This window comes from Lissotriton helveticus, chromosome 7 (assembly GCF_964261635.1).
Source record: "Lissotriton helveticus chromosome 7, aLisHel1.1, whole genome shotgun sequence".
In the NCBI taxonomy this organism is placed as follows: domain Eukaryota; kingdom Metazoa; phylum Chordata; class Amphibia; order Caudata; family Salamandridae; genus Lissotriton; species Lissotriton helveticus.
Genome location: NC_136068.1, coordinates 496560643 through 496849000, shown reverse-complemented (window position 1 = coordinate 496849000; position 288358 = coordinate 496560643). Strand labels below are relative to the sequence as shown.

The window sequence follows — 288358 nt, the reverse complement described above, 5'->3', positions numbered from 1 at the left end:
CCACGGAATGCTTGTGCACACTGAAAAGGGAACTAAAAGGATTTTGTTTGGGTGCTGGGTGAGGAGGAGAGGGAGGAAGATTTCTGCTGTTGTGGTCTTCTCTCCTTTGCTCGCTCTCTCATCCTGTAGGATTTTGCACAGGTTGTTGGATTGGCAGAGACAGTTGGCAGAAAGCAAGGTAACTTAAAAAAAATTGATATTGCAGGAGAAATTAGGCCCAAAGAGCAAGGGGTTTCATGAATAGTTTTTAACATTTCCAAGGCTGAATTGGCCTTCGCACCACATAACCACCACCAAAGGGCATGCTGATCAAGGAAGCGTTGACAACTAAAACTCCCAAAGACCGCAACCATGGCTTATCTGCAGTACATAACATGGCAAAGTCTTGGGATCCAGGCCAGAACACTGATTTGCTTGCCCGTGCCTTACACTTCTAGAAGTTTGTGCTAAGGAAGCTTTGAGATTCTCTGGTAACACAAGTTGGACCTCTAGTGTCTGTTACTAGGGGAATGAAGGGCGGGCCCGTCCGCGCCCGTCAGAGGCCAGAAGAGGCTGGGCTGGGCAACCCCCCTTAATATCCTCACCATCTCCTCTGGAATTGCTTGAAACCCAAAGGTACTTTTAAAACCACATCATTCTGGGTATTTGTTTTAATCGCTGCCGGACTGTGTATGCCAACTATTCTTCTCTGTTGTTATCAGTCCTTTCATGGATATTGTGTGGTTGAAAGTATTAAGTACTGTGCACTGCGGGACTTGTCTATCCGGTTGTAAGAATGAGTGATAAAGGCAAAAACACTAAGCCTACCACCTCTCGCTCCATGACTAGACATCAGGCTGCAACAGCACAACCTCTCCCAAGCCTCACTGCCATCGACAAGATGCTTCAAAAGACGATTGGGGTAGTGGCATGCGCAATAGAGAATACGGAGAGGCGATTATCAATTACCCCAGCTGTCCTTCCTCTCCAGACTGTTGGGGACTTTTCAGCTGTTACTCCCCCTGATTTTAGTGTTCCGATGCCCAACACCGCAGGAGTGAAGAACGTCCCAATCCTCTACCCTCACCATGACCCCCAACACCCGCAATCAAAAACGGATGGTGGAGAACACGACATCGGGAGAAGGTGGGTAACAAAACAAGGGAACCCAAGGTCTTGGGGAACACAACTCGTCTCCTCTGGCTTCTTGGCAGCTGACAGCTTGACACAGACGAGACCGCTAAAACGAAAAAAGGGGACAAGATTAAACACACCCCTACTGTTATTACCAGTGCCAACTACACACACGAACCACCCTGCTTACCCCAGTTAACAAACGGGAGTGGCTTGATACGAAACAGGAATTCTTCCACTGCAATCGTATTGATTGTTTCTTGCGTAACCCCAGACCAACCACGCCCCCTCGGGAAACACCGAGAATGACAAAGGGGGTGGAATTCACAATTCTTAGGACAAAAAGGGACAGGGGAAAAATGGTATCAAGGGAATACGAAGGACACCCAAAAAAAACCTGGAATCTAAAAAAGAACACGAAGGTAGCGCAAAAAACGGCCGTTATTCAGCTCCTTCATGAAACCACCCAAACCCAGCGTATAACAAGATGGTTTGGATACAAAAAAGGGATAATAACGGGACGTTAAAACTCAAAGGAAACGCAGCCGCGAATCCCAGAACGTCACCGAAGATCAAAAACAGGTCCCCAATAAAGGGTTCAGAAATGCCCAAGGGAATAGGAAAACAAGGGAGCAGGGGAAAAAAGGGGATCAAAACCAGCACTAGAAAAGAACGCTGGAACGGAGCTCAAAGGTAGGGAAACAAGGTAGAACCACAGGAACAGGAACCACACGGCAAGGGACCAATAAAGAAACCAAGCACCTGTTTCCTGTTGGCAGCCCCCTTTTAAAGCGAGCCCTAGGGAGCGTCCATAAATTCGCATATGCACTTGGCACTATTCAGAAAAAAACGCTAACGGGGAACTAGACAGAAGGAACCAGGCCCCCTTGAACCCCAACAGTACCCCCTCCCGAAAGCCTCCCTACAGGCCTTGGCTTCCCAGGGTGCAGGCGATGAAACAGACGAACTAACCGGGCAGCATGAACCCTACTTGCCGGAACCCAAGAACGGTCCTCTGGGGGATAACCCTTCCAGTCAATTAGGTAATACAGCCGTCCCCTCATCCGCTTGGAATTCAAAACAGTTTTAACCTCATACTCCACGTTATCATCAATTAAAACGGGAGGAGGAGGTGGCAACTCTTGAGAAGTGGTGACGTATGGCTTCAACAAAGAGGTGTGAAATACAGGATGAATACCATACTCAGCCGGTAAAGCGAACCTAATCACAACTGGATTCACCACCTTCTGGACAGGAAAGGGACCTACAAACCGAGGCTGTAATTTTCTTGGTCCCGGCAACTTCAGATTCTTCGTTGATAGCCAAACCCTATCCCCAACTGCATACAGAGGAGCTGGCCGTCTATGCCTATCTGCCTGTACTTTCATGGCTTTCTTGGACTCAAATAAATGCTGTTGGGCTTTCTTCCAGATTTCAATCAAACCCCTACTCAGGGAATCCACTGCTGGTACTCTCTCTGATGGCTGAATAGGAATTGTCTTGGGATGGAACCCCATTGAACAATAAAACGGTGACATACCTAAAGCTGAGTGCATGCTGTTATTATATGCAAACTCAACTGCCCGTCAGTGACGTTAGCAAACAGCGCAAATACTGCTCCATGGTTTCATTGGCACGTTCTGTTTGCCCGTCGCTTTGTGGATGGTAAGCTGTTGACAAACGTACTTCCATCTTTAATGATCGACACAGGGCAGTCCAAAAATGTGAAACAAACTGTGCCCCTCTATCTGAAACTATGGCAGTAGGAACCCCATGCAGTCGGATCACTTGGGCCATAAATACATCAGCCAATTCTCTAGATGTAGGTAACCCTGGCAAGGGAACGAAGTGAGTCATTTTTGTGAATAAATCCACAACAACTAAAATGGCCTTAAACCCTGAATCAAGCGGCAAATCGGTCACAAAGTCCATACTGACCGTATGCCAGGGGGAAGGAGGCACTGGCAATGGGTGCAACAACCCAGACGGAGATATGTGCGAGGACTTACTAACAGCACATACCGGGCATGAGGCCACAAATACCTGTACATCATGGGCCAGAGACTTCCACCAAAACCAACGCATACACAGCTCTTTGGTCTTATTGACCCCCGGATGCCCAACCAAGGACGATGAATGACAATATGTAAGAACAAGTGTACGCAATTCGGGGGGGACAAACAACTTCTTTGCCTGATACAATAACCCATCCTTTAACGTGATTCCAGGTTCCGACAGCCACGGAGCCAGATCTAACTGCTTCATTTCATCCTGCACTTTAACCATGAAATCATCCATGGAAGCACAACCAACTATCTTATCACCAGGAATCATAAAACAGGACTCCTCCGTCTTCTTTCCTTGTGACGGATCCACATAAATCCGAGATAATGCGTCAGATTTCCGCTGTTGAGCAGCTGGCCTATACGTGATGGTAAAATCGTATTCATTGAAGAATAGCACCCATCTCATCTGTCTGGGAGTTAAAGCCCTAGTGGACCGAAAAAACTCCCAAGTTCTTGTGATCCGTATAGATGGTAATGGGGTGACGAGCCCCCCAAAGGTAATGGCGCCATTCCTCAAAAGACCGCTTTATGGCCAATAGTTCCCTTTCGGCAATTGTGTAATTCTGCTCAGCAGGTAGTAGTGTATTTGAAAAGTACGCTATTGGATGCATCAACCCAGATTCATTGTCATGCTGAGACAACACGCCCCCAACGGCTAGCTGGGACGCATCCGCCTCTACATAAAATGGAAGAGCAGGATCAGGATGCATCAACACAGGAGCAGATGTAAAAAGCCCAATCAATCTTTCCAAAGCCAACTGTGCCGCAGGCGTCCACTCAAACACCACTCCCTTCTTCAACAATGAAGTCATAGGCGAAACAATGTCTGAGAAATGACTGATAAAACGCCTGTAGAAGTTGGCGAAACTAAGTAGCACCTGTATATCCTTAACACATGTGGGTATGGGCCAGTTAACTATAGCTTCGATCCTCCGGGGATCCATCTTTATACCATCCACAGATATCAGGAATCCCAAAAACTCAACATGTGTCGCACCAAAAGTGCATTTATCCAGCTTGACAAATAAACGGTGTTCCAACAACTTAGACAAAACCTGCGAAACATGAGCATCATGTTCCTCAAAAGACGGGGAAAAAACCAAAATATCATCAATGTAAACAATCACACTGACATCCAAAAATTCACGCAAAACCTCATTTATAAAAAACTGAAAAGCGGCAGGGGCGTTACACAAACCAAAAGGCATAACCAAATATTCAAACAAACCAAACTTAGTACGGAACGCCGTTTTCCATTTGTCGCCCTCACGGACGCGAACGAGATGGTAAGCGCCTCTTAAATCAAGCTTTGTAAACACCTTGGCATGTCGCAGCTGGTCTAAGAACACCGGTATAAGAGGTAATGGGTACTTGTTCTTCATTGTGACCCTATTCAACGTTCTGTAGTCCACGCAAGCGCAAAGATCACCCTCCTTCTTCGGTATAAAAAATATGGAGGAAGACACAGGCGAAGAAGAAGGCCGAATAAATCCATTCTTTAACATCTCATCCAAATACTGCCGTAGATGGTTCTCCTCCGGCTCCGACAACGCATAAACCCTACTACAGGGAAAAATGGCCCCCGGAACCAAATCAATACGGCAATCAAAAGCCCTGTGTGGTGGCAATACACATGCCTGATCCTTGTCAAACACCTCCTTATATGCCACAAACGAAGGAGGCAGACCGTTCTGATCGCAACCATTTGCTGCACAAGACAACGGAGACACCCAATCAGTCGCCTCACAATAACAGTAAAGAAGACAATACTCCGAATCAAGCGTAACCAGCCTCCGCGCCCAATCGATTCTGGGATTATGGGCCTGTGACCAGGGTACCCCGAGTACCACCCCAAAAGCTGGTGCGGCAATCAGATCGAAACAGACCGTCTCAGAATGTCCATTATCAAATGTCATCAACAAAGGTTCGGTTTGTCGTACAATCAACCCAGAGGTTAACTCCGTGCCGTCAATAGCCCTCACGGGTTCAGGTTGTTTCTTCATCACACAGGGAACCATCAACGACTCGGCCAACCCAATGTCCATAAAGTTCCCGGTGGCCCCACAATCCAATAATACCGACAAGGAAGCTCTACCACAAGATGAGTACGTGAAGCAAGCCGATACCGTGAAATGATGCGGGACACTTTGAACCGCCCCTTGTACGTCATATGGGATACAAAAACCTCTTTCATGAACTAAAGGACTCTCACAATCCCTTCCCACGAAAGCCACAGCCTTATTCTCCGGGATCCGGGACGGTTTTACTGGACACTCTCGAGCAAAGTGTCCACCCCTCCCACAATACAAACACAACTGCAACAAGCGCCTTCGCTCCTTTGCCTCCTTGGATAAGGGACCCCGCACCCCACCCAAAGGCATAGGTTCAGGATCTGTTTTCACGCCCCCATTCTCAGATGTTTCTCTCTTGGTTTCAGTTGTCCTTGGGGGTTGAAACCTGATCTTTTCCCCTTTTCTTTCACTCATTCGATGGTTGAGTTTGACAACCAAATTGACGAACTCAACACAATCTTCAGGGGGGTCTACAACCTGAGAGACTATATCTTTTAAGTCCTCGCACAAGCCCTGATAAAACAAAGAGGTTCTCTTTTGCCATGGGCCATTGTGTCTCTGCTACTAGGCGATTGAAAGTAGCCACATAACCCATAAGATCCTGCTTACCCTGCCGTAGCTTTAGCAATTCAACATCGCTTGCCTGCATAAAAGCATGCTTAGCAAACAGACTATGTCAGGTTCTGCCTTGCCGCGCCGCCTAATCATTTAGAAACTACGACTTCCATGAGCCTTTGCTGCAGGAAGTATAAGGTTGGAAGCGACGGGAAGGAAGTTGCGCGTAATTTTGAGTCCTTTGTTTGTGTTCCTGGATATTCGCTGGTTGCCGTCAGCGTCGCGCTGCTCAAACGCGAAGGAGAGAATTGCTTTCCGAGACTCCTGATCCACTGAGAGGTATTTTTGTTTAAAGGGGATCCGCTGGGAGCCGTTGCTCGCGGTTCCGTATTTCATGTGTTTTACACGTCTCCTCTGATGGTAGCAACGGAGACGCATAGCAGATGCGTGAATACTTTTGGGACATTGTGGTGAGTCCCGCGGAACAAAGCGGCAGGTTGCTGTTTGTTGCCGTTAGATATTTGTTACACTGAGTGTGATATTGTGGAAGCTGGAGCAGCGGAGCATTGTAGGGCTCTACATGTTGCCGTGTGCTACGACAAAGTATATGTACTGGAGCTGTGTGGAGGACGCATCTACCAGCTACCGGTTGATGGTGTAAACTGGTTTTGTATGACAAACGGAGCGTAGTGGTGGTCGCAATCACACGTTGCCGGGTTGTCTTTATTTGTTTTCGCAACACAACGAATAAGAGTGGATAATCAACGTGGATTTCCTAGGTTGTGAAATCATTCAGGGCGCCCTGAAGAGAAGTCATCAGACTTTTGATTTGAGTGAAGATAGAGTGTTCGTTCTCTAAAAACTTGAATATGAAAATGTATAACACTGGGGAATGAACTATATACTGTTCAAAGTGAAGTAACTTACAGTTTTCATAAAGGGTCATGATAAGGTTCCAGTTCCACATTATATGGTGTGTATCTATATAAGAGTTGAGACACAGAAGTATTACGTAGGTGTTTGATATGATTAACCAGTGTGTTCTTGGTTACAGGAAAACAGGACTAGTTTTATCTTGTAGTGGATGGAAGAATATGTACAGCCCTATAAGGTATTGCAGTGCTAGTGAGAATTATTGAGTATAGTCTTTGGTTCTTGTACATTGTATATAACGGATGTGTGCTCTGTCTTTCAGATCCTTTGTTCCTGCTGACCCTTTCCCTTCCCCGGTCTCTTCTCTTTATCCCTCGCCTGATGGTTCGAACACCCTGTGCATATATTCAGGGTGTTGGTAACGTCAGGAGGTGGACCCCTTTGTTCATCGTTTCAATCCTGCGAGGCGGGCCCTGACAGAATTACGCGCCCACGTTAAAAGCCTCGCCCGGTTTAAATCGATGAGCAAACATGGCTACCCTTGAGGACGTGTTACAGGCTCTTGTGTTGGTACAGCAGGAGTTGATAGCTTCTAGAGCCGAAACCACTGCTTTAAGGGATAGGGTTGATAGATTGGCTGGTAACCCTTTTGACGCCGCTACTTTAAATCCCCGTATCCAGGTCACTGTACCCCCCCCCCCATTCCTTTAGCAAGTCCTGAAAGATATTCAGGGGATCCATCCAAAACCCAGGTTTTTCTCACTCAAATAATGATGCATTTTTCATGCAAACCTGCGTCTTTTCCCAATCACCATTCGAGAGTGGCATTTGCCATCTCGTATATGATAGGAGATGCTGCTAATTGGGCAGTCCCTCTAGTAAGGAAGGATGATGCAATACTGTCGGATTGGGGGGCTTTTAGAGCTGAGTTTGAGAGAGTATTTGACAGGCGTGCTACTACATTTAGTGCAGACAAGGAACTGCTTGAATTGAGACAAGGGCGGAACGAGTTGGTAACATATTTAACAACCTTTAATAGGCTAGTGGCGGAGTCTTCATGGCCTGAGGAAAAACAAATGTCCATCTATTATCAAGGTCTGAGAGGGGAACTTAAGGATGTAATCACCCAAATTGATCCACAGCCCACTACCTGTGCAGGAATGGTTAGCCTTTCTTTGAGGTTGGATGGCCGAATGACAGAGAGAGGCGGAGACAGGAAGAAATGGGATAGAGGGTTTCCCAGATCAGATTATGCCATACGAAGAAACCCTCAGGGGGTTCCTGAAGTTCATGAACCAATGGAGATAGGAGCTATGAGAGCTCCATTAACCAGAGAGGAAAGGGAAACTCGCAGAACTCAGGGCTTGTGCATGTACTGCGGGAAAAAAGGTCATTATGTAAGGGAATGTCCTTTGAAACCCAAGACCACAGGAAGTTGGGTGAAGAAAAGATTGGCTGTATCTAAAACCGAACCTGATAGTGAGCAGTCAGGAGAAAATACAGATCATGTATCTCTGAAACTTCCCTCATTGGTTTGCGAGGTTATACAAGATTCCGTTTTGCATATAGTCTTATCTATGTGTTTGGAGAGTCAACAGAGAATGCACCAGGTTTTGGTAATGATTGATTCTGGTGCCACAGGCAATTTTATTGATAGCGGTCTGGTGACCTTGTTGTCATTAAAACGAATCCCTAGAATACATCCCGAGGAAGTGTGGGTGGTGGACGGGAAACCATTAAAATCAGGGTTGATCACTGAACAAACAGAAGAAGTGTTACTAACGGTTGAGGTACCAGAAGGGGAACATCAAGACCGTTTGATTTTGAACATAATTGAGGCACCTCAATATGAAGTCATATTGGGCATGCCCTGGTTGGCTTTTCACAATCCTGTGGTAGACTGGAAAGAGAAGAAGTTAAGTTTTCAGTCAGACAAGTGTAAAAATCATATGACATTGCGTGGGGTCACACAAGCAGCCGGGTTGTCTACTCCTTATCTGGTCGCTACTGCGGCAGAGAAAGAGGTAGAATTGCCCTCTGAGTATCAATCTTTTGGGGATGTGTTCAGTGAACAAATGGCCAACGATATTCCTCCTCATAGAACCTATGATTGTTGTATTGATTTAATGGAGGGAGCTGTTCTACCAACGTGTCGAGTGTATGCTCTATCTTTACCAGAAACAAAGCATTTGAAAGCTTATATAGAACACTATCAAGCAATAGGTTTCATCAGACCATCTAAATCACCCGCTGCCTCACCTATATTTTTCATTTCGAAAGCGAATGGGGAATTACGGGCATGTGTGGATTATAGGATGTTGAATAAGAACACTATCCGTAACAGATATCCTCTCCCCCTCATTCCGGTACTGTTGGAACAGGTCAGGAATGCTAGCATTTACACTAAACTTGACCTCCGAGGAGCCTATCATTTGGTGAGAATGAGAGAGGGGGATGAATGGAAAACCGCATTCAAATCTTGTTACGGTTTGTACGAATACACAGTCATGCCCTTTGGTCTATGTAACGCCCCTGCAGCATTCCAATATTTTTTGAATGATGTATTGAGAGAATTTGTGGATATAAGCGTGGTTGTCTACATTGACGACATTCTCATCTATTCGGAAAATGTTGTTGTCCACCGAGAGCATGTCAAACAGGTCTTACAGAGGCTGAGAGAAAATAACCTATTCTGTAAGATCAGTAAGTGTCAGAACCAGCTCTTCTTTCTTCTTGCTGGCCAATGACACAGGAGCAGAACGACGCAGGCTCCCAATTCCTCCTCAGGACTCCCCAGCCACACACAATATATAAATGCGTAGCCAGTAGAGCCCCAACGGGGAAAGGGGAATGGACAGAGAAGAGAATGCACACAATGTCTTCTTATTTTCTTCTTCTTCTTAAAAAAGCTTCTTTTTCTTCTGCGCAACTGTTTTTAAATGTGCTGAAAAATAAAATACATGTATATCACTTTTTTTACTCTTTTCTTCCTAATTGTACTATTCTTCTGTCTGCCCTCTGAACTTACTCAGTAGTTGTGTGCCTTTACTTTCTCTTCTTAAACTTCAGTATTCTTCTACTCTTTATCTGATGCTCTATAATGTAATGAATAGGTATTATTAAATGTTCTTTCTCTAATTCAAATTTTATCTTTTCTTCCTTCAGGTTTTACTTACAGAATAGAAAACTGAAGTCTTGGTAAGTATTTCTCTTTTTCTTCACCTGAAAACCTTCGTATTAACAACAGTTACTTCACTGTTGTCTATGTGCAATTCCAGGAGCTGAACGCTATTAACACTACAGTTGACTCACTGCCGTGTATGTGGTCTATGAGAGACTCTAACAATTCTTCAGCTAGTGAATACCCTGTAACTATACTCGTTTATCTCAAGCCTCCACTACTGTGCTAGACCTAGGATAACTAGCCTTTGAAAGCACAACATAACCTCTCAGAAAGCCTTCCAACATGAAGATACTCAGAATATTTGTATATATACTTGTGCTGTCTCTGTATTTTCTGAGGTGGCCTATGGTAACACTGCGCACTCGCTATAGAAATGGCTCGGAGTCCGAGCATGCGCAGTTCAGAAATTCAAAGTAAACTTTTCGTCAATAATAAAAGGAACGTTCTTACTGTTATCTAGGAATTCACGAACTCTGGTGTTTTCTCTTTGAAACTCGCGACGCGTTTCTTCTTGTCCCTAAACTAACGCGACGCCAGGATACACCTCTTGCTCCGCTCACAGCTCAGGTGAAGTGCTCAGTTTACCGCGCGCTTCGCCTGCATCACTCAAGGCTGCCGTTTTGACTAGAGCGCTGACCTGTTTGCTCTTACGGGGTTCCTTGCCGCCATGTTGAATTCGATTCTGTGCCCCAGGCTGTTTACATAGCCTGGACAACGCAGCAATCACCATTGCTTTCTGATAAGGCTGGAGATTCTGTTGGATTGAAAACGTTTTAGTGGGGGACCTGACAGTACCCCCCCTCAAAGGTCTTCCGTTCCTCTGGATTTTGTTTGGGAATCTTTTGTGAAATTCTGCTATTAATCGAGGAGCATTTACTTCAGATTCTGGCTCCCAAGACCTCTCCTCTGGACCATAACCTTTCCAGTCTATCAGATAATATAGCTTCCCTTTCTGCAGTTTAGAATCTAGAATCTGTTGAACCTCAAATTCTTCTCCTTTCTCAGTTTGAATTGGTTTAGGGATCTTATTTAATCTGACTTCAGGCTCTACCTTTTTTAGTAAAGAAACATGGAAGACTGGGTGTATTCGTAACTTCTTGGGTAATCTTAACTGGTAATTTAGTGTACTTAATTTCTTCTCAATTGGATAAGGCCCAATAAATCGTGGTTGGAATTTTCTAACCCCTTTTTAGTCTGAGATTTTTTGTACTTAACCAAACCTTGTCTCCCTCTACAAATTCTGGTTCTTTTCTCCTTCTTCTGTCTGCGAAGTGTTTGTAGTTGGCCTTTGCTACAGTTAAATTTTGGATGGCTCTACTATGAACTTGTGTCAAGTGTTCTACTAAATCTGAAACTGCTGGAACTTCTACTTCTTGGAAATTTAAAGAATGTTGCGGGTGTCTGCCTGCATTCAAGAAGAACGGAGTGTAACCGGTGGAAACATTTATAGCATTATTGTGTGCAAACTCTGCTGCCCAAAGATAATCTGGCCAATCTCCTTCCTGCTCTAATAGACACATTCTTAAATACTGTTCTAGTTCTTGATTGGTGCGCTCTGTTTGACCATCAGACTCAGGATGGAAACTTGTCGAGTACCTGTTCTCGATGTTCAAACGCTTAGTGAACGCCTTCCAAAAATGAGACAGAAACTGAGAGCCCCTATCTGACACTAGAACTTTTGGTATGCCATGTGCCCGAACTACATGCTGACTGAAAGCTTCTGCTAACACTTTGGCAGTGGGCACTCCTTTTAAAGGTACAAAATGTGCCATCTTAGTAAAAGCGTCCACACAAACTAAAATGGTATCATAACCATGACTAGAGGGCAAATCTACCACTAGATCTAAGGTTACTGTGTGCCAAGGGAAAGGAGGGGTGGGTAATGGGTGTAATAAACCTTGCGGACGTTTCCTTTCTGATTTTCCTCTTGCACAAGTCTCACATGTTGCTACATACTGGTGTATGTCCTTGATCATGTTTGGCCACCAGAACCGTCTGCGTACCAATTCCTTAGTCTTGTTGATGCCTTTGTGCCCTGCTAAAATACTATCATGACATTCTTTTAAAGCTTTCAATTGCATCTCTGGAGTGGGCAAATATAATGCTCCGTTGTGATAAGGTAGACCTTCTCGAATTTCTCTCCTGGAATCTTCTTTTAACCAACTCATCATTTCTTCACTACTCAAGATATCCGATTTCTCTCGAGTCTCCACAGTTTCTTGTAATACAGCATTGATCACTTTCTCTGCTGGTATGATTGCCTGTTCTAGAATCTCTTCCTTAACTCCGTCTGTTTCTAATCTGGACAAGGCATCAGCTTTTCCATTCTGAGCTCCAGGTCGATAAGTGATGACAAAGTCATATTCAGAGAAATACAAGGACCAGCGTAGCTGTCGGGGGGTCAAGGTTCTGGCTGATTTAAAAAATTTCAAATTTCGATGATCTGTATATACTGTTACCATATGCTGAGCTCCCATTAAATAGTGTCTCCATTCCTTAAAGGCATCTTTGATGGCTAGTAGCTCCTTTTCCGTGATGGTATAATTTACTTCTGGGGGTGTTAATTTGCGAGAGCGGAAGGCCACTGGATGGAGTTGACCCGTAGTCTTGTGTCTCTGTGATAACACCCCTCCCAAGGCCTGATTTGATGCATCGGTTTCTACAAAGAATGGTTCCGCAGGATCTGGATGCAGCAAAATGGGTGCAGTGGTGAAATCCTTTTTTAACTGTGAAAATGCTGCCTCCGCTTCCGCATTCCACTGAAAAGGAACTCCCTTCTTCAATAAACGTGTTATTGGAATTAACTTCTTCGAGAAATTCTGAATAAACCTTCTATAAAAGTTGGCAAATCCTATGAAGCTTTGGATTTCTTTTACTGATGTAGGAGATTTCCACTCAACCACAGCCTTTATCTTGTTTTCATCCATGGTGATACCTCCTGGAGCAAGTACAAATCCCAAAAACTCGACTGTGGTTACATCAAAAGCGCATTTTTCCAGTTTGACAAATAAACCATTTTCGCGAAGCCTTTGGAGTACTCTTTTGACATGTCCTTCATGTGTTTCTACTTCAGTGGAGTAAACCAATATATCATCAATATATACAATTGCTATCTGATCGATGCAATCCTTCAGTACATCATTAATAAAATGTTGGAATGCTGCTGGTGCATTACATAATCCATACGGCATCACTTGATATTCAAATAAACCTTGCTTAGTTCTAAAAGCCGTTTTCCACTCATCTCCCTCTCTGATTCGGACCAGATGCTACGCTCCTCGCAAATCTAGTTTTGTATAAATTTTAGCTTCCTTCACCTGGTCCAACAGAGTGGAAATTAGAGGTAATGGATAACGGTTCTTGATTGTTATCCGGTTTATTGCCCTGTAGTCAATGCACGTACGCAATTCACCACTCTTTTTTAGAATAAAAAACAAGGGGGAAGAGACTGGAGACTGTGAAGGCCGAATAAACCCATTCTCTAGATATTCTGCCAGATACTTCTTCAGATGTTTGTCTTCCTGTTCGGTCAAAGCATAAATCCTGCTGCATGGAAGATTCTCCCCCGGTTCCAAGTCGATTTTACAATCATATTCCCTATGTGGAGGTAATTTCTTTGCTTCAACCTCATTAAAGACATCCTGGTATTCTTGATACTTTTCAGGCAAAACCACTGTATTTATAACACAGACTGAATTTTCATTTTCACTCAAATGATATGCTGGTGATTTATCGACTCCGTTCTTTTTGTTTTGGAGACAATTTTCCTTACAGTATTTTGAGTTCAGGGTTATCGTTCTCGCTGCCCAATCTATGGTGGGGTTATGCTCTGTGAGCCAGGGTAACCCTAAAATCAATTGGAATTGAGGGGCATCTATTAAATTGAATTGTAAGATTTCACTATGCCCCTCTGTAGTTTCTAATTGCACTGGTTCCGTATGACTCACGATGGGGCCCGATGACAGGTTGGTACCATCAACGGCCCTAACTGGTTCGCTCTTCTCTTTCCGAATGGCTTGCAATCCAATTTTCTCAGCAAACCGCAAATCGCAGAAATTTCCCGTAGCTCCAGAGTCTATCATTACTGCAATCCGTTCCCATCGACTCTCACGATAACTCAAAGTTACAGTTATCACCAAATGAGGGGCGGCTGATTGTAAGGTATTGGCCAAAGCATGATTCTTGGGAGCTGAATTTATTTCTGCACCCACCAGTCCAACTCCATCTACTGGCGGCGCTGGGCGTTTTCCGCCGACTGTGTCTTGGGCTTTTTGGGGCAATCCCGAACAAAATGCCCGCTTCCTCCACAATAAAGACACAATTTATTATTTCGTCTTTTTTCCTTTTCTTCTTTCGTAAGAGGTCCACGGATAGTTCCAATTTGCATGGGTTCAACTCCGCGATTGGCATCTGATTCCTTATGTGATTCATATCTGGCTCTATCAAAGCGAGGTACAATTGGTCGATAATCTCGTTTTTTCTCACCCCTTCTCTCACTCTGGCGAAAATCTATTTCCAACACTAGATCCACCAAAGCGGAGATTTCAGTTGGGCGATTGGGGACTTGTGCTAAAGCGTCTTTTAATTCATCTTTTAGCCCCCGATAAAACACCGCGGCTCGTTTGTTTTCAGGCCATTCCGTCTCTAACACCAACTTATTGAATTGTGCCAAGTATGCCACTAACTCTCTATTACCTTGTCGGATCTCTAAAAGTTCGTTATCTGTAGCTTGAGACACCTTCCGACGATCAAAAATTCGCATGAATTCTTTCTTGAAGTCATCTAAATTAAATAGCACAGGGTCGTTTCTGGTGACCAAAGGCATTGACCAAGCTGCTGCATCCCCACTTAAGTAAGATAGGATAAATGCCACACGAGACTGCGCATCAGGAAATAATGCAGGTCTGCACATAAAGTGCAAAGAACATTGTGTTAAAAAGATTTGAGCCTTCTGTGGGTCCCCACTAAAGCGTTCTGGAGGTGCTAAGGGAATCACTGGGGATAAAGAATGTATCACTTGTGTGTTTACTTTAGACTGAGATGAAGCTGAATCCCCAAAAGACCCCAAAACTGGAGAAGATATCTTAAACCCTTCACCCGAAACTAGGGACCCTATTCTTTGCGCTAATTCTGTGGTGTCCTTCTTAAGTTCTCTATTTTCTTCTCTAACTGTAATTAATTCTCTTTGTATTTCATCTAGAATGTTTCCCAACCTCTTAACATCCAAACCTTCCGCCATTCTGCTCAGGTGCCAATACTTCGTGGGCACTTCACTCTGTCAGAACTAGCTCTTCTTTCTTCTTGCTGGCCAATGACACAGGAGCAGAACGACGCAGGCTCCCAATTCCTCCTCAGGACTCCCCAGCCACACACAATATATAAATGCGTAGCCAGTAGAGCCCCAACGGGGAAAGGGGAATGGACAGAGAAGAGAATGCACACAATGTCTTCTTATTTTCTTCTTCTTCTTAAAAAAGCTTCTTTTTCTTCTGCGCTACTGTTTTTAAATGTGCTGAAAAATAAAATACATGTATATCACTTTTTTTACTCTTTTCTTCCTAATTGTACTATTCTTCTGTCTGCCCTCTGAACTTACTCAGTAGTTGTGTGCCTTTACTTTCTCTTCTTAAACTTCAGTATTCTTCTACTCTTTATCTGATGCTCTATAATGTAATGAATAGGTATTATTAAATGTTCTTTCTCTAATTCTAATTTTATCTTTTCTTCCTTCAGGTTTTACTTACAGAATAGAAAACTGAAGTCTTGGTAAGTATTTCTCTTTTTCTTCACCTGAAAACCTTCGTATTAACAACAGTTACTTCACTGTTGTCTATGTGCAATTCCAGGAGCTGAACGCTATTAACACTACAGTTGACTCACTGCCGTGTATGTGGTCTATGAGAGACTCTAACAATTCTTCAGCTAGTGAATACCCTGTAACTATACTCGTTTATCTCAAGCCTCCACTACTGTGCTAGACCTAGGATAACTAGCCTTTGAAAGCACAACGTAACCTCTCAGAAAGCCTTCCAACATGAAGATACTCAGAATATTTGTATATATACTTGTGCTGTCTCTGTATTTTCTGAGGTGGCCTATGGTAACACTGCGCACTCGCTATAGAAATGGCTCGGAGTCCGAGCATGCGCAGTTCAGAAATTCAAAGTAAACTTTTTGTCAATAATAAAAGGAACGTTCTTACTGTTATCTAGGAATTCACGAACTCTGGTGTTTTCTCTTTGAAACTCACGACGCGTTTCTTCTTGTCCCTAAACTAACGCGACGCCAGGATACACCTCTTGCTCCGCTCACAGCTCAGGTGAAGTGCTCAGTTTACCGCGCGCTTCGCCTGCATCACTCAAGGCTGCCGTTTTGACTAGAGCGCTGACCTGTTTGCTCTTACGGGGTTCCTTGCCGCCATGTTGAATTCGATTCTGTGCCCCAGGCTGTTTACATAGCCTGGACAACGCAGCAATCACCATTGCTTTCTGATAAGGCTGGAGATTCTGTTGGATTGAAAACGTTTTAGTGGGGGACCTGACAGTACCCCCCCTCAAAGGTCTTCCGTTCCTCTGGATTTTGTTTGGGAATCTTTTGTGAAATTCTGCTATTAATCGAGGAGCATTTACTTCAGATTCTGGCTGCCAAGACCTCTCCTCTGGACCATAACCTTTCCAGTCTATCAGATAATATAGCTTCCCTTTCTGCAGTTTAGAATCTAGAATCTGTTGAACCTCAAATTCTTCTCCTTTCTCAGTTTGAATTGGTTTAGGGATCTTATTTAATCTGACTTCAGGCTCTACCTTTTTTAGTAAAGAAACATGGAAGACTGGGTGTATTCGTAACTTCTTGGGTAATCTTAACTGGTAATTTAGTGTACTTAATTTCTTCTCAATTGGATAAGGCCCAATAAATCGTGGTTGGAATTTTCTAACCCCTTTTAGTCTGAGATTTTTTGTACTTAACCAAACCTTGTCTCCCTCTAAAAATTCTGGTTCTTTTCTCCTTCTTCTGTCTGCGAAGTGTTTGTAGTTGGCCTTTGCTACAGTTAAATTTTGGATGGCTCTACTATGAACTTGTGTCAAGTGTTCTACTAAATCTGAAACTGCTGGAACTTCTACTTCTTGGAAATTTAAAGAATGTTGCGGGTGTCTGCCTGCATTCAAGAAGAACGGAGTGTAACCGGTGGAAACATTTATAGCATTATTGTGTGCAAACTCTGCTGCCCAAAGATAATCTGGCCAATCTCCTTCCTGCTCTAATAGACACATTCTTAAATACTGTTCTAGTTCTTGATTGGTGCGCTCTGTTTGACCATCAGACTCAGGATGGAAACTTGTCGAGTACCTGTTCTCGATGTTCAAACGCTTAGTGAACGCCTTCCAAAAATGAGACAGAAACTGAGAGCCCCTATCTGACACTAGAACTTTTGGTATGCCATGTGCCCGAACTACATGCTGACTGAAAGCTTCTGCTAACACTTTGGCAGTGGGCACTCCTTTTAAAGGTACAAAATGTGCCATCTTAGTAAAAGCGTCCACACAAACTAAAATGGTATCATAACCATGACTAGAGGGCAAATCTACCACTAGATCTAAGGTTACTGTGTGCCAAGGGAAAGGAGGGGTGGGTAATGGGTGTAATAAACCTTGCGGACGTTTCCTTTCTGATTTTCCTCTTGCACAAGTCTCACATGTTGCTACATACTGGTGTATGTCCTTGATCATGTTTGGCCACCAGAACCGTCTGCGTACCAATTCCTTAGTCTTGTTGATGCCTTTGTGCCCTGCTAAAATACTATCATGACATTCTTTTAAAGCTTTCAATTGCATCTCTGGAGTGGGCAAATATAATGCTCCGTTGTGATAAGGTAGACCTTCTCGAATTTCTCTCCTGGAATCTTCTTTTAACCAACTCATCATTTCTTCACTACTCAAGATATCCGATTTCTCTCGAGTCTCCACAGTTTCTTGTAATACAGCATTGATCACTTTCTCTGCTGGTATGATTGCCTGTTCTAGAATCTCTTCCTTAACTCCGTCTGTTTCTAATCTGGACAAGGCATCAGCTTTTCCATTCTGAGCTCCAGGTCGATAAGTGATGACAAAGTCATATTCAGAGAAATACAAGGACCAGCGTAGCTGTCGGGGGGTCAAGGTTCTGGCTGATTTAAAAAATTTCAAATTTCGATGATCTGTATATACTGTTACCATATGCTGAGCTCCCATTAAATAGTGTCTCCATTCCTTAAAGGCATCTTTGATGGCTAGTAGCTCCTTTTCCGTGATGGTATAATTTACTTCTGGGGGTGTTAATTTGCGAGAGCGGAAGGCCACTGGATGGAGTTGACCCGTAGTCTTGTGTCTCTGTGATAACACCCCTCCCAAGGCCTGATTTGATGCATCGGTTTCTACAAAGAATGGTTCCGCAGGATCTGGATGCAGCAAAATGGGTGCAGTGGTGAAATCCTTTTTTAACTGTGAAAATGCTGCCTCCGCTTCCGCATTCCACTGAAAAGGAACTCCCTTCTTCAATAAACGTGTTATTGGAATTAACTTCTTCGAGAAATTCTGAATAAACCTTCTATAAAAGTTGGCAAATCCTATGAAGCTTTGGATTTCTTTTACTGATGTAGGAGATTTCCACTCAACCACAGCCTTTATCTTGTTTTCATCCATGGTGATACCTCCTGGAGCAAGTACAAATCCCAAAAACTCGACTGTGGTTACATCAAAAGCGCATTTTTCCAGTTTGACAAATAAACCATTTTCGCGAAGCCTTTGGAGTACTCTTTTGACATGTCCTTCATGTGTTTCTACTTCAGTGGAGTAAACCAATATATAATCAATATATACAATTGCTATCTGATCGATGCAATCCTTCAGTACATCATTAATAAAATGTTGGAATGCTGCTGGTGCATTACATAATCCATACGGCATCACTTGATATTCAAATAAACCTTGCTTAGTTCTAAAAGCCGTTTTCCACTCATCTCCCTCTCTGATTCGGACCAGATGGTACGCTCCTCGCAAATCTAGTTTTGTATAAATTTTAGCTTCCTTCACCTGGTCCAACAGAGTGGAAATTAGAGGTAATGGATAACGGTTCTTGATTGTTATCCGGTTTATTGCCCTGTAGTCAATGCACGTACGCAATTCACCACTCTTTTTTAGAATAAAAAACAAGGGGGAAGAGACTGGAGACTGTGAAGGCCGAATAAACCCATTCTCTAGATATTCTGCCAGATACTTCTTCAGATGTTTGTCTTCCTGTTCGGTCAAAGCATAAATCCTGCTGCATGGAAGATTCTCCCCCGGTTCCAAGTCGATTTTACAATCATATTCCCTATGTGGAGGTAATTTCTTTGCTTCAACCTCATTAAAGACATCCTGGTATTCTTGATACTTTTCAGGCAAAACCACTGTATTTATAACACAGACTGAATTTTCATTTTCACTCAAATGATATGCTGGTGATTTATCGACTCCGTTCTTTTTGTTTTGGAGACAATTTTCCTTACAGTATTTTGAGTTCAGGGTTATCGTTCTCGCTGCCCAATCTATGGTGGGGTTATGCTCTGTGAGCCAGGGTAACCCTAAAATCAATTGGAATTGAGGGGCATCTATTAAATTGAATTGTAAGATTTCACTATGCCCCTCTGTAGTTTCTAATTGCACTGGTTCCGTATGACTCACGATGGGGCCCGATGACAGGTTGGTACCATCAACGGCCCTAACTGGTTCGCTCTTCTCTTTCCGAATGGCTTGCAATCCAATTTTCTCAGCAAACCGCAAATCGCAGAAATTTCCCGTAGCTCCAGAGTCTATCATTACTGCAATCCGTTCCCATCGACTCTCACGATAACTCAAAGTTACAGTTATCACCAAATGAGGGGCGGCTGATTGTAAGGTATTGGCCAAAGCATGATTCTTGGGAGCTGAATTTATTTCTGCACCCACCAGTCCAACTCCATCTACTGGCGGCGCAGGGCGTTTTCCGCCGACTGTGTCTTGGGCTTTTTGGGGCAATCCCGAACAAAATGCCCGCTTCCTCCACAATAAAGACACAATTTATTATTTCGTCTTTTTTCCTTTTCTTCTTTCGTAAGAGGTCCACGGATAGTTCCAATTTGCATGGGTTCAACTCCGCGATTGGCATCTGATTCCTTATGTGATTCATATCTGGCTCTATCAAAGCGAGGTACAATTGGTCGATAATCTCGTTTTTTCTCACCCCTTCTCTCACTCTGGCGAAAATCTATTTCCAACACTAGATCCACCAAAGCGGAGATTTCAGTTGGGCGATTGGGGACTTGTGCTAAAGCGTCTTTTAATTCATCTTTTAGCCCCCGATAAAACACCGCGGCTCGTTTGTTTTCAGGCCATTCCGTCTCTAACACCAACTTATTGAATTGTGCCAAGTATGCCACTAACTCTCTATTACCTTGTCGGATCTCTAAAAGTTCGTTATCTGTAGCTTGAGACACCTTCCGACGATCAAAAATTCGCATGAATTCTTTCTTGAAGTCATCTAAATTAAATAGCACAGGGTCGTTTCTGGTGACCAAAGGCATTGACCAAGCTGCTGCATCCCCACTTAAGTAAGATAGGATAAATGCCACACGAGACTGCGCATCAGGAAATAATGCAGGTCTGCACATAAAGTGCAAAGAACATTGTGTTAAAAAGATTTGAGCCTTCTGTGGGTCCCCACTAAAGCGTTCTGGAGGTGCTAAGGGAATCACTGGGGATAAAGAATGTATCACTTGTGTGTTTACTTTAGACTGAGATGAAGCTGAATCCCCAAAAGACCCCAAAACTGGAGAAGATATCTTAAACCCTTCACCCGAAACTAGGGACCCTATTCTTTGCGCTAATTCTGTGGTGTCCTTCTTAAGTTCTCTATTTTCTTCTCTAACTGTAATTAATTCTCTTTGTATTTCATCTAGAATGTTTCCCAACCTCTTAACATCCAAACCTTCCGCCATTCTGCTCAGGTGCCAATACTTCGTGGGCACTTCACTCTGTCAGAACCAGCTCTTCTTTCTTCTTGCTGGCCAATGACACAGGAGCAGAACGACGCAGGCTCCCAATTCCTCCTCAGGACTCCCCAGCCACACACAATATATAAATGCGTAGCCAGTAGAGCCCCAACGGGGAAAGGGGAATGGACAGAGAAGAGAATGCACACAATGTCTTCTTATTTTCTTCTTCTTCTTAAAAAAGCTTCTTTTTCTTCTGCGCTACTGTTTTTAAATGTGCTGAAAAATAAAATACATGTATATCACTTTTTTTACTCTTTTCTTCCTAATTGTACTATTCTTCTGTCTGCCCTCTGAACTTACTCAGTAGTTGTGTGCCTTTACTTTCTCTTCTTAAACTTCAGTATTCTTCTACTCTTTATCTGATGCTCTATAATGTAATGAATAGGTATTATTAAATGTTCTTTCTCTAATTCTAATTTTATCTTTTCTTCCTTCAGGTTTTACTTACAGAATAGAAAACTGAAGTCTTGGTAAGTATTTCTCTTTTTCTTCACCTGAAAACCTTCGTATTAACAACAGTTACTTCACTGTTGTCTATGTGCAATTCCAGGAGCTGAACGCTATTAACACTACAGTTGACTCACTGCCGTGTATGTGGTCTATGAGAGACTCTAACAATTCTTCAGCTAGTGAATACCCTGTAACTATACTCGTTTATCTCAAGCCTCCACTACTGTGCTAGACCTAGGATAACTAGCCTTTGAAAGCACAACGTAACCTCTCAGAAAGCCTTCCAACATGAAGATACTCAGAATATTTGTATATATACTTGTGCTGTCTCTGTATTTTCTGAGGTGGCCTATGGTAACACTGCGCACTCGCTATAGAAATGGCTCGGAGTCCGAGCATGCGCAGTTCAGAAATTCAAAGTAAACTTTTCGTCAATAATAAAAGGAACGTTCTTACTGTTATCTAGGAATTCACGAACTCTGGTGTTTTCTCTTTGAAACTCGCGACGCGTTTCTTCTTGTCCCTAAACTAACGCGACGCCAGGATACACCTCTTGCTCCGCTCACAGCTCAGGTGAAGTGCTCAGTTTACCGCGCGCTTCGCCTGCATCACTCAAGGCTGCCGTTTTGACTAGAGCGCTGACCTGTTTGCTCTTACGGGGTTCCTTGCCGCCATGTTGAATTCGATTCTGTGCCCCAGGCTGTTTACATAGCCTGGACAACGCAGCAATCACCATTGCTTTCTGATAAGGCTGGAGATTCTGTTGGATTGAAAACGTTTTAGTGGGGGACCTGACAGTACCCCCCCTCAAAGGTCTTCCGTTCCTCTGGATTTTGTTTGGGAATCTTTTGTGAAATTCTGCTATTAATCGAGGAGCATTTACTTCAGATTCTGGCTCCCAAGACCTCTCCTCTGGACCATAACCTTTCCAGTCTATCAGATAATATAGCTTCCCTTTCTGCAGTTTAGAATCTAGAATCTGTTGAACCTCAAATTCTTCTCCTTTCTCAGTTTGAATTGGTTTAGGGATCTTATTTAATCTGACTTCAGGCTCTACCTTTTTTAGTAAAGAAACATGGAAGACTGGGTGTATTCGTAACTTCTTGGGTAATCTTAACTGGTAATTTAGTGTACTTAATTTCTTCTCAATTGGATAAGGCCCAATAAATCGTGGTTGGAATTTTCTAACCCCTTTTAGTCTGAGATTTTTTGTACTTAACCAAACCTTGTCTCCCTCTACAAATTCTGGTTCTTTTCTCCTTCTTCTGTCTGCGAAGTGTTTGTAGTTGGCCTTTGCTACAGTTAAATTTTGGATGGCTCTACTATGAACTTGTGTCAAGTGTTCTACTAAATCTGAAACTGCTGGAACTTCTACTTCTTGGAAATTTAAAGAATGTTGCGGGTGTCTGCCTGCATTCAAGAAGAACGGAGTGTAACCGGTGGAAACATTTATAGCATTATTGTGTGCAAACTCTGCTGCCCAAAGATAATCTGGCCAATCTCCTTCCTGCTCTAATAGACACATTCTTAAATACTGTTCTAGTTCTTGATTGGTGCGCTCTGTTTGACCATCAGACTCAGGATGGAAACTTGTCGAGTACCTGTTCTCGATGTTCAAACGCTTAGTGAACGCCTTCCAAAAATGAGACAGAAACTGAGAGCCCCTATCTGACACTAGAACTTTTGGTATGCCATGTGCCCGAACTACATGCTGACTGAAAGCTTCTGCTAACACTTTGGCAGTGGGCACTCCTTTTAAAGGTACAAAATGTGCCATCTTAGTAAAAGCGTCCACACAAACTAAAATGGTATCATAACCATGACTAGAGGGCAAATCTACCACTAGATCTAAGGTTACTGTGTGCCAAGGGAAAGGAGGGGTGGGTAATGGGTGTAATAAACCTTGCGGACGTTTCCTTTCTGATTTTCCTCTTGCACAAGTCTCACATGTTGCTACATACTGGTGTATGTCCTTGATCATGTTTGGCCACCAGAACCGTCTGCGTACCAATTCCTTAGTCTTGTTGATGCCTTTGTGCCCTGCTAAAATAGTATCATGACATTCTTTTAAAGCTTTCAATTGCATCTCTGGAGTGGGCAAATATAATGCTCCGTTGTGATAAGGTAGACCTTCTCGAATTTCTCTCCTGGAATCTTCTTTTAACCAACTCATCATTTCTTCACTACTCAAGATATCCGATTTCTCTCGAGTCTCCACAGTTTCTTGTAATACAGCATTGATCACTTTCTCTGCTGGTATGATTGCCTGTTCTAGAATCTCTTCCTTAACTCCGTCTGTTTCTAATCTGGACAAGGCATCAGCTTTTCCATTCTGAGCTCCAGGTCGATAAGTGATGACAAAGTCATATTCAGAGAAATACAAGGACCAGCGTAGCTGTCGGGGGGTCAAGGTTCTGGCTGATTTAAAAAATTTCAAATTTCGATGATCTGTATATACTGTTACCATATGCTGAGCTCCCATTAAATAGTGTCTCCATTCCTTAAAGGCATCTTTGATGGCTAGTAGCTCCTTTTCCGTGATGGTATAATTTACTTCTGGGGGTGTTAATTTGCGAGAGCGGAAGGCCACTGGATGGAGTTGACCCGTAGTCTTGTGTCTCTGTGATAACACCCCTCCCAAGGCCTGATTTGATGCATCGGTTTCTACAAAGAATGGTTCCGCAGGATCTGGATGCAGCAAAATGGGTGCAGTGGTGAAATCCTTTTTTAACTGTGAAAATGCTGCCTCCGCTTCCGCATTCCACTGAAAAGGAACTCCCTTCTTCAATAAACGTGTTATTGGAATTAACTTCTTCGAGAAATTCTGAATAAACCTTCTATAAAAGTTGGCAAATCCTATGAAGCTTTGGATTTCTTTTACTGATGTAGGAGATTTCCACTCAACCACAGCCTTTATCTTGTTTTCATCCATGGTGATACCTCCTGGAGCAAGTACAAATCCCAAAAACTCGACTGTGGTTACATCAAAAGCGCATTTTTCCAGTTTGACAAATAAACCATTTTCGCGAAGCCTTTGGAGTACTCTTTTGACATGTCCTTCATGTGTTTCTACTTCAGTGGAGTAAACCAATATATCATCAATATATACAATTGCTATCTGATCGATGCAATCCTTCAGTACATCATTAATAAAATGTTGGAATGCTGCTGGTGCATTACATAATCCATACGGCATCACTTGATATTCAAATAAACCTTGCTTAGTTCTAAAAGCCGTTTTCCACTCATCTCCCTCTCTGATTCGGACCAGATGGTACGCTCCTCGCAAATCTAGTTTTGTATAAATTTTAGCTTCCTTCACCTGGTCCAACAGAGTGGAAATTAGAGGTAATGGATAACGGTTCTTGATTGTTATCCGGTTTATTGCCCTGTAGTCAATGCACGTACGCAATTCACCACTCTTTTTTAGAATAAAAAACAAGGGGGAAGAGACTGGAGACTGTGAAGGCCGAATAAACCCATTCTCTAGATATTCTGCCAGATACTTCTTCAGATGTTTGTCTTCCTGTTCGGTCAAAGCATAAATCCTGCTGCATGGAAGATTCTCCCCCGGTTCCAAGTCGATTTTACAATCATATTCCCTATGTGGAGGTAATTTCTTTGCTTCAACCTCATTAAAGACATCCTGGTATTCTTGATACTTTTCAGGCAAAACCACTGTATTTATAACACAGACTGAATTTTCATTTTCACTCAAATGATATGCTGGTGATTTATCGACTCCGTTCTTTTTGTTTTGGAGACAATTTTCCTTACAGTATTTTGAGTTCAGGGTTATCGTTCTCGCTGCCCAATCTATGGTGGGGTTATGCTCTGTGAGCCAGGGTAACCCTAAAATCAATTGGAATTGAGGGGCATCTATTAAATTGAATTGTAAGATTTCACTATGCCCCTCTGTAGTTTCTAATTGCACTGGTTCCGTATGACTCACGATGGGGCCCGATGACAGGTTGGTACCATCAACGGCCCTAACTGGTTCGCTCTTCTCTTTCCGAATGGCTTGCAATCCAATTTTCTCAGCAAACCGCAAATCGCAGAAATTTCCCGTAGCTCCAGAGTCTATCATTACTGCAATCCGTTCCCATCGACTCTCACGATAACTCAAAGTTACAGTTATCACCAAATGAGGGGCGGCTGATTGTAAGGTATTGGCCAAAGCATGATTCTTGGGAGCTGAATTTATTTCTGCACCCACCAGTCCAACTCCATCTACTGGCGGCGCTGGGCGTTTTCCGCCGACTGTGTCTTGGGCTTTTTGGGGCAATCCCGAACAAAATGCCCGCTTCCTCCACAATAAAGACACAATTTATTATTTCGTCTTTTTTCCTTTTCTTCTTTCGTAAGAGGTCCACGGATAGTTCCAATTTGCATGGGTTCAACTCCGCGATTGGCATCTGATTCCTTATGTGATTCATATCTGGCTCTATCAAAGCGAGGTACAATTGGTCGATAATCTCGTTTTTTCTCACCCCTTCTCTCACTCTGGCGAAAATCTATTTCCAACACTAGATCCACCAAAGCGGAGATTTCAGTTGGGCGATTGGGGACTTGTGCTAAAGCGTCTTTTAATTCATCTTTTAGCCCCCGATAAAACACCGCGGCTCGTTTGTTTTCAGGCCATTCCGTCTCTAACACCAACTTATTGAATTGTGCCAAGTATGCCACTAACTCTCTATTACCTTGTCGGATCTCTAAAAGTTCGTTATCTGTAGCTTGAGACACCTTCCGACGATCAAAAATTCGCATGAATTCTTTCTTGAAGTCATCTAAATTAAATAGCACAGGGTCGTTTCTGGTGACCAAAGGCATTGACCAAGCTGCTGCATCCCCACTTAAGTAAGATAGGATAAATGCCACACGAGACTGCACATCAGGAAATAATGCAGGTCTGCACATAAAGTGCAAAGAACATTGTGTTAAAAAGATTTGAGCCTTCTGTGGGTCCCCACTAAAGCGTTCTGGAGGTGCTAAGGGAATCACTGGGGATAAAGAATGTATCACTTGTGTGTTTACTTTAGACTGAGATGAAGCTGAATCCCCAAAAGACCCCAAAACTGGAGAAGATATCTTAAACCCTTCACCCGAAACTAGGGACCCTATTCTTTGCGCTAATTCTGTGGTGTCCTTCTTAAGTTCTCTATTTTCTTCTCTAACTGTAATTAATTCTCTTTGTATTTCATCTAGAATGTTTCCCAACCTCTTAACATCCAAACCTTCCGCCATTCTGCTCAGGTGCCAATACTTCGTGGGCACTTCACTCTGTCAGAACCAGCTCTTCTTTCTTCTTGCTGGCCAATGACACAGGAGCAGAACGACGCAGGCTCCCAATTCCTCCTCAGGACTCCCCAGCCACACACAATATATAAATGCGTAGCCAGTAGAGCCCCAACGGGGAAAGGGGAATGGACAGAGAAGAGAATGCACACAATGTCTTCTTATTTTCTTCTTCTTCTTAAAAAAGCTTCTTTTTCTTCTGCGCTACTGTTTTTAAATGTGCTGAAAAATAAAATACATGTATATCACTTTTTTTACTCTTTTCTTCCTAATTGTACTATTCTTCTGTCTGCCCTCTGAACTTACTCAGTAGTTGTGTGCCTTTACTTTCTCTTCTTAAACTTCAGTATTCTTCTACTCTTTATCTGATGCTCTATAATGTAATGAATAGGTATTATTAAATGTTCTTTCTCTAATTCTAATTTTATCTTTTCTTCCTTCAGGTTTTACTTACAGAATAGAAAACTGAAGTCTTGGTAAGTATTTCTCTTTTTCTTCACCTGAAAACCTTCGTATTAACAACAGTTACTTCACTGTTGTCTATGTGCAATTCCAGGAGCTGAACGCTATTAACACTACAGTTGACTCACTGCCGTGTATGTGGTCTATGAGAGACTCTAACAATTCTTCAGCTAGTGAATACCCTGTAACTATACTCGTTTATCTCAAGCCTCCACTACTGTGCTAGACCTAGGATAACTAGCCTTTGAAAGCACAACGTAACCTCTCAGAAAGCCTTCCAACATGAAGATACTCAGAATATTTGTATATATACTTGTGCTGTCTCTGTATTTTCTGAGGTGGCCTATGGTAACACTGCGCACTCGCTATAGAAATGGCTCGGAGTCCGAGCATGCGCAGTTCAGAAATTCAAAGTAAACTTTTCGTCAATAATAAAAGGAACGTTCTTACTGTTATCTAGGAATTCACGAACTCTGGTGTTTTCTCTTTGAAACTCGCGACGCGTTTCTTCTTGTCCCTAAACTAACGCGACGCCAGGATACACCTCTTGCTCCGCTCACAGCTCAGGTGAAGTGCTCAGTTTACCGCGCGCTTCGCCTGCATCACTCAAGGCTGCCGTTTTGACTAGAGCGCTGACCTGTTTGCTCTTACGGGGTTCCTTGCCGCCATGTTGAATTCGATTCTGTGCCCCAGGCTGTTTACATAGCCTGGACAACGCAGCAATCACCATTGCTTTCTGATAAGGCTGGAGATTCTGTTGGATTGAAAACGTTTTAGTGGGGGACCTGACAGTACCCCCCCTCAAAGGTCTTCCGTTCCTCTGGATTTTGTTTGGGAATCTTTTGTGAAATTCTGCTATTAATCGAGGAGCATTTACTTCAGATTCTGGCTCCCAAGACCTCTCCTCTGGACCATAACCTTTCCAGTCTATCAGATAATATAGCTTCCCTTTCTGCAGTTTAGAATCTAGAATCTGTTGAACCTCAAATTCTTCTCCTTTCTCAGTTTGAATTGGTTTAGGGATCTTATTTAATCTGACTTCAGGCTCTACCTTTTTTAGTAAAGAAACATGGAAGACTGGGTGTATTCGTAACTTCTTGGGTAATCTTAACTGGTAATTTAGTGTACTTAATTTCTTCTCAATTGGATAAGGCCCAATAAATCGTGGTTGGAATTTTCTAACCCCTTTTAGTCTGAGATTTTTTGTACTTAACCAAACCTTGTCTCCCTCTACAAATTCTGGTTCTTTTCTCCTTCTTCTGTCTGCGAAGTGTTTGTAGTTGGCCTTTGCTACAGTTAAATTTTGGATGGCTCTACTATGAACTTGTGTCAAGTGTTCTACTAAATCTGAAACTGCTGGAACTTCTACTTCTTGGAAATTTAAAGAATGTTGCGGGTGTCTGCCTGCATTCAAGAAGAACGGAGTGTAACCGGTGGAAACATTTATAGCATTATTGTGTGCAAACTCTGCTGCCCAAAGATAATCTGGCCAATCTCCTTCCTGCTCTAATAGACACATTCTTAAATACTGTTCTAGTTCTTGATTGGTGCGCTCTGTTTGACCATCAGACTCAGGATGGAAACTTGTCGAGTACCTGTTCTCGATGTTCAAACGCTTAGTGAACGCCTTCCAAAAATGAGACAGAAACTGAGAGCCCCTATCTGACACTAGAACTTTTGGTATGCCATGTGCCCGAACTACATGCTGACTGAAAGCTTCTGCTAACACTTTGGCAGTGGGCACTCCTTTTAAAGGTACAAAATGTGCCATCTTAGTAAAAGCGTCCACACAAACTAAAATGGTATCATAACCATGACTAGAGGGCAAATCTACCACTAGATCTAAGGTTACTGTGTGCCAAGGGAAAGGAGGGGTGGGTAATGGGTGTAATAAACCTTGCGGACGTTTCCTTTCTGATTTTCCTCTTGCACAAGTCTCACATGTTGCTACATACTGGTGTATGTCCTTGATCATGTTTGGCCACCAGAACCGTCTGCGTACCAATTCCTTAGTCTTGTTGATGCCTTTGTGCCCTGCTAAAATACTATCATGACATTCTTTTAAAGCTTTCAATTGCATCTCTGGAGTGGGCAAATATAATGCTCCGTTGTGATAAGGTAGACCTTCTCGAATTTCTCTCCTGGAATCTTCTTTTAACCAACTCATCATTTCTTCACTACTCAAGATATCCGATTTCTCTCGAGTCTCCACAGTTTCTTGTAATACAGCATTGATCACTTTCTCTGCTGGTATGATTGCCTGTTCTAGAATCTCTTCCTTAACTCCGTCTGTTTCTAATCTGGACAAGGCATCAGCTTTTCCATTCTGAGCTCCAGGTCGATAAGTGATGACAAAGTCATATTCAGAGAAATACAAGGACCAGCGTAGCTGTCGGGGGGTCAAGGTTCTGGCTGATTTAAAAAATTTCAAATTTCGATGATCTGTATATACTGTTACCATATGCTGAGCTCCCATTAAATAGTGTCTCCATTCCTTAAAGGCATCTTTGATGGCTAGTAGCTCCTTTTCCGTGATGGTATAATTTACTTCTGGGGGTGTTAATTTGCGAGAGCGGAAGGCCACTGGATGGAGTTGACCCGTAGTCTTGTGTCTCTGTGATAACACCCCTCCCAAGGCCTGATTTGATGCATCGGTTTCTACAAAGAATGGTTCCGCAGGATCTGGATGCAGCAAAATGGGTGCAGTGGTGAAATCCTTTTTTAACTGTGAAAATGCTGCCTCCGCTTCCGCATTCCACTGAAAAGGAACTCCCTTCTTCAATAAACGTGTTATTGGAATTAACTTCTTCGAGAAATTCTGAATAAACCTTCTATAAAAGTTGGCAAATCCTATGAAGCTTTGGATTTCTTTTACTGATGTAGGAGATTTCCACTCAACCACAGCCTTTATCTTGTTTTCATCCATGGTGATACCTCCTGGAGCAAGTACAAATCCCAAAAACTCGACTGTGGTTACATCAAAAGCGCATTTTTCCAGTTTGACAAATAAACCATTTTCGCGAAGCCTTTGGAGTACTCTTTTGACATGTCCTTCATGTGTTTCTACTTCAGTGGAGTAAACCAATATATCATCAATATATACAATTGCTATCTGATCGATGCAATCCTTCAGTACATCATTAATAAAATGTTGGAATGCTGCTGGTGCATTACATAATCCATACGGCATCACTTGATATTCAAATAAACCTTGCTTAGTTCTAAAAGCCGTTTTCCACTCATCTCCCTCTCTGATTCGGACCAGATGGTACGCTCCTCGCAAATCTAGTTTTGTATAAATTTTAGCTTCCTTCACCTGGTCCAACAGAGTGGAAATTAGAGGTAATGGATAACGGTTCTTGATTGTTATCCGGTTTATTGCCCTGTAGTCAATGCACGTACGCAATTCACCACTCTTTTTTGGAATAAAAAACAAGGGGGAAGAGACTGGAGACTGTGAAGGCCGAATAAACCCATTCTCTAGATATTCTGCCAGATACTTCTTCAGATGTTTGTCTTCCTGTTCGGTCAAAGCATAAATCCTGCTGCATGGAAGATTCTCCCCCGGTTCCAAGTCGATTTTACAATCATATTCCCTATGTGGAGGTAATTTCTTTGCTTCAACCTCATTAAAGACATCCTGGTATTCTTGATACTTTTCAGGCAAAACCACTGTATTTATAACACAGACTGAATTTTCATTTTCACTCAAATGATATGCTGGTGATTTATCGACTCCGTTCTTTTTGTTTTGGAGACAATTTTCCTTACAGTATTTTGAGTTCAGGGTTATCGTTCTCGCTGCCCAATCTATGGTGGGGTTATGCTCTGTGAGCCAGGGTAACCCTAAAATCAATTGGAATTGAGGGGCATCTATTAAATTGAATTGTAAGATTTCACTATGCCCCTCTGTAGTTTCTAATTGCACTGGTTCCGTATGACTCACGATGGGGCCCGATGACAGGTTGGTACCATCAACGGCCCTAACTGGTTCGCTCTTCTCTTTCCGAATGGCTTGCAATCCAATTTTCTCAGCAAACCGCAAATCGCAGAAATTTCCCGTAGCTCCAGAGTCTATCATTACTGCAATCCGTTCCCATCGACTCTCACGATAACTCAAAGTTACAGTTATCACCAAATGAGGGGCGGCTGATTGTAAGGTATTGGCCAAAGCATGATTCTTGGGAGCTGAATTTATTTCTGCACCCACCAGTCCAACTCCATCTACTGGCGGCGCTGGGCGTTTTCCGCCGACTGTGTCTTGGGCTTTTTGGGGCAATCCCGAACAAAATGCCCGCTTCCTCCACAATAAAGACTCAATTTATTATTTCGTCTTTTTTCCTTTTCTTCTTTCGTAAGAGGTCCACGGATAGTTCCAATTTGCATGGGTTCAACTCCGCGATTGGCATCTGATTCCTTATGTGATTCATATCTGGCTCTATCAAAGCGAGGTACAATTGGTCGATAATCTCGTTTTTTCTCACCCCTTCTCTCACTCTGGCGAAAATCTATTTCCAACACTAGATCCACCAAAGCGGAGATTTCAGTTGGGCGATTGGGGACTTGTGCTAAAGCGTCTTTTAATTCATCTTTTAGCCCCCGATAAAACACCGCGGCTCGTTTGTTTTCAGGCCATTCCGTCTCTAACACCAACTTATTGAATTGTGCCAAGTATGCCACTAACTCTCTATTACCTTGTCGGATCTCTAAAAGTTCGTTATCTGTAGCTTGAGACACCTTCCGACGATCAAAAATTCGCATGAATTCTTTCTTGAAGTCATCTAAATTAAATAGCACAGGGTCGTTTCTGGTGACCAAAGGCATTGACCAAGCTGCTGCATCCCCACTTAAGTAAGATAGGATAAATGCCACACGAGACTGCGCATCAGGAAATAATGCAGGTCTGCACATAAAGTGCAAAGAACATTGTGTTAAAAAGATTTGAGCCTTCTGTGGGTCCCCACTAAAGCGTTCTGGAGGTGCTAAGGGAATCACTGGGGATAAAGAATGTATCACTTGTGTGTTTACTTTAGACTGAGATGAAGCTGAATCCCCAAAAGACCCCAAAACTGGAGAAGATATCTTAAACCCTTCACCCGAAACTAGGGACCCTATTCTTTGCGCTAATTCTGTGGTGTCCTTCTTAAGTTCTCTATTTTCTTCTCTAACTGTAATTAATTCTCTTTGTATTTCATCTAGAATGTTTCCCAACCTCTTAACATCCAAACCTTCCGCCATTCTGCTCAGGTGCCAATACTTCGTGGGCACTTCACTCTGTCAGAACCAGCTCTTCTTTCTTCTTGCTGGCCAATGACACAGGAGCAGAACGACGCAGGCTCCCAATTCCTCCTCAGGACTCCCCAGCCACACACAATATATAAATGCGTAGCCAGTAGAGCCCCAACGGGGAAAGGGGAATGGACAGAGAAGAGAATGCACACAATGTCTTCTTATTTTCTTCTTCTTCTTAAAAAAGCTTCTTTTTCTTCTGCGCTACTGTTTTTAAATGTGCTGAAAAATAAAATACATGTATATCACTTTTTTTACTCTTTTCTTCCTAATTGTACTATTCTTCTGTCTGCCCTCTGAACTTACTCAGTAGTTGTGTGCCTTTACTTTCTCTTCTTAAACTTCAGTATTCTTCTACTCTTTATCTGATGCTCTATAATGTAATGAATAGGTATTATTAAATGTTCTTTCTCTAATTCTAATTTTATCTTTTCTTCCTTCAGGTTTTACTTACAGAATAGAAAACTGAAGTCTTGGTAAGTATTTCTCTTTTTCTTCACCTGAAAACCTTCGTATTAACAACAGTTACTTCACTGTTGTCTATGTGCAATTCCAGGAGCTGAACGCTATTAACACTACAGTTGACTCACTGCCGTGTATGTGGTCTATGAGAGACTCTAACAATTCTTCAGCTAGTGAATACCCTGTAACTATACTCGTTTATCTCAAGCCTCCACTACTGTGCTAGACCTAGGATAACTAGCCTTTGAAAGCACAACGTAACCTCTCAGAAAGCCTTCCAACATGAAGATACTCAGAATATTTGTATATATACTTGTGCTGTCTCTGTATTTTCTGAGGTGGCCTATGGTAACACTGCGCACTCGCTATAGAAATGGCTCGGAGTCCGAGCATGCGCAGTTCAGAAATTCAAAGTAAACTTTTCGTCAATAATAAAAGGAACGTTCTTACTGTTATCTAGGAATTCACGAACTCTGGTGTTTTCTCTTTGAAACTCGCGACGCGTTTCTTCTTGTCCCTAAACTAACGCGACGCCAGGATACACCTCTTGCTCCGCTCACAGCTCAGGTGAAGTGCTCAGTTTACCGCGCGCTTCGCCTGCATCACTCAAGGCTGCCGTTTTGACTAGAGCGCTGACCTGTTTGCTCTTACGGGGTTCCTTGCCGCCATGTTGAATTCGATTCTGTGCCCCAGGCTGTTTACATAGCCTGGACAACGCAGCAATCACCATTGCTTTCTGATAAGGCTGGAGATTCTGTTGGATTGAAAACGTTTTAGTGGGGGACCTGACAGTACCCCCCCTCAAAGGTCTTCCGTTCCTCTGGATTTTGTTTGGGAATCTTTTGTGAAATTCTGCTATTAATCGAGGAGCATTTACATCAGATTCTGGCTCCCAAGACCTCTCCTCTGGACCATAACCTTTCCAGTCTATCAGATAATATAGCTTCCCTTTCTGCAGTTTAGAATCTAGAATCTGTTGAACCTCAAATTCTTCTCCTTTCTCAGTTTGAATTGGTTTAGGGATCTTATTTAATCTGACTTCAGGCTCTACCTTTTTTAGTAAAGAAACATGGAAGACTGGGTGTATTCGTAACTTCTTGGGTAATCTTAACTGGTAATTTAGTGTACTTAATTTCTTCTCAATTGGATAAGGCCCAATAAATCGTGGTTGGAATTTTCTAACCCCTTTTAGTCTGAGATTTTTTGTACTTAACCAAACCTTGTCTCCCTCTACAAATTCTGGTTCTTTTCTCCTTCTTCTGTCTGCGAAGTGTTTGTAGTTGGCCTTTGCTACAGTTAAATTTTGGATGGCTCTACTATGAACTTGTGTCAAGTGTTCTACTAAATCTGAAACTGCTGGAACTTCTACTTCTTGGAAATTTAAAGAATGTTGCGGGTGTCTGCCTGCATTCAAGAAGAACGGAGTGTAACCGGTGGAAACATTTATAGCATTATTGTGTGCAAACTCTGCTGCCCAAAGATAATCTGGCCAATCTCCTTCCTGCTCTAATAGACACATTCTTAAATACTGTTCTAGTTCTTGATTGGTGCGCTCTGTTTGACCATCAGACTCAGGATGGAAACTTGTCGAGTACCTGTTCTCGATGTTCAAACGCTTAGTGAACGCCTTCCAAAAATGAGACAGAAACTGAGAGCCCCTATCTGACACTAGAACTTTTGGTATGCCATGTGCCCGAACTACATGCTGACTGAAAGCTTCTGCTAACACTTTGGCAGTGGGCACTCCTTTTAAAGGTACAAAATGTGCCATCTTAGTAAAAGCGTCCACACAAACTAAAATGGTATCATAACCATGACTAGAGGGCAAATCTACCACTAGATCTAAGGTTACTGTGTGCCAAGGGAAAGGAGGGGTGGGTAATGGGTGTAATAAACCTTGCGGACGTTTCCTTTCTGATTTTCCTCTTGCACAAGTCTCACATGTTGCTACATACTGGTGTATGTCCTTGATCATGTTTGGCCACCAGAACCGTCTGCGTACCAATTCCTTAGTCTTGTTGATGCCTTTGTGCCCTGCTAAAATACTATCATGACATTCTTTTAAAGCTTTCAATTGCATCTCTGGAGTGGGCAAATATAATGCTCCGTTGTGATAAGGTAGACCTTCTCGAATTTCTCTCCTGGAATCTTCTTTTAACCAACTCATCATTTCTTCACTACTCAAGATATCCGATTTCTCTCGAGTCTCCACAGTTTCTTGTAATACAGCATTGATCACTTTCTCTGCTGGTATGATTGCCTGTTCTAGAATCTCTTCCTTAACTCCGTCTGTTTCTAATCTGGACAAGGCATCAGCTTTTCCATTCTGAGCTCCAGGTCGATAAGTGATGACAAAGTCATATTCAGAGAAATACAAGGACCAGCGTAGCTGTCGGGGGGTCAAGGTTCTGGCTGATTTAAAAAATTTCAAATTTCGATGATCTGTATATACTGTTACCATATGCTGAGCTCCCATTAAATAGTGTCTCCATTCCTTAAAGGCATCTTTGATGGCTAGTAGCTCCTTTTCCGTGATGGTATAATTTACTTCTGGGGGTGTTAATTTGCGAGAGCGGAAGGCCACTGGATGGAGTTGACCCGTAGTCTTGTGTCTCTGTGATAACACCCCTCCCAAGGCCTGATTTGATGCATCGGTTTCTACAAAGAATGGTTCCGCAGGATCTGGATGCAGCAAAATGGGTGCAGTGGTGAAATCCTTTTTTAACTGTGAAAATGCTGCCTCCGCTTCCGCATTCCACTGAAAAGGAACTCCCTTCTTCAATAAACGTGTTATTGGAATTAACTTCTTCGAGAAATTCTGAATAAACCTTCTATAAAAGTTGGCAAATCCTATGAAGCTTTGGATTTCTTTTACTGATGTAGGAGATTTCCACTCAACCACAGCCTTTATCTTGTTTTCATCCATGGTGATACCTCCTGGAGCAAGTACAAATCCCAAAAACTCGACTGTGGTTACATCAAAAGCGCATTTTTCCAGTTTGACAAATAAACCATTTTCGCGAAGCCTTTGGAGTACTCTTTTGACATGTCCTTCATGTGTTTCTACTTCAGTGGAGTAAACCAATATATCATCAATATATACAATTGCTATCTGATCGATGCAATCCTTCAGTACATCATTAATAAAATGTTGGAATGCTGCTGGTGCATTACATAATCCATACGGCATCACTTGATATTCAAATAAACCTTGCTTAGTTCTAAAAGCCGTTTTCCACTCATCTCCCTCTCTGATTCGGACCAGATGGTACGCTCCTCGCAAATCTAGTTTTGTATAAATTTTAGCTTCCTTCACCTGGTCCAACAGAGTGGAAATTAGAGGTAATGGATAACGGTTCTTGATTGTTATCCGGTTTATTGCCCTGTAGTCAATGCACGTACGCAATTCACCACTCTTTTTTGGAATAAAAAACAAGGGGGAAGAGACTGGAGACTGTGAAGGCCGAATAAACCCATTCTCTAGATATTCTGCCAGATACTTCTTCAGATGTTTGTCTTCCTGTTCGGTCAAAGCATAAATCCTGCTGCATGGAAGATTCTCCCCCGGTTCCAAGTCGATTTTACAATCATATTCCCTATGTGGAGGTAATTTCTTTGCTTCAACCTCATTAAAGACATCCTGGTATTCTTGATACTTTTCAGGCAAAACCACTGTATTTATAAGACAGACTGAATTTTCATTTTCACTCAAATGATATGCTGGTGATTTATCGACTCCGTTCTTTTTGTTTTGGAGACAATTTTCCTTACAGTATTTTGAGTTCAGGGTTATCGTTCTCGCTGCCCAATCTATGGTGGGGTTATGCTCTGTGAGCCAGGGTAACCCTAAAATCAATTGGAATTGAGGGGCATCTATTAAATTGAATTGTAAGATTTCACTATGCCCCTCTGTAGTTTCTACTTGCACTGGTTCCGTATGACTCACGATGGGGCCCGATGACAGGTTGGTACCATCAACGGCCCTAACTGGTTCGCTCTTCTCTTTCCGAATGGCTTGCAATCCAATTTTCTCAGCAAACCGCAAATCGCAGAAATTTCCCGTAGCTCCAGAGTCTATCATTACTGCAATCCGTTCCCATCGACTCTCACGATAACTCAAAGTTACAGTTATCACCAAATGAGGGGCGGCTGATTGTAAGGTATTGGCCAAAGCATGATTCTTGGGAGCTGAATTTATTTCTGCACCCACCAGTCCAACTCCATCTACTGGCGGCGCTAGGCGTTTTCCGCCGACTGTGTCTTGGGCTTTTTGGGGCAATCCCGAACAAAATGCCCGCTTCCTCCACAATAAAGACACAATTTATTATTTCGTCTTTTTTCCTTTTCTTCTTTCGTAAGAGGTCCACGGATAGTTCCAATTTGCATGGGTTCAACTCCGCGATTGGCATCTGATTCCTTATGTGATTCATATCTGGCTCTATCAAAGCGAGGTACAATTGGTCGATAATCTCGTTTTTTCTCACCCCTTCTCTCACTCTGGCGAAAATCTATTTCCAACACTAGATCCACCAAAGCGGAGATTTCAGTTGGGCGATTGGGGACTTGTGCTAAAGCGTCTTTTAATTCATCTTTTAGCCCCCGATAAAACACCGCGGCTCGTTTGTTTTCAGGCCATTCCGTCTCTAACACCAACTTATTGAATTGTGCCAAGTATGCCACTAACTCTCTATTACCTTGTCGGATCTCTAAAAGTTCGTTATCTGTAGCTTGAGACACCTTCCGACGATCAAAAATTCGCATGAATTCTTTCTTGAAGTCATCTAAATTAAATAGCACAGGGTCGTTTCTGGTGACCAAAGGCATTGACCAAGCTGCTGCATCCCCACTTAAGTAAGATAGGATAAATGCCACACGAGACTGCGCATCAGGAAATAATGCAGGTCTGCACATAAAGTGCAAAGAACATTGTGTTAAAAAGATTTGAGCCTTCTGTGGGTCCCCACTAAAGCGTTCTGGAGGTGCTAAGGGAATCACTGGGGATAAAGAATGTATCACTTGTGTGTTTACTTTAGACTGAGATGAAGCTGAATCCCCAAAAGACCCCAAAACTGGAGAAGATATCTTAAACCCTTCACCCGAAACTAGGGACCCTATTCTTGGCGCTAATTCTGTGGTGTCCTTCTTAAGTTCTCTATTTTCTTCTCTAACTGTAATTAATTCTCTTTGTATTTCATCTAGAATGTTTCCCAACCTCTTAACATCCAAACCTTCCGCCATTCTGCTCAGGTGCCAATACTTCGTGGGCACTTCACTCTGTCAGAACCAGCTCTTCTTTCTTCTTGCTGGCCAATGACACAGGAGCAGAACGACGCAGGCTCCCAATTCCTCCTCAGGACTCCCCAGCCACACACAATATATAAATGCGTAGCCAGTAGAGCCCCAACGGGGAAAGGGGAATGGACAGAGAAGAGAATGCACACAATGTCTTCTTATTTTCTTCTTCTTCTTAAAAAAGCTTCTTTTTCTTCTGCGCTACTGTTTTTAAATGTGCTGAAAAATAAAATACATGTATATCACTTTTTTTACTCTTTTCTTCCTAATTGTACTATTCTTCTGTCTGCCCTCTGAACTTACTCAGTAGTTGTGTGCCTTTACTTTCTCTTCTTAAACTTCAGTATTCTTCTACTCTTTATCTGATGCTCTATAATGTAATGAATAGGTATTATTAAATGTTCTTTCTCTAATTCTAATTTTATCTTTTCTTCCTTCAGGTTTTACTTACAGAATAGAAAACTGAAGTCTTGGTAAGTATTTCTCTTTTTCTTCACCTGAAAACCTTCGTATTAACAACAGTTACTTCACTGTTGTCTATGTGCAATTCCAGGAGCTGAACGCTATTAACACTACAGTTGACTCACTGCCGTGTATGTGGTCTATGAGAGACTCTAACAATTCTTCAGCTAGTGAATACCCTGTAACTATACTCGTTTATCTCAAGCCTCCACTACTGTGCTAGACCTAGGATAACTAGCCTTTGAAAGCACAACGTAACCTCTCAGAAAGCCTTCCAACATGAAGATACTCAGAATATTTGTATATATACTTGTGCTGTCTCTGTATTTTCTGAGGTGGCCTATGGTAACACTGCGCACTCGCTATAGAAATGGCTCGGAGTCCGAGCATGCGCAGTTCAGAAATTCAAAGTAAACTTTTCGTCAATAATAAAAGGAACGTTCTTACTGTTATCTAGGAATTCACGAACTCTGGTGTTTTCTCTTTGAAACTCGCGACGCGTTTCTTCTTGTCCCTAAACTAACGCGACGCCAGGATACACCTCTTGCTCCGCTCACAGCTCAGGTGAAGTGCTCAGTTTACCGCGCGCTTCGCCTGCATCACTCAAGGCTGCCGTTTTGACTAGAGCGCTGACCTGTTTGCTCTTACGGGGTTCCTTGCCGCCATGTTGAATTCGATTCTGTGCCCCAGGCTGTTTACATAGCCTGGACAACGCAGCAATCACCATTGCTTTCTGATAAGGCTGGAGATTCTGTTGGATTGAAAACGTTTTAGTGGGGGACCTGACAGTAAGTGTGAATTTGGGGTTGAGAAGGTGGAGTTTTTGGGAGTTATGCTTTGTCCCGAGGGGTTACAGATGGCTGAAAGAAAGGTACAAGCTGTGCAAACTTGGCCCGCACCAAAGACAGTGAAAGAAGTCCAGTGTTTCCTGGGATTTGCAAACTATTATAGGAGATTCATTGATGGTTTCTCTAGGATTGCAGCACCTGTTTCACGCCTACTTAGAAAAGGTGTGGAATATGGTTGGTCACAGGAAGCAGAGATCGCGTTCGAATGTCTTAAAAAGGCCTTTGTGACTGCACCCATACTAGTGCATCCACAGCCTGCTTTACCGTTCATCGTAGAAGCTGATGCCTCAGATGAAGCTGTGGGTGCTATTTTGTCTCAAAGAGATGCACAGACAGGACAGCTGCATCCGGTAGCTTATCTATCCAAAAAATTGAATACGGCTGAAAAGAATTACTCAATTGCTGAGAAAGAGTTACTAGCCATAAAGAAAGCCTTTCAAGAATGGAGGCAACACTTGTGGGGGGCTTCCCATCCCGTAACAGTGTATTCAGACCACCGCAATTTGCAGTATATGAGAACAGCCAGACATCTGTCTCAGAGACAAAGGAGGTGGATGCTGTTTTTTGCGGAATACGACTTTATCATCACGTTCCGTCCTGGTATTGAGAACAGAAAAGCAGACACCCTATCACGCTTGGGGGACAAGGGTTTGGATAAATCTGACACCCCTTGGAACGCTATTGTAGAACCAAGTAAGGTGATTTGTGCGCTCAATGCGAACACGTTTCTCGAATCAATCAAAGGCCAAAAGACTGAAGCAGGATGGAAGGGCTGGTGTGCTGGTGACACAGACTGATCACTCAAGCAGGGTTTACCATTTGTTCAGAACAAACTGTTTCTGCCATCCGCTGAAAGTAGGAAAAAGGCTTTTGAATGGTGCCATTCTTCACCTTTGTCCGGTCATCAAGGAATCAGGAAAACGGTGTGTCTTGTGCAGAGACAATTCTGGTGGAACACCTTGACTAGAGACGTGTCGTTGTGGGTGGGGAAGTGTGAGGTGTGTGCCCGTGCTAAGAATCTGCAATGCCAGAGCAAAGGTAAACTGATACCCATGCCCACACCTAAGAAGCCATGGCAAAGTATCAGCTTGGATTTCATTACCGGATTACCTTTAGATCAAGGACACACGGCTGTGCTAGTAGTGGTGGATAGTCTCACTAAAATGGGACATTTTATCCCGTGTAGGAATCTTCCCACAGCAGGTCAGACGGCTCAGTTGCTTTTGTCTAACGTCTTTCGATACCATGGAATACCAGAAGTCATCATTTCGGACAGGGGTCCTCAGTTTATAGCCAGTTTCTGGAAATCGTGGTGTTTGGCTATGCATATCAAAGCATCATTGTCAACCAGCTTTCATCCCCAAACGGATGGTCAAACGGAACGGCTTAATCAAACTTTGAAAAAGTATCTGCGATGTTATGCTGTAGAAGCACATGACTCTTGGGTATCAATGTTATGGCTTGCGGAGTTGGCTTATAACAATGCTTGGCACAGCTCTTTGGGGGTATCCCCCTTTTTTGCCAATTACGGATATGACGCCCGGGTTTTGCCCATCACCATACCAAGTGATGTGAGTAGTCAGCCCTCTGTACTGAGCCAGGTTCGACATCTCCATTCAGTACAGAGAAAGGTGTCTAAGCAGTTGATCAGGGCTAAGGCAACGTACAAAATGTGGGCGGATAAACATCGTGGTGATGAGCCTACATACAGGGTGGGGGACAAGGTGTGGTTGTCCACGAGGAACATTCGTTTTAAACTCCGTTCTGTTTTTCACCCTAGATACATCGGTCCATATGTGGTCTTGAAACAAATCAACCCTGTGGCATATAAGCTGAGGCTTCCAGGGTCCCTTCGTATCCATCCCGTTTTTCATGTTAGCTTGCTGAAGCCTGCTCATTCTGCTAGGCAAAGGACACCTCCTCCGGTGCTGTGTGATGGCGGTTTGGAATATGTGGTCCGTTGCATTAAAGACTCCAAGCGTAGTAGAGGTGCACTGTGGTATTTGGTGGCTTGGAAGGGGTACACTGCTGAGGATGACTCCTGGGAACCGTCTTGCAATGTGCATGCTCCTGTTGCTGTCCGGTCCTTCCATCGAAGGTACCCTGCTAAACCTGGGCCTAGGAGGCGCTAGGGAAGGAGGGCATACTGTCAGGTTCTGCCTTGCCGCGCCGCCTAATCATTTAGAAACTACGACTTCCATGAGCCTTTGCTGCAGGAAGTATAAGGTTGGAAGCGACGGGAAGGAAGTTGCGCGTAATTTTGAGTCCTTTGTTTGTGTTCCTGGATATTCGCTGGTTGCCGTCAGCGTCGCGCTGCTCAAACGCGAAGGAGAGAATTGCTTTCCGAGACTCCTGATCCACTGAGAGGTATTTTTGTTTAAAGGGGATCCGCTGGGAGCCGTTGCTCGCGGTTCCGTATTTCATGTGTTTTACACGTCTCCTCTGATGGTAGCAACGGAGACGCATAGCAGATGCGTGAATACTTTTGGGACATTGTGGTGAGTCCCGCGGAACAAAGCGGCAGGTTGCTGTTTGTTGCCGTTAGATATTTGTTACACTGAGTGTGATATTGTGGAAGCTGGAGCAGCGGAGCATTGTAGGGCTCTACATGTTGCCGTGTGCTACGACAAAGTATATGTACTGGAGCTGTGTGGAGGACGCATCTACCAGCTACCGGTTGATGGTGTAAACTGGTTTTGTATGACAAACGGAGCGTAGTGGTGGTCGCAATCACACGTTGCCGGGTTGTCTTTATTTGTTTTCGCAACACAACGAATAAGAGTGGATAATCAACGTGGATTTCCTAGGTTGTGAAATCATTCAGGGCGCCCTGAAGAGAAGTCATCAGACTTTTGATTTGAGTGAAGATAGAGTGTTCGTTCTCTAAAAACTTGAATATGAAAATGTATAACACTGGGGAATGAACTATATACTGTTCAAAGTGAAGTAACTTACAGTTTTCATAAAGGGTCATGATAAGGTTCCAGTTCCACATTATATGGTGTGTATCTATATAAGAGTTGAGACACAGAAGTATTACGTAGGTGTTTGATATGATTAACCAGTGTGTTCTTGGTTACAGGAAAACAGGACTAGTTTTATCTTGTAGTGGATGGAAGAATATGTACAGCCCTATAAGGTATTGCAGTGCTAGTGAGAATTATTGAGTATAGTCTTTGGTTCTTGTACATTGTATATAACGGATGTGTGCTCTGTCTTTCAGATCCTTTGTCCCTGCTGACCCTTTCCCTTCCCCGGTCTCTTCTCTTTATCCCTCGCCTGATGGTTCGAACACCCTGTGCATATATTCAGGGTGTTGGTAACGTCAGGAGGTGGACCCCTTTGTTCATCGTTTCAATCCTGCGAGGCGGGCCCTGACAGACTAGGCATCTGGTTCTTAAAGGCCGGGAAACTATTCAACACAGCGTCATTGTTTTCCACTAAGGGGACCGCCCAGTTAGCTGCAGTACCCGAAAGATATGAGATCACAAACACTACTTTAGTAGTGTCGTCAGGAAAAGCGGTTGGTCGACACATGAAGTGCAAATGGCACTGGTTCATAAATATAGCATATCTGCTACTATCCCCAGAAAACCTCTCTGGGGCTGCTAGAGGCACCGGCACGGGAGTGTTCACTGTAACGGACAAAGGAGAAGAAGACCCACTCCTCTCATATTTAAATGTGGCTGGTTGAATCAGTGGGGGATTAACCTTAACTGAGGGATCCCTCCCTCTTCTCTTAGTGCTTTCCTTCACCTCACTCAGTGTCCCCCTTAACTCCTGATTCTCCTGACGCAGGGATTGGACTTCACCCTGTATGTGCGCTAAAGCCTGCATGATTTCCTGCATCGAAGAAGCCCCCCCTGCTGCCTCCTCAACCATTCTTCACTCGGGCGGTGTATTAATTCGTGGGCTTGGTTTTCTGTTCCGATGCCGACCGGCCCAACACCGCAGGAGGGAAGAACGTCCCAATCCTCTACCCTCACCATGACCCCCAACACCCGCAATAAAAAACGGATGGTGGAGAACACGACACCAGGAGAAGGTGGGTAACAAAACAAGGGAACCCAAGGTCTTGGGGAACACAACTCGTCTCCTCTGGCTTCTTGGCAGCTGACAGCTTGACACAGATGAGACCGCTAAAACGAAAAAAGGGGACAAGATTAAACACACCCCTACTGTTATTACCAGTGCCAAGTACCCACACGAACCACCGACCTCCCTGCTTACCCCAGTTAACAAACGGGAGTGGCTTGATACGAAACAGGAATTCTTCCACTGCAATCGTATTGATTGTTTCTTGCGTAACCCCAGACCAACCACGCCCCCTCGGGAAACACCGAGAATGACAAAGGGGGGTGGAATTCACAATTCTTAGGACAAAAAGGGACAGGGGAAAATGGTATCAAGGGAATACGAAAGAAACCCAAAAAAACCCTGGAATCTAAAAAAGAACACGAAGGTAGCGCAAAAAACGGCCGTTATTCAGCTCCTTCGTGAAACCACCCAAACCCAGCGTGTAACAAGATGGTTTGGATACAAAAAAGGGATAATAACGGGACGTTGAAACTCAAAGGAAACGCAGCCGCGAATCCCAGAACGTCACCGAAGATCAAAAACAGGTCCCCAATAAAGGGTTCAGAAATGCCCAAGGGAATAGGAAAACAAGGGAGCAGGGGAAAAAAGGGGATCAAAACCAGCACTAGAAAAGAACGCTGGAACGGAGCTCGAAGGAAGGGAAACAAGGTAGAACCACAGGAACAGGAACCACACGGCAAGGGACCAATAAAGAAACCAAGCACCTGTTTCCTGTTGGCAGCCCCCTTTTAAAGCGAGCCCTAGGGAGCGTCCATAAATTCGCATATGCACTTGGCACTATTAAGAAAAAACCGCTAACGGGGAACTAGACAGAAGGAACCAGGCCCCCTTGAACCCCAACATTTAGCTCCTCCCTTATGTGCTCTTTCGCAGAATTGCCCTGTGCACAGATTGTTCTTGATGTTAATGACTCTCCAGAGATTGCTAATTCCCCTTCCCACTCTCTAGTAAGTAAAGCCCCTAAACCCCGACCGAGAAGTAAGAAACAGAAAAGGAAAAAAAAAATTAGCCAAAAGAATCACGACTCCACCTGACTGTGCACAGGTTGTTGTCGGTCCTTCTCTGTCCAATGTGGGAACTCCCGTCTGGGTTACTCATCTTCTATGTGATTTTGAAGCTCATATGGAACAGATTATTGGTTCATATTTTAAACCACTGATATCTAGGCTTGATAGGTTAGTTACCATTATCAACAATTTAGGTCTAGGGAAAACCCAGATGACTAGTCCTCCGGGGAATTCTGCAACTAATAAGCCCACTTCTATTTCCAATCCTAAAATTCCATCAACTAGTAAAAATATACCAGCTGTACCGGCTAGGGCAACTGGTAATTCTTTTCCTGACTCTATTCTACCTCTGCCCAGGGTCGGAGAAGTAGACGCTGGAAATACTACAGTGTCGCGGGGGACCACTGAATCCAGAGCAAATCCAATGAACCAGCAAGCCCAAGCGAACAGAAATATTGCAGAGGAGGGTTCTTTAGCTCTTTTGCCTACCCTTGATCTCCCTCCTGAGTCATCACCATACGCTGTGGTCCTTGCTGGGGTCCCCCCTTAAGCCAGGGTAAAAGGGAGGACTATTTTGAATTAAAAAACAAATGCATACAATGCCTCAATTCCAACAGGCCTCTCCCTCCTAACGTCTCCGGTGAAATATTTTGTGTCAGAAGAGTAGACTGGATTGGGACTGGACCTAAAACTATTGCGGGAAACTGTGTGGTGATTAACTTTAGGGACCCACGTTCTGTAGAATATATCTGCAGTAGGTCGCCATCCTGGTCTTAAACCCAAATATTCCCCCTACACTTGTCATACTTCTATTCTACTCCCCTTCGGAGGATTGGACAGAATAGAGGTATGCGGCAGGACGGGGGTTGGAACATTTTACCATCCAGACCCCAACATGGAGCAACATCTTGGGAGGGTTGCCAGCAGTTTACCCCCTTACTTTCAACATTTCCACAGAGAAATAGGTATAGCATGCTAGAACGGGCTGACTGACGCCCCGTGTGCCAGAGTTCTTTGCCCCAAACACGCAGCAGTCTGGGTACCCAAATAGGGACATGGGTGGGCAATGATGATAGTAGTACCCCTGATAACATAACAACATATGCTAACCCCACAGATGCTGGGATGGGATCGGAGGCTGGTACTCTGCAGGCGGGGGTCTGTTCTTCCCCCGAGGAAATGCTAAAAGGGGAGGCAATGGAAAAGTCATCAGAGCCCAAGCTCTTATTGTGCAGTACTGGGCCTGACCAAAGTAAGGGTGAATCATTAATCAACACCAGCCCAGTCGACAGTGGTATAAAAATATTGTCCTGGAATGTGGCTGGAATGAAAAGTAAACTGGCTTTAACTGAATGGGGCTCTTTTATGGCAATGCATGATATTTGCCTGCTGCAGGAAACATGGCCACTGGAGGAGTGTCTAAGGACCGGCTTTGCCACCTTTGATGTCCTGGCCACAACTAGGGGTAGGGGGAGGCCTTCGGGTGGCCTGTCAATATGGGTGGGCATGCATTTGGGTGTCCAGGCAGTTTCGAAACCAACTAACTCTCTTGATGTCCAATGCGTGCTCCTAACACCTCAAGATAGGCCCCAGGTGGCCATATTAAATATCTATTCAAGACCACTCAGAAGTAGCCAGGAATCAGACACTATTGTAACATTAAAACAGGTTGTTCAGTCTCTCTACCCTTTGATCGCCCTAATAGTAGGTGGCGACTTCAACTGCCAGTTCGAGCCCCTTGTGACTTCTATTGCGGGTGAACCGGACGATGAGGACCGGTTCTGGCATGTTCCTGATCCGCTAATCCCGACTGTCAGAGCATGGACCGCACTGGTCCTACAAATCAAATCCTTCTCCCTTTCAACGTCTTTGCGGGCGTGTAACGGGAGATTGGAGCCCGACAAACCGGGATTAGCCACGTTTAATAGATTGGGGCAAACTTCCATCATTGATTATATTATGATGGAAGTTAGACATTGGGACAAACTGTTGGAATTTAGGGTTCATCCACGGCAAGACCGCGATCACAATGCCCTTGTCTTAACACTTAAACCTGGATGTTTCGGGTTAACAAACCCTCCTCCTATGTCTAATTGTCCATTGTTGCCACTTTTGATTTCTAATAATAGGCGGAGGGTAAAATGGCCCTACCTCCAGGACTCCCCCATTAAACTTGCAGAAATCTACCAGATAGCATTACTGTTGCTAGTAGACATGGGGGATATAGCCATTGACAATTTGGATTTAGACTCACAGGGCAGAGCTGTGGAAATTCACAAACAGCTGGCTGCCAGGCTCGTGGATGTGTTCAGTCCCATGGGAAGGGAAAAAACCTACCAGGCCCGGACGCATCCTTGGTATGATGTTGCCTGTAGGAAATCTAAAAAAGATTTGCTTTCTGCAATAAAAACCAAAGACAGAACTAATATTAAGAAATTCCGCCTTGAATATAAAAAAGCTATTACCAGGGGAAAGAAGCAATGGGAGGAGAGCAGATGGGAGGAGCTTAGCTCTGCACTCTCACGCAGGGACACCAAAACGTTTTGGACTATTGTGAGTTCTGGTGTGGGTGGGGGAGGACTGGCCTCAATTCCGAATATAGCGCCTGCAGTGTGCTGAGGGGTGTACGCCAAGGGTGCGTCTTGACGCCAACGCTATTTTGTCTTTACATCAATGGCCTTGTCGACCATCTAATTGGTGTAAATGACAATGATGCCCCTAGGTTGGCCGCCAGGCGGGTGCCCGCTCTGATGTTTGCGGATGACACTTTGTTGTTATCCAAAACATCATCGGGCATCCAGCGCACCCTGGATGGCTTCTCAGCATTCTGTGCTTTACGGGGTTTGGAGATTAACTTGGACAAGACCAAGTTCATGATTTTCAATCCCCCAAAGCAGACGCGCCCGAACCCCATACTAAACGGTTCTGCCCTAGAGAGAGTCAAGACCTTTGTCTCCCTGGGCATTACCCTGACTGAAAATTTTGATTGGGGTTCCCAAATTTCCAAATCACCCCCTAGGTTATCCCAAGTAATGGGGGGCATTAACAAAGTCCACAGAATCCCAGATTTCAAGCCGGCAGCCCCGGTTATCGAAATATACCGACTACAAGCAAGAATGGCCTCAATGTACGGAGCAGAACTTTGGGGCCACAAAAATATTTCTAATCTCCTGAGGGTTGAGCAGAGCTTTATGAGGAGTGTTTTGGTGTTGCCAACTAGTACACCACTTATTCTCCTATGACTTGACTTGGGGTTGGAATCTATAGAAGAATTAGTATCAGCACGGCCCTTGCTTTATTGGAAGAGACTTTGGTCAGTGCCCGAACTAGCCCCATATAGGGAGGAAATTCTAGAGGTTTGGGCTCTTTTAAAAGGCAAGTACATTCCGTGGCTGTGCCATATTAAGACCCTTAGTATTCGGATTGGTTTGCCACAGCTCTGGGAGTCCCCGGAGGTGTGCTGCCCGGGGATATCAAAATTAGAACTCAAAAGCCAGTTGAGGCAGCAGTATTTACTAGCCCTACAGAGTTCAGGTTCCATAGGAAGACTTTCAGCAGAGTTCTCCCTGGTGAAATCTGAATTGCGAGCTGAGGATTTTTAAAATGTAATTTATTCACGCCTTGCGAGGAAGCTCTATATTCAGCTAAGGCATGGCACTCTACCACTTAGAGCATTTACTTGCAAATGGGCTAACCCAAAAAATATTGCCTGCCCGGCATATAACTATAAATGTGAAGATGTTAGCCATGTAATGTTTTTCTGCCTTGCATATGAGGTTATAAGAAAATGCTGGCTGATTCCGCTATGCAGGAACCTAGGGTTTAGATATTGTAGACAGGCTTGTAGGGTTTTAATGTATGACACTCACCCTCCCATCGTTTTTGCTGTCTCTCGCTTTTTATTTTGCATGTGGCGTAGAAGGAAAAGTTATGGATAAATTCTTCTGTTCAACTATGTTTTACTATGAATTTTAACTTTTCAAGTCTTGATAACTATCTAGTTTAATCCATTTTTAGCTAGATCTGCTATTTATTCCTTGTTTTATATATTGTTCATTTCTGTATGTATTTTATCTGCACTTTAATGGTCTATGACCGAAATAAAGTTATCAAAGAAGTAAGAATGAAAATACCATACGAAGATGACAGGCAAGCAGTATTCAGGGAATGCAGTGCCGAACTGCCAGAAAAAAACGTTCTTGTCCATGACATCAATCTGCTTCTACTCTAGGAGTAAAAGGGAAGGGAAGGAATTAAGAATAACCTAACACATAAATGACTACCACTAAAGTTTCAGGTGTTGGACTCTGCTTCATCGACTTTATGTCTCCAGGTGCCGGTTTATTATGTCTGGCAATGAATTGTCTAACAGCTGAGACCAGGCTGCTTAGACTATCCACTAGAGCCAGAGCCTCACTGAAAGGTAAGGGAGGCTCAGAAGGAAAGTGACCAGGCTGGAGGATTTCTATAGGCAAATTCACTTCACTCTCCACTGATATGAGAGGAAGTTCCAACACTTCCACAGCTGTGCGAATGACCACTGCAAATGATGCACTCTCCTCAGTAGGAGGGCCATATGGTGCATTAAGAGGTGACTCAGGGGAGGTGTAATATCAATGGCCTTCTGTAAGTCTAGACAAAGACCACTATAAATATAATCTAGGGGCAGGAAGTTGTCTGCTTCTTCATCATCATCCTCATCATGCAGGATCATGTGCGGCATCTGAATTGCATTAAACACAGAACTGAGAAGGGCCTGCATCCTGACAAAACACTGACATTGTGGAAGTAGAGTTGCTGGGGATTCATGTTCAATATAGAGACCTTTTTAGGTCTCGCGACCTATCAAGGGAGCGAGAATTCAAGTGTTCAAAAAACTTGTGAAACCAAGGGTTTCGTTTGTGCGGTTTTCTTTAAGTTCACGTGAATCACGTGAGCAAACAAGCACGCGCATCAGCCTCCCTCCCTCCTAATTGCATTTTTTCACCGCCGCACAGCACATCAAAGGGCTTCTCCCAGCGTGTGCTGTGCGGCTTCTCCTCCCCTAATTATTCATGGCTGGCCGTTGGCCGCCCGTACTTTCAGTTTCCCTGCCGCTCTTGTCTGTTTTTGTTGTTCTCCTTTCTTCTCTATGTCTTTCTATTCGTCTGTACTCTTCTGCTTTGCCTATTTCTTCTCTTCTCTCTTCTTCTCTCCGCCGTGTTTCTTTCCTGTCCTCTGCCTCTCTCCACAGGTCTCTTTGTTCTTGCTGTCTGTCTCTTTCCTCTGTCTCTTCACCACCTTTTATTGTTTCCCCTTCTTGTCTTATTCTTCTCTTATCTCCGACTACCGTCATGTTGTTTCTGACTGCCCTTTGCCTCCTTTCCTGCCTTTCTCCGTCCTTCTTTTCTACACCACTCGACTCGTTTCCGTCACCCCCCCCCTGTCGTATGTATCTCGAGCCGTTCTTTAGGTGTTCCTCTGCTCGCTCTCTAGTTCTTCTTCTCTCTTTGCTTCTCTTCTCTTTGCTTCTCTTCTCCTTGCTTCTCTTCCGTTTGTGTTCCTCGGCCCAGTGTTTTCCCTCCCTCCCTATCCTTCTCTCTGCTTGCATTGCTCTGCTTTGTCTTTTTTTTTCTTCTCTCCATCACTGGCCATCCTTCTGTTTTCCTCTCCACTCTCTTTGTTTCTTCTCTTTTCTCTTATTCAGCCCCTATTTCTTCTGTCTTTCTTCACGCTTTTGTTCTTTGTGGCCTTCTGCTCTCCGCCTCTCTCAGTCCTTCTCTAGTCCTCTGCTCTCCCTTCTCTTTTCTTTGTATTTCTCGATCCTTCCCTTCCCCTCTCTCTTTCCTGCCTCGTTCTGTCCTTCTGCTGTCTCGTTTATTCTCTGCCCTCCTTTTGTTCTCGACCTCTTTTTTGCTTTCTCTCTTATTTTATTTATTTTGTATTTGATTTATTTCACTCTGCTTCCCTTCATCCTTCTCTCTCCGTCCTTTGTTACCCTCCCTCTCTTCACCCTGGTTTCTGCTCTGCCTTTTAACTGCTCCCCGTAAACGCACAGTCCCCGTCCTGTTTTCAATACTCTGCTCAAACCTCTCGCCCCTCTCTTCACCCTGTGTGCCCCCTCCATGGTTCATTCCTGCTCTCTTTCAGCCCCTCCTCCCCTCTGTCCGGCCTCTCCTGTTCTCCCCTCACAGTCCCCCCTGCCCCCCTCCTCTGGCCCCCTCCACCCGCTCCCTCCTCTTCGACCCTGCTCAGTTCCTCCTCGGTTCTTGCTCAGCTCGGCTCCTCCCCCCCATTCTGCCCTCCCCTCCTCCCAATGCTGCAAGGGTTACATTCCTTTCCAGCTGAGCTGGCAGAGCGATCCCGGGCAGAGCCGTCAGATTCGCGGTGGGAGCGGGGAGGGGGCAGAGAGCTATTTTCATGGGCACGGAGGGAGGGAGGGGGGCACAGAAACTTCATTATCTGCCTCCTTCTATTGCGAGACCTATTGCATTTCCAATGCTTGTTAGTAATAATACTGAAGATAACAAACAGTGATGAGATGGGTGGAATGCTTGAATTGTCCCAGCTACTGGTAATTACTCAGTGCACAACCCAGCCCATTGTTTCAGCCTAATTAGGCTTGGCAATTCAGGCAGGAATGTTCCTATAGGATCAGGACCTAGGCTGATTTGCATATGGATGGGTCTAATCTGAAATTGCATGGTGAGCAAATAAACAATGGACTGGGATGCGGTCAGTGGCTGAAATGAATTCAAGCATTCCTCTCATCACTTTTTTGTTTACTTCAGTGCAATGTCTTGAGTGCAATGGGTTTGCCCAGAAATGTTGTCCTGTGCCACTGAAACCAAGTAGAACCTGATCAAAGAACTCCAAATAGGGGAAACAAGGATTGGGTTGCTTGTGTTTTGGTTTAGAGAGAGTAAGGTTTGACAGTTCAGGCTGGAGTGTTCCTATTGTCCAGGACTGATTTGCATATGGCTGGGTCTAATCTGAGTTGGCATGGTGGGCAAAAAGAATTATGGACTAGGATGTGGCCCTGAGTAATTCGCAGTGACAGAGATTAATTCAAGCATTGCACTCATCACGTTTCTTTATTTTAGCAATAGTACAGCATTATATAAGACAGACTCTCACTGATGAAGGATCTAGCTTCACAGAAGGCACAGGCTAATTTGGTATCTTAACTGTTGCAGTTGACAATTGATGGGGCATCAACCAGTGATGCCTTCAGTAGAGGCATGTCCCAGTGCATATTGTGGCTTGGGCAGACTCCAAGGTGATCAATTAGCACTGGGAAAGGCCATGCTGGATGAATTGCGACTGGAGGCTCCGTAGGCTCCTTGGGGCCGGAAAAAACAACAGAGAGGCATACTGAAAATTTGCTGCATGATCTCTTGAAAGATTGCAACCTGGATCTGAAGAAGGCGGGGGAACTCAGAGTGCATCTTGTCCAGGATCAGGATAGGCTCAAAGGGGAACATGCAGCTAGGGTATGGTCCTATGAACTCCAACTAGATGAGTTCTCCCACAAACAGGAGCATCTAGAAGTCAAAGACTATGCTTATGTTTTTTGTCCGTCGACTTTGACTTACCTAACATGGGTGAAGAAGGCATTGTTTTGTGTGTTTAGCCATGTAAGGTTCTGCTTCTTGCTCACCTTGAGGTGCATAAAAGAGCATTTATTGCAACACTCAGGGGCATATGTACAAAGATTTGATGCCGCTGTGGCGTCAATTTTTTGACGTTACAGCAGCTTTTTTTTAATCGCCTTTTGTACAAGTTGCCTCTAACTGCCGTTAGCGGCAGTTTTCCAGCAGTTTTCTGAACGTGAATGTTTAGGATTGCCACTTCTGTTAGCGGGACTTAACGAAAATGAGATGCAAGGTGGGTGGTACCCTGTAAAAATTGCCGCTAACCCCACTTCGTGATATTTACAAGGAATTTCTTGTATGGTGCAAAACCCAAAAAACTGCCTCTAACTCCAATTAGAAGCAGTTTTTTAAGACCAAGAAAATAGCTGGTCTTAAAAATGGTGCAAACACTTGAGGCCTCATTTAAGATAGTTTTGGTGCTGGACAGCGCTGCACAGAATGTTGCTGCACTGCCTTACGACAAACATGCATGGGGGGAAAGCGCACCATCAATAAGATAGGGCACATTCCTGGCCCTCATTCATGATAAATGTTGCACGCTGCGACAAAACATCGTTGCATCACTTTTCACTACGCCTTTCTTGGGACCCCATGGATGCGTTGTATTTACTTACAGCGCTCCATGTCGCAATCAATGACAGATACGTCTGGAATCCTGAAGTATCTGTCAGTGCAAAAGTCACGCATTGCTGCAGTTGTGGCACAAGCATGACGCAACTCCTGCAATGCATGGGGCCAGTCTGTCCCTGTGACACTGCTTCACCCTTACGCCTGCCATTAAGCAAGCATAAGGTACTGACTCAGTGGTGTCCAACAATTGTTGCACTGAAATCTGATGAATTTCCCTATGCCACTCCTATGAGGATTTGTTGCGTGGGAATGCGCACCCTGCATACATCATACCTGATGCAGGCATAATGTGGCACAGGGCTTCACAAGATCACGCATATGCCTAGATGCGTTACTTTTCAAAAACAGTGCAACGCGGTGTATGAAAAACGCTGCAAGTATGTCATAAAAATGACACACTGTGGGGGGAAAATGTCAGAAGGGGCTCAAGAATAAGCCCCCCGGTCTTCTTCCCCTAAGTTGGCGCACAATGGCTGCCATGCGTCAACACAGCCACCCTTGCACCATGGTGCACGGTGACAGTGTTGCAGAGTTGATAGATGTTGTGGCTTCATCTCTTCTCGAGACGTGTGCAGGTGGGGCTGGACTAGTGGAGGGCAGGAGTGAATCCAATTGGCCTCGAGTGTTGTTTGCATGGTCTGTTCTTGAGGGGTGCCAGGGTGTTGGCGCAGTTGTAGATCCATCGGTGGAGGTTGTGCGCTGTGGTGGTGGCGTCTGTAAGTGTTGGCGGAGGGGTGGTGCTGAGGGAGTTGACGGGAAGTTCTTTAGTGGCCTTGATCCAGGCGCGATGGGGGGACAATGATGGCGATGGTGTACGGTGGGTGTGGTGAAGGCGTGATGTAAACAATGATAGTCGGTACTGGAGAGTCCTGTGGTGTAGCTGTAGTTGAAGTTCCTGCTGGTGGAGAAGAGGGGTTCAAACCTGTGTCAGGCTATGTGGGTTGGTGCGGTAACTGGCTGCTTGAGTCTGATGTTGGTGAGGTTCCGCAGGAGTGGGGGTGGTGTTCTAGTCACTGGGGTCATCCAGGTGGAACTTGAGGTCTCCGAGTAGGATGTAGTTGGTGGATGGTAGAGCCTGGGGTGCAATGGCATTGGTGTATTGGGGTTCATGGCCTGGAGGGGGGAGCCTGTAGATGAGGGTGCTGTGGAGGGTGGTGTTGGGGTTGTTCCGGTTCTGGAAGTGGAGGTGTTCCATGGTCATCGTTGGGTCATTAGAGTGCGTGGTTATTTGGAGTTGGCCTTGTTTAGACAATGGCAATGCCTCCTCCTGGCTGCTCGGGGTGGTCCATGCAGGTGAATTTGAAGCTGTCATGGATGGTGATGGCGAAGTCCGGTCTAGAGCAGAGGTTGGTTCAGGTTTCTGGAAAGAAGGTGATGTCTGAATGGGCGGCATCGAGGAGGTGCCAATTTCTGTTGCGTGTATGTGGAGGGACCGCACGTTGAGGGGGATGCAGTTGAACGGGTCGGCTGGGCAGCAGGAGGCCCTGGTGTGCTGATGTGGCAGAAGGTGTGTTTGCAGTTTCGACAGGCGCAGGGTGCAAGAGAATTCTACAGTGTTGCAAGATAGCAGGTGGTGAGGTGTCCAGGGTTGTTGACAAGGAGGGTGCGGCATCGTAGCAGTGGAGTGTCTGAGAGGAAGGATCCTTGGTGCATTCCAGGGGCAGACAGGCTTGCCTTTGGCGCACCAGTGTTACGCCCACTGCGCATGGCGACACAGCGGCTGCCATTATGTAGTGCTGCGGGGGGACTGGATAGCTAGGAGGTGCGAAACGCGGGAAAGGACCCTGAGGGAATGGGGACGCGGGGGGGGGGCAGCGGTGGTAATATATAACATGGGGCTGGAGAAGTGGGCATGTTCCTCATGCAGGCTGTAATGTAGCCTTCATTGTGAACGGGGATGTGCGCATGACTGCTTTGGGCGGCCTGAGAGGGCCAAGCAAACAGTCATTGCACACTTGAGTGGGCATATCACTCCGTCCCTGCCCTGTTCGGTGGGTAGAGAAGCCCCACCCACTCTCCCGCCGCAAAGGAAACATAGAAGGAGTACATCAGAAAGTTATTATCATGTTATGTTTCCTCTTGCACTGCTTGAAAGCAGAGGGGCGACGCTCTTCCACCATAGCAGATGAGCCACCATTGGGGGTGCATCACCCACTGGTCCTAGGCCTGGGCCTGACCCCCGGCCTCCTCCGCTACGAGTCCCACCTTCTCATCACCTGGACATTGACACTGTGGCGCTATCCCCTGCACTCTCTCCAAATCTGTGACTCAGCCAGGCGGGATTTCACAAGCTAGGGTACAGCAGTCGCTGCCAAGTCAGCTGGGGAACCTCCCGATGCAGATGATGGAACAGGGACCCCTTAGGCAGCTTAGGGGCCTCACCCTCCACAGCGTCCGGCCAGCTCAACATCCTCCGGCCTGGGATGCAGAGAGTAGCTGTCCACCATTGGTAATCTCCTCCGTGCCACCAGGAGTAGTGGTGGCGCGTGGTATGCGATGCAGACCTCCCTACATTGGTGCACAGGTGCGCCTCTACCATTCACAGCTCCAAGGGGCACCAGGCAGTCTTCTCACACAGGTCAGCAACGTGTCTCCAGGCAACCCAGCAGACCACTCCCAGGTAAGGGTGATCGCTGACACCTCAATGTCCACCACCACCGTCCTGCAACTACAATACACCTCCACATCCGGATCCGGATCCCAGATGCAGACCCAGTGAGGCCTCCGGGCCCTGGGGACTGTCCGCGCTTCCAAGGTTTTGGATGCCATGGAGTTGCAAGGAGTGCGCAATGATAAGTGATGCATCACTAGTTTTGTCCTGGGATGCGCCTCTTTTCATAATTGTAGCCCTGGATTTCCTCTTCCCCTGGGACTCTGGCTCGGCATCCTGGCTGTTGGGGGGCATAGGGAGGTTGTTGATCTGTGCTGCCCTTGGCCGTGGCTGCTCCAATCTACATTCCATTGGTTTTGTTTCCTATTTTTCATTGGGGGTAGACTCATAGGCTATTTTTGCCTCTAGAGGAAATAAGTGTCACGTTGGGCTGACTAACATGAGTATTTTGCCCACAAATTGGCCTTTCGTCAGTTTTCGCCCCCTAACGCCAGAATTTGTATCACCTTCACGCTAGTGTTAACAACAGTTTCACCCGGCTACCTGAAACTATCGCCATGTAGCGACGTATTGTAAATACATCGCTAAGAGGGCGATAGTTTTTGGTAATAGGCCATGTTAAAAAAACAGCCGCTAACTAGCGTTGGTTAGTGGCAGTTCTTGTACATATCCCTCTCAGAGTCATGTTTGGCCCCAGGGATCCACAGACAAACAATATGCAGGTCCATTGTTGACATCTGCGAACGAAACATACAAAATGATTTAGAGCCTGTGGACTTTGTTAGTGGCATTCCTGCTACACAACCAGAATATATTTATTTTGAAATATCTGTTTAGTAAGATCAGCAAGCAGTGGTGGCACCTACAAGCGGCTCTCTGTAATTGTGTTCAGGGACAGATGGAGTCGCAAAGAAGGTCAGTGGTAAAACGTACTGGGGCTTAGGAGCTATTAAAGCTTTTTGAGATCCCGTCTGGCACCTTGAAGAATTCAAAAAGTAAGGAATGTAAAGATAGAAGCATCTATCAGAACAACATACATGATTTAGACAGTCCTTGTGGAGTGAGTAGTAGTTCTGGTGCAGTCTATAGTGCATTGTATTAACATATAACTCAACATTTATATTTGACTGTACATCAAACTGGCATGGTAACATTTCAGATAAGAGTATTTTAAATGAAATATTAACAGAACACAAAAACATAGTAAAGAATGTAGTACTGAAAAAAGACTTGTGTGACACATCTTTTATTGAATTACAGAGGGTTAACATACTGCAGAAAGCATTTAATTGATTATTTTTCAAGTGATTATTATTGCATAAATCAGGATCTTGTACTAAACAGCAATTACAAAGGCATGATTAAATACAAGGAATTTAATTGCATAATTAAGAAATTCATGAATCTCATTTATCTGATAGAATACAGGATTCCAACAGCTTCATTACAAGTAGGAATCAAGGATGTTGGATGATGCAAGAGGACTGCAGACAGTATGAAGGTTGGGGGGATATAATTATACTGGACAACACACATTAATGGAATGAACAATAAATCATTTTTAATTAGTGAGCACTCCAAATATTAACACGTTCAGATGCTGCCTGAAGTCAACAAAGTGAATTTGATATCATCATTGTATCCATGACTTGACTATGAGTTTGTATCATTGAACATACCGTTTTTTTTAGTTCTCCCTCTTTTGGGGCTTCGACAAGAATAATTACAATTAAACAATATATAGCAAGGAACAATCCTAATAAAGTGGAGAAATGTCTTGAATAATCCACGAGACTGCAATATCAATATCTCGCTTCACCTAAGTCAGCATCTTATTTTCTAATCTATCTTTTATCTTGGGCAAGAACAGATCAATAAATCTGAGAAACAGAATTCTTTACTCTGGTGTAGGTATATGAGGTTAGATGCTACATTTTGTGTTGGGGATTCTAGAATAACAACTTTTTGTCTGGATAACACAATAACTGAAATGCCTCTTATACATTGGTTGCAAGCAGTATAGTAAATGAAAGAAAATTATAATGTGAGCTAAAATGATCATCCACTAAAAACCCAGGGGGTGGCTGGCAGGAACACTGCTGCTGCGCTTTTGTAACAAGGGGCCGATTTTGCAGCACTGCTGCAAAACCAACCCCCAGTACCAAAACCCGCCCCACCCTTCCGGCCCACTGGGGAAACGCCTGGTGTCCGCTACTGCCAGTCCGGCCCTGACTGCAATCAACTGAAGCGCCCTTGATGCTTGCTCATATTTTGCCCAACTCTAAAAGGCTTCTGCGCATTGAGGTTCAATTTAAATGCACAACTGAATAGGTTTAATACCGTCTGTAAGAATATTTCTGGTTGATACTTAATCTTTCTGTAATTTCACACCTTACTAATTTAGATTTTCCTTAGAGGCTTCATACTAGCTGGAAAACCTATCCTTGCGTTATCTCTCTAGTGCCTCCAGCAATCTGACACATCGCAGGAGCGAATTGTGCACATACGGTACTTGTATACCTCGGAATGGGGAATAACCGGGCACTCCGCAAGTTACTCTCCATTTGGAGGTGCTCAACTTTTAACCGGGTGCAAGTTACGCACTGCTACATACCCAAATTAGCAGATGCCCGATTTACAACTGATTATTGTTGCCTCATCATGATCGTCCAACAATTCAGCAGGGCTCATGTTTGGTCGGTAACACAAATATGACAAGTGGCCTGATTTAGAGTTTGGCGGATGAAATACTGCATCCATGACAAGTATCAGTGCGCCATATTACAAGTGCATGAATCTCAAAGGAACTTATAATCCGGCAGATGGGATTTCCATCACGTATCTGACAGAGATTCCCATCCAACAAATTCTAAATTATGCCCAAATGAATACAAACCTTTTCCCCGCTCATTAGACACATGCAAATGCTTTGCTAAAATGCTAAAATCAAGTTGTGAGCGTACTTTTGATTTTCACTAAACAAATCTGACCAAGAGAAATGTAATTTTAGGCAGGAGGTGTAACCTTGTAAATAATGTCTTCGCATGTACTTAGTAACAAATGTGCGACTGTTACCTTGCATTCACTTCAATTAATAATGTTTTCAAAATGTTTACTATTCTGGCAGATTTTACGTAAGTTAGGATTGTTAATTACCGGGCAGTCTGTTCATGCTTGTTCAACTGGACTTCAGTTGCCACTGTGGGAGTTTTTTCTGAAATATATTATTGCCTCTACATGGGGAGCACAAGGAGCAGAACATTATTTGCAGGTAAGTATAGAGCTTTGCCTGATGGGTTCATCTACATACGTAAATAGTTAGGTATGTTTTGTTACCAAGTTGACACTTGGGATCTTCTGAAGGTCATGTGGTGGCTACTTAAGCTTTTGCAGTGAGATCATAACATATCGAGCAACTACAACAGTTGTATTGCTTTCATTAGTGTTGCATCCATTATTCTTTTATGTTGAATACTTCCTTTATACTTGCTAGAGCGTGCTCTTTAGTTAGTTTTTTCCAGTCCTTGGGAAGATCAGAGGGCTTGGCCACGTATTTCACGGCTAACATTTCATTAAATGTTTTGAAAACAAACTTCCAATAATCAGAGGAACTAATGCTGGGATCTGGCTGAATATTCCAATTAGGATAAAATGATCTGTAATCACTGAAGGGGTGATATATCCCCTCAGTGGCTGAAGTTGAAAACAAGTTCTTGGAAGCTACTTGGGAAGAACACAATGAAGAAACAAGTTTTTTGGAATATCTGTTTCTCATTCTACCTAATCCCTGAGGACGATGGATGGTTGCAAAATGCTCTTCATGTTTCTTGCCTCCTGCCTCACAGGGCACTTTACAGAAGGGACATTGAACTCCGCACCCAAATACTTTCTTAAACAGCTCATCTTGTGGACTGAAGGTCAGTTTTGAGAACTTGGCATGGATTTCACAGGCATTCAGCTCAGAGACAATGTTTTGCTCCACCTCTGTGAGAAATAACAGGATATTGTCAGAAAACTCCTCTATATTGGATGTGTTCTGAAAAATTATAGCCTGTAAACTATCCTTGGAGATCACAAGCTCTTCCTGTAGTAGCTGACAAAAGTTTTCTAAGAACCTAGAGATTGTGTCAAAACAGTGGTTTTCTGAGTTGGTGAGAATATTTCTGATTTTCTTGAGAATGATGAACAGGATATTTTTCTCGAGGTCTCCAAATGCTTCACTGTCTTTGTAGTGATCCAAAATACGATCCCCAATCCATTGTTTGACAAAAGCTTGATAATGAATCATATACTCCACGTAATCCTCACAAACGCTTTTCTGCAGCAGCTCCTTCAGTATAGTATATTGAAAAAACATTCGGCTGCTGTACTGTTTTGCTTGTCCGCTTATGAGGATGTCATCTACTATGTCTATTCCAAGCCTGTTATTAATGTGGTCTTTCAGGGCTGGCTTCAGACACAGGTCACAGAAATCTTGAGCTTTCTTTTGACATTGATCCTTCTGCAAGTAAAGGTCTTTGAAGGTGGAGGCATACTGAGGTTTTACTATGACCAGGCCGAGACGAGGGTCATTCTCCCTGATGTATTCTTCATGCATTGCCTGAAAATCCTGTGATGCTTGCCATAAGATACAAAGCTTCAAGTCTACTTCAAAGCAATGACTAGTCTTGAGTTTTAAAGTAGTCTTGTCTTGCATTTTTTCATTGATTATATTTAGTAATTCTCTGCAATAGTTTTCATCATAGTCCCCTCTGGAGCCACTAACAAAGTTATTACATGCTTCTGTTAAGGACGTAACAAGATCAGCAGTTTTATTCCAGTAGTCACTTCCAAATAAACTTTCCTTTAATTTTTCGGTCAAGTACCTACTTTGAAAATGCTCTTTTTTTAATGTGAAGGGTTGCCTTCCAGATTCTAAATTGTGGGCTGTTTGAATCATCACATTCATTGCACTTCCGCGGAATTTCAAGTCTCTTACAAGCTGGCGGTACATATCTTCAGCTACGTTCCGCTTCTCTGAAAAGTTAAGTGGTAACTCTTCAAGTGTCTGTGCCCACATTGTTTCAAATTCTCTCTCTAGCTCCTCATCCTCCAGTGGACAATGTCTCTTCCTGCAATCATCTAAAAGTCGCACCACTTTCTCCTCAATAGTCTCTAAATACATTTGCTGTAGATCTTTCAACTTGTCTTTCCCTTTCTGGATCCGGATTGTTTCTCCCCATTTCATTCTTACATAATTTTCAAGTTCATTTCTGAGACAGTGTGTGCTGTTGATAAAATCCTCTCTATATCTTTCTATCAGGTTCAAGTTTTCAGCTCCACTTTCAAAGTATGTTTGCAAAGAATCCAACGTCGTCTTTTCTCCAGTGAAAAGTTTCTGGGCTGCTTCTGCTTCCAAGTTATGAAGTATGCTTTTATTAAGGTCAATTGATGACTGATTTTGTATTACATATTCCTTACCAGTCACCCAGAGATGCATCTCCTTGCGAAATGCCCATTCCCACCGACTGTACTCAGTTGAAAGCTGGTTGTAGGCTTCTGCCACCAGGCTGTTTCTGAAGCTAAAGATGAAATTTTCATGTTTTACAGCATTCCACAAGCTCTTCACCCACTCCTTAAACTGTGGTATTTTCATGGCAGCTTCCTTCTGTAAACGTTCCTCAATGAATTGAAACAAGTATTTCTTGAGCTCATGAACATTTTCGCTGTACCCTAGATTCACCGGAGCCATGGGTGGGACACCGTGCCAGAGGCCCGGGATGTACCAATTGTGCTTATCAGGATCATACTCCATAATGTCAGAAAAAGTAATTTCCTTGTTCTGTTTCTCCATCCTGGCAGCTGCTTTTGTCATTTTATCCAGCTGATCCAGGAGATTTTTCCTGTCACGCATATTTTGATCATAAGCTGATATGTCACTGACGTTCTGATGCACGAACTGACAGTTTGGTTTTTTTCCAAGACGCACCATTCGGAGAAAAGAATGAACCACAATCTGCAGAATATCCTTCATTTCAGTGGCATTCTCCATTGCCATGTTAATGATGGTGATGTCACTCAAACCAATCACCACAGTCGCCAATTCGTTGTCGTGCTCATAGCTGTCCTGAAGGGTCATCAGTTCAGGGGCTTTTAAGCCTTCTGTGTCTATGACCAGGATGAAGTCACAGCCAAGCCTCTTCCTTAGCTTTGCTTTCACTTTTATCAATAACATGAAGGCACCTCGTGTGCATCTGCCGCTGCTCACTGAGAACTGGAGTCCAAACATAGTGTTGAGGAGTGTAGACTTCCCAGTGCTCTGGACCCCCAGCACTGTGATAACCATCATTCGGCACTGGTCCCCCAGCTTTTTATCAAGTTCCGTCAGTACATCTGTCACCCACTGCAGAGGGATATTGGAAGCATCACCGTCAATCAGTTCGAGTGGAAACCCTTCCACCAAAAGATCTGCAGCAATGCTAGGCAACTTAGTAAACTGTCTATCTTTTTCTTTAATTTTCTTTTCCTTAACCATGGAACATTCAGCCTCATAGAACTGCCCCATCTCACGCACAAAGTGCTCGACCCCTAGGGAGTTCTCAGATATTTGTCTATCCAATTCTGCTAGATCTTTGGGATCACTTGAGGCATCTTTAGACTTTTCTTTATATTTATCCCTCAGATTTGAAAGGCTACTTCTAGCAACAGAATCTAGTCCAAATTTCAACCATTTCAGAAAATACTGTTTCTCTACTTTAGGTAGTTGTCCTATGCCATCGATAAATGTTACCATTCCACCCGAAAGATCACATTTATTCTGCTCACTACGGATTTTCAGTAGTTCTTTATTTAACTGACATTTATAGTCTTCTGTGTCGGTTTTTCCTTGTCTATTCAATCGACAAAGTTCCTTTTCTGTTTTAGCCAGTTTTTTCCAAGGCTCGCCTTGTAGCTTCATCACTTCTTTCTTGTATTGTGCAACATCTTTAATTTTTTCAGTGATGTCTTTAGAATACTCTTTGGCTACTGGCATGAACTACAATCCTCGTCTACCTTAATTCCTAGTTCACGTGCAATGGCAGCCATTTCTTCCAGAGTTATGCCTTTTGGTGAAAGCCTTACTAGCCTTTCTATGGCAGACTGAAGTTTCATGACAAACGTTGCATCATTTATGCTTCTATCTTTGTTCAAAATTCGTGACTGATCTATTTTCAGATTTTTTGTCAATGTATTAAGACTTTTGAAGGTTTTCTCAGAATGGGCAGTCAGGGAATTAACAATAAAGTAGAATTTATTTTCTGCGCTTATAGATGAAAGTAAGGCATATTGCCTGTCACTAATTTCTTCAATGTATATAAAGACAGCAGATGATATCTCTGTTAAAAAGCTGAACTGCAACCAGTGGGACTGAATGTCCCCTCTTAGGTTAGCAAAAGCAACGGGCTCTGGGGAAAGTTCATAATTTTCTTTTCCACCAGGAAAATACCAAGAAATCTCCACTAAGCCATCAGAAAGTTTACGGGGAAAGTTCCCCGATTTCATATCCCAGTGGATGAAGATGTCATGGTACTGCTGAGGGGGACTGAGGACTTCATTCAGAATCTTTGACTTGGACAGGCTTAAGTTCCCGAGACGTACAAAGGAAATCGTTGGCATTGGTATGAGTGCCAGGCTTTCTTCCCTGAACCCTTTGCAATCTCTTAGGGACTGAGGTCTCCACTTTCTTACAATGTCCCTCATGGCCCACAGAAGGAATGTGGATTTGGTGCCATCACAAGGAGGCAGCACCAGGGGGAGAGCAAACTGGCACATGGACATTTTAAGTAGAATCTCCTGTTGCAAAAAGCTATCTGAGCAAAGCAGGAGGGCATGGAGGACATCAAGGGGGTTAAAAGATTGCTCAGAGAGATTTTCATCATGCATGTTACTGAAGTCAAGTTTGTTATTCTCTTTATGCAATTGTTCATCCAGTGGACTGGAGATAAGACTTGTGTTTCTTGCTGTTATATTCAGGGCCAAGAGCTTATTCAGGAAGTGCCAGGGTATATCTTGCAAAGTGAGGCAGGTGCACATACTTCCTCCTTCTGGACCAGTTTCAAGGACATCACTCAGCGTTAGCTTTCTTCTTCCATAGTAGCGCTTCAGGTGCAGTTTAGCTAAGGCAGAATCCAGTTCATTTACTTTTTCTGTCAAAAGAAAAACAATGGTTGTTAATTTATTTGCTAAACTGATTGTCCTTCACTGTCATATGAATTCTCATCATAAAGGAACATTTCACTGATAAGGATGCAGAAGCCCTTCTCTGGAAAATCACATTCAACCATCGCCAAGACCATTTTTTGTTGTTATTGCAGTCTTACATCGCTCAAACTTGGCTCAATGACATTCGAGCACATTACATGACGAACCAGATGTGGCACGGGGAGAATAAGTGATTTGCCCAGAATCAAAGAATGTTGAGCTGAGGCCAGCATTCGAGCCTGGTTCCAAAGATGGCAGCTCTAACCACTAGGCAACGTCTCATTCGCTACTCAACCTTTGCCAATTGATTATTAGAATAAAATCATTATCAGAAACATAAGGTCACCGACATTGGTGTCTTCTGGTAATGACAACTGTAAGTATATAACCTCCCTGTTGTCATAACAAAACCATTTTTATATAAACATACACATAGTGCTAAATAGTCAAATGACTCTGAATCTTTTAGCATCTAAGCAATGTCGGGGTATGATTCACAAACTACCAGATGTCATCTTTAATAACATTTCCTTTTATAGGACATGTTTGATAGAGACCCATCTTAGGGAAAGAAATGAGAGTGTTTTAAAGGCTGTTGCCCAGGCAATACCTTATTATTGGGGCAGGGAATTGGAGTTCATGCACTTTATTTTTTCTAGCAGTGTAGTACACGCACTTTATTTTTCAGGGGTGGTACGCTGCATGCACCTTTCTGTTTTTTGGGTGAGTTCTGCACGCACTTTATTTTTTGGGAGTGTAGTCCATACAGTATTTTTGGGTTGCTGCATGTGTAATTTATAAGTCTATAAGAGATTGAATGACTAACATTATTATCCTTCATCATATTTCTTTAAGTTGTTGTTGAGCTCCCTTATTTATTATTAATTTGGTTATTGCTGTAATGATGCTCTATAATATAGTCACCTTCATCCAAATGCCCATATCTGTTGGGCTCTTAAAAGAACTACAGTTATTCCAGCCGGTAACCAATTTGTTTTTATATATTTGTTAAGGTGCTTGGACCTATGAACCTGGGCTAGTTACTTAAATGACATATTGTGTCTTTTTAATTTTGGGGCTCCTGGGGGTGGCGCCCCTGGGCAGCTTTGGACGAGGGGTAGAGTCCAGGCCCCTGGGTCTCTGCTATTGGGTGGGTTTGCGCAGGAGGTGGGGCTTAGATAGCTGTTGAGGGATTCTTGAAGTTTCTGCATCATTCCAACGTCGTGATACTGCAGGTAGGAGTAGTTTTTGTATTTTCTTGTGCAGATGTATTATTGTATTTAGTAGTGTACACATTAGTATAATCTACTATGGCATATGTATACTAATAAAGATAGGCTTGTCAACTCTGGCGGTAAAAACACAAAAAAAACGGTTAAGGAGGCATTAAGAACACTATGTGAAGCGGGCAGGGAAGATTTGATTCAATCCAGCGTGCTTTCCCAGGCCCGGGTTGGTATGGAACACTCTTTTAAGTGCGCCGCTGCTAGCGGATTCATGGCAGCAGTCTTAGCGTGCTCACCGCCTCATTGTTAAATGAGATTTCAGAGTGCTCTTTGTCAAGGGTAGGAGAAAGTGCAGGAAAATATATGCATGGCCAGAGATGTGCTTGAGCTTACCTCACCGGGGCATGAACTGGCATCGTCTGTGAAGAGTGGGAGAGGACGCAAGAGCACATGTATGGCCGTTGTTCTATAGACCGCTGTACCCCATCGAGCGCTGGACCCCCCCTCGTTGTGCACATGCGCACTAACATTGCGCATGCGCATTTGACTTTTCATGACGTTTCACTACGTAGTATATAATTCCGTGTACCCCCTCTCGGCGCACATTCGGCGCAGACCAATCAGAAGTGTCGTTCACAGTTCATCCAATCATCGCTTTCTTACATTTTGTTTCTGTTTCATGGAACCAATCATCGCATTTACATGTGTATATTATTCCACAACATTCTGGAACTTTTACTATTGCGCTGCCACAGCCTGCATTCATACTGTCTGTCAAATGTCGTCCATAAATTCTTGCATCGTTTCTAGTCGGTGAGTACTCTGCTAATGCACTCATACTGTCTGCCAAATTTAGTCAAATTTTTTTCTGCCATGCACTCTTACAGTTTGCCAAATGTAGTATAAATGTCGCCTAATTTTGCCAAATGTAGTCTAAATTTCGCATAATTTTTTTTTAATCAATGCTAAGTTTCACTGAAATGTAATGTAATGTAATTCACTTATGATCCAATCGAATGTTATGTCGTCTTAAGGCCGCCATGTGCGTTTTTAGGTTTCGAAACCTGGCGAGGGGCGAAGCCCCTCCCAGATCGAAATCTATTGTTTTCAATAGTGAGGTTAGGACAGCCTCTGTTTCCAATTGGCTAGCTCCATAAATGGAGGCTAGCCATTGGGAGGCAGAGGCTGTCAATCGCGCTTTCTCACGAAAACGCGATTCGGGGGCGTTTCTGGTGCTTTTTTTAAGCCCCGCCCCTTTGTCCCGGGCCGCGCTGCGATTGGCTGCCGGCCCGGGACACCCCCGTGACGTCATTTCCCGGGCCGCGCTGTGATTGGCTGCCGGCCCGGGACCTGACTTGTTTGTTTATTCTGCTGCCTGTCTTCTTGCCATCTTGTGGTTTATAGAGTTATTTTGTACACCCACTGTTTTCTAGGCCCTCTCCCACTCATCTCTGCGCCGGAGTAGCTCCTCTAGCAGGCCTATCACTCGGTGCCGTCAGGTGTGGTCCGCTCGAGGGCAGCGAGTCTGATTTCCGCCGCGCACTTCACCGCGTCTGCACCGGTGTTGTAACCAGATGGTGGGTTTGATGGCCCTCACGGTCTATTTCCTCCGACTCCTGCTGGTGGACTGTTACGGATGAGCACCCTTAGAGTTGTTAGCCCTTCGGTGTCTGTGCTCGAGTGCTGCACGTTTTCACCGGACTTGGCAGTAATTATCTTACGCCGGTCGCTTACATCCACTGCATCCCGGGTCAGTTCAGCTGACTCAATGGGCCCCAGCCGCACCGGAGTACTACGCACACTGGTGGTCCTTCTTATGTCCCCGACCTCGGGTGCACCGTCCGACTGCGGTTTGTCGATGCACGGTGGTGGCTGCTTAACTTTTCCCCGTCAGTCGCGTCTACCTCAGTCCTGCATCGGCCCTTCAGAGCCCGGGAGCAGCCTTCACTCGACGTCCCGGTTGCCGTGTTGCGTCAGGCCGCTTCACCCCTGATGACCGGTCACAATGTCCTTGACGTGGGGGGCAGCTTTTGAAGTTGCCGCCTCCGGAGGCTCTGGGTGACTTGCGCAACTCTATCGTGCGACCTCCGGTGCCCGGCCGCGCCGGCAAAAAGCTGCAGTTGTGCGGGGCCTCTTCGGACACCAGTGGTCTCCCCCCGCGGCTATAATGCGCCGTCGCCTGTGTCACCTCCGCCGCGGGTGCAGCGATCTATCTCCGCATGGCGGGCCGCGGCCGATCCAGCGCGCCCTCAGTCTCCGGCCTCCACCCTCCCACAGCCTGCACAGCGATTCTAGAGCTAAAAATACAGTGCTTAATTTGTGCCGGTGCTTAGCACCGGCACTTAATTCTCAGGGCCGGGTCTACATCTCAGTCTCACTCCCACCTCACATCAACGACTCCACTACATATTAAGTGTCACAGTAAGTAGAATGGACTTTGCAAACTGTCTCCTGAGCCCCGGTGAAGAGTGCTGGTGCTGCCGAGCCATCAGCCGATAATAAATGCATGCCACTATTTTCTGTCAGTTCAGTGTTAGAAGTGGGCGCGCCACTGTTTGGGCTGGATTTGGTTCTGTAGGCTAGGGGATGAGGCAGCCGCGGTAGCGTGCGTGTGCGTAACATTTTTCAAAACTGGAAATGAAAGTGAAAATGAAGCAAAGCTAACGCGGACTTAGGGGCTCTCTGGAGGCTGGAATTGCTGCCGCCCGCCATAGTTTGGCTGTCCTCAACGTACATGCTGCTGCCCTATCGTGTGTATGTATGGGGCACGGCTGCAGGGGTCATTTTGTGTCTGCTAAGTGTCTTCAAAAGCCACTGAGACAGCCAACATGAGTGTGCGCACTCTGCGCAGCTCCTATGTTAAGTGAGACAGCCAACATGAGTGTGCGCACTCTGCGCAGCTCCTATGTTAAGTTAGTAGCTGGCGGCAATCATGACTGCGCAGCTCTCACGGTGCACCTGGAGCTCAGGAGAACAACAGCCCTCAGGATCATTCGTCGAGTCATGCCTGGGGTCCCGTTGCCTAGGGGCAGGAGCTGGTGATGTACCTGCAGACTTACATGGGCCACTTGCACCAAACTCTGTATGTGACACGGTTTGGCAGCACCCGTTGGGACTTCACCGACACAAGGCACCACTGTAATTAAGGTGATTTATATGCACGTTAAGTTGCAAAGCTGTTGTTCTATAATTATTTTTATGTAGTGGTAAAACTGAAATTTGAAAGTGTTATATGATGTGCCAAGGCGTTTTTTTAGTCTCTGCTACTGGGTTGATTTATGACTAGTGCAGCGCGATCAGGTTGATGTGAGAGAGGGCCTTGAGGTCAGTCAGGCATCTCGTTCGATCCTTTAGTAGCTTTTGTAGCATTAAATGTCAATACTTTATAACCTTGTCGTCGTGTTTGAATTCTAATTCAAGACTTTGGAAACTAAAATGCCCAGGAGTCTGACAGAAATTCAGCTCTATATTCTATTTCCAAGCAGGCCTTGTGTCCTGATGCAGATAGGAAGTTCCAAAGTCCTCAGAGGTTTTTAGCAGGTACCGAGAATGGAATGAAGTGAGAGCTTGCTTTGAGGGATAGTGGAATTATGGGCCGTGGGGCTGAGTGAGGGCTGGGGATTATTGTAGCCAGGAAATACTTTATTTGTACATTTATTTTGGGAAATGTCGGCTTTACAATGCTTTGAAGCACTTGTGTGATATGTGCACTTGCACGAATCTGTCAGAAGTAAGATAATATAGCAAGCAATAACTTTTCTGTAATCTCAACATCTATATTTATCAAACCACTAATAACATTGACATTTCGTGACTTTTGCTTCCTTATTTGCACAAATCAAACCCAAAAACATTTAAATGACATATTTTACATTCAATTACTTTATTTCAACACTTCGAGAATATTGTATGTGCTGTGTGGTTTTTAGTATTCATTGTGACTGGCTCTCTGGGCTATTCGACGCAACTACATGTACATAACTGGAATACATATGCAGTAGCCACTTTGAGAGTACTGTATGTGCTGTGTGATTTTTTAAGAACTCTTCCAAGCCTTGGAGCCACACAAGACCCATGGCTTCTGGTTTGAAGAAAAGGAAGCAAACTTATCCAAAACTAAAATGAACTAAACCAACAGGCCTCCGTATTTTTAAAGTAAGAATGTCCTTCGCATTTCATGCCTTTCAAAAGCTGTGTTTGGTACTTCTCCCATACAGGCTGCAGTATCTTCTGCTCTTTCTAGAGCTCCCATAACCCCAACGGGCTCCTTTGAACAAACTGCCACCCAGGACAGATGCAAGATATACTCCCTGTAGATCTGTGTGCATGTTCGGTATGGTTGGTAGTAGAAGTGAGGTAGGACAGGTTTGCAACCTCTCTGTGCCACGGCGACGCAACACTGACACCTGCATTTAATTGACCTGTCGAATGTCACCCTCTCCAGCTCCGATTCCTAAATCCCACTTGAGGTAACAGCCTATGGTTGCCAGAAAACCTGGCGTTAAAACAGGTATTCTAATGGCACATTAAATATGTTTCACACTAAGGCCTAACCAGTAGTCAAAGTGGGGAAAAAAGTGGGGGAAGGGTGGGTAGAGAATCAGAGGGCGGGAATGACCTGAGGATTGGGTCAGGAGTCGGAGGTAGTGATGTGGCAAGGAAGAGCAAAACATCCCAACTGTTAGTATTTGTTTGGCATTTTACTGACCAGTGATAGCATCTTACGTTATTTAATTCCTATCAAAACATTACTTGGAGGAAGGCTCCCTTGCTGAAATTCAGATAGGGTGTTACATTTGACTTTCAGCAGTGCCATTTGAGGATGTGGGTAAGGCCCATAGGGTAAGGAGGTGGAGCAGTGGAGGAAGGGGGTGGAGCCCGGGGAAGTGGGTGGGCCCCCCAAAAACATTTGAGCACCTGGACTTCATATTTTACAAATTAAGCACTGTAAAAATACCTGCCTTATAGAAGCGTTCACCTCCTTCCTTACAGACAGACATATACCGGAGTTGCAGAGCTTACCCCTGGTAACGGATAAACGCACAGAATCAGCACTTTTTCTTATAGTGGTTAGTTTAGTTTAATTATGGTGTTCCACCCGACCAACAACAAACAAGCCGTGTTTCTTCTCGCCAGAACGTGCGCCAGCTGGCACATATCTGTGAGTAAGGAGTGACTGAGTATGGGTTGACTAATCAAGCACTCCAGGTGCTCCCTCGGATACCTAGTTCCCTCGTAGAGTTCTCTTCCGCCAGACCGGAGACCCAGCACCTTCAGACACAAGTCCACAATAGGTACTTACCTGCCCACAGCACACAATCTCAGTCAGTTAATGAAACACTGACCACTAGTCGCATTTGCTAAGTATATGTTGTATGCATGCCATGCAATGGTCGTTTGGAAAGATATACCGCATCAGTGCTACCTTGAAGAATTACCCCCTCACCCCAGAGCAGCATGAATGAACCCCCCCACCCCATACCGTTTAGCTGTACTACTTTCGTCTCCGCCCCTTTAATAGCCGCCCTGCTGGATCGGCGCGCCGAATAGCCGCCCTGCTGGATCGGCGCGCCGAATACAGGGTTGGTGGCACACATTGCCCCTCCCTCACCAGCGTGTTATTTCCCTTTGAGTTAACCACCTGCCCCTCTGCACCCCCGCCGCAGCATACATGCGGACGCCTGGAGTGAGCCAGGCTGAGAGAAAAGCGTGTTTTGTTCTACTTTGCAAACTTCCTCTCTCGCGCCTTTAAATTTAAACTTCCTGTCTCACGCAGACAGGCGCATGAAAAGTCAGGCAGCAGGGACATACATATGTGAGCAGCACTCCCAGCAGGCCCCTGGTTGTAGGTGCATAACATGTGTGATCTCCACTAGCAGCAGGAGTCCATGTGCGGTGCTAAACACATGACACGAGACCTTGACTGGAGGCGCGTACACATCGTACTGGCAGATCCCCTTGGTACATGCGTGGGCACTACAAGCACCAGACCTCAGCCAGGGCAGCATGCACGTGTGCACTGCATTGCCAAAAGGAGCTCTTGCATGCAGGCCCCTGTGCACTTCCCTCCGGACTGGAGCTCATGCCTGGAGGCACATACATGTGTGCACTGCCCTCCGGACGGGAGCCCATGCCTGGAGGCATATACATGTGTGCACTGCCCTCCGGACGGGAGCCCATGCCTGGAGGCACATACATGTGTGCGTTGCATTCCGAGAAGGATCCCTCTCCTGGGACCACATACATGTGCACTCCAAGCAGGAGCTACTGGCTGCTAGCACATACATGCGTGCTCTGCACTCCTGGCAGGGGCCTTCGCGTGGAAGCACATACATGTGCACTCCAAGCAGGAGCCACGCCCACTGGCTGCTTGCACTTCCATGTGTGCGATGCACTCCGAGAACAGGTCCTCTAACGGAAGCAATGCTGTGTAACAGGGCCCAGCCCCCGTCTGACACGGAGCCCAGATGTTAGCGAGCCCCCGGGGCGGCCCCTGTCACGAGCTCTCAGGATGTCTGCAGAGGCCGGCATTATCAGATCCCGGCGGCTCGTGACTCCGTCTTGTCACAAGTAGAGTATCTGTGACAGCTTTATTTGTGCGGGAGCGTCAGATAAAGAGGAAGCCTCTGCACATGTTTACAACTCGGTAAATACACGTTTCGCGTCTCTATCTTTCCCTGCTTAAAAATGTATCCCTGCAATGTATCAAACACAGGCAGACTTTCTTTAACGGTTTTGTTTTTTGCACCTTATCATATTGGTTGAAATAAAATGGCAGAAAAAATATAAAATGTTGACTTTAAGATGATAAGTACATTCTGAGTTGAGTAAGTTACGAACAAACATAGATATGGTTTTTGTACTACGATTGTGTCTGAAATCATTTTTACCGAGTCTGAGCCGAATCTATCTTTCCAGATAGTGTGTTGCTGTGTTGTATTATTCCCAAGATGGAGGGTTAGCGGAAGTAACACCCCACACTCTATGACACCTTGTGACGGTGTCACAGTAAATGTCAGAGCATGATTTTTGGTCTACTTGGAGCTTCTTCCACCAGCTATTGTTATTTTTGAAACCTCTGTTAAAAAAATCCAGGTTGCAGTCAACAGGCAAAAACAACTAGATGATGTCACAATAGGTCACGTATGGTGAATTATGTCACAATAGGTCACTTATGGTTTACAATGTCAATAGCTCAAACTTTTGCATAGGCGAAACCGTTGCATTGTAAATGCTTGTTTCTTTTCTTACGCATTTTGTTATAACTTTTCTCTAAGCCCAATGGCGTCCACGTGGAAACCCACCCATGTACGTTTTATAATGTGCTACGCACTCAGTCTCTATGTGCAATGGCCTCAAATTCACTTTTCACAATGGAATCCGCAAATCTAATATAATGTGGCGAGTAGTCTGCCAATGCCTGTCCACTGGAAAACCCTGCAATTTCTCTTTTTTTAAGTTTCTTCGTCAAAGGGCGTCGACGTCTAATGAAAGCCAGCCATGTGCGTCTTCTAATCTGTTATGCACTCATACAGTCAGCCAAATTGTGTCTAATTTTTTTGCATTAATGGTACGTTTGAATGAAATTTTATGTAATTACAAGCAACCCATGTGCGTTTTTCTAATGTGCTACTCATTCTTGCACTGTTGCATATGGCGTTAAATTAACTTATGATCGAATGTTATGTCGCCTAAAGGGCGCCATGTGCGTTTTTTCTTTTCCTACGCACTTTGTTAACACCTCTCTGTAGGCACAATGGCGTCCACGTGTAAACCCACCCATGTGCCTTTTATAATGTGCTACGCACTCAGTACCTATGTCCAATGGCCTCAAATTCACTTTTCACTATGGTATGAGCGAATGTAATGTAATGTGGCTAGTAGTCTGCCAATGTATGTCCTCTGGAAAACCCAGGTATGTCTCTTTTTTTTAAACTTGCTTCGCCAAAGGGCGTCGACGTATAATGAAAGCCAGCCATGTGCGTCTTCTAATCTGTTATGCACTCATACAGTCAGCCAAATTGTGTATTTTTTTCGCATTAATGGTATGTTTTAATGAAATGGTATGTAATTGCAAGCCACCCATGTGCGTTTTCTAATGTGCTACGCATTCAGGCACTGTGGCAAATGGCGTTAAATTCACTTATGATCGATTGTTATGTCGTCTAAAGGCCGCCATGCGCGTTTTTTATTTTCTTACGCACTTTAACACTCTCTGCAAGCCCAATGGCGTCCACGTGTAAACCCAACCGTGTGCGTTTTAAAATGTGCTACGCAGTCAGTCCCTATGTCCAATGGCCTCAAATTCACTTTTCATAATGGCATGCGCGAATGTAATGTAATGTGGCGAGTACTCTGCCAATGCATCTCCACGGGAAAACGCAGCTATGTCCCTTTTTGTAACTTGGTTCGCCAAAGGGCGTCGACTTGTAATTAAATCCAGCCATGTGCGTTTTGTTATCTGTTAAGCACTCATACAGTCTGCCAAATCTCGTCTACATATTTTTTATTAAGGGTACGTTTGAATGAAATGTAATGTAATTGAAACGCACCCATGTGCGTTTTGAAATGTGCTACGCATTCCTACGCACTTTGTTATTACCTTTCTCAGGCCAATGGTGTCCACGTGGTAAGCCACCCAATGTCCATTGGCCTCAAATTAACTTTTGTCAACGGTATGTGCGAATGTAATGTACTCGTTTCCGCTTTAGGTACTTTAACACAGTTAGTGAAGGTTGTTGTTGGTGCTCAGTTAAGATGTATTTGCCATCATGTTTCAGTGCGCAAAATGTTGAGTCAATGCAGCCCCGTCTTGTATCACCCAACGTATTTGGAGCCCTGTGCCTGGCCCTTTTATGGCTTTCCAACTTTTTGTATTGCCATTTAGAATACTGTTGGCCAACACACTAATGCCATTTAAAATGCTGGTGACCAAGACACCATCAATGTTCTTCGTGTGCACATTCAATCTTCAATATTAAGAGTCATATTTTTTTTCCCAACTTTTTTGAGGTTTTCCTAGGTTGCAGTCACAGCCCTGCCGACTGTGTTCAGTCCAACCCTTGCATCGCGTATGTTCCACTTCAGTGTGTAGTCCAACCCTTGCTTCTTTTCACTTCGACTTCACTGTCTACTGCAACCCTTGTATCGCTTCAAGTTTGTGAGTATTTTTTGCCCTGCTGTCTGCGAATGTCATTAAACCCCAATGTTGCTGAAAGTGTTTGTGAGCCATGAGTTGGTAAGTAGTCTTTGACGTCTCTCTCTGTGAATGTCATTAATGGTTTAATGAAGCCTGCGAATTTACTCAATAGTCCAAAAAAGAACAATGTTGCCTACTCATTTGTAGCCATGTCCATAGAGGCATGCCGAAATCCAAGAATGTAGTTCCCTTACAATGTGATCGAAAGTTTTTTTTTTTGTGCATTGCTTGGATTTGCCCAGTAGTCTTTGCCTGCGAATTAAATAAATCGTGAATTGATGGTCAATGTTTCTGAAAGTCAGTCTTAGTAATTTTGGAGGCCCCTTTTCAATCTTAAATATATTACCTGTAATTCTGTTTGCTACCTTGTCTTGTACTCCAATGTCAGCTGCCATTTGTTCTGCAGCCATTTGTCCATTCCTCAGGAATATGTCAGTGCCTTCCTAGTGTGTTCATGTGGTTACAGTGTATGGCATTTATGTAATAGTTTCATTGTTGTAGAAGGTGGTGATAGTTATGTTATTAGGGTATAATTCAATTTTTACTGATTTTTTGTTTTGCTAGATCATTACATGACCCCTTGTACAATATGCAAATTACCTAATTCCTGGTCATGGTTTTGTTTTTCAGTTGTTTTTAGTGGGAATACAAATGGATGCTATTAAGTACTATCAGCTTGTGGATTATGTGAGCCGTAATGTGCATCCTGAAGGTTTTACAAAAGTTGAGAAGCATGGATTGCGTAGATTGTTGAAAAACTACAGTGTAGACTGTAGAATTTTTTTTGTCATTGGCATGTGTTTTTTGTTTCTTAGACATTGCTTGTTGATGTCGTGTTTTTGGACCTTCCTCGTTTGCTAAATCCTTCTTCCTTTTTTGTCTTTTATGTTAATAGATGGACGTTTGTTCTATTCAGTTAAAGATAGGAAGAGTAAAGTTGTTGTTGGTGCTGAATGTGCTCGAAATAAATTTCAACAATTTCATTCCTCTACTCTTGGTGGCCATTTCGGTATCAATAAAACACAGAAAAGCATTTCCTCCCGTTTTTTTGGGCCAAATATGTCAATTCAAATTGAAGAATGGGTGAGTAAAAAAAATGTTGCCTCTTCAAATAGTTTTTAAAAACGTTGTTCCCTTTGTGATAGTGTACAATTGACATGTTTTTTATGACTTTTATCGTCATAGAAGTTGCAAATGTTTGTACTTTGTGTACTTTCAGACATGGTTATAATTTTTCCTTGACAGCTTTGCACTTATCTATTTGCAGATCAAACAGTGTGATGTTTGTCAAAGGGAACAACCAGCTCTCAAGAAGTGCCCAGATTTAAAACCAATCAAAGTATGTTGTACATTTTCGTACTTTTCCTTATAAGGACATGCACCACAAGAACTTGTTTTGATTTCCTATCTTTCATTCGTGCGATTGTGTTTATTCATAGGTGGATCACGTTTGGGAACTTCTAGGAGTGGATTTGATGGGACCCTTACCTACAACTCTTGCAGGATACAAATATATTTTGACAGCAACCGATTATTTTTCGAAATGGGTAGAGGCATTCCCTTTAAAATCCAAGACTGCATCTGAGGTAGCTTCAAGACTGTTGGAAATGTATATCCGCCATGGCAGTCCTAAAAGGGTCCTCTCTGATCAAGGGCGGGAGTTTGTGAATGAAGTGAGTGACCTAGCTGGGTGTACCATTTTTTTTAATGCTTTCATATTGTGTCATTGACTTTGTATTTTTTAATGTATGTATTTTTTTTTATTCATTCTCATATCAAATTTTTTTTTGGGAGTAATATACTGATATTTTTTTTCAGGTTAATTCAAATTTATCTAAGCTGTTAAATATAGAACGTTCTGTAAGTGCAGCCTATCATCCACAGACAAATGGGTTAGATGAGCGTACAAATGCTAACATTAAAAGGTAATGTGATTTCTTCCTGTTGTTTTTGTACCTACTGCATATGTTGAAGTCATGTTGCATTTTTTGTTTCTTTTTAATTTCTGTAATGTGCTCTCATGTTTATGTTTTGCTGCACTGCAATTGTATGTTGAAATCAGCGGTCAGTAACGATCTGTTAGTATTAAAAATGCCATATGCGACATCTTTTTTCATTACACAGCACATTGTCAAAGTACGTGAATGAGCATCAGACTGACTGGGATCTTTATTTGGACAATGCTTTGTTTGCTTTACGATCGAAGCCGCATTCCACCACAAAAGTTTCCCCATTTCTACTTATGTATGGCCGTGAAGCAAGATTCCCTATTGAAGTGGAGGAGGAACTGGTATGAGATTTACAGTACTTGAATGTATATTTGTATCTGCCAATTAATGTTATGTGACCTACATTTTATGTCCGGTTATTTTATTATCTTTACAAACCAATTATCCATTTGTTAAGTCTTATTCGATAATTACCTTTAAAGAATTATTTCACTTCTAAACAATTAAAAATTATTTATTGATTTTTATGTTTCCTTTATTAGCTTGAGTTTGTATTACCAACAGAAAGCGAATATCCCTCACTTGTTGCAGAAAGGAAAATTAGAGCATCAGAGTTGCAGAAGCAGACAAAGCAGAATATTGAGTTGTCCCAGGAAAAGCAGAAAGAAAAGTTTAAAAATAGACTTTGCAAGAAATATAAGCCCTACATGTTCAGCGAAGGAGAGTTAGTACTTTTGCAAAATAGAAGGCGTTCAACAAGAAAAGGCGGCAGTTTGGAGCATAAATTTTCGGGACCCTACCGTGTAGCTGAAATTGGAGGGAAGCGTGTAAAGTTAATTATTGCTAGCAACATTCTATTACGTAGAACTTTCAATGTGGACATGTTGAGGCCTTATAATGTGAGCGAGCAAGGTAATTTATTGAGGGCTACCTTCCATGAAGTCTTGGCATAATATTTTGCATGCGTTTTGTCATGGAGTTTCCCCTGCCTGTTTTATTTTCTCTTTCATCGGTGCAAACTTAGTTGTTATGAACATGATGGTTTGTAAACACTAATTGACGATCCGGACAAAAGAATATGTACTTTTGTTTCATTATTGGTTCTGGTTGTATGTTATAGTACTGTGTTTTTTCTATGAACTTATTAATGAAGTTAAATTTGAAAAAAAGATTTGCAGGCAACATGACCAGTGACACTTGCTCATCTGTGCTTCCATCATGTCCTGCACTTCTTCCACTGTCACCATCACGTGTTCCACTGTCTCAAACACGGCCTTCATTGTCTCCAAGTCACCTTTAATCGACTCCAGCACGGCTCACACGGTCTCCAGCAGAGCTCTCACCGTGTCCAGCACGGCTCTCACCGTCTCCAGAACAGCTTACCCCATCTCCATCACGGGTTCTATCCCCCACATGGTCTGAGTCTATTTTCATGAAAAATGTTTTGGATGTGTGGAAGAAACCTCTTACAGGAAGGTTGGAAGCAATTGTTTTGAACTTCAAATGGTACGATTCTTCGTTTAGTACCTTGAAAGATAAAGAATGGATATCTGATGAGGTATGTGTACTTGAAATCCTTTGTTACTGTACTTAGTGTAATGTTGTATGATGTTCATGCTGGTTCTTGTAGTAACTGCAAACACAACAATGATGGACAGAATGTGGATCAATGTCACACATTCACCCCAGTCCAAAGATCTGGGCCCAAATCCATCGTTTTTCCACTCCACACCACCCTGGGTTAGACAATGGCGATATGCAAATCAGCGCTGACCCTGTGCCCCATGGGAACAGTCCAGTCCGAACTACAAAAGCCATGTCCTTCCCAGAACGGAATCAAGCATCCGAGGACCGGCCCGGTTTCGAGGTAACACCTCTCATCAGCCCGGCTAGCTTGACTCCAGTGGTGTGGAGTGCCTGGGACTCACGTCTGAGCATCCCCAGTACACTTAGAGCGGTAACTGCAAACACAACAATGATGGACAGAATGTGGATCAATGTCACACATTCACCCCAGTCCAAAGATCTGGGCCCAAATCCATCGTTTTTCCACTCCACACCACCCTGGGTTAGACAATGGCGATATGCAAATCAGCGCTGACCCTGTGCCCCATGGGAACAGTCCAGTCCGAACTACAAAAGCCATGTCCTTCCCAGAACGGAATCAAGCATCCGAGGACCGGCCCGGTTTCGAGGTAACACCTCTCATCAGCCCGGCTAGCTTGACTCCAGTGGTGTGGAGTGCCTGGGACTCACGTCTGAGCATCCCCAGTACACTTAGAGCGGTAACTGCAAACACAACAATGATGGACAGAATGTGGATCAATGCCACACATTCACCCCAGTCCAAAGATCTGGGCCCAAATCCATCGTTTTTCCACTCCACACCACCCTGGGTTAGACAATGGCGATATGCAAATCAGCGCTGACCCTGTGCCCCATGGGAACAGTCCAGTCCGAACTACAAAACCCATGTCCTTCCCTGGACGGAATCAAGCATCCGAGGACCGGCCCGGTTTCGAGGTAACACCTCTCATCAGCCCGGCTAGCTTGACTCCAGTGGTGTGGAGTGCCTGGGACTCACGTCTGAGCATCCCCAGTACACTTAGAGCGGTAACTGCAAACACAACAATGATGGACAGAATGTGGATCAATGCCACACATTCACCCCAGTCCAAAGATCTGGGCCCAAATCCATCGTTTTTCCACTCCACACCACCCTGGGTTAGACAATGGCGATATGCAAATCAGCGCTGACCCTGTGCCCCATGGGAACAGTCCAGTCCGAACTACAAAACCCATGTCCTTCCCTGGACGGAATCAAGCATCCGAGGACCGGCCCGGTTTCGAGGTAACACCTCTCATCAGCCCGGCTAGCTTGACTCCAGTGGTGTGGAGTGCCTGGGACTCACGTCTGAGCATCCCCAGTACACTTAGAGCGGTAACTGCAAACACAACAATGATGGACAGAATGTGGATCAATGTCACACATTCACCCCAGTCCAAAGATCTGGGCCCAAATCCATCGTTTTTCCACTCCACACCACCCTGGGTTAGACAATGGCGATATGCAAATCAGCGCTGACCCTGTGCCCCATGGGAACAGTCCAGTCCGAACTACAAAAGCCATGTCCTTCCCAGAACGGAATCAAGCATCCGAGGACCGGCCCGGTTTCGAGGTAACACCTCTCATCAGCCCGGCTAGCTTGACTCCAGTGGTGTGGGGTGCCTGGGACTCACGTCTGAGCATCCCCAGAACACTTAGAGCGGTAACTGCAAACACAACAATGATGGACAGAATGTGGATCAATGTCACACATTCACCCCAGTCCAAAGATCTGGGCCCAAATCCATCGTTTTTCCACTCCACACCACCCTGGGTTAGACAATGGCGATATGCAAATCAGCGCTGACCCTGTGCCCCATGGGAACAGTCCAGTCCGAACTACAAAAGCCATGTCCTTCCCAGAACGGAATCAAGCATCCGAGGACCGGCCCGGTTTCGAGGTAACACCTCTCATCAGCCCGGCTAGCTTGACTCCAGTGGTGTGGAGTGCCTGGGACTCACGTCTGAGCATCCCCAGTACACTTAGAGCGGTAACTGCAAACACAACAATGATGGACAGAATGTGGATCAATGTCACACATTCACCCCAGTCCAAAGATCTGGGCCCAAATCCATCGTTTTTCCACTCCACACCACCCTGGATTAGACAATGGCGATATGCAAATCAGCGCTGACCCTGTGCCCTGTCCATCACTGTTGTGTTTGCAATTACCGCTCTAAGTGTACTGGGGATGCTCAGACGTGAGTCCCAGGCACTCCACACCACTGGATTCAAGCTAGCCGGGCTGATGAGAGGTGTTACCTCGAAACCGGGCCGGTCCTCGGATGCTTGTTTCCGTTCTGGGAAGGACATGGCTTTTGTAGTTCGGACTGGACTGTTCCCATGGGGCACAGGGTCAGCGCTGATTTGCATATCGCCATTGTCTAACCCAGGGTGGTGTGGAGTAGAAAAACGATGGATTTGGGCCCAGATCTTTTGACTGGGGTGAATGTGTGACATTGATCCACATTCTGTCCATCACTGTTGTGTTTGCAATTACCGCTCTAAGTGTACTGGGGATGCTCAGACGTGAGTCCCAGGCACTCCACACCACTGGATTCAAGCTAGCCGGGCTGATGAGAGGTGTTACCTCGAAACCGGGCCGGTCCTCGGATGCTTGTTTCCGTTCTGGGAAGGACATGGCTTTTGTAGTTCGGACTGGACTGTTCCCATGGGGCACAGGGTCAGCGCTGATTTGCATATCGCCATTGTCTAACCCAGGGTGGTGTGGAGTGGAAAAACGATGGATTTGGGCCCATATCTTTTGACTGGGGTGAATGTGTGACATTGATCCACATTCTGTCCATCACTGTTGTGTTTGCAATTACCGCTCTAAGTGTACTGGGGATGCTCAGACGTGAGTCCCAGGCACTCCACACCACTGGATTCAAGCTAGCCGGGCTGATGAGAGGTGTTACCTCGAAACCGGGCCGGTCCTCGGAGGCTTGTTTCCGTTCTGGGAAGGACATGGCTTTTGTAGTTCGGACTGGACTGTTCCCATGGGGCACAGGGTCAGCGCTGATTTGCATATCGCCATTGTCTAACCCAGGGTGGTGTGGAGTGGAAAAACGATGGATTTGGGCCCAGATCTTTTGACTGGGGTGAATGTGTGACATTGATCCACATTCTGTCCATCACTGTTGTGTTTGCAATTACCGCTCTAAGTGTACTGGGGATGCTCAGACGTGAGTCCCAGGCACTCCACACCACTGGATTCAAGCTAGCCGGGCTGATGAGAGGTGTTACCTCGAAACCGGGCCGGTCCTCGGATGCTTGTTTCCGTTCTGGGAAGGACATGGCTTTTGTAGTTCGGACTGTACTGTTCCCATGGGGCACAGGGTCAGCGCTGATTTGCATATCGCCATTGTCTAACCCAGGGTGGTGTGGAGTGGAAAAACGATGGATTTGGGCCCAGATCTTTTGACTGGGGTGAATGTGTGACATTGATCCACATTCTGTCCATCACTGTTGTGTTTGCAATTACCGCTCTAAGTGTACTGGGGATGCTCAGACGTGAGTCCCAGGCACTCCACACCACTGGATTCAAGCTAGCCGGGCTGATGAGAGGTGTTACCTCGAAACCGGGCCGGTCCTCGGATGCTTGTTTCCGTTCTGGGAAGGACATGGCTTTTGTAGTTCGGACTGGACTGTTCCTATGGGGCACAGGGTCAGCGCTGATTTGCATATCGCCATTGTCTAACCCAGGGTGGTGTGGAGTGGAAAAACGATGGATTTGGGCCCAGATCTTTTGACTGGGGTGAATGTGTGACATTGATCCACATTCTGTCCATCACTGTTGTGTTTGCAATTACCGCTCTAAGTGTACTGGGGATGCTCAGACGTGAGTCCCAGGCACTCCACACCACTGGATTCAAGCTAGCCGGGCTGATGAGAGGTGTTACCTCGAAACCGGGCCGGTCCTCGGATGCTTGTTTCCGTTCTGGGAAGGACATGGCTTTTGTAGTTCGGAATGGACTGTTCCCATGGGGCACAGGGTCAGCGCTGATTTGCATATCGCCATTGTCTAACCCAGGGTGGTGTGGAGTGGAAAAACGACGGATTTGGGCCCAGATCTTTTGACTGGGGTGAATGTGTGACATTGATCCACTTTCTGTCCATCACTGTTGTGTTTGCAATTACCGCTCTAAGTGTACTGGGGATGCTCAGACGTGAGTCCCAGGCACTCCACACCACTGGATTCAAGCTAGCCGGGCTGATGAGAGGTGTTACCTCGAAACCGGGCCGGTCCTCGGATGCTTGTTTCCGTTCTGGGAAGGACATGGCTTTTGTAGTTCCGACTGGACTGTTCCCATGGGGCACAGGGTCAGCGCTGATTTGCATATCACCATTGTCTAACCCAGGGTGGTGTGGAGTGGAAAAACGATGGATTTGGGCCCAGATCTTTTGACTGGGGTGAATGTGTGACATTGATCCACATTCTGTCCATCACTGTTGTGTTTGCAATTACCGCTCTAAGTGTACTGGGGATGCTCAGACGTGAGTCCCAGGCACTCCACAACACTGGATTCAAGCTAGCCGGGCTGATGAGAGGTGTTACCTCGAAACCGGGCCGGTCCTCGGATGCTTGTTTCCGTTCTGGGAAGGACATGGCTTTTGTAGTTCGGACTGGACTGTTCCCATGGGGCACAGGGTCAGCGCTGATTTGCATATCGCCATTGTCTAACCCAGGGTGGTGTGGAGTGGAAAAACGATGGATTTGGGCCCAGATCTTTTGACTGGGGTGAATGTGTGACATTGATCCACTTTCTGTCCATCACTGTTGTGTTTGCAATTACCGCTCTAAGTGTACTGGGGATGCTCAGACGTGAGTCCCAGGCACTCCACACCACTGGATTCAAGCTAGCCGGGCTGATGAGAGGTGTTACCTCGAAACCGGGCCGGTCCTCGGATGCTTGTTTCCGTTCTGGGAAGGACATGGCTTTTGTAGTTCCGACTGGACTGTTCCCATGGGGCACAGGGTCAGCGCTGATTTGCATATCACCATTGTCTAACCCAGGGTGGTGTGGAGTGGAAAAACGATGGATTTGGGCCCAGATCTTTTGACTGGGGTGAATGTGTGACATTGATCCACATTCTGTCCATCACTGTTGTGTTTGCAATTACCGCTCTAAGTGTACTGGGGATGCTCAGACGTGAGTCCCAGGCACTCCACACCACTGGATTCAAGCTAGCCGGGCTGATGAGAGGTGTTACCTCGAAACCGGGCCGGTCCTCGGATGCTTGTTTCCGTTCTGGGAAGGACATGGCTTTTGTAATTCGGACTGGACTGTTCCCATGGGGCACAGGGTCAGCGCTGATTTGCATATCGCCATTGTCTAACCCAGGGTGGTGTGGAGTGGAAAAACGATGGATTTGGGCCCAGATCTTTTGACTGGGGTGAATGTGTGACATTGATCCACATTCTGTCCATCACTGTTGTGTTTGCAATTACGGTTCTTGTAGTAAAGCACATGTTTTTTTCCTTGTTTTTATTGAAAGGTCATAGATGCGTATCTGTCCAGAATATGTTTGCTAAGACCAAATGTGCGTATATTTTGATCAATAAATAATCGATCTACTTTTCATTGTAAATATGTATTAAATTTAACTTCATTATAGCTTTTTAACTTCATTATATCTTTTTTCTTGAATTCAGTGTTTATTGATGTCTGCCACAGTGGCTACCACTGTATTCTGTGGCAATTATCGTTCATCTTCTTGCCGGGTAAATATTAACGTTCTCTTACTGCACTTTATTATTTTTTTTCTGTTGGTATTCCTTGTTGTACAATTTGGTAAGAATTTTTACCACATACATCATTTTATGAACTTTTTAATATTAGCTATTGCAAGTCTGGATGCTTTGTTGTTGTTTGGATTTGTCTTATATTTTTTAAATTTTCATTCCATTGTTAACGGCATTTTAGTTTTTTGTTAATTAGTTTAGTATGGATGTTGTATGTGACTTGTATCTTTTCATCTTTAAATCCTGTGTCACATAGCTGCCTTTTTGGGAAAATGAGACTGTCCTGTGTCCGACCAATACCGGAATGCATTGGATACTATTGGTAAGTGCAACATTTTATGAGTTGATCCTTAGGAATATGACAGTTTAAGTTTTGTTAGCCTCGAAGAGTTTAGTTTAATATATTACTCCCTTGCTTGTATTTCCCTTCCACATGGTTTGAAGACACAACCGTATGTAAAAATGTAAAGTTTGCAATATTAATTGTCAGTGTTGTCCTTTTTGTTGCAGGTAGTGAAACCTTTTACCAAAAAATTATTAGTATACGATTCACTGGTTGGCAATGCTGTCAAGTACCAGAAGTTTTTAACAAATTGGAGGTACCACTTTACTTACAATGTACCTTAAATGTTTCTATTCTGTAATACTGCATACATATTACACTGTGAATATACGAATTTTACATGTCTAAGTTCTGTTCAGTTACATCTTGTGTTACTTTATTTTCTTTTATGAACAAATATGAAAGGTAACTGTTTGTATGTTTCAAAAGGGCTTTCCTAGAGGCAATCGGTTGTCAAGACAATGACCTATGGCAGTTAGTGGTAGAATGTAACGCCAAGCAACAGGACAGCTACAATTGTGGTGTTTTTTGCACGCTGGTAATTTCTCTATAATGGAAATATAATTTGACTGTTGTTGTCGATATGTTTTTTTATGTGGAGCAATTGTTTATTTGTATGGAACTCAGAACTTACTCTGGTGCTACTGGCTGTCTGAGGTGGTTGGTTTTTGGCTGCCATTTTGTCTGACCAGTAAGATGGGACAAAAGTTGCTAGTGTCGGACCTTGGATGAATTGTTTCCAAAGTGAACATTGTTAATTTTTGTTTTTAAGAACATTTTCTTTATATTTGGTTACTTGTATAACATAGACTTTTTTTTACCTGTCTATTTAGTTTGCAGAATCGTACATAACTGAATTTCCTGTCCCAGACCCAAATATAATTAATGCTACATTTCTGAAAGAATATAGAATGTTTGTTGCAATGAAGCTCAAGCAGTACTCAGGTTAGAGTAAAATGTTTTTCTAAATTTCTTTTGACAATCGAAGTGCCCTAGTTGTGTTTTTTAGTTTACATTTGCTATCTATGTGTGGTTTCTTCAATTCTCAATCAAGCAGAGACTGATTGTTGTTCTTTATATTCAATGAAGGAATGTATGACAATTATATTTGTGGATTTAAATGCTGTTTTATTTTGTTGCCATTTGAAAGTTTTGACCTGTTCTCATTGTCCTATGGTCTTCACTTTTATCTGGTTTGTACATATGTCCATAAGATAACTTTCAATTTCTTACAGTTGCTCCTTGAATGCGCTAGTGTCACTCTCTCTTACATCTAGATTTGGTCCACGAATTCTGTGGTGTGTGCAATTGTACAAAGTCAGGTGTTCTGCATAGTTTTACAGTTCTATGCCAAGAATACTGCAGATGGATACATTTGGAATGTATCCCATTCAACACATCTACCTTGTTACCTTCACAAGGCTTCAAATGTAGCAAATGTGTTTGAAAGAGCAGGGTACTTATTTTATTTATCATGTTTTTGCATGTCAGCTGCACATTAGCACGGTCTGTAATGTCATGTCATGTACTATTGTGTCTTCATTATGGCAATTTATATGTTGTTCCAATTCTCTTCAGTTGCAAGTAAGGTGACTCCTTTTGTTCTTTATTGTGCTTCGGCATTCGCTATAGTTACATTCTATTTCCATGACTGGATAATGGTGAGAGTACATTTTAATATACAGTTGATACTACTTTTTCGCTTAAATAATACATTTTAATCCACATTTCAAAAGTTCAAACCAACACCCGTTATGGACAGTAGGCCCTCTGGGCTATTAGGAATGTTAAGCAAGCTATTGCCTTCAGTCACATGGTGCTGGCCTTATCTGCCAGCCCGCCCGTTGATGGAAGCGTGATGACCAGATTTCGGACTAAGTCACCATGGCCTCTTTGAAAAACCTCCACAATGATTAATAATATTTATAACCTGTAGGTGTCTGTATGGTCGGCACACCACAACAATGCAATGAGGTACTCATTGTGTGTTTTCAATGTGTTATGCACTTTCATACTGTTTAGTATCTCTCTCAACTTGCTTTTGCATTGCTTTCAGTTTGCCAGTAGTGTTTGACTGAATTACATTCATTAATAATTAAAGCTGAATGCTGCCTAAAGTAAGGGTTACTCATTGTGCAGATATTTCCATAGTGAGCTAGGTTGCTGTCTCTTTTGAGAATTGGAAATGATTTTTTCCTTTTTACATGATGGTAAATGCTACCAATGTGTAAAATGGATGTTGACTTTATTGCCGTCGACGTGTGTTGACGGGATAGTTGTCCACACGATCTCCGCCGATGGTAGTCTAGGTGATCGCCACCTACTTCTAGTTGTGGATAATCTGGTATGATACTTACAGTACTTTAATGGTTAATTTTACTGTTAGGTCATGTCTTGTCACGGTCACTAACATGGCTCGACACTGGTGTGTGTCAACGGGATCACGGACAACAGGCTCGCCGTTGACGTGTGTCCCGTTCCCTCGCCTGGAACCCTTTATGGGCTTCTTGGCGGGGGCAGCAATTTATTCAAAACTTGTGCGCCTTCTAGGCTTCTACCTCTTTTTGGGTCATCGTTTGCTGTCATCAGCCTTCTAGGCTTCCACCTCTTTTTTGTTTTCTTTGGTATCGTCAATTCAGAGATAATATGTTGTGAAACGCTGCCCCTGCTTGTCATTCAGTATTCACAGGTAGATTGAAAAGTCCAAACGCTTTGACACTGGTGTGTGTCAACGGGATCACGGACGACTGGCTCGCCGTCGACGTGTGTCCCGTTCCCTCGCCTGGAACCCTTTATGGGCTTCTGGGCGGGGGGCAGCACTTTATTCAAAACTTGTGCGCCTTCTAGGCTTCTACCTCTTTTTGGGATCTCCGTCGAGGTGTGTCCCGTTCCCCGACGGGATCCTTTTTTGGGCTCCTGGCCGGGGGCCAGCTATTTTGCCTACATATCCATTGTCCGCCTTCTTGGCTTCAGCTCTTTTTTGTTCTGCTTCTTCTGCTGCCAAGAGTCACTGTTCGTTCACGACTTGGTACGGTCACTAAGACGCTTCGACATCGTTGTGTGTCAACGGGATCACAGTCGACGAGATGTCAGTCGAGGTGTGTTCCGTTCCCCCGCCCGGGACCCTTTTTTGGGCTCCTGGGCGGGGGGCAGCTATTTCTTTGGATTTACAACTGCCTGCCTTCTTTGCTTCCAGCTCTTTTTTGTTCACCTTTATCTTCTGCCGTCAAGGGCATCAATCGTTTTTAAGTTGACATAAACTTAAATTTACAAGACCAACAACTATTTAAATCTGTCTGATCTTGATTAATACTGGCCAACTTGATTAGACATTGCCCAAATATACACTAGCTTTGCCTTCCAAATGAGGTGTTGTGAAACCCAGCGTGGCCATATTGGACACCTCTGCTTCACTGGCCGGAGGACAACGCAAACGTGTCACGATCATGGAGATCAAACCCTTCGATCCACGAGACAGACTAAGTCCAGTTTACTGTAGCCACAGAGAATACTGCTGTAAAAAATGAAATTTTAGCAGCCAATTTACTTTTCAAAAAAGTATTGAAGGCTCTTCTGCATATTTAACGGTCCTACTCATTCTAGTGCCACATAAACAACCTGTTCTTGGCAGAAAACTCGAAGGTTTCATCGTTCAGAAGACACTCCAAGACCAGCTTTGCCCCTCTGGTCTAGACGACTCCCTTCATTGGTAAATACCTCTGCCCACACCAGATACCTTTCAACTGGCCAGCCTCACAGCAGGGGCAGTGTGGTGGCTGCACGTTGAGGCTCCTCAGCGCTGTAAATGTAAACCTGTTGTGAGCTGCATTTCAGGGCTCCTTGGGAACATCCAGGACATGTGACTGTGTGTGAGCTGCAGATCAGTGCTTTTTGTCACCACCCAGACGCATATCTGTATAGTGAGGTGGGAATCCAAAACATCCAGCCTTTACCATCGCTCCTGTCTTTTCACCGACACTGAAATGGATCAACATTCTTGTGTTTTCTATTTTTTTGGTTATTTATCTTTGCATTGCGCATAAAAAAACCAGATTATGTCTCCAAGGAAAGATGAGCCTCTGGGACAGACGTATTTGTGATTGAGGCTGAATCTTGACCACATGGATGGCACTGGATACTTCCACAGATTCCGGATAGGCCACGCACTCCCGTCCAGCCTAATTTTCATTTGGAAATGTAAGAGACAAGATTGGCTGCCATCGTCCCAGCTGCGCATGTCGTCCGTCCTTTGCCAGAGGGCTGTTGTCCACTTTGCATTGCATCATGAAGGCCATTCTACTAAGGAGGTGTCACCAGCTTTTTTTAATCCTGGAATGGTCAAATATGATCTTGTAACAGTTCTATCAACAATACCTACCTTGCTCCCTTGAGAAAGGAGATTCTCCTCCAGGGAAGCCAAGATTGCAGGAGGCACACTGGTCACCTTATGGGATGCAGGCTGAAGTACCATCTGCACGCTTCAAGACACCATTTCTAATAAATACTTAAATATGCATGAATTGATAGCACTCCAGTCAGTGTATGCACATATTTACACTTCTTCCAATGTAATTAACCCAAAAATTGCAAGGGTACACGTTTTAACAGTGCTCTGTGGACTGTATGGCCACTCCTTTGCTACATCTAGGTCATACGAGTTGCTTGCTTTGGATCCGGAGGTGTTCAGTTGGCCTTAGATTTCTTCTATGGATAGCCCCACTGCCGTTTCTTCTTGGCCGCATCGTAGCTCTTGGTGATCATCGCCTTCTTCTTAAGCCGCTGGTAAACCTTTTTGGGTTTGTGTTGAATGATTCGCCGTTTACCGGGAATACTCTTTTTTTTTTTAATTTCAAAATTTAGGATTATCAATTTGTTTTTTAAAACCATCACCAATTAAAGGCAGCATTCAAAAGCAGTAAGTGGGGCTTTAGGTAGTTCCTTTGTGACTGTTCACTGTTTTTTTCACGGCAAATGACAAGACTACATCGGTGTGTGTCAACGGGATTATGTTCGATGGGATCTCTGTCGAGGTGTGTCCCGTTCCCCCGCCCGTGGCCCTTTTTTGGGCTTCTGGGCGGGGGGCTACTATTTTCCCTACATGTCTATTTTCTGCCTTCTTGGCTTTAGCTCTTTTTTGTTCAGTTACTTCTGCCGGCAAGAGTCACTGTTCTTTCATGACTTGGTACGGTCACTAACATGCTTCGATATCGGTGTGTTAACGTGATCACGGTCGGCGGGATCTCCGTCGAGGTGCATTTATTCTGCAGCAGTTCTCCCCCTAGCGGTGGTCACCTGTATCTGTTGCAGTTGCTTGAAACAGTGTTCTTAGAACAGCTTGACCTACTGCAGTTTGCTGCTTAGCTTGCACATCAACACAATAGTGTTTAGTGAAGGTGTGTGGTGTAGGCCATGTTGCTGCCTTGCATATGTCCTCTAGTGGTATGTTTCCTAAGAACGCCATAGAGGCTCCTAGTTTTTGAGTGGAGTGTGCTGTAGGAGGAACAGTTAGTGTACGTTTAGCTTTTTGATAGCATATTTGTATACACTTTAAAAACCACCTTGCATTCCCCCCTTTAAAGATGGGGTTGCCTTTATGTGGGGGAGAGAAAGATCAAAATAATTGTTTTGTGTTTCTAAAAGACTTCGTCCTTTCTCTGTAGTATAAGAGCACTCTTTTCACATCTAAAGTGTGTAAGGCCCTTTCTGCTATTGTGTCTGGATTTTGAAAGGACACTGGTAGCTCTACAGATTGGTTAAGGTGAAAAGGTGTTACGACCTTTTGAAGAAATTTTGGATTAGGTGTAAGAACCACCTTGTTAGGATGTATCTGACAAAAATGGTTCTCGAATTGTGAACGCTTGTATTTGATAAGACTTTGAAACAGAATGTATTGCTGAGTACCTCAAAGATGTATTTTAATAACAAACAAACAGGACGCAAAGTAGCAGCATTCAAATAGAGTGTTCACTTTTTGTAAATAAAATCAGCACGTCTGTTTTTAATGGAAGCAAACTTCTCAATGACTTGAACATTGAAGTCTGGTATTCTTTTAAATAAGTCACTTTTTATGGAAAGCATCGCTAAGGCATTCAGACTTTCCAGAATCATGGTATTTCTCAGGAATGTTTTAATTGTATTCAAAGTGGAAAAGCAACGTTCTGCCTCTGCTCCTGTCATCGGAGTGGTGATGAGTATTTTTTGTAAAGTCACTTTTTCTGTTACTGTCTTTTCCATGTTAAGGTCCAGAATGAAAGCTAACCAAGAATATTCACTAGTGGCCTGCCGGTATACATGCATTTCATACAGTACAGTTAAATCTGTTCTCAGATCCTCTTTGTTGAGCATAGTGTAAGCATCCACATTGTTATTCAGTGCTTGCTCAGGGAAGGCAATTGTTACTCAATGCTTGCTCAGGGAAGGAAATTGTTATTCAATGCTTGCTCAGGGTAGGAAATTGTTATTCAATGCTTGCTTTCTGGACAAGAGTCTCTTAAATGGGTGAAATCATAGAACGGTTCCACAACTTTGTTGTCACTGTTAAGGTACTGAAAGACTAATACTGCCTGTGTTTTAGTGTCCACATCAGTGGTGTCATCAGCCTGAATAGCCACAAAGTCTGTGTTTATCAACTCTTGTATGATAGTGATTTTTACAATCTCCAACATGTACTGAAGCAGTTCATTTTGTATGACTTTAGAGGTGAAGTGATTGGGCATTGCCACATTTGACGCTCCCACCCCGCGGTGCAACACTAGACTGCTGCTGCGGTCAACTTAAGGCAGGCAAGCACTGCACAAGAACTCAGCAGGAGCTAATCCTGACGCTGCTCTCCTCAGAGGAGAGCTGGTCTCTAAAGAGAGCAGCGTCACGATTGGTGTGAGCACGAAAAAAACGTTGCTTCTTTTTCAACCACTGGGGTCTGTGGCATGAGGCAAACACTGTACTCAGTCAGCGGTGCTTGCTTTTCTAATGCCACAGGCTTTAGTAGTTCAAGAAAGGCAGCCGGTCACAGAGCACATGCGCAGTGGTGGTGTGACCGTGTCAGTATGAGTCAATGCAGGCTGTGTCATCACGTCATCGTGATTTTAATTTAATGACGTGGCGCGGCGCCGCAGTGCAATGCAGTTAAATTATTTTAAATAAACTAATCTGTGTGCCCAAAAATTGCCCAAATTATTAGTTGGGCAATGCCCAACCACCCATATGGTAAATCCGCCACTGTGTACTGCTGTCTACCAACACCCAGTCTGAGAGCTGACCTTGAGCCTGATTCCACTGTTGTACTAGCCATTCTTGTAATTGGCGCATTTGCAGTCTTGCGTGTGGAACTATGAAGATTTAAGACGCCATCATGCATATTAGTCTCATGAACAATGTGGCTTGTAGAGACTGCTCTGTTTGAAAAATGGAGACTAAGGTCTAAATGCCCTGTGTCCTGGCTGGACTGGGATACGGTAGAGCTGTAGATGTGTTTATTGTAGCTCCTAGATACTGATGAATGTGCGAAGGCTCTAGGTGTACCTTGGTTTAGTTTATCGTAAACATTAAGTCGTGCAGCGTTTGGATCGTTTGTTGTGTGTGAACGCACTAGTTGAACGGTCTTGCTTTTATGAGCCAATCGTCTAGGTAAGGGAAGACATGTATCCTTTGTCTTCCAAGATGTGCTGCTACTACTGCTAAGCACTTTGTAAACACTTGTGGTGCTGTTGTGACCCCGAATGGAAGGACTTTGAAGTGGTAGTGTTGTCCTTGTATGACAAATCTTAGATACTTCCAGGGAGCAGGATGTATAGGAATGTGAAAATAGGCGTCCTTTGGGTCTAGTGTTGAAAGAAACTCCTTGTTGTAGTAATGGGAGTACTTGTTCTGATTGAAGGGCTGGTTAAAGATGGTAGTTTGTACCTCTTCTTTTGAAACCTGATATGCGTAACCATGCAAGTTGTCTAAGTATGACAGTAGTATTGACTGTATGGCCACTGCTTTGCTATATCAAGGCCATAGGAGTTGCTTGTTTTGTATCTGGAGTTGTTCCGTTGGCCTTAGATTTCTTCTATGGAAAGCCCCACCGCCGCCTATGACCAAACAATATCACCACACACAAGTCCATTCAAGGTTTAGTGCAAATCTGTGGACTGCAGAATGGACTGCAGTCCACAGATTGGAGTAAAACCAGTAGTAAAACCATCCCCTGAGTGGGACCCAACCCTCCAATCAGTTTTGCGCAAGTATTTAGTCTTAGTTGTAGTTTGCTATACTGCTGAAAGCCACATATCTGTGTAGTGAGGTTGGAAACCAAACAGGACACACTATGTCTTCCTTTTTTAGGTCTCGCTGGTAAACTGCATCCGAAGGATGCGTGTCCAGCTGGAGACGTATAGTTGCCTGTCTCGGGGGAAGGAAGGACAAGAGGGTGTTACGAGCTTGAAAGCCGGATTTGGGTGCGCGAACGCGCACGTTCCGTCCCGCGCCGAGCCGTGCACTTCCCTCCCATACTCCCAGCAAGTCAGCCTAACGCGCATGCATGCACACAGACACACACACACACACACGCGCGCACCACCCCCTACTTCCCCCCACTCACCGGCACCCCCCGCCGCACACACACAGGAGCACTTACACACACGCACACACACACACAGAGACCCCCCCCACCCCCGCCGCCGCCGCCTACATACAAGCGCACCCCCCCACCCCACAAGCCCCACTTACCGCCATTATAAACTCTTGCAGCCTCCGCGGGGCTCTCCCTCGGGCATGGGAGCCCCGCGTCACCAGCACTGCTTCTCTCCGTGGGCGCGTGCGCGGGCTTCCGAAGACGGAAGTCCCGCCCCCACTTGTTGTGCTCTGGCTGGAAGCAGCGAGTTTGCTGAACCTGTCCGTCTCAAGCCGGCCTTAAGACGGAAGTCCCGCCCCCACTTGTTGTGCTCTGGCTGGAAGCAGCGAGTTTGCTGAGCCTGTCCGTCTCAAGCCGGCCTTCCCAGCCCTGTTTTCAGAGGAATCACCCCTGTGGGAAATCCCGCTTTCCTTAAAGCACTGGACTCTTTTTGGAAAGTTGCCAAGTTGGATTTTTGCCTTAAAAGGTGAACATTCTGCTCGGTTTCGGCAGACCGCACTCCGGAAGTCCCCAGTGTGTTCTCTATTGTAATCTAGCACGCAAAAGTGCAATGGTAGTTTCTAGGCACCTAAATTGCGCGGGGTTTGTTCCACGAGTGGTTTTTTTTTTAACATGCAGTACGACAAAGACTACATTTTCCACTTAACTAAAGTGAGGCTGTGTGGGCCCGGAACACCCCCAATCACTTTTGGCAGAAACACCACGAACACCTGCTCTGTGGTGTAGGAAGGCGGCATGCGTCCCCTTCAGGGTGGGCGCGTGAGAGAGGAATCCCCCAGGAAGGAACAGTGGCATTCTCCATAACATGGGTTACTCTGTGCCCTGAAATCCCCCTTCTAGCAAACATCCTGCTTCTCACACACTACATTTTGTCTTTGTTTAAAAATATCCAAAATTTCACACCTTCCCCAAACATTTGCATCAATTTCCTTACTCTTCTGCAAATAAATAATTACGGGTGTTTTGGTGAGAACGTGTGGTAAATCCTCTTGAGATGGATCAGTGGGTTTGGCGCCTGCTGCAGTGAACCCTGTACTGTAACTTGTCCTAGAGGGTGAAGGTAGAATCCTGACGACACTGAAAAAATCCGTATTTGGCATTGCGTTACAGTCACTGTTGTGAGTTGGGTGATCACAAAGTGTTTTTTGTGAATAATTGGCAGAGAGAGCAGCAGAGTGGACAGGTGGGTGGAAGCCTGTGCCTTTTGGAAGAAAAAAAACTGTAGATGTCGAGGTGATTGAGCAAAACCCTTAACATTATGTGGCAAGCAGGGGCCGTCACTATGCAAATAGTTTCACAAAATCCCATTCTAAGACTTTTTAAAATTGAGCTATTGTGACCTGATGTCAGTGCTGCAGAATGCATCGCAAATGCTTTAGAACATGGCCATGGCGACGTTCTCAAGTAGCTACACAAATTCAAGATATCCGATTTGAACGTTTTATTTACATGTTGACTTTCAAGTTAAGGCAAAATAATACACATTTATTAATGAAGGGTTCTTGATGGGTGTGAGTAGAACAGGATTGTGAAGGTGTTCCACGCTCGCTTTTATGAATACTTGGAGGGGCAGTGTTTGCTCGTATGACGTTTACTGTTTGGTTGTGCGATTAGAGGGAGCGTGTGATTCTTTGCTCATGAGTAAGCTGTGTATTTGTGTCACGTGGCAGTGTGTGTGTGTGTCTGTTGGACGCAGCGGCCCACCATATGTGAGCTATCCTGCTCTCTCAGCAGACTGCTCTTTCTGTACAGAAGGGAATGGCTTCCAGAATCTCCTGTTGCACGGCCATGTGAGGGGAGGGAACACACGCTTGCATTTACACTCAGAGTCCACACTGACTGCACAAGCATTAACATACAAACCTTTTTAAATGACACCACTGTGCGCTCTAGGACTTCACGCTGTACACTCAAAGCCGTAAAAAAGATACAAATGTAAAGGTACACTTTTTAGACATCACCGCCACAGAGTCCAGTTACTCCACTGACAGCCAGAGGCCGGCTAGTATGGGGAGTGTCAAAGCTTGTCAGCTGACTAATTCTACCCAAGGAATACCTGGGCTAGGGAAGAATGACTAACATGACAGGCTTGTGGCTTGGTGTTCCTATGCTCTACCAGCCTTTCAGAGGTGACCGCCTGTTCCAAATCTTCAGCCTGTGTGTTGCACAGATGTCTCTGCAGCGTGCCCGTTCATGTGCACTCCATCCTTCCATTATCAGCAGGCTGGTCGGGTACCTGATGCAAGAATAACCCAGTTCCAAGCACCCAGGAAAGGGCGGCATATTGGAGCCCTTGACAAATCTCCAAGGGAACCATGCCAGACTTTTCTGGATGCACATACAATCCAACCCAAGGCTTGCCACACATTGTCTCAATTCTTTCTTGCACCCCTCTGCTATAGCATACCTGGATGGCATTGGGCTTCCAACATCATGCTGCACAAAACACCACCACTACTGTACATATTCATTGCAATCTCACCTGGGAACATTCATACTGCTACAGCATACCCTAATCTGCACCCTCACATACCCTGCATCCTCACAGACCCTGCACACTCACACACACTGCACCCTCACACACACTGCACCCTCACACACACTGCACCCTCACACACACCACACCCTCACACACACCGCACCCTCACACACACCGCACCCTCACACACACCGCACCCTCACACACACTGCACCCTCACACACACACACACCGCACCCTCACACACACACTGCACCCTCACACACACACTGCACCCTCACACACACACCGCACCCTCACACACACACCGCACCCTCACACACACACACACTGCACCCTCACACACACACACACACCGCACCCTCACACACACCACACCCTCACACTGCACCCTCACACACCGCACACTGCACCCTCACACACACTGCACCCTCACACACACACTGCACCCTCACACACACACTGCACCCTCACACACACACTGCACCCTCACACACACACACACTGCACCCTCACACACACACTGCACCCTCACACACACACTGCACCCTCACACTCATACTGCACCCTCACACACACACTGCACCTTCACACGCTGCACCCGCACACTCTGCACCCTCACACACTCTGCAATGGAACATACACTCCAAATAACACTCAGTGCCACATAATTACACTGCACTCAATGCAACATACACTCCAAATACCACTCAGTGCCACATAGTTATATGCAACATAATTACACTGCACTCAATGCAACATACACTCCAAATACCGCTCAGTGCCACCTAGTTATATGCAACATAATTACACTGCTCTCAATGCAACATACACTCCAAATACCACTCACTGCCACATAATTACACACCACATAATTACACTCTACTGACTGCAACACACACTCCACACAATACCACTCAGTGCCATATAATTATATGCTACATAATTACACTGCACTCAATGCAACATACACTCCAAATACCACTCAGTGCCACATAATTACACGCTGCAAAATTACACTCTACTGAATGCAAAATACATTCCCCATATTACCACTCAGTGCCACATAATTACACGCCACATAATTACTCTTCTCAATGTAACGTAAATACACTCCACATAATACCACTCAGTGCCACATAATTACACACCTCCTACTTACACTCTACTCAATGCAACATAAATGTATCTGTCTATCTATGTATCGCCCTCACTCTATCTGTCTATCGCACTCACTCTATCTATCGCCATCACTCTATCTATCGATCGCCCTCACTCTGTCTGTCTGTCTGTCTGTCTGTCGCCCTCACTCTGTCTGTCTGTCGCCCTCACTCTGTCTGTCGCCCTCACTCTGTCTGTTGCCCTCACTCTGTCTGTCTGTCGCCCTCACTACAGTATCACTCAGCACCACCACAACATCACTCAGGGGCATCACAGCATCACTATGCGCTACCACAGCATCACTGAACGCCACAGCATCACTCAGCACCACCACAGCATCAATCTGTGCAACCATTCAACAACAACTAGTTCAAATATGTTCTCTCAATATTTCAAGCTTTATTACAAATGTCACAAAAAGATGTTAATATTTCACTCCTGTTCTTGGATTTTCGTCACAACAAAATACAATGAACATAATCTTCACAAAAGTTATTTACAAAAGCTATTGCCATTATAAAATAATAACTTATATTTAAGTATTAATTATTAAAAAAATTAAAAGCCATTTTTATTTGTAATATCAATACATATAAGTCACGAAAATACTACACATATTGCATTACAAATGCTATAGGTGTCACATTTGCGAAAGTTAAAACTATTGGCATTGTAAATGACAAAGCTATTACTTTCGCTATTTTCAAAACCAACACATAAATGAAAAAATGTCATTTACAATACCAATAGCTCAAACTTTCCTAATGCGAGACCTATTGCATTGCAAATGCTTGTTTTCACAGGTGTCAGTACTCGATGTGCTGATACTCAATTGGTCGCCGGCTTGTATTTCAAGCAATGGCTTGTTAATGATGGATTTTATTTGAAAGTGTGCCATAGTGCACAGAGTCATGTATAGGTGTAATGGGCTTGGAAGCTTAACATCATTATATAATTTCATTTTCTTCAACTTTCACAATGATTGAGCTGTCCATAACAGCCTAAAATCAGTATTGGTTTTGCGGATGTTCAATTGTCCTCCTTCTTGGCTTCCAGCTCTTTTTTCTTCTGCTTCTTCTGCCGCCAAGAGTCACTGTTCTTTTATGGCTTGGTACGGTCATAAGATGCTTCGACATCGTTGTGTGTCAACGGGATCACGCTCGACGGGATCTACGTCAAGGTGTGTCCCGTTCCCCTGCCCGGGACCCTTTTTTGGGCTCCTGGGCGGGGGGCAGCTATTTTGCCGTATGTCCCAGTGGCCGCATTCTAGGCTTCCAGCTTTTGTTTGTTCACCTTCTTCTTCCTTCGAGGGCATCAACAGTTGCTGTTCTCTCGCATCTTATCTTTTATGTTAATAGATGGATGTTTGTTGTATACTGCTATACATCACATGACTATACTTGTCAACGGGATCACGGTCGACGGGCTTGCCTTCGAGCGTGTGTCCCGTTCCCCTTCCTGGGGGCCTTTCTGGGCTTCTGGGCGGGGGGCAGCTACTTTTGCGCATGTCCAATTGGCCACCTTCTTGGCTTCCAGCTCTTTTTTTTGTTCACCTTCTTCTGCCGTCAAGATTTACTGTTCTCTCCCCTCTTGTCATTGTTCTTCCAGCACTTTTTTGTTCACCTTCAATGATCTTCGAGGTCTGGGTGTTTGTTTAGAGTTTTTTGTGGTGTTGTTTAATGATGCGCGCTCTCCCTCCATTCCGGCTTGCTGATTTTTGACGTTTGTGGCTCTGACCCTGGGCCATTTTTTTCCAATCCACCTGTCTCCTCCCCTTTTTCAAAAATTAAAATAATTATTCCATGTTTCCATGCAACCTTTTTAAAATAACTGTATTATAAACCATAACATAAGTTGATGATCTTATTGGCCGCATCGTAGCAATCACCGTTGACGGGATCTCACTCCCAGTGATCCAAATCATTGAACATTTTACCAATCCTCCTCACAATTACTGACCTGTCCATAACAGCCTAACATTACTATTGGTTTTGCTTCCACCTGTCCAGTTTTTGGATTAATATAGACCATTTTTTGTTTAGGATCTGGTTTAAACAGTTCTTGTACAATCTTCTTAGGTGTCGATTTATTTCAGTGCCGGAAGGGGTGGGTATAATTTGTCATTCGCTAGCTCTAGTAGGCCGTTTTTAGGAGAAATGGATCAAACACCACAGACTCAAGTAATGCAGTGCACATCGTAGTCACTCATGTTCTTCCACATGCAGTTGTGTTGATGTCAGCAGATATTATCCTCTTCTGCTTCCATGTATTCACACTCACCACAATAACACCAATTGGGGGTCTCTTCTTGACCCCAGTCTGAGTCTTTCCATTCATTGGTCTCTCCTTGTTGACCCCAGTCTGAGTCTGACCAGTCTCCCATCACAGCACCTCGGTTGCGTCTGTCTGCTCTTGCCTCTGCAGTGTCTCCACTGTGCTTCATAAAGGTCCGTCCGTCCCCAGGGCAAATAGTGTCCACTTGCACTCCCATGATGCTATCAGAACATAACAAACTGGGTCACCGGGGAACGTGCGCGACAGTCAATGAGCGAGCAATGGCCAACAGCCGCATTTTTATGTCCATTTTTGTTCCCCTTGGTCTCTAGATAGACCTTGTCATACGTTTAGTGGCTTATGCAAGCAAAAGGGAGCATTTTTTCATAGCCACAATGGGAATATTAATTGGGTGAAGACTAGAAATGTACTTTATTGTACAGATTCCAAATGTATTGTACAGATTAAAGTAACTTCCAAAACAGTGTTAATTGATAACTCAAAAGGATATCCAATTAATATCACAATGTAGACATTAGTCCCATAATACACTTCATCAGGGAACAGGAGCTGAAGATCTTGTCTACAAAAAATTCTATGCCTGCAGTCTTGCATCTAGTAGACAAACACTGTAAGGCACCACACACCTCACCTGCATGCCTTATCAGCCAATCAAACACTGATTTAGTCGTCAGCCATGTGGCTCAGATGGTCTGGATTCCCCTTTTCACCAGTAACCGCTATACCTAGCAGGGGTGGTAGACGTCTGGACTCCATTGCCAACAATGTCTCAACTATAGCACTAACTACAGTTTTGCAACATGAATCTTAATAGGTTCACTGTGCTGTGCATTATTACGGGGTCTAGTGGTTGGCTGCGGAATCATAGCCTAATCTTTGTTTGTTTTCCTCTTACCAGATGTGGGTGTCGACGTGACACCTTTTGGTGTCCTTGCACTCACATCGGCGCTCTTCCTGGGGACGCGCCCACCGTTGTGCGCTATCTTGGGATTCTTTTTTGCTCATTTTGTTCTGTGTTTCCTATTCCTTTGCAATGTTCAAGGAAGTTTTTCACACGCTTAGTTTGTCAACGTGTCTTTTTTCAGTATTGCCTACGTATTTGCAACAGCTTCTCCATCCTCATCTTTATTGCGGAGGTGGGTGGGTTTGCTAGTGAATCCTGCAAGATGTTCAAGATGCAGAATGAAAATGACTTAGAATACAACAAAAGAGGGTGCCAACAAACAGAATGCAGGTAAGTCCGTCACAACATCACTGCCCACCCGCGCAAAGCCTACCAGGGTGAAGCACAGAAAGAGCGACTCAGGGTGAAACGGAAAACACATTGCAGAATACGCTATTTCAAAACTGCAAAATAAAGGAGCAGTCAATAGTTTTTTACTCTTTATGCAGTATCTAAACTGTATGATGTTGAGTGTACATTGTTGTATGTTTATCTTCGTCCACTCGTGGAAAAAACGAGTTAATCTGCCTCCTACTGAAGTTACATGTTCTGCAATGACGTGAAGGGGTGTTCCGGTTCCCTCACCCCCGGGAGCCTTTTTTGGGGCTCTTTGGAGGGGGGGGGAGCAGCATTTTTGGCTGCTGGATTCTTGATCTTAGCGGCTGACTTATTGGCCGCCTTCTTGGGCTCCACCTCTTTTTTTGTTCACCTCGAATGATCTAGAGGCCTGGTTACTCCCGGTTTGTTCTGAGTTTTTTGTGGTGTTCTCTAATGAGGCGCGCTCTCCATCCACTCAGGCTATCTGGTTTTGTCGGATGTGGCTCTGACCCTGTGCCAGACTTTTCCAATCCACCTGCCTCCTTTCCTTTACCATGAACATTAAAAAAATGATTCCATGTGTCCATGCCACCTTTTAGAAAAAACTGTATTATATTCATTAATGAAATTTGAAGAACATTTGCTGACCTACTTCTTGGCCGCATCGTATCCGTCGCCGTCGACGGGAATCTCACTCCCAGTGAATAAAATCATTGAACACTTAACCCACACTCCTCACAAGTACTGACCTGCGCATAACATAATGATATTGTTTGTTTTCAGGCTAATTAAAAGTTATCTAGGCTGATCGGTTGGTGATCCTTGTCGGACAGCCTGTCAGATGTTCCCCTTCCTCTTGAAAGATCTGATAGGCAAAAGTACTCGATCTGTATGACATGTTTTTTCAAATTTGTTTTACTTGCACCTTCAGTGTTTATGGTTTTCTGCAAAACTGGCTTGCTCTATATATACAAGGACACTTATCGTACCACTTTTCCGGGTAAATATTAAAATGTTTTATTGTACTGTCTGTCTGTCTGCATTTTATTTTATGATCCCTGTCACATGTTCCGCTTTTGGGCGGAGGGGGCAGCTTTCTTGGCCTCTAGATTCTTGGTCTTGGCAGCTGTCTTAATGCCTGCGTAAAAATACAGTACTATTAATGAACATGCCTGATGTATCAGGTGCGTCAAGCGAATCATTCAACATGTAATTGAAACATTTGCGGATGACCGCCTATTGGCCGACCCTGAACTTTAACAATTTCCATTCCACTTGCCAAAGAAAGTGAAACAGGTCGACGGGATCGCCGTCCGTGTGTGTCAAAGGGACCGCTGTAGACTGGACGGCATTGTAGCCACTGGTGATCAGCGCCTTCCTCTTGACCCCTGCATGCACCTTTTTGGGCTTCTTGGCGGCGGGGACAACTTTCTTGGCCGACGGTTGATTGGTCTTGGCGACTGTCTTTTTGGCCGCCTTCTTGCCCACCAGGTGTTTCTTGTTCACCTTAGAATGACAACAGTACTGCCCATCTATGTGTAGATGATGTGAAGAAATTATATATTTTTTTAACAATTCCCAACAAGTTTACTACATGTAAACAACAGTCAACTGCTGCTCTAACAACAAGATGCAGGGAATGATCAGCTCAGTAACATATTCCAAACAAATGGAACAAGTGCCCTCTTCCTTGAGGCTCCTGAGCTGCCACCATGCCGGTGGTTAAGTATGCATGTCCCTTTGTGCTGGAGTGATTTCATCCTTGGCGTCTGAGTGTAGGTGGAACACTAGAACGCTACATCATTCACCATTTGGGTATCTTTTTGATTTTTAAGATAGTCATTATGTTCAAGTATGTAAAACAACACACAGGCTATAACTTTTCTTCACAATTCAAACATTCATTATAATCGAACTTCGAAAAACAACGTACATTTAACTCCATTAATGTTAACATATTTCAATCAGAGCTGCTACATAAAGCAAATTTAAATGTGATCTTTTGTAGAAAGCAAACAAAAAATTTACAATTAGATATTTATTTTTGGAATTTTGAACTTTATCATGTAACGAGTGACTGTCTTCTTGACGTCTATTTTTCTTTCCTTGACGGCGACCTCTTCTAATTTATACTTCTCAACGTCAATCTACTAGACGTCGACTGTCTTCTTCTTGACATCTATGTCAATCTCTTTTAGGTTGATCTTGCCACTAACCACCTCTTGGTTCTTTCCTGTTTGTTTCCTATTACATGATGATAAATGATACCAATGTGTTAAATTGATGTTGACGTCATTACCGTCGATGTGTGTCGACGGGATTGAAGTTTGCAGGATCTCCGCAGATGGTAGTCGACATGATTGCCAGGTAGCTCTGGTTGCGGATAATCTGGTATGATTTTTCAGAGTACTTTAATGGTTACTTTTACTGTTTGCTCCTGTCTCTCACGGTCAAGAACACGGCTCGACATCGGTGTGTGTCAACGGGATCACGGTCGACTGGCTCGCCGTCGACGTGTGGTCCCGTTCCCCCGCCCGCGCCCTTTCTGGGCTTCTGGGCGGGGGGCAGCTATTTTGGCTGATGAGTAAGTGTCCACCTTCTTGACTTCCAGCTCTTTTTTTCTTCAGCTTCTTCTGCCGTCAAAAGTTACTGTTCTGCCTTGACTTGTCACGGTCAAGAACACGTCTCGACATCGGTGTGTGTCAACGGGATCACGGTCGACTGGCTCGCCGTTGATGTGTGGTCCCGTTCCCCCGCCCGGGGCCCTTTCTGGGCTTCTGGGCAAGGGGCAGCTATTTTGGTGGCTGGATTCTTGGCCGCCCTCTTGCCTTCCAGCTCTTTCTTGTTCACATCCTTCTACTTGTGCCTTCGAGGGCGACAATAGTTACTGTTCGCCCCTTGCTTGTTAAGCAGACTGTTCGACATCGGTGTGTGTCAACGGGATCGCGGACGACTGGCTCGCCGTCGACGTGTGTCCCGTTCCCTCGGCCGGGACCCTTCTTGGGCTTCTGGGCGGGGGGCAGCTATTTTGGTGGCTTGATTCTTGGCCGCCCTCTTGGCTTCCAGCTCTTTCTTGTTCACCTCCTTCTTCTTGTGCCTTGGAGGGCATCAATATCGACGTGTGGTCCCGTTCCCCCGCCTGGGGCCCTTTCTGGGCTTCTGGGCGGGAGGCAGCTATTCTGGATGATGACTAAGTGTCCGCCTTCTTGGCTTCCAGTTCTTTTTAGTTCACCGTCTTCTCCTGCCGTCAAGGGCATGGGTCTTCTTTTTTTGCTCTTTTTTTAGAGTTGTCTTAAAAACTTTATTTTACAAGACAAACAACTATTTAATTCTGTCTGATCTTGATTAATACTGGCCAACCTGATAAGACATTGTCCAAATATACACTAGCATTTTCCTTCAAAAAGAGGTGGTGTCATAGCCAGCGTGGGCGTTTTGGATACCTCTGCCTCACTGCCCGGCAGACAAAGCAAACGTGTCATGTTCATGGTCATCAAACCCTCCGAACCACGAGACAGATTAAGTCCAGTTTACTATAGCCACAGAGAATACTGCATTGAAAAATTACATTTAAGCACCCTTTTTTCTTTGGCACAATACTATCAACGGCTCTTCTGCAGATTCAATGGTCCCACTCCTTGTAGTGGCACAAAAACAACCTGTATTTTGCAGAAAACTCAAAGGTTTCATCGTTCAGAAGACACTCCAAGAGCAGTGATGCCCCTCTGGTCTAGCGGACTCCCTTCCACAGTAAATACCTGTGCCCGGACCAGATACCTTCCAACAGGCCAGCCTCACAGCTGGGGCAGTGTGGTGGCTGCACATTGAGGCTCCTCAGCTTTGTAAACGTAAACCTGTTGTGAGCTGCAGATCAGGGCTCCTTGGGACCATCCTGGACATGTAGAACTGTGTGAGCTGCAGATCATGGCTTCTTGTCACCACCCAGATGCATATCCGTATAGTGAGCTGGGAATCCAAAACATCCAGCCTTTACCATTGCTCCCGTCTTGTCACGGACACTGACATGGCTCGACATCGTTGTGTGTTTTCTATTTTTTTTCTCTCTCTTTTTATTGTGCACCAAAGAAAAGGTTTATGTCTCCGAGGAAAGATGCGCCTCTGGGGCAGACGTATTTGTGATTGAGGATGGATCAGGACCAGACGGATGGCACTGGATGCTGCCACAGATTCCGGATAGGCCACGCTCTCCTGTCCAGGCTAATGCTCTTTTGGAAACTAAAGAGAAACAAGTGGCTGCCATCGTCCCAGCTGCGCATGTCGTCCTGCCTTTGTCAGAGTGCTGTTGTCCACTTTGCATTGTATCATGAAGGCCATTCTCCTAAGCAGGGGTCACCAGCTTATTTCAGTCCTGGAACGGTCAAATATGATCTGGTAACAGTCCTATCAGCCACACCTCCATTGCTCCCTCCAGTAAGGAGAATCAACTCCAGGGAAGCCAAGATTGCAGGAGGCTCACTGGTCACCTTATGGTATGCAGGCTGAAGTACCATCTGCACGCTTCAAAACACCATTTCTAATAATCACTTAAATATGCATTGCTTGATAGCACTCCAGTCAGTGTACGCACATATTTACACTTCTTCCAATATAATACAACAAATCATTGCACGGTTAGACGTTTTAACAGTGCTCTGTGTACTGTATGGCCACTGCTTTGCTACATCAAGGGCATACGAGTTGCTTGCTTTGTATCCGGAGGTGTTGCGTTGGCTTTAGATTTTTTCTATGGAAAGCTCCACCACCGTCTATGACAAGCCAATGTCACCAGACACAAGTCCATTCAAGGTTTAGAGTAAATCTGTGGACGGAAGAATGGACGGATCAATTAATGGCTCCAGGAGGCAAATCAAGGGCAGATTGTGTGCAGTAAAATGTTCCCTGCCTGGGACCCAACCCTCCTATCAGTTTTGCGCAAGTATTTAGTCTTAGATGGAGTTTGCTATTCTGCTGAAACCCACATATCTGTGTAGTGAGGTTGGAATCCAAACAAGTCACACTCTGTTTTCATTTTTTTTCTCAAGTGTCCGTATTTGATGTGCTGAGAGTCTGTATGGGTGACACTCAAACAGATTGGCTTGTTCATGATGGATTTTATTTGAAAGTGTGCCATAGTGCTCAGAGACACGTATCTGTGTAATGGGCTTGGAAGACGTACATTCTTATACCATTTCATTTTCTTCATCCTTCTTCACAATGATTGAGCCGTCCACAACAGCCTAAAATTAGTATTGTTTTGCAGATGTCCAATTGTCCGCCTTCTTGGCTTCCAGCTCTTTTTTTGTTCATCTTCTTCTGCCGCCAAGAGTCATTGTTCTCTCATGACTTGGTACAGTCACTAAGACGCTTTGACATCGGTGTGTGTCAACGGGATCACTGTCGACTGAATCTCCGTCGAGGTGTGTCCCGTTCCCCCGCCCGGGACCCTTTCTTGGGCTCCTGGGCGGGGGGCAGCTATTTGGCCTACATGTCCAATTGGCCGTCCTCTTGGCTTCCAGCTCCTTCTTGTTCACCTCCTTCTTCTTGTGCCTTCGAGGGCATCAATAGTTACAGTTCGCCCCTTGCTTGGTAAGCAGACTGTTTGACATCGGTTTGTGTCAACGGGATCACGGACGACTGGCTCGCTGTCGACATGTGTCCTGTTCCCTCGCCCGGGACCCTTCTTGGCCTTCTGGGCGGGGGGCAGCTAAGTTGTTCATTCTGATCTGTTTCTTGTCCGAATTTTTGTTTTGTTTATAATTTATGTTATTTTGAACTTTGTCCTTAATCGAGGGTTACTGTTCGTTCCCGTTTGTCTTGGCAATTAAAGTAACCGGCTTACTTGACCGGATTGCTGTTGACGGGATCGCCGGATTCTTGGCAGCATTCTGTCCTCTTCACTTGCTTTCTTGTCCGCGAGTTCTTTCATGTTCACCTTGAAGTATACGGATACACCGCTGCCCTTCAGCTGCGCTAGTGTGCCTTTGCTGACCAGGGTCTTGAGGGAGGCCTTAACCACTGCCCTTTCCAGGCAGTGGGTAATTTGCGCACCTGGTGCCTTTGTTATTTTGAACCTTATTCAGCATCCAAAGAATGCAACACATCCTACCTGCTGCCTGTTTGGGCTCTGTTTGCCAATTCTTCATCGAATTGTAAACACAGGCCATGGGAAGGAACCGGTATTGTTATTTTTCATCCCTACCACTCTGTAGTGGGTACGTTGTGCACTTACTTTCTTCTTTACATGTGGTAGCAGTTTCTCAGGCTCCCACTGCGTAATCCGACTCCCATTCCGTGTAGTGGACTGGAAATCCAAACACCCAATGCCCTGACAATGTGGAGGTTACTTTACGCGTTTGCTGCCTTTGTTGCTTCGAACTTTAATCAGCATCCACAGAATGCAACACATCTACCTGCTGCCTTTCCGGGCTGTGTTTGCCAATTATTCTTCTATTTCTAATTGAAAATCAAAGTACATGCCCTTTATTGAGCGTTTTTGGAAAGAAGTCCCTCGTCCAGGCAGTGGGTAATTTGGGCACCTGCTGCCTAGCTGTGTTTGCCCATCATTTTTCTAATTAAAATTCAAAGTACAGGCCCTTTGGGGTGTGTTTGACAGTTTTTTTTTCAAATTCTTATTGAAGACTGACATCGGTGTGTGTCAACGGGATCACGGTCGACTGGCTCGCCGTCGACGTGTGTCCCGTTCCCTCGCCCGGGACCCTTCTTGGGCTTCTGGGCGGGGGGCAGCTATTTTGGTGGCTGGATTCTTGGCCGCCCTCTTGGCTTCCAGCTCCTTCTTGTTCACCTCCTTCTTCTTGTGCCTTGGAGGGCATCAAGTGTTACATTTCGCCCCTTGCTTGGTAAGCAGACTGTTTGACATCGGTGTGTGTCAACGGGATCACGGACGACTGGCTCGCCGTTGACGTGTGTCCCGTTCCCTCGCCCGAGACCCTTTTTGGGCTTCTGGGCGGGGGGCAGCTATTTTGGCGGCTGGATTCTTGGTCTTTGCGGTTGTCTTAATGCCCGCCTTCTTGGCCTCCAGCTTGCTGGTTTTGTCCGATGTGGCTCTGACCCTGTGCCAGAAAGTAAATGTGGATCTGCTTTACAAATGGCAATGAGGCCTGAATGACGCCCTATAATTGCGGGTGCACCATCAGTATTAATCGCCCCTACATTTTTTAAAGGAACTAAAGCAAATTTAAATGTGTTCTTTTTGAGAAAGCAAACCAAAAATTAGATATTTATTATTTTCATTTATTCTATTTTGAACTTTATCATTGAAAGAGTTACTGTCTCCTTGACGTCTATTTTTCTTTCCTCGACGGCAAACTCTTTGAATTTCTACTTTTAGACGTCAATGTCCTACACGTCGAATGTCTTCTCCTTGACATGTAGATCTCTCTCCTTTATGTGAATGTTGCCAGTAACCACCTCCTGGTTTCTCCCTCCCTGTTTGTTCAGAGATTGTTGTGGTATTTTCTGATGCTGCACACTCCATCATTTTAAAGATGTAAGCGTTCTTAAGTCTGTAGACCCATTGGAAGGCAGATTCGTAATCTTCCTTTGTAATACTGGTTTCAGACCAGTGTGGTGCACCTGCCTATCTTGTTTCGTCAGATGTGCTCCACGAAGCTGTTCCTTCATGTCCAGTCTCTTCCAATCCGCCCGTCTCCTCCACGTCTTCCATAATTTGCCCTTGTGGGACCACCGCGGCCAAAGTTCACGAGCAGCCCAATGGTCCGACATGCAGCGGAATGAATTTGAGCATCGTATCCGTCCTTTTTTGTTGCGTTTGTACACCAAAACATGCTGAGTCAATCGTAGATGCTACGAGATTGCTTCATGGTAGACAGTATTCAGTATACCTACCGCAGCTAAAAATGTCATAATTGACCATTGAAAATAACTGTGGGGTTCCTAGACTCAAGTCCCATCCTCCACGTGTGTCTTCCTCCATCTCTTCATCATCCTCCCTAATTTTCTTCCTCCACGCTTTTTTTGTGTTATAAATTTCACATCTTTCTTTAATAAAGATCTCAGCACATGAACTTTTGAAGAGTAATCTTGTACAAATGTACTCTAAAATTATATAAGCCCTAAACATCATACAATTTGTTCCTTTGTTGATGGAGCAAGAGCATTAGATATACCTTTAATATGATTAAATTTGTGCTTAATACCGTGAGAAGAAGTTTCGTCACCTTCTTATGACGGCTAGGGCATCAAGTGTTAACTGTTGTCTCCCGTCTTGGCATGGTAACTAAGACTGTTGGACAATGGTGTGTGTCAACATTGGTGTGTGTCAATGGGATCATGGTCGACTGGCTCGCCGTCGTTGTGTGTCCCGTTCCCTCAGCCCGGGATCCTTTTTGGTCTTCTGGGCGGGGGGCGGCTTTTTGGGCAGCTTGATTCTTGCTTTTGTCATCTCTGTTCTTGGCCGCCTTCTTGGCTTCTAGCTCTTTTTTTGTTCACCTTGAATGATCTACAGGTCTGGGTGTTTGTTTGGAGTTTTTTGTTGTGTTCTCTAATGTGGTGCGTTCTCCCTCCAGTCCGGCTTGCTGGTTTGGTCAGATGTGGCTCTGACCCGGGGCCAGTGTTTTCCAATCCACCTGGCTCGTCCTCTTTCCCATAATCATTGAAAAAATTATTACATGTTTCCATGTCACCTTTTTAAAATAACTGTATTTTCATTAATTTAACTTTAAGATCCTTTGCTGACCTTGTTCTTGGCCGCATCGCTGTTGACAGGAACTCACTCCCAGTGACCAAAATCATTGAACACTTAACCCACCCTCCTCACGTTCTGACCTTTCCATAACAGCCTAACATTAGTATTAGTTTTGTTCATTAACTGTTATTGACTTTGTAAATGGCACCATACAGCTATCCTTTTAACGGATGCATGAATTTCCTTGAATTACTTGTCATTTTTAGGTGACTCACCAGAATTTTGAGAGAGTGCCCCTTTTTTGAGCAATTAACACAACTAGTGTATCTAATGGTAGTTCTCCTTTCAAGTAGACTCAATCTGTGGGTGCAGGCCTATATTTGTTTGTCGATTGGAGGGTTTCATATCCGATTGCGTACTAGGTCTGTAGATACTTCCTTAGCATGTTTGATAGCCACTTTAATCATGATGAGAATTTGAACAGACCGCTGTGACTGTACAAAAATATTCAAGAGGAAACCCCCATAGCGACCCCATGGTACACAGTATCGTACCTCTTTCCGGGTAAATATTAAAATGCTTAATTGTACCGTCTGTCTGTCAGCATTTTCTTTTATGATCCGTGTCAGATGGTCCGCTTCTTGGCAATGGGGGCAGCTTTCTTGGCCGCTGGTTAATTGGTCTTGGTGGCTGTCTTTTGGTCCAACTTTTTGCCCTCCAGCTGTTTCTTGTTCACCTTGAAGGATCCGGGATCGCCGTTGGTGTGTCACATGGCAAATGGGAAGGAGTTCCTCACTTTGTGCCTGTAAACTGTGTTGCTTTCAAGGCATATCGTAGTATTTTGTCACAGCGGTTTGACTATGGCTTCTTTGCGACTGTCAAGGAGACTCCCTTCCTCTCGACCGAGGCGGTCACCACCTTCAACATGAGATCGGACACGCTGGGACGTTCATTTTACGAATCGGAACATCAAAACATTCGGAAAATGCGCCGTCTGTGAGTGTCGGCGGGATTGCCGTCAACGGGATCAGCATTCAAAACCAGTTTGTGGGGCTTTAGGTAGTTCCTGTAGGTTCTGTGATTGAAGTTGGTCTCCAGTTGGTGTACTGGAAATTCATCAACTTCATGTGTGCTCTGGATTAAGGGTATTCTCAGCTTCGCTCTGGGCTGCTTTGTTTGTGTACACCTCAATGTAAGCGAGATGAAGTGAAGACTGCTTTTATGCAAGTCCAAGGAGTTCCACCTAGAAATTTAGTGTGCAATTAGGAGGAAACATCCATGGATGTCCAGCGCGCCCATAAGCATAGCCAGGAGTGCATATCAATGTAGCCTTCTAACCAACACTCATCTGAGGCACTCGTTCATACCAATTCTAGGAACGCAAACCCTGCCACTGCAGCGGCCACTGCTCCGCTCATCCCTGGCACGCCCAATACAATGATCCTTGACAGTGACCCTTGACCCTCGGGTAGGTCACTTTCCCACCGCTGCAGCCCTGCCTGCCAGTCTTCTTGCCGCCTGCTCCTCCCTCCAGATCGGCGCTCTCCCACCCTGCACGAGCGCCGCCTGGACTGCCTGCGCCTGGATTGTGTGCCCCGTGTGCCTGCCCGCCCCCTTCTCTTTTTTTCTGTACCCCCGAGTGAGTGAGTGAGTTCTTCCTGGTTCTTCCGCCGGGCTCCTCAGCCCCGTTTTTCCCGCCGCTGCCTCCCGTGCGGCCCCGCCCCCCACACCCATTGGCTTCTTCCCTCCCGTCTCCCAGCTGACCCCTCCTCCCCTCCTTCCCTCTTATGTCGCCCCCAGAGCAACCACGCAGCGGACGCGCGCAGCCAAAGGCAAGCCCGTCTGCGCCCGTCCGCGCCCGTCCGCGCCAGGACCGCGCCCAGCACCAGGACCCCTGGCCCCCGACGACGCCAGACCTCACGACGGACTTACGACGCCGCAACCCTTAACGCACTCAACACCGGCCGAACCCCCGCATGCTACCGAGCCACCCCGAAACGCACCCACGGACCCTTCACCTGCCAAGCCTGCAAGTTCACCTGCCACCGGACCTGCACCGCACCCGCCAAGCCAAGCACCAGCAGCAACCACCTCAAGTGCATCCTGCTCAACACCCGCTCTGTCCACAGAACTCTGGAACCTGCTCGACACAACATCACCAGGCGTCGCCTTCCTCACGGAAACCTGGATGAACGCCTCCTCAGCGCCCGACATCGCCACAGCCATCCCGGACGGATACAAGATCATCCGGAGAGACCGCATCAACCAGACCGGAGGAGGCATCGCCATCGTACACAGGAACACCATCCGCATCTCGACCAACTCCAACGACACCCTCGCTGCCGCCGAACACCTCCACTTCCAGATACACACCGACCCCAAGACCACCCTCAGAGGCACCCTCATCTACAGACCCCCGGGACCACGCACACAATTCAGCGAAGACATTGCAGACTTCATCATCCCGCACGCCCTCTCCTCCTCGGACTACATCCTCCTAGGAGACCTCAACTTCCACCTGGAGAACAACAACGACAGCAACACCACCACCCTGCTGGACAACCTCGCCAACCTCGGACTCAAGCAACTGGTGAACACCCCCACCCACTACGCCGGCCACACGCTTGACCCCGTCTTCTCCACCAGCAAGCACATTTCCTTCAGCCACTCGACCGGACTTCACTGGACCGATCACAGCTGCGTCCACTTCAGCTTCAGGAGAAACACGACCCACCATCACCCACAACAGGCTCCTCGCCGGAACTGGAGCAAGATCACCACCGAGCAGCTCACCACCTCCCTCAGCCAGAACCCTCCCGCCAGCACAACGGACCCCAATGAAGCAGCCAGCAACCTCACACAGTGGCTGACCGCCTGCGCCGACGACCTCGCTCCACTAAAGAACCCTCCCAACAGGCCCGGCAGCAAGAAAACCCCCTGGTTCACCGACAAACTCAAGGACTCCAAGAGGAACTGCCGCACCCTCGAGAAAGCCTGGCGCCACGACCAGACCACAGACAACATGACCGCCCTCAAGCACGCCACCCGCAAGCACCACCAGCTGATCCGCACCACCAAGAAGACAGCATTTAAAGAACGACTGGACAACAACGCCCACGACAGCAAGGAACTCTTCAGCATCGTCAAAGAGCTCTCCAACCCCAGCGCTGGAAAGAACGACATCACCCCCTCGCAAGACCTCAGCGACTCACTCGCCTCGTTCTTCCACCGCAAGATCACCGATATACACAACAGCTTCGGCATACCACCCACGCACCCACCCACCGAACCAACGCCCCCTACCACCACTCTCTGCAACTGGACTCCTATCAGCACCGAAGACACCATTCGCACGATGAACAACATCCACTCCGGATCACCAACCGACCCTTGCCCCCACCACGTCTTCAACAAGGCCAACTCCATCATCGCACCCCATCTGCGGGACATCATCAACACCTCCTTCCACACCGCCACCTTCCCGGAGAGCTGGAAGCACGCCAAGCTCAACGCCCTCCTGAAGAAACCAACAGCGGACCCCACCGACCTCAAGAACTTCCGCCCCATCTCGCTCCTCCATTTTCCTGCCAAAGACATTTAGAAGACCGTCAACAGACAGCTCGCAGCCTTCCTCCAGACAAATGGATCCCTCGACCCCTCATAGTCCGGCTTCAGAGCCAACCACAGCACCGAGACCGCCCTCACCGCAGCCACCGATGACATCAGATGCCTGCTCGACAACGGGGAAACAGCAGCCCTCATCCTCCTGGACCTCTCCGCAGCGTTCGATACTGTCTGCCACCGCACCCTAATACAGCGCCTCAGCAACATCGGAATCCAAGAGAAGGCACTGGAGTGGATCATCTTGTTCCTCCCTGGAAGAACCCAGAGAGTCCCCCTCCCCAGTTCATATCTGAGGCCACTGAAGTCATCTGCGGCGTACCACAAGGATCATCACTCGGCCGAACCCTCTTCAACGTCTACATGAGCTCCCTTGCAGCCATCGCACGACAACACAACCTCAACATCATCTCCTACACCGACGACACCCAGCTGATCCTCTCCCTCACCAACGACCCCGCCACCGCCAGAATCAGCCTACACGAAGGGATGAAAGATGTCGCCGAGTGGATGAAGAACAGCCGCCTGAAACTGAACTCAGACAAGATGGAAGTCCTCATCCTGGGATCATCGCCCTCCGCCTCGGACGATTCCTGGTGGCCCCTGCCCTGGGCTCCACTCCCAAGCCAACGGACCATGCACGCAACCTGGGCTTCATCCTGGATGACCAGACAAGTCAAAGCCGTCTCCTCATCGTGCTTCAGCACCCTGCGTATGCTCCGTAAGATCTTCCGTTGGATCCCCACCGAGACCAGGAAGACGGTCACCCAGGCACTCGTCACCAGCAGACTGGACTACGGGAACACCCTCTACGCCGGAACCACAGCCAAACTGCAGAAAAGACTCCAGTGCATCCAGAATACCTCCGCACGACTCGTCCTGGACATCCTCCATTACAGCCACATCTTCGGCCCCCTGAGAGACCTGCACTGGCTCCCCGTCAGCAAGAGGATCACGTTCAGGCTCCTCACCCATGCACACAAGGCTCTCCACGACCTGGGCCCTAAGTACCTCAACGACCGCCTGACCTTCTATACGCCCACCCTCCAGCTACGATCAACCAGCCTCGCCCTCGCCGCCGTACCACGCATCCGCAGAGCCACCGCCGGAGGAAGATCCTTCTCCTACCTGGCAGCCAAGACGTGGAACTCCCTCCCCATCCACCTTCGGCTGACCCAGGACCATCTTTCCTTCAGGAAGCAACTCAAGACCTGGCTGTTCGTGCAGTAACGTATCCCCTCCCCCAGCGCCTTGAGACCCTTCCGGGTGAGTAGCGCGCTATACAAATGTCATGATTGATTGATTGAGTCCGAAACCAGTGACTCCCGCCACGTCCAAATACATCGTCCGGTTCCATTTCCAGCCCTCTGGGCACACCGTTGAAACGGTCCAAGAACGCCCGCCACTGTGTTCTTGGCCGTAACCAGGAACACGGCGACCCGGGAACATACGAGGAGAGTCTTCCGAGAAACTAATACCGGGACCACATTCTGCACACACGCGGTAGTGGGAGCCCTTTGGAATCCTCTCCCGGGTTTCTGCATCCTTTCGTGCCAAATCTAAGCCCTTTCTTACCACTGATATACGCCCGGATGCAACACCGTATACGTGAATTGCATATTGGAGCCCACCATACCTGGAGGGAACATTCCTTGATACGCGAATACGGATGTAAACAGATCTTTTTCGACATAGTCACGGGCCCTGCCGGGTCGGAAGTATCACCGGTAGAGCGACCTAATAGCAAGTTGACCGCCAGAACAGCCCTGAGGAGTCGCAGTGACACTGTTCCCACACGGTTAAACACGTGTCGACTGGTTGTGGAACTATTAAACCGCTCAAAGCACCTGTGCGAGAAAATCTGGCATTTTGTTCTGCAGTCTTTGGCTTCTACGTGAATTGTGTGACATTACTGTACACTACTGGGAATTGATCTAATTTTTATGTGTGCATAGGCAACACTGATTAGTATTCACAACATTAAGACTATAAGAAAGATACCCCTAGTACAAAACTGGAATTATAGATAAGAAACGACCCCATAAGGCATTGCAAAAAAAGGAGTAAAGAACGGGCTGGAAGGTCCATAGGTGGTGGAGGCTGGGTTTGGTAATCTGTGTCCTACCTACTATCTTGCAAAGTTAAGACACTATAACAACCAAGCACCTTACTTTATGTCCCCCAAATAATTGGAAAATAAGGTTGGAGGAAGTGAATGTAAAGGTGTAAAGTAAAAGTGACAAAATTAACTAGTATGGTCAGAACACTGGATAGTGCACCGAATACCCATTGTCATATATAGCAAAGAAGATACAAAGCAAGGCACCATAAAAAGGAAAGCAGATCGCCTACACACAGTGAAAAATCAGATAAAGAACAAGGCTACAAAACTACAAGGAACACACAATGTGGAACAGATTGCGATGAGAGGTGCAAAGGAAGTATAAAAAAGCGGGGTCCCAAAAAAATGCAAGGTAAGATATCATTCATGACCAACACAGTGGGGTAACACTCGGTTGTACAACACAGAAAATGAAGATCAAAAATTATAGGTCCGAATGTTTCTGGAGCTGGAAAGGAGGTGCACAAAGATTATCAGCCAAATCAACGCACACTGGCAAAGTAGAAGAGGCATGTATAAGCTCCCTTTTGACTTAGGGGGTACACAAAACCCCGGTGAGCATAAATACTACCCGCTCACCAACAACACGAGCCAAACCCTAGTCAACGCACACTGGCAAACTAGAAGAGGCCTGTATAAGCTCCCTTTATGACTTAGGGGGTACATAAAACCACGGTGAGCATAAATGCTACCCGCTCCCCATCAACGCCAGCCAAACCCTAGTCAACGCACACTGCAAACTAGAAGAGGCCTGTATAAGCTCCCATTATGACTTAGGGGGTACCCAAAACCACGGTGAGCATAAATACTACCTGCTCCCCATCAACGCCAGTCAAACCCTAGTGAACGCACACTGGCAAAATAGAATAGGCCTGTATAAGCTCCCTTTATGACTTAGGGGGTACACCCTTTATGACTTAGGGGGTACACAAAAGCACGGTGAGCATAAATACTACCCGCTCCCCATCAACGCCAGCCAAACCCTAGTCAACGCACACTGGCAAACTAGAAGAGGCCTGTATAAGCTCCCTTTATGACTTAGGGGGTACACAAAACCACGGTGAGCATAAATACTACCCGCTCACCAACAACACCAGCCAAACCCTAGTCCATGCACACTGGCAAACTAGAAGAGGCCTGTATAAGCGCCCTTTATGACTTAGGGGGTACACAAAACCACGGTGAGCATAAATACTACCCGCTCCCCATCAACGCCTGCAAAACCCTTGTCAACGCACACTGGCAAACTAGAAGAGGCCGGTATAAGCTCCCTTTATGACTTAGGGGGTAAACAAAACCACGGGGAGCATAAATGCTACCCGCTCACCAACAACGACAGCCAAACCCTAGTCAACGCACACTGGCAAAATAGAATGGGCCTGTATAAGCTCCCTTTATGACTTAGGGGGTACACAAAACCACGGTGAGCATAAATACTACCTGCTCCCCATCAATGCCAGCCAAACCCTAGTCAACGCACACTGGCAAAATAGAATAGGCCTGTATAAGCTCCCTTTATGACTTAGGGGGTACATCCTTTATGACTTAGGGGGTACACAAAACCACAGTGAGCATAAATACTACCCGCTCACCAACAACGCCAGCCAAACCCTAGTCAACGCACACTGGCAAACTAGAAGAGGCCTGTATAAGCTCCCTTTATGACTTAGGGGGTACACAAAACCACGGTGAGCATAAATACTACCTGCTCCCCATCAACGCCAGCCAAACCCTAGTCGACGCACACTGGCAAAATAGAATAGGCCTGTATAAGCTCCCTTTATGACTTAGGGGGTGCACCCTTTATGACTTAGGGGGTACACAAAACCACGGTGAGCATAAATACTACCCGCTCCCCATCAACACCAGCCAAACCCTAGTCAACGCACACTGGCAAACTAGAAGAGGCCTGTATAAGCTCCCTTTATGACTTAGGGGGTACACAAAACCACGGTGAGCATAAATACTACCCGCTCCCCATCAACGCCAGCCAAACCCTAGTCAACGCACACTGGCAAACTATAAGAGGTCTGTATAAGCTCCCTTTATGACTTAGGGGGTACACAAAACCACGGTGAGCATAAATACTACCCGCTCACCAACAACACCAGCCAAACCCTAGTCCACGCACACTGGCAAACTAGAAGAGGCCTGTATAAGCTCCCTTTATGACTTAGGGGGTACACAAAACCACGGTGAGCATAAATACTACCCGCTCACCAACAACACCAGCCAAACCCTAGTCAACGCACACTGGCAAACTAGAATAGGCCTGCATAAGCTCCCTTTATGACTTAGGGGGTACACAAAACCACGGTGAGCATAAATACTACCCGCTCCCCATCAACGCCAGCCGAACCCTAGTCCACACACACTAAAAACCTAGAACAGGCCTGTATAAGCTCCTTTTGACTTAGGGGGTACTCAAAACCAAGGGAAGCAGAAATAGTACCTGCTCCCCATCAACGCCTAACAAACCCTTATTAACGCACACTAAAAACCAAGAACAGGCCTGTATAAGCTCTCTTTTCACTTAAGGGGTACACAAAACCACAGTGAGCAGAAATAATACCTGCTCACCATCAAAGCTGGCCAAACACTAGTCAACGCACACTAAAAACCTAAAACAGGCTTATATAAGCTCTCCTTTTGACTTAGTAGGGTACTCAAAACCAAGGGAAGCTGAAATAGTACCTGCTCCCCATCAACGCCAGCCAAAACATAGTCAACGCACACTGGAAAACTACAACACGCCTATATAACCTCCCTTTTGACAAAAAATAAATATCATAAAAATTATATTATATAATATCTATATGTATATTATATAATTATATATTATAAAATTTATTATATATTGCATGATATATTATAATATATATATATATATATATATATATATATATATATATATATTACCTACTGGCGGTCGCCAGTAGGTATATATAGTTAGGATTTTTTCCCTATGGGATTTTTGAAAATTCTATGTCTAATAACTTTGGCGTTTGTGGACGGAATTGGCTGAAATTTTCTGGAAAATGGAACATTTTGTTTCTGAGCAGCCCCTGAAAATTTGGGGGGGGTTCGTCCAGGGGGGGCCGAGAAAAAAGGGGGGTCCCAAAACGTGTTTTTAACATTGAGTTTTCCATAGGGCGGTTAGCCTCACTTTTAGCCCGAACGGCTGAATGGATTTGCACGAAACTTGGCTAAATTGTAGGGACTGGTAGCCCGATGTGCCTTTTGTAGGTCTCAATATATGTGCTGCAGTGGATTTTGAGAAATTAACGTTAAAAAAAAGATATATATCTGTAAGCGCGGACCAGGCAGCGCCCCGGTTCGCGGACCTTAAGCGTACCAAAACTTCGCGAAGCTGATTGGCTCTCCGGTGTCTGTCAACATTCTAAACAGTCCGGAGCGGCCGCCATCTTGTCTCTCGGTAGGATTGAGAGACAAGAGGAGGCCAAAACAAAGGGGGAAATAACCATAAGGGGGCATAGTAGATCCTCGCTGACCCCCTAGGTTTAATGTGGAGGTTTTAAAAGGGCCCCGCGGGGCAAAAAAAAATAATTTTTTTTTTGTTTTTTTGCGTGGGTAGCGCCCGGTACGCGAACCGGGAAGCGTTCTGGGGAGCGTACTACAATGAAAAATGAATGATAGACTTTTCAAATGCTGTATGTTAATTGATTGTTGGATTTGTTGATTATTTTTTATTTTCTTTATCTTCCCAGGGAGCGACCCGGTACGCGAACCGTTGAGCGCCTCGGTTCGCGGACCTTAAGCGTTCCGGGAGTCCACCATTTTGTGTTTCAGTCGAATTAAGATACAAGATGGAGGGCAAATAATGTTCAGAATGGGTAGAAGGGGGCACGGTAGAGTTATCTTGACCCCCTAGGTTTTCTGAGGGTGGCTGAGGAGGCTTATATGTGCGAAAAAAAAACATTTTTTTTAAAAAATTTCGCGAGGTTAGCTCACGCATGAAGATACCAGGAAGTGCCTAGGCAGCATTGGCAACGTCAATATATGGTTAAACTTCAATTATGCTGAACTGCATGAAAATATGCGTCAGGCGAAGGATGAAGTTTACAAGACTATTCTACAAGATGTTAGAATTGGAAAAGTGACCGAGCATGGGAAAGAAGTTTTACATGCACGATTACTGTCAAATTTATATCCAGAACAAGATGTTGTGCCTGAGAATATTTTTCAGAAAATTACTGAAAAGAAATCTGGAATATGTTTGATGCCAACTCTTGCAGAATGTGCCAAATTTAACAACAAAATGTTGCATTTAGAAAAGCAAGAGATTGTGAAACTGGAAGCTATTGATAGAGTAGAGCATATGGGATCAACAATTATTTTGTCTGAGAATCTGAAAACAAAATTGGATTCATTAGAGAAGAGTATATCTAAAACTGCAGGTTTTGAAAACACTCTGAATGTGTGCTTGAACTGCCGTATAATTTTAAGAAGGAATTTACATGTTGAAAGAGGTCTGGTAAATGGATCAATGGGTAATGTTGTTGATTTTGTGAAATACAGAAATAGAGATGGAATTGAATTTTTAAAAATTAAATTTGATGGCATTGAGGAAGTACAGCTAATTGCTCGTTGTTCTGCTAGATTTTTGCTTGTAAAAGACTTATATGTTCGCCGTAAGCAGTTTCCTGTTTGCTTGGCATATGCGGTGACAATCCATAAATCGCAAGGTTTAAGTGTAGACAGTGCATTGGTGAATATTGGCAGTTCTGTGTTCAAGGAGGGTATGGCATATGTGGCATTGTCACGAGTTAGAACTTTATCGGGATTGTACTTGATTGAGTGTGATGTCACAAACATTTGTGCAGATCTAGATTGTGTTAAGGAATACAATAGGTTAAGAAGAGAGTATGCGCCACATTTGCCTCAGTTTCCTTTATTTGAGAAACGTGTGGTAGGCCGGAAACGAAGAAATGAGAACAATACTGGGGAGGTTGTAGCAAAAAGACAAAAAGTCAATGAACCTAAAATTACAAGCAGAAACAAAAAGGATTCTGTTGAAGATGTTGTTGGTTTTCAGTTTGAAAACAGTTCTGGTGTCAACTGCTATGCTAATGTAGTAATTAATGTTTTGTTTTCTCTAAAAAATGTAAAAGAAGAGATTGTGGTCAATTCTGATCAAAGATTTTGCAGTTTGTTAAATTCTGTGTTAGAGAAATGTACCACTGATAGAAGAAACATAGAAAGTGTGTCTGAAATTCGAAATCTGTTAGACAGATGTTCAGGCCAAACACAATTCTCTCAAAATATTCAGCAAGATTGTCAGGAGTTTTTAATGTATATGCTTGATGTATTACATGCTGAAGGTGTAGATGTAGATCAGCTGTTTGGGCTTTCTTATCAATGGCAGCATGACTGCGAGAACTGTATGGTATCAAGTACTACTAGTGTAGACTCAGAAAGATTTATATATTTAACTTTGCCAGACAGTAAATCAGTCTCCTTTAATAAGCTAGTAAAAGCTGCTAATCACAACATGGAGTGTAGCCAATGTAAATCTGAAATGACGTCCACATTATTTATACGAACATATGGCCAGTACGTCATTTTAATGTTCCAACGGTGTAGGCCTGATGGAACAAAATTGACAACTTTAATAAAAAAATTTGTAGCTTCGCAGTTGTCAATATCAGGAAGGACTTTTGTAACTACAGCAATTATATATCATGACTGCCCTTCAATAACATCAGGACATTACACAGCTTATTTAAAGTCTAGAAATGGCTGGTCATTCTGCTATGATTCTGTTTTAATTAAAAAAAAAAAATTGCCGTATGACCTTAAAAACTCTTACCTGGTGTTTTTAAAACCAAAATTTTAGGGAGATAATTTCGGGATGTGTTCTGTGGAATTTCAAGAAGTTCTAATGGCTCCTACACTATTTGGCCTTGAGGATAAGTGTAGTTCAGAGACATAACTTCTAACCACAAGACTGGACATCATGGAGAAATAAGTGCACTTTGAATGAGTTCAGAAAAACTGTTTCTTTTTATAAGCTAATTGAAGCAGCCAATCAAAACATGGAGTAGAGGGAATGTAAGTCTGCAATGCTGTCTACTGTTTTACATTGCTTTGTGATTAAAAGTGATGTAGAGAATTAAATAATTGTAGTAGTCATAGAGTTAGTGTAAGTCTGCTTGTAGCAGTGTCATAGGAAAAGTAGAACATGACTGAGCAAGAAGGGGAAGATATTACTATTCCAGGATTGTGAAAATGATCTTCAACATTTTAATTCTGAAAGTTGCGGAAATGTGAAAAGACGGGATTGGCTAACAAGAAATCCAAGAGTTATACATGGCTCAGACAAGATTTGGCTTTGTGGAAACTTGTGGTAGAGAGCAAGAAGTCATTTATTGTATGTAACATGTTTTTAAAAACGATGGAGATTTTCTTTCAGAAAGTGGCGGGCTGAAAGTAATAACAGCACAAAAGAGTGTAAGCTGTTCATAGGACATCCTTGGACGTCATGGAAAGTAAGTTAACTTTAAGGAGTTCTGATTTTTGATTTCTGATGTTGTATGGGTTTTTTAAACACAATCATTTTGATTGTGTTTTTTTTTCCCCGCTGTTACATGATGAATACCTTCAAGTCACTGTTTTTAGTGAATTTTGATACATTCTGAGAACAGCAAAAATAAACCATTTAACATGTATAATTAATTCTGTACTGTTTGCATTTATGATGTATATGTAGAACTGTGTAGGAGGCATGGAGAAGGTGAGGCTTCTGTAAGTGTCAAAGTTGTTGCATGCAGTGCTGCACTTCTGCGTATTCTTTCATATGCTAGACTACATCTGCACAATGAGATACCTAAGCAAAGGAAACACAAGTGATGTGATTGTGAAATGAGCAAAAGAAATTGCACGTATTTCAATTACATCACCTGTGTTTCCTATCATTACGAATCACATTGTGCAGATCAAGTTTAGGTCTGTCCAGGGAAACAGAGGAGGTTTGGCCTTTGTTCAAGAGTGCAGTGGACATGACTCACTTCATTGGTAGACCTTCACATGTATTATGTCCTCTATTCTCTTCAACAACTTGAAATTTCATCTGCAACCCTGAGTAGGCCTCACCTGAAACAAACCTCTGGATAGGACACATCTTATTGGCATCCTGAAGCAATCATTTAAAATTTTAGTGTCTTGTGACACTTTTCTGAGACAACAGCAATGCAAAAGATGCACCATGTTTTAAGATAGGCCTCACTTCATCTGCATCAAGATACTGTTAGTTTAAAATGTATATCTTTAGGACTGTGTAGCTTCTGTAAGTGTCAAAGTTGTTGAAAAACTGTTTGTCCTTCAATCTTTGCCCTTGTCTTTTGTAATTTTTTAATACATGTTTTTATATTTTTCTAATGTTTGTTCTCTCTTTCACAGATTGAAAGTATAAAAACAAAAAGTGAGTAATTTAACGACAATTATAAGGTAAATATTTTGTACTCTTTTCGTTACATTTCTATCACATTGAACTACTATTAGTTCCACTGCTTCATTTCTTTAATCCTCAGTTTCCTGCCTTTGCTACTTCCCTCATTCCTTTCTCTATTACCTACTTACTCAACTCCTTCCACTCTTTTTCTCAGTCCCTCTCTTCTCATAGTTCCTCACTCTTGTTCACTCACTCCGTCTCTATTACTCTTAGTGTCTTTGACTGATCACTGTATCACTATTTGTTCATAATGCTTTCTCTGTGTAGTTGAAGCACACTAAGTGGCATATTATGAATACAGCCAATAAAATTATTGCTCTTTTTATTGGCAGAAAACTGGTGCAAAAGCGGCTTTAGCGGCAGTTTTCTGCCGCAAAAGCAGCTTTAGCGACACATTTCTGCCGATAAAAGCTGCAAAACTTTTATTGCCTATGTTGATAATATGCCCCTATGTTATTTACATTAGGGCTATATTGTCCAGTATAACAATCAAAATTGCTCTCCAAAGACACCAGGCAAAGCAGACGCTCCCTCAAACAGATCACCAAGCGCAATTTACCCTACTTACAGCCTAGCCTGTTCTCTGTCGAGACTTTAGCAATCTTTAGAGCACAAGATAAGATCTTTTCACATGGAAGAGTCAGACATATTGCAATTCTACTTAAGAAACAAGCATTGGCATAGACAATAGGTCTCGCTTTTGGGACCTTATACGTGTTTAGACATGCAACAGTTGATGTTGCTGCACCAAGGATATTATGCTGCATAACTAAATACTTAGAAGGTCCCAAAGGCGAGACCTATTGGCTATGCCAATGCTTGTTTTTCTTTCACTTCGTTATCTATTTTGTTTTTCACATTTATACCCTCTTCTGTCTTTTCTTCGGTAAATAGATCTATTAAACAGTATCTCTTCTTTACTCCCTATAGCTGTCTTTCTTTTAACATCACTCTCTGTTTACTTTCCTTATACTTACACTTTTTTAAAAAAAAAAAAAATTTTGGGGTTAGCTCCCGGTCCGCGTACCGGGAAGCTAACCCGGGAGCGAACCAAAAGAAATAGAGCTTGCCAGAGTGCTAAACATTGTAGCAATTTTTTTTGAAAGGGAAGGTAGTTCTGAAAAGAACTTTTTTTTTTATATTTTTGTTGTTTTATATTTTTTTTGTATTTTTTGAAATTTTTTTTTTTTTTTTTTTTTTTGAACGATTTTAAATTTTTTTTGGTTTTTTTTGGGGGGGGGAAACAACAAAAAACAGGCGTTGAAAAGGGCTCAACAGGAGCAAAAAAAAATTACTGGGGGCGGTTAGGGCAATCATGGTGTTCATATGCAAGGTTGAGTGCATTGATGCTCATGTTGCCACAAGCTAATAATGCACGACAGTGCATACATAAATGTATCATATGCCCAAAATTTGGTTGGATATTTGGCACAGTTTCCCGTGCCTCCTCTGGTGTTAAAGAAACCGATGTTGTTGATCTCGCCACAGGAGTTGCTCTAGGATTGTCCATCATATCCCTTAATTCCGCCCGGCTGTAATTTAGGGGATGTTTCCTCGTCATGTGCCTATGCATGGTGTGATTACCATAACTGTATTTTTTGTCCGTCCCTCTGGACAATTGTTCCTTGCATATGAGGCATGTTGCGTACCTGGCATTGACCTTTTTTTGGCCAGGAGGGATGGAAAAAAACTGCCAGATGAAACTGGCTTTCTTTCTTGAAACCCGGGGCAACTCTTCCAGGAATTGTGGTTGTTCTCCCTCCTCATCCATTTCTTCATCTTCCTCCTCAGTGTTGGTAACCACCTGGGGAGGTGGTCCTCTCTTCCCATGAGGAGGTGGAGGTGGTGGTGGGGGTGCACCAGCTGCAGCAATCAATGAAGCCATTTTCACACAACCAAAATAGGTCTTCCAAGAAGCAAAATAGGTCTTCCTCTCACAATAATGAAAGTCAGAGTGAGGAAAGAAGGAGTGGTTTTCATCATTTGGAAAAAACAATACTTCTCAACCAATGAAAAGTGTTATTTTTATGTCACCTGACCTAGCCTTCCATAATTATGAAACTAAAAGTGAAATGAACCAATGAAAAGTTTTATTAACAAGTCACATGACCTCTAACGCTCATGTTACGCGCTGCGGAACGCTCCCCGGTTAGCTTCCGGTTCGCTGCGCTTCGCGCCTCGGTCCGCGCCCCGGGACACTTCCGGGTGCGCTAACGCGATACGTCACAAGACGCATTTCGCGGCAACGCGATACGTCGCGCTTTCGCGCCGCGGATCGCTTCCGGGGAGTTGCGTTTCGCGCCTCGGTCCGCGCCCCAGGGCACTTCCGGGTGCGCTAACGCAGTACGTCATAAGACGCATTACGCGTCAACGCGATACCGTCACTATGTTGATTTCTTACCGGTTCGCGGACCGGATCGCGGAATCAAATTGAGCTAACGGGAAGCTTCCCGGTTCGCGGACCGGGAGCGAAACAAAAAAAATATTTAAAAAAATTATTAATAAACATATAAAATATATTTTTGGATTTAAAGAAGAATAAATTTTACAGCTATAGATATTAGCTTTTAAAAAACCAATGAAATTCATTGAAAAAACCATAGGTTATAGACCAAATATAGTTAGGAATTAGCATTTACAAAACCTTGAAAATTCACTGAAAAAACCATAGGTTATAGACCATATATAGTTAGGAATTAGCATTTAAAAAACCTTATTTTACTCACACAAAACCATTGAAATTCCATATATAGTTAGTTGTACTAACTATATATCGCGCACCCGCAATCCACTGCTGATCATGTCACATATTACATCATTCATGACATGGTCAGTGACATCACTGATGACATCACTGATGACATCTCAAATGACATCACTGATGACATCACTGATGACAACATCCAGTGACTGTATTTTTCTGTAAAGTTAAAATATGTCTTACATATTTAAGAATGAGTGGATGTATAAGTGTCTGGATGAAGGATTTAGTAGGTGCATGACTGACTGTATGAGTGAGTGGTTAAATGTGTCTCACTGAGTGCATGGGTTAGTGACTAAACTGTCTTAATTTGTGCATCATTATGTCTGTTGTTCTGTAAACTGCTGCATGTGTTGATCAGTAGCTATATGAGTAACTATATGGGTTATTGATTGGTTGCCCAAGCATTTGTATGGGAGACTGAGTGTGTATGTGGGTGGCTGGGAGGTGTATGACTCTGTGCATAGATGTATGGGTTCAAAAGTGCATGTGGAAACAGCTGTATGGGCGGTTGACTGTGTGCATGACTGTATTGGTGAGTGAATAGATATCTCAGTGCTACATGTCAAAGTAAGTACATATGTAAAATACAGTACATGTGAGAGTTGACATATATAAATAACTGTGCATAAGAGCCAGTGAATGTGTGAGTGGCTGTATGGATCATTGTGCACTTGTATCCAGGATTGTATAAGTGAGTAAATATGTTTGAATAAGTAAGGTGTGTATAACTGTATAGTTGTGAAAATGGAGGTGTGATTGATTCTTTGCATGACTGACTAGGTGTGTAAGTAACTCCATGGATGAGTGACAGTCTGTGAGTGTCTGTTTACACTGAGTGTATCTAAGGTTATATTAGAGTCTGAAGAGGTTCATCGTATTATCACATGAATGATGTCATCAGTGATGTGATCAGTAATGTCAAATGAGATGTCATCAGTGATGTCATCAGTGATGTCATTTGAGATGTCATCAGTGATGTCATCAGTGATGTCATTTGAGATGTCATCAGTGATGTCATCAGTGATGTCACTGACCATGTCATGAATGATGTAATATGTGACATGATCAGCAGTGGATTGCGGGTGCGCGATATATAGTTAGTACAACTAACTATATATGGAATTTCAATGGTTTTGTGTGAGTAAAATAAGGTTTTTTAAATGCTAATTCCTAACTATATATGGTCTATAACCTATGGTTTTTTCAGTGAATATATATATATATATATATATAACATTATATATTATATATTATAAAGGTAATTTTGAAAGAAACATGTTTGACAACCTTTAAATACTTGATTAGGAAAATATGTGAAAAATAACTTCCTTTCCAACATGCATATGCCATGTTACCAAAATTAATTCCTTTAATTCCTTTAATTCCTGGCGTAATTCAAATTTTTGAAAATAATTGCGGGAGAGTGTAGCACTGCGACCGTCTCCCACAAGCTACAACGAACTGTGAACATTTTAAATTATATATTATAAAATAAATCTTGAAAGAAACATGTTTGACAACCTTTAAATAATGAAAAACAACGATTAGGATAATATGTGAAAAATAACTTCCTTTACAACATGCATATGCCATGTTAACAAAATTAATTCCTTTAATTGCAAGGAATTGCTGCCGTAATTCAACTTTTTCAAAGTAATTGCGGGAGCGTGTAAGCACTGCGACCGTCTCCCAGAAGCAAAAAACGAACTGTGAACATCTCCTCCCCCGTGACGTATGGGGGTACAAAGCTCGATCGGGAAGCGGCGGCAGATAGGCCGAACCTATCGAATTCAGCACCCCCGTGACGTAGGGGGTACAGAGATCCATGGGGGTACAGCGCCCCTCGGAACACCGGCACAAAAAACGCCCAGCGAGTGTAAGGCGGACCCTGGGAGATTTCTCTGCTAATGAAGAGAACGGTGAAATGAAATGAAATGAAATGAAAATGAAATGAAAAAGTAACTTATATTGCGCAACTAAAACCCGAAGGCATCAAGGCGCCTATCAAAAAATTTCAAAACGGCAAAAACAAAACTACAGGTAGGCTTTAGCATATAGCCGAGTCTTCAGGGCCTTTCTAAAGGACTGCATAGTGGGGAGGGACTTAATTTCAACAGGTAGAGCGTTCCACATTTTCGGGGCTAGGCTAGAAAAAGCTCTGCCACCCCATTTGTACTCTGCGAACACGGGGTACAGATAGCAGAGATTTATTAGTGGAACGCAGATTTCTGGAGGGGGTGTAAGGAGCCAAAAGGTCTCTTATCCCACCTGGCCTATTTCTTGCTAAGGCCCCATAGGTCAGACACATTATTTTAAAGGAAATCCTGTCCTCAATCGGGAGCCAATGTAGAGATTTCCTTGCAGAGGTGGCTGACGTACGTTTGGGTTGGTCTAACACAAACTTGGCCGCCGCATTCTGGACGATTTGTAAGCGCTGAAGCAGCCCCTTATTGAGTCCTGCATACAGCGCATTACAATAATCAAGTCGGGAGCCTATGAGTGCGACCACGACTTGCTTTCTCGCCTGCTGAGATAGGTAGTGCTTAATCTTCCTCAAGATGTAGATTAAGCCCCAGCAGGTAGAGATTGTTCTGTTCACCTGCTGACGCATACTGAGGGTAGGGTCGATCAGGATTTCCAGATTTTTAGCTATGGCAGCAGGTACCGGGCATACTCCCAATGATGCGGGCCACCAATTTGCCGACCAAATGTCATCCTTTCCTCCGAACACCAGGATCTCCGTCTTCTCACCATTTAATTTCAATGAATTGCAAATCATCCATTGAGCGACTGCCTCCATACAGAGTCTAAAATTGGAGGCAGCCGAGCTGACAGGCTGGGAGAGAGAGACCAAGATCTGGGTGTCGTCAGCATAGGACACTACCTCCATCCCAAAAGATCTAATAAGTCTGGCAAGTGGGGTCACATAGATGTTAAAAAGGGTCGGACTTAATACCGACCCCTGCGGGACCCCACAGTGCACAGGCAGGGATGGAGATAGAAATTCCCCCAGCTTAACTCTCTGTTCCCTCTAGTCAAGAAAAGAGGTCAGCAAACTAAGTGCGGACCCCTCAACCCCAATCTCCCTCAGACGAGATGTTAACACCAAGGGAGAGAGGGTATCAAACGCAGCCGTAAGATCTAGCAGGATGAGGAGGGTGGTCTGGCCCCTATCAACTCGGGTGCGTATGTTATCCAACACTAAGGTAAGGGCCGACTCGGTGCTGTGCCCCCTCCTAAATCCATGCTGCGAATGATCCAAATGACCAGAGTTTTCTAGAAAGACTGCAAGATGCTGGTTAAGATGGGTTTCCAGCATCTTAGCAGGAGCGGGGAGTAGCGAAATAGGACGAAAGTTCTTAAGAACCCCTGGGTCCAATGTTGGCTTCTTAAGCAATGGCTTTACCACTGCCCTCTTCCATTGCGAGGGGAAAATACCATCCCTCATTGCCCTATTCATGATATCCAGGAGGGGAGGCAGAAAGGTCTCCTTGCACAGCTTAAGGAGCTTAAGAGGGCAGGGATCCAAAGGGGAGCCCGACCTGGTCTTATTTAGGAGGTTCTCTAATTCCTGAAGTGAAAGGGGTGGAAAAGAAGATAAGCACCCTACAGAGATATCCTCCACCAGAGTTGGAGCAGAAGCAGAAGGACCAGAGGAATCACTGATTAAAGCCTTCTGTAGCTCTAAGGCCGAGTAGATGTCAACAATCTTTGCCTGAAAGAACAGGGCTATGTCGTTGCAGAGCTGCTGAGAGCCAATAACGGGATCAGGAATCTGAAGGGAAGTAAGGGAATCAACAATTTTGAAAAGCTCTTTCGGGGAGGAATGTGAAGTGGTGCGAGCAGTAAAGTATTCCTGCTTAGCTCTTATTACCTCTGCCTTATAGCCCTCACTAAGATTTTATGGGCTTCTTTCTCCCTCAGATCCCAGCTAGCCCGCCAGAGGCGCTCCTGCCTCCTAACACCCTGCCTAAGGAGTCTTAATGGCTCCGAGAACCAGGGGGCCGACGGCTTTTTCCTGGCAGAGTAGTGCATACGGACGGGGGCAAGTTCATCCAGCGCCGTTATGACGGCCTTTTCTAATTGAGAGACCGCCAAGCACACATCTTCTTCCTGAGAGTTGGTCGCCCTGGGAATTCTAGGGGCAAGAGTGTCATTAGAGATGTTCTTGAAATTCCGCCGAGGTTCCAATTTACTCAAGCCCTTACCATAGCTATTGATACTGAAACAGGACACCTCTATCGGGATAGCATAGTGATCTGTCCATGAAAGAGGGAGAGGATCTTTAACAGTCAACCTGCTGTCATTTGAGAAAACCCCATCAAGCGTATGGCCCGCTTGATGTGTAGCACCCCTCACAAGCTGGTTAAGGCCACAAGCAGATAGAGCATCCAGCAATGAGTGAGTTTCAATAGACTCCAAGTTCTCTAAGTGATAATTCAAGTCTCCCAGGACCATTAGATGCTCACAACCAAAGTAGGGTTCTAAGATATTGAGCATATTTTGTCCAAAATCAGCTCTAGACCCAGGAGGTCGGTAAATCAGGACACCTGTAAAGGGAATGTCAAAGGAGCCTTTTAAGGAAAAATACAGGGCCTGAAAAGCATCCTTGGGGTCAGACAGAGGAGAAGTGTGACATAGAAGATTGTCCTTATATAAGATGCCCAGCCCTCCTCCTATACGTCCTGCTCTGTTCTGCCTGGCCAAAAAGTAGCCTTCTGGGACAGCTTCCACTAGGTCTGGACCCGAGGAGTATTTTGCCCAAGTTTCAGTGACGAAAACCCAAGAGGGTTTTCTATCTAGGACAAAGTCCCTGAACTCGAGATTATGCTTAATTAATGATCGGGCATTAATAAGGAAACCAAATTCCCCCGAAACATTACCTCCCATGTTGCTGCTCTGTCCAGACAAATCGGGAGCTGAGGGAAAGACAGACCCTGTGTGGCCCACTAGGAAACAACCACAGCGGGGGAGGTTAAGAAAATCTTTAGGAGCATTCTTATGGTGGCAAGAAAGATTGGATGGCTTTAGTTTTAGCAGGTCAAAACTGGAATACCTGACACCTATAAACTCACCATCGGCATGGCTGGTGGGCCAGCCGTCCAGCCCGTCCTCAGCGCGGACGGGCGCAGACGGGCGCAGACGGGCTGGACTCTGGCGTGACTCCAGCGTCGCTCTGGCGCACACGCAGCGCGCCAACATATCAGAGCTATATAGGGCTCTAGCCAGTCAACCTGACAGCTAGAGCGCTGTGGGAATGGCGTCTGCGTCCCCTGAATACCCCCAAAATGGCGCTGAAACTCGTGAGAGACTCGATGGACAAACCGCTAAAGTCGCGGTGCGGGGCACTATTATGGTGCAAGAGTGCGGAGGGTGGGAATTAAAAACAGGGAGTAATTCTAAAACTAAGATAAAAATGAGAGAGACAAAAACGGGTGTTTTTAAAATTAGCAGAAGCGCCTACTCGCCAAGCTCAACGCGCAGTAATGAAATGCCTAACAGGCAACCCTACCTCTTCCAGAGCCTTAAATAGGAATGCCGATTTGCCTCTAGCCAGTCAACCTGACAGCTAGAGCGCTGTGGGAATGGCGTCAGCGTCCCCTGAATACAGTGTGCAGTTTGCTGTGTCTGCGCCACCTTTAAGCAGGGCGTCTGCCCTCATAAACCAGCAGGGGGCAGCTGAATGCTTCAGAGTATCTTTCAGTGCGAGCACACATGTTAATAAAGTGCCTAATTTTAAAAGTGGGCAACAGGTATTTCATTCTCAACAGGTAATTCAGGATAAGTTTGAAAGAACGCTTCCAGCTATAATTTTCTCTATGGTGGGCGGTTTATTTTTAAATCACTGCAATTGCCTAGGTTAGAAGTCTTGCAAGCAGTGGTTATTAGTGAAGGTGGTGGGACCTAGAAATATATGGATAAAGATTCTTGCCTCAAACAGGGCCTTAGTAGTGTTAAGTTGCGTAAAGAGGTAGATAATGAATTTGTAAGTAATGTTATGTCACACAAAGATGTTTTTGCCGGTTGGAAAATGGGGTTGGGCACCGGATGAGGCAGGAACAGAGCTAGGTTTAGGTCAGGGCGATCTCGGGACCACAGCCTCTGCAGGTTTGGTGGCTTGCAGAGCATCGAGGGGAGAGTGCTGCATGGCTCCATCTGATGCAGTGATGACCAGCCGGCTGGATTTGAAGCAACCTGGGTGGACCGACCTGAAGTGAGGGAGAGGTTTTGGTGCAACCATCCGACAGAGCGGTAGAAGTTTTCAGCAACGTCAGTTCCAGCACCCTAAAAGGTGGTTTGGAAGCGTTTTGATGGGGGTGTAGGGGATGGTGAATGTCATGGTGTGAGTGCAGCTTGTGTTGAAGGAGGAAATCCTTTTGAATGTGAGTTGGATTATGATGATGAAGATGAAGAGCTGGAGAAGGGTGAAATTCTTTACTGGTAAGAACCTAAAAAGTTTTAAAAAGCTGAAAGGGCAAAAAAGGGGGATAGCGCTAATACTGTTCTCAAAAGTCAGGCGTTACAGGAGGGGGATTCTCGAGCGGATTTGAAGGACAGAAGACAAGGAGTAAAGAGGGTGCAAGAAAGGGTGGTAGAAGGCTTACATCTCAAGAACCATCAAATGCATTGAGAACAGGTGAGAGTCAATGGTGGTGCAACTGGAAAAGTAATAGTGTAAGGGAGCAGCTCAAACAAGCAAACAGGTTATAAGGGCCAAGAGCAGTAGATAAAAGTGTAAGTACTCAATTCATAATGTGGAGTTAGAGAAATCAGGTAAGAAAGGGGTGGAGATCTAAGGAGGGTTCTAGGGCAGAAGCATGTGAATTGGCAAAAGACCTAGAGTGCCCACAACGATCGACACCTGAGACATCAGCATTTTTAATATTTGCCACCATCTACTGTGAGAGGTTTCCTGAGTGGGCGGTGTCCATATTTAAGTTACTGGATACTATTCGTAAAGCCCACACAGCATTTGGGGCTTTTGCATGGTTACACAGTGATGGAAAGTTTCGGGTCAGGAGGGTTCTCATTCCGGATAAACTATGGGGAGAAGGAGACAATGAGTTATGGGTGCAATAGATGTATCCACAGAGGCCTCCTCCTACCATGCATACTGCAAGTGGTTTGGCAGTTACACATTGTCCTTTTCTCGAAAAACCATCCCCAGGGGTGGTGGGTACATGGGGGAGAGGATACAATTCAAATTCAGGTGCCTGCTGGTGTTTCAACAGGGACTACTGTCCACAGGAGCCTTAGTAAATACAAGCAAGAATGTTCAAATGTGGGGGAAACATGCAATCCTCCAATGTTTTCGGTAACAGGCGAGCTTAGGAGGTAGTGCACAGGGCAGAGGTAGAGGTGTATCCTTTCAATCTAGTTACAAAGGCTTTTACTCTGATTACAGTAGAAGCTTTAAGATACTGGCTTAAATTTGACCTTAACAGAAATGAGGCAACAAAGTGGCTTGGCTATCAAGGGCCTAGGTTACGCAGGTTTGATGAAAACTTAAAATTGGCAAAGGAATATCCCCATATTGTAAAGCAGTAACAGGATAAAGAAGTAGCGGAGGGAAAGATGGCAGGTCCTTTTACATACTGGCCTTGGCCTCATTTGATGATTTCCCCACTAGGAGTAGCGCCTAAAAAGGCTGCAGGTGAATTTCTTATGATTCACCATTAGTCATGTCCTTATGGTATGTCAGTGAACGACTTAATATCAATGAATGATTCTGCTTACAGTTTACTTCTATGAATGTAGCCATGGCTTTGATCTGCGATGTGGGCCTAGAAGCAGAGTTAACAAAATGTGATATTAAGTAAGCCTTTCTTTTGTTACCAGTTCTTCCGTTGTATTTTTCTTTTTTAGGTATTCAATTTAACAATTATTTGTATGTGGATTAGACTCTGACAATGGGTTGTGCCATTCCTGTAGTTTGTTTGAGTCATTTAGTACATTTTTCCAAAACATTTTCGTATTAAAATAAAAATGTAAAGTTAACACCCAAGCTTCGATTTGAACTTCGCCCGGCGTGTTGTGCAAGCAGGCAGGACTTGTTGTAGACAGTTAGGTTGTGCTATGTCAAGAACCACATTACCACATCATCGGATCAGGATTTCTGCAGCGTTAAGGACAGACTTTGACGTTTGGTTAATGTTTTTGAAATCTTTCAATGGTGTCACTATGTGGTCTTTGGATTTGGACTTTGTGTGGGTGTTACAGATTTACTCAGATGCAGCTGGCCCTAGTGGTTTTGGTTTCTTCTGGGGAGGCAGATGGTGTGCTGAGAAATAGCCTGGGATGTGGGTAAAGGTGAGAAGGAGCATTGCCTTTTTTTAATTCTTCCCTCAGTTGGTTGCTCTGTCTGTATGGGGTAATATATTGGCCAACTAAACGGCTTCCTTTAATATAGGCAACAAAACCGTTGTGGTCTTGGTTAATGGACAAACAGCAAGAGATAAGCATCTTTTCAAGCTGTTGCAGAGATTAAAATTGGGATGCTTGATGAACAATATTGTCTTTAGAGCCAAGCATGTACCAGATGTGGACAATAATATCGCAGACGCATTGTCTCGTTCACAGTGGCAGAGATTCCGTGGTTTGGCGCCTGGGGCAGATGTACAGAAAACACAGGTGTCGCAAGAGGTATGGAAGTTAGCGGATTGAGAATGCTTGAATTGGTTAAAAAAATCCCTGGCAGTGAGTTCTAGAGCCTCATATAGGAGAGCTTGGGCAGAATTTATAAGATCTGGCTCATTCCGTAGAAATCAGGATCAATACGGTCTATGGATGCGCAGAAATGATGTGTGAAGCTTCACTATGAATAATATTGCTGGTAAGTTAGCTGGTTTGAGTTTCTACAGCAAGTTTTTCTGAGACTTTGAGCCCTCAGCTGGTGAGTTGGGTAAGAGGATGTTTCAAGGGTGGCCAAAAGAGAAGCAGAGAGATCAGTTTATACGGGATCCAGTTTCAATGAAAATACTATTATGTATGGTTAGGAACCTTTCTTTTATAGGTTTAAGTATTTGAGCAGTTGCTTTTTAGGTTTTGCATGTGTTTGTTTTTTTCGGTGCTTTTTAATATCTGAATTGATAGGTAGAGGTCAGTCTGGTGGTCTGAAAGTCGAGGATACATCAGACTCTGGTGAAACAATACAGATCTTTTTGGGGCATTAAAAAACGGAAAAACAGGAAAGGGTTCAAAAGTGGTACTTAACAAATTCCAAGGCATTGTCTGTCCAGTGATTTCTTGGCAGGATCCATAGGATCCATAGGATGTCTGCCCCCGGACGGCTTTGGGCGAGTGGTTTAGTCCAGGCCCCTGGGTCTCTGCTATTGGATCTGTTTGCGTAGAGGGTGGGGCTTAGATAGCCGTTGAGGGTTTCTTGAAGTTTCTGTATCATTCTGATGCCGTGGACCTTTAGGTAGGGGTAGTTTTTTGTATTTTCTTGTTCCGCCCTCCCTTATATTCATTTAATTATTTCTTTTTTTTAGGGGGTCTGCAGTTCTAGGGCTTTAGTTGTCGCTTGGACAAGTGGCAGAAATTAAGCAGCTTGTGACAGGTCGGAAGGGTTGGGGGCATTGCAGAGTAGGTTTGGGCAGAGGGAATAAAGGGGAGCAATGGTTGAGGCATGTGTGAAGGTCAGTGGATGAAAGAAAGTGGGAGAGGAAGATTGAATATTGTAGGAATGGTTTGGGGATTTTAATGTTGGGGTTGTAAGGATCTGTTTTTGTATTAGTGAGGTGATGAATTCAAAACTGTAAAATGTTTCAATGAGTTTCAGGACTGCATACCTGTCCTAATAAAGCAGCCTTTTACTCTCACTGGGCCTGGTTACTCTGCTGTCTCGGCCGAAGAAGTGGGCAGGTTAGGCTTTGCTTGTGAGGCAAATGTTAAGCTGTCTTATTACATCAATGCTTTATTATAAAAGCTTCTGAAGTCAATTTTCTTATGCTTTGCTTCAAGAATGGCCTACAGTACTCCTCTTTCAGTTTTTCCTGCTCTTATCTGGTCATATTCCTAGAAGGCACATATGACCAGTTTCTCTAATGACCACCTTTATGTATCTGAGCTGCTATTTTTGGAGGGGGGTTTGCCAGAAAGTACTCCTCAAATGAATTTATTAATCAGGGCTCTCTAGGAAGAGCCTGCAAAAATGGTTGCCTATGAGGCGTTAGAGTCTGAAGTTCAAGCCTCAGGATCATTATCACCAGGGTGTGATCAGATGCTGTTATCAAACGATCTCTGTTTTTCTTATCTCACATCTCAGAGAAAAGCAAACTAAGACATAGTGCGTCATTTGCAGCTTGGCAGGATGGAAGAATGCCATAAAGTAAAGGTTTTCCCGTCTATTCAAGCTTGCGACTCCCCCTCCTCATTTAGACATGAGAGGTCTAATAAACCACAGCTGGAGCAAAGATGGGCCCACATCCAGCAGAGGGTCACTAAGAATGTCTCTCCAACTGCAAAATTTCCTTTCCTGAGTGCAACATGTAATGAATAGCAGTTCCAGGCTACAAAAACAAACAATGGCTCTCATGCACAGGGAGACAACTTGGAATGTTCCCCTGTTAGACTGGCATGTACCCTAGCCCTGACTGACACAACTGTGTGTGATATCTGGTATTCTGACTTTGCCTAGGCCTATCCTTTGACTCTGATATCCTATGCCTGGTTTTGGGCCCTGGAGAAATGTCCTAAGGGTGCCTCTAGCTAACAAGGACTTGTCGTCCATGCCCTAGGTTGTCAACACTAAGTATTGGTTGTAGCGTACCATTTTTATAATTTGAGCACTGAACAGACCTGTTTTCTGAGTTGGATGGAGTGTGGCTTCTACTGGCCCCACTAGTGTAAAGTTCCAATTGTATGAGACCTCTAGACCTTTGCCCTGACGTACCGTGTGCATATTGATTGTGTGTTGTAAAGAGTGCATGGTAGCAGAAATCCATGGGATGCGAATGTAAGATTGTTGTGATCAGTGGGATGCATTTTGAAATCCTCTTGGGTTTACTTGGTGCAAGATTAAAATTTTGTTATAGGCTCACCAGACAGTGCAACTGTGTAATTGCATTCCTGAGACGAGGGCGTAACCTGAAGCTTGGAAGAACAGTGACAGGACTGCCTCTCAAACATTCTATGGTAACCTTTTTAGTAGGAGATTGCTGTTTAGTCCTTCCTGGGTTTGTGGTGGGGAGTGGAGTCTGGGGGTGAGTCAGCAGATTCTGTTGTTAGAGGGATGGAAGCGTATGGCAGGGCCTGCTGCTTTTGTCTCTTCATGAGTGGCGCTACTTCAGGAAGGCTGGTCACAGCCAGGTGCAGAGGGTTAACCTGTCATTTCGCTCATGTTTTGGATACTCCTTCCTAGGCCAGCATCTTTGCTACCTGCTGTGAGAGCCAACACTATTTACAGAGATTGTGTCTGTGCTGCAGAAAGATCAAGGAAGGAGGCGCGCCAGAGGCAAGCCCGTCTGCGCCCGTCCACGGTTGGCCGGGGCCTGGGGCCAGAACCCCTGGTCATTTGCAACAAGGTACTGTTTGCTATTCTCGTGAGGCTCTTATCTCCTTCAGATACAGTGTTTGTGCTAATGAGGTTCCTATTAATTGTGATCAGAGTCCTTTTTGCTGTCCTGATTGCGGCTCCCCATCCCTTCCCCTCGGTCAGAAAGCTAAAGTTAGCACAGGAGGATCTGTACAATCTCGCCTTAATGATCCTGTTTTCAAATTTTTTAGTCTTAACTGTAGGTCGCTCCAAAAACATAAAAGAGATATCTTTGACCTACTCGAAGGATCTCAGCCAGATGCCATCTTCCTTACGGAGACATGGCTAAGTGATAGTTCCAGTCCGGATATTGCTACGGCTCTCCCCCTTTATTATTCACTTCTGGGTAGAAACTGTACTGGCAAAGAAGGAGGAGGGATAGCGATTATTTTTAAGAACATATATCCCTGTAAATGGGATGATCTTGCTCTCCCTGATTGTGAGGCGGGCCTTTTTAAATTACTGCTCTCTCCCAATTTTACTCTCTCTGGGACTCTCATTTATCACCCTCCAGGACCAGTAAGCTTGCGGGCTGCTTCCTTTTCAGTGAAGTAGAAGTTTCCCTTGGCAGGATTAGCTAATCAAGCCCACATATTAAAATTGGACACTTACATTTGAAAAATATGACAAAAACATATATATATATAAAAACTTGTATCAAATGTATTATTTTGTTAAAAACATGGAAAATTCACACAATAAAAATAATTGTACTTAGTCACAATGTGTACTAATTAAAAATTCTTACAGTATTAAATGAAACAAGGTTTATCAACATGAGATACCAATTTAAACCATAACTAACAGTGCCACATAGTTCATCAATTAAAAACACAACACAAAAGAGAGACAAACAAAAAGACAATATGATTTGTCATTAAGACATAGCACATCGAGTATCTCAATTTCAAGCAGCCAATCCTGGGCACATTTAATTCTTGCGATATACAGGATAGGCACGATTACTCAATTATGCAAATTGTGTAGCGTCGACGCGTTTCGATGGCTTATTTCAATTTTGTGCCATCTTTTTCAAGACTGTATTTTTAGGTCTCTCTTGGTCAGCGGCACTGGGTGGTTGCCTACTATCTTTCTTGGAGTGGCTCAATTTGGGCGACAGAAATTTAAAATTTACTGCCCATTATAGTGCCCAGAGTGTAGAATTCCTGGACATAAAAATCAAAGAGGTCAATGGGTTTTTGGAAGTTGAACTATATACAAAGCCAACAGACAAAAACACCCTCCTACAGTATCAGAGCAACCATCCCCGATCCCAAAAGGACAACATCCCCTTTGGGGAATTTTTAAGACTACGGCGCAATTGCACGAGTTTGACAGACTTCTACCATCATGCTGAAATTTTTAATCAGAAATTACGTGAAAGGGGCTATCCAAAAAAATTAGTGAAACAATCCATGAAGCGGGCAAGATTTTATAATAGAGACAACCTACTAGAGGTAGATAGGATAAAAACAAATAAGGCCCAGGACAGGATTGTGTTTGTTAGTCAGTACTCTGGCCTTAGTAACAAAATCAAAAATATAGTGAATCGCAATTGGAAGATCATTAATACTGGCCTAACTGTACCAATACCCAAACCATTGTTTTCGTTCCGGCGGAACAAAACAATTAAAAACGCCCTGGTGAAAACATACAAAAATATGGCCAGCAATGTACAAACAACTTTGGTGGACAACAAAAAAGCAATAGGTAACCACAAGTGTGGGTCATGCTCAATATGTCCCAATTGCATGATAACAAAGAAACTGATTTTCAATGGAAAAACCTTGATCCCTAAAAGCCTAAACAATTGCAGGAGTAAAAATATAGTTTACTTGCTTGTCTGCCCCTGTGGTCTAGGCTATGTAGGGGAAACAGGTAGGGAGCTCCGAATAAGATTATTGGAGCACAGATCATCAATTAAAAATAAGAAGGAAAATGCGCCCCTATCTTATCATTACCAAAAGGAGAACCATGACTGTAATGAGTTCACATGGTTCATCCTAGAAAGAATAAGTGTCAGTAGAAGAGGAGGTAATTTAGATGCCATTAGGAAAACACGTGAACAATGGTACATGTGTTTTCTAGATACCGTAGAAAAAGGGCTCAATTCAAAAGAAGATTGGATGAAAATTGTTGCTAACAATTGAGAAACTGGAGGAGGCCAAAAAGACATATAGCAGACGGATACAATATATATCTGGCAGGGATAGTCAAAAAATTAATAAACCTATTGAACACCCAATATGATAATACGAACCTTATAGATAATGTTAAATCTTGAAAATACAGTAGTCAGCAAAAGATGAAGTTCTAGCCCAAACCAAGCGGACTTTTAAGAAAATAAAACGGTAAAAATGTTACATGAATATCCTACTGTTAAATAAATACAAAAAAGGCACAGAAACATAGGACAAAATAGCGTGAGGCACTTACAGTAGGAATATTTTATTCTTGCCAGCCCTATGCAAAACATAACGAGGCTAGTCTTTAATTAAAAACGAGGTGTGAATCATGTAAACAATAGCGGACACAAACGAGGCTTGCAACGCTTACAATATGAAAACGAGGCGTGCAGCGCTTAGGAATGCCAGGAAGCGGAAATTGAATTAAAACAAAATCCGCCCGTAAGCTATGGAAAACAGCTGAACCAAACACAATTAAACCAATCAAACGGGTATATAACGGTAGAGTGAAAGGGGAGGGATGCTCGTGCAAGACCCCATCATATTGGTACAAGAGGAATCAATAGAAAAGACCATAGCAGCAACTCAGGTAAAAATAGGGTTAAATTAGAAAAAAGGTACTTATACAAAAAAAGTACAACTTGTAATGAATAGGAACCATCCTTGTTAGGACCATTTTAAAAAAATTTAAAAAAAGAACAACTTATTATTTTCTAGACCAGCCTTTAATTCTATGATGCTGATGTTGAATATCCAGAAGAGCTGCACCTTAAACATGAGATAAAGGTAACAACTATTATATAACAATAAGAACGTATCCATCTGGCCATGGGGAAAAGGGGTGAGGTCAGGCGTAATACACAGAATGCAAATCATTCTGTCTCATCTCCAATGGGCCTTGCCTATGGAAGGGTGGTAGACAAATATGTATATCAAAAGCACACATGATAATACTGGATATATGGATGCCCGAAAATGATGAGACTAATTTAGGTCCTATGAATATGTATCTGCCACTGAAGTAAAATGAAAATCAAGTTTGACCTAAAATTGCAGACCTCAAGAAATGTTTAGAAATGAAATCTATAGAAGTGATGGCTTACAGGTACTATGGACTGTATGAGGGTTATCTTTCCAAGCAATGTAGATCAATAAGTCGATACTGCATGTTACATCAATTCGAACCAAATCTTGCGTAAATCATGCAAATCCAGCGGCAGGAAATACCGAATAAAAGTTGTTGTTTGAGATAAAATTATACCTAATGTATACAGGTTAAAATGTATTGAAAGATGTAGCAATGTTAATCTATAAACACAGTAACAAATACTGATGGCAATATGTTTACTCACAGGATTTCTTAAACCTCAAGGCAACCACCCAGTGCCGCTGACCAAGAGAGACCTAAAAATACAGTCTTGAAAAAGATGGCACAAAATTGAAATAAGCCATCGAAACGCGTCAACGCTACACAATTTGCATAATTGAGTAATCGTGCCTATCCTGTATATCGCAAGAATTAAATGTGCCCAGGATTGGCTGCTTGAAATTGAGATACTCGATGTGCTATGTCTTAATGACAAATCATATTGTCTTTTTGTTTGTCTCTCTTTTGTGTTGTGTTTTTAATTGATGAACTATGTGGCACTGTTAGTTATGGTTTAAATTGGTATCTCATGTTGATAAACCTTGTTTCATTTAATACTGTAAGAATTTTTAATTAGTACAAATTGTGACTAAGTACAATTATTTTTATTGTGTGAATTTTCCATGTTTTTAACAAAATAATAAATTTGATACAAGTTTTTATATATATATATATGTTTTTGTCATATTTTTCAAATGTAAGTGTCCAATATTAATATGTGGGCTTGATTAGCTAATCCTGCCAAGGGAAACTTCTACTTCACTGTTGATAAGTACCCTATTCCCCTGGTTGAGGGGGTCTCTCTTTCCAATTTAATGCTTCCTTTTCTGACCATATTGCCCAGTTGTTGCTTCAGGCTCCTAATTTCCTGATTGTAGGTGATCTTAATATTCATCTGAATTACACCTCCTCAGCCACAACAGGGAATTTCATTTCGGATTTAGCAGCACTTAACATCATACTGCATAACTCTGGCCCTACTCACATAGCTGGCAATTTGTTAGACCCAATTCTTTCTAATTTAAGTATGTTATCATGTAAACCAGCGGTCACTGTTCTCTGGTCGGATCACTACTTGGTTGAATTTCAAATCAAATCGGGGCATTCCTTAGCCAATTTTTCTGTTACTTCAGTGCCTAAAAATAGTAAAAATTGGAAAAATCTGGATGCTAATAAGTTAAATTTCTGCCTTGACAATACTAGACCAGTATCTACTATTACTTCACTAAAGGAAGCTGCAGCCATCCATCATTGGCTTAGCTCTTCCGTTGATGCCTGTCTCCCCTCGGTTAAGAAGAAGCGCACTCATTTTCTTCCACCGGCTCCTTGGTTTTCTGAGATTCTAAAGCTGGAAAAAACTAGATGTAAAAATCTGCAAAGACAATAGCGCAAATACTATGATCCCAAGATTAAATTGCTCTATAAATCTGCCCTTAGTACTTACCATGGACATTGTAGTGAAGCACGAGCAAGGCACGTAAATTCGACTATCCTGGAAGCTCAAAACTACCCCAAGGTACTCTTTAAGGTGGTTAAAGAACTCTCTGGAGCTGCCTGTCAGCCTAAGCCCCCCATCTTGACTCTAAACAATGTGAAGAGCTGGCGGTTTTCTTCACTAATAAAATTGATAATATTTATGACGAGTTTGACAAACAGATTGATATATCTACTACCAACTCTTGTACCAACGACTCTCGCAAGGACCTTTCCTCGCAGGCTCCTATATTAACTACTAATACCATGGTTTTAGATAAATGGGCTCCACTTGATGCTCCCACCTTTTGTGACATCTTAAGGGGCATTAAATCTGGATCTCCGAAGGATCCGTTGCCTCCATCAGTCCTTCAAGCTCTGAATCCGCCCTCATCTAATCTCATTAGAGAGTTATTGAACATTTCTTTAGCTGAAGCCACGGTCCCGGGAACATGGGAACATGCCATGATTGTGCCTTTATTAAAGAAAGCTAATCTAAATCCTGAGGAGCCATCTAATTTCCGTCCAATTTCTCTTCTCCCTATATTTCCAAAAATCCTGGAGAAGCATATTAACACCCAGCTGACTAGTTTCGTGGAGTCTCATGATGTCCTTCACCCCTCACAATCGGGTTTTAGGGCAGGGTTCTCCACGGAATCCACTTTGCTGGGTGTTACGGAAAATATCCGCTTATTAGTAGATAGAGGTGAAACTGTGGCACTTATTCTTCTTGATTTAAGTGCCGCATTTGACACTGTTTCTCACTCCATTCTTCTTAACACCCTCCAATCTTATGGCATTACTGGATTGGCACTTGAGTGGCTAGCTAGCTTTTTACGGCAGAGAACCTTTCAGGTTTTCTCGGCCACTTCCAGCTCCAAAATCCATGTCTCTCGGTATGGAGTCCCTCAGGGCTCCATACTCAGCCCTTTACTTTTTAATATTTATGTGAGTCCATTGGCTAGAATAGCGGAGCAAGCTGGGCTCACGGTGTATTCTTACGCCGATGACACCCAGATTATTTTTTCACTCTCGGCCAAAACCAAACATGATATTTCGGGACTCTGTGTTGGACTGACGAGCATTGCCGATTGGATGTATGCTAATAAACTTAAGCTTAATGGGGGTAAAACCGAACTACTTCTTTTTGGCAATGACAAATCCCTCTGGGGCCCTCAACATTGGCCCTCTAAGATGGGACTACCTCCTATTCCCGTGCATTCGGCCCGCAATCTGGGTGTCATTGTTGACGACCAGCTGACTATGAAGCAACACGCTGTTAAAGTAGCCTCCACTTGTTTTGTGATTCTTAAGTGGCTACGAAAAATCCTATGGATGCTTCCTCTGCCCACCCAGAAAACTGTAGTTCATGCCCTTATATCATCTAGGCTGGACTATGGCAATATATTATTTCTGGGGGCAAGTAAGGAAGTATTTCATAGGTTACAGGTTGTACAAAATTCTGCTGCCTGTTTACTCTATAAACTTCCATACAGAACTCCGATCTCAGCCTCGCTACGTGATCTTCACTGGCTTCGGATTGAAAATCGTGCGAAGTTCAAAGCTCTGTACTATATGCACAAGATCAAGTCGGGCAATGCACCTCAGTACTTAAAGACTTTGGTCAATCAATACCGCCCATCTCGCATGCTCCGGTCATCCAATCAGCATCTTTTTGAAGTTCCCAGGGTTAGACGTGTAAGAATGGGCAGACATTCCTTTTCCTGTCTGGCTCCTTTGATTTGGAACTCGCTTCCATTTCATCTGCGCACTGAGCAATACTTCCTCAAATTCCGGAAGGAAGTTAAAACATGGTTGTTTAATCAATAATTCTGTTAACTCTTATTTGTTTTTGTCCCCCAGTATTTTTAGCGGTCCCAAGCGCCGGGAAACCTACGGGTAGCTGTTGCGCTGTACAAATTCAATAAATAAATAAATAAATAAATAAATAAGGAAGGGGTGCACAACTGAGCGCTAAAGGGACTTCTGAGATATAGGTCTGGTCTCTGCTGGACAGCAACTCTCCCAGAAGTTAGGGGACATCACCTGTTGTCTGTAGCCTGTCCATCTTTCTGGAAGAGCCTGTCACATAAAGAAAAGGAGAACCATGTTTGGCCCGCAGGAGTTGACTGGCAGAGGAGCCTAAAGTCCTGCTGGGAACAGGGGGCTCAAAGGTGAAGCCTTTTTGTGAGAAGAATAACCAGAATTGACCTGCGTCTCTCGACTTCTCTGAGAGTTTCTACATTTAATCAAAGTGAGCAGATCCACCTTTCTAACATTCTCATGCTAGCAACCGCTGCAAGAGAAAGATAACAGACTTGTGCTTACTCTGCCTTCTGCTCACCAAACACTAGGGGCCCACACCACAGATCAGAGACAAAATGCCAACCCGCTTGCAGCCACTTACCCTGACTCGCTGCCCTTGCACCAGGGCCTGCATGAAGAAAGGGAGATGGTCAGCCAGCCTGATTCACTGCATCCATGTGCATATCTGCTCATCTGTACAGCTGTTTCCCGCAAGCTTAACAGGAGCCCAACATCTCAGGTAAAACCATCATCAGAACTAACAAAAGACTGCAAACTTCCGTACAGATGTATTTGGATGCATGGTTGAACATTTAACCCTGCTTAAAGAGAACTGCCTACTATAGGATAAACAGACTAACCCACAGGTCACAGAAACCAGACAATCTGTTCATCTGCATCCATAGTGAGCCCACTTCTGTGTTTCAATCTACTTTAATCGGGTCTACTGATTTCTGTGTAGCGCTCATAGCAAACATCCTTATGGTAACATTTCTTGTGTACTATCTCATTTTGGTGTGAAAGCATTTCCCACTTTATTAAAATAAAAGCACTGGGCTGGACAATGAATGTTTGTACCTGTTTTTTGACTGTTAAGTTCTAAGTCCCCACAGTACTGTCTGAAAAGCCTTTGACTTCTCACCATTGCTATCCTTGCAGTTAAGTGTGAAAAAGGTGTACATGCCCCAGTTTACAGAACCATAACAGATTGGACTCCAGGACACCAGAGACAAATGACCACAACCACCACAGTGGAGGCTAAGTAGCCCCTGCTTGACCTGTGATCTCCCAAATGAGGTCTGAAATAGCTTTTTTGTTTTTCTAAAAGTCCTGCTTGTGGAACGATCAATGTAAAACATGGATGCTGTGCAGCATTAATTTCCAACAAAAGTCTCCCCATTGTGTTGGCGGGAACCCTTTTGTCACAAATAGACCACCACTGCAGTAGTCAATGGAAAATAGGTTGGGTGGTCTGCCGTGGACTGCAACCCCGACATCCTCGGACAACAGTTCCCTGGGTTCTAAATGACCTGCATAGTTTGTCTGTTTAGCCCCAAGTTTTCAAAAGCAAATTACTCCACAAATCATATACTCCAGATACTTTGCATTCTTTTTTAGGTCTGGTGGAAGAACTGTCAATAAGAAACAGCTAGCTAATTATCTGTGCACAGTTCATTGAAAATTAGAGGTAGGGTTGTGAGGCTTACTGGCTGAGATTGTGTGAGTGCTCTGGCAGCACTAGGCGGGCCAGAGGGGGTCAGGGACTGGCTCGCAGTCTTCTCCCCAAGGAGTCATGAGGCAATTGTGAAAGCCCAAATCGCCGGATCACGGATCCACATTAAAGCCCCGAAAGGAAACAAGTTAAAGGAGGCACAAAACGGCCCCCTGTACAGGGGAGGGTGGCGGGCCAGCCAGACAATCCATGGCACAGGTAGACAGGGTTCAGGGCTCAAAATATACCTGAGCACAAGAAAGCTAGCCTTGCACAGTAGGCCTTAGGCCCACAGCAGAAGGGTGAGTCTTGGAAGTGCTGATGCATGAACAAGAGCTGCATTACTCTATCTCTTGGGTTCTTGCAACCCACTTGAAGGAGACACAGGCGAGTCGTGTCACCGACCTCCACACCTCCAAGTGCTTTGGGGGAAGCAGGGCCAACCATTACCCTGCCGGCAGGTCAGGGCAGTGTACTGGGAGTGCTTACCATCGAAGTGGAGGATAGCGAGGGTGGAGAGATCCTATTGAGGTGTGAAGTTATCATAGATTGTGTTGACTTTGTTACTAAAGTAGTGGGAGAGCTGAGTGACGAGGTCCTGTGAGGGGGTGATGTTCATGAAGCTGGCTGCAGGGGATGTGAATTCCTTCACTATGGGAAAGATGTCTCTTGAGGTATTGGTGCTGTTCAATGAGTGCTGTGTGCATGGTGGTTCTGAGTTCTGTTTGCAGCTGTTTGTAGTGGTGCTGGGTGAGCCGGAGGTCTTCCATGCACCACCTTGCTTGTGACTTGGATCGAGTGGTTGGGGTGATTTTTAGCAGACCCAGGGAGTCTGGGCAGGAGGTGATCTATGAGTTGAAGTTTATAATGGAGCATGTAAGGTCGACGTGGTGTGGAGGGCATCATGACAGGAGTTCAGCAGTACAGATTTCTTCAAGGATCTTGTTCCATTTGCATCACAAAGCTTTTGTGTGTTGGGTTCTGTGCTAGTTGCTCGGTTCAGCCAGACAAGTAAGTGGTCAGTCCACAAGAGCTGAGTGGGCTTGTCCACTGTGATGTTGGAGAAGCTGGTCAATATGGGGTCGAGACGGTGCCCGGCATAGTGGGTGGGGTCATTCACTTATTGAGTAAGTCCTAGTATGCGCAGATCTTTTAGCAAGTTGGTTGTGTTGGTGTCAGTGTGGTCTCAAGTTGAAGGCAGAGGTCTCCTAGTAGGATGAAAGAAGTTGGGTCTTGTTCCGCTGCAGCAATCTAGTAGAGCTCTTCCAAGTGGGGTGGTGCTCGAGGTGCCGAGTTTGAAAGCCATGTGTTCTAGATAGAAGCTGATGTTTGCTAAGGTAAGGAAGTAGTTGATAGTCTCTTTGTAGATGATGGCAGTTATAAGTAAAGAGCATGGTGGGAGTGAGGGTGAGATGGTTTTGTGTGCAGTGCACTGAGCGGTTAATGGGTGCAGGTTTGACAGTGCGCAGGAGGTAAGAGGAGAGATGCAGAAGCTGCAAGAGGTTTACGAAAAGGTACATTCGGTACAACTGGAGAAGCCTAAGTGCAGTGCTGGACAATATTCCAGGGTTCATGGCGAGGAGGACTTTGGTAGAGTAGAGTCTCAGGGTACTGTGGGTAGGCATCAAACCGGGGTACTGGCACTGATCGTGACCGAAGCGTGGAGGGGCTCAGATGGGCTTACATTTGGCGCAATTAAGTGTGCCAGCTGTGGGTGCCCGCTGTATGTGTGCTGCGGCCCACCATGGAGAAGGTCTGCCCGGAGGTCCAGGACAAAGACAAGGCTAAGCGGGCATGCTGCGCAGGGCAGGACAGCCTAATGGGAGCAGGAGGGAGCGGCAGGAAAAGGGAATTCAGAGCACAGGTAAAGGAAAATAGTGTCAATGAGAGTGAAAGAAGGAAAAGAGCAGTAGAGCAAACATGAGAAAAGGGGATACAGAAGATGAGGCTAAAGAGCAAAAAAGAGTGAAAACGTTGGGCTAAAAAAAACAAGAAAGAACAACATGAAGAGAAGTGAGCAAGATGCTAAAGATAGACAAAGAGAGAAAATGTGGAAAATGGGGCTAAAGTGCCAAGATGGAAAGGGCGGACGGGAGAGAAAGAGTTAGACAGAATGGAAAGTGGGCAAAATAGGGCATAAGGAGAAAAGGCAAAGGTGAAAAAGAAGAGCAAGCAAGGTGCCAAAGTCTGAGGCCGCAATGCGGCAGAGAAGTTAGATGGAGGATGGGGGCCTCAGACTACTGCACAGCAGCATGCGAAAGGACCAGGCCTGGTGAGAGGACTGGGGACTTCACCAATCAGGTAGGGCAGCCAGACAGGGCTGGGCAGTGCCTCCTAATCCATCATAATACATCTGGCCATGCCAGTTTTGGAAATGGCTTGTCTCTTGGGAGGTGTAGCAAACAGGACAAAATGTTGGTCTGATGTGGGAAATAATGTAGTCCTTGCTATGTAATACATAAGGGACCTTTTAACATCTAAAGTGTGCAATGCCCTTTCAACCACAGAATCAGGCTGTAGGAAGAAAACTGGATGTTCAATAGTTTGATTGAGACGGAAAGATGCTACAACCTTAAGAAGGAACTTAGTGCTGGTTCTGAGAACCACCTTGTCCTTGGATGCATTATAGTTGCTCTTGGATGGTAAGGGCTTGTAGCTCACCAATGCTCCTGAGGGGTAATGGCTTCTAGGAAGGTTACTTTACATGAAAGTTGGTAAAAAGTGATCAGTGCATATGTTGAAATAGTGGCCCCATAAGTCTGCTAAGAAATATATTGATATTTCAGAGGGGGGCTTGAGGGTGTATTAACATGTTTAGTCCCTCTATAACTGCTTTAACCACTGGTATACTGAACAGAGAAGAATGTTGTCTGTTTTGCATGTAGGTGACTGCGGTTAGATTGGGGTGGATAGATATGTAAGCCAACCCCACCTTTTGTAGATGGAGAAAGTCAGTAACTATCTGTTGTACCGTAGAGTTTAAAAGTTCAAATTTATGGGTGAGGAAGTAGTGGACAAATCTGTTCCACTTTTCCGCATACAAGCAAGAATTGCAGGTCGCCCAGCTGTTTAAAATTGGACATGTATTCTTGCGGTGGTTACAGGAACCCACACTCTTAGACCTTGGGTGCTGATTTTTGCACTGAGCGGGAGCATGTTGTTCTGCCAAAAGGTAGGCAGCTCTAGGATAACTATTCCTGTATATTCAGTTTATTACCAACGTACATATTTTGAATTGGCATTTGTATTTTTATGCATTTGAGCACATTTGCAACATGACCAGTAATCCTGATGCGCAAGTTAGAGGCATGAATTGGGTAAGCCTGAGGGAGTCTATCTCGCCCCCCTCAATTAGTAGTTGAACCTATTCCGAGCGTTTTATGACAAGAAAGGTACATATTTACTTCTCTAGGAGTTAAACCTTGCAGGGGAGAGATTAGGGAGGGATAGTCCTTTGGTGTCCCCCCTTCTGTACTTGGTTTTGCATTCAGTAAAGGGACGAGTTGTGTCCCAAGGTTAGTCACATCAGTGATAGTAGATTCACTTTGGATGTATCAATTATTATTTAAGCATGAGGCCTGATCATATGTGCTTTTGTGCAAAGGTTGTTCCATACACTGTCCTGAAGAAGACCCACACAGATGCAAGGGAATCACACGCTGGAAGAAGGTGGTCGAAAAGACGATTATTAATTACTGTTGTCAGCACTGTAATTTCACTGACTGGGCAATAAGGGACATTATAAGCTTAAGCCCACAGAAGAGAGAAAATGGATCATTACGCAGTGGGCAGATTTATTCCAAAAAGATTTTTTTGTATCTATACAGTCACTTTTGTAATGGACTACACACGCACTTCTTGCACATATCACTTATGGAGCACCTTGTGTATGTAATAAATGATTTGTTGTTCTTCTACTAAGTGTGACAATATAGCATTTCTTGAAACGTTTGCTGTGTTTTGGCCTAGATTTTTGGGAAATTTATGTTCATTATAATTATAATTGACTAAACGCATGTCTTTGCGTGAGCAGGTCTCATCAGAGTGGAAGAATCCTGTGGGGGCTTATCGAGAGTTCCAGCAGGATGGAGAACTAGGTCTGCTTGGTTCAGTTTGGAGCAACTAGAATGAGGGTGAGAGACATCTGCCCCAGCTTCCTGATGACAAATGGAAGCAGTGGGAGAGGTGGGAAAGTATAGGCAAATATACCTGACCAGTTCAACTATAGTACACTCCAATGGACTGTGGCTGTGAGCATGGTGACAAAGCATGGGCATTTTGCATTTCCAACTGTAGCAAATAGGACTGTTTGCGGAGTTCCTTACCACTGGAAGTATGTGTGTGAGACATGGGTGTGGAATTACAACTCATGGACATATTGATGCATCCTGCTTACTAGATCTGAAAAGTTGTTGGCTCCTCCTGGGAGATGTCCCACCATTAGTTGAACCCTGTGCCAATGCCAGATGGTCTGTGCTAAGTGAGAGAGGTGTGATGAATGTGTGCTCCTTTGCTTCTATATGCAAAAAATCATTGTCATGTTGTCTGTTTTGATTAGACCCACTTTTCCTCAAGTGAGTTGGAAAAGGGGTTAGGGAGAAAGTCGTAAAGCCAGGAGCTCTAGAAAAATAATGGGTTGACATTGATACTGAGAAAGTGATTGTATAGTGAGCTAATTGAGTGCCCCATCCCAGGAGAGAGACATCCGTGGTAAAGTTCACATGTTGGAGTCGTAAAGCCAGGAGCTCTAGAAAAATAATGGGTTGACATTGATACTGAGAAAGTGATTGTATAGTGAGCTAATTGAGTGCCCCATCCCAGGAGAGAGACATCCGTGGTAATGTTCACATGTTGGAGTCGTATGTGAAAGGCCTGCCTTGCACCATGTTGGAGGGGGTTACCATTGTAGAAAGTGGTGCGCTTTGGTCTAAACCAACATTAGTTCTTCTCACTGACCCTGAGCTTGTGACCATTAGGCTGGCTGATTTCTTGCAAAGGCCTCAGGTGCAACCTTGAGTAAAGGACTATTGCGATACAAGATGCCCTCATCCCCAGACGGTGCATAGCTATGCGCACTGAAATATGGCCGTCTGGTTGAACAAGAATAAGGTACTGTAGGGACGCATCCAAGTGCTGGTTGGGATACCCCTTGGAAGTTAAGGGGTCAAGAATGGGGTCAAGGGTTCGATTCTAGCTCGAGAGCGTAATGGCCGCCATTTAGCTCGGCTCCGTCGGCCCTCCGGCCAACCTCGAATATCCTGCAATATATCCTGTACTGCGACGATACTTCACTACAGATTTTGGAATTTAACGACCCACTCTTACTCACCGTCTGGTCCGGAGGCTCCTGCGTGCTGTGGGTCCGCAGTTGTGCCCTCGGTAAGATTGGGGCCTCCGGGCGCTCGAGACCGGGACCTCGCCTGTGGGACCCGACCGGCGGTGCTGAGATTGCCGACCCCGGCCGCGAGAGTGAGCCACTGGTGGGAGCCGTTGTGTGTATGCCCCGGCGATCCTGAACCGGCCCCGATTTGTGGACCGTGCGGCTGGAGGGGGACGAGTTGTGTTGGGGGCTGACTGTGTGAAGGGGTCCCTTCGCCTTTGTTCTGCCCGGCAGCCCTGGACCCCGCGCCTAAATCTCGCTTGTGGGGCCCGCCACTGTTCGGAGGGGGCCCCCCCCCATCGAGCGCCTGCCCGTTCTGTGCCGGTGAGGCCGTTGTTGGGAACCTCCGGAGGTCTGTAAAGTCCTACTTTTGGGAACTGTTTGGGGGCCCACGGTGGAGAGCGGGGCGGCGAAACTCACAAAATGGCTACCAACAACGTGGGGGGTGATCCGCTCTGCACCGACGAACCTTGCTGGCCGGATTGCGCGGAGGCCTGGGCGTGTGCTTGAGCGCCCACGCTCGGAGATGTCCTGGACGCCTTGATGTCCTTGTACGCTGTCTTGGCCCCCGGTGCTTCTACAGACCCCATGCGGCCCGCCGCCATTTTGGGTCGCCGCTCTTTTATGCACCCCTATCGTCCTGATGCCTCCATTGCTTCGCCCCCTTCGGCTGCGCCAGGAGTTGCTGCCGCTGTTCTTCGGCCGCTTGATGGGCCGGTGGCTTTTGAACCTCCGCTTTTTCACCGCCCGGACTTCGAGTACTTGCACACGACGCGGAGATCTGCTCCTTCCCGGACAACTGGGAACTATGGTGGACCGCTGTTTGCTCCCGCTTCGATGGATTCGAGCTTTTGTCCTGGAGGGGTACCTTTGCATTGTCGAACTGCGAAACTGGACTCCGGCTTGCTTTTGCTGGCCCTGTCGTTGCTGCTACAATTGACTTGCTTCATTGACTTTTTGTATTCCATTAGTATGGTGGCTCTCCCTAATCTACATCACTGCCCTAACCCTGGTCAACATTACGATTATTCTGTGCTGGGTGGTCCGCTCCATGTTATCCTTTATTGGGTTGGTTTCGTGGTTAGGAAGGGCTGGGGGTAAGTTGCACAACACTAATAGACTGCTGGTTTACCTGTCCGTTGCACTGATACTTGTATTCTCGACATTGTGAAACGTTAAAATTTCCCCCTCCCCCCCCCCTGTGGGTTTTTGCTGTATGTGAAGGTGTAGTACTGATTTGATAATTATTCATTTGCTGGTCCGGGGAGGGTCGTAGCCGAGTGTGTTTGTTCATATCCTCTGGCTCCTCCCTCACATCTTATTTTTGTTTCATATTCCCTCTCCTCCTTCTTTTTGTCTCCTTATTCTACTTTCTTTCTTTACTACATTTCGGGTTTCGGATTAGGGCGACAGGCACGCTGTTTGGAGGGTAGGCCGTAGCCTTCTGCAGGGGTGCGGGGTGGGACGGGTGGGCGGGGTCTTTCAGATGTTTCTTTTTTGGTTCTATGGCCCTTTTCTATCCCTTTATAGAGGTGCCGCTTCTGTCCTCGCTTCGCTGGCATGAGTGGGTTGGGGTCTGTTGCTATGCCACTTTTATCAGTTTCGATGCTCCGTCGCGACTGTCATACCCCTCTTCTCGCCAGCTCTCTACTTTCTTCTGTATTATTAGCCGCGGGATGCCTGGCTCGGGGTGGCGCCCATCTTGCACGATTGTGTTTCTCCTTTTATATATATATTTTTTTCTTTGTTCCTCCTTCTTCCCCTTTCCCTGTTCTTGCCCTTATTGGTTTCCTCCCCTCTGTTTCCCCCCTATCTTTCCCCCTTTCCCTCCCCCCTCCCCTCCCCCCCCCTTTTTTTTTTCCCCAGGCTCGTATGGCGAGTAGGTTTCGATCGTGCAGTTTATCCGCTCCCCTTGCCTTGGTTAGCGTGTTATTGGGTGGGGGGCATGAGATGCTGGTAGTACTTGTATGCTTATCTACTATATTTTGCGTTTGTTTTGTGCTACGATCGACTCGTGTCTTCACATCCTCCTCCCCCCCCCTCTTCCCATTTTGGTGTGGGTGTATTTCTGTTTATTGGTTTTTCCCGTATTATTATGAGTCTGCCATGAGCCTTGTCCCCTTATTATAAAATGGACCTCATTGATCCTGATAGTGGGCCGTTAATGTCGCCTGTCCTTTCCATAGCACTGTTTTCAATATGTTTGCCGGCCTGCCAGCTGGCCTTGTGTCGCTTATTTTGACTTTTGATCATTTTTTGACTTGTGGCCGGCCGGATTGGTTGTGGGCCCACGCATGTCTATCCTATTGATGCAAATAAAGGTTTTCAAAAAAAAAAAAAAAAAGAATGGGGTCAAGAAAAGACTACAACTGGAAGGGCACAAGATGGAATTTTGTGGCATTTATGGTAGAACACAGCGCATGAAGCAAGGAGACTGTTGGCTTGTGTGGGCAGTAAAACTGTATCCTGCTGCTGCTCTTGATCAACCAATTGTCCAGGTATGGGAATACGAAAATTCCCTTGAGGCAAAGTTGTGCAGCTATGACTGCCAGAAATTCTGTGAGCACACTGGGGGCTGTGGTGACACTGAATTGTAATACCTTGAACTGGTAGTGATGACCACCTACCACAAAGTGCAGATAATTGTGATGAGCAGGTTGGATGGCAATATGGATAAAGCCGTCTTTGAGATCGAGCACCAACATGAAATCTCCTTGTTGCATTCGGAAGTGTACAGATGGGATGTAAAGGTTGAGGGAAATTAAAAAAAAGGAGGGAGTTACTCCTATGCTTTGCAAAGGGACGGGGTACATACCCAAGCCAAAGACACAGAAGTCCCTATAGTCTAATGCACAAGAGGACAAATGCCTCACCCTGGACCAAGTGTCTTATTTTGATGTATAGCTATTCTAACCTAGATCAAGCTATTTTCCTATAATGGACAGTGCCTTGCTCATAACCACATCAGCATTTACACCCATAAACAATATAATATGACCAAAGTACCGCACAAAAATGTTCAACTTGGAATACAAAATATGTTAAGAAAGAATTAATTAAAAATGATTTGTTCATTCAATGAATCTGTTCACATTCCTGCCAGAATAGGTTACAACCTAATTTCTTTACACATGTAGATAATAACTCCACACAGCGTTTCGTTGACACCTCGATATTTTCACCTTCTTCAGGACTACAAAAAGTTTTCATCAGATCTAAATGATAAAAATACTTAGTTCAGAAATATATACATTCCGCATACTAGCCGTTCTATACATTCCAATTCTTTATTTCTAACGATATGCTGTGATCTTTAAGGCCTATCATCCAATATACTTGACACTTATACTTTCAAATACTATATTACAGTTCTATACATGAACTACTATTACTTGACACTCGGTCTTCCAGGATTATATTTAAAAACTGAAACATGTTTATTATCACATTTTCCATTAATCTTTCATATTTTGTTTAAAATTCCTTTACAAAATCTTTGTTGATGTATAGAACTGTAATATCGTATTTGAAAGTATAAGTGTCAAGCATATTGGATGAAAGGCCTAAAAGATCAGAGCATATCAGGACTACAAAACTTTTTGTAGTCCTGAAGAAGGTGAAAATGTCGAGGTGTCACCAAAATGCTGCGTTGACTGTTTTTTTAGAGTTTTTATCTACATGTGTAAATAAATTAGATTGTAACCTGTTCTGGGAGGAATGTGAATAGATTCATTGAATGAACAAATGACAAATATTTTTCTAATAAATTCTTTTTTAACATATTTTGTATTGCAAGTTGACAAATTTTCATATGGTATTTTGGTCATATTATTTTGTTTATGGGTGTAAATGCTGATGTGGTTTTGAGCAAGGCACTGTCCATTATAGGAAAATAGCTTGATCTAAGTTAGAATAGCAATACATCAAAATAAGACACTTGGTCCAGGGTGAGGCATTTGTCCTCTTGTGCATTAGAATATAGCGACTTCTGTGTCTTTGGCTTAAGGTTGAGGGAAATTACATCAAGGACTGGCTTGAAGGACCCCACTTGGGGCAACAACAAAAAATAATCAGTAAATGTTGCTCATGGGACTCCTGTGGGATCACAGCAAAAAATAAATGAATAAACTGACACCTGCCTTTTCATAATTTATATAAGGGGTGTGGGGCATCAGTAGGGCTCCCCTCCTGCTCCCCTTTAAGGACCCGGGGCTTTGTTTATTTAAGGGGAGGGGGCGGCCCTCTTCCTTGAGTGTTTTTCAACCCTGGGGACTCCATCTCCGTCTCCCGGGGACCCATCTAGTTATGGAGAAGGGGGCACATGGACTCCCTCCCGAGCCGTTTTAGGCCCAGGAACCATTTATTCGGTAGCCAATATAGTTATGAAGGGGCGGGGGCCTGCGGTCCCCCTCTCTAAGCCATTTTCGGTCCTGTGGATCTCATCCCCCAGGGCCCAGATTAATTTTTTAGATGAGGGATTCGCATGGCCATCCTCCCTGAACCATATTTGGCCCAAAGGACCCCTTCCCCTGGAACCCAATGTATTTAATAAGGGGAGGATGGACCTTGCAGCTCCTCTCTGAGACTTTAATGACCCAAGGGACCTCATCCCCGGGGCCAGCTCATTTGCTGTGTCCCAGGGAGTCTACCAGCACTGGCACGGGCAGAGAAACATGTTTTCTCAAGTCAGCCAGGAGCATTCTCAAATCTCCTTCTTAACGGGAGCAAACACACAGTCTGCTTCCCGCTGGTGGGAGCTTTAAAAATACTCAAAGATTCTATGTAAGCAGCCAAGAGTTTTTTAAGAGAATTGTTGTAGAATGTCAATTTCAACATAACGTACAAGACTGTGTGCATCAGGTACTAACCCATGTACATTTGTTTGTTTAGCTTCAAAGGATTGACTACCTCTAATGTTTGCAGCACACTATGAAGGGTGCATGTACTATGACTTTCAGCATCTTCAGACCATGGGTATTCTTTAATGAATAGTGTCTCTTTGGACATGTTTGACATACAGTGAACACTGTTCTTATTAGATATCTTGTAATACTCTGTGGTGTATTTCTCATGAGAGTTTCACTGTCTACAAACAGTGTGGTACACAGTAAACTCTCTCCATACAGTAAACACTGTTGACAGTACACACTTTTCTACTCATATCCACTTCAGTCCTCACTGTAGACTCAGGGACATAGGGAGGAATATTCAGGTAGGGAAACTACATGTGTTTTCAATCATTTTTCGCACAACATCCTAGGCAGTGCCTTGAATAACCTACTGGCTAAATATGATCTGGAACTTCTTGAATGCAACATGAATGCAAACAATGTCAGATGTCCAACATTCCATGGAAGGAATAGCCAATCCTTTATAGACCACATCATCGTATCCGGCTCTGCAACATATATAAATGTTTGGGTAATTGAACAAACGGTCAGTGACCACAACAGTGTATCTGTCGAATTATTGGGCTGGGGGTCAAAAAGGAACTCCTATGGTCAACCTATTCAGAACATCTCCGTAGGAAGGCCAAATGGGATGAGGGTGAAATGGACAAAAGTTGACCCTGCCAAAATTGTCACCAATGTAATTACTAACTGCTATGGAGAAGTGGAGTATTGTCTATCCCCAACACCATGCTCAGAAACTTTGCTGTCTAAATTTCTAATCATTACACAAACCGTCGAGAAATTATTGACATGCAAATCACGGGAGCCAAGAAAAGTCAAAACAGTGTGGTTTGATGATAATTGTGCCCAGTCACTAAAAAGGCTAAAAATTTCGCTAGATGCCAAACCGAGAGACCCCTGTAAGATAAGGGAAGAGCGTTGCAATTACAAAATCGCACTAGCCACTCGGAAGAGAGAATTACAGGACGAGGCATGGGCTAAATTAGACCAGGCTGCAGAAACAAAAGACCACAAACTCTTCTGGGACACTGTAAACAGCCCGTTCTTAAAGAACGACAACATTCCCGAACTTACTTCGCATGTCAGCTGTCAAGACTGGATTACTCACTTCACTGGGATTTTTAACTCTGATTGTTCTTTCGATTGTACTTTGGTCTTAGATCCTAATGTTTTAACCGTAATGCCAATCAATTTTAAATGGGAGAAATTATTGTTTTCAGTATCTTTAAATGAGGTGCGGGATGCGATAGAGAAAAGCAAGGGGGGGAAAGCCCCGGGCCCAGATGGGGTTCCTGTGGACTTTTTTAAATCCAAGATTGATTTATGGGCCCCTATTTTAACACGCTATTTCAATGCTGCTATTGAGGATGAATTACCTACCTCATGGGGTCAATCTATACTGGTGCCACTTTTTAAAAAAGGTTCAAGGGCTGAAGCACGTAATTATCGCCCAATTTCCCTTTTGGACTCGTCACTAAAAATACTGAGTCGCGTGCTTCTGGGAAGATTAGAGTCCTGGGTCGATGATAATAATGTCCTGTCACCAATCCAGTACGGGTTCCGTAGGGGCATAGGAACCATGGAGCAGTGTGTGAACCTTGAGCTTATTATCGGCAAGTACACAAAAGCAAAGGAAGGGAATTTGTTCATGTGCTTTGCCGATCTAAGCTCAGCATTCGATCTAGTGGAACACACACTGCTCTGGCCAACATTACTTGCTATGGGCGCACCCCCCGAAATCATTCATTTGCTGGCTAGAATGTATAGCAGCTTATCAAGTAAAGTTAGATTCGGACCAAACGGAGAATGCACCCCCTTTTTTAAAATAGGTAGAGGGATTAGGCAAGGGTGCGTTCTCGCACCCTTGCTGTTCTCCCTTTTTATAAACCAGGTCGACCAGTCGCTACAAGAGTCTTTTGCTGATGCCCCTATGATAAATGGTAAACAAATACCTGTCCTCTTATACGCGGACGACGCGGTTCTGATTTCCAGGACCGCGAACGGTCTCCAAAAGCTAATTGATAAATTTAATGTTTTTATTAAGGGAAGAAAACTTAAAATCAATAAGGGCAAGACTATGACTATGACCTGTGGGAAGAAATTAAAGAAAAGTAAGTCATTCTTCCTTGATGGGGATAAACTTGAGTCTGTGCAACATTTTTGTTACTTAGGCATTACCTTCTCAGGGGATGGGAGATGGGTAAACGAGCAATCCTGTATAGGCATGAAGATGATTAGAAATACAAACTGCATCTTCAGATTCGCTTCCAAATTAGGGGGGCGTAGAATAAGGGAGATGATTTCTATTTATAACTCCAGGTGTATGTCCTCTGCTCTATACGGAGCAGGGATATGGGGATATAACTCGCAGATCGCCCTCTCCATTCAGCAGGAAGAAAATAAGTACCTTAAACGCCTATTATGTCTTCCTGCTTCAGCCTCCAACGAAATCATTCATAGGGAGCTGGGCATTCACCAAGCCACAGACTTGATTGCACTTCGTCCCCTCTCCCTCTGGCGATCCATTTGGGCCAAAAATGAAACCAAGTTTACCCAGGAAATAATTTTAGACTGCATTAAATTGGACCAGCACTTAAAAATCCCTTGGCTAAAACACATTTTTCACTGGTATAATTCCCTTTTTGGTCAAGATATTTTTAAAGACACCCCAACAGAATCAGTTTTATCGAAGCGTGACCTTAAATCCATCTACATGGATCATGCAAAAGGGATTAGAATGAAGGGGTATGCTACACAAAGTACTTTTAAATTGTATCTGGAACACAATTTAAGCACAGGATTCCCATCATACCTTACATTTGTCAGTATTAACTCCCATCGCTTTGTTCTGGCACGCCTGAGGCTGGGTATAGTCCACCATCTGGTGGCCTTCCCTACTGTAAAGAAGCCGGGGTCTTGCCCGTGCCCATGCGATGGGAAATCGAAACAGAGTATCTGCCACTTTTTACTACTTTGTAATTTTTATACTGGTTTTAGAAAGTTTTACCTAAAGCAACTATTTTTAGAATATAGTACGTGTGATATAAGAGCTGCAATGCAACTGTTGTTTGACCTGTCGTCCCCAAATGTGTGTTACCGTGTAGCCACTTATGTTCTCAAATGCATCGGGCACAGGAAATCAATCATTATATGATCTCCGTTGGGAAAGACACCTATTGACCAACTGTGAGCTATTGCCAAACCTTTTGCATTTCTCTTATACACGAACTTTGGTTATTATTATGTTTTTTACATCCGGGTATCGATTGTTCCCTTGGTTCTGTACCTCTCTGGACTCATGCTTTTTGTACATAATTGCTGCTAAAATACGTAAGAGATTTTATAGACATTGCACTTTAGTTCCCCTTGCATATTTTTGCACATACTATTGCACTTTATGCTCAGCTTAGGCCTCTCTTTGACTTGTACTACCTCAATTAGCCTGTTTTGCACTAGACTTTAAAATTTCTGCTAAATACAATGTTCAATTTTTTGTATATTTTGCACATACTATTGCACTTTATGCCCAGCATAGGCCTTTTGTCTAGTACCATCTTACTTGCATGCTCTGCATTAAATGCTTAAAACGGCTGCTACATATAAGTGATTTTATGGTATACTAATGTGATATGCTTTGTACTTATTTGCTAAATTGCTGCTAAAATACTATGTCCAAATTTTGCATTTTGCACATATTACTGCACTTTACGTCCAGCATAGGTTTCTTGTTTAGTACTATCGCCCTTGGCATGCCTTGCACCTTATGTTTAAATTGACGCTATATTTAGTGATTATTTTCTATTTTTTTGGTTTTAACTTGATTGGCTGAATTAATGTAATTGTTTTAGCAAGTTTCATCATTCTTTAATCTCTTATAAAAGTAACTTCAATTGTATCCATGAATGTTGCTATATGGTTGTACTTGTACAAACCGAATAAAGCATTTTGAAACTGACTCAGGGACTGTTAAGGGTTTAATATAGATAAAGGCTGTCTGCACTAGGCCGTTAGTTATTAAACAGAAGTGTAGTATTTGGAAGAACTTGGTTTTCTCTGGATAGTTGTATACAGATTGAACACCATGTTCAGTAGAGGTCTACTTGTGGTTGAGTGTTCATGTTAACTCAGCTACTCATGAAGTGTATGATATAGGGTCAATGTTGCACATAACAAAAACTTGCTACACCCGAGGGATTTGCATGTGTGGTGGCATTACTGATGCTTCAAATTATTCTGAGCTAGTTTGAACTTCCTTTCAGACCTCTAATGCCATACTCTTTTATGGGGTAATGTGTACAAAAGAAGCTTAGATGATGTCTGTCATCAGAGATGTCATCAATTGTGTAATGGAGATGTCATGATGATGTCATAGAACATGTCATGAGTGATGTAATATGTGATTCGGTATTTTCCGAAGCGGTAATAGGGGGACCATTTACAAGGGTGGCAGGGTGGCACATTGACACCCTGTTGCACCCCTGAATAGTGCATGGGTGCACACGTGGCACACATACATGCCCTAAGGGCATGTATGTCTGCCACATGGCACTTTAAAAAAGCAAATAATTGCTTTTTTAAAGGTATTCGGTATTTACCACCAACTTATAGTTGGTGGTAAATAACGAATCCTTAAATGGCAAATGCACTCACTTGAGTGCTCCCTACATTAAGGATTCGGTAATTTACCGAATCGGTATTTTAAGAATTCGGTAATTTACCGATTAGTTAAATTACCGAATCCTTACATATGGCCCCTACATCTCAGATGCCTAATACCGGTCGGTAACGGACGAAATTCGGTAATTTCGGCCGTTACCGACCGGTACTGGGCTACCTACATCTGGCCTTTAGTAAGCCCCCCAATGCTTTAGCATCCCTTTTGAACCTGCACCAAGGATTATTTTTCAACTTTCTGACAGAATCCTGTGGTGGCCCTGTGTTGATATCTTACGACAGGCTAACCTTGGCCTTAAAACAGTTTCTTTTAAAACCCATTTGGACTAATGCAAATGTACAATGGTGGTTCAATAAATCATGCTTGGTGGCTAATTGCAACCTTAGAAAGATTTTATCCAGCATCCCTAGAGTGCAAGTTGATGTTTTTGGCAGCCCACATGACCTACAAACATGCCTTTAAAAAAAGGAAGGAAGCACTGCATAAAAATGATAGGGAGCTGTTAGAGGAGTCAGCAGCAGGGAGGGGAGGGGTGATTTGGACTACAATGAAGAGGACCAGGACAAGAAACACATGTACTAACTCTCCTCCATTGTGACATCTTGGGGGTTGATTGGGTTATACATTTTACCATCATTTACTATTTGGAAGAGAGTGTAGAGCTAGATGTCCCCCTACGAACAAAGTTATCTAGTTCTTTGCCATTTAACTGATCTTTGTCTGAGGTGGAGCTGGCCATACGTCCGTGCACAGGTAGGAAAGCGCCCGGACCAGATGGGATCCTGATAAATCTTTTAAAAATGAAACATAGAGCTATGAGGCCCATGGATTATCAACAGCTTTAACAGCTCACTGAGCACTCATATTCCCCAATCTTGGTCCTTATCGATTATAGTGCTCATTTTCTTTTAAAAGGGGACTATATGGCCCTCAAATGCTACAGATCAATCTGACTCATAGACAGTACAGTTAAAATAATTGGGAGATCGATTTATATTTGTCTCGGTGAGTGGGCCAATGAGCACAACATTCTCTTACCTTTTCCAGTATGCGTTCCATAGGGGACTAGTAACAACTGAACAGTGCTTACATTTTGGCTTAATTATAAATAAAAACACTTTGTCCAAGCGCTGCCCCATGTACTTAGGGTTTATGGACCTGTCCACGGACTTCGATTCAGTGAATAGGTCAAAAATGTGGTTAATAGCTAATAACGAATCTTGATGTATGTATTTTTGCCGTGATTTATACCTCAATAAAAATAATTAAAAAAAAGAAAAAATGTGGTTAATGCTGCTGGAACCTGGGATTGAGGTTCCTCTGGTTAACTTTTTGTATTGCCTTCATGCTGATTTGAAAGGTAAGGTGCGTATCAGTCCGAAAGGTGATATGTCACCTGAGTTTTATTTAAAACGTGGGGTGCGCTAAGGTTGCATATTGGCCCCTCTACTTTTTATTATATATGTAAATGATCTTTGTATCTACCTGACATCCATCCTCGCTGACACCCCCAGAATTGCTGGAGCCCACGTACTCGCATTGTTGTAAGCAGACAATGCGGTCCTACTGGTGAACACACCTCTAGCTTTATGTGAGCTATTGGACCACTTCGTGCTCTTCATTAGTAATCTAGATCTGACCACAAATTAATACAAGTCACAAATGATGGCTTGTGGGCCTGGTAAAATGACTTTATGCATACTAATTTCTAACAGACAGTCTCTGGGTGGTGTTAAAGGGTTTAGTTACTTGGGAATCACATTTAACCCCTCAGGCACTAGGTACTCATAGGTGACTTCTTTGCGTTTGAAGCTCAGCAAATCAGCGGGAGCTCACTGAAAGGTAGTATTATTCCCTTGCTAAAACCGTACAATGCACAATGTATCTCTGGAGCAGTCTATGGGACAGGGATTTGGGGTTGCCATAATGCCTCTTTATTTCTGTCTGAAGAACACAGTATTTGTTGAAGGTTTTTATACCTCTCTCCAGCAGCTTTGAGCTATATTGTCGATGTAGAGCTTGATCAGCAATGCTGAAGACATAGTCCACTTGACACCCCTGTTGCTTTGGATCAGTATTTGGGTGAATCTCCAAGCTATGCAGAGACATCCTTTTGTATTGTCTCGGCCTGAACAAAGAGCGCGCTATACCATGGTTGAGTTATGTATCTAATTATTTGATTTGAAGGCCTTGGGGTTGTTCTCTCTCTTTTCTTTACCTACAGGTATAAAGGAAGAGGACAAATTAATGGTTAAGCATCTATATCTCCAGTTCTGTGAAGAAAGGAGATTTGCATTGGAGAGTACGAAAAGTGCACAGTCACTTTATTATAGGCTGCTAGCTTCCCCTGAGCCAGTTTTATATCTCAGATTTGAATTAACTAATTGGAAGAGATCCGTGCTTTTTCTGTTTTGATCTAACACTGTATGGCGTCTTCTGTGTTTTACTGGTTTCCATGCCTACTTGGGGTGTTCCACAACTCTTAGTCACTGTGATAACCTCTCTGAACGGTCCTTGTTGCACTATATGCTTTTTTTCACTTATCAATATGCACAACTGTATTTTCTCAAGCCTTTGTTAAAAACCCTTGGTTACCGCAGATGTAATGAAGCGCTACATCATCTGCAATCGTTAAACACCCCAAATATCTATTTTAGAATATGCTCTTTGTTAAAAGCTGCTATCATAGCAAGGAGATGCAGGGTTATTATATTACTTTATTACTTAAAGTTGTGATGGATTTCCTTTACATGATTGTCATTTTTTCTTTTATCTTTTTAATCTTGCTCACAGAGGTATTACCTTTGCAATTTGCACATGTAATCACTTGCATGAGCACCTTATGTATTCATTTTTTGGTTGCTGATATTTATTGATTAAGACATTTTTATTCATTTGACATTTCAATTTTGCACCTGTTGTTTAATGATGTTGTATTATCATGTTGTGCATTGTCATTGTTTTCTGCCTTTTATGGCCTGTCTAGCCGAAAAAAGAATTGTTGAGTGACTGATTGACACATCAGATGAATCTCCACTTTCAAGTGTGCCACCCTACGAGCTTGAAATCAGCTCCAAGGGTATTTTCCAAATGTAAGGCAGTAGTAGCAGCAGCACTGTATAAGAATGGACAATTCATCTATCTATGTACACTTAGACGATTGGCTGGTAATAAACATGGAAAATACCCTGGCTCGTCTATTCTTTATTGACTTTCAGGTAAATTCTTAAAAGCTGATTCAACACTGGGTGCAGAAAATACACAACTAGTGGGCAACAAAAGACATTCTGCAAGCAAAATGGTTTCTTTCAGAGGAAAGACTGTGATCTATGCATTTAAAGATTGTTTACCTCAAGACAACAGCAGTCTTATCTGTCAGACAAGTGCCATCCATCTGAGTTAGCATAGATTTATTATTATTAGTATGCATTTTTAGGCTAGTATGCATTATTCTAGTTCCCAATGCCAGATTGCAAATGTGACCACCACAAGAGTGTCTGGAATATCAATGGCATCACAAGACAGGAGACTCGGTAGAGTAAATTTATCAATCCATGTCTCTAGAACTACTCATTGGGTACATGTGATAACTTACCAATGATCTTCAGTGGTGAAAAAAGTGAGAAAAAAGTAGCAATATAAAATGACAAGAAATTCAGCCTATAGGTGCTGGCAAGGCTCTGTGTGGATCACTAGTTGGAGCTGAACGTGAAGACCAAGTTACGGAAATACGAAATCGAGAGGAAGGAATAATCAAATCTCATGCTGTAATGGGGGGTTCATGATGGTTTGTGTTAGTAATGGAGTTAGTAATGATTCTGTTAATCCAAAGAGCATGTGTGAGCAACAGAAGCAAAAGACTGCATTTCCGGATAACAGTCATCCTTAGTCGGAGGAGGAGCTACGCTAGCAACCAAGATGGCCGCGTAAGCTCCCGGCTCCGCCGACCTCCGCCAGTAGCTGATAAATCCTGATATCGATCCTGAATTCGCACCAGACTCCCGTGTGTCTGAAGTGTTGCTGAGCCTAAAGGTGCAATCCCGAGATTTTTATCGTCTCGAATGATGAAGCTACGCCGTGTTTCATTTTCGGCCTAACCCAGTGTGGAAGCCGGGGCCTCGATTTCTGACCCATCCGGGTTGGAGTTGAACAACATAGGCCACGGGACTTGGCCGGCGTCCGGTCTCCCGAAGTGGAGGATATCCTGACCGGTTTGGATGGTGGTGCTGTGGTCCGGTTGATGCCAAGGATATGGCGGCAAGATGCACCTGTAGCTGTGGACGGGGGTCTGTTGTCCGGAAACCCTGCTGGGCCCCCGGGGTTGACGGGTTTGGATCCTCGCTGGCGGCGACGGTGTAGAGACCACGAGATTGACGGGCGCCCATCGTTGCCGTCCGCCCCGCCTGTGCCTGTTGCCCCGGAGTAGTCGACCTCCGGGGTTAAAGACCTGATCTGTCGCTTCGCGAGAGGAGATGGAGCGGGCGGAAAATACACCTTCGCTGCAGGCCGTCATGGCCGCCATTGGGGCGCTTCGCTTGCAAGTCACCACCATCATCCACCAAATGGTCGTAACGGCGGAAAATATGTGTTCGAGACCGGACTCCGACCCTTTGCCAGAATCGAAACACGTTGTGTTACCCGCGAAGCAGGTCTTGCCTGAGACAGAGGGCCCCCTGCGGAAACCAGATCTGGTGTTTTTTGTTGGCTCCCGAACAACAGCCTGCGAGCTTGGAACTACCAAAAACTCCTCATACTTAATGGCGTACAAGACGGACATAGCCGATCTTGTACTCCTGGATAACGTCCACTGTGCCTATCGGATTGATTTATCATTCTTCTCCTCCCAGTTGGTTCAACTACGTTCGCGTGACTTACTGTTGGTGGACAGTTATCTCAGTTTGATTTGTGGACTTCGAGTACTAACACTTTGGATTCGATCCTACTGTATGGGTTTTGACTTTCTTGAACGTTTTGATTTTTCTGTCGAGATGGCGGTTCAAGCAGAGAGAGCTCGCACGAAAGATCGGAAGGGCCAAGGATGAGTTTGATTGTCTGGGTTTGATATAAAGGCTTCATTCGATACGGGATTTGCAGCCTATAATGATGCGGGAGTCGAGCGGTTTTTATAAACTTCCCCGGTTTGTTTAGCCTGTAATTGCTGCTTATACAAAGTTTCGACTACATTAGGGGTGGTTTGCTTCTGGCGGGGGGTAGGGAAGACCGGTAAACTGTATGATGTCTCCTCCTCCACTCTTTTCCTTCTTTTAGGTTTTAGTTGATGGGCGACAGGCACGCTAATAGTGGGGTCAGGCCGTAGCCATTGCAGGGGTGCAGGGTGGGGGGAATGGGAGAGGGTTTTTTATTTTGTCTTTGTTTAGTTCTATGGCCTTTTTCTTTCCCTTCCCTTTTTATACGAGAGGTGGGTTGCTTATCCCGAGTCGATCTTTTCACATATCTGGGTGTCTACTATGGTATTAATTATCCTGATTCGTGGGTGGACAGGCCTTGAAGACATCAACTTAACGGGGTTGTTGATTGTACTGTTTCTCATCTCTTACATATCTGATAAAGTTAAAGTCTCATAATCCGTGAATTGATTCTACCATATTGGTTTATTCGCCTACTCACATTTGTAATGTACTCTATTGTATGATACCCGATATGTGTACCATCTCCTCTTGTTTTTCTTCTATTGATAAAAAGATATATAAAAAAAAACAGTCATCCTTAGTCGAACTGACATACCTCAGAGAAATAGCAAATCCATTCACGACTTCGTTAAAAACAAGTTTTGGTTCTATGAATATCTAAATGAAAAATCCATTTTACATTCATCAGATCATCGATCAGTTTCTGCTCATTCCAAAATTCATATTCAAAATAAGTTCAAAGTGTGAAACGTCAATGTGTGACTATTGTATTCTATTGTAATTGCATTTATATAGCTCTTACTACCCAATACAAGGCGTCAAATCGCTTTTTCGGCACGCTACTCCGGGCCCCATAGAGAATTAGTGTTGAATTAGTATAGTGAAACCTGCAAGTACATTTTAAGTGGTGGATAGGTTAGTCAGTTATTTGGATTCGGAAAGATAGCAGAAGGATAGAAGAGCAAAAAAAAGGTTTGTATTTATATAGAGCTTGTTACCCCTGATGGGGTATTAAAGCATGCTACTCCGGAAACCCATAAAGGATTGGTGCTGAATTAGTATGGTGAAATATGAAAGTAACTTGAGTGGTGGATATTAGTCAGTTATTTGGAGTTAGAATGGTAGCGGAGGTATAAAAGTGAAGAAAGGTTTGCATTCATGTAGCACCTGTTACCCCTGATGGATGTTGAAGTGCTTTTCTTGCGAGTAGGAAGCTACTCTGAAACAGATGAAGGATTAGTGTTGAAAATTAGTACAATGAAGTAGTTTGAGTGGTGGATATGTTATGCAGTTATTTGGATAGAGAAGGGTAGGTTGCGGGACAGAGGAGGGAAAGAGGTTTGTATTTATATAGTGCTTGCTACCCCTTGATCGGGTTTTGAGGCACTTCATTGGCGAGTAGCACGCTACACTGGAACCCATAAAGGATTAGTGGTGAATTAGTATAGTGGAATTTGGAAATTGAGAAGTGAACATGTTAGTCTGTTATTTTGATTGACAATGATAGTGGAGGGACAAAAGAGTGAGATTTTAGTTTTTTTGAGGTCATAGCAGTAGGAGGAGGCTTTTGGATATGTAAAAAGGTGTTTTTGAGGGGAAGAGTCAGAGGGAAGAGTTTATAAAGGTTTGTTTTGGGCGAGCGGAATAGTAAAAAGAGGTGTCTGATTGTGTCAAGGAGGGGTAGAGTAGAAGAGAGTCTAGAAAGGGTTTCATAGTAGTGGTATGGGGTTTGGGATAAATGAGAGAGTGGATTTAGAGGATATATAGATAGATGTATAGGATGAGAGATAGGGTAGTGCATTGGAAAGAGTAGTAGAAAGAAGTTTGAGATGAGTCAGACGGTTGGGCCAGAGGATATATTGAGAGAAGTATAGGCTGAGAAATAGGGTAGTGCATTTGAAATGCTAAATTATAAGAAAGTGATAAATATGTAGATCCATAAGTACATTGGAAGTATATAGATGCATAGAGGAGGTAAGTATATATAGATTAAAGCCATTGAAAGAGGTACAGGAGGCAAAATAGGGTAGTGCATTGGATATGCTTTTTCAGGAGAAAGGAAACAGACACACAGATCCAAGTACATGGAAGGTACATAGATGCACAATGTAAGTAAGTACATGTAGACCAAAGATGATTTTTATTTATTTATTTACTTACAACAACATAATTATTCTACATGTTTATACACAGTAATACACAAAGATAGGTACATATCTATAGTGAAAATAAATGCTTATATACAGAAGAATATGCTGTAACTGTCTGCCTGCTTATGGTGCTTATGTGGAGAAGAGGCAATTCTTGAGTAGTTTTCTGAAGAAGGTGGTTGTTGGTGGATCTTATGTTGGAGGGGAAGAGTTCCATAGTGTGGCTGCTTGAACAGAGAAGGATGTGCCACCCATTGTTTTTTTCTTGTATCTTGGAATTTTGAGGCGAGATGCCCCTTTAGAGCGTAGCTTCCTTTGATGAATGTGTTTGGTGATTTTATCCTGATGACGAGGGGTCCCATTACATGTATTGCTTTGTGGGTGAAACAAAGTAGCTTGAACATGGATCTTCTGGCAACCGGTAACCAATGCAGGGCTTTCTAGGCACGTGAGATGTGGTCTCACGGGTTGTTATGCAAGAGTAGTCTGGAAGCCGAGTTCTGAATCCGTTGTAGTCTTTTCATGGTTGTTAAGGTGATCCGTGGTAGATGCTATTGGCGTAATCTAGTTTGGACAGAAAAAGGGAGATGGTAGCTTGGACCTTGTGTGGAAATCCAAAATGTGGGAAAATTTGTTGCAGCGTTTTCATAGTGACAAAGCTGGATCTTGCTAGTTTGTCCACTTGGGCATTCATCGACAGCTTGGAGTCCATGGTCATTCTGAGGTTTCTTACTTCCTTTGATACTTTAGGCGGTAATCCCAGTTCATCAGGCCGGGCAGCAAGTGGGTCGTAATGTTTCCAATCGCCACACAGGAGTATTTCCGTTTTTGAAGTATTGAATTTGAGATGGCTCCAAGTCATCCACTGATCCACGGCGCTGAGACAACTGAAAATTGGAGATTTTTCTATGTCTTTGGGGCATTTCAGTTGGAGGAGTATTTATGTGTCATCTGCATAGTTATAGCATGTGAGGTGAAATTGATTGATCAGTACCGGTAATGAATTCATGTAGATGTTGAAAAGCATGGGCAAGATGATAGAACCTTGAGGGACCCTCTGCTTTTGTGGAGTATGGTTTAAACGAGAAAGGTGGGGTATCGATGACATTAGTTCTGATTTGAATGTAGGACGCAATCCAGTCTAGAGCAGTTCCCTTTATGCCTTCTTCATAGAAACTTTGTTTCAGAGTGTCATGGTCAACTGTGTCAAAGGCAGCCGAGAGGTCCAAGAGGAGTAGTGCAGCAACCACGCTGCTGTCAACTGTATTCTTCAGGTCATCCCAGATAGCAAGGAAGGCAGATTCAGTGCCTCTTCCCGGATAGAATTCTGTTGGGTAGTCTGAGAGTATGTCATTCTCTCTCAAATGAATTGTGACATCTGGGCAAACGCTGCTCTTTCTATCAATTGGCCCAGGAAAGATCCATTCGTAATGAGTCTGTAGTTGTCAGGGTTCAAGAGATCTAAGTTTGTTTATTCAGTAAAGGGCGTATGTGTGATTTTTTTAGTTCTTCTGGAAATGTTCCAGTAGTTAAGGAATCGTTGATGATTCTTCTTACTGGAGTGGCAGCAGAGCTTGTTAAAAGAATTGTCTTGAAAGTTTTTGGTGGACAGGGGTCAGAAGGTTTGCCGGCAGGCCTGCTTGCTTGACCAGGTCCATAAATTCATTGTGTGAGATGTGTTTGAAGAAACGAAAAGGCTGGGTTAGAGTATTCTTGGATTGTTGTTTTGTACAGGGATTAGTGCTAGTGCTTTGTTTCTGTTTTAAGTATAAGTCAAATATGTCTGCTTTACCTGTGTAATGATTTGCCAGTTTGTGTGTGAAATCTTGAGTAACAGGATGAGTTCCTTCTAGGTAATTTGGTTTGCGAAATTCATTGAGTATTTTATATAATTCTTTATTTGCACATTTAGCATTTTGAATTCTGTCTGAATGGTAACTTCTCTTAGCTTTTTTGATAGCTGACTGGTGTAGGTGAAATTTGTCTCGTTTGGCATTTGTTTTGGTACATAGCGAGTATGTTCACATGTTCACGTATACAGAAGACCTTCGGTGAAATAAATTCTCAAAAACAACAGACAGTTGATATGTTGTGTATTTTTTGAAAAGACCGGAACAATTTTTAATTCATACCTCAGAACCTTTACTTAAAAAGAGACTTGTCTGGATCAGAACATGCGGAGCCATTTGTGCAAGGGTTTTTAATCGAATGAAGTCAGAGAAGAGTCTTGTGCTTATAGGCAGCCTCTAAATAAACTGAGCTATAATTTGAGTAATATAGTAGTGCTGTGACTGGAGGGGCTACTAATGAATAGTGCAGCATATCATCCTACTAAACATAGGTTGAATATTTGGAATTATTTAAATGTATCTAAAAGGATGTAGTGCTCTCGGACTGGATAGTAACCGAAGAGGCTTAAGTCGTGATCGGATTGATTGTTGAAGACGCTTCAGTAGTATTTATAACCCTTTGCACCGGTTTATTTGAGGTCCCTAGAACTCTCGAGCACCGGGACCTAACAGGTCAATGCTAAATAGTTAAAAAGAGAAGAGTGACCTCTAGGGTATGCAAATAAAAGTAACCTGACTCAATCACATTGTTAAAAAGAGAACCGTGCGCTCTACGGTATCAAAGTGTACGCAAATGGAAGTCACCTTGACATGATCGCACAACATAACACTGGTAAAGAAGAGAAGTTAGGCTTCAAATTTGTCATCACGGATGGGTAGGATCTTACCTCAGTCCATGGGTTGAATCCCTCTTGAGTGATTTTGTGGCATTGTGTTAAGGTGCCATGTTTGGAATAGTGTAAAGACACCGCCTTTTATGTCACTTCCACTCAAGCAAAGGGGCACCCTTCAGCGTTACTGTGGCCGCTATCTTTAAGTGTATCATAATAACCAAAAGGGACTGTTCTGTCCATCTTATGACTTGCTCAGAGATGGGAACCAAACTATATTTTGGTCTTCACTTTTAATACAGGATATCCACAAGGTAAACAATCGTTATATTGAAGAGCCATGCTAAAATGTAATCAGGGATTAGAAGTATTTTAAAGTACGAAGCAAAGGGGAGCTAAGTCAAAGAAGCATTTTAAAGTAAGAAGCAAAGGGGAGCTGTTCAGCCATATCAGAGCCGATATTATATAGTGTGTAGTGCTCACCATCCTACTTTAGTTGAGACGTTGGGTGTCGCTTGCTAGATAGTGAGGGAAAGTAAAGAGTGAATTTTTGATCAATTATCAATTTTATCCAAACTTTTAGCCGATTTAGGAAAATCAGGCAACTGGAAATATCATGATTGGAATCAGGGAAGGACATATTCTTGTGTAGGTCACAGCTATTTCTAAAGCATGGTCCTAAGTATCAGAGATAAAAATTATTGGGAAGAGAAGTCAGCATTTATGTCAATTGGGAGAGATTCAGTGGCTGGTTAGGGGCAGCAAGTCTAAGCCTGTCCTATCCTCATGGTTTGGGGAGATATACCCTTTCATTCTGATTGGGGTAACTGGAATATTGTTACCTCTTTGGAAAAGTTATTCCCATCAGTAGTAGATGTGAGTTTAGATTAACCCCCTAATAGGAGGTAAAGAGATGCTTAGGGAGCCATACTGAGTGCTAATGTGTTTTGTATAACCAATGCAAATTGTGTAAATGAGAAAAGGCTGAAAAGTATACTGTTTTTCATTTCACATAAAAGCCACTGTTCCTCCCTGCGAGTTCTCATGTACCAGATAGCAGTTCAACATTGGACTATCATAAGTTTAGTTCCATTTGGAGGATAATTTCTGATTCTGAAATATCTGAGAACTGCCTGGTAAATCATGCCTGATTCATTTTGAGCCAGTAGTGCCGTTCCACATCTTTCTTTAGGCCACGCTCTACTATGTCAAAACAAATAATCAGGGTACTTTCTTCTTGTCGTAGCTTTAGTTTCACATCTCCCTGGATTGATTCTGTTTCACTTTAAGTAGGCCACAGAAGTAAAAAGTACGTTGGTGCAAATGGTGTGTTAGGAAATGCTCAACTAGTGGTAGTTTGTGATCGTCTTTATGGATGTTTCGGTAAAGTTCCTGTATAGTTGTTTTGAGCGATCTAGTAGTACTTCCAATATCATGTTGGTTACAAGGACAGGTTATTAGGTAAACCACACTACTACTTTCACAATTTATAAAGTCTTATATTATGAAGAGGTTACCATTGATTCTAAGTTTATTTGTTTTCGTTGTTCCCTAATTACAAATTGAGCAATCGTCAGGTGGTTTCTTCCAACCACGCCTTTGGGTGGTCAGGATGTTGGTGGCGGTGTCAGTGTCATGGCTCTTTAGCAGAGATATTCTAAATGAAAATAAGCTGTTATAGTGAGTGCTGGTGAGTGGGAAAATAGGTGAAAAAGTGATTTAAAAAGTACCTGAGGGTTACCACAAAGTTATATTTAATGCGGGGTCCCATCTGTAGGGATAAAAAGTGTATGTAAATTGTGAGCTTCCCGTAATGGAGAAAGGCAATCTACCAATGTATATGGGTCGACATGTTTCACGTCTCAGTGGTCCAGGAGGGATCCATGGCGTTTCATCAGGACAAAAGAAAGTGAAAAATCCCTACCCCTAGTCGTGGTTTTGTGGGGGGATTATGTATTGTGCGGTATTCACTAATTGCCACAGAATAAAACTAACGGAGGTCGGTCACATAGACTTGATTGGATGACGGGGTGAAGGTGGTTACGCAGGTGAGGGTGTGGACAGGATCCTTTACTTTTGCCTCCAGCAAGGCATCAAAGTGGTCGTTCTTCAGTTCTTCACCCTGTTGTATGTTTTATTGATTGTCATTGATGCATAATGACATGCTCACCACCTGTGTATTGTTGTTTTCAAGCAGCATACCCCCAGCTATTTGGCTCTTCCTCCTGTCCTCTCTAAATGATGTTGCACAGTTATCTTTCCTCTCATCAGGTATCCTAATTGCTGAGACTGGCTTCTGCTCTAGTGGCTGTGGCTTTCGCACCTTGATGTTGCACAGGTATTTTCCTCTCATCAGGTATCCTAATTGCTGAGACTGGCATCTGCTCTAGTGGCTGTGGCTTTCGCACCTTTGCTGAACATGATTGGAACCTGATTTGATTGAACAAAGATGTGGGATTCTCTTCCATGCTGTTTCCCCCTAGTGTAAATCCATTTCCTGAATACATCATTAAGCTTCAAGCCAAACTTCAGTAAAACAGAGATTATGCTGTTGTGAGCCTACTCTGAAATGTGTAATCCACAATTCTGGCCTAGTATCATGATCAATTGAATCCCCCCAGTATTAAGTGTAACAAATCTTGACTTAATTCTACTTTTTTCTGGCTTCTTATATCAGTGCTCCTCCCTCTGCCAGCTTCTGCCGTTTTGTAAAAAAAACTTGCTATGCACTAAGACGATAGTCATGACCATTTGTCCATCACACTTTTACTGTGGAAAGTCTTATATCTAGTCACTATTCTATTTGACATGGCACCAGTAACTAATGCAAAACTAGGCTACACACTTCCTTATGTGTGAACTGACAAGGTCACAGTTCACTGCATTTGGTGGGCTCCACTAGCTCTCAGGAACATGGAAAATGTTAGGTTCTCTATCAAGTCCATCTGATCTGTTATGACCAAAGAGCTTGGTTTTTGATCAACAAGTTTGCCACTTATCATCCATCAATGCTCATTATTATCACTAGATTACCAATCAACAAATGAATTATTCTATCCTTAACAAATCCTGTTTGTTGACCTATACTTTCGTAAACCTAGAAGGGCGGGTGCGCATTTTTGGACCTTATTACTTTTTTATGGAATGCTCTTCCACTGCCTTTACAGTCCATCCCCCACTCCTCAGTCTTCAGATGAGACTTTTAGGCATGGCATTTTGCATTTGCCTCTTAACTATCTTGTATCTTGCGAGCTTGTCTTTTGGATCCTTGGGTATTTACCGCTGCTTAGGCAGGTTGATGTTCATGGCCAATATTGTTATACTCTAATTGAATAGAATTAAACAACAAGGTAATAGATTGAATGGTTTAATTAATACCAGACACTGGAGAACACTACGCCTGATTCCAGTCCTTTGTATTTGCCCACTCTAGACAGAGACCTGCTATATGAAAATCAGCTTTGATCCTGATCTGCTAGAACAGTCCAGCCAAAACTTCCAGACCACTTCTCCAAATGGCAACATAAGCAACCCAGACCGTTTTTGACCTAATTAGGCCTTCTCACTGAGGTATAGCTTGAGTCCTGTGGCACAGAAAGCACAAGAACCACGCCTGAGCAGACCTGTCACCCTTAGGGTGTGAACAGCAGCAAGCAACAAGATGATGGGTAAAATGTTTAAATCAATCTCAGCTGCTGGTGATTGCTAGGGCCACAATCCAGTCCATTGTTTTTTTGATCCATTATGAAGCTCTAGACATATGCAAATCAGTCTTGGTTCTGCTCCAATAGGAAGAGTCCAGTTTGAACTGCCAGACAATCTCCCCTCCAGACAGTAACACAAGAAACCACAGGCTTACGGCTTACGGCTTACTTAGCCACATCATTGAAGTATAGCTTGAACCTTTTGGCACACTGAGCATGGGAGCATATCTGCTGCACCTAGAGTGTGGAAAACAACAAACAACAAGGTGAAGGATGGATGTACAATTAGGAAGGACTTGATCCTTGTGTTCCATCGTTGGTGGGATTTGGAGCTGAATTGCAGAGAAAGGGCTGGTTCAAATTAGTAAGGTTTGTCTGTAGATTGTTGCCAAACATCCAGAATCCCATGACTGCTAGGCAACTTGCAGCACAATACTTGATGGTCGGGGGGAGAAGGGGAATTCTGGTAGCAGGGGAAAAATGATTTTCTTGGAATTCAGAAGTACATTTCTTCAGCCCATGAGATAGCTCTGAAGTTTCAGGCATAGTACCGAGGACAAAGGCATGCAGGTTTTCACATCTACAGAGGATAAAACCAACCTGTTAATATGTAGCCAACACTGCACACAAGTGGAAGGCACCACCTACAGTTATGGTACACAGAATGAATTTACTACCAGGAAGCATAATAGGCTATCTGTCCACCACAAGTATAGGTAAAAAGGCATGCACCTCTGGACTGACCACTAGTCAGATCAACAAACTATCAATTGCCCATAGCCTGTAATTAAGGGGTTGTATCCACCCTTTGCTGTTAGTGGGGGTACAATGAGGGTGTATCCTCTAACCAGCACAGCCTAGCCTCTACTGTTGAGCATCAAACAAATTCATGAGGCACCTCTAGTGGACTCTCAGATTGTCGAGTACATAACATTAGGAGAAAAATAAAGCATGTCAGCAAATAGATAGATGAAGAAGATACAGCATTTCCAATACACACTGAATTCTGTCCCTACACATCCCAGCTTGAACGCATTCACCAATGCCATCCAAATCTCTTGCTACTCATTGAGCTCTACAGATCACACATGCCTACATACTGTGTTTACATTTTTCACAAAATAATAATGTTGAGTTCACTTACAATACACACAAATTATGTCACATTTTACTAAGGGGTATTTTATAGTTTGGTGGACAAGGTACTCTATCGCAAATGAGACAAGGTACCCTGTCTGTCAAAATGACAGTCGTCTGGCCTACTTAGGGTAGGGAGGACTATCAGCTTTCAGTTGAAAGAACACCCATTGGCTCTGCTGACAGAAACCTTTCTCCGACAACCCTATGAAGTAGGGGGCATTAGAAGAACTACTCATCCTATTTAGGGGGACAGTGTGATGTCCTGGCAGTGATGGACAGAAAAAATTGAAATAATGACCTCTACATATAGGGAAAACTCCCTGAGTGTGAGAGTCATTCGTTTTTGTTTTTTTTAAACTCCACTTTGGGAGTTTTTTGTTTGTTAGATGCCTTTCCGAAAGGCATGCGGTCTTCACTTCGGGGGCCCCCTGCGGGCCCCCGGAGTGAAGGACAGCTGGGGGGTGCACACCATTAACAAAGCGGCAAGCACCGCGTGGTGCCTGCTGCTTTGTTAAGGCAAATGCATTAGTGCATTTTTAGCATTGTGGCGGGCGGTGCTGAGTGCGCCGCCCGCCACAAAAATGCAGGATGCGCCCGCCACAGTGGCGGGCGCATCCTAATACCCCCCACGGGACCCCCGCCCTTATGGCGGGTGGTCCAAAACACCGATAGGATGGCGGGCAGACTAAGTCCGCCCGCAATCCTAATGGACCCCTAAGTTTTTAAAAGTTTGGTGGATGGCTCTCAAAACCAACAAGCATTTACAATGCAATGGTCTCGGCATTGTTAAATTTAGAGCTATTGGCATTGCTCATGACATTATTTTTATTTATGTTTTTAAAACATATCAATAAATGGCATTGTCATTTACAATGCTAATAGTTTAATCTCTCGCATATGCGAGACCTATTGCATTTGCACCCACACACAGAGCCACACACACAAAGCCACCCACACAGAGTCATTCACATAGAGCCACCCACACACACACAGAGCCACCCACACAGAGCCACCTACACACACACAGAGCCACCCTCACACAGACCCACCTACACACACAAAGAGCCACCCTCACACAGACCCACCTACAAAAAAAACTACCCATATAGAGCCACACAAACTAAGCCCAACACACACGCAGACAGAGCCACACACAGACAGAGCCACACACACAGAGCCACACGCACACAGAGAGCCACACAGACAGAGCCACACAGACAGTCACACAGACAGTCACACAGACAGAGCCACACACACACACAGAGCCACACACACACACAGAGCCACACACACACACACACAGAGCCACACACACAGACAGAGCCACACACACACAGACAGAGACACACACACACACACCGGCAGACAGAGACACACACACAGAGCCACACACACACACACACAGAGCCCAACACACACACACAGAGCCCAACACACACACACAGAGCCCAACACAAACACACACACAGAGCCCAACACACACACACAGAGCCCAACACACACACACACAGAGCTCAACACACACACACACACACACAGCTCAACACACACACACACACAGAGCCCAACACACACACACAGCCAGAGCCCTCCACACACAGACAGAGCCACACACACACACACACACACACACACACACACATACAGCCAGAGCCACACACAGAGCCCCCCCCACACACACAGACAGAGCCACACACACACACAGGGCCCCCCCCCCCCACACACAGAACCTCCCCCTTTCTGATTACAACTACCGCACGTGCTTCTAACAAAAAATTATAAAATCTACTGAGAACTATAAAATCTCAGATAGGAAAGGCTGGTTAAATGAAAGGCAGAGGAAGAAATGTTGACCCCCATTTTAAGGTAATTTGTTGTACTCTGATTTGCAATCTAGCTAGTACACAGGCATTTATACACTTCAAACATTGTTATTTTATAGACTCTCAGATTATACATTATGAACTCAGGAGTACCAGTCATGGGTTACAACAATTCTTCTACTCAGAGCAGTTACAAAAATAATCTGCTGGCCTATCAAACAAGGGGTCAGATGTGGAACGAGATAGAGAGGGGGAGAAGGAAACAAGGGCAGAGGGAGAGAGAGACACCCCTGGAGGTCAGAAGGGGGGCAAGAGAGAGGGGAGATGGATACAAGGGCAGAGAGAGTGTGGAAAAGTAAATTTTGCCATGTTCTGTGTCCCTACGTGTCATCCATCATATGTTATGTGTGCATGACCAATATGCATATGTTATTCCCCATGTCCGATTAATGACGCAATTATAGTTGTGTCCACCTCTAGTATGCCAGTTTCCAGTCCTCGTGAATACTACGAATACCAGGCCTATGTAAAGCTACGTTGCCACGTTTCTCAGTGTGCACGTTATTTCATTATAAAGTCCCCGTTTCTAGGCCTCAGAAGGGCCTGGACATCAGATTCAGCTCCTGTCTCCTGAAACCTCGCTGAGGAGGGATCCAGCCCCCACCTGTATCCTCGACCTTTCACTTACTTCCTGCCTCGCAGTCCCCGGTGCAGCTCTGCCTCTGAGTCTGCCAAGAATATGTTATGATTCCAGCTATCAGTTTAGTCCTCCTTCTCTGCATTTCTAAGCTACTGAACTGCATCAATAGTTTCCGTCATTGTCTAGCCTATGCGGCTCCATATTAAGAGAAATACTGTATTTAATGGTCATTTAATATTCTTCATCACGCACTATATGTAGAATAAATGCATGCTCCAGTCTTAGAGTCAGTTAGCTTCTCCCCTCATGACTCTTAGTTTATATCAACATGTTCCCTAAACATCAGATACTAGATAGGGTTTAGGTACATGTCGCTCCGACCCTCCAGACTTCAGTCTCTGCTCCTAGCACAGAGTTCATAGCCCCCAGCTTCTCCTAGTAACACGTCATTGTCAGTTTGCGCGCACCATTAGGTTAGAGGTCCCGGCTCCTTGGGTAGCCCCCTCCAATGTTTCCGCCCATTCATGACATATTCTGTTACGTCTGCACCACATGTCTATGTATACGCCCAGTTACACCTCTTTTTACTCTTATCTTTCGCGACTGCTACACGTCACGCCTTCTGTTCCACCCACTGCTACGCCTACTGCAATGTAATGCTATGTGTTTGCGCTATGTATATATGCTCGTGTATTGTTATTAAAAGTGAGAGCGCGCTCATCCCAGACCCAGCCCCAGCAGCTGCTGGGCCCTGTCATCCTATTCCTATGCAGGTTGTCCTGTTCCTGTCCTTATGCTGTATTAAACCTGCAAAACTCCTACTACCTCGAATCTTGACTCTTATTTATTGAGCTATCTGTTATGATATATGTCTAGTCAAAAATAGGGTATTATTTATTTATTTACCACATAATGGCGCCCGAATAGGGACTTGCCCTTTCCCCACGCGTCGGTGAAGCCACGCCGACCCCCTGACCCTCTGCAGTCGTGACGGAACTCTTCTGCGCAGTGGCAGATATTTCTGCTCAGGTATCCCTCAGGCCCACGGAGGAGACGGAGGAGGCGGTCCAGCATCCAGACGAGACGGTGGAGGAACGCGGCGAGTCCCGACCAGAGCCCAAGCCAAGAGTCCAAGGTCCGAGGTATCCGGAGGTCCACCCGTAACTGAAGTCCGAAGTCCGAAGTTCGTCGTCGTAGCAGTCCAGTCCAGTCCGAGGCCTTCCGTTCTTGCTGCCCGGTGAGTACCGTTACTGGGGTGGTATCTAGACAGGGTCAATTTAATTGACTCTGGTCTGTGGGTTGGTGGTACACAGTCCCACAAACGAAGTGTCCACTTCGGTGGATGCGGGTCCTGACGTGTCTCTTTAAGAGACCGGTAAGTTTCGTACTGTTTCAGCAGTGCATCTAGTTTCTGTTCTAGTCAGTTTCTGTTCTCGAGAAAATTCATGTGTTCTGTTCTCAGTATTTCCAGGTAGTATTCTGTTCGAACTGTTATTTTAAATGTCCGTCATGTATTTTAATGTCGTGGTATGAATGGGAAATAAGTATCGTGTTTATTGTGTATTGTATTGTGTCTAGATTACAATTCAGTCATGCCCATATTTTCCAAGTTACGTCAGTTAAAAACTAGAAAGGGTCTGCTGGAAGCAGCAGTTCCCGTCCCGCCTAGGGACAGTCCAGGTCATTTTATGTATCAGAAACATGGCATAAGTGCCATATTGTATCTAGATTTATGGGTAGAGTATACCAAACAGTTAGAAGAAAAGTATAGATGGCCCGTATCGGGTACATGGGATGCCGAATGCATCATGCGAGTAGAAGAAGCATTATGGAAAAAGAAAGCCAGACAGTCACAGAAAGATGCCATCGAGTTATGGCGCAAAGAAGCTCATAAAAGAACCGAAAAAGAAATCAGAAAGTCAGAACTAAGTAGAGAATCCCAAGAACGAGCCCAAGAAAGAGAATTAATCGAGATAGGTGAACGAGTTAGAACTGAGCAATCAGACAGACAGAGGCATGCCCTTATTAAGGGTATGTATCCTCTTCTTGCCGAAGGCTTGCCAAAGGCGACCCCGGAGGCATCCAGTAACTTTCCGCCACCACTAGTTTCGACCAAACTACGTCACAAACCGACCGCAGCTGATATTTTCATCTCGTCCTATTTGGACGACACAGTCCCCGAATATGCAAATCCTGTTCGCGCTCCGCCCGTCCCTGTAAATCAGGTAATTCCTGCTCCTCCAGACACCGGGGTGCCCTTAACAGCCCCCCCGGGTCAGCCCGCCATACAAGTCCAGCCCACGTTACAATTACCGACCCTGCCAGGACGGAAAGCATCAGTTGATGATTCTAGTTTAGGGGCCGCAGGAGGAGGTCTTCCTCAAACCCCGCCGCCATACAAGCGTTTATCAGCACTCGAATTACATGCTCAAGCATCACAGCGTACTCCTAAGAGTAATAAGTCTGTTGCAGAGATCAGGCAAACCCTTGGCGAATGTGTCTATGACCCAGTTCCAGGCGAGTTTAATATGGTTTTATATTCCGTACGCGTAAGGAGGGTGACCGAGTATCTAGTCACCCTACCCAATATGAAAGAAGATCTAGACAGGATATATCGTTTCATCCGTACAGGGGATGACCCACAAAGTATTAGTGATGCCATGTCTCAAAGGAAAGCCGAGATTCAGCGCATGATATTAAAGTTCTTAATTAACTGTCTAATAAGAGAACAGGATTATCCGTCTAAAGACCCGGAAGAAATGAAAACCCTGACAAAGTGGAGTGATAATATAGCCGAAGGAAAACACAATACCATTGGTGCCATGGAAAGTATGTACAAGAAAATCCGTAGAGAGATAATAAAGATACACGAACAGCGTAAAGCCGCACAAGTAAGCGAGAAAGAAAGTACCTCTGATCCTGAAGAGGAAGACGACGAGAATACTGCCAGAATAGCGTATGTAGGAAAATCTAGATTTCCAGATCGCCATTTACGCCTAGAACACAAGTCTATTTTCCATCATCCAGCACCAGAACAAGGTTCCCTAGAACAAGTATTTCAAGCTACCGATCACATTCTGAAATCACGAATCGGTTACAGTGAGTTAAGTACTATGCATGAACAGGAACTAGTCCGATCAGCAGTCAGATGGATTACTGATTCTACCACTTTTCCGGACGAAATAGTGGCACAAATGTTTCTGAAATTGCCCCCAGCCGAGCAGCGACTGGTGGGTATGTATATGATTCAACACCTCATTACTCTGTATGAGGGTCAACATTCTGATCCAGGCCCGTTACATGATATCTTGAACGAGTTACTCCAGTATAGATGGAGAGGTCTAGGTACCGATTTAATTAGCGTCATTCTAGAACAGCGCCATAAATATAGAACATTCTTGAACCCGCATTTTGTTCATGTCTCACCCCCAGAAAGTAAATCATTCCACATAGACAGACAGAATCCGTTACGAGAAGTCCACCCAGTTAGAGGAACGGGTGGCGAAATGCAACGAGTGTTTGTATACACTCCGATCACAAAGATGGAACTCCTCGAAATGAAGAAATTAATTCCCTGTCATGACAAAGATCCAGCAGGGTTCCATAGAGAATTAAAAGACATGCTCCGTATGGGAGAATACACTTACCCAGATATCATTAAAATGTTAAAGGTTCTGCTACCCGCAGGGGTGTATGAAAAGCTAAAGGAAAAAGAATGGGAGGTGGGAGAGAAAAAGATAGATTGGGCAGTCCTAGAAGCAGAAGATAAGATACGTGTACCAGGTACTGGTCTTGGAGAGAAATGTAAAGAATTACCAGAATTATTAATTCAAGTTTTACCCAGATTATTAACAACTAGAAAAGAAGACTGGGACGCAATCTCAGCCTGTAAACAGAAACAAGATGAAGATATTAGTGATTTTTATTCGAGGTTTGAAAAGTGCTTTAGTATCAACAGTGGTCTCAAGACAAGTAGTGAGTCATACCCTCACCTTTTCGTTACTAAATTAGTCGAGAATTCAAGTCCACAAGTTAAAAACCGAGTTTTGAAAGTCGAAAGCACCTGGCAAGCAAATACTCCGTCCCAGATGCTCCAGATGCTCCAGTATCACCAAAATAGAATCAGGGAAGAGCAAGAACACGAGAGAAAACGTATGAAAGACACGAAAATGAAAGTACTAGTTGCACAATCTGTTCCTCAAGACAGTCAGAAGAGGGGTCCGAATCAAGCCAGTCATCCTGCAGCTCCCGTTAAAGGGAACTGCAATTATTGTAAACAGCCAGGTCATTTTATAAATGAGTGTGCAGTCCTGAAACATAACATAGCTACTGGTAAGACTAAAGAAAGACCACGTCCGCCTAGACAAGAACAAGTTTCACAGACTCCTCAGTCACAGAATGCACAACAGACAGTTATAGCACCGCAGCCTATTGCTGCAACACAGCATGTTACATCGCAGATGTACCAGTATGCACAGTCTGAGTATCCAGAGTACCAGCCATATTCATGAAACAGCCTAGAGAGGGAGGTAGGCTTGCCTCTCATCGAGATACCTGTAGATCAAGAAGGTCCCTATGTTCACAGTCAAGTATTAGGGAAAGACAGAAAGTTTTTGATTGATACAGGGGCAAGTAGGACCACAATTAGTCATGCCGAAGTTCCAGGGGCTCCGCTCTCAGGCTCAAGAAATGTTTCCCTTGGATTTTCAGGAAAGCCTATCGTTAATGAGATTTCAAAGCCAGTCACTCTAGAAGTAGGTCCATTGTCCCGCACTACTGATCTGTTACTTACTAAGTCATGTCCAGAAAATCTATTAGGCATTAAAACACTGAAAGAGTTAGGTGCAGTTATATGCTGTTCCCCAGAGGGAATACGTCTGTTCCTACGTGACTTTAAGGGTCACTATGTATTACGAGATTTTGATTCCAGACTGTCTAAAGTTCCGCAGCATTTATGGGCGCAAGGTCCAACTGATGTAGGTTACATGCAAATCACACCCCATCGTGTGACCCTGAAACCAGGTGTAGTGTTACCACGAATCAGGCAGTATAGATTGCCACCTGAGGCTGTAACAGCCTTATCCAAAATTATTGACGAGCTCATGGCTCAAGGAGTAGTTGTAGAAACTGACTCCAACGTATGTAACTCTCCGATCATTCCAGTCATGAAACGTACTGATCCAAATGCACCCCCAGTATATCGATTAGTGATTGATTTACGGGAACTTAATAAATGTATTATTCCGCAGTACCCAGTTGTCCCAGATATCTCTTCCCTATTGACAGCCATTGATTCCGAAGCCATGTTCTTCACTGTCATAGACCTCAAGAACGCATTTTTTAGTGTTCCCATCCATCCAGACAGCCAGTTTCTTTTCGGATTCTGTTTAAATGGAAGGAGCTATATGTTTACACGCGCTCCTCAAGGTTTCACAGAAAGTCCTAGTATTTACAGTCAAGCACTCAAGAGACAACTAGACAATATTCACATGCCAACTGACACTGCCCTGCTCCAGTATGTCGATGATCTACTGATCACAGCCCGTTCTGAACGTGATTGCGAGCGAGCGTCACTTACAGTCTTGTATTTCCTAGCCGAGATGGGACACAAGGTGTCCCCTTCGAAGCTTCAATTCTGTGTCCAGCAAGTGGTCTACTTAGGACACTTACTGTCCAAGAGGGGTAGGCAGTTGACACCAGACCGTATCCAGTTAATAGCGAGTCTTCCTCAGCCCAAGACCCAGAAGGAGGTACGTGCCTTTATCGGCCTTACTTCTTATTGCAGACAATGGATTCCTCAGTATGCATTCCTAGCCAAACCACTGATACAGTTAACGACACAGGAGGCAGCCGTATCGACTGTTCTCCCTTGGACATCTGAACATACACTTAGTTTCAACGAGTTAAAGAAAGCTTTATGTCAAGCTCCAGTTCTAGCCACACCGAACTACAGTAAGCCTTTTACACTTTTCGTTACTGAACGTGAAGGAACAGCATTATCTGTTCTTACACAAGATCAAGCAGGACAATACAAGCCGTGTGCTTACTTTTCTAGCACATTAGATCCGGTAGCCCAGGCTCTGCCTGCGTGCCTCAAGTCAGTTGCAGCCACAGCACTAGCTATCAGACAAAGTGATTCCATAGTCTTAGGACATACCTTGACAGTACAAGTCCCACACTCCGTGGAAGTTCTTTTAAACCGAACACAAACACAGCACTTGACAATTGCACGTTTAACAGGTTATGAATTGACACTGTTTCAGCCACACATAGATATTAGACGCTGCAACATCCTGAATCCTGCTACACTGTTACCATCAGTTAGTTCAAATTCTGCCACACATGATTGTGTGGAAGTAGTCAACATTACGACAAAGCCAAGACAAGACCTGACAGACATTCCGTTACCAGATCCTGACCTGACACTTTATGTGGATGGTTCATGTATGAGAACTAGTACAGGAGAACTAGTCGCCGCGTATGCAGTGACTACTGACACCGAAGTTATTGAAACACACCGTATTGATACCCTGTCCGCTCAAGCAGCAGAGCTAGTTGCTCTGACACAAGCCTGTATACACGCCAAGAACCTGAAAGTTAATGTTTACACAGATTCACGTTACGCATTTGGAGTTGTACACGACTTTGGAGTGCTCTGGCAGGAGAGAGGTTTCATGACTTCTCATGGAACCAAGATTCAGCATGGTATCCTTATTCAAGCTCTGTTAGATGCCATACACTTACCGACATCTATTGCTATCATGAAGTGCAAAGCACATACGAAAGTCACTGACATTATTTCTCAAGGTAATGATCTAGCAGATCGCACAGCCAAGCTTACAGCACAGACTCCAGACATTCCAGTTAACATGACACACACTCCAGATCTGACTACATGTATGACAGTTAAGGACCCTACTCAAGATGTCATAGATATCCAGTTACATGCTACTCCCGATGAAATCAAGAAATGGTCTGAACAAGGAGGGGTCCAGACAGATCAAGGATGGTTAACAAAGGGTAGAGCCACATGGTTTCTCCCCGACTCTATGGTTCAAGTCATCATTAATACCGCACATAGTCCAGCACACTTAGGAGAAAAAGCAATGTTAGACAGTATCCAGAACATTTGGTTCAACAAGCATTTACGAGCTGCAGCCAAGCAGAAAGTCCGTACCTGTATGATATGTTGTCAGTTTAATCCAGGTAAAAGTGTCCCGGTGGAACAAGGTGGATTCCAGCCCCCTGACCACCCTTTTGAGGTCCTCCAGATGGATTATATTCAGATGGAGCGATGTCGAGGTTTCAAGTATGTTCTTGTAGTTGTATGCGCTTTGTCCAGATGGACAGAAGCATATCCAGTCCCCGATTACACAGCCGCGACCACTGCCAAGCAGTTGGTTCGTGAGTTTTTCCCTCGATATGGACTCCCTAGAGTCGTATATTCTGATAACGGTCAGCCATTCTCATCTGAACTCATGAAGCACGTTTCCCTGTTGTTAGGGTACCAGTGGAAGTTTCATTGTGTACGCCATCCTGAAGCAGCCGGTCTAGTCGAGAGACATAATCAGACTCTGAAAATTCGAATTGCCAAAATATGTAAAGATAAGGGTGTGGACTGGCTAGTAGCTCTGCCAGTCGCTTTGTTTTATATGCGCATGGTCGCACATTCCAGATCAGGTCTGTCCCCGTATGAGGTCGTTTTCGGCCGCCCCCCTAACATGTGGGGTACTCCTAGACCCCGAAGTATTACTGATGTTTCATGTAATATGCTGACAGATTACCTAGCTTCCTTGATGTCTGCCCTCAACTCATGTCGTTCACAGGTTGCCGCCGCATTTCCAGACAATACCGAGGTGGCACCGCATGAAATCGTTCCAGGTTCGATGGTGCTCGTCCGGAACTTTGACAGATCAAGTCCGCTGGAGCCACGTTGGAAGGAGCCCCGTCAGGTCCTCCTCACCACCCGTACAGCCGTGAAATTGGAAGGACGCCGCGGCTGGGTGCATCTTTCGCACGTCAAGAAATTCTACGGATTAAAGCCGGTCTCTAAAAACATTTCCCAGGATATCAAGACTTGTCAAAACATTGTTCCTAAGGACTGTCCCGCAAATGACATTGATACAACCCCTCCCCTGTTAGAGAAAACTCCGCAGCAGGAGTATAAGCAAAAACTCCGGTCTAGTAAAATAAGTCAGTCAGTTTGATTGTATAAGTCCTCCCCTAGGTGAAACGGTTAGACTGTTTCTGACATGTATAAAATAGACCCCCATAGTGAGAGAGTTAGTCAAAACTCAAACCGATGTATCGTTTTTCTAAGTTTCATATTATTTCTCAGCATAATGATTTCCTGCACTAGTTACGCATTTTTCCTGTGTTATCCAGTTCCTCATGTAAATAAGCCTTCTAATGTTACAGTAGAACACACGTTTAGTGATCTGCCTCCTCACGAGCTGTCCTACCGCCTCGCTATGCGTAATAACTCATTTATCCGCATGTTACATTATTCACACCAGACCAGCAATGCCACTAATTGTTGGGTGTGTGGTCGACTCCCCCCTTTCCAGACGTCAAAGGGAGTTCTGCCACTCTTTCCTTATCCTTTTTCACATAATGGTTCGTGTGGAGCATGGTCCACGTTAACGTCATCCTCAACAGATATGTCTTTTCTTAACAGCACATGTTTCCCAGACAAGCAAGGTTTCCCCCACAGAACAGGTTTAGATCTAGAAAATGAAGTGTATAATTTAGGTAACTATTCGTCGAATTTCATGGTCCTGAATGTTCAGTCTGATACTACTCCAGACTCACCTGCTATTTCAGTACTACCAGTCAAAGGCGAATTATGTGTCCGAAATAATGGTTCTGTACACGTAGGACATAGTGGTTGTACTACTATTGTCAAGTATAGTGACAGTGGGAAATCTATTTTTAAAGCTTCACGTCATTCTTATTTTGTTTGTGGTCAAACTGCATATGTTCGTCTGCCCCTCGATTGGGAGGGAACCTGTTACATTGCCTTCCTACTGCCACCTGTTTTCCTAGCCCCACCTGACTACCATAGGAATTCCTACCTAGTACATACTAGACACAAGAGAAACCTCCCGATTGTCGATTATACTGAAACTGCTGCAGAGCAATTCATTGATATTGATAAAGGTGTGTTCCCTTATTTAGGTACAGTTGTAAACAGTAAGCTAATCCGTAGGTTAACAAGAACCCTTGAAGCTGTAGTAGATGAGACTGCCTCCGCTCTAGGTAACTTAACCGAAGAGCAATCCTTTATGAGAATTGTTGTGCTCCAGAATCGTCTCGTCCTTGACGTCATACTGGCCGATAGGGGCGGGGCCTGTAGAGTCCTCGGATCTAGTTGCTGCATTTTCATTCCAAATAACGCGCCGTCTGTTTATTCAGCTATAACCAGACTTCACAAAATTGCCCATCTATTACACCAAGATCCAGGCACCTGGACATGGTCCGGTTGGTTCTGGAATATAATTTCCGCCTGGGGATGGAAAGTCCTGTCCTTTCTAGGTATCGCAGTAGCGATCATATTCAGCTGCTGCCTCTGTATACAATGTGGCCCTGCGATTTGCGGCATGTGTGCTACATCCTGCATTCCTAGTATAACTCCTAGTTCTAAATCCCGTTCCAAGACAATTCGAGATGAACAAATGGTACTGTATGAAATGATAGATGGTATCATGAATATTGATGTTTCCTGATGGAAACGTAGTGACAAGGAGGGAATGTGGAAAAGTAAATTTTGCCATGTTCTGTGTCCCTACGTGTCATCCATCATATGTTATGTGTGCATGACCAATATGCATATGTTATTCCCCATGTCCGATTAATGACGCAATTATAGTTGTGTCCACCTCTAGTATGCCAGTTTCCAGTCCTCGTGAATACTACGAATACCAGGCCTATGTAAAGCTACGTTGCCACGTTTCTCAGTGTGCACGTTATTTCATTATAAAGTCCCCGTTTCTAGGCCTCAGAAGGGCCTGGACATCAGATTCAGCTCCTGTCTCCTGAAACCTCGCTGAGGAGGGATCCAGCCCCCACCTGTATCCTCGACCTTTCACTTACTTCCTGCCTCGCAGTCCCCGGTGCAGCTCTGCCTCTGAGTCTGCCAAGAATATGTTATGATTCCAGCTATCAGTTTAGTCCTCCTTCTCTGCATTTCTAAGCTACTGAACTGCATCAATAGTTTCCGTCATTGTCTAGCCTATGCGGCTCCATATTAAGAGAAATACTGTATTTAATGGTCATTTAATATTCTTCATCACGCACTATATGTAGAATAAATGCATGCTCCAGTCTTAGAGTCAGTTAGCTTCTCCCCTCATGACTCTTAGTTTATATCAACATGTTCCCTAAACATCAGATACTAGATAGGGTTTAGGTACATGTCGCTCCGACCCTCCAGACTTCAGTCTCTGCTCCTAGCACAGAGTTCATAGCCCCCAGCTTCTCCTAGTAACACGTCATTGTCAGTTTGCGCGCACCATTAGGTTAGAGGTCCCGGCTCCTTGGGTAGCCCCCTCCAATGTTTCCGCCCATTCATGACATATTCTGTTACGTCTGCACCACATGTCTATGTATACGCCCAGTTACACCTCTTTTTACTCTTATCTTTCGCGACTGCTACACGTCACGCCTTCTGTTCCACCCACTGCTACGCCTACTGCAATGTAATGCTATGTGTTTGCGCTATGTATATATGCTCGTGTATTGTTATTAAAAGTGAGAGCGCGCTCATCCCAGACCCAGCCCCAGCAGCTGCTGGGCCCTGTCATCCTATTCCTATGCAGGTTGTCCTGTTCCTGTCCTTATGCTGTATTAAACCTGCAAAACTCCTACTACCTCGAATCTTGACTCTTATTTATTGAGCTATCTGTTATGATATATGTCTAGTCAAAAATAGGGTATTATTTATTTATTTACCACAAGAGACACACACAAGGATTAGAAGGGGAGCGAGCGAGAGAGAGAAGGAAACAAGGGCAGAGAGAGAAATGCATGGAGGGCAGAAGGGGAGAGAGAGAGAGACAGGGTAGGTGGAAACAAGGGCAGACAGAGACATAGGGAAGTTGAGCGAGATAGTGAGTGGGAGGGGAACAATGGCAGAGGGAGAGACGCATGGAGGTCAGAAGGGGAGAGAGAAACAGGGGAGGTAGGAACAAGGGCAGAGAGAGACACACAGGGAAGTGGAGCGAGATAGGGAGTGGGAGGGTAACAAGGGCAGAGGGGGAGACACGCATGGGGGTCATAAGGGGATAGAGAGACAGGGCAGAGAGAGATACACAGGTGCTCAGAAGTGGGAGAAGAAAGCGAGGGGGAGACGGAAACGAGCAGAAAGTGACATGCATGGGGGCCAGCCGTGGAGCAAGATAGCGAGGGGGTGACGTAACCTAGGGGAGGGAGACGTACACACACAAACAGGGTCAGAAGTGGAGCGGAATAGAGGATCAGATGGAAACCAGGGCAGCAGGAGGGAGATGTGCAAACGGGATCAGAAGTGGAACGAGACAGAGAGGGGTGAAGGAAGCAGAAGAGCAAGCACAAGCAACCAGAGGGGCAGGACAGTAAGCACAAGCAACGAGGGGGACAGGACAGCAAGCACAACAAACGAGGGAGCAGGACAGCAAGCACAACGAACGAGGGGGGCAGCACAGCGTACGAGGGAGCAGGACAGCAAGTACAATGAACGAGGGGGGAGCAGCACAGCGAACGAGGGAGCAGGACAGCAAGCACAACCAACGAGGGGGGCAGCACAATGAACGAGGGAGCAGGACAGCAAGCACAACAAATGGGGGGGGGCAGCACAACAAACGAGGGGGCAGGACAGCAAGCACAACGAACGAGGGGGGCCAGCACAACGAACGAGCTGGCAGGACAGCAAGCACAATGAACGAGGGGGTCAGCACAATGAACAAGGGAGCAGGACAGCAAGCACAACGAACGAGGGGGCAGGACAGCAAACACAATGAACGAGGGGGGCAGCACAACGAACGAGGGGGCAGGACAGCAAGCACAACGAACGAGGGGGGCAGCACAACAAACGAGGTAGCAGGACAGCAAGCACAACAAACGAAGGGGGCAGCACAACAAATGAGGGGGCAGGACATCAAGCACAATGAATGAGGGGGGCAGCACAACGAACGAGGGAGCAGGAAAGCAAGCACAACGAACGAGGGGGGCAGCACAACGAACGAGGGGGCAGGACAGCAAGCACAATGAACGAGGGGGACAGCACAACGAACGAGGGAGCAGGACAGCAAGCACAACGAACGAGGGGGGGGCAGCACAACGAACGAGGGGGCCGGGCAGCAAGCACAACGAACGAGGGGGGGCTGCACAACAAACGAGGGGGCAGGACAGCAAGCACAACAAACTAGGGGGGCAGCACAACGAACGAGGGGGCAGGATAGCAAGCACAACGAACGAGGGGGGCAGCACAACGAACGATGGAGCAGGACAGCAAGCACAACGAACGAGGGGGGCAGCACAACGAACGAGGGGGCAGGACAGCAAGCACAACGAATGAGGGGGGAGCATCACAACGAATGAGGGGGGAGGACAGCAAGCACAACAAACGAGGGGGGCAGCACAACAAATGAGGGGGCAGGACAGCAAGCACAACAAACGAGGGAGCAGGACAGCAAGCACAACGAACGAGGGAGCAGGACAGCAAGCACAACGAACGAGGGAGCAGGACAGCATGCACAACGAACGAGGGGGGGCAGCACAACGAACGGGGGCAGCACAACGAACGAGGGAGCAGGACAGCAAGCACAACGAACGAGGGGGGCAGGACAGCAAGCACAACGAACAAGGGGGGGCAGGACAGCAAGCACAACGAACGAGGGAGCAGGATAGCAAGCACAGCGAACGAGGGGGGGGCAGGACAGCAAGTACTCACCGGAGGACTCGGCAGCGTCTCGACTTCTTCCAGTGGCGGTCGGGCAGAAATGGCGTCAGGAAAGCGGCGCCATTTTCGCATTCGGGGGTGTGTTTTTTGCGATTGAGTGACGGATGACGTCACAGACTTAAAAACTGCAAAAAACACGCCCCCGAATCCGAAAAAGACGGGGCTTGAAAGGAGTGATATCCCTCTCCTCCAATGGCTGGCCTCCATTTAGGAAGCCAGCCAATGGAGAAGAGGGGCGGGTTCAAGCCCCCATACACTGTGTTTACATTAAATCTCGGCTGCACAAACACTGCTGCGCAGTGTAACGCTAGGCCGAGACCTAAAAATGGCTATCCACCACTTTGTGTACCTTGAAAGGAATCAACATGTCAACATTAGGGTGGCTAAACCAATGTTCTCCGCCACCCTGATGGAACCAGTACCACATGCCAATCTCTAGATCTGGACCTAAACTTATTTTGAAAAGTACAATACATTTAAAATTACTTGCAAACTTGATCACTTACTTTGTAGAAAATTGTTGAGAACTGGACCAAGGTCTGGAAAGCTGTATTGTAGGTCTTCTAAACTGTCCAAAAACACTTGACATGCCGAATCTCCTCTTTGGATCACTATGTTCAATAGCCTTGTTAGTTTCTCTTTCTGGTCCATTATTTCATTGATTTTGAAATATTCTTCATATCCTATTAAAGAGCAGGAGTCCAGCTCCCTAAAGATGACATCCACATAGCAATAGAAAATTTCAACAAGTCCACTTTCCAATCTTTCAATAATACTTGATGCACATTCTTCCGTTGCCATTGTATCACATTCACCTAATCTGAAAGGAAATAGAAATGAAGTGAAACATATTTTTTACAAGGAACAAAGATTTATTAGTACAAGTGTTTTCGCTGATTCATATACATCATTGCTCCTTCGCTCTGAGAAGGAAGATCACTAAACAAGTTTCAAACATGCTTTAAAATATTTACATTTTACAATAAAAAGTAACAACCAACACCAAATAAAGTGACAAACAGGCACTGACTCTTAAAGAGGGAGCATCTGCGCTCCTGTGAATGAAAGGTACCTAAATGTAGTGCACCACCCTATTCTATTTTATACTTTTATTTTTTATAGCATCCTCCAAGAATGAGAGGAGGTTAGGCGAGCCTCCTAGGAAACAGGAAAGCATATCCTTGCTAAGAAGTAAGTAACTCTGCCCATATTCCTGTACTTCAGAATCAACAGCCATAAAAGGGCTTAAAGTATACTGTGATGTATGAAAGTATTACTTTCTCCACCTGTGAATCAGGCCTGTCATCCAAGTCAAAAGAAATAATGTATTCATATAAGATATCTCTAAAGCACTTGTTACTCTAGAGCATGTGAGTGCTGCACACTTGAACAAACTGTTACAAGTAGCATTAGAGTAGTCATCAATCTCTGATGCAGTAAACAAATAGTAATAAACTAGGGTATGTAATGTGATATGGTATACATATTGGGGAGATATGTATGTAGTACACTTGTAAAGCGCACAGCTGCCCCAGCAACGGGGCATCCCGGCGCTGTATAACTCTGGGGAACCCGTCCTGGCTTTCCCTGTGGGATGGTCCCTTGCTGGGAGTCCCCAAGGTGGAGCCAGGCATCCCCGGAATTGGTGGGGCCGTTGTGGAGATTAGGCAAGCTAATGCCCAGAGTTGCCGAGTGGAACCCCTGATTAGAGTAAGCACTGAAGCGAGAATTATCGAGTCCGCTGACCAAGGTCCACGACCCTGCCGCGTCGGGAATTGAACCCTGGTCCCAGGCTGACTTCTGCTCTCAGGCCTGCCGCCTCTAACCAGTGAGCCACACACCTGCATCAAAGCAGGTGTGTCTTTAATTGTCGACAGAAGTCAGCAGGGTTGGATTCAGTCTACTTTATTTTGGATAAGGGCTACATAATGTGGTGGTATCCTGAGAATGATGAGTGCTGGCCTTGGGGTGTTTTAAAATAGGGCTTTCTAAAGAAAGGGTATCTTTGCTTCAAAGACCATGTTCTCCACTGGAGAATTTGAGAAGGTTTGTGAGTGACAAGGGTATATCAAGATGTAGAGGTGTGTGTGTGGACAACCCTTTTGAACTTAAAACGTGCTTCAAAAAGAAACCAATGCAAAAAAGCAAGCATGGGGGATATATGTGATCATTGTTTTAAAAGAACACAATGCAGTGGCATGGAAGGTAACTTTCAATGGTTGTAGTGTGGATTGTGGTAGGCCTACCAGAATTGCATTACCAAAGGCTAGACCAGACACAATCAATGCATGAGCTGCAAATTCCAATTGAATGATGTCAGAAAAAGATACATTTGCTTTACGGCCTGTAGGAAGAGGTTTGCTGCTTTCTAGCTCTATTATCTTAGGTATCAGCGAGGTACATATCAAGTGTAAAACCAGAAAGATCACTGTGGGGAAGAGAACAGGTAAGAAGTCTGTAGACATACAAGTAAGAAATTTGGCAGTAATGGTTCTACCCCACCACATTGGTCCAAGTACGAACATTATATGAGCTGAGGTACAAAACCCCCAAGGTTCTACTGGCAGAGAACCCCTTTATAACACAAGTATACAAATAATACAAAAGTAGAGAGAATCACTCAAAACCTTGTATAGTCCTTGGTCCCTTTATCAAGATAAAATGTCTTAAATTTCCAACTGTTTGTGATGCTGTAAAAGCATTTAAATTCTTCATGAGTCCATCCAATAAATTCCAATCACTATTTATTGTAGAAGTTACTGGATTTTATTTGTCACTTTTCTTTAAAAAAATTCACAATTAATATCAAGATCATGAAGAGCATCCACTCCAGAGCACCCTCGGACTCCTGCTGGCACCACATCTTCAACAGCACAAGCACCACCATCGCCCCAGAACTCTGCCGCATCATCAACTGCTCCATGAGCTCCCCACCTTCCCGGAAGACTGGAAGCATGCAGAGAACAACCCCTTGCTGAAGAAACTCTCTGCCAACTCGACAGACCCCAAGAAGTTGAGACCCATCTCTCTTCTACACTTTCCAGCCATGGTCATCAAGAAGGCCAGCATTGCCTAACTTAGGAACGAAACCTCAACCTCTCCCAATCTGGCTTCCAAAGCAACCACAGCACCAAGACAGCTCTCTTCACCACCACATACGACGTCCACACCCTCCTCTAATGAGGTGGAACTGCAGACCTCATCCTCCTGGATCTTTCGGTCACCTTCAGTACCGTCTTTCACCTCACCCTAGGCCACTTGCATCAAAACCCTGCGCCTGCTTGAAGCAGGCGTAAGGCTTGAAGCAGCATTGAAAGAATAGGACCCCCCCCCCCCCAGAGCATTGCTGGAGCTACGTCGCGCTTGCGACGCATCTCCAGCAATGCGCCGCCTTTACGGCACAGATGTGTGACGCATCTGTGCTGTTTTGGCCCCATGGTGCGCAACATTGTAAATGTGGCGCATCATGGGTGACGGAGCTGCGGCGCACAATTACTGGTGCATCCCTGCTAATTTGCAGGGATGCGCCAGTAATTGTAAATCTGCCCCCCTGTATTCTTAGAAGTGTTTGAAGTCAAAAGCAAAATCTTTCCACAGAAATCCTCACTTTCTTTTTGTTCTATAACAATCAGGAGTATGCTGTTAATTCTAACGAAACACGAATTATTAAATTTAACTGGTAGCATTGTAAGAAAACATAATGATCATAGATGCAACATCATCCTAATTGCGTTTTATCGCCCCATGTATGAAATATGTAAATGAAACATTTTCTCGGATAGGTCTCACATTTTTTAAGTGATCTTAACTATGTTTAACTTCAATGATTTTTTAATAAAAATTGAGTACCAGATAACTAAACATTTTATTATTGTATTATTCTTGCTTCTTAGAAAGGTTATTTAAAACAATATAGAGTATGTGTTAGCACATCAGACTTTTCAACATTTAATTTGTAACCAGATACTGCTGAAAACACATTTAGTCCTTGAAAAAAACACTGGCTAGGACGATTCCGGCTTAGAAACATCAAATCTGACTTTCTATTTATTAAATGGAATTGAGAAATTAGTTTATTTATCTGTATATAAGCAACAAAGGTTTCTGAAGGACAAAAAGTAACGGATGTAGGGAACATCCTTGCTTAGTGCCTCTATTAAGAGGAAAAAAAAAAGTCTCAGGAAAGAGCATAATTATGAAATCTGGGTCCAAAACAATGCCATCTAGGAGATCTCGCCATATAATCCACATTAACATAATGGAATGCCTCTTCTGAATCTAATGTTATTGCTGCTGTAGAATCTTTCATTTTTGAAGCACTATGAATAATATATAATGAATAATATTTCATTATCAGAAATAACCAGGCCTTTAGCACACCACATTTTTTCTGAACCAATTAACTTTGGCAATGTTTAATCTATACGCAAAGCCAATATTTTGGCAAATAATTTGCAGTCTATCTTAATTAACAAAATGGGTCTGCAATTTTTACAGTAGGTGTGCCTCAATCTTTCTTACATTGCTTGTGTAAAAGAACCCTCTGCTTTACCTACAAAAATAAAATAATTGTACAGCGCAAACAATCAGGGAACCAAAGTTTTTCAAAAATATTGAAAGAATTCCGCTTTGAAAATATCAGATTTGAGCGCGTTTTCTCTTGATCACTTTTCTGACAGCTTCATATATTTCCTTAATTTCCAGACCAGGTTACATTTTTTAAGGTCAATAAAATGTCTAGCCATTAGAACTAAGTCATGAAAATAGTTATTTCATTGTTCCTCCAAATGTGAAATATCAGGAGTGTAAAGGTCTCTATAATTATTTCCAAACATTAACATATATTATTATCCCTAAATAACACAACTCCTTTATAATTAACTACACTTGTAGAGATTTTCCCTAGCTAGAAGTTTTCCTGTCCTGCTATGCCCACCGTACAAATGAGGCAAACACAAGGAGATGATGAACGGAGCGCTGAAACTTTTCAGACATTCACCCCCCAGTCGCAGATCTGGGTTGAATCCATCATTGTTCTTTAGCTCACATTTCCACCCCAAGTTCAGACCCAGCCATATAATCCCATGAGGTGAAGGATCAAGACAGATCTGCATTTGGCTGGGTCCAAACTGGAGTGGCGTGGTGAGCAAAAGACCGAGGGATTAAACCCAGATCATTGTGACTGGGGAGAATGTTTGCTTTGTTCAGCATTCCGTCCATCATTTGTTCCTTTTGCTTATGTCACCATCGGTGGCAAGGGTATGACCGGACGTGGGTCCCGTACTCATTTATTTTATTTAAGAGGTTTTATATAACGCTGGCTAGACCCGTAGGTATCAGAGCGTTTTACATATGGTAAGCATTTTTTTACATAGGTAAATCAGTTACATTTTTACATAGTTACAACAGAATCCTGACATGGAGACAAGCCAAGTTACATAGTTACATCCATTACTACAACCTTAAATATAATAGAAAACAGGTCCAATGGTGTGTAGAGGGGAGTCAGAATAAAGAACAGAACTAGGCAAGGAGGATCGAACATCAGGGGAACACCACAAAGTTAGGGTAAGCGACTAGAAAAAATCCCAGAAAGTGTCAAAAAGATCTGCAACATCCAGAGCGGGACCCCTCGCTGCATCGGGTAGGATTAGAAATGGGAAGGGAAGGGAAGGGAGGAGGGGGAGAAAGGGAGCATAACAGTGACCAAACGATTGAAGCGGGTTGCAGGAGTTCAAGTGGGGAGATCGATTTAGGCAATGGTCAGACTGGAGCCCACGGGGCGCTGACCGGAGGAAGGAGTTAATTTGAGAAACCGAGGAGACCGCAAGATGGAGGCTCCAGGAAGGGGTAGGGGGCCTTTGGTTGGTGGCTGCTGGCAGGCAGGCCACAGGGCTGTGGGAGCAAAGCTCCTGGTCTCTTACTCAGGGCAAGTGGAGAAGTCGAACAGGGTAGTTGGTGCACCCTCAGCGGCACTGGGTCAGTCGGGTGCAGTGGGCTTTTGGGCCGTCGTGCGCCCAATGGATTTCAATGGGAACGCTGCATGACGAACAAAGGCTGCAAACTCGGGGGCCGTGATTCTTCAGGTGCAACCACCACTTCGAGAGGTAAGTTGGGAAGTTGTAGGTTGGGTAGACACCCAGGAGTTGGGCACAGGGACCCATGGGGCGCCAGGGGAAGGGGTGTCTTTAAATGTAACCCCCAAATAAGTGAAAACTGCTGTCTGATCAAGAGTGACCCAACCCATTTTGACCCTTGCTTTAAACTGGTCTAGTTCCTCGCAGTACCATAAATTTGGTCTTCCCTACATTGACTTCCAAGTCATGTTCGCGGCAGAAGAGCTCAAAGCGAGACAGTGCAAGCTGTAGCCCCTGTCTCGTCTTAGAAATTAAGAGCGTATCGTCCGCGAACATGAGGAGAGGGACTTTCAAGCCAGCCAGGGTGGGTGCATCAGTCGGATGGTTAGAAAAGTACTTCGTTACCCCATTAATGAACAATGAAAACAGGGTAGGGGCTAGCACACACCCTTGCCTAACCCCTTTTGAAACTTCAAATCTGACGGTCACGTTCCCCGGTTTACCCCAACGGACTTTTGCATGCGTGTTCTCATGCATGTTAATGAGAAGCACCACCAGTTCTTTAGGCATGCCTAACCCCAATAAGACTTCCCACAGCTTGATCCTTGGGACTAAATCAAATGTGGACCGCAGGTCCACAAAGGCCGCAAAGAGCATGCCACCCCCGAGCAGAACCTCTTTCCAATACAGGAGCATAACCCTAAATGCTTGATCGAGTGTACTAATATGTGACCGAAAACCCGCCTGAAGTGGGGTTAATATATCAAAATCGGCCATCCAGCCCTGAATACGTCCCAAAAGTAGACGGGCCATGATTTTTTAGACTGCATCAATAAGGCTAATCGGGCGATAATTGGCCAGGGCAGAGCTATCGCCCTTCTTATAAATAGGCAATATCTCTGCCCTTAGCCAAGAATCAGGAACCGATGCTCCACTGGCGAGGGCGTTCGCTAACATTGTCAAATAAGGGACCCAAAGATCTTGTTAATACATATATATATATATATATATAAACGTTATATTAATTAAAAAATTACAATATTTTTACCGTAGGATAGCGGAAAGGGTAAAAATTACTATTACCACTCCAGAGAGTGCAACAGTAGGGAAAGCGTTGGATAGCGTAGAGGTAAAAATTACTATTCCCACTCCAGAGACTGCAACAGTAGGGAAAGTGTTGGATAGCGTAGGGGTAAAAATTACTATTCCAACTCCAGAGAGTGCAACAGTAGGGAAAGCGTTGGATAGCGTAGGGATAAAAATTACTATTCCAACTCCAGAGAGTGCAACAGTAGAGAAAGCGCTGGATAGCGTAGGGGTAAAAATTACTATCCCCACTCCAGAGAGTGCAACAGTAGGGAAAGCGTTGGATAGCGTAGAGGTAAAAATTACTATTCCCACTCCAGAGAGTGCAACAGTAGGGACAGCGTTGGATAGCGTAGGGGTAAAAATTACTATTTCAACTCCAGAGAGTGCAACAGTAGGGAAAGTGCTGGATAGCGTAGGGGTAAAACTTACTATTCCCACTCCAGAGAGTGCAACAGTAGGGAAAGCGTTGGATAGCGTAGGGGTAAAAATTACTATTCCCACTCCAGAGAGTGCAACGGCAGGGAAAACGTTGGATAGCGTAGGGGTAAAATTACTATTCCCACTCCAGAGAGTGCAACAGTAGGGAAAGCGTTGGATAGCGTAGGGGTAAAAATTACTATTTCAACTCCAGAGAGTGCAACAGTAGGGAAAGTGCTGGATAGCGTAGGGGTAAAAATTACTATTCCCACTCCAGAGAGTGCAACAGTAGGGAAAGCGAGCGTTGGATAGCGTAGGAGTAAAAATTACTATTCCCACTCCAGTGAGTGCAACAGTAGGGAAAGTATTGGATAGCAGGAGGGTAAAAATTACTATTCCCACTCCAGTGAGTGCAACAGTAGGGAAAGTAAATACTTCATATATAAATAAAAATAAAATAAATATTAATGCCAATTACAAATTAATTAAAATACTTAACACTTTTATATAATATATTAATTAATCAATAAAAAATACAAATAAAAATGAATTAATAAAAATATTTACCTACTAATACAAATTATTTCCCAATTAACAATACATTAATTAACAATTAAACATTTATTTATTTGATAAAATAAAAAAAAGAATTTAAAAATAGAATTACTTACAATTAAATTACTCCCCACCCTATTCCCCTATAAACTCACAACCCACTACAGAAACTAAATTAATAAAATTAACATAATTATCAATTAATACATTAATTAACATTAATTACCCATTATATTTTAATTAATTACCAATAATTAATTCAAAATAAATAAATTAACATATTTAATTATTTATAATTAAATACCTTCCCACCCTATTCCCCTACAAACCCACAACGCGCTACAGAAATTAAATTACTAAAATTAACATATTTATCAATTAATCTATTAATTTAAATTAATTACCAATTACATTTTAATTAATTACCAATTAATAATTAATTAACAAATAATTCAAAATAAATATCAATAAATAAATTAACATATTTAATTAATTATAATTAAATTACTTCCCACCCTATTCCCCTATAAACCCACAACCCGCTACAGAAAATAAATTACTAAAATTAACATAATTATCAATTAATCAATTAATTCAAAATAATTACCAATTATATTTTAATTAATTACCAATTAATAATTAATTAACAATTAATTCAAAATAAATACCAATAAATAAATTAAGATATTTAATTATTTATAATTAAATTAACTCCCACCCTATTCCCCTATAAACCCACAACCCGCTACAGAATTATATCACGCAAAAATTAAATACCATAAAAATAATTAATTAATATAAATAATTAAATAAATATACACTTTTCAAACATATACTAACATAAAAAACACTTTAAAAATTGATATTAACTTACCTCAAATTTGATATTTTTGTAGTCTATATTCTGTCCATTCTATATTTTGTAATCTATATTCTGTCCATTCGCTATTATGTCCATTCTATATTTTTTAACTCGATATTAATGCTATCCTATTCAATATTTTTGTAGTCATATTCTGTCCTGTCGATATTGTGTCCATTCTATATTTTTTAATCGATGTTAATGCAAATCGATATTAAAAACTCGATATTTTGACTGTATACCGCACCCAGACATGCAGCCTGCCAAGGCAGTGTGTATGTGTGTGTGTCAGGGCACAGGGGATCTAAGGGTGGAACAATAAGTGCTGCAGCCCTTAGGGGCCTTCTCTGGTCACAGTGCCCTGGATATCTAGGGTACCATTTACTAGGGGCTGACATGTAGCCAGAGATGCTAATTGGGTTTAGGCTTCAATGCAGTTTTAGGGGGGGAACACATGCCCCCGGGTACCTGACTGGCAGGAGTCCAGGGCACACTCAGTCAAAGCACATCAGCAATTCAGCAAAAAGTGGGGGCATACCATGCAAGAAAGAGCGCACTTCCTCACACACATCAAACAGTAAACGGAGGATGTGTAACCAAACAAAGCACCCAAAAACTGTTAAAATCGAAACAGAATAGAAACATAGAACAAACAAAAAAACACAAATTGCTGTGCAAAATGTAATAATAATTTTTATAAAAGAACCCACAAGATGACAACTGTACGGAAATACACAGCTATGAACCAGGATCCAAAACAGAAGCCAAACAATGAAGGGGTGGTGTTACAGCAAACATATTAAGACAGACATAATAGCACTCCAGCTTCATAATGAAGCAAACAGCTAAAAGGTGAACAAAGAGTTAGGCAAAATAAAAAATAAAGTAGGAAAGACAAGTGAATATACCCAGTATAATATAAAGTTAAAAAGCAGAACTCAATTTAAAAAGGACTTACCAACACAAGGCAACATCAAAAAGGGATGATCAAAACACAAATTTCCCTGGGATGTGAAGACAGATTGACAACATTCAAGTAACCACGTACATTCCATAGAGGACTTGACCTAAAGAAAAACCAAGGCAAACACCAGATAAGCAAACAATTCAAATCCTGAACATTTATCAATACTCAAACAAATATAAATCACAAGACAATATGTACTTCCATGAAATGCATTGCCAAATTTGTTCAAGAAACAGAGCTCCTTTCTGTCTCCATTTCTTCAGCTTTATGCTGGTTAATGAATTCTTTACTTTGTTGGGTTCTTCAAAAATAATAGTTCTGTCCTTGTAACTTACTTTGAACTAACAGGGATGAATCAAGCCGAATGTGACATTCATTGCCCTTAACATAGGATGAAGATCAAGGATCTCAGTGCTTCTGATTGCATTTTAAAATTGCCATTAGATCCATAAACTGAAGTAAGGGCATTACTATAGCTCTCAGTTAAGTGCCGAGTGAAGAGTCAGAAGGCCTTGGTCCTATATGATGAGCTCTTTGAACATTGACTGATATTTAGACCAAACAGGTTAGGGAATGTTGGCATGAGAAAGGCAGTGGCATATGAGCTATTTGGGGCAGACGATTCTGTCACATAGAATGTGTGCACTGTTTTCCAGAACATTAACGTTTCATTCTTTCTTATATCTCTGTAATCATTCCTTGAGACATTTCTTCATGCTTCAAATAAAGATTTGTTGATATTTCATGTCCAGTTGCAATCATTTTCCATTAAACATGAATTTTATCATTATTTTGTGCTTTATCAATTGCCTTTCATTTTACCCAATGCATTTCGGGTCTAAATGTTGACCCTCATCAGGGGTCTGTAAGGAGAGAAACGGAAACTTAATGAGCTAGTCTTGGATTAATAATTACATCATTATATCCAACATTGATCTTAACTACTAAAAAATACATATGATAGTATCTATACACTATGCCAATCATACATTAATACACTGTACAGCTGCTGTCAAGTATCATCTTGTGTAAAATTCAATGTGCTCACTCGTGTGTTGTCATTCGCTAATTATATGAATGCTGCCTTTTGTGTGTATTCAAGATCTGAAATAGTGGAGGTACATGTATGCGTGTCACGTTATATACAGAAGGTAAAGTCAGAGATAAAAATTAAGCATGGGAATGTTATACGGACGGTTTAACCAGAAGGTACAATCTGTAAACGTGAACAAACAGAGGAGTCTGAAGCTTAATTAGCAGTGATAAAAAGGATACGTTTAAAAAAGAGTAACAGAATTTACTTCGAATGGAAGACGCTGCAATCTAATGAAAGACGCTGCAATGAGTTCCTGGATTCATCACTGTGATGTTCACGTGACATCATTTGGCAAATAGTGGCCATTTTATTGCGTGTGGAGTACGCTAATTAGGTAGCCTGTCTGTGATGGGTTGAGCTTTGGTCACGTGATCGCGATGTTCAAGCGATAGGTTTCTGAAGATAATATTGTGATTGAACGAGTGAGTTATCAATGTCCATTAGAATAAAATAATTAAAAAGCTGACAATAAAAGGCAGTGGCATCACATGTTTTTGCGTCTTCAAGGATGCCATCAAACCACAAATTATTTCTTCTAATTCTATTTCAAAATCTTCTGAGTGCCTTGAGTGAATCAACCTCTCTTGTCATGAACTTAAATTTTTCAATAGCATCCTTAACATTACTGATTTTTGTTTCATGTCTGCTGTCAATGCCAGACCATTGACTACTATCTTAATGGTTTGCAAGTTCTGATCTCTTCAAGCCAGTCCTCCAGTTAAGTAGAGTTTGTAATTTGGTAGACAAGGCTACATCTTTTTGTTGCCTTGTGCGTAGATGAATTACTGCATTTTTGGGGGGAATGACTCCTGTTGCGATATTTGAACCTTGCCTAGTTGATACCGTATTGTTGCTGCCCTTTTGTCAGTACTGGACGCAAACATACTGGTACCAAGCTTAGATTTTTAAATTATTTATTGCATATTTAAAGTTAACAAGTATAAGACACATCACTGTACACAGATTATAGTATCAAGTGCACTACAACCACAGGAAGTCATACACAATGTCATCCATCCTATTGTACATTGGTTAGGGACATGATGTCTCTTACTTCACCACAAAATTCGACCAAATAGTTTCAATCAAGGGCCAGGCCCTCTTCCCGAATGTCCCGGTTTACACTCTCTGCTAGACTCAAATCTAGAGCTTAATCAAAGGTCCCCATATGTCCCTTGGCCAGGATCTAATAGGCAGCTCCTCTGCATATTTGTTTAATCGTTCATTACAATATGTTAGGTCTTTCAACCATTGCGCCTCCGATGGGCTCTTGCCCCTTCCCCAGCACATTGCAACTGACAACTGACCCTTTTGACATGAGCAACGCCACTGCCAAAACCTTCGTACAGTTTTTTTCCCAGTCTCAAAAAGCATATTTGTGGGGATCAATTGATATTGTTCTAGGTGATATTTGTTAATATGTCCACAACTTTCTGCCCGAAGCCCTAAATCTGGGGCCATTCCCATAGTCTTGAGGGCACCTAGCACATTTAGCATTGTGCCTCAGCCCATGGCTATGAAGCCTGTAAGTCATGTTTTATAGCTGGTGTAGAAATTTGAAGGGGATAATACTCAGCCTATGGTTAGATGTCAATCTGTATTTTTGCATACAGTCATGTAGCAGGGATTCTGTTCTCCCACAGAACTGTGCACAGAGGATTGGAACCTCGGTGAATTAGGGTGACCCAAAACTCACCTCAGTACCCAACAAACCCCTTACCGAGCTAGCTACAGTGTCTCATTGGTCATAGCAAAATCCCAATGTTTAGACAAACCAGAACATGAACTTACAGTACCTCAGGTTACGTGGAACACATGAGCACTCTTTCGTTATACAATCATTTCAAACCAGAACGTGGAGTAAATGAGGACATGTGCACATTTTAAATATTTATTTACTAATGCCGTTTTCTCAGACGCAGTATCTTAGATAATACAAGGAAACATATTATCAGAAGCAAAGTTATCAGCATAGTTACTAGTCCATAGAAAGCAAATGGTGACAGCATGTTAACATGCTGTAAATGAATAAGGGTTAACAACACTTATTTCTCACCCTCCCTAACTCACATATTATATTAATAGCTAAGAAGGTCTCTTTGGGTTGAATTAGGGCGGGCCCATACCTCAGTGTCCTAGAATGAAGAGATCACATCAGCATACACCAGCTCTCTCTGCATGCGAACAGCATCAAGTGTGTATTTGTGCTCTGAGCATTGCATTATATAAAAACCTGCCTAAAGCCAGAATTTGGCAGGAGCTACACTTATGTTATGTCTATGTAAGTGTGGAGATCAGTTCTCACAACAATCTGTATCTTGTTATCCTTGTCTTTTCAGCACTCACTGTACAGACATTATTTATTAAGCAACGTTGATTTGAAGGCAATAACATGTTATTCTCAAGCAAACAACTAGGGTGAAAGCTATATCAACAATTATGTAACGTGTGCAGAAGCAGCAAAAAGGAAAATGGCGTTGAAACATTAAATGAGCCTACGCTAACTTAACACAGTATTCAGATTATCAGTAGCAATATGACACCCCCCCATGATCCGAGTACGGACAAGATAAGATAACAGAAGTGCCATCTCATGAGAGCAGAGTTCAACAACATATGAGCTTGTAAAAAAATTAGCAGTATAGCAAAAAAAAATTCAAAACAGCCAAAAAGATATACTGGCTCAAGTCAATAGGTATGGGTAGGAAAAAACGTGACACAATATTTCAAAATAATGTTAATGAAATGCTAGTTATCAGCATGCCATGCCTGGTAGGAAGTTCTAAAAGTGTCTAGACATGACTGTGTATGCAAAATAAGCAGCAACAGCCTCCAACATGAAATCACCGTCTTCATCCGAAAACAGTTCAGCCATCCAATTTAAGAGTGGAAAGGAACATACGTGTTCTTCCAGCACCGGAGCCTCTATCACCATCAGAGGACAACTCGGTGGGTTTTCAAGAAAGCTCAGTACCAAGAAATCCTGCGCTGCTGCGAGTACGTTCCAGGGACCCATTAGTCCATGCATCGCTGCTAAGGCCATAATCCTTTCGCCAGGACAAACCAACTCGTGAGTAGTGATTGGACTCATCAGCTGATTAAAATCGACGTCAGGAGAAACCGGTCCGCAGAGACACAAATCAATGGCCCAATCAAAATCACATGTCAGGCAGTGGAAGACAGGCTGGACACATGCGAAATAGGAGAATCGAAACGATAATCCATATGCCGTGCTCAAAATCGCCAGCGGCAGTGTGCCATAATATTCAAGCATCCGGTTGCGGAACAGCGTCAGAAGTGGCTGGGCGGCGCCTTGCACAGGAAGGGCATCCATATTTAAAGAAACAGAAAACAACTAGAGCGCTTGCCGCTAATGCCAGTAACACCGGGAAACCACCAAACAAAGTTGAAAAAATGGAATGAAAGAAAGCAGGAATGACTCCAAAAATCTTTTCAAAGGAAGTCACGAGACCGCTGCTAACTGTCTTAAAAAAATGCACCAGGCCCGTTGTGGAGGACGCATTAAAGATAGTACGAACCATCTCGCCGAAATGTAAAGGCAAATCAGTATTTAAAAGGGCCTGAACCTCTGTACGGGTGTTGGCTATGTGAAGAACGAAAGTTTCACGAGCCGAACTCAAGGCCACTTCTTTCTGGGACAAAAGAGCCCTTATTCTGCTCATGCCGCTGAACTCAGCTCTCAAGGTTGGGATGAGCGGCCAGATGGAGGCCTCCCTGTGTTCATGTGTGGGTGGGTACAGAACATTTCTGCAGCAAATTACACGTTCAGTTACGGTTACTATATAAGGAACACCTTTTATTAACCCACAACACTCTTCATTATTTAAAAGCAAATAACTACCATTTCCTAATAAGGTAAACGTGGGGATGATAGCAGGCACCGGTGTGCCCTTCAATACACAAGCCAAATTTGGGCGGTGTTGGTTACATGAACCGTGTAATTGTATGTGCCTACACATTAATGAATGATCTGGTGTCTCAGTACACTCCTCCCCATTTAGATAAACCTCCTGATCATCTTTTAAACATCTGTAGGTGTATGGAAGCGACCAGACTTCGTGAAGGAAACCACTACCTAATGGTTCATAACGACCTATGGGAACATATCGCATACAATTTGTGAATTTATATAAAGCAAAAGGCAGCGTTATTAAACCGTGGATAAGCCACGTTGCAGCAGTGGCCTCTGCCACAGAAAAAGGCAAAGACTCTAACCTTTCAATATGTAACATAGAAAAAGAAGCATCACGCATTGAAAGCAAGCGTTGCTTGTCAGTTAAATTAAACGGGGCAAACAGAGATGAAACGTTCATGTACGTCCAGGGCACCTTACCATTTTTCAGAGTTTGAAGGGTCCATGCAAATTGCATGACTGAACGCAACTGATTCTGGCCATGGTATAATACAGACACTTCATCATGCACAATATCCACAACGGAGGACACAATATTCTCTAATGTATAAATTCGGGAGGAAAGCATGTTAATGCTATTATCAACTACTGCAAGCACTTTCTCAAGATTGGCTTGATCAATAGCTCTAAGGCGTGTAGCAGCCTCAACCTGTGATGTTTTCCAAATTTCATTGTAAATAGCATATATCCACCTTTTTGACCTACCACTAGCCGGGCCTTTAATGAAATTATTTAAATCCACATCTGCATTCAGTTTAGAAAGGTGACTTTTAACTGCAGGTAAAGTAGAATGTTTCAGCCAATTCTGACACAACTTGCCTACAGAATAAGTTGTGACAGTGTGTACCATGTCAAAACGGGGATCCGATCTGACCATTGTAAAACCGTCAGATAAACCCAAAAATCGGTGTTGGCAAGAATCAGCACTACGGTGCCAAAGCAGCCAACTTTTTGGATCCAAGCTGGAAATGTTAAAGGAAGAATTAAGGAATAGGGCCTGTAATTCACTAATGGACAAACGAGTAAAATTACTCCAGCCATCATATTCCTTCAAATCTGGGATTGTAGGGGTATTTAATTTTTTAGAAGTAGCCAATCCGAAGCATGTGGTCTGGGAAATAGTTTCATTTAAAAGCAACATATGATTCGGGATGAGACATGCATGGTGCAAAGCCTCAGTGCCTTGTACCTGCCAGGCTCTTGAACCCCAAACAGATTTAAGCTCTATTGTTTCCTTCCATAATTCGTAGCCTCCAGTAACTAACTGATCAAGGAAGGACTTCGAATACAACAATTTAGTATCGGTAAGTCTAACCTTGGACATTGGCCCCTTTGTAACTTTAAAATAAAAGGACTTGGGACTTGACTGGTTAAAGTCAGTGAAATAAGTATACTTCCTCAGAAACGTTTCAGAACTGCCTTGTGCAGGAGCTGGGCAATGTTCCCACTGTGTAAAGTTAACAGTATCCCTCCGGGAAGATGTTTTGTGTACGAAGTGATTGCCAAAATGTTGGTAGCAAAACAAATCACCATTATTAGCAGATTCTAAATATAAATCCTCAGCATCAAAGGCAGCATAGTATTTCAAATCAGAAAAAAAACTTTCAACTGCATGAACATCCCAGTCATCAGAACGAATGTTATGTTTTACTACATCCCCCATATTCACTCTAAGGACATTAGGGACATTAACGACTTCCGTAGGGCCATGAATTTGAAATCTAACCACATCCCACACAATTCCATCAAGGACTGGCCAAGCAGTGATGTTAACCAAAGTCAAGTCTCTTTTCAATCTGTGCGCAGAATGTGAGGAGGAAAGTGGGGCCAAAGTTCCATTAAGATGTGTAATGCATGTTCTTTCCTCGACATAGTGTCCATTGATGAGTCGAAAAAAATAAAACACAAAACCAATTGACATAAAACGGTAAACTGAAAAAAGAATCAGCCAAATGTATGTCCATGGGGGAATCAAAAAATGTTTTTTAAATAATGTGGCATAAACAGCAAATTGTGATGGTTTCTTCGAGGCAAGGGAAACAGAGTCAAACGAAAATCTCGATTCAGTGGCCAAACGGGCTTGTAGGTCAGGCATCGATAAGTCAGTGGGATAAGTGTAGTCGATATCATCACGGTCGGTGCCAGGCAAAGTATTTAATAAAGGACTGGAAAGTGCAGGTAATTCGATGGCCACATCAGGTTCAGCATTAGAAGTAGTAACCAACCCAGAATTTCTCACCATAGACGGACAGGATACTGCTGGAGTCATACTAAGAAGAATCGGCCATTCTGTGTACCTTGACATTGTCAATGGAGATAAACCTGTTTTCTTTACGACCTGGAAGAGGGGGTAAAATGACCGTTCTTGTATCCTTCACGCCAAGTACAGGGACCGGAGCTTGATAGGAAGGACCAAATTCTTTTTTGTTGTCGATCTTCTCTCGAACCAGTTCTCCGACTTGGGGTAGCCAGCCAACTACCGGGATCTGCAGTGCAACATCCGAAGTGGAGGGCAAATGTTCCTTTGCAAGACTGTCTCTGGTCTTTTGTAGATTCTGTAAAACATTGCAATGTTCATCTGCGTCAAAATAAGTGGCGCGAACCACACAGTCTAGACCGTCAAGGTCAGGGACGTACATCTTGATGCCAAAGAGCATTTCGTATGGGGTCCGCCCACCCAGAGACCTTCTAGGGAGATTATTTAGAGCACGCTGCACGCCATTGAGGTGGGTCAGCCAGTTTCTACCAGTGCCTATAACCCGGGCTGTCAAAGATTGCTTTAAGTCGCGGTTCATCCGTTCCACTACACTATTACCCTCAGGTCTGTAGGGAGACGAAAACTTGACCTGGACCCCCATCAAAGCCATGGCATCCCTGTACGCCTTAGAGGCGAAAGCAGGACCCTGATCCGAATGGAAGGTACCACAGGCAAAAATTCCCACAAAGACACGCAAATCTCTGATGACAGTCCGCGAATCAGCGCTGCGATGGGGCCATACCCATACAAAGCGTGTGCATGAATCAACTGCAACTAAGATGTACTTATACGCAGTATCAGAGGAAAAAGGACCGCAGTGATCTAAATAAACACAACCAAGTGGCTTATTCGATATGTACAACTGTGTCTGTGGCGGACGCGCAGCAGTTGAAGGCTTAATCTGCTGGCAAATGTCACATTGAAGGACATATTCGCGCGTCTGTTTGTACAGTCCCCGCCACCAGAAACGTTGTTGTAATTGAGTTACAGTGGCCCAGACGCCTGCATGCGCAGACGCCACGCCTTCATGAGCCGCTGTAATCAAGGCAGACCTGCGGTCCGAGTTGGGAATCAAACGTTCTCCAACTTCTGGTATTGTCACAAAAGGAACCTTTTCGGGATTTAAGTGGTATTTGTACTTCGAAGGGAATCCCGCAGGATGTTTACTTCCCTTCTCAGTGGCAGCAACTGCCGCCAAGATATCATTATCAATCTTACTTTTGGACCGTGTAACTGCTGCAACTAAATATGTAGACACCGCCAATTTCGCCGCTTCATCAGCGAGCGAGTTACCGACAGCGTGGACTCCCACACGCTGGTGGCCGAGAGTATGAATTACAAAAACAAGCGGCAATTGAGCCTTAAGCTCTGCCACTCGAACCCAGATCATCTTGTGTTTTATTGTGCTACCCTTGGAATCACGAAAATAATTTTGAATCCAAAAGAACAAGTTTTCATTGTAAGATTGCACACAGTAGTAAGAATCACTTACAATAAGAGTTGTCACACATGGATCTGCGTACTCCAACGCTAGTAAAAGAGCACGAAGCTCTGCCAATTGTGCGGTGCAGTCTCCTAGAGTCTGCGATTGTACCACCATGGACTTGAACTCATCGTTCACCATGGCACCGACCACAATGGCGCACGCGGAAACGTAGGCGTGTTTAGAGCCATGCGCAACCTGCGCCGAACCATCAGTGTATATGATGCAATGGAAGGCCTCCAAAGGTCGCATTGCTAGAGGAGCAGGGTGAACGAATTAATACTGCAAGTACTCCTGTGACCGTAATGAGGCGTCAAAAATAAACGTGACATCCGTGGATGTCAAGGAAGCAGCCCATTGAATCCACCGAGGGTGCAAAGCTTTTGAATTAGGTACACTTGCTTTTGTAACTGCCTCCAAGTGAGGACATGGTGTAACAACCAACATGCGTTTTCCCTGTGACAGCGCACGTTCTTTAAGAATCACCATCTGCACAGCTGTTAAAACCTTTTCCACAGTGGAAAATCGCACTTCAGCCGAAGTGTACAAGTGTGACTTGTAAGCAATAGGTACCGTGTCACCTTCATTAAAAGTCAGGTACGTGAAACCCACCGTCCCAGGCAAAATCCTTATCACCAGGTTAGTGTGGTTATCACGAGTCAACAGAAACTTAGAAGCTAGCAGATCAGCCTGCAAAGATTGCAAAATGGCTGAGTGCTCAGGCAGCCAGCATGATTTTGAGAAAGTTGGTTGTATCAAAGCATACAAAGGCTTGATATGCTGGGCATATTCCGGAATGTATGTCCTCCCGAAATTTAAAAAACCCAGCAAAGACTGTAATTTTTTCAGCGTAGTAGGAGCGCGCAACTGTGCGCATTTCTCCAAGCCAAACCTCTACCTTCACTGTTCATAGCCGAGGAACAACACTGTGTACTCTGCAATGTGCGATTTTGCAAAATTCAATTTGTAACCCATATCTGCAAAGTTACAAATAATAGAATTAACACGACACAGATGCTCCCAAATCTCGTCGTCAGTGAGATATATATCATCCACATATGAAAAAGCATCTGGGTCGATTCTCTCAAGAAGAGAGACTATGCGGGCGGTAAATATACCAGGACTATTCTTATAGCCCATCAGGAGACGCCGGAATTGTTTTTGCACTCCAGCGCTTGTAAAACTGGTCCATTGGGAGCTAAAGCTATCCAATCTGTGGGCATAAAAACCGTTGGAAATGTCAAGCGTTGTTTTAAAACGCTTACGCACTAGACTATCCACCAGGGCAGAGCCGTGAGTATTCTGTACTGCACAGTTACGGCAATGCGAGTTCAAATGCCGGTAATCCAATACCAAACGATATGATCCGTCAGGCTTGGTCACAGTAAAAAGAGGATTATTCATCGGTGACACACACGTTTCAATAACTCCCTGATATTCCAATTGTTCAAGGATTTCTGCGACGGAAGCTTTTGCTTCACGCCGAATGGGATATTGAGGTTGAGGCTGCGGCTGAGACTGCAATGGAATTTCGTGGCAAGGTGACAATTTATCCCAACCACATTGGGTACAGTACAGAGCCGGTGCGAGAGCCCGAGCCCACTCTTCTGCAAAATGCTGCGCATGCTCTTTCGAGACAGTGTTCGCGAAACTGGGGAGGATTACCTCCTCCCCTCGCGGCGCTGCGAGCACAAAAGGTGGGGGCCAGTCAGCCTCCGAAAGCAAAATATCATAAGTAGAAGAAAGATTTTCCCAAAATACCCCTTTGACGGTACGCTGTATGTCACCTTCAATCAACAGGACAATTTCATAAAGTCTTTCAGGGGGAGCAAGTCTTGTATCGGCTGTTTCTATTACAACGTAGACATCAGTCGCTGTCACCCTCAGTAGTGGACGCAGCGCCTCTCTCACTATGGTAATCTCCGCCGCGCTGTCCAGCAAGGTCAGAGCCCACGTCAGATTCCGAAGCCGCGTTCTCACTATCTGTGGCATATCGATGCGCTGTTAAGGCTGCGACTTTCTTTTTCGCAAACTGCGGTCGCTTTGGCGTAGAATCCTCCTGCTTCCCTGCGCCTTCTGTTTGGCGGGGCTGACCACGTCCTTGTTGGCCACCGCGTCCCCGTCCGCCTCCTCCTCCACCGGTCTTCGGGGCCGATGAGTCCTGAAAGGAACGAGGAGAGCGTTGATCAGAAACCTGAAATCGATCAGGCGATTTAATCATCGCGCGGTCGCGCAAATCATAAACTTTCTCTGTTGGCGCAGAAACTTGTGGCGCAGGATAAGAATCATGAGTCTGCTGTTGTTTCTTCCCCTGTTTCTGTTTTTGAGGCCAATTTTGTTTTTTGGACTTGTGTTGTACATCTGCCGCAGCAGACTGCACTTGTGGTTGTTTTTTCTCCTTGACAGCAAAATATTTCAGACCCTTACTAGTGCGGCCAATCGTTTTATATGCGGCCACCACTATCTTCGCTAACTGTCGGGGCTTATCGGCATCGGGTAGAGCAGCCAAAGCATTCGACACCTGAAAGTTCACAGCATCTCCTTTTATATTGGAGCGTATGAGATCGCTAACAATCTCAAAAGAACCACACAGGCGCATACCCAATTCAACCGCTGCTTCCAGTCCGTGATCATCCTGAACACGCTTAACGATCGTAGGCAGTACGGACATAGACGGGGTGCCGAAACACCTCGTATAAATGGCTGCAAAAGTCTTTCCCCAGCTTTCACAGTCAATTAGCTCAGGAGTTAAATCCTTAGGCAAAGTAATCGTCAACATTCTATGTTTATCAGCAGGAGTAGAATTCGGAAACACAGCCTCCAGTTGGTCAAATTTCTCGGCAAGCCAGAAAGGAAAGTCATCTTTATCATCGGGGCGTTTACCAAAAACCGAATTGACCATAACCGGATTGAGTCTTAAACCGCCATGTTCTGTTTGAACGGCCGGACCCCCCGGGGGACCTCCCGGGAGATGACGACCTATGTATTGCACTAATGCTCGAATCACAGCAATCGAGACAACGTGTAGTCTGCGAATATCCGCAAGGGGACAAGCGCCGTGATTCAGGTGCGGGGTGAACCCACCCAATGCAGGCCAATTTGTGCCTGGAATGGATAGTGGACCTAACCTCGCAGCGGACAAAGAGTGGGGTAGGGCGCCATCAAACCAAACGCGATGCTGCCAATGATCAATAGGTATTTCCAGTGCCCTGTACGGTGTATACTCAGCCGGTACAGGGGATGGTGTGTAGTGGAGGAACACACCAGAAATTGCGTCCACTTCCGGAAACGTTACCCACGAGTAAAACAGTTCGAAGGGGTACGCCGGATCAGCACACACCACCAAAATCACAGCCAAGCCTTCCAAAGGGACTTGGTAAGTCTGTAAATGGTTGCGCACCGCAATGCGACTATGTTGCGCAATGGCCACAGCCATGATATCACCGGAACTACGGAAAAACAAAGAAAACTTTGTAGCACAACTGGGTAGTAAGTCAAAGAAACCGTTTCAGATAGATTCAAGCTTGAAAAAGACCTATTTCAAAAAATAGGTAGGTTTCACCGACACCACCGTTTTCCGGAAACGATAGTGAAGGGGTTAAGGTTTGAACGATATACTACTCGAGTGCCATGATATAAGACCGCCCCACGTTGGGCGCCATGTAGCAGGGTTTCTGTTCTCCCACAGAACTGTGCACAGAGGATTGGAACCTCTGCGAATTAGGGTGACCCAAAACTCACCTCAGTACCCAACAAACCCCTTACCGAGCTAGCTACAGTGTCTCATTGGTCATAGCAAAATCCCAATGTTTAGACAAACCAGAACATGAACTTACAGTACCTCAGGTTACGTGGAACACATGAGCACTCTTTCGTTATACAATCATTTCAAACCAGAACGTGGAGTAAATGAGGACACGTGCACATTTGAAATATTTATTTACTAATGCCGTTTTCTCAGACGCAGTATCTTAGATAATACAAGGAAACATATTATCAGAAGCAAAGTTATCAGCATAGTTACTAGTCCATAGAAAGCAAATGGTGACAGCATGTTAACATGCTGTAAATGAATAAGGGTTAACAACACTTATTTCTCACCCTCCCTAACTCACATATTATATTAATAGCTAAGAAGGTCTCTTTGGGTTGAATTAGGGCGGGCCCATACCTCAGTGTCCTAGAATGAAGAGATCACATCAGCATACACCAGCTCTCTCTGCATGCGAACAGCATCAAGTGTGTATTTGTGCTCTGAGCATTGCATTATATAAAAACCCGCCTAAAGCCAGAATTTGGCAGGAGCTACACTTATGTTATGTCTATGTAAGTGCGGAGATCAGTTCTCACAACAATCTGTATCTTGTTATCCTTGTCTTTTCAGCACTCACTGTACAGACATTATTTATTAAGCAACGTTGATTTGAAGGCAATAACATGTTATTCTCAAGCAAACGACTAGGGTGAAAGCTATATCAACAATTATGTAACGTGTGCAGAAGCAGCAAAAAGGAAAATGGCGTTGAAACATTAAATGAGCCTACGCTAACTTAACACAGTATTCAGATTATCAGTAGCAATATGACAGTCAAATGTCCAGTCTGCATCAGACAATTGTGACTCCAATTTAATCTCCCGCTTAGCTCAATCCACTGGTATCATGAGTAGCGCTTCAGGTTGCATAGAATTATACAAGCGAGTAGTTCGTTTGTGTTTAGACGACGCCGTCAGTGGTAGTATCAGTGTTTTGAATTCTGTGGGTTTGGCTGGGTAGATGGGGAATGCACTCTTTATGGCCCATCGTATCCTATAAAGTGTAAAGACCATTAGCAGGGACTGTGTAACCTCTTTTGGTAATTTATTCAGAGTAAGGAACTGCACACCGGAGTACAGGTCGCCCAACCTTTTGAGCTGAGTCTGCATTAACAGACTTACAGCTTTTCCCTCTGAGGTAACAGAGATTTGGGTATAGTGTAGTAAGAATGATTCTGGGGAATACTTGACCAGGTGGGTCATTCTTGTAAGAAGCTGCTGAGATGCAGAAAGCGTAGAGCTGATTTTCTCTATTTTTTTCTTCGGAACTATTTGGCTATGAGCTGGGCCACTGGAATTATGCAGCAGGGGAGGGACAAATTACATGGCAGGGTTGAGTAAATTATGCATAAAGAAAAAGCCAAATATGTGGTGTAGAGGAATATTTTCTGATAGTATTACTTAATTATTTTTCAATTTTTACACTCGTTAACACTATCTGTGCATTTTTTGTACCTCATTAGTACCAGTTTAACACCATAGTGTAGCAATAAGCAACACAATTTTTATGTATTAGGCAATGTTTCTAAGAAGGCCGATGATATTATTCAAAAAGTATAAAAAGTCACAAAAAGTCTGAAATGTTTGGGTTCAACTTGTTGGTTTATTCTTTTGGTACTCCGAGCAAGGATTTTGGCAACACATGTTTTGTCTTCTCATAGACTTTTCAAAGGCGATTGCACGTAAGAAGTCAAGATGTTCCTAGGGTAAAAGTTCACGCAGCGATGTCTTAAAATGGTATCAAAAACGTAAAGTGCCCAGAGAGATCGTTTAGTAATTATATATGTATATCATCGTGGCGCCTCATATGCAGACGCACATCTAAGTATAAGACAGTCCCGTCCCCGGCGGTCCATAATAGGCTTCCTCTCCACAAGACATAAGTCTCTATTCATCCGTAATTGGTTTGCTGAAGTGCTCCACTCATGGGAGAACTCTGAGAAGCTCCTGCCCAAACGCTGAAATATCTAAAAGCCTGAACGCGCATCTGTGCTTCTCGCACCGAGTCTTGGTGCGGGAAGCACAGAAGCCCGTTATCAGGGAGCTCATCAGGGTTCTCCACCCTCGTCATCACCAGCAGTGCTTGGAGGCGTTCTTAATCACTGACGGGCTCCCGCAGCGTGGGACACTCCAGCGACCGCCAGGACCACACGGGGGAGAGAGAGACATTCACAGCGGGTCCACCGGACTCCAATCCCCAGGCTCCCTTGCTCCACCCTCGTCCTTGCCAGCAGCGCCTGGAGGTGCTCTTAATCACCGGCGGGCTCCCGTCGCCTGGGACACGCGCAGGCCAAGGACGGGCCGTCTGCACCAGTCAGAGCCCGAAAGAGGCTGGGCAGGGCCCCCCTCTGATATTCAGTCATCGGTCTCTGACTGCACCTTCCTGACTACAGGTACTGTTGCACACATTACCATCTCCTGATATTAGTACTTTTGTTGCATCGTAATATTGTGCGGAAGTTACTAATTGCTGAAAACTCGCAGTTCCAACATGAGCAAGCGCAAAGGAGTAACAGGCACCCTAGATGCATTTATTGTCAGGGCAGAATCGTTGTTGACTCATGAGATTGAAATGACAGAGCGACGACTTCTTTGGATCCATCAACACTATGGAGACGCTCATCATTAGGCATCTCCAACTTGGGGGACTTCCCACAAACGTGCCTGTCCACTACGCCCCAAAATGTGCCTCTGACCTCCCCTTTGTCAACTTCGGATACATCTTCTACAGTTGCCCCAAATGTGTCAAGTATAGCTACCAGAACACGGGTCCCCAAACCATCAGACAAGAACAAGGTGAGAGAACCACGAGTGAAATGAAAGCGGGGTGTTGGCGCTCAAAAAAGCAAGAGTATAAGAGATCCCAATCCGCCCATCATGTTGTTATGTATTATTGTAGGACCCTATTGTAAGTTTCCCGATTCATGCCCTTATAAAGGTATAAATCACCATATCCTTGTATAGGCATAGAAATCATAACCATATTTAGGCATAGCTCATGCAGTCCAAATACGGCAGGGCTACTTCCACTAGTTCCGAAAATCCACAACGACTTCTTGGAAAAACCCACCTTCAGCAGTCAGGGACTTCCCCTTGCTTGAATATTGATTTGTCCAAGAACTCATGGAGTTTTCAAGGAACTGAGACTCTTTGATGACGTTATTATGTCCAACCATACGTCAAACCCGGCACCTTCAAGATATAAATATGCCCACACTTGCCCAAGCAAACACACGGTGGTTTGGAGCAGTTCGACTATCTACGTGCCCGATGCGCCCTTCTACAGCAAGTGCCGAAGGAAGCCGACCCTCCAGCAGACGCACAGAGAGAGACGCTGTCTTTTATCCTGCTGAGAAATCCAGCTCCAGTGTTTCCAAGCTACCCTTGCGGGTTGTTGGGAAATCGAGTCCCGAGACCAGCCTTCTTCATTCTAAACTAAGGTACTAGCTGATTAGACCCTTAGAGAAATCTTGGACAGATTGTTTCCAAAAGAATACTACATTTATGCTACACCTCACTTACTTATTCCCTCGTACTAAGCTTAGGTTAGGTACATCGGGGTAGGCGTATTTTAGAAGCACCAGTTGAGTACTTTTAGCCTCTGTTATTTATCTATGTATTTATCTATGGTTTAGGAACCATACAATGCTCTTACAGTATTATTTTATTCTACTATTTATACTGTATGCATTATATTTTACAACCAGTGTTACGATTGTAGCAGTTCATTTCTTATGCTTGAGAAAGAAGACTGTTCAATAAATCCTTTTATTGAAAACGCCCGTCTATCTATTTCTCTGCACCTCTGGTGAAACGAAACATGCATGATTGACTGAGTGAAATATCTATCTATTGTTTCCACGACCCTGAAGATACGTTTTATCTTGGGGAAACAAAGTTGTCATGTTTATACGGTTGTCAGAAACGAATCCCTTCTTGTGAATTCGAGAACATTTCTAGTGACCTCTGAGCTAGCTGGCACTCACAATTAAGTCTAGTATATTCGATAGAGACCTAGTCGACCTCAGTCCTACGTCTAATCTATAGGATATATTATTCCAATGCGCAGAGCCTATTGGGGATATAGGAACTACACTACAATGTAACCGATCACGTAATACCATCGACCAACTTTGTTAGCGCACAGACTGACGAGGTATTTCCTTCTCCTTCACCAAGACACAATATTATTGGGGATGCTGCCTTTGCTACCGTTGTGGAGACTGCTTTGGGAACAGCGCTAGCACACATCAAAGAACTAATGGACATTGTTATAGACAATTTAAGTGGCAGTAATGTAATCTCACATTCTGACGACATTGAGGGGGAGAGTCCGTCAACATCAGTAGATGCAAACCTAATTGTTAATTCCTAAAGTACAAGCCACAAAGAAAAAGAAACCCCTATGCTGAAACCTAGCAGCGGGGAGGGAAATTCACAAGAAGTGTCCCGGGATTCTAACATAAAGCTCTTGGGTTCACATAGTATTCACCCTGAATGCTCACTTTCGGCCACCACATCAAGTAACCCGAATAGGAGCACTATAGACGGTTCAAGGAACAATTGCCCGAAACCCAATACTGATGTTTTGAGCCTACCTCCAGGACGTGTCCTTATGTGTTCGTTTTGGCTAGTGTCCCTACCCTTAAAGGTAACCAGAGGGAGTCCTGGCTTGACCTACATAACAAGACGGTGGATTGGTTAATAAAACATGAAAGATTCCAGCCATCCGATGTGAAAGAGATCCTTATGGTCCGTAGAGTTGGGTGGGTTGGTCAATCCACAAGAACATTGATGGTGACTGTATAGTGAGCAATTTTCGTAGGCTCAGATGGTTCATTGCCTATAAAGATTCTGTGAGAAAACAAACATTTACCCAAAGCTCTAGCATCTGTGCTCTTCCCTTGGGTTACTTTTATAAACCTCCACCTAGGTTCATTGCAAATAATCCTGCCCCTACCCCTCTATTCAATAGGTTTCAGGCCTTATCAGACTTAGACGCCCAGGACTGACAATCATCCCTATTAGAATATGAATACACTTTTTTGATAATTCACAGGCTCCTGTATCCCCCCTCCTACTGATATGATAGATGATGAGCTAGCCATAATCAATACCAATACCAAGGTTGGCATAGTTTTGAGTATTTCAAACTGGGATGCAGCAGGTTCCCAGTCGAGGATTGGCAACCCGGATTGGCTAAGTTTAATAAATGAACAGGACACAGCCATGCTTCAACAGACCAAAGCTGCAACACTAGTGCCCTTGCCCTGCGACCATGTAGTCGAAATTGAGTTATATCCGTCATTATACAATAGTGGAATGTGTCCCTCTGAGTCTGCCAATGAACACTGTGAAGTTCAGGAAATTCAGACTGAGACGGAAATTTTACCTAATCAGGTAACTAGGCAACTAGAAATACGATTGATATCATGGGATATAGCAGGGTTGAAAGGAAAGCTAAGGGATGCAGAATGGCAGGAGTACATTGAGCAAAGTGACATATGTCTATTACAAGAAACCTGGCCTCTAGAAACTCCCCACAAGGTTGGGTTTAAAACATTTACTGGCAGATGCATCAAAGTTATGTTTTGCGAGTCCTTAATAGCGAATTTTAAGGAATCGCTATTAAAGACTAGCAAAACGGGATGCATGTAGGAATCGCAATGTTAATAGCGATTCCTACAGATTCCTTATTTGCGATTCGGTAATAGCTAATCACTAATAAGGAATGGTTTTCCCATTCATTCCTATGGGCCTAAAGGCCCATAGGAATGAATGGGAAAGCCATTCCTTATTAGCGATTAGCTGTTACCGAATCGCTAATGTTCCGCTATTTCAAGGGTGCCAGGGTGTCCAAAGGACACCCTGTTGCACCCCTGAAATGAACCTGTGCACAAATGTTACACACACACATGCCCTAAGGGCATGTGTGTGCGCAACATGTAACTTTGAAAAATGCACAAAAGTGCATTTTTCAAAGTTTTAGCAAATTACCACGAAGTTCAACTTCATGGTAATTTGTTCCCTCTATTAGCGAATTCGCTATTTTTTTGGGTTTCATGAATTGCATTTAAGGAATCTCATTTTGGGATTCCTTAAATGCAAGAGCAATTTATGGAATCGCTATTTAGAGATTCCTTAAATTGCGATTTCTGCATTTGGGATGATGCATCCCAAATGCAAAAATACCGGGAGCAAACTGCCAGATTCTGAGAATCTGGCTGTTTGCTCCCGGTATTTTCTTTGATGCATCTGCCTGATAGTGTTAAGGCTACCCGCTTAGGCCCTAGGCTGGCCTTGTTATATGGGTAAAAATCACGCTGTGTATTGATATAACCCAGTTGGATTTCCTATCACAGGACCTAGTTGGGGTGAAGATTTGTACACGGGACAAAACCAAAATATATATATATATAATAAATATCTATAGTAGACCTAGCCCATCCAGCAAGGAATCTTTGGTGATAGACCATTTAGATCAGTTTTTAAGTTCAACTGACCCGATGGCAATGGTAATCATGGGGGGTGACTTTAATCGCAAATTCGAACCAGTTGTGAGACTTGAAATTTTTTTTGAAGAGGAAGATATGGCAAATAATATCCCCTTATTGGAAAGTAGTCCGGCAGTACCCTGCTCAGTTGCAGTTGCGCAATTTACTAGACTGGTGTCAGGGCATGGACTTAGAGCTTGTAATGGTCAGTTACCTTCGGATAGTCCTAATGCTGCAACATTTTACATGGGCAACTGCAGGAGTAGCACTGACTATATATGGATATCCATTGGCTTTTGGCCACATGTACATGACTTGGAAGTTGATGCCAGAATTGATAGTGATCATTACCCCCTATGTTTGACATTAGCAGCTCACCTTTTCCAACCGACTGCTTGGAGTAATGGAGACACTAACTTTATCTCCATTGAACCCTTAGTAAGTAATAACCGTAGAGCCCTAAAATGGCCATCCATAGAGGGAAATAATGAGGTCATGACACAGATTTATGACACCATTGCAGACGTCATTTCTCCATACATTGATCTGCCTGCTGTAGATTTCCCAATACTGACCATACATCATGCATTGGTAGATGCATTGAAACCTATCTTGAGTAAGATTCCTAAAGAACGTAAAGGGGGAAAACTGATACGAGCAATTCAGTTAACCACTGGTACAATAAGGAGTGCTGCAAGGAAAAAAAGGAACTTATATTAGCAACAAAAATTAATAATGTCGTAGCCCAAAGGGAGAAAAGGTCTAAGTCACGGGTACTCATAGTACAGCCCGCGGGCCGCCAGCGGCCCGGCATGCCTTTCTTGGCGGCCCGCAGACCTTGCACACATTGTACCGGTCTTTTTTTTGTTTTATAGTCCGCAAACACAGACTCTGCTCTATGGGGACCTGGCGATGCCAGCGATAGTCAGAGGGGAACTGCAGGGGCACTAACAAGAGGTCAAATACAACAAAGCCTTATTAACAAGTGAATGGTATTTTAAGACCTGTGAAGTACGTGCTGGCTTTTACATTACACAGGGAGAGGGGGGAGTGGGGAGGGCTGTCTCTGGACTGGTGAAGGGAGGTGTAGACACAGTATGTGTTCACTGCTCGAGGGACAGAGTCAGAGACAGATAGAGACAGACAGAGACAGACAGACACAGACTGACAGATAGAGACAGAGACAGAGGCAGAGACAGATAGAGACAGAGACAGACGTCTAGAGACAGAGCCAGATAGAGGCAGAAACAGATAGAGTCGGGGCAGACAGAGCTAGATAGAGGCAGAGACAGGGACTGAGTGACAGAGGCAGAGACAGATAGAGACAGATAGAGGTAGAGACAGACAGACACAGACAGCGATAGAGAGAGAGAGAGACAGAGATAGAGGCAGGGACAGATAGAGGCAGAGACAGGCAGACAGGGATAGAGACAGACACAGATAGAGATAGACAGAGACAGGGGCAGACAGATAGGGTCAGAGACAGACAGACAGATCGAGGCAGAGACAGGGACACGGACAGACAGACAGATCGAGGCAGAGACAGGGACACGGACACGGACAGACAGATAGAGGGAGAGGGAGACAGAGGGAGACAGGGCAAGAGAGGGAGTGAGTCAGGGCGAGAGAGGGAGGGAGTCAGGGCGAGAGAGGGAGGGAGTCAGGGAGAGACTGGGCGAGAGAGGGAGGGAATCAGGAGGAGACACAGGGAGACAGAGGGAGACACAGGGAGGGAGATAGAGAGGGAGGAAGAGTGAGGGAGACAGAGAGAGGGAGTCAGGGGGAGGGAAAGGGGGGATGGAGACAGAGGATGACACAGGAAGGGTGAAAGGCAGAGGGAGACAGACAGAGGGAGACAGACGGAGGGCGACAGTCAGAGGGAGGAGGACAACAGACAGTGGGAGGAGGGTGACAGGCAGAGGGAGGGATACAGATAGAGGGAGACAGGGGAGGGAGACAGATAGAGGGAGACAGACGGAGGGAGACAGATAGAGGGAGACAGACGGAGGGCGACAAACGGAGAGAGGGGGAGAGAGACAGAGAGAGGGAGAGAGAGAGGGAGGGAGGGAGGGAGACAGAGAGAGGGAGGGAGACAGAGAGAGGTAGGGAGAGAGAGGGAGGCAGACAGAGAGAGGGAGAGAGAGAGGGAGGGAGGGAGGGAGGGAGACAGAGAGAGGGAGGGAGACAGAGAGAGAGAGGGAGGGAGACAGACGGAGGGAGACAGGGAGAGAGGGGGTGGGAAAGAGAGAGAGAGACCCAGAGAGGGAGGGAGACAGAGAGAGGGAGGGAGAAAGACAGAGTGAGTGAGACAGGAGGGAGAGAGAGAGAGAGAGAGATAGAGGGAGTGAGGGAGGTAGACAAAGAGAGAGAGGGAGTGAGACAGAGAGAGGGAGAGAGAGAGAGAGAAAGAGAGAGAGAGAGAGAGCGAGAGATGTGTGTATGCCGGGTCCGGTGGCTCAGTGGACGAAGGTGTCTGCTACAGGGGTCTGTGTTCCACCTCATGGTCACAGTTTTTTTTGTTGCTCTAGCCCCGCCCCCTCCCCCACTGACCCCGCCCCCACTGGTGCAGCCCTCAGCCACAAACCACACTGTAAATTTGGCCCCCGAGAGAAAGTTTGTGAGTATCCCTGGTCTAAGTACAAAAGAATACTAGTACAAACTAAGAAAAACTGGCATGATAAAATCTGTACAGAATTGATAAGTGCAGCAAAAACTAAAGATCACGCCATTTTTTTGGCGATTGATAGATAAAGGAAATAAAGCGGGAAGATGTAGTAAGGACCTCTTTTTAGACGCGAACACCTGGGTCAATCATTTTTCCCGCCTCTATTCAATATCTACAACTGATATAACACACAATCTGCAAGATTATGTAATCACCCCTAGCATTGCCCCCCTGCACTTTAGTTTGGAAGACACCCTGGAAGCAATTGATGCAGTAAAACTGGGGAAAGCCCCAGGCCCAGATAAAATACCAGGAGACGTATTGAGGCATGATTAAACTGTTTGAGGCCCTTACATTAACTTTCTTTGTAACTCAGTCGCTCCGGGTGCACCAATCCTGGAATCATGAGAAGGGGTCGAAATTACTACTATTTTTAAGAAAGTAACTGCCAAGACCCTTCTAATAACCGATCTATTAGTTTAATAGATATTTTACAAAAAATGTATGCTAGTCAAATCTTAACAAAACTAAATGACTGGATTGAGGAGAACTGTATTCTTTCAAAATATCAGGCCGGATTTAGAGCCAGAACCAGCACAATTGATCAGGTCTTTAGATTCACGGTATGAGCTGGAAATATACAATTCTTAAGAAAGGTCACCTGTATATTGCCTTTGTCGACCTGAAGGCCGCTTTCAACCTCATCCCTACAAACCTACTTTGGAAATCCCTAAAAGATCAAGGGGTACCAGGGGAGTTCCTCGTGCAAATAATAAGATTGCATGAGGATAACTATGCAAAGGTTTGATTGGGTCCGAAGGGCGAACTTACCGAGGCAATCCCAGTAAAAAGGGGTGTAAATCAATGTGGTGGCACCCACCCTATTTTCATTGTATGTAAATGATATTTCCGAGTATTTATTGGGCTGTGCACCTGATTCACCCAAGTTAGGGGGGTGCCAGTACCAGCCCTCTTTTTTACAGATGACATAATTTTAATATCTCAAACTCCAAAAGGTTTGCAATGTTTTTTTTTTTTTTAAAACAGATTTTATTTGTCATAGGTCACATATATTGCATAGCTCCGGAGTGCGGAGTCTGCTGCACACATCAATGTATCGGCAATAACATCTTAGACTTTTATATATAAACTAACAACACGCCCCCCACCCCCTCCCCCCGTTTGCGCCGATGCTGCCACTTATTGACAATATAAAATCTTAAAAGAGCATACCAAGTCCGAGACACTCTATCCTCTCCACCAACGAACCACCTGTCAAATCGTCGGGAGAGCGGCCCTCTCCGGCGGCAGGTCCAAGTCCAGCCCACGGTGGTCCGCCCACCTCTTCCAGATCTTATAGTGCTTACGGGGGCACCCCCTAGCCGGAAATATAGGTTTCTCAAGTCCCATGCAAAAGTCCATGCCATTTTTCCAAGCTGTCAATGGCGGAGCTTGAGGCGCCTTCCACGCCTTGGCAATGTCCCTCTTTGCCAGTGTAAAGCCCAGCAATAACAGATGGCGCTTGTACCTATTGTCCCCAATCCCGTCCATCACATGCAACAAAGCCAATTTCGGCGTGTACGGGAGCTCCCATGCCAACACCTCGGACAAGCAGGCGAACACCCCACTCCAGAATCTATGCAAAGCCAAACACCCCCACACAGTATGCAAAAGTGTACCCCCCTCTGTACCGCAGCAGAGACAGTCAGGGGAGCTAATCATGCCCGCCCTCCATAGGCGCTCTCGGGTAAAATATGTGCGATGTAGATATTTAAACTGTATGAGTCGCAGGCGTGTGGAAATAGCCGCCCCCCTCGGGCTTTCCAAGGCCTCTGCCCAGTCCTCTTCCTCCAAGTCCCCTACGTCCCCCCCCACGCTGTCCTTAGTCTGTGTAGGTCAGTGGAGCAGTGGTGGACTAACGTTTGATAGATACGTGAAATTTTCTTATTTGGTAATTCGCCCATAAACACTTTGGCCTCTAGCGGACTAAACTCGGGGAGGGGCCCTAGGTCAGTCAGGTATGGCCTCAATGCATGCCTAAACTGTAGGTTTTTAAAGAACTGGGATCGAGGCATCCCATATTCATCTTGCAGGTTCTGGAAGGACTTCAGGGTACAACCTGACATTACATCCCCCAGGGAGGAGATTCCTATCGCGTCCCAACCCCAGAAACCCTGCAAAGCATCTAGACGGGGAAGACGACCATTTCGCCAGAGAGGAGTCTCTCGGGTAAGCACATTGCACCACCCCATCCTGCCCAGTGTTTGCCTCCAGACATAGAATACCACCTGCATAGCGGAAGAAAGGCACTTTTGAAGCGATGCGGAGTACAGCAGTGTATGCTGAGCCGCTTAGCTGAGCTGAGCCCATTAGGTGCCGCTCGACCACGTAGGCCGGGTCTCCCCTATCGCCATACCACCACTCATTAAGAACCAGCAAGTGCGCCGCCTGATAGTAGGAGAGAACATCCGATGTAGCAAGCCCTCCAGTATGGGAGAATAAAAAACAAGTTTGCAAAGCCACCCGTGCGATCCCCCCCTCCCACAGAAACCCACCCAGCGCCGAGTTGACCTGCCGAAACCAGCGGGGCGGAATCCGGTATGGATGATTTTGTAGTTGGTACAATAGACGAGGGAGCGGCACCATTTTAAAGATGGCCGATCTGCCATATAAATCGTTAGAGGCATACGGAACCAAACCTTCAAATCCTCGCGTGTGCGGTCCCATACCGGGGTGAAGTTGCGATCTCGGGAGGCGGTCGCCTCCTCCGACAGGTACACCCCCAGGTATTTCATCCCTCCAGACGCCAGCTGAAGGCCAGAAGCCCATGCTCCCACCCGCCGCTGTCCACCCAGTACCCACAACGTCGATTTGCCCTTTTTTCTTCTTTCTTTCTTTTTTTTTTCTGTCCTCATACACCATATTGGGCATTCTTGAAGGGCATCCTCCTTCTCTTCTCATCTGGCTTATTCGTTCCCGCCATGTGTTAGGCCAATAATGATAATAAGATGAGGTTCCCTCAAGTCATAACTGTTTCCTTTATCCACTCCTTATCACCATGACTCCCGAGCCATGTGTTACTAAGAAGAACAAAGAGCCAACAGTACCCAGGTTAAATCACGGGACCACTTTACTTATTACGCCAAGCTGCCCGGGTTCACATAGAGGTGGGAGGTTTCACCAAAAATCTGCAGAATACGTAGCAGCCGGGGTCCCGACCGATCCAGATCGGTGTGAAAGAACAAGACGTCATCAGCATAGAGTGCTATTTTATCGGTAAGGCCCGGCGACCACCTAAAGCCTTTGAGCTGGGCGTCTATACGCACCCACGCCGCCAAGGGCTCCATGGCAAGCGCAAATAGATAGGGAGAGAGGGGACAGCCCTGTTGCGTACCCCGCCGGACCTGAAAGGAGCGAGAGATGGCACCCCCCACTCGTACAGACGCCGTGAGGTCTGTGTATAATAACTGTAAATAAGCCATGAAGCGCTGGCCAAAATTGAGGCGCCCCAGCAGGGCAAAAAGATATACCCAGCTCAGGGAATCGAAGGCCCTGTCCATATCCGCTAGAAATAGCGCCGCCTGCTCCCCCAAACTCTCCCAAGCCGATATCGCGAAGGTTTGCAATGTTTAATAGATTCTTTTGGCGCATATTGTGATACTAAGGGCCTGGAAATAAATTCTATCAAAACCAAATATATGGCAGTTAACCCACATAAATCTTTCAAGAATTCAAATGTCAAAAATCAGAAGCTAGAATGTGTGCAGAATTGTAATTATCTAGGCATAAACCTGGACACTAAAATTACCTGGAAACCACAATTGGAGAAAAGCAAGACTGTCCAAAATGCCCTACTGATAGTAAAGAAGCACAAGAGTAGTACTTCTAGGGCGGTATTCCAAGCCCTCGAGGTATACAAGTACAAGGCACAATCGGCGTCCCTTTACGGGGCGGAATTATGGGGGCCCTCGTGTAAGAATACCTTCGAGGTAGGAGAAAATACATTTCTCAGGACACTATTACACACACCTCTAATCCCTATTGTTATGGACCTAAACATTAAACGTATAGATCAGGGGTCGCCAACCAGTCGATCGCGAGCTACCGGTAGCTCGCAAATGGCCTGGCAGTAGCTCTCGGGCGACTTCCACTTTAGTATCCAGTTGTCGTTTTGTTTAATTTTTAGACCTTTTTCCAGGAGCATCTCTGCCGCGGTAGGAACCAACTGCAATTTGAGCCCATCTAGGGCGGGGTGAAGTTGTTGACGTCGGCCAGCGCATGGGCAGTGTTGGCTGCCCACGGAGAACCACTATGCGCGCCTTTTGTATGCATGCCTTCCTGCTCTGATCCCCTGCATTTTGCGGCCGGAGCGCAGCCTAGAATGCATAATTGGGTCTCTTGCTGAAATACTGGAGACGCAGTGCCAGCCACCTGAAGCAGAATCGGACAGCCATCAGGTTTGTGGCCTAGAGAAACATAACGTTTTTTTAAATAGATGCCTGCGCATGCCGTTACTCGAGGTATCTGAAACATGAGCAGTAGTTCGAACAAGAAATAAATCAATCTGAAACTCTGCTTTAATTTAATCATTAAAGTAAAGCAGCGTTTCACAAGCATCTTTTATTTTGAAATAAATAGTGTACTTTGCACGTTGTTCCTGGCCTCAAAACGGAACCGAGAACATAATTTTGCATGACTTTTCATTACATTTGAATTAAATAATGGAAGAAATGTAATGTAAAATTAAGTTATTGGCTCCGGTTTGTGCCCAGGGAGAACTTCCAAGAGGTGCTTTTTTTTAAAACACAAAATACGTGTAAAACGATGCCTTTAGTAGTGTCATGATATCATGCGAGTAATTTTAAATGGAGTGTTGATTTGAAGCACAAGGAATAGAAGGCTTCACAATTCACTTCTAATGTATCCCATTTAAAAAGGTTCCTCACCCTTGCAGTGGCCATGTTTCTGTTGTAAACTACGCCAATAAATTAACTAAGAGCGCTGAGCATGGGCCAAGCTAAGGTCTGTGGCCCCTTCCTTGTGTGAGCAAAGAATTGAAAATAATGCGATTAGTGGCACAAAAGGCATATAAAAATATATTGGAATGTTTTAGAAAATCACAACGTTTACTTCTTTTACATACATAAGCATTTCAGATGAACAGCATATTACAGTACTTACATTGAGAGGCATTTTTAGAAGTAATAACTGAATATGAGCCAATCATTGACTCCCACCACCCCTGATGATAACTCTATAATACTGAACTGAGTGGCAAGTCATGTGCACCATATATGTGGAATATGTTATAATTACATGGAACAAATTTAAAGTCTGTTATGAAAGAATTTGTGCAGTGCTCTCCCTGAACTCTGGCGTTTCAAGGTCTGGTCATGTGATGATTTAGAAAAAGGAGGTATGATGTAATAAACTAATTGTATTGCAGCATTTGTTTATAATGCTTACTAGCCTGCAAGCCAATCCATGTAGGGTTTGTGGTGGGAAAGGTACTGTCTTTATTTTTTTAGCCTATGTGGGAAGTGTTCCATGTTGTGCGTGATGACCATCGATGTTCTTTTACCGAGTTATGAAACATAGTAGTGTGTTGGATGAAAAGGTGTGAGAGACAGTTGTGCAGGTTATGGTTTTTAGTATGATTGCAGCCTTGAACAGCACTACATGGTCATATGATTTCTTATGATTGTAGTTTCTTAGCTGGTTATGGCAGAGGTCAGGAGTACGCAGTTTGTTGAAGAGGAAAGCCAGGACTAATACCAGGTTCACTGGTTTCAAATTGTGCATTGCAGACACTAAATGGGTGTCTGTTTATCCCTCGTCAATGAAGCTGGCGTGGAGAGACTTTGGGAATAATGTACAAGTTGCTCGGCCTTTAGCAGCTCGCAATGATTTTCACGGATCAGAAGTAGCTCTCACCGCAGAAAAGGTTGCAGACCCCTGGTATAGATCATCAAGCCATATTAGGACCATTATTGTTTTGGACGCAATTGTGGTCTACAATAGAACTTGCCCACTATAAAGAAGGCTAGAAGACATTTCAAGGTTCTACCAAGGTACAAGCCTCCAGTGGCTTAAGCATGTTTACTATTGGTTTTGTAAATTAGGACTGAAGCACTTTTGGGAAGAACCCGCTCAGCTTACATTGGGTTCTAAGAAAATATTAAAATACCCCTTTTGGGCTTACATCCAAAACAGCGTGTCCCATAGCTCTGCTGTCGGTACACTAACAACCCTCAAAGAATCGAAGAAATCCTGCCGAACCCTCGCGAAAACCTGGTGCCGCGAACAGACGACAGAAAACCTGACAACCCTCAGGAACGCCACTCGCAAACACCACCAGCTGATCCGCACCACCAAAAAGACATCGTTCAAAGAGCGGCTGGACAACAACATACACAACAGCAAGGAACTCTTCAGCATCGTAAAAGAGCTCTCCATCCCCTGCACCAGTAGCACCGACATCACACCGTCGCAAGACCTTTGCAACTCCCTCGCCACGTTCTTTCACCGCATGATCGCCAATATACACGACAGCTTCGGCACCCAAACTCCGCCCCCAGCCACCAAACCAACTCCCCCTACAACCACTCTCAGCGCGTGGACTCCCATCAGCACTGCAGACACCGCCCACGTTATGAACACCATCCACTCCGGCTCTCATTCCGACCCATGCCCTCACCACATCTTCAACAAAGCTGACACCATCATCGCACCCCACCTCCGGAATGTCACAAACAACTCCCTCGCGTCCGCCACCTTCCCAGAGAGCTGGAAGCATGCAGAGATCAACGCCCTACTGAAGAAACCCGCAGCGGACCCTAAAGACCTCAAGAACTTCCACCCCATCTCTCTTCTTCCCTTCCCTGCAAAAGTTATCAAGAAGACCGTCAATAAACAGCTGACCGCATTCCTCGAGGCGGGGAACATCGTTTACAACGCGGTGAAAACACCGCGTTGCCTTTACAACTATGCCATTACAACGCAAGTCGTTACTACGACTTGCGCTGGATGGCGCTGTTGTATAAGGAATATTGTAATTTTATATTCCAACACCTTCCCTACTGTTACGTGGACTGGTGTTGGAATATAAAATTATAATATTCCACAATCCACGCCCTACAACGCAAGTCGTTGTAACGACTTGCGTTGAAATGGCAGCGTTGTCATGTACCGCGATCTAAAAGATCGCGTTGTACTGACATACATCCCTCGAGGCCAATGGCTCCCTCGACTCATCCCAGTCCAGATTTCAAGCCAACCACAGCGCCGAAACCGCCCTCATCGCAGCCACCGACGACATCAGAACCCTGCTTGACAACGGGGAAACAACCGCCCTCATCCTCCTAGACCTCTCAGCCGCCTTTGATACAGTCTGCCATCGCACCCTAATAACCCGCCTCCACAACGCCGGAATCCAAAGTAAAGCCCTGGACTGGATCACCTTGTTCCTCTCCGACAGAACCCAGAGAGTCTGCCTCCCTCCCTTCCGCAGCCACCAAGATCATCTGCGGCGTACCCCAAGGCTTATCGCTCAACCCAACCCTCTTCAATATCTACATGAGCCCCCTCGCCGCCATCGCACACAAACACAACCTCAACATCATCTCATATGCCGACGACACCCAGCTGATACTCTCCCTCACCAAAGACCCAGCCACCGCCAAACTCAACCTCCAGGAAGGAATGAAAAACGTCACGGAATGGATGAAACTTAGCTGTCTGAAACTGAACTCAGACAAGACAGAGGTTCTCATCCTCGGACCATCCCCATCCACCTGGGACAACTCCTGGTGGCCCACAGCACTGGGCACTGCACTGACACCCACGGACCACGCACGCACGCAACCTGGGATTCATCCTGGACTCCACTCTCACGATGACCAAGCAAGTCAACACCATCTCATCCTCATGTTTCAACACCCTGCGCATGCTCCGTAAGATCTTCCGGTGGATCCCTACCGGAACTAGAAAGACGGTCACCCAGGCCCTCGTCACCAGCCGACTAGACTACGGGAACGCCCTATACGCAGGAACCACAGTCAAACTTCAGAAAAGACTCCACAGCATTCAGAATGCATCCTCACGACATCCTCGACATCCCTCGACACAGCCACATATCAGCCCACCTGAGAGACCTGCACTGGCTCCCCGTCAGCAAAAGGATCACGTTCAGGCTCCTCACCCACGTACACAAAGCGCTCCACGACATAGGCCCTGAATACCTCAACAACCACCTCACGTTCCACACTCCAACCCGCAAACTCCGCTCCGCCAGCCTCGTCCTCGCCACCGTCCCACAGATCCGCAGAACCACCACCGGAGGAAGATCATTTTCCAACCTGGCGGCCAAGACGTGGAACTCCCTCCCCGCCCACCTACGACTGACCCAGGACCATCTCACCTTCAGGAAACACCTCAAGACCTAGCTCTTCAAGCAGTAGCTGCACCCCCCCCCCCCCTTCAGCGCCTTGAGACCCTTACCGGTGAGTAGCGCGCTCTATAAAAGTATTGATTGATTGATTGATTCTTATGAAACAAACTCCGAGTTTCAAGCCATTTCTGGATGAAGTGCAGCCACAGTTAGCAAAATCACTATACATGAAATTTTGTGACTGTGTTCTGCAAACCAACTCGAATACATCAAAATGAGTCCGTAAACAAGGGGAGGACAATATTGAGTACTGTGTATTATGCCAATCTGACACTCAAGAAAATGACCTGCACATATTATTCTTTTGCCTTGCTTATACTAAATCTAGGAAGAAATGTATCAAACTTATTTGTCGTAATATGGGCATTAGGTCCTGTCTGGAGGCAGGAAGAATACTGAAAACAGACACTTCTCAGAAAATTGTGTTTTGTGTCACTAGATACCTGTATGATGTGGGTATAATAAGAGTAAAGGAAAGCTTAAAATTTTAGGGATGTGTGAGGGTTGGGGGAGTGCGTGCCGGATACACAGACGAGGAGGCTGTATGTAGTGTGCAATTTTACGAGGTTTATTGGTAACAATAGGTTGTCTTGGTTTTCTGGATGAAAATTATTCTTCTTTCTCCTTTTCTGTTTCTTCTCCTTTGCGTCCATTTTCAGTGGGCTCTTGGGGTTGTTGAGCTCCTCCTGAGGTTGCTCCTGAAAACAGTGGGGGTCCCTGGAAGCTCATGCAGAGGAGAGAAACAAAAGGGAGTCGTCAGCTACTGGTTGGTCCTTAAGTTTTGTGACTAAGGTTATTCGTCACCACACCTACTCCGTGATTTGGGGGTAAACAAAGATTGTGAGGGCGGGATGTGCAAAAGGAAGATGCGACCTGACAACACAAGGCACAGGGCAAGGAACTTTATGGCAGGGGGACTATGGTGCTTATGATGGGGGTGTGAGGTTTAAGGTTCTTCAGGGTTTGTGAGACCAACGTGTTGTACACCCAGACCCTCCCTTATCTCACCCCCGGTATTCGTCCACTGCCCACCACCCCTGCTCCCACCACCCCTGCTCCCGCTACCCCTTTCTTTCTTCCTCGGTGACTCACCGGCTCCGCCACAACTCTCCTGCCTCCTCCAGTGGGCTTTACCACTCTTCGCTTCACTCTTCTTCCCCGTCTGGTCTGTCGGTCTCGTCCACTCCACTCGGGCCATTCTCCTTCTCTTCTCCGCTCTGGCTCTCTTGCTCGTCCTCCTCGTCTCCTGCAAATGCGCCGTCTTCCTTTCTTCTCTGCGCTGTCTTTACGGGCACTGAGTTTCTGTTTCCGGGGTCAGTTCCGCCCCCTTCCGCCGCCTCCCGCCTCGTGGTTGGTTCCTGCAGGGACACATGACAAGAGGGCGGGGTTATCCTTGACGGCGTCGTCCTGTTCTCCGCTGGGCTTCGTGAGGATTGCGGAGGGCTTTGATCTGACACCCTGCACTGGTATGAGCAGCACTATAAAACAAACTAACTGTTTGTGAGAGAGGGACCGAAAGATCTTAGAATGCTTTAAAAAAGGAATACATGATATAAGGCATAAAAATGATACTACACAATGGTGTTCAGCCATTTACTATAGACAAAGAGCATTAAAGTAGAAATTACAGCAGTCAAAAATATTGAGTAACAGCAAAGCCAGACATCAATTGCAGCAGTTTTAAGATCTTCTTAGAGTTTCTCGTTGGTCAAATGGGTACAATGTTTGATATTTATATGTTTCCTTCGTCTGCACTGCTTGATTTTGCTTGCGAAAACCCCCAATCTAAAACCTTGACAGCTATATCCATTGCTGCGCAAGATGGCGAGCCAATAGATGTGTCCCAGCCATTCCCTCCCCAGCAGGGGTTTTATTTCCAGCACTGTGATCCTACATGCCGTGCCTAGTATATTGAGGCCATGCATCCCCTATATTAGCACAAAAATTGCCACTCCTAGCTATGAGACTGACATCCTCTTCGTCAGTCAGGGAGGCAACCCGCTGCATCCCCACTCAGCCGAGCCATGCGGGCCTAATCGTGCCCCATCCAACAGGGCACAGCGATTAAGGTCTGTCCCCTCTATGGGTCTCAGGGCGCAGGACGCCGTCCGCAAAATCAGCCATGCCCTTCTCCCGGGCTCGCTCCTTGGTGTGAGTCTGCAGTGTCAGTTTCTCTTCGCCATGACGTGGAGCTAGCTTCAGGGCCATGCACCCGCCTCTCTCTCACCCACGGGGTCAGAGGCTGACATCCACGGCTCCACATGTGCTAGCTGCCAACTTTTCAGGTAGCTTATGTGTAGCATTTCTGTGTTTTTAGTCTACATATGAGGGCCATTTTAATGTGAAATATGTGACACTTTGAGAGACACTTTCTCAAAGTAAATCAAAGCACTGACGGTTTGTTTAATGCTTCTCTGTGAGTTTTCTATTACTTTATCCAGACACATCACACAACAAGGAACACACGCCTAACGCAAGCGCAACCTATTGGTCTTACCGCCTCTTGTTAGCAGTATTAGGTAAATGTGTTATAACAATGATTCTATGGTGAATAATTAGAATTTAGACTGCCAAAGGTCTGAGGAAGTGGTATTAGTCTTTTAAGTGCCCCAATCACTCAATTTACTGTGCACTCTCTTACACTGTTAGCCATATGAAAAAATGTTTCCATGTCTTTCTGAAATGTTCTATCTACATATCTCACACGTCAACTCCTTCCTCTTCACCACCGTCATTTCACTCTGTCTTTCTGTATTTACTTCCTTGTGTTGCGTGGACACACCCATCTACACATGTACACCACACAGGGCACAAGTCCTAAAAAAGAAGTGGGGGGACTCTCCAAGTTAGGTAGTATCTCAGGAAGTGACATCACGGCGTGTGACATCACAGGAAGTGACATAACAGCGTGTGACAGGTCCTTTTACCCAAGGATTGACAAACTAACTCTGCTGCCAGCCTACCCCACCAGGCGTAATATTCCATGTGCAACACATTTCCATGTAGATGTGTTTGCTTTAGCTGCCTGGTGGTTAACACATTTGATAGATCTTTTTTAGTCTAGTCCTAGTTTTGACTTAAGGTAGCATACAGGGTTAATGCCCCTCCTGCAAAGCACATTATGTAACATGCAGATGGCAGATTTTATTTAATGTAGATAGGTAAGTAGGTTTGACACAGCGATCCTTTTGTTACACGCAGTTGCATTGTAATTCTTCTAGTATAGCAGAGTGAGCTCTAAAGTGTAGTGTAGTTCCTATATTCCCAATAGGCTCTGCGCATTGGAATAATATATCCTATAGATTAGATGTAGGACTGAGGTTGACTAGGTCTCTATCGAATATATTAGACTTAATTGTGAGGGCCAGCTAGCTCAGAGGTCACTAGAACTTTCTCGAATTCACATGAAGGGATTAGTCTCTGACAACCGCATAAACATAATAACTTGGATTCCCCAAGAAGAAACTGATCTTCAGAGTCGTGGAAACAATAGATAGATATTTCACTCAGTCAATCGTGCATGCTTTGTTTCACCAGAGGTGCAGAGAAATAGATAGACGGGCGTTTTCAATAAAAGAATTTATTGAACAGTCTTCTTTCTCAAGGATAAGAAATAAACTGCTACAATCGTAAAACTGGTTGTAAAATATAATGCGTATAGTAAAAAGAGTAGAATAAAATAATACTGTAAGAGCATTGTATGGTTCCTAAACCATAAATAAATACATACAAAAATAATAGAGGCTAAAAGTACTCAACTGGTGCTTCTAACATACGCCTACCTAACCTAACCTAAGCTTAGTATGAGGGAAGAAGTAAGTGAGGTGTAGTATTCTTTTGCCAAGAATCTGTCCAAGATTTCTCTTAGGGTCTAATCAGCTCTGTACCTTAGTTTAGAATGAAGAAGGTCAGTCTCGGCACTCGATTTCTCAACAACCCGCAAGGGTAGCTTGGAAACACTGGAGCTGGATTTCTCGGCAGGAGAAAAGACAGTGTCTCTCTCAGTGCGTCTGCTGGAGGGTCAGCTTCCTTCGGCACTTGCTGTAGCAGGGCGTATCGGGCAAGTAGATAGTCGAACTTCTCCAATCCACCGTGTGTTTGCTTGGGCAAGTGTGGGCATATTTATACCTTGAAGGTGCTGAGTTTGACGTACAGTTGGACATAATAACGTCATCAAAGAATCTCAGTTCTTTGAAAACTCCATGAGTTCTTGGACAAATCAATATTCAAGCAAGGGGAAGTCCCTAGCTGCTGAAGCTGAGTTTTCCAAGAAATCGTTGTGGATTTTCGGAACTAGTGGAAGTAGCCCTGCCGTACTTGGACTGCATGATCTATGCCTAAATATGGTTATGATTTCTATGCCTATATAAGGATATGGTAATTTATACCTATATAGGGCATGAAAAAGTAGTAAAACAACACATCAAGAATCCTAGAATCAACTGATCAACACCAGTAAAGAAAATATAAACAATTGGGGGGATTTTTAAATCCCGAAAAAGGATTAAATATACAAAGTAAAATATTAAACAGAGTTATGAACTGATCATTTAGCTGTTTAAGTTAAAAGTCTGTTACTGCAGAGACCAATGTATAACACGCAGATACGTTTGAATAACAGCAACGGCACCTCAAACTTTCACCATTGTGGAAAACTGATGTAATTAGAGAAAGCACAGTTGAATAAGTAACAACTAAAGACATAAATGGAAGAAAGAGAGATATGAAAACAATGACGAGAACAGAAAAGCGGATGGAAAAATATTCGTAAGAATAAGATAAAGTCAAAGCAAGTGTAGGGTAGTGAAATAAAAAGTTAACAGCAGCCCTGGCATTTAGCAATGAGCCCCTAAAAAACATTTGGGGCTCTGCATTTCTGTTTTTACAATGTACAGAGTGCCCCAACAAATGGTTGTCGCCTTCACATTTAGCAGCAGACATCTCCTTTTTATTGTTGGCATTACCCTCACATTTACTAGTACAACCAAAGGACTGCTCACCCTCATACCACCAGAATACCTACACCTAGAATGGAACAAAAATTTCACAGTAAGAAGTATCACTTCCACATCAAAATAAGTTTAAGCTGACCAATAGCCAAGGATGAGAAGGAAATAGTGATAATGTTAACTCACGGCAAAAGACTACTTGTCATTTCTGTCCCAACTAGTACTTTCAAGAACATTGCTAGTTTCCATAGGAAAACTGATATGTAGGAAAAATGAGAGACACCACAAACTACCGCCAGTAATCAGAATCTACTTTAGACTATGCTTGCTAACAATGGCGGCTGGTAAAATATGAAAGTAGTGAGGGCATACAAATCCAGTCAACAATAAGGCCACAAAATTATCTTTTTTTTCCTGCAGCTTGACAGACCACTGGCAGTTTGGACACCCCGACTTCCCTTTTCTCTGCATCCTCTGTCCTCGAGGGTTAGTATCTCTCTCCTGTGTGGAAGCGGCGAAGAGTTGTGAGAGGTTACTTGAAGCATAGACAATCACAATGCTGCTTTCGTGCTCTGTACTTCCACATAATGCTTGAATGCAGCATTGCGAATGGCTGTGCAGGCCAACCCAGTGCTCCCTTAGAGCGCACGGGGACTGTGTCTCTGTCCCCTTAGCGCTCTCATACAGCAAAGGTTCAGAGGGCGAATGTACGCGTCAGGTTTGCCACATTGAAGCCAGCGGTCAATCGGACATGTGCACCTCACGACAGTAGGCAAACATCTGGATGGATGATGTCACATGGTGCACTGTGACAGGGCCACCCATCCTCACCTTACAAAATTGCACACACAGTGCTGCAGCCTGTCTCGTTCCGCATTAAAATCAGCTAAATGGGCTATTTAGTTATCATGGATCCCGTATTTCACCTGCAGTGTGTGACAACTCACATTGGGGGAGGGGCGCCGCCCCTAAAGATCCTTAAGAGGAACAGCCCCTGCTTGCTAATAAGAACTTTGCACGTCCTTGACATGTTACACTGCCAACATGATGCAGTGGAGAAGGCCTACCAGTTTACAGTAACAATGACCAGTGGGTTCGCCTATTCACTGTAACCTCTTCCTGAAGGACTCAGCCCTATGTAAGTCCACATGATCTTTTATCTCATACGTAGTCTAACTCTGAATTACTACGCAAACAAATGATGGACAGAATGCTGACTAAATCATACATTCACCTCCAGTCAAGAGAACTGGGTTAAATCCCTCGTTCTTTTGCTCACCATGTCAGCCCAGTTTAGGCGCAGCCATATGGAAATCAGCCTTGACCTTGCAGTCCAGCCCAAATTGCTAGGCCAGGTCCTCCCTGGACCAGAAACAAGCATCCCGGGACCGGTTCCGGGGTATTACCTGTCATCAGACCAGGCTAGCTTTTAATCCAGTGGCACAGTGAGCAAGGGACCCACGTCTGGGCATATCCATTCCACTTAGGGGGAAAAGTGCTACGCAAACAAATGATGGACAGAATGCTGAATATATCAAACATTCACCCCCAGTCAAGACATCTGGGTTAAATCCACTGTCCTTTTGCTCACCACACCACCCCAGTTTAGACCCAGCCATATGCAAATCAGCCTTGACCATCTTCCTCATGGGAACAGACCATCCCCAACTGCCAAGCCAGGTTCTCCCTAAACCAGAACCAAGCAATCTGGGACTGGTTTCTGGGTATTGCCCCTCATCAGCTAGGCTAGCTTGAATCCAGTGGCACATGGAGCAAGGGACCCACGTCTGGGCAAATCCCCATCCCACTTAGGGCGAAAAGTGCTACGGAAACAAATGATGGACCGAATGCTCAATATATCAGACATTCACCCCCAGTCAAGAGATCTGGGTTAAATACATTGTTCTTTTGCTCACCGTGCCACCCCAGTTTAGACCCAGCCATATGCAAATCAGTCTTGACCCTGCCCCTCATGGGAGCAGTCCAGCCCGAACTGCCAAGCCAGGTTCTCCCTGGACCGGAAACAAGCATCCTGGGACCGGTTTCGCAGCATTACCTCTCATCAGCTAGGCTAGCTTGAGTCTGGTGACCAATGCTCATTTGCGACTGCCATGCTCGCCTATTATTTGATTACTAGGCAAGTATTTAATTTCACTAAGCCTCCTTTTTTATCACCACATATGAAAGCACCTTCAGACACGTGAGTTCAGGATAAGCACTGTTCACAAACCACTTGAATTTGATTTAATGGACGACAATGTTGCTCCATTTGTAAGAATCTGGACCATTTTTAAAGTATACGTGACAACTGACTTGCTTCCTAGTTTACTAATGCCAGCGTGCCCAGGGCAGGGGTGGGCAGATATACTGAAGTGAAACGATCCTGCATGCTAAACACATATACACACTTCTTTGAATTTTTAAGACACCTTACCATATTATAACATGATGTTTTTTGCATTATTTACTTGTCAAACATTTCCAGGGCTCAGCTTGTGCATGGGCTCAAAGAGCCAAACCAGACACCCTACTCATCTCCCTGTTAATTTGTTGGCTCGCCCATCACTATGTGTAATGAATGTTGATCTTCCAGCTTCTTGAAGTGCTGCATTCTATGTTCCTCCTGCTGATTTTTTCTGGGATTCTGGCGCTGGGCATGCTGGGAAAATCACAATACAGACTCAAGGCAGACTTGAAACAGTTTTCCAGCCTTGCTACTGCTCTGTTGGTTATCCTTACAGAAGTGCAGAAGTGCTGAAATTGGAAAAACTTTACTCCAGAAACCCATAAATTGTGGGTAAAGATGTGGTAACTAAATGGGGGTGGCATCCGGAGGAGTGGAGTCATGGAAAGCAGTCTGACAGTCAACTATTACATTTACCGTTTTTATTAACTCTGCCACAAAGAAATTGGCAACAAGGAGAAACAGCACAGTAAATCTGTTCCGGCTTACCTTGTTGCAAAGGCTGCATTTTGAGGTATCTTTTGATGTTAAGGCACCTGCTGCAGAGGGGGGCGTGGCTTGGACGCCGATCGGGATGGCGGCGTGAGCTCGTAGCTCCGCGCAGAATCCCGTTAATTCTCCTGTTTTCGGAACCCTAGGCGGCCCGGAGACGACGCTCCTGCCCTCTGAAGTGTGAGGGGACAGCTGGACACTATTGGTGAGCCGCTGGGGGACTGCAGGCCCCGAGGAGACCGAGTCGAAGTAGCGGCTGAGGTGTTGCCGAGGGTGCGAAGAAAATGGCGGCGTGGAGTTCGGCGGGCCCCGAACTTCAGCTCTGAGCCGAGTTGTCGCCGACTGGCAAGGGATACTGGCGGGAGATCCTGCATTCAGCTGATCGAGGCACTGGGGTCGGCGGTGCTATGCCTTGGGGCCGAGTGACGCTGCCTTGACTCGCCAGGAGCTTGGGGACCCTGACTGGCTGCCGCCCGGAGACTCATCCTTTCCCCCTCAGGCTCCCGAGGGGGGCGGCGGAGCGGAGTGTACCTAGCTGGTCGTTGCTCCTGTGAGTTTCAGTGAAGACATTGCTCTGCCCGGTGCCCGACGACCGGCACTAGCCTACGGGCGCTGACGACAGCGGGCTCCAGAACCTGTGACGCAGCACCCTGGAATGGCGGCGACTGGAGGGCCGATGGCCGGGAGATGCACTGAGGAGGGCTCGGCGACATCGACTCGGCTGGGCGAGGGTCCCTCCCCGGAGCTTGACCGAGAACAGCGGCTGAACCGGCGATTGGATGCCATACTTGATGCGATCGCCTCGACTAAGGACGCGTTGCACCAAGACATCGCCCAAGTGGCCACGGGCCTAGGGCTGCTCCGCGCGGATCATGCGAAGCTAGCGGACAGAGTTAAGGACCATGACCAACTGTTGCTGGACCTGAAACCATCGGTGGTGGCCGCGGAGCATAGGATTGCGGACATGTTGGCCCGGCTGGACTCGCTGGAGCGGAGGGCGGAGGATGCCGAAGGCCGCAATAGGCGGAACAACGTGCGGGTCGTCGGCCTTCCGGAACGAATTGAGGGGGAGGATGCGGTGGCCTATATGGAGACCTGGTTCCGCACTGTGGTGGCGCCGGAGGGGCTCACTCCTTTTTTCACGCTGGAGCGGGCCCACCGGGTACCTGCTCGCCCGCCGGGGATTGGCCACCCCCCCGACCGATGGTGGTGAGGCTCCTCCACTACAAGGACCGAGATCTCCTCATTCAGCAGGCCAGGATGTCGGGCCCTTATGAGGTGGAGAACAGTAGGGTTACGATCTTCCCGGACTACACCCAAGCGGTCCAGAAAAACCGGGCATCATTCTTGGCGGTGAAGAAAGAACTCAGGGAGGAAGGCGTTCAGTATTCCTTGCTCTACCCGGCTAAGTTGCGGATCATCATGGATGGGCCTACGCACTTTTTTCAGACTCCGGACGAGGTTTGGCATTGGCTGGAGTCGTATAGAGCGGGGACGGACAGATCGCATAAAAGCAGACGAGATGAACCCAAGCGGCCCCGGGTGAGGCAATCGCAACGCATCAGATCCCGCAACAGGCGCCAGCGGGAGAAACGGGAGGCTCAAATGGCGGCGGAGAAGAGGGATGCACTCGCAGCGACGGCGGCCATTACAGGGTCGCAACAGAACAGTGAACGGGCAGAAACGGACTCGGGAGGGGAAGGCAGCAAGACGGGCGAGGAACTCTCGGAGGCGGAAAGCTCGAAGGGGCCGACGGTGACCCCACAGACTTCAGATGGTATCTTTTGCGGCTGAGATTGGACTGGGCTAGTTCGAGACTTCATGGTAGGGTGGTATCCTGCTGTTGGAGGACGGGATGCCGGGAGGGGAGGCTGTGTGCTTCGGGAGGGATGGAGGCGCGGGGTGCGGGCTCCGCTTGCTGGGGTCGGCGGCGACTCACCCCCTTGGGCCCTTAAGGCCGACTGTGGTGGAGACCACAGGGTAAGAGTGTGTGAAGTTGGTTCAAGGTTTGGATGGGGGCGGACATTGGGTTCGTGTGCTCTGTCCTGGGGAGTGGGGTTTGGGGAGTTTTTCTGTTTTGGGGGTGTTCGGGGGGGGGCAACTGCATTGGGGGGGCTGTGAACATTCGTTATTTGATTTGGACTGTACGAAGTTGGAATGGGGACGTTACCTAATCTGAAATGCCTGACGTGGAATGTCCGGGGGCTGCGAACTATGGTGAAACGTCATAAGGTCCATGCATATCTAGTACGCAGGGGGGTTCAGATTGCCATGCTCCAGGAGACTCATCTCACTAAGAAAGAGTGTACTGCCTTGCAGAAACGATGGAGGGGCCAGGTGTTTGGCACCACTTACTCAGCGTATGCCAGGGGGGTGCTGATCTGGGTGAGGGCGGGGATACCCTTTCAATTACTGAATCAAGTTGTGGATCCGGATGGCAGGTTTGTGGCGGTGGAGGGGAGGTTATATGGACGGGATGTGGTTTTCTGCTGTGTGTATGCGCCGAACACTGATCAAGCTCGATATTTTGATAGCCTCTCGGGGTCTTTGGCCTCTTTCCTGGCGGCCCCAATAGTGCTAGGGGGGGACTTTAACTCGATCACGGATGTGGCTCTGGATAGGTCCCATCCCCCCCTGGTGGACTCCCCGGTGCGCAGGTTAGCCGCGCACAGGAAGGACTGGCAGGATAGATGGGGGTTGCTGGATGTCTGGAGGGAGCGGCACAGGGAAACCAGGGATTATTCCTTTTACTCTGCTCTTCATGACCTGCATGTCAGGATTGATTCGGTGCTCTGCAGTGGATCCCTAGCCCCGCTGATCTCCCATGCGGAGTACTTGGCTAGGACGATCTCAGATCATAACCCCCTATTGGTGCACATTCAGTGGCAGAGAGAGCGCTCAGTAATTCCAACGTGGCGGCTTCGGCCGGAAACGCTTGAAGATCCTGTGTTCACTGATGCGGTTCGACAAGGCATTGATAGCTATTTCGGAGTGAATGAGGGCACGGCCACGAGTAGGTCCACTGAATGGGATACAATGAAAGTGGTGGTGAGAGGAGTGTGTTTGGGTAGGTTTTCGAATGCTCGCACGGCTGTGTTGACTGACCTCATGAAAGCGGAAGAAAGGTTGAGGGATTTGGAGCGCCGCAGGCCAGCTAGGCCGGACTTACAGGCCCAGCTCTTAGAAGCGAAAGAAGTGGTCGCCACCGAGACGGAACGTTTACGATGCTATGATCACAGGCAATATATCATCAGGGCGCATGCGGAAAGAGACAAGGTGGGTACCCTCTTGGCCAGACTGGCTAATCCGGAACTTAGGGGCTCCCCGATCCTCGGCATTCGTACTGCGCAGGGAGAGATGGTATACACCCAGGCAGCGGTATTGGAATGTTTTAGGGGGTACTATGAGGAACTGTATCAGGGCCAGCTGGGAGTGGGGGTCCAGGACATTGCGGAATACTTGGGGGCGAGGCAGCTTCCGGTCCTAGATGAGGAGGACGCGAAGGAACTGGGCGGCCCGATCACGCTCTCAGAAATGCGGGCGGCCATTAAGCATATGGCCCGCAACAAAACGCCCGGGGTGGACGGATTACCGATTGAATTTTATCAGCGGTATGCGGACAGTTTGGCGCCCAGGCTGCTGGCGGTGTACGCTGAAGCCTTCGAGGCTGGGGTATTGCCTGGGTCCATGCGGGAGGCCTTGATTGTGCCGCTCCTAAAGCCTGGCCGGGATGCTGCGGATGTGAGGTCTTACCGCCCGCTATCCATGCTGACGGTGGATTATAAGATTCTGAGCCGAATACTGGCCACCAGGCTGGCCCCATATATGACGGGCCTGGTACATAGGGTCGAGGCCGGGTTCATACCCACGAGGAGCACGGCGCTGAATATTCGCCGCCTGGTGGGGATAATGGACGCCATCTTGGACGAGGAGGGAGCCCCGGCGGTCCTATCCGTGGACATCGAGAAAGCCTTTGATAGCTTGGAATGGCCGTTCCTGGACGGAGTTTTGGAGAGGTTTGGCATGGGCGAGGGGTTCCGCAGGTGGACAAGGGTCTTGTATGCTTCGGCGGCGGCGAGGGTGTGTTTGGGCGGCCTGGTGTCTGCGGCGTACCCGGTGGGCAGGGGCACGCGGCAAGGATGCTCTCTGTCCCCCCTGTTGTTTGCTCTGGCGATGGAACCTTTGGCGTCCATGCGAGGTCGGGTGTCAGATACGCGGGGATAGCGAGAGGCGGGCAGTGGCATTATATATCGCTGTATGCGGATGACTTGCTCCTGTACCTGGCTGACACCTCGCGGGCGTTGGCCGGTGCGATGGAGCTGTTGTCGGAGTTCGGCCGGCTGTCGGGCCTTAAGGTCAATTGGGCGAAGACTTGTGTGTTCCCGCTGCGAGCGGGCTCGCCCGTTCCTGGTGGCGACTTGGGCGTGGTGTGGGAGCCATCTTGTTTCACCTATCTGGGTGTTCGCATCTACCACGCGACTGCGGACCTCTTGGAGGGCAACATTGGTCGCTGTGTCCGGGCACTGAGGGGCAGCTTGTCTTTCTGGTCGACCCTCCCGCTGACGGTTCTGGGTAGGATTGCGCTTTTGAAGATGGTGGCGCTCCCCCGCTTCCTCTATTATTTCCGAACGCTGCCTGTCTGGATTCCCCAAGGGGTCTTCAGAGACCTGAGATCGATGATTATTGGCTTCTTATGGGGACACGGCCGCCGTAGAGTGGCCCTGAGCACGCTCCTTCGCCCTAAGGTTGAAGGGGGCATGGCTGTGCCTGACTTCGAGCTGTATTATCTAGCGGCGCAGCTGCAGGTTCTTACACAGAACGTAGCTAGGGTGTTCCGGGGTCCAGAGGAGGACCGGGACCGAGGGATACGACGCCACGTGCTGTCTTATATTGTCATGCAGCAGAGGCTTGAGTTGCGGGCCCTCACTATGGAGGAAAGGACGCTCCGGCTGTGTTGGCAGAGGAGCCTTCGGAGAGCGAGGGCTTCGCGGCCTTATGCGCCGGAGATCCCGATCGGCATGCTGACGGCCTTGCCGCACGGGGGAGATTGGTCCCCGTTGCTGGATTGGGAGGAGGCGGGACTACAGGTGGTAGGCGACTTGTACATAGATGGGGCTTTGGCACCGTTCGAGGCGCTCCGGGACCAGTTCGGGCTGCCCGACGGGGGGTTCCTCCTGCACGCGGCAGTGGTGGCTGCCATACAGAAGCACTGGAAAGGGGGGCTCGTAGAACCCACGACGACTATGGCGTGCCAATATGTGGTGATGGCAGCAGGCACGGTCAAAGCTGTGACGTGCCTCCATAATAGGATGCTGAATGAGGGACTGGAGCCACTCCTGGGGCTCAAGGCTAAATGGGAGGAGAGTGTGGGCCGGCACATACCGGATACGGCTTGGGGACACATCCTGCGGCGCACGTGGAAGGGCACGAGAAATGCGCGCTTTCAGCAAGTGCATTTCTATGTGCTTCATAGGGCCTATTTAACTCCAGAGAAATTACAGCGGTACTTCCAGGTGCCGGATGCCCGATGCCCACGGTGTTCGTCTCTGGGAGCGGACATGGATCACTTGTTCTGGAAGTGCCCGCAATTGGGGACCTATTGGGCGGAGGTAGGGGGACTCCTGAATGCAGTGACAGATAGGGAGGTGGAATTCGATATGGCGGCGTGCCTGCTGCTCTGGTTCCCGCACACTAAACGCACCAAGGTGACGAGCAAGTTCCTTGATCTGGGTCTGATATTGGCGCAGAGGGAGATATCGTGGCATTGGAAGTCCAGGGGGGGGCCCTCGCTGCGTAGATGGAAGAATGAATTGCTGCGGTGGTCTGTCTGCGAGAGTGTGCTCCGGATGCGGCAGGCTGTTAAGATGGGGAATGAGAAGGTTTTGGATGCGGCGCGTGCATGGGAGCTAGTGGTGCAGGCCTTGCGTGATTCTTTTGTGGACGACGAGGATGGGGAGAACTAAGCCAGTGGACACCACGGGGCGAACACAGAAGTGCTATATTCCGCACTGTGGTGGTTCCATCTAACTCGACAGGACGAGGCGTACGCCCAGCAGTTGCCGGGGGGGGGGGGGGCCTTGGGGGGGACTGGTTCATGGGGGTTCGGGGTGGGACGGAAGCCACTGGATGGTAGCCGCCTGGGTGCCTTGACTCTACTAGGATGGTTGGCACAGTGTGGAGTATGAAAGGGCTGGAGGGAGCAGCCAGGCGAGATAGAACGATAGCACCTAGGGTAGGCCCCGATATGTCACTGCTTTACCTCTGGGATGGCTGACGGAGATGTTGTTGTGGGTGGGGGGGATAAAAGCAGATACGTACAACGACTTTTCGACCATGGTCCCCGTGGGACGTGCACCGTGCTTTTCCTATTGAATGTAATAACATGCCGCCCGGCCCCCGGGATGCGGGCTGAATGGCTGTGTACAGTTTGGACTTCTTAGTGGACGAGGGGATGTCACGAGTGCACTGGTTGATTGATTGTATCCTGTGGTTTCTAATTCTGCAATAAAAATATATTTGAAAAAAAAAGGCACCTGCTGCAGAGATCTTTGCGTGCCCAATAAAGCACAGGAAATTTTAAAAACGGTAAGATTACTATAGTGATTAATGCATGTGCTGGAGATATCTGTGTTTTGTCTATTTACAGTTTTCACTCACAGTAACATAGAGGGTTAATATGTCTCTTGCAAAGCACATTGTGTAACATGCAGATGACAGATTTTTACTTTCTGAAGCTATATAGTTGGGTTACTACTCTTAAAAAGAAATTCCCTGTTGTGGCTGCATTCATTCACAGTACCAAATAAAGTTTCCACTGAACCAAAGAATATCACTGATATTAAATATCATTACACATTTTTTCACTAGTTAATGTTATTTTAACACGTTTTTCAAGTTGTTTTTTTAATTTAAAAGTTTTTTATACAGTTCACTACATAAAATCAATACACAATATCAAACAATGACCCAAAATTACATAAAAAGTCAAATACATTAATGATTGTCTTAAGTTGGTCAAAAATCAAAAACTTGAGCCCTACTCTATTGCTCAAGCAAAGACCTATCCTCATACATAAAAGGCCGACTTTAGTTTGTTAATGCATACTCCATTTCCATATAACACATTTACAATTATTAAAAACCAATATATATCTTTCATCACAATTAGAGATTTATAAAAACCAAACAAAATATTACTAGACTAGCCAGAGAGAACGCTACTCTTAATGGAGAAGGAGAATTGACTGCAATTAAAAACGGTTAACTATATTCCATCGACAAAACCAGTCGTGGATGAAACAACAGGAGATGTACCAAAGGAAGAATTGATTAAACTTTGGGAAGACGACAAAAAAACAGAATATAACTAAATAGTCTAAGAATAAAAGCTCTGGGGGGGCGTGGCCGAAGCGGCTAGCATGGCGGACGTGGCTTGAGCGAGCTCCGTCCCGCCGTATTAATATCCTTCACTTTTCTCCTGCATCGCCCTAACCTGCGGATTCCAAGCACCAGCCCTCCTTGGCCGATGTCTGGGGGTGAGCTCCGGTAGCACTTTGGGCGACCATCGAGCGACGGTGCCGACGAGACGCGGCCCGGAGCGGTGGGGCCTTCTTCGCGCGCTGGAGCCGGACCCTCGAGTTCAGCGGGGTCCGGCCGGAAGTGCGACGGCGCTGGGGGCCGCCTTGAATCCGAGACCGGTCATCGGAACCAAGCCTGAGGCGGATGCACCCTGGGGCGCGGAGTCTCCCCCGGCCCGGCGCTTCATCCTCGGCAGTGGAGGAATCCATCCGGTGACGGTTCGGCGGGTGTGTGCTGCGGCGGGGCGGACCCTGTTGCGGTGCGCTCTGCGCCATTTGCTGGAGCCGAGCCCTTGAGTCCTGTGGGAGCCCGACTGGAGGCGCGGCTGATTCTGGCTCGGGACACTGAGGACAGCCGGGGGCCCTGGGACCGGCCTGCCTGCTGGATCGCCGGGACAACGAGGTGAGCGGCTGCTGCGACTTGGGTGGTTGTGCGGAGGGGGGGGACCTCCCTTGACGACGGAGGGCACTCATTCGGCGGTCAGTTCGGACCGTGAGGGGGCCCGGACCCCTGGGGCCTGCTGGGCTCGGATCGCCCCCCCCCCGCCCCCCCTCTGTCAGTGGCGCCGCTCAGCTTCCTTCCATTGCCGGTCAATCAGCGTCTGCTTGCGACACGGACCACCGGACAGTGAGCCCGAGGGGCTCGTGTACTTTACCCCTGGCGCCCAGATCTCCTTGCTGCTGTGCTACACTAAGACTGTTGTCCATCTACGCCACGGCCCAGAGGGTGTGCGAGTGAGTGGGCTTGGTCGACCCCGTTGAGGAGGGCCCACTGTTGTGACTTGTTTCACCCGGAGAGTCTTGCCGCCGCTGCGCACGGTGCCCCCGCCGCTGTGCCTGGTGGCCCGGTGAGGAGCTACGCGCCTGGAGGCTGCACCGCCTCCGGAGGCTCTGCATCGTGGGTGGGCAGATACATACAGCTGTTGGGACACTGTGCCACGGGTTGTTCCTCACGATGACGCGGGGCGGCAATAGCGGTGGCGCCCCGAAGCAAGGACCCATTGACAAATTCACGGGGCCGAGTGGTGGGGCCGGAGCGTCTGGTGGCCCCCCGGGACCGGCGACTGCCCCAGACAACGCGGCTATCTTGGCGGCCATCACACAGTCAAGAGATGCACTGGACGCAAAAATAGGGGCAGTTGGGGCTGATGTCACGCTGCTCCGGCAAGATTTGCGCAACGCAGTGGCTCGCATAACCGAAACTGAAGCCAGAATCACAGATGTGGAGGATGATGTGGTGGTCCTTAAAAGGAAAGTGGCGGCTATGGAGGGGATACAGAAGGGACTGGCGCGCCGGGTCGAAGATGCTGAAGGTCGGGCGCGAAGGAACAATCTGCGCTTTGTGGGCTTTCCGGAGGACTGCGAGAAGGGCAATATGGAGGCCTTCCTCGCGCAGTGGCTGGAGGGATGGCTCCCCCCGGACTCTGTGTCGAGGTGTTTCGTCATTGAGCGTGCTCATCGTGCTCTTCTTCCGAAGCCTCCGACTGGAGCTCGCCCCCGTCCGGTCATTGCCAAACTCCTAAACTATCATGACCGCGACGTCATATTGAGGCAGGCGAGGGACAAGGAGCCGGTAATGTACGACAACCACAAAATATTGATCTTCCCCGATTATACTAAATTGGTGCAGCAACAGCGCCAATCATTCACTGCGGCGAAGGCTCGGCTGAGAGAACTGAAAATTCAATATGCTTTGCTTTACCCAGCCCGCCTGCGAGTGGTGTTTCAGTCTAAGACGCTGTTCTTCACCACCCCGGAGGAGGTATTTGAATGGACTGATGAGACGGTGAGGGTCAAGGTTCATACCCCTCCGAGAAGAGACTCTGACTCCTCCTCTGCGACCAGACCCCCGAGGACCCCCAGGAGATCACGCAGTAGGAGCAATTGGCGGGCACGCTCACAGAGAAACCGCCAGCCTAAAGATGGGGTGTCTGGGGGCGACACTGCAGACGAGGCTCCGGCACCGGGGCCCTGAACGTGCATGCTGCCCTAGATCTTGTGGAAAAGTAAATTTTGCCATGTTCTGTGTCCCTACGCCTCATCCATCATATGTTATGTGTGCATGACCAATATGCATATGTTATTCCCCATTTCTGATTGATGACGCAATTCCAGTTGTGTCCACCTCTAGTATGTTAGTTTCCAGTCCTCGTGAATACTACGAATATCAGGCCTATGTAAGTAATGTTGCCACGTTTCTCAGTGTGCACGTTATTCAATTATAAAGTCCCCGTTTCCAGGCCTCAAAAAGGGCCCGGACCACAGATTCAGCTCCTGTCTCCTGAAAGCCTCGCTAAGGAGCGATACAGCCCCCACCTGTATCCTCGACCCTTCACTCACTTCCTGCCTTGCAGTGCCCGGTGCACCCCGGCTCTGCCTCTGAGTCTGCCAAAAGTATGTTATAGTTCCTGCTATCAGTTCAGTCCTCCTCCTCTGCATTCCTAAGCTACTGAACTGCATCAATAGTTTCCGTCATTGTCTAGCCTTCTCGTCTCCACGTTAGAGAAATACTGTATTTTAATGGTCATTTAGTATTCTTCATCACGCACTACATGTAGAATAATGCATGGTCCAGTCTTAGAGTCAGGTTAGCTTTTCCTCTCATGACTTCTAGTTTATATCAACATGTTCCCTAAACATTAGATACCAGATAGGGTTTAGGTACATGTCGCTCCGACCCTCCAGACTCTAGTCTCTGCTCCTAGCACAGAGTTCGTAGCCCCCAGCTTCTCCTAGTAACACGTCATTGCTAGTTTTCGCGCACCATTAGGTTAGAGGTCCCGGCTCCTTAGGTAGCCCCCTCCAATGTTTCCGCCCATTCATGACATATTCTGTTACGTTTTGCATCACATGTCTAAGTAAACTCCCAGTTACACCTCTTATTTCTGTTATCTCTCGCGACTGCTACGCGTCACGCCTTCTACTCCACCTACTGTTACGCCTACTGCAATGTAATGCTATGTGTTTGCGCTATGTATATAAGTCAATGTTTTGTTATTAAATGTTAGCGCGCTCATCCCAGACCTAGCCCCAGCAGCTGCTGGGCCTCTTTTCCCCTGCTGGGTCATCCTATGCAGGTTGTCCTGATCTTGTCCTTATGCTGTAATAAACCTGCAGAAACTCCTACTACCTCGAATCTTGACTCTTATTTATTGAGCTATCTGTTATGCTATCAAAAATAGGGTATTATTTATTTATTTACCACATAATGGCGCCCGAATAGGGACTTGCCCTTTCCCCACGCGTCGGTGAAGCCACGCCGACCCCCTGACCCTCTGCAGTCGTGACGGAACCATACCGGCCAAGTGCAGATATTTCTGCTTCAAGTATCCCTCAGGCCCACGGAGGAGACGGAGGAGGCGGTCCAGCATCCGAACGAGACGGTGGAGGAACGCGGCGAGTCCCGACCAGAGCCCAAGCCGAGAGTCCAAGGTCCGAGGTATCCGGAGGCCCACCCGTAACTGAAGTCCGAAGTCCGAAGCCCGTCGTAGTCCAGTCCCGTCCGAGGCCTTCCGTTCCGTGCTGCCCGGTGAGTACCATTGCTGGGGTAGTGTCTAGACAGGGTCAGTCTAAATTGATTCCTGGTCCGTGGGTTGGTGGTACCCAAGCCCACAAACGAAGTGTTCACCTAGGTGGATACGGGTCTTGATGCGTTCCTTTATGGGACCGGTATGTTCCGTACTGTTACAGCAGTGCATCCAGTAACTCTAGTCTGTTCCGTTCTCGAGAATTCTGTTCTGTTTCTGTTTTCAGTATTTTCAGGTAGTATTCTGTTCGAACTGTTATGTTATGATATTGTTTAATGTATTTCCAATGTCGTGGTATGCCTGAATTGTTTTCCCAATTGTTATTGTTTTTCGTGTATTGTATTGTGTTCCGATTCAAGTTTAGAATGCCGCTCTTTTCCAAGTTACGTCAGTTAAAAACTAGAAAGGGTCTGCTGGAAGCAGCAGTTCCTGTTCCGCCTAGGGACAGTCCAGGTCACTTTATGTATCAGAAACATGGCATAAGCGCCATATTATATCTAGATTTATGGGTAGAGTATACCAAACAGTTAGAAGAAAAGTATAGATGGCCCGTATCGGGTACATGGGATGCCGAATGTATCATGCGAGTAGAAGAAGCATTATGGAAAAAGAAAGCCAGACAGTCACAGAAAGATGCCATCGAGTTATGGCGTAAGGAAGCGCATAGAAGAACGGAAAAGGAAGTCAGAAAGTCAGAGTTAAGTAGAGAATCCCAAGAACGAGCTCAAGAAAGAGAACTAATCGAGATAGGTGAACAAGTCAAAGTCGAACAGTCAGACAGACAGAGGCATGCCCTTATTAAGGGTATGTACCCTCTCCTTGCCGAAGGCTTGCCAAAAGCGACCCCGGAGGCACCCAGTAATTTCCCGCCACCATTAGTTCCGACCAAGCTACGTCACAAACCGACCGCAGCTGATATTTTTATTTCGTCCTATTTGGACGACACAGTTCCAGAATATGCAAATCCAGTTCGCGCTCCACCTGTCCCTGTAAATCAGGCATTTCCCGTTCCTCCAGACACCGGAGTACCTGTTACGGTACCCCCGGGTCAGCCTGCCATACAAGTTCAGCCCACGTTACAATTACCGACCCTGCAAGCACGAAGAATGTCAGTCGACGATTCTAGTCTAGGGGCCGCAGGAGGAGGTCCTCCTCAAACCCCGCCGCCACACAAGCGTTTATCAGCACTCGAATTACATGCTCAAGCATCACAGCGTACTCCTAAAAGTAATAAGTCTGTTACAGAAATCAGACAAGCCCTTGCCGAATGTGTCTATGACACAGTCCCAGGCGAGTATAATATGGTTTTATATTCCGTACGCGTAAGAAGGGTGACCGAGTATCTAGTCACCTTACCAAATATGAAAGAAGATCTAGACAGAATATATCGTTTCATCCGTACAGGGGATGATCCAGAAAGTATTGGCGAGATTATGTCTCAAAGGAAAGCCGAGATTCAGCTCATGATATTAAAGTTCCTGATCAATTGTCTAATAAGAGAACAAGATTACCCGTCTAAAGATCCCGCCGAAATGAGAATCCTAACAAGGTGGAGTGATAATATAGCCGAGGGTAAGCACAAGACCATTAGTGCCATGGAAAGTATGTACAAGAAAATTCGTAAAGAAATAATAAGGTTACACGAACAGCGTAAAACAGCACAAGTAAGCGAGAAAGAAAGTATCTCTGATCCTGAAGAGGAAGACGAGAATCCCGCCAGAATAGCGTATGTAGGAAAATCCAGATTTCCAGATCGCCATTTACGTCCAGAACCTAAGTCTATTTTTCATCATCCAGCACCAGAACGAGGCTCTCTAGAACAAGTATTTCAAGCTACCGATCACATTCTGAAATCACGAGTCGGTTATAGCGAATTAAGTACCATGCATGAACAAGAACTAGCCCGATCAGCAGTCCGATGGATTACTGATTCTACCACTTTTCCAGACGAAATAGTGGCACAAATATTTCTGAAACTGCCCCCAGCCGAGCAACGACTGGTGGGTATGTATATGATCCAGCACCTCATTACCCTGTATGAGGGTCAACATTCTGATCCAGGCCCGTTACATGATATCCTGAACGAGTTACTCCAGTACAGATGGAGAGGTCTAGGTACCGATTTAATTAGTGTCATTCTAGAACAGCGCCACAAGTATAGAACGTTCCTGAACCCGCATTTTGTTCATGTCTCACCCCCAGAAAGTAAACCATTCTACATAGACAGACAGAATCCGCTACGAGAAGTCCACCCAGTCCAAGGGGCGGGTGGCGTAATGCAACGAGTGTTTGTATACACTCCGATTTCAAAGATGGAACTTCTTGAAATGAAGAAATTAATTCCCTGTCATGACAAAGATCCAGCGGGGTTCCATAGAGAATTAAAAGACATGCTCCGTATGGGAGAATACACTTACCCCGATATCATTAAAATGTTAAAGGTCCTGCTACCCGCAGGGGTGTATGAAAAGTTAAAGGAAAAAGAATGGGAGGTGGGAGAGAAAAAGATCGATTGGACAGCTCTAGAAGCTGAAGACAAGGCACGAGTACCAGGTACCGGTCTTGGAGATAAATGTAAAGAATTACCAGAATTATTGATTCAAGTTTTACCCAGATTATTGACAACTAGGAAAGAAGACTGGGATGCAATCTCAGCCTGTAAACAGAAACAAGATGAGGATATTAGTGATTTTTATTCTAGATTTGAGAGATGTTTCAGTATTAACAGTGGTCTCAAGACAAGTAGTGAGTCATACCCTCATCTTTTCGTTACCAAATTAGTCGAGAATTCAAGTCCACAAATTAAAAACCGAGTTTTGAAAGTCGAAAGCACCTGGCAAGCAAATACTCCGTCCCAGATGCTCCAGATGCTCCAGTATCACCAGAATAGAATCAGAGAAGAGCAAGAACAGGAAGGAAAACGTATGAAAGACACGAAAATGAAAGTGCTAGTTGCACAATCTATTCCTCAAGACAGTCAGAAGAGAGGTCCAAATCAAGCCAGTCACCCTGCGGCTCCCGTTAAAGGGAACTGCAATTATTGTAAACAACCAGGTCATTTTATAAACGAGTGTGCAGTTCTGAAACACAACATTGCTACTGGTAAGACTAAAGAAAGACCACGTCCGCCGAGACAAGAACAAGTTTCACAGACTCCTCAGTCACAGAATGCACCACAGACAGTTACAGTACCGCAGCCTATTGCTGCAACACAACACGTTACATCGCAGATGTACCAGTATGCACAGTCTGAGTATCCAGAGTACCAGTCATATTCATGAAACAGCCTAGAGAGGGAGGTAGGCTTGCCTCTCATCGAGATACCTGTAGATCAAGAAGGTCCCTATGTTCATAGTCAAGTATTAGGGAAAGACAGAAAGTTTTTGATCGATACAGGGGCAAGTAGGACCACAATTAGTCATGCCGAAGTTCCAGGGGCTCCGCTCTCAGGCTCAAGAAATGTTTCCCTTGGATTTTCAGGAAAACCCATAGTTAATGAGATATCAAAGCCAGTTACTCTAGAAGTAGGTCCATTGTCCCGTACTACTGATCTGTTACTTACTAAGTCATGTCCAGAAAATCTATTAGGCATTAAGACACTGAAAGAATTAGGTGCAGTTATTTGCTGTTCCCCAGAGGGAATACGTCTGTTCCTACGTGACTTTAAGGGTCACTATGTGTTACGAGATTTTGATTCAAGATTGTCTAATGTTCCACAGCATTTATGGGCGCAAGGTCCAACTGATGTAGGTTACATGCAAATCACACCCTATCGTGTGACTCTCAAACCAGGTGTAGTGTTACCACGAATCAGGCAGTACAGACTGCCACCTGAGGCTGTAGCCGCCTTATCCAAAATTATTGACGAGCTCATGGCTCAAGGAGTAGTTGTAGAAACTGACTCCAATGTATGTAATTCTCCGATCATTCCAGTCATGAAACGTACTGATCCAAATGCACCCCCAGTATATCGATTAGTGATTGATTTACGAGAGCTTAATAAATGTATTATTCCTCAGTATCCAGTTGTCCCAGACATTTCTTCCCTGTTAACAGCTATTGATTCCGAAGCCATGTTTTTCACTGTTATTGATCTCAAGAATGCATTTTTTAGTGTTCCAATTCATCCAGACAGCCAGTTTCTTTTCGGATTTTGTTTAAATGGAAGGAGCTATATGTTTACACGCGCTCCTCAAGGTTTCACAGAAAGCCCTAGTATTTACAGTCAAGCACTCAAGAGACAACTAGACAACATTCACATGCCAACTGACACTGCCCTGCTCCAGTATGTCGATGATCTACTGATCACAGCCCGTTCTGAACGTGCTTGCGAGCGAGCATCACTTACAGTTCTGTATTTCCTAGCCGAGATGGGGCACAAGGTGTCACCTTCGAAGCTTCAATTCTGTGTCCAGCAAGTGGTATACTTAGGACACTTGCTGTCCAAGAGGGGTAGGCAGTTGACACCCGACCGTATCCAGTTAATAGCGAGTCTTCCCCAGCCCAGAACCCAGAAGGAGGTACGTGCCTTTATCGGCCTTACTTCTTATTGTAGACAATGGATTCCCCAGTATGCATTCCTAGCCAAGCCACTGATACAGTTAACGACACAGGAGGCAGCCGTATCGACTGTCCTCCCTTGGACATCTGACCATACACTTAGTTTCAACGAGTTAAAGAAAGCCCTATGTCAAGCTCCAGTTCTAGCTACACCGAACTACAGTAAGCCTTTTACACTTTTCGTTACAGAACGCAAAGGTACAGCATTATCTGTTCTCACACAAGATCAAGCAGGTCAATACAAGCCCTGTGCTTATTTTTCGAGCACATTAGATCCAGTCGCCCAGGCGTTGCCTGCGTGCCTCAAGTCAGTTGCAGCCACAGCACTAGCTATCAGACAAAGTGATTCCATAGTTTTAGGACATTCCCTGACAGTACAAGTTCCACATTCAGTAGAAGTTCTTTTAAACCGAACACAAACTCAGCACTTGACAATTGCACGTTTAACAGGTTATGAATTGACACTGTTCCAGCCACACATAGACATTAGACGCTGCAACGTCCTGAATCCTGCTACACTGTTACCATCAGTTAGTTCAAATCCAGACACACATGATTGTGTGGAAGTAGTTAACATTACGACAAAGCCAAGACAAGACCTGACAGATATTCCGTTACCAGATCCTGACCTGACACTTTATGTGGATGGTTCATGTATGAGAACTAGTACAGGAGAACTAGTCGCCGCGTATGCAGTGACTACTGACACTGAAGTTATTGAAACACACCGTATTGATACCCTGTCCGCTCAAGCAGCAGAGCTAGTCGCTCTGACACAAGCCTGTATACATGCCAAGAACCTGAAGGTTAATGTTTACACAGATTCACGTTACGCATTCGGAGTTGTACACGACTTCGGAGTGCTCTGGCAGGAGAGAGGTTTTATGACTTCTCATGGAACCAAGATTCAGCATGGTCTCCTTATTCAAGCCCTGTTAGATGCCATACATTTACCGACATCTATTGCTATCATGAAGTGCAAAGCACATACGAAAGTCACTGACATTATTTCCCAAGGTAATGATTTAGCAGACCGCACAGCCAAGCTTACAGCACAGACTCCAGACATTCCAGTTAATCAGACACAGACACATATTCCAGATCTGACTACATGCATGACAGTTAAGGACCCTACTCAAGATGTCATAGATATCCAGTCACATGCTACTCCCGATGAAATAAAGAAATGGTCTGTACAAGGAGGGGTCCAGACAGATCAAGGATGGTTAACGAAGGGTAGAGCCACATGGTTTCTCCCCGATTCTATGGTTCAAGTCATTATCAATACCGCACATAGTCCAGCACATTTAGGAGAAAAAGCTATGTTAGACAGTATCCAGAACATTTGGTTCAACAAGCATTTACGAGCTGCAGCCAAGCAGAAAGTCCGTACCTGTATGATATGTTGTCAGTTTAATCCAGGTAAAAGTGTCCCGGTGGAACAAGGTGGTTTCCAGCCCCCTGACCACCCTTTTGAGGTCCTCCAGATGGATTATATTCAAATGGAGCGATGTCGAGGTTTCAAGTATGTCCTTGTAATTGTATGCGCTTTGTCCAGATGGACAGAAGCATATCCAGTCCCAGATTACACAGCCGCGACCACTGCCAAGCAGTTGGTTCGTGAATTCTTCCCTAGATATGGACTCCCTAGAGTCGTATATTCTGATAACGGCCAGCCATTCTCATCTGAACTCATGAAACACGTTTCCCTTTTGTTAGGGTACCAGTGGAAGTTTCATTGTGTACGCCATCCAGAAGCAGCTGGACTAGTCGAAAGGCATAATCAGACTCTGAAAATCCGTATAGCAAAAGTCTGTAAAGACAAGGGTGTGGACTGGTTAGTAGCTTTGCCAGTCGCTCTGTTTTACATGCGTATGGTCGCACATTCCAGATCAGGTCTGTCCCCGTATGAGGTCGTTTTCGGCCGCCCCCCTAATATGTGGGGTACTCCTAGACCCCGAAGTATTACCGATGTTTCATGTAATATGCTGACAGATTACCTAGCTTCCTTGATGTCTGCCCTCAACTCATGTCGTTCACAGGTTGCCGCCGCATTTCCAGACAATACCGAGGTGGCACCGCACAAGATCGTTCCAGGCTCCCTTGTGCTGATCAGAAATTTCGACAGATCAAGTCCGCTGGAACCACGTTGGAAAGAGCCACGCCAGGTCCTCTTGACCACCCGAACTGCCGTCAAGTTGGAAGGCAGGAAGGGGTGGGTCCACCTTTCTCATGTAAAACTTTTCAAGGGATCGGAACCAGTCTTCAAAAACATTTCCAAGAACATTTCCCAGGATTCGAAGGATTGCCAGAACATTGTTTTAAAGGACTGTCCCGCACAAGACATTATTACAACCCCTCCCTTGTTAGAGAAAACTCCGCAACAGGAGTATAAGTTAAAGCTCAGGTCTAATAAGTCAGCCAGTTTGATTGTATAAGTCCTCCCCTAGGTGAAACGGTTAGACTGTTTCTGACATGTATAAAATAGACCCCCATAGTGAGAGAGTCAGTCAAAGCTCAATCAAATGTATCGTTTTTCTGAGTTTCGTATTATTCATCAGCATAATGGCTTCCTGCACCAGCTATGCTTTCTATCTGTGTTTTTCAGTCCCTCATGTAAATATGTCTGCTCATGCTACAGTAGAGCACACGTTTAGTGATCTGCCTCCTCACGAATATTCATACCGCCTCGCCATGCGTAATAATACATTTATCCGTATGTTACATTATTCACACCAGACCAGCAATGCCACTAATTGTTGGGTGTGTGGTCGACTCCCCCCTTTTCAGACATCGAAGGGAGTTCTGCCACTCTTTCCTTATCCATTCTCACACAATGGTTCGTGTGGAGCATGGTCCACGTTAACGTCATCCTCAACAGATATGTCTTTTCTTAACAGTACATGTTTCCCAGACAAGCAAGGTTTCCCCCACAGAACAGGTTTAGATTTAGAAAATGAAGTATATAATTTAGGAAATTATTCGTCAAATTTCATGGTTCTGAATGTTCAGTCTGATACTACTCCAGACTCACCCGCTATTTCAGTACTACCAGTCAAAGGCGAATTATGTGTCCGTAGTTATGGTTCTGTACATATAGGTCATAGTGAATGTACTACTGTTATCCAGTATAGTGACAGTGGGAAATCAGTTTTCAAAGCTTCACGTCATTCTTATTTTGTTTGTGGTCAAACTGCATATGTTCGTCTGCCCCTCGATTGGGAGGGAACCTGTTACATTGCTTTCCTACTGCCACCTGTTTTTCTAGCCCCACCTGACTATCATAGGAATTCTTTCTTAGTACACACTAGACACAAGAGAAATCTCCCGATTGTCGATTATACTGAAACCGCTGCAGAGCAATTCATTGATATAGATAAAGGTGTTTTCCCTTATTTAGGTACAGTTGTAAATAGTAAGCTTATTCGTAGGTTAACAAGAACCCTTGAAGCAGTAGTAGATGAGACTGCCTCCGCTCTAGGTAACTTAACTGAAGAGCAATCTTTTATGAGAATTGTCGTTTTACAGAATCGTCTCGTCCTTGACGTCATACTGGCCGATAGGGGCGGGGCCTGTAGAATTCTCGGATCCAGTTGTTGTATTTTCATTCCAAATAACGCGCCGTCTGTTTATTCAGCTATAACCAGACTCCATAAAATTGCCCATCTGTTACACCAAGATCCAGGCACCTGGACATGGTCCGGTTGGTTCTGGAATATAATTTCCGCATGGGGATGGAAAGTCCTGTCCTTTCTAGGTATTGCAGTAGCGATCATATTTAGCTGCTGCCTCTGTATACAATGTGGCCCTGCGATTTGCAGCATGTGTGCTACCTCTTGTATTCCCAGTCCCAAGCCCTGTTCTAAATCCCGTTCCAAGACAATTCGAGACGAGCAAATGGTACTGTATGAAATGATAGACGGTATCATGAATATTGATGTTTCCTGATGGAAACGTAGTGACAAGGAGGGAATGTGGAAAAGTAAATTTTGCCATGTTCTGTGTCCCTACGCCTCATCCATCATATGTTATGTGTGCATGACCAATATGCATATGTTATTCCCCATTTCTGATTGATGACGCAATTCCAGTTGTGTCCACCTCTAGTATGTTAGTTTCCAGTCCTCGTGAATACTACGAATATCAGGCCTATGTAAGTAATGTTGCCACGTTTCTCAGTGTGCACGTTATTCAATTATAAAGTCCCCGTTTCCAGGCCTCAAAAAGGGCCCGGACCACAGATTCAGCTCCTGTCTCCTGAAAGCCTCGCTAAGGAGCGATACAGCCCCCACCTGTATCCTCGACCCTTCACTCACTTCCTGCCTTGCAGTGCCCGGTGCACCCCGGCTCTGCCTCTGAGTCTGCCAAAAGTATGTTATAGTTCCTGCTATCAGTTCAGTCCTCCTCCTCTGCATTCCTAAGCTACTGAACTGCATCAATAGTTTCCGTCATTGTCTAGCCTTCTCGTCTCCACGTTAGAGAAATACTGTATTTTAATGGTCATTTAGTATTCTTCATCACGCACTACATGTAGAATAATGCATGGTCCAGTCTTAGAGTCAGGTTAGCTTTTCCTCTCATGACTTCTAGTTTATATCAACATGTTCCCTAAACATTAGATACCAGATAGGGTTTAGGTACATGTCGCTCCGACCCTCCAGACTCTAGTCTCTGCTCCTAGCACAGAGTTCGTAGCCCCCAGCTTCTCCTAGTAACACGTCATTGCTAGTTTTCGCGCACCATTAGGTTAGAGGTCCCGGCTCCTTAGGTAGCCCCCTCCAATGTTTCCGCCCATTCATGACATATTCTGTTACGTTTTGCATCACATGTCTAAGTAAACTCCCAGTTACACCTCTTATTTCTGTTATCTCTCGCGACTGCTACGCGTCACGCCTTCTACTCCACCTACTGTTACGCCTACTGCAATGTAATGCTATGTGTTTGCGCTATGTATATAAGTCAATGTTTTGTTATTAAATGTTAGCGCGCTCATCCCAGACCTAGCCCCAGCAGCTGCTGGGCCTCTTTTCCCCTGCTGGGTCATCCTATGCAGGTTGTCCTGATCTTGTCCTTATGCTGTAATAAACCTGCAGAAACTCCTACTACCTCGAATCTTGACTCTTATTTATTGAGCTATCTGTTATGCTATCAAAAATAGGGTATTATTTATTTATTTACCACAATCTGCTGAGTGTCTCTCTGGACGGCTGCACCGCCCTCTGGATCCTGCCGACCGTACAGCTTGATAGAGGGAACTGGCGACACACATCGTGACTCATGCCGCCACTATGAGAATGTGACGCAGGTTAGGGAATGCTCGTGAGTGGGCGGGCATCACCCTGAACGGCAGAGTAGCTAGTTGGGTTACGGGTTAGTTGGGAGTGGGTGGACAGTTGGTTGGGATCCATTGGCATAGTGGGACGTTGGCCTCCCGTTGGGGGTTAGTGTTTAGCTATACCGCGACAGGTACTTCAATGTTACTGAGGTATGGGGTGGGGGGGTGGGGAGATAGTTGTGGGCTGCATAGAAGTTGGGGGAGGGAGGGGGGAGTTAGTGGGGGTTTGTGGGTTTGCGGGGCAGATGGGTGGGTGCTCCGAGGGGGGGTGGGGAGGGGAGAAGCGTTCAACTGCACAGTGCTTTCCTGGACCTTGTCATTACGAGATGGATGTGTGGGGCCCTTGCCGTATGAATTACCTGACTTCACATCCCTAGATGGCGGATGAAACTCCCGAAACGAGCTTGCAGAGGGCATTACTGCGTGTTGTGAGCTGGAATGTGCGGGGGATGTTAGATAGGGTCAAAAGAGGGGCAGTCCTACGCCAAGGGAAGAGGGACAAGGCCGATGTCTTGCTTTTACAGGAGACCCACCTCTTGGGCTCCAAGACCCTTAGCCTTCAGAGGTATGGTTACAATCAAGTGTTCCATGCAGGATTTGTGAGAGGTTCCCGGGGGGTGGCTATACTGGTGCACCGCAGGCTGTCCTACACCCATGACACTCAATGGGCTGACCCACAGGGTAGATATGTATTTATCCAGGGCAAGATAGGGACGGAACAGGTCGTCTTTGGGAGTGTGTATGCTCCGCCCCCGCTGCAAAGTGCTCTGATTGAAAAGTTGTTCGGAGTGTGGGCTGAAATCCCGAATGTTATGGCAGTTGTTGGCGGGGACTGGAATGATGTGATGAATGCTCGAGTGGACCGCTACAGGTTGGGGGGAGAGGTGGTTTCGGACACACCTACTAAGCTAGATGGTATGGTGAGAGGCATGGGGTGGGCTGATACGTGGCGCCATCAGCATGCCCAACACCGTGAATACACCTACGTCTCACCAGTGCACAAGTCCTTTTCTAGACTCGATTACGTGTTCGTTCCCCTGGCCTGGGTCAGGAGGGTCGTTAACACACAAATTTTACCACGGGGCCTATCAGACCATTCGCCTGTTATGCTAGACCTCTCCCTAGACAGGCGGCGGCAGCCCTTCAGGTGGCGTCTCTCCACATGGCACCTGCAGCGAGAACCCTATCGATCTCATATGAGAGAGGCAATTGCGCATTACTGGAGTGATAATGACCACCCTGATGTTGATGCCGTGACCCTCTGGGAGGCCTTGAAGCCCACGCTACGTGGCGTGGACATTGCCTGGTGTGCGGCTGACCGCAGGCAGCGTAGGGAGGACTTGGTTCAGGCGGCCGAGCGTGTTAGGGACCAAGAACATAGATGCGGTGCAGACGGGAGTGAAGAAGACGTGAGACGCCTTCTATTGTTGCAACAGTCCTATGCCTCCTTGCAGTTAGACGAGGCTCGCCAGTTGTGGTTGGCGACTCAGAGTCGGATATATCAGTGGGGTGACAAATCCAGCTCGATGCTCTATAGACTATGCCAAAGCACTTTTCACGCGCAGTCTCTGCCTTGTCTGCGAGATGAGTCGGGTGGGTCCATCACTACCCCATCGGCCCTGGCGGCCGCATTTGCGCGGTATTACGAGACCCAGTACGCCCCTCGGGAACTTCTTTCGGCAAGCGACGTGGATAAGTTCCTGGCTGATCTCCCGCCACGATCGCTCTCGGACGAGGAGCGAGATGCCCTGGACCTCCCCCTCTCGGCGGAGGAACTGGGTACGGCCCTCGGAGAACTGAACACGGGCAAGGCCCCCGGGCCCAACGGTTTTCCCTGTGAATTCTTTAAGACCTTTCACCTCCAACTGGGCTCCTACTATGGTAGAGCGTTGGAAGAAGCCAGGGATTGTGGCCGACTCCCGAGGGACTGGCGGCATGCTGAAATAGTGGTCTTCTGCAAACCAGGGAGGCCTCCGGACCGACCTGAGTCCTACCGACCGATATCGCTACTCAACACTGAAGCCAAAATTCTTGCAAAGGCGTTAGCTAATCGCCTTCTCCCATACATTACGGCGCTCGTGCACCCGGATCAGGCCGGATTTATGCCCCACAGGGCGACGCGCCACAATATCCGGCGTGCGCAGGTGGTGCTGGAGGCAGTCCGGACAGCGGGGATACCAGCGGCCCTTTTACTGGCCGACATTGACAGGGCCTTTGACTCCGTGAGCTGGGTCTACCTCCGGGCCCTTTTGTCCCGATTGAATCTAGGGCCCCGCTTCCTATCCTATATTCATTTGTTGTATACTGATCTCACGGCGTCGGTGAGAGTGGCTGGGGCAACATCGGCTCCATTTCCCATCGGTAGAGGCACCAGACAGGGTTGCCCCCTTTCACCGTATCTCTTTGCCCTTGCCATGGAGCCCATGGCGGCGTGGGTCCGAATCGATGCACAGATGCGGGGCATTGAGTGGACTGGGGGACCCTCCGACAGACTTGCACTGTACGCCGATGATGTCCTCTTCTTCCTCACGGACCTGAACAGATCTGGACCACGAGTCCTCGACATCATGCGTGTCTTCGGGGAGGTGTCGGGCCTTCACCTGAACGTACGCAAATCACAGCTGTGGGTGCTTGGGGAGCGCCGAGACCTGGGGCCCTGGGCCGGGGCACTGCAGGAAGCGAGAGGCGGACTTAAGTACCTGGGGATATTCCTAACAGACATTCCAGGAGTCTCCTGGGCGCGTAACATTGTGCCGGTGTGGGAGCGTATCCGATCCGACATGACTACGTGGTCCCGCATGCCCTTGAACATCTATGGCCGGTCGGCCATCTTTAAAATGGTGGCCCTTCCGCGCCTCTTATATCAGCTACAAAATCATCCGTACCCTATACCACCGCGGTGGTTCAGACTGGTGAACTCGACACTTGGTACTTTCCTCTGGGCGGGGGGGGCGGCGAGAGTGGCGCTCCGCACATGCTTTTTGTCCACGTATTGTGGTGGACTGGCGACTTCGGACGTCTTGTCCTACTACCAAGCTTCCCACCTCTTGGTGCTTAACGAATGGTGGTATGGGGAGCGGAGTGACCCTACCTACGCCCTGGAGCGCTTCCTGATGGACCCCGACACGCTGCACACTATCCTGTATTCAGCGGTTAAAAGGAGGAGGCTCCCGGCGGTCACACAAACCGTATTCCGCATATGGCGCGGCGCGCTCCGTAGAATGGGGTGGTGGAACAAATTGACGAGGGAGACCCCGTTGTGGCAGAACGGGCAGCTGCCGGAGTTGATGTCCCTGCAGGGTTTCCGAGGCTGGGATGCGATCGGTATCTCGGCCGTGGGTCATGTGGTCCGGGGTACGACTCTTAAATCGTTCCAGGACCTGCGCGAGGAATACGACATGCCTCAGACCCAATTTTTTAAATATCTGCAGCTTCGTCACGCCCTCGCCCCTACCCTGCGAGGTCTGGACTCGTTGCCCGAGTTCAGCCCCCTGGAGGCGAAGGTCTTCATGGGAGAATTGGAGTCCAAGAAAATCTCGTCCATATACCAAACGTTGGTTACGCATTGCTCGACACCCCTGGACTCTCTGCGGACCAAGTGGGAACGTGATCTAGGAGCATTTGAAGAGGAAGACTGGAGGGAGGCACTCGAAGCTCCCAGGGGAGCGGCCATAGCAGTCCGGCTACGATTTATACAGTTTAAATACCTACATAGAGCATACTACACTAGGGAACGGCTATGGAAGGCGGGCTTGATTGCATCTCCCGTCTGTTTGAGGTGTAGTAAGGAGACTGGAACGTTCCTGCATACTGTCTGGGCATGTGAGGGCCTGCGGAAGTTTTGGACGGGTGTCTGGAATTGTTTGTCTGAGGTACTGGGCTGGGACCTTCCTCGCACACCAAAGTTAGGCCTCCTTCATGTCCTGGAACAGGTGGGAGGAAATGTTTATAAGCGCCACTTGCTGCTGTTGGGTCTTGTGGTGGCCAAGAGGGATGTGGCCCGTGCCTGGAAGGACCCCAAAGCTCCCCTGTTGGGTGTGTGGAAGAAGGGGCTGGACTATTCAATGGGCCTGGAACGCCCGATATTTGAGGCCCGGGGTTGCCCCAGGAAACATTACAAAATTTGGAAACGGTGGGCTGAGTACAGGGGGCTCTGGCTGGAGCCGCCAGCATGTGATGGACCTGGGGAAGGACATTTGGACAATGTGCCCGAGTGAGGAGGGTTCCACACTTCATCTACTATATTAGATTCTATGTATGGTCTAATTTGACGCTGTGCAGGGGGTGGGGTGGGGGGGACTTCGGGTGGGAACCTAGGGGGGTGCTGGGGGGAGGGCGTTGGGGTTAGTGTTTGTGTTTATATAGCTGCTTGAATTGTCCCATAATGTGATTTTTGCCTTCATGCTCGCAGCCTCCCCGGACTCGGGATGCTGTATGTTTTCTGTGACTCTTCAACAGCACAATAAAATTTGTTCTGAAAAAAAAAAAAAAAAGCTCTGGCCTTGATCCAAGAGGCATTCCTTCACTATTTGAGGAATAGGAAATGCTGCATATGGAAAAGTCTATAAAACCATAGGTGGGGTCGTTATTACCTCATAAATCAGAATTGGGATATTGTTGGTCTGGGGTTTTGAAATAAATAATGTTAATAAAGTCCTGAGGAAGGTGTAGAAGAATAAAAAGAGACACCAAAACGTGTCGACATTTGGACAGATAAAAATAGTTTTTTATAAATCTCTAATTGTGATGAAAGATATATATTGGTTTTTAATAATTGTTAAATGTGTTATATGAAAATGGAGTATGCGTTAACAAACTAAAGTTGGCCTTTTATGTATTAGGATAGGTCTTTGCTCGAGCAATAGAGTAGGACTCAAGTTTTTGATTTTTGAGCAACTTAAGACAATCGTTAATGTATTTGACTTTTTATGTAATTTTGGGGCTTTTTTGATATTGTGTATTGATTTTATGTAGTGAATTGTATGAAAAAGTTTTCATTAAAAATACACCTTGAAAAACGTGTTAATAAAATAACGTTAACTAGTGAAAAAATGTGTAATGATATTTAATATCAGTGATACTATTTGGTTCAGTGGAAACTTTGGGGCCGATTATGATGGCGGACGGACCTGAGTCCGTCCGCCACCATAGAGTAGGAGGGACCGTCCGCAGGGGCTGCGGCGGTTCCTCCGTGCAGATTAGGATGTGACCGCCAGGGTGGCGGTCACATCCTCAATCTTTAACATTGCGGCGGGTGAAGCTTCAAGCTGCACCCGCCGCAATGTTAAAAATGCATGCAAGGCATTTTTTTCGTGCACAAAGCAGCAGGCACCGCGCGGTGCCTGCCACTTTGTCCATGGAAATGCTGGGGGGTACCATAGGTACCCCCCATGTGCACCCCCCACCCCCCCTTCACCAAGGGGGCGCGCAACGGCCCCCCGAAGTCAATGTCCGTATGATTTTCCACGGCGGAAAAGCCGCTGTGGAAAAGCATATGATTTCCGCCATCCTAATATGGCTGGCGGTGTCTGATAGACACCGCCAGCCATGTTAGAGCTTTTCCGCCGCGGTCAGATGGCGACCGCGGCGGAAAAGCTTCGGACGGATTTTGAGACCCACCGCCATCCTAATTTGGCGGTGGGTCTTTTGTGCCTCAGCAGCGGTTTTCCCGCATCCCCTGGGCCGGCGGTGGCTTCCGCCGGCCTGGAGGATGCGGGAAAACCGCGATCCTAATCGAGCCCTAAATTTGGTACTGTGAATGAATGCAGACACTAAAGGGAATTTCTTTTGAACAGTATTCTCACCCGGTCCCTTCTTGGTTCTATCTGGGTATCTCTCTCATTTTTGGTTGATACTACTCATAACACAGAGATTCTTTTGTTGCTTGCAGTTCATAAATTGCAATCTTTATAATCTAGCACAGTGTGAAGCAAGACCTGACCTGGTCAGTCCGGTCGCTCCTCCTGCCGCGTGGCCACCCCGAGTGTGCCCGCTCTCCTACCGCTGCCGCCGCCGCTGCCGAGTCAAGACTGCCCCTGTGTTGGAGGAGGAGCCAAGATGGCGGACGGGACGGACGTGTGAGCTCTCGGCTCCACAAGCTTTCCGCTCTCGCATTGATATCCTGACTCTTATCCTTGCCTACGCCGTGCTGGACCGGAGACATGAACGCGCTGTTCCCGATTGCGTTCTTTTGAAGTCACCGTCGGCCGTTTTGGTGCAGAATCCGCAGTGTTTGCCGACCTCCGCTGCTGCTCGTGAGACCTGTGCTGATCACCGCTGCCGGACGCTTCGGGACGGAGCTGATGGGACGAGCTGGAGTGCTGCTGTTGGCTGGGGGAGCATGACCGGTCACGGCAGTGGAGGGCGTAGACCTTTTCTAATATAGTGGGACTCCCTCTGCCTCCGGAGTGTGTGTTTGCCCGACGAGAGCCCTTCGCACGGCGCTTCCCTTCACTACGCTGCTGCACGCTGGACGGACTCCATTTTGGGGCGCCTCTTCGGCCGTGGTCCACCCCGTAGTCATCAACGGCGGGGAGACTTTCTCTCTTTCAGCGCGGCCCCCCTGACTGGGGGTCGCGTTTCCTCCGGTGGTTCTGACGCTTGTTTTTCTTTGTACCGAAACTGCCCCCCTTCCTCAAATGTGGACTCACTGACGGGGTGATAATGGCGCCTGCCTTTCCCGACGGAGGGATGGCTCCTTCCTTATCCCTACTATGTGATGTCCTGCCTGTCCCCGAGACGGAGGCTGCTCTGAGCGCATCTCTGTGCGGTGCCGACCGCCTCACGTCGCAGAGCGACCTGGCTTATGGGGATATCCTGGTAGCCCTTATGGACCTGGGGGCAACATGGCGGCGAACCATCCAAGAGTTGATATGGAAGATTGAGAGAGCTTCGTCTGGCATAGCGCGACCGGAGCTGGCTGGCCCCCTGCTGCCTCTAACTACTTCTGGAACGGATACAGTGTTGCAGCAGGAGAGGGTGGAGGAGCGATGTGTCCCTGACAGTAATTTTGGATGTTTATGTATCGATGAGACTAAGGCTACAGTGTTTCCTTCCACTTCGAGATCCGGGACTTTGCCTGCGCAATTGCTACTGAGGCTCCGCTTATCGCCCGTTCGTTTGGTAACCCCCCCTCGTTGTTTCTGCCTCTGGAGCCTCTTTCCTGCAGTGGTGGTGTGTGTGTCATCCTGAGGTGGAAGTGGAGTTTATCGTTTTGGACACTGACATTGTGCTGGACTGGGGACGTTCATTGCCTCCTCCTCTGCCTCTTCTTTGTCGGGAGCGGCCATCTTGCTCCTTTGTTCAGCCTGACGAGTGCTTGCGGCGAGGGCCGTGTCTGAAGGGATTTTGTCGTTCTGGCCAGGGCTGAAGGTCTTTTCCTTGTTGGCTTGGCTTGATCGGCTGGCGGTGACCCGGATTGAACTGCATTTTGTTGTGTTAATTGCATTGATTGTGCTGATTTTCTCCACTAAATACTGTCATTGCTACGTCCTGTGCTTTACTCTGGTTGAGGGGGCGGCGGGTTTGGTGTTGCCCGGGATCGGGGTGTGACTGACTCTGACCCTCTTCTGGTTCTCTGTTTTTCGAATCTATGTACACGGCGTAGTAGTTTGATATAGCTGGGGAGTCCGGGAGATCTGATTTTGAATGGGCTCCTCCCCACCTTTCCTTTTTCCGGGAGTAGTGGATTAATTTATTCCTTCCTACTCCCTATATCTCAAGTGTGAGGGTTCTTCTTTCTTTCTTCTTTCTATTTTTCTTTTTCCTTCTTTCTTTTCTTGGTCTATATTTCGGGTTCTTTACTGGGCGACAGACACTTTGCTGGGGGGGGGGTAGGCCGTAGCCTCCGCATTGGTGTAGGGTGGGGGGAGGGATTTAGTTTTCTTTATTTAGTTTCTATGGGCCTCTCTTTTTTTCTATCCTTCTGCGCTTCCTGACTCTGTTTCTGTTCTGGGTCCATGTTAGGGGTTAGTAGATGGGGGATTGCGCTGTAGGTGGTGCGCAGATGCTGGCGGATTATCCTGTTGTGTTACTTTGTACCGCCCTTTTTGCTCGAAGTGTTGCCTTCCGTTGTTGTCTCCAGTGATGATGCCGCATGCCCGTGTCGAGAAGTTATTATACGGACTCAGTTCTCTTATTTCTTAAGCTTTATTGATTTCTATTTTGAACGAAAACTTTAAAATTAACCTTACATGCTCCTTTGCCTCGGCGATGTGATTCTATATAGTGTAACGTTCATTGATTGTTGAAATGTCTCCTGATGCCGCTGAGGTTTGCATTGCTTGCGCTTGTGCTTCAACAGTATTGCGGCCAGCCTGAAGGTTGTGGGCCCGTATTTGTTCTATTATTCATGCACAATAAAGGTTTTTAAAAAAGACTGCCCCTGTCTTGGTTTGGCCCCTGTCCCTGACTGTCCCTGTGCCTGCTTGTTGTAAGCTGTTTTACTGCTGCCGTTTTCTCGTTGTGTAAATTGTACTTTTGCTGCCGTTCTCGTCTCTCGTGTTTGCCCTTAAGTTTTGTCCCTTTGTCCTTCGTTGTTCCCTGCCCCACCCCCGCTTCCCCCAGCATCCCCGCATGCTCCCCCCCACTCGCCACCCCGCTCCTGCCTCCCAGCTGCTCCTCCCTCCCACAAGGTACTTAAGGGGATGCTCACGGGGCTAGGAGCTGTGACCTGACCTGACCTGGTCAGTCCGGTCGCTCCTCCTGCCGCGTGGCCACCCCGAGTGTGCCCGCTCTCCTCCCGCTGCCGCCGCTGCTGCCGAGTCAAGACTGCCCCTGTCTTGGTTTGGCCCCTGTCCCTGACTGTCCCTGCGCCTGCTTGTTGTAAGCTGTTTTACTGCTGCCGTTTTCTCGTTGTGTAAATTGTACTTTTGCTGCCGTTCTCGTCTCTCGTGTTTGCCCTTAATTTTTGTCCCTTTGTCCTTCGTTGTTCCCTGCCCCACCCCGCTCCCCCCAGCATCCCCGCACGCTCCCCCCACTCGCCACCCAGCTCCCGCCTCCCAGCTGCTCCTCCCTCGCCCCTGCCCCCCCCCACTTATGGCAGAGTGCACGCGTACGCGCAGCGTTGACGCGCAGCGGGCGCGCCAAAGGTAAGCCCATCTGCGCCCGTCCGCACCGGGCCCGCGCCCAGCGCCAGGACGCCTGGCCCCCGCCGATGCAAGACCACTCGACAGACCTAAGACGCCGCCGCCCTCAACGCACTCAATGCCGGCCGGAACCCCACCTGCTGCCGGGTCACCCCGAAACGCATCCACGGACCCTTCACCTGCAAAACCTGCAAGTTCACCTGCCTCCGAACCTGCACTGCACCCGCCAAGCCAAGTACCAGCAGCAACCACCTCAAGTGCATCCTGCTCAACACCCGCTCCGTCCACAGACACGCCGTGGAACTCTGGAACACAACATCACCAGACATCGCCTTCCTCACGGAAACCTGGATGAACGTCTCCTCAGCCCCCGACATCGCCATTGCCGTCCCGGACGGGTACAAGATCATCAGAAAGGACCGCGTCAACCAGACCGGAGGAGGCATCGCCATCGTCCACAAGAACACCATCCGCATCACGACCGACTCCAACAACACCTTCTCCGGCGCCGAGCACCTCCACTTCCAGATACACACCGACCCAAAGACGACCCTCAGAGGCACCCTCGTCTACAGACCCCCGGGACCACGCACACAATTCAGCGAAGACATCACAGACTTCATCAGCCCGCACGCCCTCCCCTCCGCTGACTACATCCTCCTAGGGGACCTCAACTTCCACCTGGAGAACAACAAGGACCGCAACACCACCACCCTGCTGGACAACCTCGCCAACCTCGGACTCAAGCAACTGGTGACAACCCCCACCCACTACGCCGGCCACACGCTTGATCCCGTTTTCTCATCCAGCAAGCACATCACCTTCAGCCACTCCACCGGACACCACTGGACCGACCACAACTGCGTCCACTTCAGCTTCAGAAGAACCACGACCCACCACCACCCGCAACAGGTTCCTCACAGGAGCTGGAGCAAGATCACCGCCGACCAGCTCACCACCTCCCTCAGCCAGAACCCACCCGCCAGCACAACGGACCCCAATGAAGCAGCCCGCAACTTCACACAGTGGCTGACCGCCTGCGCCGACGACCTCGCACCACTAAAGAACCCGCCCAGCAGACCCAGAAGCAAGAAAGCCTCCTGGTTCACCGACGAACTCAAGGACTCCAAGAAGACCTGCCGCACCCTAGAGAAAGCCTGGCTCCTCGACCAGACCACTGACAACATGACCGCCCTCAAACACGCCACCCGCAAGCACCACCAGCTTATCCGCACCACCAAGAAGAAATCACTGAAGGAACGACTGGACAACAACGCCCACGACAGCAAGGAACTCTTCAGCATCGTCAAGGAGTTCTCCAACCCCAGCACCGGCAACAACGACATCACTCCTTCACAAGATCTCTGCGATTCTCTCGCCTCGTTCTTCCACCGCAAGATCGCCGACATCCACAACAGCTTCGGCGCACCATCCACGTACCCAACCGTCGAACCAACGCCCCCCACTGCCACCCTCCGCACCTGGACCACGGTGACCACCGAAGACACAGCCCGCACGATGAACATCATCCACTCCGGATCTCCAACCGACCCCTGCCCCCACCACGTCTTCAACAAGGCTGACTCCACCATCGCACCCCAACTCCGGAACAACATCAACACCTCCTTCAACACCGCCACCTTCCCGGAGAGCTGGAAGCATGCCTAGCTCAGCGTCTTACTGAAGAAACCAACAGCGGACCCCACCGACCTCAAGAACTTCCGCCCCACCTCGCTCCTCCCTTTTCCTGCAAAAGTCCTCGAGAAGATCGTCAACAGACAGCTTGCCGCCTTCCTCGAGACGAACGGATCCCTCGACCCCGCGCAGTCCGGTTTCAGAGCCAACCACAGCACCGAGACCGCCCTCAACGGGGAAACAGCGGCACTCATCCTCCTGGACCTCTCTGCAGCGTTCGACACTGTCTGCCACCGCACCCTAGTTCAACGCCTCAGCAACATCGGTATCCAAGAGAAGGCACTGGAGTGGATCACCTCGTTCCTCGCCGGTAGAACACAGAGAGTCCGCCTCCCCCCGTTTCGATCCGAGGCCACCGAAGTCATCTGCGGCGTACCACAAGGATCATCACTCAGCCCCACCCTATTCAGCGTCTACATGAGACCTCTTGCAGCCATCGCACGCCAACACAACCTCAACATCATCTCCTACGCTGACGACACCCAGCTGATCCTCTCCCTCACCAGAGACCCCGACACCGCCAGAACTAGCCTACACGAAGGGATGAAAGACGTCGCCGAATGGATGAAGAACAGCCGCCTGAAACTGAACTCAGAAAAGACGGAAGTCCTCATCCTGGGACCATCGCCCACCGCCTGGGACGACTCCTGGTGGCCCCCCGCCCTGGGCACCACTCCCAAGCCAACAGACCACGCACGCAACCTGGGCTTCATCCTAGACTCCTCCCTCTCGATGACCAGACAAGTCAACGCCGTCTCCTCATCATGCTTTCACACACTACGCATGCTCCGCAAGATCTTCCGATGGATCCCGACAGAAACCAGGAAGACGGTCACCCAGGCACTCGCCACCAGCCGACTGGACTACGGAAACACCCTCTACGCCGGAACCACAGCCAAGCTATAGAAAAGACTCCAACGCATCCAGAACGCCTCCGCCCGACTCATCCTGGACATCCCCCGACGCAGCCACATCTCCGGCCACCTGAGGGACCTGCACTGGCTCCCCATCAGCAAGAGGATCACGTTCAAGCTCCTCACCCACGCACACAAGTCTCTCCATGACCTGGGCCCCAAGTACCTCAACGACCGCCTGACCTTCTACACGCCCACCCGCCAGCTACGATCCACTAGCCTCACCCTCGCCGCCGTACCACACATCTGAAAAGCCACCGCCGGAGGCATATCCTTCTCCTACCTGGCAACCAAGACATGGAACTCCCTCCCCATCCACCTTCGGCTGACCCAGGACCATCTCGCCTTCAGGAGACAACTCAAGACCTGGCTGTTCGAGCAGTAGCTGACCCCTTCCCCCAAGCGCCTTGAGACCCTTCCGGGTGAGTAGTGCGCTATACAAATGTCATGATTGATTGATTGATTTATTGATTGAAGATAAGTGACACCTTGTAACCTTCATTCAGGGCCACTGGAATTTTGCACCCGCTGCGTTTTCCCCATAATTATGGATTAGCCGCATTTCCCACATAATCTGTCATCTGCTGCATAATCAGCAGATTAAAAAAAATCTGTTTCTAGCTCAAACACAATAAGTTACTTAGAGCGCAGTGGAACTTGTTGTCCCACAGTAAAAGGCCCTCTACAGAAGTTGTCTGGTCAACTTTCTGTTGCCTTCTATACCTTTCTGTATTTGGGTGTCAAAGAGGTTCTAATGAGGTGAAACCTTTGCCCAGATGGTCTTAACATGAATAAATATTGCAAATTTCTGGAGCCACATGAGTGCATTATACTGTGTAATTTGCCTTTTCGTGCTAATAATTTAGTCAACATGGGCTCATAATTTAGTCAACCCTGCCGCATAATTCCAGTGGCCCTGCCCCAAGTGTCTTATGTAACAAATCCTGTAATTTGAATTACACACTTGTATGATATGCTGTTAATGATAATTTGTTCATGTGAAGTAAAACGTCTGACACCCTTCACTGGGAAGAGTAGCGCTATAAAAGAATTGAATTTAAAAAATGTTGGTATTTAAATTGTTACTTATGTAAATACTTGTGCAGTCCTATACATCTGACATTCCGGTGCATTCATATCTCATTTATATTGGATTGAACAAAGTCAAAATCTTGCTTCCAAATCGCAGTTTCTCTTAAGTATTTATTAAGCAACAACAAGAGCTGCCCCTCCATTGGCTTGGCATGATCGGCTTGAGTTAGCTCCCACACAGGATGCTATTCGAACAAAAGAAGGGCTAATGGCCATTTATTTCAGGCCTTTGTCTGTGGCACAGCAGTTAGTGAAAATAAGAGTGTTTAAACAGAATATCAGAACCAACAATATCAAGGGACAAAATATTGTGATGGTAAGTAAAGTTTTACTATATATAACCCACACATATGTACTTTGATGATATATATCTTCATTGGTACGTAGATGTGAATTTAAGAATATTAAATCTATTCGTCCCTATTTGCTCTTACCTTCTCGATATTTTGGTCCACAATATTTTTGACCTCTTGATATTTTTGGTTCCGATATTTTGCCAGTGATCCAAAATAAGTAAGCCCCCGCACCACATGAACACTGCTCCTCGGAACGGAAAGCACACAAAGTGTATTTCTGTGTCGGAAAATTACACCGGGGCAAGTTGAACATATTTCACTGCAGCCTAACGTCTTGGCAGGGTGGACAGCACTTACCCTGTGAAACAAGTGGGTGGACGGTGTCCACCTGTGTGTACCCTCGACCTGTGCCCTGCATTTGAGCTTGTAGTACTATTTTAATGTTTTCAGATGAGTGCATTTGTTGTATCATGTAAGGCTGCGTGTTTCAGTGTGATGACCATAGAGGTGCAGTTATCGTGTTATGGGACTCAGCGTTTAGCAGTGTTTACCATGATCTTATCCGCAGTGTTACAAATGCTTGATGAGTTAATTGAAGAATCAAAAATTTGCTAGCATTCGCGCCAAGAATTTTCAATTCTATTAAGGACACGGAGGCGAGGATTATGCTTCTCAATCTTTACTGCATTGAACACAGCAGCCAATGAAAATGTATATTTTCATAAATACCAGTAAAACAAACTACATTTCCCATGAGTACACATGAGTATAGGCACGCCCCCATAGTCCATAAGAACCCCTTGCGTGCTCCCATCATCCTCTTTCTTTGAGGCGAACCAAGTCCAACAATAATAACTTGAATAATGAATAACTCCTCCAACATGGAAGAAACAAGGTTTCAGGCCAAACATCCTGTCGTCCGTCGTCGCTCAATCAGAATTCTTATCTGATCCTGAAAGAAAGGAAATAACACCACCGTAATCACTGCATAATTGGGTGGGCAAGCTTATTACTGACTGTAAACTAAGCCGGGTGGGATAATCCTCGCCTCCGTGTCCTTAATAGAATTATTCTTGGTGCGAATGCTAGCAAATTTTTGATTCTATTACAGGACCGGAGGCTTCAGATTATACTAGTTTAACGCTCATTAAAAACCACAGAAGTAATATCTCCCACCGGCTTGTAATAAAATGTCTTAAATGTCGATTCAGACGACCAATCTGCACATTTCATAATGTCTTGAAGACTAGATCCTAAACCATAAGACTTTGACGCCATAGCGCCTCTCACCGAATGCGCACCAAAGATCTGCGTATCAATACCTGCTTCCTTCATTATGAAGCGAAGCCATCTGGCAATTGTGGCTGCCGCCACAGGTTTAAATGGCTTTTGCAAAGCAATCAATAATTGCGAACAACCCTGAGGCCTCAAGGCCTTTGTACATTCTTCATATGCTTTTAAACATTTGACTACACATACTTTGTCATTGTCAGGGATTGCATTATAATCAATATGTCTTGGCATCGTTTTGGTACGACCTGTAATAGTAAAAGAAACCCCTTCCGGGGTAAACACTCTACCTGTAACGTCGAGTGCTCTCACGTCCGAAGATCGTCTGCATGCTGATAGGCAAAGTAACATGGCCAACTTTGCTGATAATTGCTTCCTGGACAAGACTGCATTATCAGGCCATCTGTTGAACAAAGAGAGGTCTAACGAAACATCCCACAAACCCGTACATTTGGGTTTAGGCGGATTAGCTACCCTAATCCCCTTCAGTAATTTACAAACCATCTGGTGCATGCCTACCGGTTTCCCGTCTATCTGGGCATGCCCCGCAGAAATGGCAGAACGGAAATTGTTTACCCAGCGATAGGCTAGGCCACCAGCTGCCTTACCCGCCAAAAAGTTTAACACGTGGGGTAGCTCTGCCCCCACGGGCTCCACCTGTCTTCCCATGCACCAATCCACCCAGTCTTTCCAGGCCGCGGAGTAATGCTTCCTGGTAGATGGTGCCCATGCTTGCTTAACGAATTCCGAAGTTTCACTCGAAACTCCTGGCGGTGCCACTGTTCCCTGAAAGCCGCCATGCCATCAGGGTTAGTCTGCCCTCCAACAGCAGAGGGTGCTGCTCCTGACGAGGGCCCTGCAATAGCCACTCCGAGTCCGGCAGCAACCGTGGGCAATCACAGCTCCACTGCAACAACTTGGGAAACCAAGCTTGAGACGTCCACCACGGTGTCACCATGACCACTTCCGCCCGTTGTCTGATCACCTGTGTCATTACCCTGGGGATCAACAAGAACGGGGGAAAAGCATACTGAATCCCTTGCGACCAATCCTGGAGAAAGGCATCGGTTGCAGTCGCCATCGGGTCTGGCCTCCAGCTGAAGAACCTGGGAATCGGATAGGTCAGCCTGGAGGCGAATAGGTCTGTCTGAAAAGGACCCCAAATTGTCTGTAACCACTGAAACACCTGGGGAAGCAGCTTCCAGTCGCTGTAGTCCCGGAGGTACCTGGAATTCCAGTCCGCTACCTGGTTGGATTGCCCCGGAATGTACTCCGCTATCACCGGGATCTGATTCTCGAGGCAATAATGCCAAAAGTCCTTGGCCATCTGAACAAGAAGTGACGACCTCGTGCCACCCAACTTGTTGATGTATCTCACTGCGGACACATTGTCCAAACGCAGTAGGATACAACTAGATGTCTGCTTCGGGGATAACGTGCGGATCGCAAACGATCCTGCGAGCAGCTCTAAGCAGTTTATGTGTAGATCTAGCTCTTGCGTTGACCATCTGCCGCCTGTGGAGATATCTCCGCAGCGCGCGCCCCAGCCCCATCTGCTGGCGTCTGACTCGATTACCACCTCTGGTTGCGATCCGAAGATCGCCCTGCCGTTCCAGGCCTCTACATGTCCGAGCCACCACTGTAACTCGATCCGGACCTCCTCCGACAGTGGAATGGAGTCCGTGTACGACAGACCTCTCTGAAGATGTTTGATCTTCAGGCGCTGAAGTGCCCTGTAATGAAGAGGGCCCGGGAATATTGCTTGAATGGATGAGGCCAATATTCCCACCACTCTGGCAATCGCCCTGAGTGTAACCGTCTGTCTGTCCAGTAACTTCAGAATTTCCTTCTTCAAGTCCCTCAACTTCGCCTGAGGAAGGCACAGTTGTGCTGCCTGGGAGTCTATTGTGAACCCTAGAAAGTCTATCACCCGTGTCGGAACCATCACCGACTTCTTCTGATTGATAACAAAAACTAAGCTCTGCAGCAGCGACGTTGTCATGTCTGAGTGCTGCATGAGTGTGGACTGGCTCTGCGCCATGAGCAGTATGTCGTCTAGGTAAATTATAAGTCTGATCCCCCTCTCCCTGAGATGGGCCACCACTGGCTTCATCACCTTGGTGAAGCACCAGGGAGCTGAGGAGAGCCCGAAAGGAAGAGCCAAATAGTCGTAACACTGGCCGTTCCAAAGAAACTGCAGAAACCTGTGGTGTGCAGGAAAAATTGGTATGGACAGATACGCGTCTTTGAGGTCCAGACGGACTAACCAATCTCCGTCTTGTAACAAATCCGCTAACAGGTGAATACCTTCCATTTTGAAATGGTTGTTCGTAAGGTACTGGTTGAAATCCCTGAGGTTGAGCACTAACCTGATGCCACCTCCTTTTTTATGAACAATAAAGACGTTGCTGCAGAAACCGCGAGGTCCGCCCTGGCATTGTACAATCGCGTGTTTCTGCAGCAAGTCTGCAATTTCTTTGTCTATGAAACTGCGATCTTGTCGGGAAAAAAGAAGAGGATGGGGAGGGGACACTTGTGTCGGATGAGAATAAAAGTCCAACTGAAACCCTTGTACAGTCTGCAGAACCCAAGCGTCCTGGGTCAAGGTTTGCCACTGTGGAAGACAATGGCGTGTGCGACCCCCCAGTGGAAGCAGAGAGAGATCTGATACACTCACCTGTCTTTTGCTGGGACTTGAAATTCGCCCTGTTGTTTCCCGATTGGAAACGGCCTCTGTTGAAGCCCTCTGCGGGACGGGTAAAAGGTACCACCGCGGGTGGAATCCCACTCTCCTCTTCCGCGTCCATAGTCACCTCTCTGGGAGCCTTGCTGATAGCCCCGGCCTGACGAGCGGCCCCCGCCTCGCCCGGCCCTGTTGAAAACACCCTGGGTAAGGGCTCGCTTAATACCGCTCTGAGCTTTATCCAAAGCAGTGAATGTCCCAACATATTTGGACACATCTTTGACGAATCGGTCTCCGAACAAATGACCTTCAGCTAGGGGGCCTGGTTCTGCCTCTGCTAGTTCCGCCAGGTTGCTGTCCATTCTAAGTAGTAAGGATTTGCGCCTTTCTGCGGATATCGCACAGTTCGCATTGCCGATGAGGCAGATAGCGCGCTGAGTCCAGCCTGCCAAAATGTCCGAATCAACAGGTGTGGCACCTTCCTTGGCCACCAGAGCCATCTCCAGTATCTTTGCCAGGGGACCCACAACGTCGAGCATTTTATCTTGGCAGCCCCGCCAAGCACGGTCGAGCCCACGTTTGGGGTCCTTCGAGAATTTTTTCAGGAAGGTCAGCATACTGGCATCGATTTCTGGAGTTTCCGCCACGCTGTCAGGCAAGTCTGGGCGGGGACACTCGGATTTTAAACGACTACGGACTTCTCTAGAGGAGCTCTTTCGCAGGTTGTTGTGAAGATATGCAGACACCGCAGGTGGTGGGACCCAGTCTGAGGACCGGGGATGCATAATGTCTGATGGGTCAAAGGTGAAAGGAGTGCTGACCTTGTCCGCCGCAGCCTTAGGGGCCACCTTGGCCTTCTTCGGAGGAGGAGGTTCCTCTGAAGTATCAGTGTCTGTGTCTGTATTGGTGGTAGTGGTGTCCGTATCCACTGGAGCTGGGCTCTTACATTTTGCCTTCCCGCCTGAGTAAGGGTGGTCCCCCGCACCTGACGCTGGTAAAGACGCTAGTGTCTGAGAGTGCGGCCACTGATCTTGGGACTGATCTTGGGACTGTGAAGCAGTGGCGGTGGAAGGGACTTGCTCCTTCTTCTGCTTTTTAGGTTTGTCATACCCATGACGCTTGGCAAACCCTTCTAGTTGCTTCCTGATAGGGCGAAGGGCCACAGCTAGTGCCTGCTGCACCGTTTGAGGAACCTCAGTCTCCATGGCTTTGTTCACTGAAGCCTGGACTGAGGCATCTAAAGCCTCAACAATATTGTCCTCTAGCACAGCCTCCTACTGTCCTTTTCCAACTTCCTCCTCTCCTCCATAATACTCCTCAGGGTCCTGGGCCCACTCTTCCATGATGTTAATGTATGGAATGAAGGTACACTGTGACAGTAGCCCACTGTCCACACTCAGGAGGGATAATGGGTGGGGTCAGCCCACAGCACACAGTCAAATCGGAACGTTCCCCAAACCCCCTCAGCAAAGCTGTACTCAATATGGTCAGTGACCTGGCCCAAAATATCCCCAGAGCGTGTGCTCACTCTCAAGGCCTCTTATTTTACAACCTTGTTCCGTTTTTAGCAAAGGCGATCGAACAGGGAGCCTGCCGGTGTGTCAGACGCCAAGAAATGCGTCCTGTGTAAGCTTGGGGATCGCGCCGAGGCGCGCAGCCCAAACGCGGCCAAATCCGACTAGAAACAAACCCAAAATTGGTCGCGTTTGGGCGCGCGCGTCGGCCGTGAGCCACCCGGACTCTGCGTGAAGGGCGTACAAGGGGAGCCCAACGCGCGCTGAAGCGCTGCCGGGAACGGGCTCTCCTGTGTGTTGCGACCGGCTCCCTGCCGGTCAGAATCCGTAAATGAGGCGCCCTTGAAGCACGAGGCAGAAGAGCGTCTAAATCGGCCGAAAGCCAGCAACGCTAAAATCGGAGTCCTTGGGCACCTCGGGGACGCGTTATAAGCCCCTATGACGAGCACCAATAAACCATCACAAACGGAAGGTAAAAGAGAACGCTATCAATAATAAGCAATCAAATACTTAATACAGTATTAAATTCACCATAATCTTGCATACGAATATATACTTTCAAAATAAGCAAAATATCCCCATGCTAAAGCAGAGTGAGGGGACCAGTAAAATAGGTGCACTTAACTCTTGCTGTGAGCAGCAAAGAAAGAGGATGATGGGAGCACGCAAGGGGTTCTTATGGACTATGGGGGCGTGCCTATACCAATGTGTACTCATGGGAAATGCAGTTTGTTTTACTGTTATTTATGAAAATATACATTTTCATTGGCTGCTGTGTTCAATGCAGTAAAGATTGAGAAGCATAATCTGAAGCCTCCGGTCCTGTAATAGAATCTTCCTGAAGAGCAGGTAAGTTATTTAAGTGCCTCAAATTGTAAAGCGCTCTGATATCCTTCAGGATCAAGTTCGCGCTAGCATATCGATATTGTATGTTACCCTCCTTCCATCCTTTTTGTATAGCGCTCTGATATACTTCGGAATCTTGTTCGCGCTATATAAAACTTTATAAATAAAAAATAAATGTGAGACAGGTGTGCATAGAGGTGGGCGATCCAATAAATGTATAGGGAGAGCTGAGCCAGAGCCGAGTCATGGGTTTGTGTCGGACTTTAGAGCCCGTGCACAAGTCGAACTCTGAAAATATTTTCTATGAAAATCACTCAACATAAAGTAAAATATGATCAAATTTCTTCAATGTTTAAAAAATGTATTTGTTTAACATTTGAAGTTTTGACAATAAGTTGCCACGTTATAGAACTACACTGAGAAGTACTTAATACAAATATAGTGCACTAATGGTTCATGTTTAAAAACTAAGAAGCAAGACAATTGTCTTTTTTTTGTAATTAATATTTTATTATTTGCCAAAGGTAAACAATCATTGTAAGCTTTTTACAATTTTCACGATTTTTACAATTTTTCAGAGCACTCAGAGTAAGACCCAAATAAGTATTTCCATCAGGTACAACGTAGCACATTGTAAGAGTTGATACATATGCTATAAGAAATAAGGAAGTGGGTAGGGGGAGGGGTTAGAAAGAAGACGAGAGAGAGAGGGAAAAAAGCTATCTAGCTCATAACCAGTCATGTAATTCAAGTGATTCTGTGTCATATGTGATCAAATTTCTCTAGAGAGCGTACTCCTCTTTACCCAAGGTTACATGCATTGCTTATAGGCATGGGGAGATTAAGTGATTTGCCCCGAATCACACAATGTTGAGACGTTGCCAAGACTCGAGATGATAGAGCTAAGTGTGAGTGCACGTTTTGTAAAAGTAGATATACATATTTTTTGTAACAGTAGATATACATATTTTTCAAAACACAAAAAAAAATGGATTAACGAAAATAAGCTGGCCAAAAACAAATATAAATACACAGACGGAAATGTAAAAAAGTAAAGATACCACAAAACCGGGAGCCAACTCACTCACTCACCAACCCGAGATGCGCTTGCTCTGTTTGTCCGCTCAAAGCTTTCAGTGCGTAGGGGGAATATAAAGCAAGACCTCCCTCCGTCGGACCTATCAGCACCAACACGAGCGGGCATGGGAAACACGTAAGTACACCTGGGGGTCGACTTGCTGTCTCAGAGGACCTCTGGTCTGTTGCTGCTCCCTGAACAGGTAGTCTTATGATGAGGTCAACGACACAAGGCAGTAGAAACGGTAGTCTGCGTGCTTTCGGTTTCATGTACTAAGAAACGAAACTTACGACGTCCACAGCCCGACGACACCTAGAAACCCACACAGTACGTCGTTACGAATCCGTTGTGGTAAATTGGACCTCACCCCCATTTGAGACAAGCATTGGCAAAGTCAGTAATAGGCCTGGCGTTAGTTTAGTGCACGGCGTTCCAAACCTTTCATGTTGGTGACGCACTTTTTAGACACGCATCTGTTCGCGACACAGTAATTCAGTTTCACTAGCAAATAACGAAATGTATGGGGACGCAACATCTCACAAAACCTTTCATTGGTATTTTTTTTTTAAATATATGATTTGTGAGAACACACATACATTGGGTCTGCAGAAATTTGGCTAGCAAAGGGGTAGATACAGATAGGGATGCAATGAGTGTCTCATTGAAAGTATGTGTAAAAGATTTACAGCTATTGTGGTCGTTTTTTTTTGTTGTTTTTTTAAAAATGTTTCTTTTTAATTTGTTGGTCAGGCCAGAGAGTTTATAATTGTTGCCAGACGGCTTTCTACAATTTGTGCTTTTGAATGCTTACATTATTTGTATTTATACATGTATTGTTCCACAACTGTCACCTGCCATGCATGCATGGTAATAACAAAATAAACAAAATGGTGCCCACATCATGCAGTATATTGGCACATGCATGGTGACTCGCATGCGTGCATGCATCATTATGCTGGGTCATTGTTGTGTCATAAAGAATATGTATGCAAACCCATTTCTTTGTGCTAATGCTAAGCCAATAAATAGGATGAAAGGTGAGTCACTAACTTGATGGGGGAAGGAGTGTTGAACCCTGCTTTAAATTTTATGACAAGACAGGAGGCTCCTGCTATGCTTTCTTGTTATAAGTTAAAACAGAAACAGCAAGAACAAAGCAAGGAAGCATAATAGCCGCCTGCATGTCTTTAATCAGAACACGATCTGGAAAATCTGGTGTTCCTTTTTTTGTGCTTTTACTCCTCGTTAGCTGAATAGTAACCTCGCTCTAGGAATTGACATACAGTTCTTTTGCGATAGATGCAAAGTTTAGGATAGGTGTCATTTAAATTTGCAGAGGGGTATTGCATCTATGGCTACGCAAATACTCCCATTTTAAACAGGAGCCTGTCACTATTTACAGCCAAAAATGGCTTTATTTTTACCTTTCAGCTGTGTAGAATCTTGGAATTAGCACACGAAAATGCCCAGGTAAATTACCCATAAGTTACCTACTGAATGTCGGTAAAGTAATACCGATGCGTAATCAAGAGAGAGAGGTAGGACCAGAAAGCTAGTCCATGTCCCCGGTTAATATATGATTAAATCAAAAAGAGACTAGCTCAAGTTACTTTAGGGGAGGGGGAAGACTCTGGTATGTTTTGTCACGGAGTGTGAACACCCAGCAGGTGTGTTCAAAAAGCCCTCACCCACCAACCTAGTTGGTGGCATGCTTCATCATCGGGCCCACCCAGTGGCACCTAGCGTGCCCCGGGTGTGCTTCAACGCCTGACTACAGCGGAGCTGGTATATTACTGAGTGTGCGGTGAAGATAGTTAAGGGAGTGATGTTAAAACGGCTGGACGGTGGTCCCAGTACCCGAAGGTAAAATTAGACTTTAATACCTGGGCCTCCGTCAGCGGTTAAAAATAAGGCAAGGGGATGTAAGGGGCGAGTTACGACCTCTCACATCCAATGGGTCAACATGTTTCAGCCAGTGCCTTATGACTAGACTGGCTTTCTTCAGGACCTAAAATAAGTGAGTGCAAATTACCTAATGGGGGTGTAGGGGAGACTATGTGTCTACACGCCCTAAAGTGTATCTACGTGTGAGAGGGGGATTCCCTTCTCAAGACCACCTGTACACATAACATGAATGGACAAAACAAAACACACAGGGAGAAGGTAGAGTCATTAGGATGTACAGTTTTACGCACATCTGATGCCGTCACTATAGCGAGTGCTGGTGGGCTATAGGCGGCTATGGTGTGATGGTATTGGTGGTACCATCACAGTGGGAATCGCACTGATAACTCGAGAGTGAGGTGATTTAAGAGACGGAGAAAAACAGGGTGCATTAGTGAAATGCGGCGCAAGGAGGGATTCTTACGCAAATTTTTGCTCAGTCTGACCTCAAGGTTGGGAGGTGGCAAAGGCTTGACCCTGGGGGGACAAACATTTACCATGCTGATTAGGGAGACCTGTTAGGAAAGAAAATAGCGCTTACCAGGAGTCGTGGTGGTGGTTTCTCATACTCACAGTAATTCTGGGTTGAGCCTGCTCTGGACCTGTAGTGCCTCCTTCGCATACCGGTGGGGAATGAGTGTTTTCCCAGGTCTTAAGTAGTCTTATTAATTGGTCTAATTAAGTGCACCTGTGATGTGGAGGGCAATGGTGAAAAGACTCACAAGCCTGAGTCATGCTGCCTGGAGTAAGTATGGGCGCCTTAGGTGCGCGCGCGCTCTAGCGTCCTGTCGCGCTGGGAGGCATCGTTATGGGCCACTGAGGAGTCACCCAGGCGCTCGCGTCTATAATTAGCGCATGCGCAATAGGTCCGAGTGCATGCTCATCCGGGGAACAGCCTGGATGGTAGTGTGAGTTGTTCGCGCATGCGCATTGTGACCGGGCTGGTCTGCGCATGTGCGGCGTATGACGGGTGATCGCCCGCGCATGCGCGGTGTGTTGTTCATCGGGCACACTTGATTTTGTCCATTGAGTGGACATGGGGCATGCAAGTTATTGCGTTTCGTCCATTGAGTGGACGTGGGGCCTATAAAAAACATTCAAACAAATGCATTATGATTCAATGTGGGACAATCTTTGGCAATTTCAAGAAATAAACTGCTTGGAGGACGTAGTCTTTCCAGTGGTACTGTGCCCAATCATATATAGTTTGATGATGGGGGTAGGGTGATCACTGGCGGGTCAGGGAATTCCACGGGATGGCATCGTTCAATCCCTGGGTGGATGTGGAAAGGCGGTAGATCCACCGTTGTTCTGCCTGCAGTAGTTTTTGGTCATTGTCCACAGCGCCTGAGGTGATTTGCTCTATCACCGTCCATGATAGGTCATTTGGTGTGTGGCCTTCGGTGATGAAATGGTTGGTCATTTTGCTTATGTTCTTTTTGCATCTAATGGTACTGCGGTGTTCGGTTATGCGGGTTTTTATTTTGCGTGTGGTCATCCCAATGTACCGGAGTCCACATCTACATGTAATTAAGTAGATGACGTTGCGGGAGTTGCAGTTAGTGTGGCTACGCTGGGTCCACACCTTGTTTGGTTCCAAATCCAAGGTTTTGGTGTGAGAGGTGAGGTGGCACACGCTGCAGTCATTGCACGGATAGTGCCCGCTGACATTGGGGAGGCCCCATATGTTGCGGAGGGTGTTGGTGGCAGGTGAGGGTGGTGGTCTGGGACGGGTATTGACAAGGCGGTCTTTTAGATTGGAGTTTCGCTTGTATGCGAATCTTGGAAGGTCCCATTTCCTCTGTCCTGAAGTGATGATTTTCCAATGTTTTTTTATGATTTTCGACACCTCATTGGATGCTGTGTTATAGGTCGTTACGCAGGTGATGGGTGGGTTGTCTTGGACTTTGGTGACAGTCTCGAGGAGGGCCTCCCGATTTTGGTTTCTTGCTCTTTTCTGTGTTTTGTTGATGATTGGTCTTGGATAGCCCCGTTGTGACAACTTGTTGGTCAATTCCATAGCCTGTTTTTTATAGTCAGAGATGTTCGTGCAGTTCCTGCGTATACGCAAGAACTGTCCATAGGGCAGGTTCTCTCTGAGGGGGCGTGGGTGGAAACTGGTAAAGTCAAGCAATGAGTTCCTTGCTGTCGGTTTATAGTACGTGGTAGTGGTCAGGGTGCCATCTTTGGCTCTGATATCCAAATCTAGAAAGGGGAGATGGCTGTTGCTGGCCGTGCTGGTGAACTTGAGGTAGGGGTCCCTGTTGTTAAGCCATGTCATGAATTTGTCCAGGTCGGAGTGGGAACCTTGCCAGACCACCAGAATATCATCTATATACCTGCGCCAACTCAGGATGTGGTTGATGTAAGGGTTGGTGTCTGTAGTTATATGGCACTCTTCAAAGTGGTGGACGTATAGTCCCGCCACGCTTGGAGCGAAGACACTGCCCATCGATGTCCCGTTGGTCTGTAAGTAGAGAGTGCCGTCGTACTCAAAGAAGTTTTCTTTGAGTGCCAAGGTTGCACATGACAGTATAAAGGCTCTTGGCGTGTGGTGTTCCCAGTTAGTAGCCATAAGGATGTCATGGAGTACTTTGAGAGTGGCATCTTGTGGGAGGCTGGTGTAAAGGCTCTCCACGTCTAGACCCACCAACAGTTGCGTGGTAGGGTTGAATTCTTTGTTGTTGAGGACTTGTAAGAGGTGCTTGGTGTCCTTGATGTATGTCGGGGTCGACTGTACCAGGGGGTTTAAGAAAAAGTCGCAGTAGCGTGACAGTGGTTCCAATAGGGAGTTGATCCCTGATACTATGGGTCTTCCAGGAGGGGGAGTGACCCCCTTGTGAACTTTAGGCACAGTGTAAAAGTATGGGGTTCTGGTGTTCTGTGGGCATAGGTAATCTGCTTCCTGTTTGGATATGTGCTCAGCATCTGCTGCCCTTTTGACCAGTGCGTGGATCGTGGTCCTCAGTTCATTAGTGGGGTCTTGTTCCAGTCGGCGATAGTTCCTGTTGTCGCTCAGTAATCTACGGCACTCAGTGTCATAGTCCTGCTTGTTTTGGAGGACGATGCCTCCTCCTTTGTCCGCCGGTTTGATAACGATCAGGGGGTTGTCTTGCAACCGTTGTAGAACCCTCCTGTCCTCCCAAGATAGGTTGTTAAAATGGTTGGTAGGTTTTAATCTCTCAATATCGTTGTACACGGCCTGTTCAAATGTCGTGATTTCGGGGGGAATGGCAGAGGGAGGTGGTACAAACGTGGATTTTGGTCGCAGACCAGTGATATTGGGATTGTCGTGGACTGGTTCTATTTCTGGGATTGGTTTCTCGAAGAACGACTTCAGTTTCAGTTTCCGGAAGAATTGCGCCAGTTCCACATGTAATTTGAACTTGTCGAGTCTTGTTGTCGGAACAAATGATAAGCCCTTCTCAAGTACCGACTGTTCTTTGGGGGTCAGGGGTGTGCTAGACAAGTTGAAAACCAATGAGTGTTGTTGTTCTTGAGGAATCATTGTTTGCTGGTTCCCGCTGTGCCCTCTTTCGCCTTCTGGCGTGTATTCGCGCTGACTGGGTTCTCCTCTCCGCCCCAGTGTACTTGTGGTTGTTGTGGGTTTGCTCTTCTTCTTCCCCGTGTTCTTCTGCCCTGTCCTAAAAAAGGAATGTGTTGTCCCTGGTGGCCTGTAAATAAGGGCATGGGTCCAGGAGGGTACATGGGCGGGAAGCCAAAGTAGGGGTTTTGCATCGGGCCGTAGTTGGGTGGGAAACCGTGGAATTGTCCAGGTTGACCTCCTTGCCAGTTGTTCTGCCAACGCTGTCCACGTCTGCCGCGTCCTCCTCGTCTCGCCGAGCCAGTGCTGGAATCACTGGACACGGAGCTGTCATCTCCGGAGGTGTTTGACATACTGGTGTTTTTGTTCTGAGGGGTGTAGTCATCCTCTGAGTATGGGTAGACTTTGGCGTAATTGAATTTCTTCAAATCCTTGTCGAATTTCTTTATTTTAGCCTGAGTCAGATATTCTTTATACTCGTTTATGTCTTTATTCTGGTCCTCCAATTTCTTTTTGTAGGCGGTTATTGTGGCTTTAAAGTGACTTTCTGTTGCTTGGATTTCTATCAGAAAGGCTTCTGAAAGGCGTTTTGCTGTCTTGATGATTAGGATCATCCAGTCCCTGGTGCAGTGCCAGGCGATCTGGGCCCAGTCCTTCCTGAAGGTAGCGTCATCTAGGAAGATCCTGGGGGCATTGGTTACTAGGAGTCCTCTTGGTGCAGTGTTAGTTCTGAGGTATTGCGTTAAGATTGTCCCGTGAAGGATAGTGCGTATCCTGTTGCGCTTCTTTTCCGTAAGGCTGTCCCAATCAGTTGTTTGTGCGATGGTGCTGGAGATGTTAAAGTCAGCTTGGAACGATGGGTCGGATAGTATGTCGGCCACGTCGCTTTCATGGTATGTCAATCCATGGTTTTCTGCCATGGTGTAAGGGTGACTCTCGCAGCTGCGCGCTGCCGTGTGATGCGTAATCAAGAGAGAGAGGTAGGACCAGAAAGCTAGTCCATGTCCCCGGTAATATATGATTAAATCAAAAAGAGACTAGCTCAAGTTACTTTAGGGGAGGGGGAAGACTCTGGTATGTTTTGTCACGGAGTGTGAACACCCAGCAGGTGTGTTCAAAAAGCCCTCACCCACCAACCTAGTTGGTGGCATGCTTCATCATCGGGCCCACCCAGTGGCACCTAGCGTGCCCCGGGTGTGCTTCAACGCCTGACTACAGCGGAGCTGGTATATTACTGAGTGTGCGGTGAAGATAGTTAAGGGAGTGATGTTAAAACGGCTGGACGGTGGTCCCAGTACCCGAAGGTAAAATTAGACTTTAATACCTGGGCCTCCGTCAGCGGTTAAAAATAAGGCAAGGGGATGTAAGGGGCGAGTTACGACCTCTCACATCCAATGGGTCAACATGTTTCAGCCAGTGCCTTATGACTAGACTGGCTTTCTTCAGGACCTAAAATAAGTGAGTGCAAATTACCTAATGGGGGTGTAGGGGAGACTATGTGTCTACACGCCCTAAAGTGTATCTACGTGTGAGAGGGGGATTCCCTTCTCAAGACCACCTGTACACATAACATGAATGGACAAAACAAAACACACAGGGAGAAGGTAGAGTCATTAGGATGTACAGTTTTACGCACATCTGATGCCGTCACTATAGCGAGTGCTGGTGGGCTATAGGCGGCTATGGTGTGATGGTATTGGTGGTACCATCACAGTGGGTACACCAATACCATCACACCATAGCCGCCTATAGCCCACCAGCACTCGCTATAGTGACGGCATCAGATGTGCGTAAAACTGTACATCCTAATGACTCTACCTTCTCCCTGTGTGTTTTGTTTTGTCCATTCATGTTATGTGTACAGGTGGTCTTGAGAAGGGAATCCCCCTCTCACACGTAGATACACTTTAGGGCGTGTAGACACATAGTCTCCCCTACACCCCCATTAGGTAATTTGCACTCACTTATTTTAGGTCCTGAAGAAAGCCAGTCTAGTCATAAGGCACTGGCTGAAACATGTTGACCCATTGGATGTGAGAGGTCGTAACTCGCCCCTTACATCCCCTTGCCTTATTTTTAACCGCTGACGGAGGCCCAGGTATTAAAGTCTAATTTTACCTTCGGGTACTGGGACCACCGTCCAGCCGTTTTAACATCACTCCCTTAACTATCTTCACCGCACACTCAGTAATATACCAGCTCCGCTGTAGTCAGGCGTTGAAGCACACCCGGGGCACGCTAGGTGCCACTGGGTGGGCCCGATGATGAAGCATGCCACCAACTAGGTTGGTGGGTGAGGGCTTTTTGAACACACCTGCTGGGTGTTCACACTCCGTGACAAAACATACCAGAGTCTTCCCCCTCCCCTAAAGTAACTTGAGCTAGTCTCTTTTTGATTTAATCATATATTAACCGGGGACATGGACTAGCTTTCTGGTCCTACCTCTCTCTCTTGATTACGCATCACACGGCAGCGCGCAGCTGCGAGAGTCACCCTTACACCATGGCAGAAAACCATGGATTGACATACCATGAAAGCGATGTGGCCGACATACTATCCGACCCATCGTTCCAAGCTGACTTTAACATCTCCAGCACCATCGCACAAACAACTGATTGGGACAGCCTTACGGAAAAGAAGCGCAACAGGATACGCACTATCCTTCACGGGACAATCTTAACGCAATACCTCAGAACTAACACTGCACCAAGAGGACTCCTAGTAACCAATGCCCCCAGGATCTTCCTAGATGACGCTACCTTCAGGAAGGACTGGGCCCAGATCGCCTGGCACTGCACCAGGGACTGGATGATCCTAATCATCAAGACAGCAAAACGCCTTTCAGAAGCCTTTCTGATAGAAATCCAAGCAACAGAAAGTCACTTTAAAGCCACAATAACCGCCTACAAAAAGAAATTGGAGGACCAGAATAAAGACATAAACGAGTATAAAGAATATCTGACTCAGGCTAAAATAAAGAAATTCGACAAGGATTTGAAGAAATTCAATTACGCCAAAGTCTACCCATACTCAGAGGATGACTACACCCCTCAGAACAAAAACACCAGTATGTCAAACACCTCCGGAGATGACAGCTCCGTGTCCAGTGATTCCAGCACTGGCTCGGCGAGACGAGGAGGACGCGGCAGACGTGGACAGCGTTGGCAGAACAACTGGCAAGGAGGTCAACCTGGACAATTCCACGGTTTCCCACCCAACTACGGCCCGATGCAAAACCCCTACTTTGGCTTCCCGCCCATGTACCCTCCTGGACCCATGCCCTTATTTACAGGCCACCAGGGACAACACATTCCTTTTTTAGGACAGGGCAGAAGAACACGGGGAAGAAGAAGAGCAAACCCACAACAACCACAAGTACACTGGGGCGGAGAGGAGAACCCAGTCAGCGCGAATACACGCCAGAAGGCGAAAGAGGGCACAGCGGGAACCAGCAAACAATGATTCCTCAAGAACAACAACACTCATTGGTTTTCAACTTGTCTAGCACACCCCTGACCCCCAAAGAACAGTCGGTACTTGAGAAGGGCTTATCATTTGTTCCGACAACAAGACTCGACAAGTTCAAATTACATGTGGAACTGGCGCAATTCTTCCGGAAACTGAAACTGAAGTCGTTCTTCGAGAAACCAATCCCAGAAATAGAACCAGTCCACGACAATCCCAATATCACTGGTCTGCGACCAAAATCCACGTTTGTACCACCTCCCTCTGCCATTCCCCCCGAAATCACGACATTTGAACAGGCCGTGTACAACGATATTGAGAGATTAAAACCTACCAACCATTTTAACAACCTATCTTGGGAGGACAGGAGGGTTCTACAACGGTTGCAAGACAACCCCCTGATCGTTATCAAACCGGCGGACAAAGGAGGAGGCATCGTCCTCCAAAACAAGCAGGACTATGACACTGAGTGCCGTAGATTACTGAGCGACAACAGGAACTATCGCCGACTGGAACAAGACCCCACTAATGAACTGAGGACCACGATCCACGCACTGGTCAAAAGGGCAGCGGATGCTGAGCACATATCCAAACAGGAAGCAGA

General features: G+C 45.4%; 1 pseudogene across 1 annotated transcript; it reads right to left on the bottom strand.

Moving 5' to 3' along the window:
• Window positions 1-56680: 56680 nt before the first annotated feature.
• On the bottom strand, window positions 56681-278957 carry LOC144768673 (interferon-induced very large GTPase 1-like; annotated as a pseudogene). The gene is made up of 4 exons (XR_013598609.1): window positions 278815-278957; window positions 199203-199311; window positions 189751-190064; window positions 56681-63615 (listed from the first exon to the last, which is right to left on the bottom strand). The product of XR_013598609.1 is annotated as an interferon-induced very large GTPase 1-like (transcript).
• Between the last annotated feature and the right edge of the window lie 9401 nt (window positions 278958-288358).